At 41.0% G+C, this 285,199-nt stretch overlaps 11 protein-coding genes and 1 pseudogene across 13 annotated transcripts; 8 read left to right on the top strand and 4 right to left on the bottom strand.

The window, feature by feature from the left end:
- Nucleotides 1-4,403: 4,403 nt before the first annotated feature.
- Nucleotides 4,404-13,110, bottom strand: LOC110495014 (uncharacterized). 2 transcript variants are annotated; one of them, XM_021570362.3, is made up of 2 exons: nt 12,541-13,110; nt 4,404-6,933 (listed from the first exon to the last, which is right to left on the bottom strand). In XM_021570362.3, exons 1-2 carry the CDS (start codon nt 12,872-12,874, stop codon nt 4,769-4,771), a joined length of 2,499 nt encoding a protein of 832 aa, XP_021426037.3. In that variant the 5' UTR covers nt 12,875-13,110; the 3' UTR covers nt 4,404-4,768. The 2 variants fall into 2 exon arrangements, with proteins under 2 accessions (XP_021426037.3, XP_036804470.2); XM_036948575.2 differs by having other exon boundaries at nt 4,404-6,930.
- A 6,773-nt stretch (nt 13,111-19,883) lies between these two features.
- Nucleotides 19,884-33,563, bottom strand: LOC110487329 (uncharacterized). The gene is made up of 2 exons (XM_036948586.2): nt 33,180-33,563; nt 19,884-23,551 (listed from the first exon to the last, which is right to left on the bottom strand). Exons 1-2 carry the CDS (start codon nt 33,358-33,360, stop codon nt 22,893-22,895), a joined length of 840 nt encoding a protein of 279 aa, XP_036804481.2. The 5' UTR covers nt 33,361-33,563; the 3' UTR covers nt 19,884-22,892.
- Nucleotides 33,564-37,340: 3,777 nt separating this feature from the next.
- Nucleotides 37,341-41,881, bottom strand: LOC110487320 (uncharacterized). Its single transcript, XM_021559245.3, has 2 exons — nt 41,311-41,881; nt 37,341-38,443 (listed from the first exon to the last, which is right to left on the bottom strand). Exons 1-2 carry the CDS (start codon nt 41,630-41,632, stop codon nt 37,641-37,643), a joined length of 1,125 nt encoding a protein of 374 aa, XP_021414920.3. The 5' UTR covers nt 41,633-41,881; the 3' UTR covers nt 37,341-37,640.
- A 3,662-nt stretch (nt 41,882-45,543) lies between these two features.
- On the bottom strand, nt 45,544-51,864 carry LOC110487337 (uncharacterized). Its single transcript, XM_036942273.2, has 2 exons — nt 51,336-51,864; nt 45,544-46,957 (listed from the first exon to the last, which is right to left on the bottom strand). Exons 1-2 carry the CDS (start codon nt 51,628-51,630, stop codon nt 46,041-46,043), a joined length of 1,212 nt encoding a protein of 403 aa, XP_036798168.2. The 5' UTR covers nt 51,631-51,864; the 3' UTR covers nt 45,544-46,040.
- A 5,559-nt stretch (nt 51,865-57,423) lies between these two features.
- On the top strand, nt 57,424-77,041 carry LOC110487163 (uncharacterized). The gene is given in 9 exon segments (XM_090194581.1): nt 57,424-58,128; nt 58,538-58,635; nt 58,770-58,947; nt 64,448-65,343; nt 71,346-71,607; nt 72,179-72,276; nt 72,407-72,584; nt 76,065-76,768; nt 76,770-77,041. Coding segments are annotated over 9 exon segments (3,009 nt in total). The 5' UTR covers nt 57,424-57,686; the 3' UTR covers nt 76,923-77,041.
- A 4,701-nt stretch (nt 77,042-81,742) lies between these two features.
- LOC110513809 (uncharacterized) lies at nt 81,743-240,659 on the top strand. Its single transcript, XM_090194580.1, is given in 15 exon segments — nt 81,743-82,345; nt 178,870-178,967; nt 179,101-179,278; nt 183,581-184,353; nt 197,102-197,158; nt 219,841-220,261; nt 220,723-220,820; nt 220,956-221,133; nt 223,575-224,561; nt 228,606-228,758; nt 235,098-235,322; nt 235,748-235,845; nt 235,979-236,156; nt 239,517-240,243; nt 240,245-240,659. Coding segments are annotated over 15 exon segments (4,821 nt in total). The 5' UTR covers nt 81,743-82,005; the 3' UTR covers nt 240,555-240,659.
- On the top strand, nt 108,460-124,855 carry LOC118938508 (uncharacterized). Its single transcript, XM_036942548.2, has 4 exons — nt 108,460-108,986; nt 109,377-109,474; nt 109,610-109,787; nt 123,177-124,855. Exons 1-4 carry the CDS (start codon nt 108,773-108,775, stop codon nt 123,992-123,994), a joined length of 1,308 nt encoding a protein of 435 aa, XP_036798443.2. The 5' UTR covers nt 108,460-108,772; the 3' UTR covers nt 123,995-124,855.
- Nucleotides 129,735-135,368, top strand: LOC110513813 (uncharacterized; annotated as a pseudogene).
- LOC118938405 (uncharacterized) lies at nt 161,190-168,706 on the top strand. Its single transcript, XM_090194915.1, has 4 exons — nt 161,190-161,699; nt 162,151-162,248; nt 162,382-162,559; nt 166,179-168,706. Exons 1-4 carry the CDS (start codon nt 161,483-161,485, stop codon nt 167,129-167,131), a joined length of 1,446 nt encoding a protein of 481 aa, XP_090051041.1. The 5' UTR covers nt 161,190-161,482; the 3' UTR covers nt 167,132-168,706.
- Nucleotides 202,070-211,858, top strand: LOC118936406 (uncharacterized). 2 transcript variants are annotated; one of them, XM_090194786.1, is made up of 13 exons: nt 202,070-202,606; nt 203,017-203,114; nt 203,265-203,437; nt 205,547-205,648; nt 205,745-205,892; nt 206,007-206,293; nt 206,392-206,599; nt 206,694-206,825; nt 206,916-207,058; nt 207,163-207,375; nt 207,479-207,714; nt 207,876-208,588; nt 211,754-211,858. In XM_090194786.1, the coding sequence occupies exons 1-12, from the start codon at nt 202,279-202,281 to the stop codon at nt 208,502-208,504; spliced, it is 2,697 nt and encodes an 898-aa protein (XP_090050912.1). In that variant the 5' UTR covers nt 202,070-202,278; the 3' UTR covers nt 208,505-208,588; nt 211,754-211,858. The 2 variants fall into 2 exon arrangements, with proteins under 2 accessions (XP_090050912.1, XP_090050913.1); XM_090194787.1 differs by lacking the exons at nt 202,070-202,606; nt 203,017-203,114; nt 203,265-203,437 and adding an exon at nt 205,058-205,411.
- Nucleotides 240,660-248,519: 7,860 nt separating the features above from the next.
- LOC110515505 (uncharacterized) lies at nt 248,520-260,097 on the top strand. Its single transcript, XM_090194892.1, has 4 exons — nt 248,520-249,145; nt 249,563-249,663; nt 249,799-249,976; nt 257,471-260,097. Exons 1-4 carry the CDS (start codon nt 248,800-248,802, stop codon nt 258,487-258,489), a joined length of 1,644 nt encoding a protein of 547 aa, XP_090051018.1. The 5' UTR covers nt 248,520-248,799; the 3' UTR covers nt 258,490-260,097.
- Nucleotides 260,098-272,558: 12,461 nt separating this feature from the next.
- Nucleotides 272,559-279,794, top strand: LOC110515529 (uncharacterized). Its single transcript, XM_090194926.1, has 4 exons — nt 272,559-273,035; nt 273,461-273,558; nt 273,692-273,857; nt 277,001-279,794. Exons 1-4 carry the CDS (start codon nt 272,822-272,824, stop codon nt 277,843-277,845), a joined length of 1,323 nt encoding a protein of 440 aa, XP_090051052.1. The 5' UTR covers nt 272,559-272,821; the 3' UTR covers nt 277,846-279,794.
- The last annotated feature ends 5,405 nt before the right edge of the window (nt 279,795-285,199 follow it).

Below are 285,199 nucleotides of genomic sequence, written 5' to 3'. Positions count from 1 at the left end.
CTCACTCCTGGCGCCTGTGGGTCTGCAACGCTTGGGAACCGGGGCCTCACGAACTTCATCCCTGCGCAGGGATGCAGACATGGTGGGACCCTCGACACCTGTGGCCCCCTCACTCCTTGCACCTGCTGATTTGAGAGCCTCACGCACTTTCTCCCTGGGTGGAAGGCGCACTAGCTGCAACGCAGCGTCCCCCATTTATATGTAAATAAAATGAAATAAATCAGTACATATCTTGTATATGAAGTTAACCAACAACCAAGTTTCACATTCTCTTAATTACTTACTGTGATCCAGTCGTGGGTTTTTTTCATGCACAGACTTCACCGTTTCCGTGCACAATCAAGTCCCCACGTGGAAGAAACCTATTGATTTGGTGACCACTTGACCTCTTCTAGCGCCACCACCAGGTAGAGAGATATTTAAAGCTTTGGGTCGATTGGGTTCTGGAGGTGTGTGGTTACAGCTATTGCGCATGGTTGGCGTGGTCTGTGGTGGTGGGGGTCCCAATGTGATATCTTTTCATGGGGCCCAAAATCCCTGGCGGCGCCCCTGAGTCCACGTAATAATACGTGTTTCCTGTTTTCAATATCTTCTACCATGGCTGTGATCTCGTCTTACAAAAAAGTTTGCTTTTCTCTTTTGGTCCTTTTTGGGCTATTCCTGACTAAACCACAATTTGTACTAGCATTCTCTACGGGGAAATCGCTGATTTGTAAGGCACGTTCAGGTGCCACCAATTCTAAGTTAATTTGAGATTTATAGATCACAGGTGCGTTAAGTTACCAATACTAAACCCGCATTCTCTACGGGGAAATCGCTGATTTGTAAGGCACGTTCAGGTGCCACCAATTCTAAGTTAATTTGAGATTTATAGATCACAGGTGCGTTAAGTTACCAATACTAAACCCGCATTCTATACGGGGAAATCGCTGATTTGTAAGGCACGTTCAGGTGCCACCAATTCTAAATTAATTTGAGATTTATAGATCACAGGTGCGTTAAGTTACCAATACTAAACCCGCATTCTCTACGGGGAAATCGCTGATTTGTAAGGCACGTTCAGGTGCCACCAATTCTAAGTTAATTTGAGATTTATAGATCACAGGTGCGTTAAGTTACCAATACTAAACCCGCATTCTCTACGGGGAAATCGCTGATTTGTAAGGCACGTTCAGGTGCCACCAATTCTAAGTTAATTTGAGATTTATAGATCACAGGTGCGTTAAGTTACCAATACTAAACCCGCATTCTATACGGGGAAATCGCTGATTTGTAAGGCACGTTCAGGTGCCACCAATTCTAAATTAATTTGAGATTTATAGATCACAGGTGCGTTAAGTTACCAATACTAAACCCGCATTCTCTACGGGGAAATCGCTGATTTGTAAGGCACGTTCAGGTGCCACCAATTCTAAGTTAATTTGAGATTTATAGATCACAGGTGCGTTAAGTTACCAATACTAAACCCGCATTCTCTACGGGGAAATCGCTGATTTGTAAGGCACGTTCAGGTGCCACCAATTCTAAGTTAATTTGAGATTTATAGATCACAGGTGCGTTAAGTTACCAATACTAAACCCGCATTCTATACGGGGAAATCGCTGATTTGTAAGGCACGTTCAGGTGCCACCAATTCTAAATTAATTTGAGATTTATAGATCACAGGTGCGTTAAGTTACCAATACTAAACCCGCATTCTCTACGGGGAAATCGCTGATTTGTAAGGCACGTTCAGGTGCCACCAATTCTAAGTTAATTTGAGATTTATAGATCACAGGTGCGTTAAGTTACCAATACTAAACCCGCATTCTCTACGGGGAAATCGCTGATTCGTAAGGCACGTTCAGGTGCCACCAATTCTAAGTTAATAGTTCTTATGCTCAGTATCTGTTATGAATCGAACGTAAGCACAGCATCGGGAAATGATCTTACGACTAAGTTCATGTATAAATCTAAGATTTAAAAAAATATATAAATGAGGCCCCTGCTATGAAAAAGTGACTTCCAGTCGTAGCTGTATGGTGTTTTTATGGAGTCCAGTAACAGTACATATATGTATATAATGAACATCCACGAACACAGTTAAAAAAAATAATGGCTAACACTGTCACAAAAATTAATTTCATTTATCAGATAATATGTTGCATTAATGAAAATTATTTTAGTTCTCTGACATGGTGGAATAATACTGATGTGAACATTCACGTGCTGGTGAATGTTTTTCATGTCAACATCTTATCACTGTTATCCCGAACAACGTCATCACATTTGTATACTCCTTTAACTTGGAAGACTAGTACTCAAATGAACTCAATGATACAATTCAAGAGGTTTCAAGGTCAGAATTAAGAAATGCACCTTCTACTAATCTACAGCGCCTTCGGAGAGTATTCAGACACCTAGACCTTTTCCGTGTTTTGTTACATTACAGCCGTATTCTAACATTTATTTACATGTTTTTCCCCCGTAACAATCTACACACAATATCCCATAATGACAAAGCAAAAAATGTTTAGATTATTTTCTTGCTAATTTATAAAATAAAAAAACAGAAATATCACATTTACATAAGTATTCAGACCCTTTACTCAGTACTTTGTTGAAGCACATTTGGCAGCGTTTACAGCCTCGAGTCTTCTTGGGTAGGACGCTACAAGCTTGTCACGCCTGTATTTGGGGAGTCTCTCCCATTCTTTTCTGCAGATCTTCTCTGTCATGTTGGATGGGGAGCATCACCACACAGCTATTTTCAGGTCTCTCCAGAGATGTTCGATCGGGTTCAAGTCCGGGCTCTGTCTGGACCACTCAAAGACATTCAGAGACTTGTCCCGAAGCCACTCCTGCATTGTCTTTGCTGTGTGCTTAGGGTCGTTGTCCTGTTGGACGGTGAATCTTCACCCAAGTCTGAGGTCCTGAGCGCTCTGGAGCAGGTTTTCATCAAGGATCTTTCTGTACTTTGCTCCGATCATCTTTACCTCAATCCTGACTAGTCTCAAATCAAATCAAATATGTTTATAAAGCCCTTCTTACATCAGCTGATATCTCAAAGTGCTGTACAGAAACCCAGCCTAAAACCCCAAACAGCGAGCAATGCAGGTGTAGAAGCACAGTGGTTAGGAAAAACTCCCTAGAAAGGCCAGAACCTAGGAAGAAACCTAGAGAGGAACCAGGCTGAGGGGTGCCAGTCCTCTTCTGGCTGTGCCGGGTGGAGATTATAACAGAACATGGCCAAGATGTTCAAATGTTCATAGATGACCAGCAGGGTCAAATAATAGTGGTTGTCGAGGGTGCAACAGGTCAGCACCTCAGGAGTAAATGTCAGTTGGCTTTTCATAGCCGATCATTCAGAGCATCTCTACCACTCCCTTCTGCTGAAAATCATACCTACAGCATGATGCCGCCAACACCATACTTCACCGTAAGGATGGTGCCAGGTTTCCTCCAAATGTGATGCTTTGCATTCAGGCCAAAGAGTTCAATCTTGGTTTCATCAGACCAGAGAAACTTGTTTCTCATGGTCTGAGAGTCTTTAGGCAATCTCCATGAGGGATTTAATGTGCCTTTTACTGAGGAGTGGCTTACGTCTGGCCACTCTACCATAATAGTCTGATTGGTGGAGTGCTGCAGAGATGGTTGTCCTTCTAGAAGTTTCTCGCATCTCCACAGAGGAACTATAGAGCTCTGTCAGCGTGACCATCAGGTTCTTGGTCACCTCCCTGACCAAGGCCCTTCTCCCCCGATTTCTCAACTTGGCCGGGCAGCCAGCTCTAGGAAGAGTCTTCTTCCATTGAAGAATGATGGAGGCCACTGTGTTCTTGGGGACCTTCAATGATGTAGATATGTTTTGGTACCCTTCCCCAGATCTGTGCCTCGACACAATCCTGTCTCAGCTCTCTACGGACAATTCCCTCGACCTCATGGCTTGGTTTTTACTCTGACATGCATTGTCAACTGTGGGACCTTACAGAGACTGGTGTGTGCCTTTCCAAATCATGTCCAATCAATAGAATCTACCACAGGTGGACTCCAATCATGTTCTAGAAACATCTCAAGAATGATCAATGGAAACAGGATGCATCTGAGATCAATTTCAAGTCTCATAGCAAATGGTCTGAATACTTATGTTAAAAAGGTATTTGTTTTTTTATTTTCAATAAAATTACTACAAATTCCAAAAACCTGTTTTTGCTTTGTCATTATGGGGTATTGTGTGTTGACTTCTGAAGGCTGTAACATAACAAAATGTCAAATGGTCTGAATACTTTTCGAAGGCACTGTAATTTAATCATTTACATTTTGCAATATCCAAATTACGTATCCAATCAAATTCAATTAGCAACATCCCAAAAATATATCCAATCAAATGTCTTTAGTCATATCCAAATCGTATCAAATTCAAGAGGTTTCAAGGTTAGAAATGCTCATTTTATTAATCTATTTTGAAATACCAATATCCAACACTAGAATTGTATACAATCAATCAAAATTCACAATCAAAATACACATACAAAAATATATATTCTGATTTTAGATGTGATCATGACTTGAGAAGAATAAACAAAAACTAAAAGTTAGGCCTATTTTAGAGGAAGCTTTCATACATACAATATGATTTGATGTTGCATAAACCAAAGCACAATTCATTAGTAAAAAAATATCAGAACAATATCAGAAAAAGTCAGAACCACAGCCTCGCTATTCTCTCATGTGATTTCAGGTCCTCTGACCGGGAAAATGTCTTTCCACACTGACATTATTGGAACGGCTTCTATCCTGTGTGTGTTCCTTCGTGCCTTTTCATGTTCGCTAACTGGGTAAAACTCTTTCCACATTGGGAGCATTGGAAAGGCTTATCTCCTGTGTGTGTCCTCTCATGCTTTTTCAGTGTCCCTAACTCTGTAAAACTCTTTCCACACAGGGAGCATTGGAAAGGCTTCTCTCCTGTGTGTAATCTCTCATGCATTTTCAATGTCCCTGACCGGGCAAAAAAAATTCCACAATGGGAGCATTGGAAAGGCTTCTCTCCTGTGTGCATTCTTTCATGCATTTTCAAGTTCCCTAACCGGGGAAAACTTTTTCCACACTGAGAGCATTGGGAAGGCCTTTCTACTAAGTGTGTTCTCTCATGTGCTTTCAGGTCCCCTAATGAGGAAAATGTATTTTCACACTGGGGGCATCGATATGGCTTCTCTCCAGTGTGTGTTCCTTCATGCCTTTTCATGTTCGCTAACTGGGTAAAACGCTTTTCACATTGGGAGCATTGGAAAGGCTTCTCTCCTGTGTGAGTCCTCTCGTGCTTTTTCAGTGTCCCTAACTCTGTAAAACTCTTTCCGCACAGGAAGCAGTGGAAAGGCTTCTCTCCTGTGTGTATTCTCTCATGCATTTTCAAGTTTCCTAACCGGGGGAAACTTTTTCCACACAGGGAGCAATGGAAAGGCTTATCTCCTGTGTGTGTCAGCTCATGTGATTTCAGGTCCCCAATCTGGGTAAATCTTTTTCCACAGTCTGAGCAGTGGTGGGGCTTCTCCCCTGTGTGCATTCTCTCATGTGATTGTAGATTCCTTAACTGGGTAAAACTCTTTCCACAATGGGAGCATTGGAAAGGCCTATCTACCGAGTGTGTTCTCTCATGTTTTTTCAGGTCCCCTGATGAGAAAAATCTCATTTCACACTGGGAGCATTGATATGGCTTCTCTCCAGTGTGTATTCTTTCATGCACTTTCATGTTCCCTGCATGTCTAAACCCCTTTCCACACTGGGAGCAGTGGAAAGGCTTCTCTCCTGTGTGTGTCATTTCATGTGTCTTCAGGTTCCCTAACTGGGTAAAACCTTTTCCACACTGGGAGCAGTGGAAAGGTTTATCTCCTGTGTGTGTGCGCTCATGTGACTTCAGATTCCCTAACCAGGTAAAACTCTTTCCACAGTCTGAGCAGCAGTAGTGCTTCGCTCCTGTGTGTGTTCTTTCATGCGTTTGTAGATTCCCTAACAGGGTAAAACTCTTTCCACACTGAGAACATTGGAAAGGCCTCTCTACTAAGTGTGTCATCTCATGTGTTTTCAGGTCCCCTGATGAGGAAAATGTATTTTCACACTGGGAACATTGATATGGCTTCTCTACAGTGTGTGTTCCTTCATGCCTTTTCATGTTCGCTAACTGGGTAAAACTCTTTCCACATTGGGAACATTGGAAAGGCTTCTCACCTGTGTGTATTCTCTCATGCTTTTTCAGTGTCCCTAGCTCTGTAAAACTATTTCCACACAGGAAGCAATGGAAAGGCTTCTCTCCTGTGTGTATTCTCTCATGCATTTTCAAGTTCCCTAACCGGGGGAAACTTTTTCCACACTGGGAGCATTGGAAAGGCTTATCTCCTGTGTGTGTCAGTTCATGTGATTTCAGGTCCCCTATCTGGGTAAATCTCTTTCCACAGTCGGAGCAATGGTAGGGTTTCTTCCCTGTGTGCGTTCTCTCATGCTTTTGTAGATTCCCTAACTGGGTAAAACTCTTTCCACACTGAGAGCATTGGAAAGGCCTCTTTATAGAGTGTGTTCTCTCATGTTTTCTCAGGTCCCCGGATGAGGAAAATTTAATTTCACACTTTGAGCATTTATATGGCTTCTCTCCAGTGTGTCGTCTTTCATGCACTTTCAGGTTCCCTGCGTGTCTAAACCCCTTTCCACACTGGGAGCAGTGGAAAGGTTTCTCTCCTGTGTGTGTCATCTCATGTGATTTCAAGTTCCCTAACTGGGTAAAACTTTTTCCGCACTGGGAGCAGTTGAAAGGCTTATCTCCTGTGTGTGTGCGCTTATGTGATTTCAGATTCCCTAACCAGGTAAAACTCTTTCCACACTGGGAGCAGTGGTGTGGTTTTGAGGGTTTGGTCTTCTCTGGGTCTGAAGGACTCTTCCTGTTGTGGGAGTCTGATCTTTCACCTGCTGAAGACAAACAGAGTATTTGGTTAAACGGAGAGATCTAAATGAAACCTCTACATGATACAACTGTCTTTCTACAAGGTTTAATCTAGACTAGATCCCCTCAATAAATAATCATCTTCAAGACCCTGGTGCTTGGTTACGGAGCAGTAAGGGGGGAACTGCCCCTCCCTTCCTTCAGGCTATGATGGATGCAAGAGATTAGCTGAACAACTTCTGTATCGTTTTATTAAACAAAGATGTGCACAGGAAGACTGCAGAGAGACTGAAATGACTCTTCTGCAAGGTTGTAACACTGTGCCACCCTCCTGAGAGGAGGGCAGACCTAAATACTCTGGCCTTAACAGTTCCTTGTTGGGGGGGGGGGGGTTGTCTGTTTCATCCTATGTTCTTTAAGTTAAGATAGACAGAGCCAGTCACATGTGTTTATGTAGGTTTAGATATCAGTATATAAGGCTCTATGTAAGGAAGGCCCATTCACAGCTCACTTCAGACCGGTATCTACGACCTCTCCAACTCGCTGACAATAAAGAGTGATTCATTTAAGATTGACTTCTAGTGTCCTATATAAGAACGTCCACAACAATCCCTAGTGTGAAGCACAGTGGTGGCGCCACCATGCTGTGGCGATGTTGTGCAGCAGCAGGGACTGGGAGACTAGTCAGGATCGAGGGAAAGATGAGCAGAGAAAATTACAGAGAGAGATCCTTGATAAGGATCTCAGACTCTTTCACCTTCCAACAGGACAACGACCCTAAGCACACAGCCAAGACAACGCAGGAGTGGCTTCGGGACAAGTCTCTGGATGTCCTTGAGTGGCCCAGCCGGAGCCCGGACTTGAAACCGATCGAACATCTCTGGAGAGACCTGAAAATAGCTGTGCAGCGACGCTCCCTATCTAACCTGACAGAGCTTGAGAGGATCTGCAGAGGTTGAGCAGACCGCTGTAATCTGGCTCTCGTGGAATGTGATGTCTACAGGCTGTCCAGAGCTCTATAATAATAGATAATGTCATGTTTACAGGCTGAACAGAGGTCTATAATACTAGATGTCATATTTACAGGCTGAGCAGAGGTCTATAATACTAGATAATGTCATGTTTACAGGCTGAACAGAGCTCTATAATACTAGATAATGTCATGTTTACAGGCTGAACAGAGCTCTATAATAATAGATAATGTCATGTTTACAGGCTGAGCAGAGCTCTATAATACTAGATAATGTCATGTTTACAGGCTGAACAGAGCTCTATAATAATAGATAATGTCATGTTTACAGGCTGAGCAGAGCTCTATAATACTAGATAATGTCATGTTTACAGGCTGAACAGAGCTCTATAATAATAGATAATGTCATGTTTACAGGCTGAGCAGAGCTCTATAATACTAGATAATGTCATGTTTACAGGCTGAGCAGAGCTCTATAATACTAGATAATGTCATGTTTACAGGCTGAGCAGAGGTCTATAATAATAGAGTCTATAATAATAATAATAATATCTATAATAATAGATAATGAGGACTACAGTGTTTCAGTTAGGGCTGTTTTTGGTCGTTAGGCTGTTTGTTGACCGAGATGGTTTTAGTCAAGCAGTAACACACATGTATATATTTGCGCCCATCTCAATGAACTAATCCATTGCGGAGGCCTAGACTAAAAGCAAATGTTATGCTTGATCCGAAAATGTGGTTGGTGGCTCCATATGGAGGGTGTGACGCAATAATGGAGCCTCCGAAGGCCAAATCGAACTCTGTGCCGCATCGCCATGGCTCTGTATAGCTCTGCATTGACATGATTGGTTGACGGTAGGTGGGGGCGGCACATCCTGTTTAAACACAAACTCACTTCCTTCACAAAAGCTCAGCACTGCTCCGCGAAGCAAAGGAGTATGAATGCCCCGAGTTCTGCATGGTCAATACAGACGTATGAATGCCCTGACTTCTGCTGAGGCTGCATGGTCAATACAGACGTATGAATGCCCTGAGTTCTGCTGAGGCTGCATGGTCAATACAGACGTATGAATGCCTGAGTTCTGCTGAGGCTGCATTGTCAATACAGACGTATGAATGCCCTGAGTTCTGCTGAGGCTGCATGGTCAATACAGACGTATGAATGCCCTGAGTTCTGCTGAGGCTGCATGGTCAATACAGACGTATGAATGCCCTGAGTTCTGCTGAGGCTGCATGGTCAATACAGACGTATGAATGCCCTGACTTCTGCTGAGGCTGCATGGTCAATACAGACGTATGAATGCCCTGACTTCTGCTGAGGCTGCATGGTCAATACAGACGTATGAATGCCCTGACTTCTGCTGAGGCTGCATGGTCAATACAGACGTATGAATGCCCTGACTTCTGCTGAGGCTGCATGGTCAATACAGACGTATGAATGCCCCGAGTTCTGCTGAGGCTGCATCACCGTAAAACGCTGCATGGCCAATACAGACGTATGAATGCCCCGAGTTCTGCTGAGGCTGCATGGTCAATACAGACGTATGAATGCCCTGACTTCTGCTGAGGCTGCATCACCGTAAAACGCTGCATGGCCAATACAGACGTAGGATTGACCATGCAGCCCAGACGCACAATGCACTTCTCTCTCCAGAACGCACTCTCTCCTGCCAATTTGTGCACATTGTTTCATAACTTCATTCTGTGAATAGTTTGAGTTGTAGTGTTTATCAATTCCTCATTACAAGTATCACCAGCAGAACATCTATTGTTAATTCCTATCACTTCTAATCTACAAAATGTGTTACTTTGGTTAAAGTAACCAATATTATTATTCCAGTCTTCCCGTTATCATTGGTATATATATATATATATATATATATATATATATATATAATGACAATTACAACAATACTGAATGAACACTTATTTTAACTTAATATAATACATAAATAAAATCTATTTAGTCTCAAATAAATAATGAATCATGTTCAATTTGGTTTCAATAATGCAAAAACACAGTGTTGGAGAAGAAAGTAAAAGTGCAATATGTGCCATGTAAGAAAGCTAACGTTTCAGTTCCTTGCTCAGAACATGAGAACATATGAAAGCTGGTGGTTCAACATTCCCAGTTCTTCAATATTCCCAGTTAAGAAGTTTTAGGTTGTAGTTATTCTAGGAATTATGACGCGTCGACTATTTCTCTCTATACCATTTGTATTTCATATACCTTTGACTATTGGATGTTCTTATAGGCACTTTAGTATTGCCAGCCTAATCTCGGGAGTCGATAGGCTTGAAGTCATAAACAGCGCTGTGCATCTCAGCATTGCTAAGAGCTGCTGGCAAAAAGCAGTAAAGTGCTGTTTGAATGAATGCTTACAAGCCTGCTGCTGCCTACCACTGCTCAGTTAGACTGCTGTATCAAATCATAGACTTAATTATAAAAAACAACAACGTAGAAATACGAGCCTTTGGTCATTAATATGGTCAAATCAGTAAACTATCATTTTGAAAATTTTGAAAACTTTCAGTGAAATAAGGAACCATTCCGTATTTTATCGAACGGGTGGCAACCCTACGTCTAAATATTGCTGTTACATTGCACAACCTTCAATATTATGCAATAATTATATAAGATTCTGGCAAATTAATTACGGTCTTCACACAGTTCGCAACGAGCCAGGCGGCCCAAACTGTTGCATATACCCTGACTCTGCTTGCATTGAACGCAAGAGAAGTGACACAATTTCCCTGGTTAATATTGCCTGATAACCTGGATTTATTTTAACTAAATATGCAGGTTTAAGAAAATATATACTTCTGTGTATTGATTTTAAGAAAGGCATTGATGTTTATGATTAGGTACATTTGTGAAATGATTGTGCTTTTTTCGCGAATGTGCTTTTGTGAAATCATCACCCGTTTGGCGTTGAAGTAGGCTGTGATTCGATGACAAATTAACAGGCACCGCATTGAGCTAGTTAACCTAGTAATATCATCAACCATGTGTAGTTAACTAGTGATTATGTGAAGATTGATTTTTTTTATATGTTTAATGCTAGCTAGCAATTTACCTTGGCTCCTTGCAGCCATAAGGTCCTTTTAACGCTGCACTCGCGTAACAGGTGTTCAGCCTGCCACGCAGTTTCCTCGTGGGTTGCAATGTAATCGGCGTCCAAAAAGGCTGATTACCGATTGTTATGAAAACTTGAAATCGGCCATGCCGATTAATCAGTCGACCTCTACTACCTGGATCTGATAATATTTGAGATTGTCTTAACTCACCACCACAAATGACCTGTGGAGCTTCTCAAAATAATGTTTTCTTCACCTCAAACAAAGTCTGTTTTTTACATCCATTGAGAGTTACAATAGTTCCTCAATATATTTGAAAAAAATCTTTCAAGCTCTTTCCCTTTCGATAACCACTCAGCGTGAAAAGGGAAAAATGTAATGCTCTGATCCAGTGGAAACGTCATAAAATAGACCTGATTACTTCTTATCAGTGTTTGACTTGGACTGAAATAGGTTCCTGGTACTCATTTTGGGTGCTGGTACTGTTTATATGTAGGTGCAGGAGCTCCACAATACTTTAGAGCTAATATTCTATGAGAGGAACAGGAGATCAAGCAGTAGAACATTTGAGGTGCCGGTACTCGGGTCCGATGATGTCCTGCCCAAGTCAAGCACTGCTTCTTATCCCTTATGTAAATAGCTTTACAGCTGTGGAACTCTGGCGCTGGAAACTCTGAGGGGCTCAGAATCAGAATCTCAGAATCGTTTACACAATGTTGCAAGCTTGCTAGAGCAAACTTCCAGACAGACCCAAGTTAATAGTTTAAACAATGTTTCAAGTTCGTTGCAGACAGGCCATGTGTAGCCAATGTGATTTATAAGATTTTAAAAAATATATAATTAATCAGGATTTGTTCTACCTGCAGGCTGCAATGTTTTTATTTGTTGGCTATTTTAGTTACTTTTAGGTTGATTGTTTTCATTTATATTTGGGTAGAATTTTGATTAACTATATATATTATATTATATATATTATAAATTAAATGAAACTGTTCCACGAAACTGTGCATATAAAAAAAAACATAACTGGCACGCAGATCGGTAGAAATGGTAAGATAAATGGCCGTTTCTCATTCCACGAGAAAGGTTGCCAACTCCTCGTGTATTACCGGCAACTTTAGGAGAGTAATGGCAGAATCTGTGAAAGCCAGCAGAAAGAGGGATGAGAAAAGTTGGGTCAGGTTACCTAGATCTCAGGCGGCTTCTTGAGGCATTTGTCTTAATTCATCAAACCGTAAGTTTAAAGGTAAAGGTAGTTTAAGGGTGTGTCTACATATGGAAAAATACACATTTACAAATTTCGACCAATCAATTGGATTTTCAGGCGACCAAGATGTTGTTGTTGTTGGTCAGAGACAGTCCTAATTTCAGTCAATGTCATTGGATGCATTTGATCCAGTGTTAATACACGTTTTGGTGATGGCCCTACTCTGGACCTTACACACATCTTACAGTGTAGTTCAACAATTACTACAGTACTGAACAACATATTTAAGTGTAGAACGTCAGTAGAATGCCCCTTTAAAACCACACTTCTAGTTAAACAACTGCAGAGTTTGTGTCACTGATAGATAGTACTCACGGGTGTTAATCAGATCTCCAACCTCCTCCTCTTCCTCCAATGTGACAGTAATCTCCCCCTCCTTCACCTCAAAAACGTCTTCCTCTTCTTTCACTGTGATAGTCATCTCCTCCTCTTCCACGCCCAACACAGCATCGTCATTTTTATCTTCCTCCTCTTCTTTCACAGTAACATCCTCCTCTTCTTTCACAGTAACATCCTCCTCCTCTTTCACAAAAACGTCTTCTTCTTTCACTGTAACAGCCTCAACCTCTACAGCCTCATCTTCTTTCTCTTTCTCTGTCCGGCAGACATCTTCTTCTTCAAAAGGAGGGGAGTAGCTTAGTGAGCTCATGGTCGGGGTTGTTAGCGAGGTAACGTTAGCTAAATATCATTAGCGACTAGGCTACTGCTAACTTAACCACACAGACAGCTAGTTCACTAATATAAATATGAAAATGAAGGGGTAACTAGTGGATACGACATACATGTATTTTGTTCCGGTTGTATGTTGGCTAGCAAGATACCTAACAGTTAGCTGGTTGAATCACTAGCCGTGTTGTTCTCGTTGAAGAAGCATCCCGTCCACTAGAATATACGTCACACTAGCAACATGAAATACGCATATCGCCATCTGTTGATTGGAGTTGGTAAAGCAGTAGAGGAAAATGTTTATTTTTTCTTCATTTAATTCATTAAAGAATAATATTACGTAAATAATTACGAAGGAAACCATGTGTTGATTGATTAGTTAAAAAAAAAAAATATGAGTGAGAAGTCAGAACATCTACTACACAACGTATTATTAATTTTTACTCAGATAAACATATGTTACATGATCCTTTTTTCAATCAGCTCCTGTATTATCTTACATGGTGGAATAATACTGATGGAACATTCATGAGGTAGTGAGTGTTTTAATAATACTGATGGAACATTCATGAGGTAGTGAGTGTTTTAATAATACTGATGGAACATTCATGAGGTAGTGAGGGTTTTAATAATACTGATGGGAACATTCATGAGGTAGTGAGGGTTTTAATAATACTGATGGAACATGAGGTAGGGAGGATTTTAATAATACTGATGGAACATTCATGAGGTAGTGAGGGTTTTAATAATACTGATGGAACATTCATGAGATAGTGAGTGTTTTAATAATACTGATGGAACATGAGGTAGGGAGGATTTTAATAATACTGATGGAACATTCATGAGGTAGTGAGGGTTTTAATAATACTGATGGAACATTCATGAGGTAGTGAGGGTTTTAATAATACTGATGGGAACATTCATGAGGTAGTGAGGGTTTTAATAATACTGATGGGACATGAGGTAGTGAGTGTTTTAATAATACTGATGGAACATTCATGAGGTAGTGAGGGTTTTAATAATACTGATGGAACATTCATGAGGTAGTGAGGGTTTTAATAATACTGATGGAACATTCATGAGGTAGTGACTGTTTTTAATGTCAACAGTTTTGATGACTAGTACTGTAGTGGCTAAAGGTTCCTAGATAAAAAAAAATACAATTTTTAAAAACCCAAAGAAATTCAAATCTAATTTTATTGGTCACATTCACATGTTTAGCAGATATTTATTGCGAGTGTAGCGAAAATGCTTGTGCTTCTAGTTCCGACAGTGCAGCAATATCTAACAAGTAATATCTAACAATTCCACAACAACTACCCAATACACCCAAATCTAAGTAAAGGAATGGAATAAGAATATCTAAACTTATTTTACCTTTATTTAACTAGGCAAGTCCGTTAAGAACAAATTCTTATTTTCAATGACAGCGAAGGAACAGTGGGTTAACTGCCTTGTTCAGGGGCAGAATGACACATTTTTACCTTGTCAGTTCAGGGATTCGATCTTGCAACCTTTTGGTTACTAGTCCAACGCTCTAACCACTACCTTGCCGCCCGTAAATATATGGATGAGCAATGACAGAGCGGCATGGGCAAGATGCAATAGATGGTATAAAATACAGTATGAGGTGAGTAATGCAAGATATGTCAACATTATTAAAGTGGCATTATTTAAGGGGACATTTACAAATAAAAGGTGCCAAATACAGGTTTAGTTCCAATGCGTTTCCATTGATGAGATAAGAGGTTACTGTTGCTGTCAAATTATATTTACTACTTACAGAATGAACCCAACAAGCACATTCAGTTCCTTGGAAGTTGTGGGAACATGTGTTTTTGGTTTCCCATAGGGAACGAAACAATACATTTCCTGCCCGGCCAGACAGAGAGTGATGCTTACCTAGCTGGCTATCCAACACTGGAACTATTCGAAGTGGTTTTATACATTTATTTCAGCTGGTGTAACTGCTAAACTGCTTGCTAACTGTACTGCATGACTGTAGTGGGTTTACTAACACGTTAGTTCTAGTAGCTGTGTTGACTTGACGTTAGCTGATATGGTGACAACAATGTGGACTGTGTGTAGCGGTTAGTTGCTATCCCAGCGGACAAACAAAGTCCTTTTGACATCTTATTCTGGGTATATTCTGGTCATGACATCATCTTGTTTTATAAGTCTTGATTTTGACCCAAAAAAATATGTATTTTGACTAACATCTTCCCAAATGACTCAAACCAGACGTCAGCTCTCATGGCATTCGTTATTTAAGACACATCTTAAAATATTGCATTTTCTTTGGCACATGCACAGATAGGGCTCTACCTGTATAGAGCACATGCCCTTTACCCTTCCTGTCTCTAAAGTGCCCTTTTTGGTGGTGGCATAATTTCACACTCAATTGCTTTCTGTATACATTGTTTAGTCGTTGTTCTGAATCCATTGCTTGCAAGTCTTCATTAAATCCTCATCTATGCTTCAGAAACGGAAGGTTGCGCTGCGCGCCTTGATTATCGGTCAATATCCAAATCGTTAGCACTGGGACGCAAAGGCCCAGCGCCATTATCCTGATTAGTGACAAGAAATAACTTGTTAAATGTCCTTTAGCTTTTTTTGTCTGACAAAAACAGAGTAGGCCTCTACTTTCATCATCCAATATAGCATAGAGTTCAGTACTAAATACAGTTTTACTACTGACTCATGATTGCTAGGACAAGAGGCTACCTGAGAAGTGTATGGATCGTTGTCATATTTCAGATAGACCTAGTTTGGGTGGCTACTGGCTATGTGTCTAAAGATAAACAGTTGTAACATCGCACTGACTTCAATATTATGGGGATGAAGATGTAACATATGCTGGTGAATTTATTGAGATATTTGTGAGGAAGAAAAGTTGTTTCTGCTCTGGACTCCAGTGATGTGACATGATATATCCCTCGTTGTTTCTGCTCTGGACTCCAGAGATGTGACATGATATATCCCTAGTTGTTTCTGCTCTGTACTCCAGTGATGTGACATGATATATCCCTAGTTGTTTCTGCTCTGGACTCCAGAGATGTGACATGATATATCCCTAGTTGTTTCTGCTCTGGACTCCAGTGACGTGACATGATATATCCCTAGTTGTTTCTGCTCTGTACTCCAGTGATGTGACATGATATATCCCTAGTTGTTTCTGCTCTGGACTCCAGTGACGTGACATGATATATCCCTAGTTGTTTCTGCTCTGTACTCCAGTGACGTGACATGATATATCCCTAGTTGTTTCTGCTCTGGACTCCAGTGACGTGACATGATATATCCCTAGTTGTTTCTGCTCTGTACTCCAGTGACGTGACATGATATATCCCTAGTTGTTTCTGCTCTGTACTCCAGTGATGTGACATGATATATCCCTAGTTGTTTCTGCTCTGGACTCCAGTGACGTGACATGATATATCCCTAGTTGTTTCTGCTCTGGACTCCAGTGACGTGACATGATATATCCCTAGTTGTTTCTGCTCTGGACTCCAGTGACGTGACATGATGTATCCCTCGTTGATATTGGCTGCTAACACAAATGAAGTTCAGCTCCAAAGGCAGGTGTAAAATGCAGTTTGTTTCCGTAGCCTGTCTTACTATGGCTGTAATAACAGGCCACATTAGGAGTTGGGTTGGATATAGTAATGGTAGGCTACAGACAATCTTATATTTTTGACTGGAATTGTGTTGGTCATTGTTACAAAGTGCAGTATTTATTCAGGTTCAAAATAGTTTTTAACAAAATGATTTTAGTCAACAGATTGTAACATTGTGCTGCTTTCCCCTTTTATTGTAATCATTTCTCAACCAGTCTGCGACCCACAGTTACAGGAAGAGGGACCTCAGACTGGTGATAAAGTATGCTCCAGACAGACCACAGTTACAGGAAGAGGGACCTCAGACTAAAGTATGCTCCAGACAGACCACAGTTACAGGAAAAGGGACCTCAGACTAAAGTAGGCTCCAGACAGACCACAGTTACAGGAAGAGGGACCTCAGACTAAAGTATGCTCCAGACAGACCACAGTTACAGGAAGAGGGACCTCAGACTAAAGTATGCTCCAGCCAGACCACAGTTACAGGAAAAGGGACCTCAGACTGGTGATAAAGTATGCTCCAGACAGACCACAGTTACAGGAAAAGGGACCTCAGACTAAAGTATGCTCCAGACAGACCACAGTTACAGGAAAAGGGACCTCGGACTAAAGTATGCTCCAGAGAGACCACAGTTACAGGAAAAGGGACCTCGGACTAAAGTATGCTCCAGACAGACCACAGTTACAGGAAAGGGGACCTCCTATTACATTATTATTATTGGGAGGTCATAAACCGGTCATATTTTGGTTTGATAGGAGTTCTAAAGTTGTCAGAAATAAGATGGCTTATTAGCAATACCCAGGGTTAGAACCAAGGTACTCGCTTATTAGCAATACATAGGGTTAGAACCAAGGTACTCGCTTATTAGCAATACCTAGGGTTAGAACCAAGGTACTCGCTTATTAGCAATACCTAGGGTTAGAACCAAGGTACTCGCTTATTAGCAATACCTAGGGTTAGAACCAAGGTACAGGACTATTAGCAGTACCTAGGGTTAGAACCAAGGTACTCGCTTATTAGAAATACCTAGGGTTAGAACCAAGGTACTCGCTTATTAGAAATACCCAGGGTTAGAAACAAGGTACAGGACTATTAGCAGTACCTAGGATTAGAACCAAGGTACTCGCTTATTAGCAGTACCTAGGGTTAGAACCAAGGTACTCGCTTATTAGCAATACCTAGGGTTAGAACCAAGGTACAGGACTATTAGCAATACCCAGGGTTAGAACCAAGGTACTGGCTTATTAGCAGTACCTAGGGTTAGAACCAAGGTACTGGCTTATTAGCAGTACCTAGGGTTAGAACCAAGGTACTGGCTTATTAGCAGTACCTAGGGTTAGAACCAAGGTACTGGCTTATTAGCAGTACCTAGGGTTAGAACCAAGGTACAGGCTTATTAGCAGTACCTAGGGTTAGAACCAAGGTACTGGCTTATTAGCAATACCTAGGGTTAGAACCAAGGTACTCGCTTATTAGCAATACCTAGGGTTAGAACCAAGGTACTGGCTTATTAGCAATACCCAGGGTTAGAACCAAGGTACAGGCTTATTAGCAGTAACTAGGGTTAGAACCAAGGTACTGGCTTATTAGCAATACCTAGGGTTAGAACCAAGGTACAGGCTTATTAGAAATACCCAGGGTTAGAACCAAGGTACAGGCTTATTAGCAATACCTAGAGTTAGAACCAAGGTACTGGCTTATTAGAAATACCCAGGGTTAGAACCAAGGTACAGGACTATTAGCAGTACCTAGGGTTAGAACCAAGGTACAGGACTATTAGCAGTACATAGGGTTAGAACCAAGGTACAGGACTATTAGCAGTACCTAGGGTTAGAACCAAGGTACTGGCTTATTAGCAATACCTAGGGTTAGAACCAAGGTACTCGCTTATTAGCAATACCTAGGGTTAGAACCAAGGTACTGGCTTATTAGCAATACCCAGGGTTAGAACCAAGGTACAGGCTTATTAGCAGTAACTAGGGTTAGAACCAAGGTACTGGCTTATTAGCAATACCTAGGGTTAGAACCAAGGTACAGGCTTATTAGAAATACCCAGGGTTAGAACCAAGGTACAGGACTATTAGCAGTACCTAGGGTTAGAACCAAGGTACAGGACTATTAGCAGTACCTAGGGTTAGAACCAAGGTACAGGACTATTAGCAGTACCTAGGGTTAGAACCAAGGTACAGGACTATTAGCAGTACCTAGGGTTAGAACCAAGGTACTTGCTTATTAGCAATTGTCCACTTCCCCAATCTTCTCGTGCAAACGCAGGGAGACAAAGATGTGCAATTCATTCATGGTTCTTAGTCTCATTTGATGTATTTAATGTAACATTTTATTGAACAACACGTTTCCTAAGTCGTAGAGGAATGTGTTTGTTACTTCGCTGTACCACAGCGCCCGATAAAGGACCATATCCATCCGGACCCTTTGGCCACCGAGGAGATTAGTGCCACTGGACCTTCTGAAATAGTAGTGGAGTACCCCTGGTGTAGAGAATCATTGTACCATCAAAACACCGCTGTTACATACATCTTCCATAACCAAAAATATTGTATTTTCAGATGTTTGAAACTGGTGTTCAAAACCCGACAGTGAAAAGAAACAAAAAACTTCAGCACAGGAAGCAAAGAAGTAGCGCACACAGAACAGATATACCGCTTTTTCGACTCGCTTTTGACGAGAACGTAAGATCCATAACTCATATTTCTATGTGAATTTGGTCGCCCATAAAGTTACACTGTAGCTTTAAACCAACATATTCAATTTGTTTTAAAATATTTAAAAAATAACAAACTGTATTTTTGATTACATTCTGTACAATGTGGCATGAACAAAAACACACTCTCAGTGGTAAGGCTTCTCTCCTGTGTGTGCTCTCTCATGTTGTTTCATGCTCCCAACCTGGGTAAAACTCTTGCCACACTGGGAGCATTGGAAAGGCTTCTCCGCTGAATGTGTTTTTTTTTCATGGTCTTTCTTGTTCCCTGACTGGGTAAAATCCTTTCCACACTCAGAGCAGTTGCAAGGCTTCTCTCCCGTGTGTGTCCTCTCATGTTCTTTCAGGTTCCGGTACAATGTGCTGAGGTACCAGGTAGTAACGAGGCTATAGACAAGGAGTACTGGTACAATGTGCTGAGGTACCAGGTAGTAACGAGGCTATAGACAAGGAGTACCGGGTCAATGTGCTGAGGTACCAGGTAGTAACGAGGCTATAGACAAGGAGTATTGGTACCAGGTCAATGTGCTGAGGTACCAGGTAGTAACGAGGCTATATACATGGAGTACTGGTACCGGGTCAATGTGCTGAGGTACCAGGTAGTTGAGGTGATTGAGATAATATGTACAAGTCAAAAGTTTGGACACACCTACTCATTCAAGGGTTTTTCTTTATTTTCTACTATTTTCTACATTGTAGAATAATTGTGAAGACATCAAAACTATGAAATAACACATATGGAATCATGTAGTAACCAAAATAAAGTGTTCATCAAATCAAAATATATTTGAGATTTTTCCAAGTAGCCACCTTTTTCCTTGATGACAGCTTTGCACACTCTTTGCATTCTCTCAACCAGCTTCACCTGGATTGCTTTTCACCTGGAAGGCTTTTTTCAAATTCCAGGTGAATACATAAAATATTGAATGTATTTTTTTCAGATACAAATATTAATTAATCATTAATCAAATCCTTTTTACAATCAGCACCCGAGTTCTCTGACATGGTGGAATAATGCTGATGTGAACATTCATGTGGTGGTCAATGTTTTTCATGTCAACATCTTATCAATGTCATCAGAACAATGTCATTTCATTTTTATACTCTTAACTTGATGGACTAGTACACAAATTAACTCAATGACAAAATGAAAAAGGTTTCAAGGTTAGAATCAATGGTTTCATGGGGCTCAGTTGGTAGATCGTGGTGCTTGCAACGTCCGGGTTTGTGAGTTTGATTCCCACGGGGGACCAGTACAAAAATGTATGCACTCAGTACTGTAAGTCGATCTGGATACCGCCCCAATAGATCCACAGACGATGCAGTCGCCATCACACTGCCTTATCTCGTCCGGACAAAAGGAATACCTCCGTCAGAACGCTGTTCATTGGCTACAGCTCGGCATTCAACACCATAGTACCCTCCAAGCTCATCACTAAGCTCGAGGCCCTGGGTCTGAACCCCGCCCTGTGTAACTAGGTCCTGGACTTCCTGACAGGCCGCGCCCAGGTGGTGAAGGTAGGAAACAACACCACCGCTGAACCTCAACACAGGGGCCCCACAAGGGTGTGTGCTCAGCCCCCTCCTGTTCACCCATGACTGCGTGGCCATGCTCACCTCTAACTCAAATCATCAAGTTTGCAGACAACACAACAGTAGTAGGCCTGATTCCCAACAATGACGAGACAGCCTACAGGGAGGAAGTGAGGGCCCTGGCAGAGTGGTGCCAGGAAAATAACTTCTCCCTCAACGTCAACAAAACACAGCGTGGTGAAGGCACAGCAGCGCCTCTTCAATCTCAGGAGGCTGAAGAAATTCGGCATGACCCCTAAGACCCTCAAACTTTTACAGATGCACCATCGAGAGCATCCTGTCTGTAGCACCGCCTGGTACGGCAACTGCACTGCCCGCAACCACAGAGCTCTCTAGAGCGTGGTATGGTCTACCCAACGCATCACAGGGGGAACATTGCCTGCCCTCCAGGACACCTACAGCACCCGATGTCACAGGAAGGCCAAAAATATCATCAACCACCCGAGCCACTGCCTGTTCACCCCGCTATCATCCAGAATGTCGATGTCAGTACAGATGCATCAAAGCTGGAACCGAGAGACTTCTAAAACAGCTTCTATCTCAAGGCCATCAGACTGTTTAATAGCCGTCACTAGCCGGATACCACCCAGATACTCAACCCTGCACCTTAGAGGTTGCTGCCCTATCTACATAGACATGGAATCACTGGCCACTTGAATAATGTTTACATGCTGCGTTACTCATCTCATATGTATATACTGTATTCTATTCTACTGTATTTAGTAAATGCCAGCCACTCTGACATTGCTAGTCCAAATATGTATATATTCCATTCTTATAGATATGTGTATTGATGTGGATTGTTAGATACGACTGTTAGATATTACTGCACTGTTGGAGCTAGAAACACAAGCATTTTGCTACACCCACAATAACATCTGCTAAATATGTGTATGTGACCAATAAAATGTGATTTGATAAGCATCTGCTGAATGACAAACATATGAAATGTAAGAAATGCATGTTACATTTTTTTATTTTATTGAATTTGAAAAAAAAAATCATACAAATCTACCTGCAGCGAAGCCACTCAATATTGACATTGCATTCAGTCATCTAGCAGCCAATCCCATCCAAAGCAACCCACAACAGTAACTAGGGTCAAGCGCCACGCCATGGGGCAAATTGACAGATCTCGCACCCAGTCGAATCAGGGACCCAAACCAGCAACCTCAGGCCCAAGGTCCCAAACGCCAGGCCACCAACCATCCAAGACCCACACATAGCCAGCCCCCCAAAAACCCCTCTGTCAACATCCTGGTACTCAAATGAAACTGGTATACTTACCTATTGATACTATTGTTGCTTCTCCACCAGTTTTGAATCCTGATCTAATCATTTACACTTTGCAATATCCAAATCATGCATCCAATCAAATGTCTTTAGTCATATCCAAATCATATCCAATAGGTCTCAAGGTTAGAATCTAGAAATGAACATTCTACTTCATCTATATAATAATTTACGTTTTTAAATACCAATATTCAAATCTATACTTCATAAATCAATACACATTTAAAAATATATATTTTGATTTGAGATGTTATCATTCACGTCTTAAAGAAAAACAAAAGCAACCCTGTTTTTGAGTAAAAGCTTTCGTATACGTGGATATGATGTGGCATAAAACCAAAACACAATATCTGAAGTCAAAGATATAAAGTCAGAACACAGCGCCTGTATTCTGTCATGTGACTTCAGGTCCTCTGACAGGGAAAATGTATTTCCACACTGGGAGCAGTGGAAAGGCTTCTCTCCATAGTGTCCTCTTTCATGCACTTTCAGGTTCCCTGCATTTCTAAAAACACTTTCCACACTGGGAGCAGTGGAAAGGCATCTCTCCTGTTGTGTGTCATCTCATGCATTTTTAAGTTCCCTAACTAGGTAAAACTTTTCCACAGTGTGTGTCCACTCATGCGATTTCAGGTAGCCTAGCTGGGTAAATCTATTTCCACAGTCTGAGCAGTGGTAGGGCTTCTCCCCTGTGTGTGTTCTCTCATGCGTTTTCAGATTACCTAACCAAGTAAACCTCTCCGCACTGGGAGCAGTGGAAAGGCTTCTCTCCTTCTCATGTGTGTGTCATTTCATGCGTTTTCAAGGTCCCTAACTGGCTAAAACTTTTTCCACACTGGGAGCAGCTGAAAGGCTTCCCTCCTGTGTGAGTCATCTCATGCATTTTCAGGTTCCATGAATGGGTAAAACTTTTCCCACACAAGGAGCATTGGAATGGTTGTTCTCCTGGGTGTATTCTCTCGTGATCTCTCAGATGCGCTGACTGAATAAATCTCTTTCCACATTGGTCACATTGGAAAGGCCTCTCTACTAAGTGCGTTCTCTCATGTTTTTTCAGGTCCCCAGATGAGAAAAATTCTTTTCCACACTGGGAGCATAGATATGGCTTCTTCCCAGTGTGTGTTCTTTCATGCAGTTTTAGATTGCCTGAGTGTCCAAAACCCTTTCCACACTGGGAGCATAGATATGGCTTCTCTCCAGTGTGTGTTCTTTCATGCACTTTTAGATGCCCTGAGAGTCTAAAACCCTTTCCACACTGGGAGCATTGATATGGCTTCTCTCCTGTATGTATCATCTCATGCGTTTTCAGGTTCCCCGAGTGTCTAAAACACTTTCCACACTGGGAGCAGTGGTGTGGTCTTGCTGGTTTGGTCTTCTGTGGGTCTGGTTCCCCTGAAGGACTTTTCCCTCTGAGAGAGTCTGGTCTTTCACCTGCTGAAGACAAAACAGAATATTTGGTTAAACAGAGAGACCTGAAAGAAACCTCTACATCCGTGGTTCCTAAATGTTTTATAGTCTCATACCCCTTCAAAAACATTCGACCTCTAGCTGCGAATCCTCCTCTTAGCACCAGGGTCAGCGCAGTCTCAAATGTTTTTCAAACTCTCAAATCATTGTAAGCCTGCCACACACACACACTATACAATACATTTATTAAACATAAGAATGAGTTTGTCGCAACCCGGCTCGTGGGAAGTGACAAAAGAGCTGTTATAGTACCGGGGCACAAATAATAATAATCAATAAGGTTGTACTTTATTTAGCCATCTCACATAGAAAACTTTATTTGTTCATCGAAAATTGTGAGTAACTCACCACAGATTAATGAGAAGGCTGTGCTTGAAAGGATGCACATAACTCTGCAATGTTGTGTTGTATTGGAGAGAGTCCGTCTTAAAATCATTTTCCACACACAGTCTGTGCCTGTATTTAGTTCTCATGCTCGTGAGGGCCGAGAATCCACTCTCACATAGGTACGTGGTTGCAAAGGGCATCAGTGTCTTAACAGTGCGGTTTGCCAAGGCAGGATACTCGGAGCGCAGCCCAATCCAGAAATCTGGCAGTGGCTTCTGATTAAATTAAATTTTCACAGAACCGCTTGTTGCAATTTCGATGAGGCTCCTTCATTCAGATATCGGTAAGTGGACTGGAGGCAGGGCATGAAAACGAATCCAGTTGTTTGCGTCGTCCGTTTTGGGAAAGTACCTGCGTAACTCACCTCAGGTGCTTCGCTATGTAACATCTGACATTGTGTGCAAATGAACTCAAGCTTACGGACAAAAACAATAATCATACAATGACGGAAAGACCTGTGTGTTGTCCTTGTTAATGCAGACAGAGGAGAGCTCCAACTTCTTAAATCAAAGCCTCAATTTCGTCCCGCACATTGAATATAGTTGCGGAGAGTCCCTGTAATCCTAGACTCAGATCATTCAGGCGAGAAAATATATCACCCAGATAGGCCAGTCATGTGAGAAACTCATCATCATGCAAGCAGTCAGACAAGTGAATATTATGGTCAGGAAAGAACTTTAAGCTCGTCCCCCAATTAAAAAAATAAACTTTGCCCTGTTGATAACCAGCGGTACATGGTTGCCGCCCATATCATTGCATAGCCTTGTTTTAACAAAGTTAACCATTTTCACGGTAATGTCCAAAATGTCTTTCAAGCGGTCAGGCATTCCCTTGGCAGCAAAAGCCTCTCGGTGGATGCTGCTGTGTACCCAAGTGGCGTCGGGAGCAACTGTTTGCACGAGCGTTACCACTCCACTATGTCTCCCTGTCATGGCTTTTGATCCATCAGTACAGATACCAACATATTGACCACCAAAGTCCATTTGATGTCACAAAGCTGTCCAGTACTTTTAAAATATCCTCTCCTGCTGTCCTGGTTTCCAGTAGTTTGCAGAAGAGGATGTCTTCCTTAATTGACCCCCATAAACGTAACGAACATACACCAGGTGCTGTGCCAGGTCTGTTAACTCATCCCGCTGTAAAGCATAGAATTCACTGGGTTGTATGCGAAGCAGTATTTGTTTCAAAATATCTCCTGCCATGTCACTGATGCATTGTGAAACAGTGTTGTTTGATGGAGGCATTGTCTGTATAGTTTTTTGGGCCTTTTCCCCCAGCATTGTCCCAGCCATATACGCGTGGCAGCAGGAAGAATTAAGTCCTCCACAATAGTATATATATATACACTGCTCAAAAAAATGAAGGGAACACTAAAATAACACATCCTAGATCTGAATGAATGAAATATTCTTATTAAATACTTTTTTCTTTACATAGTTGAATGTGCTGACAACAAAATCACACACAAATTATCAATGGAAATCAAATGTATCAACCCATGGAGGTCTGGATTTGGAGAGACACTCAAAATGAAAGTGGAAAACCACACTACAGGCTGATCCAACTACAGGCTGATCCAACTTTGATGTAATGTCCTTAAAACAAGTCAAAATGAGGCTCAGTAGTGTGTGTGGCCTCCACGTGCCTGTATGACCTCCCTACAACGCCTGGGCATGCTCCTGATGAGGTGGCGGATGGTCTCCTGAGGGATCTCCTCCTAGACCTGGACTAAAGCATCCGCCAACTCCTGGACAGTCTGTGGTGCAACGTGGCGTTGGTGGATGGAGCGAGACATGATGTCCCAGATGTGCTCAATTGGATTCAGGTCTGGAGAACGGGCGGGCCAGTCCATAGCATCAATGCCTTCCTCTTGCAGGAACTGCTGACACACTCCAGCCACATGAGGTCTAGCATTGTCTTGCATTGGAACCCAGGGCCAACCACACCAGGATATGGTTTCACAAGGGGTCTGAGGATCTCATTTCGGTAGGCTACTCATCAGGCTACCTCTGGCGAGCACATGGAGGGCTGTGCGGCCCCCCAAAGAAATGCCACCCCACACCATGACTGACCCACTGCCAAACCGGTCATGCTGGAGGATGTTGCAGGCAGCAGAACGTTCTCCACGGCGTCTCCAGACTCTGTCACGTCTGTCACATGTGCTCAGTGTGAACCTGCTTTCATCTGTGAAGAGCACAGGGCGCCAGTGGCGAATTTGCCAATCTTGGTGTTCTCTGGCAAATGCCAAACGTCCTGCACGGTGTTGGGCTGTAAGCACAACCCCTACCTGCGGACGTCGGGCCGTTTCTGACCGTTTGAGCAGACACATGCACATTTGTGGCCTGCTGGAAGTCATTTTGCAGGGCTCTGGCAGTGCTCCTCCTGCTCCTCCTTGCACAAATGCGGAGGTAGCGGTCCTGCTGCTGGGTTGTTGCCCTCCTACGGCCTCCTCCACATCTCCTGATGTACTGGCCTGTCTCCTGGTAGCTCCTCCATGCTCTGGACACTACGCTGACAGACACAGCAAACCTTCTTGCCACAGCTCGCATTGATGTTCCATCCTGGATGAGCTGCACTACCTGAGCCACTTGTGTGGGTTGTAGACTCAGTCTCATGCTACCACTAGAGTGAAAGCACCGCCAGCATTCAAAAGTGACCAAAACATCAGCCAGGAAGCATAGGAACTGAGAAGTGGTCTGTGGTTACCACCAGCAGAACCCCTCCTTTATTGGGGGTGTCTTGCTAATTGCCTATAATTTCCACCTGTTGTCTATTCCTTTTGCACAACAGCATGTGAAATTTATTGTCAATCAGTGTTGCTTCCTAAGTGGACAGTTTGATTTCACAGAAGTGTGATTGACTTGGAGTTACATTGTGTTGTTTAAGAGATCCCTTTATTTTTTCTGAGCAGTGTATATAATGCTAACCTCTCCTGTTATTGTAATGGTGAGAGGTTAGCATGTCTTGGGGGTATGATATATATATAATGCTAACCTCTCCTGTTATTGTAATGGTGAGAGGTTAGCATGTCTTGGGGGTATGATATTTAAGTGATAATACCCGAGCAGCCGGTGTTTGGAGGATATATTTTAGCACAGGTGTTCTGCCTCGGGCCACCCAACCGTGCCAATATATCCTCCAAAACACTGGCTTCCAAGGCATTATCACTTCTAAACGACGGGTTGATATATATATATAATGCTAACCTCTCCTGTTATTGTAATGGTGAGAGGTTAGCATGTCTTGGCGGTATGATATATATATAATGCTAACCTCTCCTGTTATTGTAATGGTGAGAGGTTAGCATGTCTTGGCGGTATGATATATATATAATGCTAACCTCTCCTGTTATTGTAATGGTGAGAGGTTAGCATGTCTTGGGGGTATGATATATATATAATGCTAACCTCTCCTGTTATTGTAATGGTGAGAGGTTAGCATGTCTTGGGGGTATGATATTTAAGTGATAATACCCGAGCAGCCGGTGTTTGGAGGATATATTTTAGCACAGGTGTTCTGCCTCGGGCCACCCAACCGTGCCAATATATCCTCCAAAACACTGGCTTCCAAGGCATTATCACTTCTAAACGACGGGTTGATATATATATATATAATGCTAACCTCTCCTGTTATTGTAATGGTGAGAGGTTAGCATGTCTTGGCGGTATGATATATATATAATGCTAACCTCTCCTGTTATTGTAATGGTGAGAGGTTAGCATGTCTTGGCGGTATGATATATATATAATGCTAACCTCTCCTGTTATTGTAATGGTGAGAGGTTAGCATGTCTTGGCGGTATGATATATATATAATGCTAACCTCTCCTGTTATTGTAATGGTGAGAGGTTAGCATGTCTTGGCGGTATGATATATATAATGCTAACCTCTCCTGTTATTGTAATGGTGAGAGGTTAGCATGTCTTGGCGGTATGATATATATATAATGCTAACCTCTCCTGTTATTGTAATGGTGAGAGGTTAGCATGTCTTGGCGGTATGATATATATATAATGCTAACCTCTCCTGTTATTGTAATGGTGAGAGGTTAGCATGTCTTGGCGGTATGATATATATATATATAATGCTAACCTCTCCTGTTATTGTAATGGTGAGAGGTTAGCATGTCTTGGCGGTATGATATATATAATGCTAACCTCTCCTGTTATTGTAATGGTGAGAGGTTAGCATGTCTTGGCGGTATGATATTAGCAACATATTCAAATAACGACTGATATATTTTTCCTTAAATGTTATTTTAAATAAATTATTTCATACCATTTCCTCCCTCCATGAGATATAGTCCTGACAAAAAAATCTAGGGTTGCTACCCATGGCAGTTAGGTTGCTAGAGATGCGCCCCAATCGTGAAATCTTTTTGTTCTCCATCTATGGACGCAACCCAGTAGTTTGTTTTAAAAAGGTCCCGTTGCCAATTGCCATGCTGGCTGGCATCCCTCTTATCCCTTGCTTGCTAGCTAGCCATCCACCTGCTAACACTGTCACATCAAACAATGTATCCAGAATAACAGCAAAAGTAGCCGCATTTGCCTTTAAGCTGTTTGAACAAAAATATAAAAACGCAATATAATCCATCCACCTGACAGGTGTGGCATATCAAGAAGCTGATTAAACAGCATGGTCATTACAGAGGTGCGCCTTGTGCTGGGGACAATAAAAAGCTCACTCTAAAACGTGCAGTTTTGTCACACAACACAATGCCACAGATGTCTCAAGTTGAGGGAACTTGCAATTGTCATGATGACGGGCAGAGAGTCCATAACAGCTGTTAGAGAATTAAATGTTAATATCTCTACAATAAACCGTCTCCAACTTCATTTTAGAAAACATGGCAGTGTGACCAACCGGCCTTACAACCGCAGGCCATGTGTAACCAAGCCAGCCCAGGATCTCCACATCCAGCGTGATCGTCTGAGGCCAGTCACCCAGACAGCTGTTGAAACTGTTGGGTTGTGGAAAAACTACAATTTCTGCACAAACTGTCAGAATCCGCCGCAGAGAAGCTCATCTGTGTGTGCATCGTCCTCACCAGGGTCTTGACCTGACTGTAGTTCGGTGTTGTAACAGACTTCAGTGGGCCACTGGAGAAGTGTGCTCAATGTTTGAATCCCGGGTTTCACCTGTACCAGGCAGATGGCAGACAGCGTGTATGGCGTCGTGTGAGCGAGCGGTTTGCGGATGTCAACGTTGTGGACAGAGTGCCCCATGGTGGCAGTGGGGTTGTGGCAGTGGGGAAGCGTCAGATACAGATAACGAACAATTGCATTTTATCAACGGCAATTTGAATGTACATTGACAGTGTTCCAGTTCCTGCCAATATCCAGCAACTTCGCATTGAAGAGGAGTGGGGCAACATTCCACAATCAACAGCCTGATCATATGTAAAGGACATGCTTGAGACAAATGGTGGTCATAACAGATACTGACTGGTTTTCTGATCCACACCCCTACTTTAAAAACATGCAAAATAATTTAAAAGGTACACTACATTACTTTTGGTCATGTAGTGTACCTTTTTAAATTATTATTATTTTATTTTTTTTAAATATGTAATAATTTCATTACAAAAAAATATATATATTTTTAAAAGGTACACTACATGACCAAAAGTATGTCGACACCTGCTTGTCGAACGTCTAATTCCAAACTCATGGCCATTAATATGGAGTTTTTACCCCCTTTTTCTGCTATGTCATGTCAGGATATCTATTGAAATGATTACACATGTCAGGATATCTATTGAAATGATTACACATGTCAGGATATCTATTGAAATGATTACACATGTCAGGATATCTATTGAAATGATTACACATGTCAGGATATCTATTGAAATGATTACACATGTCAGGATATCTATTGAAATGATTACACATGTCAGGATATCTATTGAAATGATTACATATGTCAGGATATCTATTGAAATTATTACACATGTCAGGATATCTATTGAAATGATGCATTTGGGGAGAAATACAGATCCCTAAATGATCAAGTAATGAATACCAAAATCATGGACATTAATATGGAGTTGGTCCCCCCTGTGATGCTATTACAGCCTCCACTATTCTGGGAAGGCGTTCTACTAGATGTTGGAACATTGCTGCGGGGACTTGCTTCCGTTCAGCCACAAGAGCATTAGTGAGGACTGATGTTGGGCGATTAGGCCTGGCTCGCAGTCGGCGTTCCAATTCAACCAAAAGGTGTTCGATAGGGTTGAGGTCAGGGCTATGTGCAGGCCAGTCAAGTTCTTCCACACCAATCTTGACAAACCCTTTCTGTATAGACCTCGCTTTGTGCACGGGGACATTGTCATGTTGAAACAGAAAAGGGCCTTCCCTAAAACTGTTGCCACAAATTTGGAAGCAAAGAATGTCATCTAGAATGTCATTGTATGCTGTAGCAATTAAGATTCCCCTTCACTGGAACTAAGGGGCCTAGTACAAACCATGAAAAACAGCCCCAGAACATTATTCCTCCTCCACCAAAAACTTTACAGCTGGCACTATGAATTGGGACAGGTAGCGATCAGACTGCCAGACGGTGAAGCGTGATTCATCACTCCAGAGAATGCGTTTCCAATGTACCAGCAAGCTTCACACCACTCCAGCCAACGCTTGGCATTGCGCATGGTGATCTTAGGCTTGTGTGCGGCAGCTGGGCCATGGAAACCAATTTCATGAAGCTCCCGACGAACAGTTATTGTGCTGACATTTCTTCCAGAGGCAGTTTGGAACTGGGTAGTGAGCTTTGCAACCGAGGACAGATGATTTTTTACACACTACGCGCTTCAGCGGCCCTGTTCTGTGACCTTTTGTGGACTACCACTTCGCAGCTGAGCCATTGTTGCTCCTAGATTTTTTTCGCACTTCATAATAACAGCACTGACAGTTGACTGGGGCAGCTATAGAGCAGGGCAGAAATTTGACCGACTGACTTGTTGGAAAAGTGGCATCCCATGACAGTGCCACATTGAAAGTCACCAAGCTCTTCAGTAAGGTCATTATACTGCCAATGTTTGTGTGTGTGGAGATTGCATGGCTGTGTGCTCGAGTTTATTCACCTGTCAGCAACGGGTGTGGCTGAAATAGCCGAATACACTCATTTGAAGGGTCGTCCACAGACCTATATATATATAGAGTAGCTACTCTAGTGAAAATGGGCTTCCATAAAGTTGTTCAATAATCTTGGGCAGATGGCCAAGTTCCACATTTTTATTGTCACGTGCACTAATATAGCTAAATGCCTTTCTTGCTTAATGTTTCCCCCAAAATATTTTATTGCATTCTATTCATGCTGGCTTTCGCAGGCTAACAGAGAGGTGGGAGGGCAGACCGGCTACCTGAGACATGAAACCGATAGCTGGGAGGGCAGACAGGCAAATTGTTCATTAATACATTTGTCGACAGCCTAAATGGGTATTGGAAACACTTCAACCTCTACATTCTCATTGGACACTGTGTTTTTACGAAAAAAAATGTGTTTTATTTTAGGTGTGATGTCATTACGCGTTTTAAAATATATCGACAGGAGATAGTTGGAAAACGCACCCAATAGCAAGCAACTGTCACATCTATTTTCTAGTGAGATTTGAACCTATGATCGCCTGTTCTCAACCCGTAGAATTAGTCCACTGCGCCATCAGGGCGGAGCTAGAACACAACGTTTTATATATTTTTTTATTATTTTAAAACTCATTCAAAGCTGTAACATTTTTTTAGTCTAGCCAATCAGACCCCATCTCCAAGGAAACAAGCACTCATTAAGATCAGGTGTGGCCGATTAGTGGGCGTGGCCAAAACACTGAACAAGTTGTGTTGACCCTGAGAACGGAATGTATGTTTTTAAATAACATTTTAAGAACATTCTTTGAATGTTATTTGTTGTTTTTAAATGGAAATGTTTCTTAATGTTCTGAGAGATTAACTTTATAATTCAGGGCATTCGGGAAGTATTTAGATCTGGACTTGTTCCCCATTATGTTATGTTACAGGCTTATTCTAAAATGAATTAAATTAATGTTTTTCCATCAATCAGGGGCGGCAGGTACCCTAATGTTTAGAGCATTGTGCCAGTATCCGAAAGGTTGCTAGATCGAATCCCCGAACTGACAAGGTAAAAATCTGTCCTTCTGCCCCTGAACAAGGCAGTTAACCCACTGTTCCTAGGCCGTCATTGTAAATAAGAATTTGTTTTTAACTGACTTGCCTAGTTAAATAAAGGTTAAATATCCATAATGACAAAGTGAAAATGTATTTAGATTTTTATGCTTTAAAAATAAAATAAAAACTAAATCTAACACAGAAATACCTTATGCACATAAGTATTCAGACCCTTTGCTATGAGACTCAGAATTGAGCTCCGGTGCATCCTGTTTCCATTGATCATCCTTGAGATGTTTGTACAACTTGATTGGAGTCCTCGATTAGGCCGATATCTTGTTTAATGAGTTTTTGTAAACAAACTCTGTATAGTTGGAAAACCTGGTTAAAACAAATGTATCTTATGGATGGTGAGGAACCCCAATCTACCTACCTCATCCCCATATTGTTTTTATTTACTTTGCTGCTCTTTTGTACACCAGTATCACTACTTACACACCATCATCTGCTCATCTATCACTCCAGTGTTAATCTGCTCAATTGTAATTACTTTGCTACTATGGCCTATTTATTGCCTTACCTCCTCATGCCATTTACACACACTGTACATAGACTTTTTTATTTTTTTATTATATTGTGTTATTGACTGTACGCTTGTTTATTCCACGTGTAACTTCGTGTTGTTTTCTGTCGCACTGCTTTGCTTTATCTTGGCCAGATCGCAGTTGTAAATGAGAACTTGTTCTCAACTAGCTGACATGGTTAAATAAAGGTGGGGGGAATTTTATTTATTTATTTGAGAATGGTTACATACCGGCGTCTCCAACCCCCATCCCGTAGCTGTTTACCAAAACAAGCTTTGGGCCAGTAACTGAAACGTCGCTGGTTCGATTCCCTGAGCCAACTAGGTGAAACATCTGTCGATGTGCCCTTGAGCAAGTCACTTAACCATAATTGCTCCTGTCAGTGGTTCTGGATAAGAGCCTCTGCTAAATGACTAAAATGTTGTTGCTTTTTAAGCGTTATGGCGGCCATTTTGTTGTTGTTTGACAAGGTTTTGCTCCTGTTTTTAAAATAGTACTCACTGGTGTTAATCAGATCTCCAGTCTCGTCCTCTTTCACTCTGGAAGCTTCTTCATCGCCTTTCACTGTGACATCCTTCTCTTCCTCCTCTTCTTTCACGACAATATTAAGCCACAGACCCTGTTTCTCGGTCCAGCAGACGTCCTCTTCTTTAGCAGGCGGGGAGTACCTTGGTGAGCTCATGGTCAGGGATTTTAGCTAGCTAGTTAGCATAAGCCACCAGCCTTGTGCTAAGTTAGCTAACGAACAATGTAAATACGGGGTGGTGGAATTGGTTAACTAGGAGATACGACAGACGTGTGTTTAAAACACAATGACTAATATACACCGAAAAGGTCTGAAGAGCTCCAACGTTTCGGCAATGTCGGCTAGCAAGATACCGAGGTGGCTGATTAGCTGTTGAAGAAGCGTCAGGTCCACCACGTTTAATGCCACGTCACGCGCCGGCAGCATCGCCTGTAAAACGCATATCGCCATCTGCTGACTGGAGTGGGACGGGTAATGCAGTTTCAGGAAATATTTAATTTAATTTTTCATGTTGGGTCTTTTGATCAATCACATGTAATATTTTAAGAATTAGATATTTTTCAGAGCTGATTTGTTAGGTCCCCCAAAAATATCTGAAATGGTCTGCCTTTGTAAACAGCCTACTGCTCCTACATGGTGTAACAATACATTATGTAGATGTATATAATGAACAGACTAGGTCTATGCTGCTCCTACATGGTGTAACAATACATCATGTAGATGTATATAATGAACAGACTAGGTCTATACTGCTCCTACATGGTGTAACAATACATCATGTATATAATGAACAGACTAGGTCTATGCTGCTCCTACATGGTGTAACAATACATCATGTAGATGTATATAATGAACAGACTAGGTCTATACTCCTCCTACATGGTGTAACAATACATCATGTACAGTGCCTTGCGAAAGTATTCGGCCCCCTTGAACTTTGCAACCTTTTGCCACATTTCAGGCTTCAAACATAAAGATATAAAACTATTTTTTTGTGAAGAATCAACAACAAGTGGGACACAATCATGAAGTGGAACGACATTTATTGGATATTTCAAACTTTTTTAACAAATCAAAAACTGAAAAATTGGGCGTGCAAAATTATTCAGCCCCTTTACTTTCAGTGCAGCAAACTCTCTCCAGAAGTTCAGTGAGGATCTCTGAATGATCCAATGTTGACCTAAATGACTAATGATGATAAATACAATCCACCTGTGTGTAATCAAGTCTCCGTATAAATGCACCTGCACTGTGATAGTCTCAGAGGTCCGTTAAAAGCGCAGAGAGCATCATGAAGAACAAGGAACACACCAGGCAGGTCCGAGATACTGTTGTGAAGAAGTTTAAAGCCGGATTTGGATACAAAAAGATTTCCCAAGCTTTAAACATCCCAAGGAGCACTGTGCAAGCGATAATATTGAAATGGAAGGAGTATCAGACCACTGCAAATCTACCAAGACCTGGCCGTCCCTCTAAACTTTCAGCTCATACAAGGAGAAGACTGATCAGAGATGCAGCCAAGAGGCCCATGATCACTCTGGATGAACTGCAGAGATCTACAGCTGAGGTGGGAGACTCTGTCCATAGGACAACAATCAGTCGTATATTGCACAAATCTGGCCTTCCAGGTGGAGTGGCAAGAAGAAAGCCATTTCTTAAAGATATCCATAAAAAGTGTTGTTTAAAGTTTGCCACAAGCCACCTGGGAGACACACCAAACATGTGGAAAAAGGTGCTCTGGTCAGATGAAACCAAAATTGAACTTTTTGGCAACAATGCAAAACGTTATGTTTGGCGTAAAAGCAACACAGCTGAACACACCATCCCCACTGTCAAACATGGTGGTGGCAGCATCATGGTTTGGGCCTGCTTTTCTTCAGCAGGGACAGGGAAGATGGTTAAAATTGATGGGAAGATGGATGGAGCCAAATACAGGACCATTCTGGAAGAAAACCTGATGGAGTCTGCAAAAGACCTGAGACTGGGACGGAGATTTGTCTTCCAACAAGACAATGATCCAAAACATAAAGCAAAATCAATGGAATGGTACAATGGAATGGTTCAAAAATAAACATATCCAGGTGTTAGAATGGCTAAGTCAAAGTCCAGACCTGAATCCAATCGAGAATCTGTGGAAAGAACTGAAAACTGCTGTTCACAAATGCTCTCCATCCAACCTCACTGAGCTCAAGCTGTTTTGCAAGGAGGAATGGGAAAAAAATCAGTCTCTCGATGTGCAAAACTGATAGAGACATACCCCAAGCGACTTACAGCTGTAATCGCAGCAAAAGGTGGCGCTACAAAGTATTAACTTAAGGGGGCTGAATAATTTTGCATGCCCAATTTTTCAGTTTTTGATTTGTTAAAGTTTGAAATATCCAATAAATGTCGTTCCACTTCATGATTGTGTCCCACTTGTTGTTGATTCTTCACAAAAAAATACAGTTTTATATCTTTATGTTTGAAGCCTGAAATGTGGCAAAAGGTCGCAAAGTTCAAGGGGGCCGAATACTTTCGCAAGGCACTGTATATAATGAACAGACCAGGTCTATACTGCTCCTCCTGCATGGCGTAACAATACATCATGTAGATGTATATAATGAACAGACTAGGTCTATACTGCTCCTACATGGTGTAACAATACATACAGGCACTGCAAAATTATCAGTTTCTCTGGTTTTACTATTTATAGGTTCGTGTTTGGGTAAAATGAAAATGTTTGTTTTATTCTATAAACTACTGACAACATTTCTCCCAAATTACAAATAAAAATATTCTAATTTAGAGCATTTATTTGCAGAAAATGACAACTAGTCAAAATAACAAAAAAAGATGCAGTGTTGTCAGACCTCGAATAACGCAAAGAAAAGAAGTTCATATTCATTTTTTAAAACAACACAACACTAATGTTTTCACTTAGGAAGAGTTCAGAAATCAATGTTTGGTGGAATAACCCTGATTTTCAATCACAGCTTACATGCGTCTTGTCCTGCTCTCCACCAGTCTTTCACATTGATGTTGGGTGACTTTATGTCACTCCTGGCGTAAACATTCACGCAGCTCGGCTTTGTTTGATGGCGTGTGACCATCCATCTTCCCTCTTGATCACATTCCAGAGGTTTTCAATGGGGTTCAGGTCTGGAGATTGGGCTGGCCATGACAGGGTCTTGATCTGGTGGTCCCCCATCCACACCTTGATTGACCTGGCTGTGTGGCATGGAGTATTGCCCTGCTGTTGGGGAACATTGTCAGAGCAGAAGGAAGCAAGTTTTCTTCCAGGACAACCTTGTACGTGGCATGATTCCTGTGTCCTTCACAAAGATAAATCTGCTCCATTCCAGCCTTGCAGAAGCACCCCCAGATCCTCCACCAAATTTCACAGTGGGTGTGAGACCTGGAGAGGCCTTACAAGCCAGTGTCTCGCAACCACTGTTACATTTTGTGGAGGATCAGTGATGATCTGGGGGTGCTTCTGCAAGGCTATTGAACTTCAGTTCATGAAAAAAAACTAGCAGGGTTACGTGTTATGAAGCTAGCCACAACAGTGGAATTTGCGGTTTGCCTTCAAGATAAAAGTCCCTTGTTGAAAAGTGATGCTGAAGGTTACAATTGGTGGAATCATGCCATATTTAGACTAGATAATGTTAAACCAGGTTGGATTGCGGATCAGTTAAATGGGGTATCAGTCGACTCAGTATCCAAATACTTTTTTTCTCAGACTCCAACATCCACGTTGCATTGTTTTTCCTATGGAAAATTGTTCAATACACATACAGTGGGGCAAAAAAGTATTTAGTCAGCCACCAATTGTGCAAGTTCTCCCACTTAAAAAGATGAGGCCTGTAATTTTCATCATATGTACACTTCAACTATGACAGACAAAATTAGAAAAAAAATCCAGAAAAATCACATTGTAGGATTTTTAATGAATTTATTTGCAAATTATGGTGGAAAATAAGTATTTGGTCACCTACAAACAAGCAAGATTTCTGGCTCTCACAGCCTGTAACTTCTTCTTTAAGAGGCTCCTCTGTCCTGCATCACTGTCAACAAACACGTCAGTGTTTTTTGACACGCAAAGACCCAAACGGCGTTCCACATCCCCAACACACACAGAAAAACACACAGAGCCAGAGTAAAATAAGAAGACTATGTAATCACAGAGAGAGTGTAGTGTACACAGAGAGAGTGTACATATTTCCATATGAATATGATTCTAAGAGCATAAACAAAACCACAACGCACCAATTTTCAGTAAAAGATGAGAAGTGTGGGAGCAATGTGTGTGTTACCTCATGAATTGTAAGTATGTGAAAAATCACTCTCCACATTGGGAGCACGAGTAAAGCTTCTCCCCTGTGTGTGTAACCTCAGTCTTTCAGGTGCCTAAACTGGGTAAATATCTTTCTGCACTGGGAGCAGTCGTAACATTTCTCTCATGTGTGGATTCTTTCATGTGATTTCAGTTGCCGTAACCAGGTAAATGTCATTCCACACTGGGAGCAGCGGAAAGGCTTTTCCCCGGTGTGTCTTTGCTCATGATTCTTCAGGAAGCGTAATGAGGTAAAATTCTTTCCACACTGGGAACAGTGATGTGGCTCTTCTTCTTTGTGTGTCCTCTCGTGTGATTTCAGGTTACCTAACCGGTTAAAACTCTTTCCACACTGGGAACATTGGAAAGGCTTTTCGCCTGTGTGGATTCTCTCGTGTATTTTCAGGCTCCCGAACTGGGTAAATCTCTTTCCACACTGGGAACATTGGTAGGGCTTCTCTCCGGTGTGTGTTCTCTCATGCTCTTTCAGTTGCCTTACCCAGCTGAAACGCTTTTCACAATATAAACAGTAGTAAGGCTTTTCCCCCGTGTGCACTCTTTGATGTTCTTTCAGGTTACTTAACCGCTTAAAAGTATTACCACATTGAAGGCATTTGTGAGGCTTATCTCCTGTGTGCATTCTCTCATGTGATTTCAGGCAACTTAACTGTGAACATCTCTTTCCACACTGGGAGCACTGGTAAGGCTTCTCTCCTGTGTGTATTCTATTATGTATTTTCAGGCTCCCTAACTGGGTAAAACTCTTTCCACACTGGGAACATTGGTAGGGCTTCTCTCCAGTGTGTATTCTTTCATGCACCTTCAGTGTCCGTAACTGGGTAAAAGTCTTTCCACAGTGGGAACAGTGGTGTCGTCTTGCTGGTTCAGACATCTCTTGCTCTGGATCTTCTGAGTCTGGTGTCTCTCCTACCAAAAACAAACCATGTGTTTAATTTAACAGTGAGATTAGGGTCGTATTCACTCGTAACTAAAACTAAACGGTGTTCACTAATGAATACGACCCTGAATGAAACCTTCACATGATAAAAACTGTCTTCCTATTAGGTTGAAAAAAAATAAAATCCTTCAATAAACCTGAGGCCAAGATCCATAGGTGTTTTTCTGGTGCTCATTATGAAAAAAATGAGTCAGTAGCCAACAATCAGACAATAGAAAGGTGGAGTCAATTAGGCCTATTTCATAGGTTCTCATTGGTCAGCATTTGGCTCCTGTTCTGTCTTTCGATGTCCAAATCATTAATTAAACATAGTCCTCTATTAACACAGTCCTTGTCATATTAGCAGTGCGGGCATCTTTTAGATCTCTTTCTAAGTTCCTGACGGAGATGTTTAACCCTGGTGTTTTACTGCGAATTGCATTTTGGAAAATGTTTTAAAAGGATGTTTTATTGGCTGCTTCAATACAGGAGTTGCATGTTCTGTTAATATTAATCACCATAATCCTAATCTAAATATGATTTCTGTATTGGCCACATTCATAATTAAGTCGGAAATTGCATGCATTTTGGCCCTTACAGAGTAGGAGGGCAAGTCTCAAAGAAGGCTTTTCAGTCGATCATATTTCATGGCTTTTTGAAAGAGCTCTCGGAGCTTGTTTCTCCACTCACAGCTGTCCCCCGGTGTTAGTTATAACATGGATAGGCATATCGAAGGAAAGGCTTGGCTGAAGACAAACCAAAAACATTTAAGATTGTGATTTTCATTATTAATTCAGAGAGGAAAACAACCGTTATGGATGTTACAGACGGACAGACATTCAGATCTAAAAATGTCTTGATTCAAATCTATCATAACACATTTGCTTACATTTGGCATATTTTTAAGTAGATGGGCAAAACAAGTGACCTAAGAGACTGAGGTCGTCGTCAGTGCCAGGCGGGCCCTGATCCAGTGTTTCAGAAACGGCCTCCTGGGTTTTTCACGCCTGACAGTGTCTAGGGTTGGAGGCAACCTGGCACTAGATGGGTGTACCTGACCTGGTACTAGATGGGTGTACCTGACCTGGTACTAGATGGGTGTACCTGACCTGGTACTAGGTGGGTGTACCTGACCTGGTACTAGATGGGTGTACCTGACCTGGTACTAGGTGGGTGTACCTGACCTGGTACTAGATGGGTGTACCTGACCTGGTACTAGTTGGGTGTACCTAATACATTGGCCGGTGAGCGTCTCTTAATTGTTCATGTTTTCTCTAAATAAGCTTTGTCGTACAATTAAAAGGTCAAATACACTGCATTTCAAACAGTCATCAATAATCTAATGAATTCAGGGCTTGTGAAATTATACCTAGGCTAAATATATTCCTTCCACAACCATAAGTTTAAATAGTTTAACCTGGTTTTATGCAATAATCTCAAGAATAAATTGAAGAAGAATAAATACTACAGGACTATTTCACAGATAGTTGATAAACACAATGAGAAATGTATTTCAACATATATATATATATATATATATATATATATATATATATATATATATATATATATAAATATATATATGATATTCCTAACATCCATAAGCAATTGTTGATATCTTGAAAAATGATGTGTTCTGGCTAAGATTCTCTCGAGAGAGAGCGAGAGCGAGAGAGCGAGAGCGAGCGAGAGAATCTTAGCCAGAACACATAATTTTTCAAGATATCAACAATTGCTTATAAATGTTAGGAATATCATAGCGCTGAAAAAGTAAACTGAAAGGAAAGAAACCAATATAAACCGTGTAAAAACCTTGATGAAAGTTCTCTTTACAGATAAAGTTTTAATATGATCCGATGTATGCTACAGGTTTTACCAAAACATTTCCTCTTTACAAGACGAAAGAACACACAAACAAAACTCAAGACACTTCAATGTGGCCTGTACTGCTTCATTAACATCTTCTTAACTAATACTGGAGGAAAGCTGTGAGTGGAAAAAAACAAGCTCTCTGAGCTCTTTCTAAAAGCCATGAAATATGATTGGCTGAAAAAAATGTTTTTGAGACTTGGCCCCCTACAAGGTAATGGTCGAAATTCAGGCAATTTCCTCCCTATACGTTTAAAATAAAGCCTGAAATCCTAAATATAAACGTTAAAAGGGCTGATTTGGGATTTTGCCACTGAGCTACTTCCCCAGAGTCAGATGAACTTGTGGATACCAGATGAACTTGTGGATACCAGATGAACTTGTGGATACCATTTGTATGTCTCTGTGTCCTGTATGAACGAAGTTAGAGGTAGTTTTGCAAGCCAATTGCTAACTAGCGTTAGCACAATGGCTGGAAGTCTACAGATATCTGCTAGCAGATACCCATAGACTTCCAGTCATTTTTGTTAACGCTCGTTAGCAATCTCGCAAAAAAACTTGTCTATTTCATGTAACATCCATAAAGCTTCTATTTGGGTTTTTTTCTCCAACATGCCAATATTTAGAATTCAGATTTCCTGGGTATACACTCAGGGGTGCTACAGACAAACACATCAAATGTTTAATTTATATTTTGTATTTCAATTCTGTGAGACATTAAAGTTGTGATTTTGAGTGCAAATGTAATGTCCATAACCCTGGAATCGCCCATAACTTCGGGAGAATGACCCTTTAAAATCACATCAGTTCAACAGAAAGAGATATTTTTATACAACGTTTATACTGTCCCAAGATGCAAAGAAATACAACAATACATGACAAAACAACAAATGGTGTCTTTTCAATTTTTAACTGTGTTTTGGGGTTTTTGGACATCGGTTCAACAACTGCAGAAAAGTGCCCCCCTTTTTTAAAAGACAGTACTCACTGGTGTTAATCAGATCTCCATTCTGCTCTTCTTCCTCCTCCAGTGTGACAGTGATCTCCCCCTCCTCCTTCACTCCAAAAACGTCTTCCTCTTCTTTCACCGTGACAGTCGTCTCCTCTTTCACTGTACAAACTGCACCCTCTTGTTTAACTTCCTCCTCCTTTTTCACCGAAACGTCTTCCTCTTTCACTGTAACAGCCTCATCCTTTACTTCTTGTTTAACTGTGACAGCCTCTTCTTCCTTCTCCTCTTTCACGAGAGCTTCTCTCTCCGTCCAGCAGTCCTCCTCTTCAGCGGAGTTGTGGTAGCTTTTTGAACTCATGGTCGGGGATGTTAGCTAGTTAGCATTAGCGATTAGCCTACTGCTACCTTAACCAGACAGCAAGCTGACGTACGTATGATATTAAAAGGGGTAACTAGTAGATACGACAGAAATGTGTTTAAAACAGAGTGGCGAATAAACACCGAAAGCGTATAAAGAGCTCAAATGTTCCTGCTACCTCGCCAAGCAAAGCTACCGAGGTCGCATTTGTGGTTGAACAAACTTCCCGTCCATTAGATTATACGTCACACAGGCAGCATTACCTGAAAGACGCCATTAGCCATCTGCTGACTAGAGTGGGTAACGCAGTTTAGGAAATGAATATGTATTTGATTTATTTTCATTTATTTCGTAAAATAATAATGTTAAATGAAAACGTACAAACAGAAGCATGTGTTAATCGGTGCCGGTCTTGAGTGACGGCTCCCGAGTGGTACAGCGATCTAAGGCACTCACTCTTAAGACCAGCACCGATTAACACATGCTTCTGTTTGTACGTTTTCATTTAACATTATTCTTTTACGAAATAAATGAAAATAAATCAAATACATATTAATTTCCTAAACTGCGTTACCCACTCTGGTCAGCAGATGGCTAATGGCGTCTTTCAGGCCTCTAGCTACTACAGATCCTGGTTCGATCCCGGCCTTACCCTACCCCTAAACCAGGTTCATATCCTGTACCCAACTCTACCCCCTAAACCAGGTTCATATCCTGTACCCAACCCCTAAACCAGGTTCATATCCTGTATCCAACCCTACCCCTAAACCAGGTTCATATCCTGTACCCAATCCTACCCCTAAACCAGGTTCATATCCTGTATCCAACCCCTAAACCAGGTTCATATCCTGTACCCAATCCTACCCCCTAAACCAGGTTCATATCCTGTACCCAACCCAACCCCTAAACCAGGTTCATATCCTGTACCCAACCCCTAAACCAGGTTCATATCCTGTATCCAACCCAACCCCTAAACCAGGTTAATATCCTGTACCCAACCCCTAAACCAGGTTCATATCCTGTATCCAACCCAACCCCTAAACCAGGTTCATATTCTGTACCCAACCCTACCCCCTAAACCAAGTTCATATCCTGTATCCAATCCTACCCCCTAAACCAGGTTCATATCCTGTACCCAAACCTACCCCAGGTTCATATCCTGTATCCAACCCCTAAACCAGGTTCATATTCTGTATCCAAGCCTACCCCCTAAACAGGTTCATATCCTGTATCCAACCCTACCCCCTAAACCAGGTTAATATCCTGTAACCAACCCTACCCCTAAACCAGGTTAATATCCTGTACCCAACCCTACCCCTAAACCAAGTTAATATCCTGTATCCAACCCAATCCCTAAACCAGGTTCATATCCTGTACCCAACTCTACCCCCTAAACCAGGTTCATATCCTGTACCCAACCCCTAAACCAGGTTCATATCCTGTATCCAACCCTACCCCTAAACCAGGTTCATATCCTGTACCCAATCCTACCCCTAAACCAGGTTCATATCCTGTACCCAACTCTACCCCCTAAACCAGGTTCATATCCTGTACCCAACCCCTAAACCAGGTTCATATCCTGTATCCAACCCAACCCCTAAACCAGGTTCATATCCTGTACCCAAGCCCTAAACCAGGTTCATATCCTGTACCCAATCCTACCCCTAAACCAGGTTCATATCCTGTATCCAACCCCTAAACCAGGTTCATATCCTGTACCCAATCCTACCCCCTAAACCAGGTTCATATCCTGTACCCAACCCAACCCCTAAACCAGGTTCATATCCTGTACCCAACCCCTAAACCAGGTTCATATCCTGTATCCAACCCAACCCCTAAACCAGGTTCATATCCTGTACCCAACCCCTAAACCAGGTTCATATCCTGTATCCAACCCAACCCCTAAACCAGGTTCATATCCTGTACCCAACCCCTAAACCAGGTTCATATCCTGTACCCAATCCTACCCCCTAAACCAGGTTCATATACTGTACCCAACCCAACCCCTAAACCAGGTTCATATCCTGTACCCAACCCAACCCCTAAACCAGGTTCATATCCTGTATCCAACCCCTAAACCAGGTTCATATCCTGTACCCAATCCTACCCCCTAAACCAGGTTCATATCCTGTACCCAACCCAACCCCCTAAACCAGGTTCATATCCTGTACCCAACCCCTAAACCAGGTTCATATCCTGTACCCAACCCAACCCCCTAAACCAGGTTCATATCCTGTACCCAACCCCTAAACCAGGTTCATATCCTGTACCCAACCCAACACCTAAACCAGGTTCATATCCTGTACCCAACCCAACCCCCTAAACCAGGTTCATATCCTGTACCCAACCCAACCCCTAAACCAGGTTCATATCCTGTACCCAACCCCTAAACCAGGTTCATATCCTGTACCCAACCCAACCCCTAAACCAGGTTCATATCCTGTACCCAACCCAACCCCCTCTTTATTTGTATTATCTTCTTTACATCTTTTAAACCAAATACAGTTTGTTTTCATGAAGTCAAGCCAAAGACAACAAGAAACCATGAACTACAATGCCCCTCACCCTTGTCCAACCCCAAACCTGATCTGGAAACCCAGAAGACGGAACAAAGCCCTGAGCTGTCCCTACAAGACCTGATCTGGAAACAGAGAAGAAGGATAGAGGAGGGAACAAGATCCTGAGCTGTCCCTACAAGACCTGATCTGGAAACAGAGAAGCAGGATAGAGGAGGGAACAAGATCCTGAGCTGTCCCTACAAGACCTGATCTGGAAACAGAGGAGAGGGATAGAGGAGGGAACGAGATCCTGAGCTGTCCCTACAAGACCTGATCTGGAAACAGAGAAGAAGGATAGAGGAGGGAACGAGGTCCTCAGCTGTCCCCACAAGTCCCAAAGTTATTTGTCTCTCAGGAAAATGGTTATTAAAAATACATTTTCGAGAAATATTAAAAAATAAACACAAAGACTGAATGGGGGCTTTAATGCCACATTCTCTAAGATACATATCCATCACATATGTAAACAGTAGATCACCCTTAACAACATATAGCTTTACCTAGCAGGGTCTTGTAGATGACCTGGAGCCAGTGGGCTTCACAACATATAGCTTTACCTAGCAGGGTCTTGTAGATGACCTGGAGCCAGTGGGCTTCACAACATATAGCTTTACCTAGCAGGGTCTTGTAGATGACCTGGAGCCAGTGGGCTTCACAACATATAGCTTTACCTAGCAGGGTCTTGTAGATGACCTGGAGCCAGTGGGCTTCACAACATATAGCTTTACCTAGCAGGGTCTTGTAGATGACCTGGAGCCAGTGGGCTTCACAACATATAGCTTTACCTAGCAGGGTCTTGTAGATGACCTGGAGCCAGTGGGCTTCACAACATATAGCTTTACCTAGCAGGGTCTTGTAGATGACCTGAAGCCAGTGGGCTTCACAACATATAGCTTTACCTAGCAGGGTCTTGTAGATGACCTGGAGCCAGTGGGCTTCACAACATATAGCTTTACCTAGCAGGGTCTTGTAGATGACCTGGAGCCAGTGGGCTTCACAACATATAGCTTTACCTAGCAGGGTCTTGTAGATGACCTGGAGCCAGTGGGCTTCACAACATATAGCTTTACCTAGCAGGGTCTTGTAGATGACCTGGAGCCAGTGGGCTTCACAACATATAGCTTTACCTAGCAGGGTCTTGTAGATGACCTGAAGCCAGTGGGCTTCACAACATATAGCTTTACCTAGCAGGGTCTTGTAGATGACCTGGAGCCAGTGGGCTTCACAACATATAGCTTTACCTAGCAGGGTCTTGTAGATGACCTGGAGCCAGTGGGCTTCACAACATATAGCACTCGATTAACAACATATAACAATCAATTTAAAAAACCCCACAAAAAACAGAGTCAGAGTAAAAAAAAAAAAAGACTATTTAATCACAGTGTGTGTGTGTGTGTGTACATAATCTACATAAAAATGGACACACTCCAAATTCAATTCATATCTTGGGATTTTAAAACATAAATGTATTTTTTGAGTAGGTTTTCTCCAATTTGATTTCATTTGGAAATAAGAGCATAAACAAAATGACAAACCACCAATTTTCAGTAAAAGATGAGAACAAGTGTGGGAGCAATGTGTCCGTTACGTCATGAATTGTAATTATGTGTGAAATATCGCTCTCCACACTGGGAGCATGGGTAAGGCTTCTCCGCTGAGAGGGTAACCTCGGTCTTTCAGGTGCCTAAACTGGGTAAATATCTTTCTACACTTGAGAGCATTCATAACATTTCTCTCTCGTGTGGGATTCTTTCATGTGATTTCAGTTGCCTTAACCAGGTAAATGTCATTCCACACTGGGAGCAGCGGAAAGGCTTTGCTCATGAATCTTCAGGAAGCCTGATGAGGTTTTAAACTATTTCCACACAGATCAGTGATGTGGCTTCTCTCCTGTGTGTCCACTCATGTGATTTCAGGTTACTTAAGCGGTTAAAACGCCTTCCACACTGGGAGCATTGGTAGGGCTTCTCTCCGGTGTGTGTTCTCTCATGCTCTTTTTGTTGCCTTAACGTGCTGAAACTCTTTTCACATTGGAAACAGTGGTAAGGCTTTTCCCCTGTGTGCACTCTTTCATGTTCCTTCAGGTTACTTAGCCGCTTAAAAGTATTACCACATAGAGGGCATTTGTGAGGCTTATCTCCGGTGTGTATTATCTCATGTGATTTCAGGCAACTTAACCGTTTACATCTCTTTCCACACTGGGAGCATTGGTAAGGCTTTTCTCCTGTATGTATTCTATTATGTATTTTCAGGCTCCCTAGCTGGGTAAAACTCTTTCCACACTGGGAACATTGGTAGGGCTTCTCTCCGGTGTGTGTTCTCTCATGCGCTTTCAGTTGCCTTGACCAGCTAAAACGCTCTTCACAATGGATACAGTGGTAGGGCTTTTCTCCTGTGTGTACTCTTTTATGGTCCTTCAGGTTACTTAGCCGCTTAAAAGTATTACCACATTGAGGGCATTTGTGAGGCTTATCTCCTGTGTGTATTATCTCATGTGATTTCAGGCAACTTAACTGTGAAAATCTCTTTCCACACTGGGAGCATTGGTAAGGCTTCTCTCCTGTGTGTATTCTATTATGTATTTTCAGGCTCTCTAACAGGGCAAAACTCTTTCCACATTGGGAACATTGGTAGGGCCTCTCTCCAGTGTGTATTCTTCCATGCACCTTCAGTGTCCGTAATTGGGTAAAACTTTTTCCACACTGGGAGCAGTGGTGTCGTCTTGCTGGTTCAGACGTCTCTGGTTCCTCTGAGTCTGGTCTCTCTCCTGGCAAAGACAGAGTGTTTATTTTAACAGAGAGATCAAGGTTGCGTTCACTAGAAACTAAACACAAGCAAACAGGCCGAAATGGGGAGGGACGACTAGCGGAACTTGTCCAATAAGAAATGCTTGTTTCTGCTTTCCATTGCAAAACATTTTGCTACGGTGTGCACCAATGAATACGGCCCTGAATGAAACCGCCACATTATAAAACTGTATACCTGTGAGGTTGAATATCAGATCCCTCAATAACCTGAGGCCAAGTTAATCACTAGGACAAAGACAAGCAGTACAACAGCTGGAAACAAAGTGTCGTCTAGAAAAGTAAGCCGCCTCCCTCCCCCCACACTCTTTGTAGCTTTAAAGGAGGACTGAACGCAGCAATTCCACATGTGTTTTCTGGTGCTCATTATGAAAAATGTGATTTGGGTCTTGGGGATGTGGTTTCGGGGGTGTGGTTTCAATGTGGGAGTGTTATGTTGAAAATCATACCCTGGCAGTTACTGTTGCTCCAAATTCACCATAGCAACAAGATAGCCACTACCACTTCCTTAAAATAGGCTAGTCAGAATGAATCTAAGCTAGATCAAGAAATCTGTTATTAATTTGTAAGTTTTTGCTAACGTTTTCGTCACGTAATTTTACATCCAGCTAAGGTGTTTGGTTCAGTATTTCTCATGTTAAAAAATGTGCCTGGAAAACTAGTCAGTCAGTGCAGTGCATACAGTAAGTATCGAGTCAGCTACGGACCGATTTCTGAGAGCACTTTTATAACATCATCACCAGCAAGCTGTCAAACTACTGTTAATAAAGCACAAGCTGCTACACGCTGTTTATCAGTGCCTTGCTAGCTAGCTAAATTCACTGTTTATCAGTGCCTTGCTAGCTAGCCAAATTCACTGTTTATCAGTGCCTTGCTAGCTAGCCAAATTCACTGTTTATCAGTGCCTTGCTAGCTAGCCAAATTCCCTTTTTATCAGTGCCTTGCTAGCTAGCTAAATTCCCTGTTTATCAGTGCCTTGCTAGCTAACTAAATTCACTGTTTATCAGTGCCTTGCTAGCTAGCTAAATTCCAATGTTATTTGTAAATGAAGCTAGAAAATAGGTTCAAACACATTTAGTTATTTACAACTTTCTCACTATATCTACTACCAGAGTGAGAGACTGTCTGGCAGTGTTTCATTGCGAACAATTTGACAAAACAGGCAGCCGGACACAAAATGGTCACAAATGGGTTTAGAATTTTTTTAATTTTGGAATATTGACAAGTGGCAGTTGGGATTCAAGTACGCGTCGTTTCAATACTTATTTTGCTCAAAAGAGTCGCAGACTCCAGGTAATAAACATAATTGCCGCCAGCAAAATTGAACGTTATACAATTTTTTAAAACATAATTAATAAAAAGCATTATTTTGCTAATGGAAATACCAGTCAATATGAATGCATTCAACCTGTCAGTCTACGGGTAAATTTGCATCATTTAGCGGAACGAAATTGCAGCGTGTGTGTATTTTCTTTAGTCGTCAAGAATCTTATCACACGCGCACAGCATACAGAGAGCATACAGAGAGCATACAGAGAGCATACAGAGCCTATGAACGGAATATCACCTGTCAGACAGAGAGCATACAGAGCCTATGAACGGAATATCACCTGTCAGACAGAGAGCATACAGAGCCTATGAACGGAATATCACCTGTCAGACAGAGAGCATACAGAGCCTATGAACGGAATATCACCTGTCAGACAGAGAGCATACAGAGCCTATGAACGGAATATCACCTGTCAGACAGAGAGCATACAGAGCCTATGAACGGAATATCACCTGTCAGACAGAGAGCATACAGAGCCTATGAACGGAATATCACCTGTCAGACAGAGACAGAGACAGACAGACAGACAGACAGACAGAGAGACAGAGAGACAGAGAGAGAGAGAGAGAGAGAGACCGTCTGTAACGTGAAGACTGGGTTCGTGCAGATAACCAACAATTTACGACGTTCAGAATGAGACTAACGTGAGGTAAAGAATAATTCATTAATTAGAAGACTAATTGATCAGATATTAAAATATCTGAAAGTTACATTAGGAAAATTATAACTTTGTAATCTGAATATTTTCCTTGGTGCCCCTGACTTCCTAGTTAATTAGTTACGTGATTAAGTAGTTTAATCACCTAATAATAATTATTGATAAAGATTCATCTTCAGTTTAATGATGCCAAAGACACAACACACCCTCCGCTGTGGGCGCTACACCCCTCCGCTGTGGGCGCTACACCCCTCCGCTGTGGGCGCTACACCCCTCCGCTGTGGGCGCTACACCCCTCCGCTGTGGGCGCTACACCCCTCCGCTGTGGGCGCTACACCCCTCCGTTATGGATGTTAAACGGACGGACATTCAGATCGTAAATATTTCCTGATTAAAATCTATCATAACACATTTCTTTACATCTGTAATGTTAAGTCGTAGTACCTTAGGTTTGAATAATTATAGGTAGGGCTGGGCTATATGGCCTAAAAATCACATTAAAAACATTTAACTTATGGGTGTTTTATTATATCAGTTTATTAGGTACACCACAGTGTTCACAAAAATCACTCCTACAGACAGTGTGGCCGTGGCTTGCTATATAAAGCAGGCAGACAGGCATCGATGAATTCAGTTATTGTTCGATTGAACGTTAGGGTGGGAAAACAAGGGACCTAAGAGACTTTGAGCGTTGTTTGGTCGTCAGTACCATGCGGGCCGGATGCAGTGGCTCAGAAACAGCCTCCTGGGTTTTTCACGCATGACAGTATCTAGCGTTTACAATAGAATGGTGTGACAAACAAAAACAGAATCCAGTCAACGGCAGTCCTTTGTGGGCGAAAAGAGCTCGTTGATGAGGTCAAAGGGCTGCAGGTAGCCTAGTGGTTAGAGCGTTGGACTAGTAACCCAGGTATAAGGGGGCGGCAGGTAGCCTAGTGGTTAGAATGTTGGATGAGTAACCCAGGTGTAAGTGGGCGGCAGGTAGCCTCGTGGTTAGAGCGCTGGACCAGTAACCCAGGTGTAACGGGGTGGCAGGTAGCCTAATGGTTACAGCGTTGGACGAGTAACCCAAGTGTAAGTGGGCGGCAGGTAGCCTAGTGGTTAGAGCGTTGGATGAGTAACCCAGGCATAAGGGGGCGGCAGGTAGCCTAGTGGTTATAAGGGGGCGGCAGGTAGCCTAGTGGTTAGAGCGTTGGACTAGTAACCCTGGTGTAAGTGGGTGGCAGGTAGCCTAGTGGTTAGAGCGTTGGACTAGTAACCCAGGTGTCAGTGGGCGGCAGGTAGCCTAGTGGTTAGAGCGTTGGACTAGTAACCCAGGTGTAAGTGGGTGGCAGGTAGCCTAGTGGTTAGAGCGTTGGACTAGTAACAGAAAGGTTGCAAGATTGAATCCCGAGTAGAAAATGTAAATCTGTCATTCTGCACCTGAACAAGTCAGTTAACCTACTGTTCCCCGGTAGGCCGTCATTGTAAATAAAAGTTTGTACTTAACTGACTTGCCTCGTTGATGAGGTCAAAGGAGAATGCCAAGAATCGTGCAAGCTAATAGTCGGGCGACAAAGAACGGCATCTCAGAATGCACAACTTGTCATGGACAGACTATTGCAGCAACCACACTGGGTTCTATTCCTATCAGCTAAAAACAGGAAGACGAGGCTAGCAAACACCCACAGACTTCCTGCTGGTTAGCAACTTCCTTCAAACTACTCGCAGAGACATACAAATTATAGCCACGAGTTCATCCGACTCTGGGAAAGTAGATAAAGGGGCCTCATTACCAAAATCACAAAGGATAATTTACGGATAATAATTTATGTGGTTTCATTTGGAAATGAACTTAATTTGTGCATTTCTCAAGTTGACCTTCCCACATAACCGACCACAGACTTTTGCTAATATGTTAATTCTCCCCCAAAAAGCTTGTCGATTTCATGTAACGTAATGCTTCTATTTGTTTTATGTCTCCAACAATATTTAGAATTCCGATTTCCTGGGTATTTTTTTTATACATATTTTTTACCTTAATTTATCTAGGCAAGTCAGTTAAGAACAAATTCTTATTTTCAATGACGGCCTAGGAACAGTGAGCCCAAGGGGTACTACAGACAAACACACCAAACATTGAATTTATATTTTGTCTGTGCTTTCTGTGAGATTAAAGTTGTGATTTTGAGTGCAAATGTAATGTCCATAACGCTGGAATCGCCCATAACTTCAGTAGAATGACCCTTCAAAATAACATCAGTTCAGCAGAAAGAGATATTCAGGGACATCGGTTCAGCAGAAAGAGATATTCAGGGACATCGGTTCAACAACTGCAGAGTTTGTGCCCCCTTTGTTTAAAGACAGTACTCACTGGTGTTAATCAGATCTCCATTCTCCTCTTCTTCCTCCTCCAGTGTGACAGTGATCTCCCCCTTCACTCCAAAAACGTCTTCCTCTTCTTTCACCGTGACAGTCGTCTCCTCTTTCACTGTACAAACTGCACCCTCTTGTTTATCTTCCCCCTCTTCCTTCACCGTAACAGCCTCATCCTCTACTTCTTGTTTAACTGTGACAGCCTCTTCTTCCTTCTCCTCTTTCACAATAGCTTCTCTCTCGGTCCAGCATTCCTCCTCTTCAGCGGAGGTGTGGTAGCTTTTTGAAGTCATTGTCGGGGATGTTAGCTAGTTAGCATTAGCGACTAACCTATAGCTACTGCTACCTTAACCAGACAGCTAGCTGACCAACACCAACGTAAATGTGATATTAAAAGGGGTAACTAGTAGATACGACAGACGTGTGTTTAAAACAGTGGCTAATAATAACCAAAAACGTACAAAGAGCTCAAATGTTCCGCTACGTTGGCTAGCAAAGCTACTGAGGTCGCAGTTGTGGTTGTTGAAGAAACTTCCCGTCCATTAGATTAGACGTCACACAGGCAGCATTGCCTGGAATACGTCATTCGCCATCTGCTGACTAGAGTGGGCAACGCAGTTTAGTAAAATAAGATGCATTTTATTTTCAGACTAAAGGTTTATTTGTCATTTATTTAATTAAAGAAATGGAAATGTACAAGCAGAAGCATGTGTTAATAGGTGCATATATTGAGTGAGGGCTCCCGAGTGGCGCAGCGGTCTAATGCACTGCATCTCAGTGCTAGAGGCGTCTCTAGTTCCTGGTTCGATCCCGGGCTGTATCACAACCGGCCATGATCAGGAGTCCCATAGGGCGGCGCACAATTGGCCCAGGTCAGGGTAGGGTTTGGCTGCGGTAGGCTGTCATTGTAAAACAAGAATTTGTTCTTAACGGACTTGCACAGTCAAATTAAACCATAATAAACCATTTGGAAATCAGTCAAACAAACATATAATATTACAATAAACAGAGATATTTATACTGCTCCTACATGGTGTAACAATACATAAGATGTATATAATGAACAGACTATAGTTTTGGGCAAGTCGGTTAGGACATCTACTTTGTGCATGACACAAGTAATTTTTACAACAATTGTTTACAGACAGATTATTTCACTGTATCACAATTCCAGAAATGTACATACACTAAGTTCACTGTGCCGTTAAAGCTGGGAAAATTCCAGAAAATTATGTCATGGCTTTAGAATCTTCTGATAGGCTAATTGACATTATTTGAGTCAATTGGAGGTCTACCTGTGGATGTATTTCAAGGCCTACCTTCAAACTCAGTGCCTCTTTGCTTGACATCATGGGAAAATCAAAAGAAATCAGCCAAGTCCTCAGGAAAAAAATTGTAGACCTCCACAAGTCTGGTTCATCCTTGGGAGCAATTTCCAAACGCCTGAAGGTACCACGTTCATCTGTACAAACAATAGTCCGCAAGCATAAACACCATGGGACCACGCAGCCATCATACTGCTCAGGAAGGAGATCAGTCCTGACTCCTAGAGCTGAATGTACTTTGGTGCAAAAAGTGCAAATCAATCCCAGAACAACAGCAATGGACCTTATGAAGATGCTGGAGGAAACAGGTACAAAAGTATCTATATCCACAGTAAAACAAGTCCTATATCAACCGAGTCCTATATTACCTGAAAGGCCGCTCAGCAAGGAAGAAGCCACTGTTCCAAAACCGCCATAAAAAAGCCAGACTACGGTTTGCAACTGGACATGGGGACAAAGATCGTACTTTTTGGTGAAATGTCCTCTGGTCTGATGAAACTGTTTGGCCATAATGTCCAACGTTATGTTTGGAGGAAAACGGGGGAGGCTTGCAAACCGAAGAACACCATTCCAACCGTGAAGCACGGTGGTGGCAGCATCATGTTGTGGGGGTGCTTTGCTGCAGGAGGGACTGATGCACTTCATAAAATAGATGGCATCATGAGGTAGGAAAATGATGTGGATATATTGAAGACACATCAAGACATCAGTCAGGAAGTTGAAGCTTTGTCGCAAATGGGTCTTCCAAATGGACAATGACCCCAAGCATACTTCCAAAGATGTGGCAAAATGGCTTAATGGCTTAAGGACAACAAAGTCAAGACAACAAAGTCAAGACAACAAAGTCAAGACAACAAAGCTCTGACCTCAATCCTATAGAACATTTGTGGACAGAACTGAAAAAGTGTGTGCGAGCGAGAAGGCCTACAAACCTAACTCAGTTACACCAGCTCTGTCAGGAGGAATGGGCCAAAATTCACCCAACTTATTGTAGGAAGCTTGTGGAAAGCTACCTGACCCAAGTCTTTTCTTGCAAAAAATATCTTTGGCTAATGATTTGATGTTTTCAATGAGATCAGTATCTTTAAGAAGTGTGTTGTTTAATTTCCAATATCCTCGAGTACCTGTTGATTTTTTAGTAGCTTGTAAATTCAGGGAAATCAAGTAATGATCAGAAAAGGGAGCCAACTGATAATCTACATCTTTAACAAATTGTAACATAAAGGGGGAAATTAGGAATAAATATATTCTAGATTTACGTGACATAGTTTTGTTAGTCCCTTTGCATCCGGAGTGAAATAACACCAGGCATCATCGACACAGAGATCCTTGCATAATGTAGTGATGATATTGCTATTTTGAAGGCTTTGACTCGTTCTAGGAGGAAAACGATCAACAGATGCATCAGGTGTTTCATTAAAATCCCCTGAAATAATTAGAAAAGCCTCTAGAGTATTTGTTGCTTAAATCCTGTACTTTCCCTGGTAAAAGGGGTCTTATTAGGAGCATGTGAGTTATGTCCGTATACATTACAGATGATGAAAATAGCATTGTCAGGTTTAACAGTTACTGTGACCCATCTCCCATCCTGTGAAGATGTGGATTCTAGAACGTCACCTTTAAACTTGTAAATATGTCGATTCTAGAACGTCACCTTTAAACTGTGAAGATGTGGATTCTAGAACGTCACCTTTAAACTGTGAAGATGTGGATTCTAAAACGTCACCTTTAAACTGTGAAGATGTGGATTCTAGAACGTCACCTTTAAACTTGTGAAGATGTGGATTCTAGAACGTCACCTTTAAACTTGTGAAGATGTGGATTCTAGAACGTCACCTTTAAACTTGTGAATAAGTGTCAAAACACCAGCAGAATGATTTGATCCATGACTGAAATAGGCCATGTGTCTCCCCGTTGTGATTTACAACATTTCAAATCACTTTCACCTGAATTAGTTTCCTGAAGAAGGACAACATCTGCGTTACTGCGTTTAACAATATAAAAATAAGGCTTTCCTTTTTGTAAGATCTCTCAACCCCCTGGCATTCCGACTAACGATATTGAGTTGAAAACGAACTCCTGCATTAAAAAAAGAAATAACACAAACTAGATAACAGAAGTAGTAATGTGAACAATAAAACAAACAGTGAACCTTTAGAGGATTACTCCGACGGAAAACTACGCTCAGCTGAGGTAGCGGTGGATAACCGTGTAACAAATATATTTACTTCCTTTTTTTTTGGCAAATGTTAATCAGTTCTAGTTCGAACAGTACATTAATTGTGGCAGTACAATAACTGTACTATTGGCAGTACTCACAGTTCCAGTTTGGTTCATGTCAACAGAGTTACCCAGTAATCATTCTTCCTTCGATAATCGCGTGTGGGCCCTTGAACCCAGCCTTCTTTCCCTCTTGTCGCGCCTTCTGTATCTGCGGCCAAAGTTTCTATCTGGCAGCCTGATCCTGCGGTATCAGAGCTTCTTCTTCTCGTCCAGAAACGTGTTCCCCTTTGCCATTCTCCAGATGATGTCCCTGTAATGGTTAAGCGCAATATTAAGCGCAATATTAATGGTTAAGCGCAAGACCATCAGATTTTCCATCAGATTTTCGTTTCCCATGTCGATGTACCACATAAATCACATCTCTTAGCCTGTCTTTGATGCACAAAGCCACCTTTCCCAGGATATGAATGACTGCATCCCAAATATCCTCTCTCTTTTACACCTTGGATTTTCAGATTCTACCTGCGAGAGTACCTTTGACGTTCAGCTACATTCTCACACAGCTCATTATTTTGGGATTGCAGTTTCTTCTAACTCATTCTCTAGGAACGTTATATTTTCCTTGTTCTCGCTCACAATTATGAGTAGCGGACTATGATGGACACTTTGGAGAGCGTGGTGTCTATTATAGTAGACAGGGACTGGATTGCAGAGAAAAGTTCAGACATGGAAATGGCCTCTTTTTTTCACCGGTGGATTTTTAATTAGGGTCTGAGGTAAAGAGGTTGCGAGGATTTCATCCTGGTCTGTTCTGTTCTTTCTATTTTCTCTTGCTTGAGTTCGCGGCTTCTTGTGTCTCCATGCTGATCTGGTTCTCGTTGTGGCTAGCTAGCATGTCTGCCGTCTTCTGTGAGACTTGGATATTCCGTTTACTATTGTCTTTCGGTCGTGTTCTTCCCATTCAACTTGACAAAAACGAACTCTAAACTTATCCCATGTTGCTAAAACAAGTTATAGTTAGTTTCTTTCAAAATTGATAGCCAATATTAGACTGTTAACCACCTAACCCTCAATGTTGCCTGGACGAGCGAGATAACGCTCCTCCCCTGTGTTGCTTCTTGCGTGACGTATATTTCTAGTGGACGGGAAGTTTCTTCAACAGCAACAACAGATTCAACTACGTGGTAGCTTGCAATCGAAAATAAACCGAAACATTGAAGCGTTTAAGACCAACCTTGTGTATATTACTGTTTGTGTTTACCTATCATCTAGTTAATTTAAACGTGATTTGCTTGTTAAATTAGCATATGTGTTACATTGATACTTAATCGCCCGGAACATGAGCTCACTAAGCAAGACGGAGAACGGTCTGGTGAAAGGAGAGGAAGAAGCTTTCAGAATGAAAACGGATGAAGAGGAGGCTATCACATTGAAAGAAGAAGAGGATGATATTACAGTGAAAGAGGAAGATGGGAAAGATGTTGTCAGCGTGGAACATGATGAGGTAGAAGCTTTCTGAATAAAAAAGGAGGAAGATACCGTAACATTGAAAGAAGAGGAATAACCTTTTGGAGTAAAAGAGGAAGAGGAGGCTATCTCAATTAAAGAGGAGGAAGACGTTTTGGGAGTGAAAGAGGAGAAGATCAGACTAACCCCAGTGAGTACTGTCTTAAAAACAGGGGCACTATGCAGTTCTTGAAATAATGTGGTGTTTCAAAGGGACATTCAACTGAAGTTCTACACTGTCGGAATTGTTTAAGGTGGTTTGGGTGGTGGACCATTCTTTCTACACTTGGGAAACTGTTGAGCTGAAAACCCCAGCAGTGTTGCAGTTCTTGACACAAACCGGTGCGCCTGGCACCTACTACCATCCCCCGTTCAAAGGCACTTAAATATTTTGTCTTCCCAATTCACCCTCTGAATGGCACACATGCACAATCCATGTCTCATTTGTCTCAAGGCTTAAAATTCCTTATTTAACCTGTCTCCCTCCCCCTTCATCTACACTGATTGAATTGGATTTAACTAGTGACATCAATAAGGGATCGTAGCTTTAGCCTGAATTAATCTAGTCAGTCTAAGTCATAAAAGGAGCAGGTGTTCTTAATGTTTTGTATACTCAGTGTATAGCACTACATATAATAAAGTGCTATTTGCATGTGATGCATTTGTTCTGTTGTTTACAGGATGATTTGTATCTTATAGAGCGTGGCTTTAAGGGAATAGTATGGTCACATCGAGATAAAAACGAATGTGAAAAATGAACAGAGAAAATGTGTATTAACACGCTACCTATTCATAGAAGTATTAATGCATCATCTACATATTCATATTAAGATCTACGTATGTGTACAGGAAATTCTTAAATCAAATCGTATTAGTTCTAAGACGTGAGTGAAAATATATCAGTTTATTGTTAAATTATTATGACTTTATTTCCAATACCAAACGCGTAGTAACTATTGTTTCCAAAATGCGTTACTCACTCCAGCCAGCGGATGACGATGTGCGTCTTGCGTGACGTATAATTAACTGGACGAGGCGCTTCTTCAGGAACAACAACACGGCTACTCTTTCAACCACCTCGGTAGCTTGCTAGCCAACATAAAACTGAAATATTGATTATTTAGACCATGTTAATGTACATTAGCTAATCTCAGTGTTTTAAACTAATTTCGGTTGACTTATCTAATGGTTAACTTTAACCTAATGTGCTTGTTCAATTTGCAAACTTGTTAAAGATTGATAGTGTCTAGGCTAGTCGCTAATGCTACCTAACTTGCTAACTAACATCCCTGACCATGAGCTCACTAAACTACTCCTCCCTTGCTAAAGAAGAGGTCTACTCTATGGAGAAAGAAGCTCTGGGACTGAACATTGTCGTGGAAGTAGAAGAAGAGGAGGGTGTTACAGTGAAAAGAGAGGAAGAAGCTTTCAGAATGATAAAAGAAGAGGAGGATATTACAGTGAAAGGAGAGGAAGAAGCTTTCAGAATGATAAAAGAAGAGGAGGATATTACAGTGAAAAGAGAGGAAGAAGCTTTCAGAATGATAAAAGAAGAGGAGGATATTACAGTGAAAAGAGAGGAAGAAGCTTTCAGAATGATAAAAGAAGAGGAGGCTGTTATAGTGAAAGAAGAGAAAGAAGCTTTTAGAGAGGAAGAGGATGCTGTCTCAATAAACGTGAAGGAGGAAGATGTTTTGGGAGTGAAAGAAGAGGAGACAGAATTTCAGATTAACACCCGTGAGTACTGTCTTAAACAGGGGCACAAACTATGCAGTTGTTGAAGGGGGGCATTCTACTGAAGTTCTACACTTGAATATGTCGTTCAGTACTGTAGGAATTGTTAGTTCAATCTGCCATTGGTACATATGTTTTTGGGAGATTTAAATTAGATTTATTGAATTAGATTTTTTAAAGTGCACTTCATCTAATATAAAATGCAATATTGCTGCGTAATTTCTACTTAAAATATCAAAGCGACACAAAAGGCACCATTTTACATTTGCATCACACAATATTTTATAAAATCAAGATGAAAGTGGCCATTTTAGGCCCTTTTTAGACATATTCATGCATCATGTAGTAAGACTCTGTGATTGCAATAGAAGATCATAAGTTTACCATCTGTTTGATGTTCTTGTTCACACAGGAGAGAGACATGACTATGGTGGATCCTCTGGGGAGCCTCAACAACATCCTGATGCTGATGAGGCAGAGAAGAGTCTCTCCAGATCAGAACACCAGATGGTACAGCTTGGTCTGGTCTAGCATACAGCTTGCTCTCTCTGGGTCTGGGATGGGTTTCTGTAAAGCACTTCATGACAACAGTCGACATAAGCATTCATAATGATGTGTCTGTGTCCCCTCTTTATGATTACCAGGACAACTCTAGCCCTTCCTCCCTCCCGGAGCCCCTATGTCATGCCTCTCCCGGTAGCACCTTACTGCTGGGTATGAAGAGGTTGTCTGTGCTGCTGGTGGACTGCAGGAAAACAACAGGGCTGAGTGGAACTGTGAGAGGAGGAGAAGAGAAGAAAGGATCAGATTTGACTCATCAAAGTAAGTGCTTTAGTTTAGTTTGAACAAATACAACAGATCTGCCCACTGGTATCTGTTACCAGGACAACACGCAGAGTTCTGTTAGTTGACAGGAAGATAGACTGGTATCTGTTACCAGGACAACCAGCAGAGTTCTGTTAGTTGACAGGAAGATAGACTGGTATCTGTTACCAGGACAACCAGCAGAGTTCTGTTAGTTGACAGGAAGATAGACTGGTGGATATGGATGTTATGAATATCATAACAGTAAAAAAGGATTCTGCCAATGAAAAGAGAGAAACCAATAGACCATATAAAACCTTGATGAAAGTTAGATTTAGAGAGAAACCAATAGACCATATAAAACCTTGATGAAAGTTAGCTCTAGAGAGGAACCAATAGACCATATAAAACCTTGATGAAAGTTAGCTTTAGAGAGAAACCAATAGACCATATAAAACCTTGATGAAAGTTAGCTTTAGAGAGAAACCAATAGACCATATAAAACCTTGATGAAAGTTCGCTTTAGAGAGAAAGTTTCAAGATGATCTGATGTAAGGTGCTTGTTTTACAAAAACATTTTCGCAAAATATGATGGATGTTACATTGCCTGTCCCAGTCAACCCCCCTATCTTTACAAGACTCTAGAACAGGCAAATTAAACTCCAGACACTTCAATGTGGTCTGCATTGCTTCATTCTTGCTGCTGGTGATTCTCTGATCCACCTCTACGCAGACGACACCATTCTGTATACTTCTGGCCCTTCTTTGGACGCTGTGTTAACTACCCTCCAGATGAGCTTCAATGCCATTCAACTATCCTTCCGTGGCCTCCGACTGCTCTTAAATACAAGTAAATGCGTGCTCTTCAACCAATCGCTGCCAGCACCTGCCCGCCCGTCCAGCATCACTACTCTGGACGGCTCTGACTTAGAATACGTGGACAACTATAAATACCTAGGTGTCTGGTTAGACTGTAAACTCTCCTTCCAAACTCACATCAAACATCTCCAATCCAAAATGTAATCTAGAATTTGCTTCCTATTTCGCAAACAAAGCCTCCTACACTCACGCTGCCAAACATACCCTCCTCATAAAACTGACCATCCTACCGATCCTCGACTTCGGCGATGTCATTTACAAAAGAGCCTCCAACACTCCACTCAACAAATTGGATGAAGTCTATCACAGTGCCAGCCGTTTTGTCACCAAAGACCCATATACTACCCACCACTGCAACCTGTACGCTCTCGTTGGTTGGACCTCGCTTCATACTCATCGCCAAACCCACTGGCTCCAGGTCATCTACAAGTCTCTGCTAGGTAAAGCCCACCTTATCTCAGCTCGCTGGTCACCATAGCAGCACCCACCCGTAGCAGGCGCTCCAGCAGGTATATCTCACTGGTCACTGGTCACCCCCAAAGCCAATTCCTCCTTTGGCGCCTCTCCTTCCAGTTCTCTGCTGCCAATGACTGGAACGAACTACAAAAATCACTGAAACTGGAGACACTTATCTCCCTCACTAGCTTTAAGCACCAGCTGTCAGAGCAGCTCACAGATCACCTGTACATAGCCCATCTGTAAATAGCCCAAACAAACTACCTCATCCCCTACTGTATTTATTTATTTATCTTGCTCCTTTGCACCCCAGTATTTCTACTTTGCACATTCATCTGCAGCACATCTACCATTCCAGTGTTTAATTGCTAGACTGTATGTCCTTCGCCAGCATTGCCTATTTATTGCCTTACCTCCCTTATCTCACCTCATTTGCACACATTGTATATAGACTTGTTTTTCTACTGTATTATTGACTGTATGTTTGTTTTACTCCATGTGTAACTCTGTGTTGTTGTATGTGTCGAACTGCTTTGCTTTATCTTGGCCAGGTCGCAGTTGTAAATGAGAACTTGTTCTCAACTTGCCTACCTGGTTAAATAAAATAAAAAAATAAAAAAATTAACATCTGATCTACAGAACTTGTTAAAAATTGCAAATATATATATTTAAAACAAGCTCCGTAAGATTTTTCTAAAAGCCATGAAATATGATTAAATGAAAAGCGTTTCTATCTATATATAATAACTACAGTACACTATGCCTAGATTCTTCAAATATTATGGAGTCTTAAAGGAGGACTGTAGCATCTAATGATGAAACATTATGGAGTCTTAAAGGAGGACTGTAACATCTAATGATGAAACATTATGGAGTCTTAAAGGAGGACTGTAGCGTCTACTGATGAAACATTATGGAGTCTTAAAGGAGGACTGTAGCATCTAATGATGAAACATTATGGAGTCTTAAAGGAGGACTGTAGCATCTACTGATGAAACATTATGGAGTCTTAAAGGAGGACTGTAGCGTCTACTGATGAAACATTATGGAGTCTTAAAGGAGGACTGTAGCATCTAATGATGAAACATTATGGAGTCTTAAAGGAGGACTGTAGCATCTACTGATGAAACATTATGGAGTCTTAAAGGAGGACTGTAGCGTCTACTGATGAAACATTATGGAGTCTTAAAGGAGGACTGTAGCGTCTAATGATGAAACATTATGGAGTCTTAAAGGAGGACTGTAGCATCTAATGATGAAACATTATGGAGTCTTAAAGGAGGACTGTAGCATCTAATGATGAAACATTATGGAGTCTTAAAGGAGGACTGTAGCATCTAATGATGAAACATTATGGAGTCTTAAAGGAGGACTGTAGCATCTAATGATGAAACATTATGGAGTCTTAAAGGAGGACTGTAGCATCTAATGATGAAACATTATGGAGTCTTAAAGGAGGACTGTAACATCTAATGATGAAACATTATGGAGTCTTAAAGGAGGACTGTAGCGTCTACTGATGAAACATTATGGAGTCTTAAAGGAGGACTGTAGCATCTAATGATGAAACATTATGGAGTCTTAAAGGAGGACTGTAGCATCTAATGATGAAACATTATGGAGTCTTAAAGGAGGACTGTAGCATCTAATGATGAAACATTATGGAGTCTTAAAGGAGGACTGTAGCATCTAATGATGAAACATTATGGAGTCTTAAAGGAGGACTGTAGCATCTAATGATGAAACATTATGGAGTCTTAAAGGAGGACTGTAGCATCTACAGATGAAACATTATGGAGTCTTAAAGGAGGACTGTAGCATCTAATGATGAAACATTATGGAGTCTTAAAGGAGGACTGTAGCATCTAATGATGAAACATTATGGAGTCTTAAAGGAGGACTGTAGCATCTAATGATGAAACATTATGGAGTCTTAAAGGAGGACTGTAGCATCTAATGATGAAACATTATGGAGTCTTAAAGGAGGACTGTAGCATCTAATGATGAAACATTATGGAGTCTTAATGGAGGTCTGTAACATCTAATGATGAAACATTATGGAGTCTTAAAGGAGGATTTTTACTACTTGCCGTCATGGGGATTCGAACTGGAGAACTTTCGGTTACTGGCCCAACATTCTTATTAACCGCTAGTCTACAAATGTTACAGATGTTCCAACTTCAATTCATTATTTCTCAATTAGGTGATGATTTAACAAAAGCCCATTCGCTTTTGGGCTGTCTGGCTCATTGCGAACTGTGTGAAGACCATTTCTTTGTCTGACTGAGTGGTGGTAGGCAGCAGCAGGCTCATAAGCATTCATTCAAACAGCACTTTTCTGCGTTTGCCATCTGCTCTTTGCAATGCTTGAAGCACAGCGCTGTTTATGACTTCAAGCCCATCAACTCCCGAGATTTGGCTGGCAATATTATAGTGCCTATAAGAACATCCAATAATCAAAAGTATATGAAATACAAACAGTTTAGAGAGAAATAATATCATAATTCCTATAATAACTACAACCTAAAACTTCTTAACTGGGAATATTGAAGACTCATGTTAAAAGGAACCACCAGCTTTCATATGTTCTCATGTTCTGAGCAAGGAACTGAAACGTTAGCTTTCTTACATGGCACATATTGCACTTTTACTTTATTCTCCAACACTGTGTTTTTGCATTATTTAAACCAAATTGAACAAGTTTCATTATTTACTTGAGGCTAAATTGATTTTATCGATCTATTATATTAAGTTAAAATAAAAGTGTTCATTCAGTATTGTTGTAATTGTTACAAATATATATATATATATATATATATATATATATATATATATATATATATATATAGATATATATATATAGATATATATATAGATATATATAAATCGGCCAATTAATCGGTATTGACTTTTTTTTGGTCCTCCAATAATCAGTACCTGCAATCATAATCGTTCGACCTCTACTTTACATCCAGAATATTTTGTTCAGTAGAGTTACTATCAGATGTGCTATATATAGTTACTATCAGATGTGCTATATAGAGTTACTATCAGATGTGCTATATAGAGTTACTATCAGATGTGCTATATATAGTTACTATCAGATGTGCTATATAGAGTTACTATCAGATGTGCTATATAGAGTTACTATCAGATGTGCTATATAGAGTTACTATTAGATGTGCTATATATAGTTACTATCAGATGTGCTATATATAGTTACTATCAGATGTGCTATATAGAGTTACTATCAGATGTGCTATATAGAGTTACTATCAGATGTGCTATATATAGTTACTATCAGATGTGCTATATAGAGTTACTATCAGATGTGCTATATATAGTTACTATCAGATGTGCTATATAGAGTTACTATCAGATGTACTATATATAGTTACTATCAGATGTGCTATATAGAGTTACTATCAGATGTGCTATATAGAGTTACTATCAGATGTGCTATATAGAGTTACTATCAGATGTGCTATATAGAGTTACTAACAGTCTTAGGAACATATGATGATGTCATAGTGAATTCATGACATGTGACTCACCAAGCCCTTTCAGACTTTATAATATGGCTATATATATAGATGTACTGTATATAGTTACTAACAGTTTTAGGACATTTCCCCAAAATATTTCACCTTATTTTTTTACTTTACCCAAAATGTCATGACTTCAGTGACAGTCAAAGTGTTGAAAATGTGTTAACGTCTAAATGAATTGGGCCATTTTAAATAGCGTGTCGAATCCCTTCGACGTAAATACATGTTTTGGATTTTCACATAAAATTACTTCTTTACTTATTTTAGGTTCAAGGAAGTGTGTAGGTCGCATTCTGTACATACAACTATTCATACAACTCTGAAGGTTTTTTATTCAGAACCACCTGCTCGATAGGAATCCAGTGACGTCTGTGTCTTGAGTGTCCTAGAACTGTTTCGTTTTTTTGTGTTCTGACTTGTAAAAACAGAATTAATAAAATAAGTAATGTAAACATATTATCAGTAATTACCAGGAAGCTCTACAACATAATTTGTTTTAAAATCACAACAAGATTGTTAATACTGGCTATAGGTTATTGAGGGATCTGATTAGGATTTTCCCTTCGTTGCAAGGCTGTTTTATCATGTGGAGGTTTCATTCAGGTCTATTTAAATAAACAATCTGTTTTTGGCAGGAGAGAGACCAGACTCGGAGGAACCAGAGCCAGATATGTCCAAACCAGCAAGACGACACCAGTGCTCCCAGTGTGGAAAGGGTTTTAACCAGAAAGGACAACTGAACCAACATGAGAAAATACACACGGGGGAGAAGCCTTACCACTGCTCTCAGTGTGGAACGGGTTGTAACGGGTTAAGGGACCTGAAACAACATGAGAGAATACACACAGGGGAGAAGCCTTACCTCTGCTCCCAGTGTGGAAAGAGTTTTACCCTGTTATGTAACCTGAAAACACACGAGAGAATACACACAGGGGAGAAGCCTTACCACTGCTCTCAGTGTGGAAAGAGTTTTAACCAGAAAGGACACCTGAAGCAACATGGGAGAATACACACATGGGAGAAGCCTTACCACTGTTCCCAGTTTGGAACAGGTTGTAACCAGTTAAGGGACCTGAAACGACCTGAGAGATTACACAAAGGTGAGAAGCCTTATCATTGCTCCCGGTGTGGAAAGAGTTTTACAACAATAGGGACACTGAAAATTCACGAGAGAATACATACAGGAGAAAAGCCGTACCATTGCTCCCAGTGTGGAAAGAGTTTTACAACGTTATGGAGCCTGAAAATACACGAGAGAATGCATACAGGAGAAAAGCCGCACCACTGCTCCAAGTGTGGAAAGCGTTTTACCCACTTAAGTAATCAGAAAAAACATGAGAGAATACACACAGGGGAGAAGCCTTACCACTGCTCCCAGTGTGGAAAGAGATTTAGCGAGTTAGGAAGCCTGATGGCTCATGAGCGAATACACACAGGGGAGAAGCCTTACAAATGCTCAGACTGTGGGAAGACATATTACTCATCACAGTCACTTAAAAGACATGTGAGAGTCCACACAGGGGAGAAAACATGAATTGAATATGGAGTATGTCAGTTTGAAAAAAGAGTAGATCAGATTCCTTGTGTTTAAATGGTCAGATAATCAAGTGATATTTGGATGTGATGCATTAGTTCCATTGTTGACATTTGCATTGTTGGCCCACTGATGATTTAATGAAATGAAATGTATCACTGACTCTGTAATGTAAAATGTTAATTGTATGTGTCCACATATCTGAGTATGTGACTAACCTTGTGAAACTGTTCTATCATAATCTCCTGTTCCTGGGAGTATCATCCTGCGTTGCAAACCAGCTGCACCTGCATCCTTGTCTCAATGAAGACTTGTTTGTTTTACTTTCCTGGGGTCATTTACAAACCTCCCACTGGTTGAATTAACTTTGTTTCCACGTCATTTCAACAAAACAAATCCACGTGATAGTGTTTGATTTATGTGATTTAAACTTTGAAATGCGTTTGTCAGAACCAACCTTCTGGACATGTGTAGTATTTAAGAAATCGGGGACTCGCTGATCTCTCTCTGCCTCTCTCTCTCTCTCTCTCCCTGATTCACCAAAGGTTTTTGTTCTCTACAGTTTAACATAAACAGTATTTCCCTCCTGTCTAAAAACATACTTTTGGATTATAAACATGTCAATAAAAAAAGATTACTAAAGTAGCCAATGTACCTTGTCATATACATCATAACCCAAGGGTGGTTAAAATTCTTGTTAGAATGTCTATTAAACAACTATTATATACAGTAACAATATTGTTTTGTCTAAGATTTTTACGAATGATCTCTGAAAGAGATAAAGGGTCCTGGAAAAGGGGAAGTTTCTTTATTTTGCTGAGTTTATTTAAAGTGTCATATTGAGATGCAATCTCAAATATAAATAGATGGAAACTATATCTGACCCAGTACTGCTGTCTTCTTTTCTACATCCCATAGCCATGTGTGTGATGTGGATACTTTTGTTTTTACAGTAGATTTGAGAAAACTCTCGGCATGCCCCTGATTTAGCCCCCTGCAGTAAAAGGTTATTAATGGGGTAAAATTACCTTTTTTTCACAGTAGATTTGTTTAAGACTACCAAGAAAACTCTGGGCGTGCCCCTGATTTAGCCCCCCTGCAGTAAAAGGTTATTAATGGGGTAAAATTACCTTTTTTTTTGTTTTGTGTTCTATATCCTGCCAATCATTTATTCCTTCATAGACAGAAAACATGTGTTGTCATGTGTGCTCTCTCTCCGGCCTCTTGGTCGTCTGGCTGCTCATTATGGTGCACACCTGTCATCATCGTTACGCACACCTGCTCGTCATCAGACTCACCTGGACTCCATTACCTCCCTGATTACCTTCTCTCTCTATATATATATATATATATATCTATATATATATATATACATGATATCATTCTGCCATGGAGGCATAGATTACTTTGTAGTTAACATTTAATTGACAAGGTTTTTGGGAAAGCTTTTCTATCAACCAGAAGATGGTTGTCATTAGCATCATCGCTAACAGCTACACATAGTGGTAGACAAATGCACTCAGACAAGGGCATTTCTGGGCTGTTTCCTCTTCAGAAATTTGAAGGAAAATAACGATAACTTGCAGGCAGAGGGTTTAGAATAGTATCAATTTTGGTTAAGGGCTTGTCAGTGAGCATTTCACAGTAAGGTCTACACTTGTTGTATTCAGCATTTCACAGTAAGGTCTACACTTGTTGTATTCAGCATTTCACAGTAAAGTCTACCTACACTTGTTGTATTCAGCATTTCACAGTAAGGTCTACACTTGTTGTATTGATGTGACAAATAACATTTGATTTGAGATAAATATGGGGTATGTCAGTTTCAAAGTTACGGTCTTTGATTACATTTTTCAAACTCAGGCTGTGTGTGTGGTGTGTGTGTGTGTGTGTGTGTGTGTGTTTATCATTCCTTGGTCTTTCCTTGTGGTCCTGTGGCTCAGTTGGTAGAGTATGGTGCTTGTAAAACCAGGGTAGTGGGTTTGATTCCTGGTACTACCCGTATGTAAAGTGTTTGCACACATGACTGCAAATCACTTTGGATAAAAGTGTCTGCTAAATGGCAGATATATCCACTGATTATACCAAACATTTGGAACACCTTCCTAATATGGAGTTGGACCCTCCCCTTTCTCCCTCAGAACAGCTTCAATTCGTTGGGGCATGGACTCTACAAGGTGTTGAAAGCTTTCCACAGGAAGGCTTGCCCATGTTGACTCCAATGCTTCCCACAATTGTGGGTGTCCTTTGGGTGCAGTGGAGGCTCCTCAGAGGAGGAAGGGGAGGCTCCTCAGAGGAGGAAGGGGAGCACCAACCTCCTCAGTGATTTTCAGAAAAATAAAAATTGTAATACATTTCAAAAGTTATCCTTTTTAGATAAAACTATACTAAATATAATCACGTCACAAAATAATTGATTAAAACAGACTGTTTTGCGTCCTCCTCTGGGTACATTGACTTCAATACAAAACCTAGGAGGTTTATGGTTCTCAAGGCTTCCATAGACTTACACAGTAATAATGACAACTTCCGGAGGATGTCCTCCAACCTATCAGAGCTCTTGCAGCATGAACTGATATGTTGTCCAACCAATGAAAGGATCAGAGAAGTCAAGGTAAGCTTTTGGTTTTACTAATTTATTGCCACGGGACCCACCAATGTAAATGCTAAACTGCTTACTGACTGTACACTAACGTTACTGCATGATTGTAGCAGGTTTACTAATGCGTTAGTTCTATTAGCTCTGTTGACTATGATGTTATTTTAGCTAATATGGTTGACAACAATAATAAGCTGTGTGTTTCAGTCATGATATGGTTTGGCTTGGAAAGTTTTTTTTGCCTGGTCTCATACAGCTGATGTGTTGTGCATTGAAGTCCAGAAGCGAAGGGAAAAGGTGAGAGGAGGAGAGAAGGAATACAACGTGGCTGTAATGAAAGTGAACTGTGTTTACACGTGATCAGGGGTGTATTCATTCCCGCCGATTCTATTGACAAACGTTACTTAAACGAAACAAAACCGGAACAAACATACCTGAATTTGTCCAATAGAATCTCTTGTTTGAAACTGTTTGACTAAGGGTTACACCCTATATTTCAGCTAGATGCAAGGCGGAATGGACATTTTTCTCTCGACCAGTGTGCATATACAGTATATCACAAAAGTGAGTACACCCCTCACATTTTTGTAAATATTTGAGTATATCTTTTCATGTGACAACACTGAAGAAATGACACTTTGCTACAATGTAAAGTAGTGAGTGTACAGCTTGTATAACAGTGTAAATTTGCTGTCCCCTCAAAATAACTCAACACACAGCCATTAATGTATAAACCACTGGCAACAAAGGTGAGTACACCCCTAAGTGAAAATTTCCAAATTGGGCCCAATTAGCCATTTTCCCTCCCTGGTGTCATGTGACTCGTTAGTGTTACAAGGTCTCAGGTGTGAATGGGGAGCAGGTGTGTTAAATTTGGTGTCATCGCTCTCACACTCCCTCATACTGACTGGTCACTGGAAGTTCAACATGGCACCTCATGGCAGAGGTCTCTCTGAGGATCTGAAAAAAATAATTGTTACTCTACATAAAGATGGCCTGGGCTATAAGAAGATTGCCAAGACCCTGAAACTGAGCTGCAGCACGGTGGCCAAGACCATACAGTGGTTTAACTGGACAGGTTCCACTCAGAACAGGCCTCGCCATGGTCGACCAAAGAGGTTGAGTTCACGTGCTCAGCGTCATATCCAGAGGTTGTCTTTGGGAAATAGACGTATGAGTGCTGCCAGCATTGCTGCAGAGGTTGAAGGGGTGGGGGGTCAGCCTGTTCATGCTCAGACCATACGCCGTACACTGCATCAAATTGGTCTGCATGGCTGTCGTACCAGAAGAAAGCCTCTTCTAAAGATGATGCACAAGAAAGCCCGCAAACAGTTTGCTGAAGACAAGCAGACTAAGGACATGGATTACTGGAACCATGTCCTGTGGTCTGATGAGACCAAGATAAACTTATATGGTTCAGATGGTGTCAAGCGTGTGTGGCGGCAACCGGGTGAGGTTGCCTACAGTCAAGCGTGGTGGTGGAAGTGTCATGGTCTGGGGCTGCATGAGTGCTGCTGGCACTGGGGAGCCACAGTTCATTGAGGGAACCATGAATGCCAACATGTACTGTGACATACTGAACCAGAGCAGGATCCCCTCCCTTCGGAGACTGGGCCGCAGGGCAGTATTCCAACATGATAACGACCCCAAACACACCTTCAAGATGACCACTGCCTTGCTAAAGAAGCTGAGGGTAAAGGTGATGGACTGGCCAAGCATGTCTCCAGACCTAAACCCTATTGAGCATCTGTGGGGCATCCTCAAACGGAAGGTGGAGGAGTGCAAGGTCTCTAACATCCACCAGCTCCGTGATGTCGTCATGGAGGAGTGGAAGAGGACTCCAGTGGCAACCTGTGAAGCTCTGGTGAACTCCATGCCCAAGAGGGTTAAGGCAGTGCTGGAAAATGATGGCCACACAAAATATTGACACTTTGGGCCCAATTTGGACGTTTTCACTTACGGGTGTACTCACTTTTGTTGCCAGTGGTTTAGACATTAATGGCTGTGTGTTGAGTTATTTTGAGGGGACAGCAAATTTACACTGTTATACAAGCTGTACACTCACTACTTTACGTTGTAGCAAAGTGTCATTTCTTCAGTGTTGTCACATGAAAAGATATACTCAAATATTTACAAAACTGTTTAAAAACACTTTTGCGATATACTGTATGTTTTAAACTTTCATTCATAGGCTAGGTTGTAGCTACCTCATGATGGGTATAGGGGAAATGTTAGTATCATGTAGTGGTCTAAACCTATCGCTGTTACATTGAACTGGGTGAATGGAATATGAATGACAGTCATGCAATATGGTGTAATAAAAATAAGGCCATGCTCATGATAAACAAAATGGTCCTCCCTCATCTTAAACGGCACTGACCACCACTGTTTGGGTGGTGGACCATTCTTGGTACACATGGGAAACTGTTTAGCTAAAAAATCCAGCACTGTTGCAGTTCTTGACACAAACCGGAGCACCTGGCTCCTACTACCATACCCCGTTCAAAAACACTTACGTATTTTGTCTTCCCCGTTTACCCTCTGAATGGCACACATGCGCAATCCATGCCTCAATTGTCTCGAGGCGTAAAAATCCTTATTTAACCTATCTCTCCCCTTCATCTACACTGATTGAATTGGATTTAACTAGTGACATCAATAAGGGATCATAGCTTTCATCTGGATTCACCTAGTCAGTCTATGGTTATGGAAGGAGCAGTTGTTCTTAATGTTTTGTCTACCCAGTGTAAAGCACTACAGATAATCAAGTGCTATTTGCATGTGATGCATTTGTTCTGTTGTTTACAGGATGATTTGTATCTTATAGAGCGTGGCTTTAAGGGAAAAGTATGGTCACATCTAATAAAAACAAATGTGAAAATGAACAGAGCAAATGTATATTAAATCTACCTATTCATAGATGTATTTATTCATCATCTACATATTCATATTAAGCTTCTACGTCTGTGTACAGGAAAGTATTATTTGTAAGACGTAAGAGAAAATGTATCAGTTTATTGTTAAGTTATTCTTTCCAATACAAAAGTGTAACTATTGTTTCCAAACTGCGTTACCCACTCCAGTCAGCAGGTGGCGATCTGCGTCTTTCAGGTGATGCGTCTTGCGTGACGTATAATGGACTGGACGGGACGCTTCTTCAGGAACAACAACACGGCTACTCTTTCAACCACCTCGGTAGTTTGCTAGCCAACATAAAACTGAACGATTGACGCTTTAGACCATGTTTGTGTACATTAGCTAATCTCAGTGTTTTAAACACTTTTCTGGTGACGTTTCAACTGGTTAACTTTAACCTAATTTGCTTATTCATTTTGAAAAGGTGTTAAATATAACGTTACTGAGGTTAGCACTAGGCTAGTCGCTAATGCTACCAAACTAGCTAACATCCCTGACCATGAGCTCACTAAACTACTCCTCCCCTGGTAAAGAAGAGGAGAAAGAATCTTTCAGAATGAAAAAGGAGGAAGAGGAGGTTGGTATAGTGAAAGAAGAAGAGGATGTTATTGGGAAAGAAGAAGATGTTATAGTGAAAAAAGAGAAAGCACCTTTTAGAGAGGAAGAGGATTCTATCTCAATAAAGGTGAAGGAGGAAGACGTTTTGGGTGTGAAAGAGGAGGAGACAGAATATCAGATTAACACCAGTGAGTACCATCTTAAACAGGGGCACAAACTATGCCGTTGTTGAACTAATGTGTGGTTTTTAAGTGGCATTCTACTGCAGTTCTACACTTGAATATGTTGTTCAGTACTGTAGGAATTGTTAAATGTTCATTCTGCAGTTGGTTCATATATTTTGGGGACTTTTAAATGAGATGTATTGAATTCTCCACGTGGTCGACATTACAGTTCTCCTCATCTTTTATTTTATTTGACCTTTATTTAACTAGGCAAGTCAGTTAAGAACTAATTCTTATTTTCAATGACGTCCTAGAAACAGTTTGCCCCTTGTTCAGGGGCAAAACAACAGATTTTTTACCTTGTTCGGGGATTCGATCTTGCAAACCGTTGATCTTGCAACTAGGCTACCTGCTGCCAACAGGCTTTTAAAATTAAATATTGGTGCCTAATTTCTACTTAAAATATTTTTTTTAAACGTAAAAGGCACCCATTTCGTGGGACGACCCTTTTACATTTTAGAGGCTATTTTAGATATGAATGTTTATGATTGCAATAGATAAGTTTACCATCTGTTTGATGTTGTCATTCACACAGGAGAGAGACATGGCTATTATGGATCCTCTGGGAAGCCTCAACAACATCCAGATGCTGACGAGGCAGAGGAGAGTCTCTCCAGATCAGAACACCAGATGGTACAGTTTGGTCTGGTCTAGCATACAGCTTGCTCTATCGGGGTCTGGGTTTCTGTAGAGCACTTTATGTCAACAGTGACATCAGCATCCATAATGATATGTGTCTGTGTCCCCTCTTTATGGTTACCAGGACAACGCTAGCCCCTCCTCCCTCCCGGAGTCCCAGTGTCGAGCCTCTCCCGGTAGCACCTTACTGCTGGGTATGAAGAGGTTGTCTGTGTTGCTTGTTGACTGCAGGAAAACAACAGGGCTGAGTGGAACTGTGAGAGGAGGAGAAGAGAAGAAAGGATCAGATTTGACTCACCAAAGTAAGTGCTGTAGTTTAGTTTGAACAAATACAATAGATCTGCCCACTGGTATCTGTTACCAGGACAACCAGCAGAGTTCTGTTAGTTGACAGGAAGATAGACTGGTGGATATGGATGTTATGAATATCATAACACTGAAAAGGATTCTGCCAATGAAAAGAGAGAAAGCAGTATACCATATAAAACCTTGATGAAAGTTAGCTTTGGAGAGAGTTTCAAGATGATCCATTGTAAGCTGCTTGTTTTACAAAAACATTTTCTCAAAACATTATGGATGTTACATTGCCTGTCCCAGTCAACCTCCTATCTTTACAAGACTCTAGAACAGGCAAACAATACTCAAGACACTTCAATGTGGTCTGTATTGCTTCATTAACATCTGATCTACAGAACTTGTTAAAAATGTCAAATACATATATTTTTAAAACAAGCTCCGTAAACCTTTTCTAAAAGCCATGAAATATGACTGAATGAAAAGCTTTTCTTGTGAGACTTGGCCTCCATCTCTGTAATGGACAAAATTCATTTAATTTCCTACTCTAACAGGTCAAATGAAGCCTGAACTCCAACATATAGACTTTTTAAAGAACATGGTTTAATATATATACTATATAGACCTTAACAGAACATGGTTTAATATATATACTATATAGACCTTAAAGAACATGGTTTCATTTGGAAATGACTCACTTTATTGATTTAATATGTAACCGATGCCAGCGTGCTGCTACCAGTTTAGTTTCCTCCACTGTCCCCATACTAGACTCAAACTAGTGATCCTCTGCTTCTCAACACATGTGACCGCTCTCCTTGACAATGAACCGATGGAGCTATAGAAAAGGTACCAGTTGGACAGCTCCATCTGTGACGTTTCAAGCTAGCTGTGGAGTGAGTTTAAAAGGTACCAGTTGGACAGCTCCATCTGTGACGTTTCAAGCTAGCTGTGGAGTGAGCTTACGGCACGTTTTCACCTCCGTTACACATGTTCAGGTTGACTTTCCCACGGAATCGGCCATATACACTACCAGTCAACAGTTAGGACACACAACTACTCATTCAAGGGTTTTTCTTTATTTTTACTATTTTCTACATTGTAGAATAGTAGTGAAGACATCAAAACTATGAAATATCACATATGGAATCATATAGTAGCCAAAAAAGTGTTAAACAAATTCTTCAAAGTAGCCACCTTTTGCCTTGCACACTTTTGGCATTCTCTCAACCAGCTTCATGGGGAAGTCACCTGGAATGCATTTCAATTAACATATGTGCCCTGTTAAAAGTTGATATAGTTGATATGCTGAAGATAGCCCTATGTGGTAAAAGATCAAGTACATATTATGGCAAGAACAGCTCAAATAAGCAAAGAGAAATGACAGTCCATCATTACTTTAAGACACGAAGGTCAGTCAATCCGGAAAATGTTAAGACCTTTTAGTTTCTTCAAGTGCAGTCGCAAAAAAACATCAAGCGCTATGATGAAACTGGCTCTCATGAGGACCACCACAGGAAAGGAAGACCCAGAGTTACCTCTGCTGTAGAGGATAAGTTCATTAGAGTTACCAGCCTCAGAAATTGCAGCCCAAATAAATGCTTCACAGACACATCTCAACATCAACTGTTCAGAGGAGACTGCGTGAATTCCTGCAAAGCTGTCATCAAGGCAAAGGGGGGCTACATTGAAGAAGCTCAAATATATAATATATTTGGATTTATTTCAATTTTTTTGGTTTCTACATGATTCTATACGTGTTCTATACGTTCTATACGTTATTTCATAGTTTTGATGTCTTCACTATTATTCTACAATGTGGAAAATAGCAAAAATAAAGAAAAACCCTTGAATGAGTAGGTGTGTCCAAGCTTTTGACTGAACAGAAATATAAATGCAGCGTTCCAAGGCACTGCATCGCACTGCGTTACTACCGATTCCGGTTCAATACCCTCGCAGCCCGCCACGACCGGGAGAGCCATGAGGCGACGCACTATTGTCCCAGCGTCATCCGGGCTGGGGGGAGGTTTTGGCCGGTCAAATCAAATTTAATTTGTCACATACACATGGTTAGCAGATGTTAATGCGAGTGTAGCGAAATGTTTGTGCTTCTAGTTCCGACAATGCAGTAATAACCAACAAGTAAACTAACTAACAATTCCAAAACTACTACCTTATACACACAAGTGTAAGGAGATAAAGAATATGTACATAAAGATATATGAATGAGTGATGGTACAGAGCGGCATAGGCAAGATACAGTAGATGGTATTGAGTGCAGTATATACATATGAGATGAGTATGTAAACAAAGTGGCATAGTTAAAGTGGCTAGTGATACATGTATTACATAAAGATGCAGTAGATGATATAGAGTACAGTATATACATATGAGATGAATAATGTAGGGTATGTAAACATTATATTAGGTAGCATTGTTTAAAGTGGCTAGTGATATATTTTACATAATTTCCCATCAATTGCCATTATTAAAGTGTCTGGAGTTGAGTCAGTGTGTTGGCAGCAGCCAATCAATGTTAGTGGTGGCTGTTTAACAGTCTGATGGCCTTGAGATAGAAGCTGTTTTTCAGTCTCTCGGTCCCAGCTTTGATGCACCTGTACTGACCTCGCCTTCTGGATGATAGCGGGGTGAACAGGCAGTGGCTCGGGTGGTTGTTGTCCTTGATGATCTTAATGGCCTTCCTGTGACATCGGGTGGTGTAGGTGTCCTGGAGGGCAGGTAGTTTGCCCCCGGTGATGCGTTGTGCAGACCTCACTACCCTCTGGAGAGCCTTACGGTTGTGGGCGGAGCAGTTGCCGTACCAGGCGGTGATACAGCCCGACAGGATGCTCTCGATTGTGCATCTGTAGAAGTTTGTGAGTGCTTTTGGTGACAGGCCGAATTTCTTCAGCCTCCTGAGGTTGAAGAGGCGCTGCTGCGCCTTCTTCATGATGCTGTCTGTGTGGGTGGACCAATTCAGTTTGTCTGTGATGTGTACGCCGAGGAACTTAAAACTTACTACCTTCTCCACTGCTGTTCTATCGATGTGGATAGGGGGGGTGTTCCCTCTGCTGTTTCCTGAAGTCCACAATCATCTCCTTAGTTTTGTTGACGTTGAGTGTGAGGCTCTTGACTCTTTACTTATTTTAGGTTTAAGGAAGTGTGTAGGTCACATTCTGTATCGTACAGCTATGAAAGTTATATATTTAGAACCACCTGCTTGATAGGAATCTGGCTATGTCTGTGTCTTAAGTGTGATAGAACTGTGTTTTGTGTTATGACTAAAACAGAATGAGTAATATTACCAGGAAGCTCTTCAACATGATTTGTTTTAAAATCACACAAAGATTGTTTTAAATTATGAAATGTTTGAAAACTGGCCTCAGGTTATTGAGGGATCTGATTTGGATTAAACCTCATAGCAAGGCAGTTTTATCATGTGGAGATTTCATTCTGGTCTCTCTTTAAATAAACAATGTCTTTGGCAGGAGGAAAACCAAACTTGGAGGAACCAGAGATGTCCAAACCAGCAAGACGACACCTCTGCTCTCAGTGTGGAAAGAGTTTTATCAAGTTAGGAAGCCTGAAAGCTCATGAGCGAATACACACAGGGGAGAAGCCTTACCATTGCTCCCATTGTGGAAAGAGTTTTAGCCAGTTAGGAAGCCTGAAAGCTCATGGCCGAATACACACAGGGGAGAAGCCTTACCACTGCTCACATTGTGGAAAGAGTTTTAACCGCTTAGGAAGCCTAATTGCTCATGGGCGAATACACACAGGGGAGAAGCCATACCATTGCGAACAGTGTGGAAAGAGTTTTAACAAGTTAGATAACATGAAATCTCATGAACAAATACACACAGGGGATAAGCCTTACCACTGCTCCCAGTGTGGAACTAAGTTTACCAAGTTAGGAAGCCTGAAAAGACATGAGAGGACACACACCGAAGCAAAGCCTTTCCATTGCGCCTTGTGTGGAACGAGTTTTAACCATTTAGGAAACCTGAAAAGACATGAGAGAATACACACAGGGGAGAAGCCTTTCCATTGCACAAAGTGTGGAAAGAGTTTTAGCTTGTTAGGAAACCTACAATCTCATGAGCGAATTCACACAGGGGAGAAGCCATACCATTGCACCCATTGTGGAAAGAGTTTTAACCAGTTAGGAAACATGAAATATCATGAGCGAAATACACACAGGGGAGAAGCCATACCATCGCGCTCAGTGTGGAAAGAGTTTTACGGAGTTAGGAAAGCTGAAAGCTCATGAGCGAATACACACCTTACAAATGTCACTTAAAAGGCATGTGAGAATCCACAGAAAAATAACTTCTCCTAGTGTGTAAACTGATATTTCACATCACCTTTAAGTTCATCAGAGAACATACACAGTGCTCCCATTGTCTTCTATTGTTGACTGAGAATGTGTTTACTTGTTTATACCATATAAAATGAAATTAAATTGTAAAAAATATACTCTAAAATATATTTGTATGTCTTTGTTAGAAAATATGAATTGAATATGGAGTATGTCAGTTTGAATATAGAGTAAATCAGATTCCATGTGTTTAAATGGTCCTTTTTTTAAACTCTTTGTGTGTGTTTATCTGGGTGTGTCATTCCTCCAGCACTACAGATAATCAAGTGATATTTGGATGTGATGCATTTGCTCCATTTTTTCACGTTTGCATCGTCTGATGATTTAATGACATGAAAATGTACACTGACTCGCCCACGGATTAAATAAAGAATCTTGGTTTGACTTGGACTCCAGCAGATCCTTATTTTATAATATCCACCACAACTCTCCCAAGGATTGCTGTTTATCATTGTCTCAATGAAGAGTTCCTCTTTCGACTTTCCTGGGGGCATTAACTTTGTTTCCATGTCATTTCAACAAAACAAATCCATGATGTTTGATTAATGTGGAAAACTGATTGGATTTGTAAAAAGCCATGAACATCAGGTATTTATATTTATTTGTCACCCAACTGGCAACCTAAATCCAATGACAGGTGACATTTTATGTTTCACCCAACTGGCAACCCAAATCCAATGACAGGTGACATTTTATGTTTCACCCAACTGGCAACCTAAATCCAATGACAGGTGGACATTTTGTGTTGATTTCATGTTGAATTCACTTTAGTTGAGGACTCAAAGAAATGTAAATAGAAACTAGATGTAGAACTGACGTCTGTGCCCAGTGGGCTGGTTTGAATAAGCAGCAGGTGTTGGATCGATATCCACCTTAGTAGCTAAGTTTCTGTACAATTTACCACAGATTTTCATGTGAATATTTTAAAATCTTTATAAAATGAAATACGTTTTTTCCCACCAGAAATGTTTCCACTTATTGCGGATAAAAGTATTTGCGTTATGACGTAGTGCAAAAATTAAAAAACTTGCTGTTAAAGTCCCATCTACAGAAGTTAAATGGGTTTCCATCGCATTTTCAATTCTACAGATGGTTTTAAAACCTGTTGCATAATATAGCAAATGTTGTCATGGCACGTGTTGCCGACAGCTCACAGATACAGTGGGAGTAGGCTACCAACAGTTGAAGTCAGACGTAAACATAAACATCATTCACTGTATCATAATTCTAATGGGTCAGAAGTTTAATTGACTGTGCCTTTAAACAGCTTGGAAAATTCCAGAAAATGATTTTGTGGCTTTAGAATCTTCTGATAGGCTAATTGACATCATTTGAGTCAATTGGAGGTGTACCTGTGGATGTATTTCAAGGCCTATCTTCAAACTCAGTGCCTCTTTGCTTGACATCATGGGAAAATCAAAAGAAATCAGCAAGACCCCAGAACAAATATTTAGACCTCCACAAGTCTGGTTCATCCTTGGGAGCAATTTCCAAACGCCTGAAGGGACCACGTTCATCTGTACAAACAATAGTACGCAAGTATAAACACCATGAGACCATGCAGCCATCACACCGCTCAGGTAGGAGACTCGTTCTGTCTCCTAGAAATGAACATACTTTGGTACAAAAAGTGCAAATCAATCCCAGAACAACAGCAAAGGACCTTGTGAAGACGCTGGAGGAAACAGTAAAACTAGTCCTATGTCGACATAACCTGAAAGGCCGCTCAGCAAGGAAGAAGCCACTGCTCCAAAACCACTGTAAAAAAGCCAGACTACAGTTTGCAACTGCACATGAGGACAAAGATTGTACATTTTGGAGAAATGTCATCTGGTCTGATGAAACAAAAATATAACTGTTTGGCCATAATGACCATCGTTATGTTTGGAGGAAAAAGAGGCGAAGAACACCATTCCAACCGTGAAGCACAGGGTGGCAGCATCATGTTGTGAGGGTGCTTTGCTGCGGGAGGGACTGGTGCACTTCACAAAATAGATGGCATCATGAGGAAAGAAAATTATGTGGATATATCGAAGCAACATCTCAAGACATCAGTCAGGAAGTTAAAGCTAAACCTTGGTCGCAAATGGGTCTTCCAAATGGACGATGACCCCAAGCATACTTCCAAAGTTGTGGCAAAATGGCTTAAGGTCAACAAAGTCAAGATATTGGAGTGGCCTTCACAAAGCCCTGACCTCAATCCCATAGAAAATTTGTGGGCTGAACTGAAAAAGCGTGTGCGAGCAAGGAGGCCTACAAACTTGACTCAGTTACACCAGCTCTGGCAGGAGGAATGGGCCAAAATTCACCCAACTTATTGTGGAAAGCTTGTGGAAGGCTACCCGAAAGGCAATGCTACCAAATACTAATTGAGTGTATGTAAACTTCTGACCCACTGGGAAGGTTATGAAAGGAATAAAAGCTGAAAGAAATAATTATCTCTGGTATTATTCTGACATTTCACATTCTTAAAATAAGATGGTGATCCTAACTGACCTAAGACAGGGGATTTTTACTAGGATTAAATGTCAGGAATTGTGGAAAAGTGAGTTTAAATGTATTTGGCTAAGGTGTATGTAAACTCCCAACTTCAACTGTATATACACTGATTAAACCAAACATTTGGAACACCTTCCTAATATGGAGTTGGACCCTCCCCTTTCTCCCGCAGAACAAACTCAATTAGTTCCACAGGGATGCTGGCCCATGTTCTCCAATGCTTCCCACAATTGTGTCAAGTTGGCTGGATGTCCTTTGGATGAAGTGGAGGCTCCTCAGAGGAGGAAGGGGAGGCTCCAGAGAGGAGGAAGGGGAGGACCCTGAGAGGAGGAAGGGGAGGCTCCTGAGAGGAGGAAGGGGATGCTCCTCAGAGGAGGAAGGGGATGCTCCTCGGAGGAAGAAGGGGATGCTCCTCAGAGGAGGAAGGGGATGCTCCTCAGAAGAGGAAGGGGATGCTCCTCAGAGGAGGAAGGGGAGGCTCCAGAGAGGAGGAAGGGGATGCTCCTGAGAGGAGGAAGGGGAGGCCCCTGAGAGGAGGAAGGGGATGCTCCTGAGAGGAGGAAGGGGATGCTCCTGAGAGGAGGAAGGGGATGCTCCTGAGAGGAGGAAGGGGAGGCTCCTCAGAGGAGGAAGAGAAGGCTCCTGAGAGGAGGAAGGGGAGCACCATCCTCCTCAGTGATTTTCATAAAAATGTAAATGGTAAAACATATAAAAAGTAAAACCTTTTTTTAGATAAAACTATAGTAAAGATAATCACGTCACCAAATAATAATTTAAATGTGAGTATCATGTAGTGGTCTAAACCTATCGCTGTTACATTGAACTGGGTGAATGGAATATGAATGACAGTAGTCTAAACCTATCGCTGTTACATTGAACTGGGTGAATGGAATATGAATGACAGTAGTCTAAACCTATCACTGTTACATTGAACAGGGTGAATGGAATATGAATGACAGTAGTCTAATCCTATCGCTGTTACATTGAACTGGGTGAATGGAATATGAATGACAGTAGTCTAAACCTATCACTGTTACATTGAACAGGGTGAATGGAATATGAATGACAGTAGTCTAATCCTATCGCTGTTACATTGAACTGGGTGAATGGAATATGAATGACAGTAGTCTAAACCTATCGCTGTTACATTGAACTGGGTGAATGGAATATGAATGACAGTAGTCTAATCCTATCGCTGTTACATTGAACTGGGTGAATGGAATATGAATGACAGTAGTCTAAACCTATCGCTGTTACATTGAACTGGGTGAATGGAATATGAATGACAGTAGTCTAATCCTATCGCTGTTACATTGAACAGGGTGAATGGAATATGAATGACAGTAGTCTAAACCTATCGCTGTTACATTGAACTGGGTGAATGGAATATGAATGACAGTTGAATGACAGTCATCCAACATACTGTAGTAGAAATAAGGCCATGCTCATGAAAAACAAAATGGTCCTCCCTCATCTTAAACAGCACTGACCACCACTGTTAGGGTGGTGGACCATTCTTGGTACACATGGGAAACTTGAGCTGAAAAACTGTAGTGTTGCAGTTCTTGACACAAACTGGTGCACCTGGCTCCTATTACCAGACCCTGTTCAAAAACACTTACACATTTTGTCTTCCCCGTTCACCCTCTGAATGGTACACATGCACAATCCATGCCTCAATTATCTTGGGCCTTAAAATTCCTTATTTAACCTGACTCTCCCCCTTCATCTACACGGATTGAAGTGGATTTAACTAGTGACATCAAGAAGGGATCGTAGCTTTAGCCTGGATTCACCCAGTCTTTCTAAGTCATGGAAGGAGCAGCTGTTCTTAATGTTTTGTCTACCCAGTGTAACGCACTACAGATAATCAAGTGCTATTTGCATGTGATGCATTTGTTCTGTTGTTTACAGGATGATTTGTATCTTATAGAGCGTGGCTTTAAGGGAATAGTATGGTCACATGTAGATAAAAACGAATGTGAAAAATTAATATCAACAATATCAATATCAAAAATGTATATCAACACACTACCTATTCATAGATGTATTTATTCATCATCTACATATTCATATTAAGCTTCTACGTCTGTGTACAGGAAAGTATTATTTGTAAGACGTAAGAGAAAATATATCTGTTTATTGTTAAATTATTACGACGTTCTTTCCATCACAAAAAGTGTAATAACTATTGTTTCCAAACTGCGTTACCGACTCCAACCAGCAGGTGGCGATCTGCGTCTTTCAGGAGATGCTTCTTGTGTGACGTATAATGGACTGGACGGGACGTTTCTTCAGGAACAACAACACGGCTACTCTTTCAACCACCTCGGTAGCTTGCTAGCCAACATGAAAAGAATAGATTGACGCTTTACACCGTGTTTGTGAACATTAGCTAATCTCAGTGTTTTAAACACATTTCTGTTGACTTATCAACTGATGACCTTTAACCTAATTTGCTTGTTCAATTTGCAAACTTGTTTTTAAGATTGATACTGAGCCTAGCACTAGGCTAGTCGCTAATGCTAACTAACTAGCTAACATCCCTGACCATGAGCTCACTAAACTACTCCTCCCCTGCTAAAGAAGAGGTGGTCTGCTGGACGGAGAAAGAAGCTCTGGGACTGAACATTGTCGTGGAAGAGGAGGCTATTATAGTGAAAGAAGAGGAGGCTGTTACAGTGAAAGAAGAGGAGGCTGTTACAGTGAAAGAAGAGGAGGCTGTTACAGTGAAAGAAGAGGAGGCTGTTACAGTGAAAGAAGAGGAGGCTGTTACAGTGAAAGAAGAGAAAGAATCCTCTTCCTCTCTAAAAGGTTCTATCTCAGTAAAGGTGAAGGAGGAAGACGTTTTGGGAGTGAAAGAGGAGGAGACAGAATATCAGATTAACACTAGTGAGTACTGTCTTAAACAGGGGCACGAACTATGCCGTTGTTGAACTAATGTGGGGTTTTTAAGGGGCATTCTACTGAAGTTCTACACTTAAATATGTTTCGTACTCTATAAATTGTTAAATGTTCATTCTGCAGTTGGTACATATATTTTGGGGACTTTTAAATGAGATGTATTGAATTCTCCATGTGGTCTACATTAAAGTTATTTATAATATAACAGTCTTTTAAAAATGCAATATTGGTGCATATTTTCTACTTAAAATATCAAAGGGACGCAAAAGGAACCCATTTTGTGGAACGAGACTTTACATTTGCATCACAAACAATATTTTACAAAATCATGATGAAAGTGGCCATTTTAGGCCTTTTTTAGACATATTAATGCCTCTGGTAAGACTGTGATTGTAATAGTAGATCATAAGTTCACCATCTGTTGGATGTTCTCATTCACACAGGAGAGAGACATGACTATGCTGGATCCTCTGGGGAGCCTCAACAACATCCTGATGCTGACGAGGCAGAGAAGAGTCTCTCCAGATCAGATCACCAGATGGTACAGCTTGATCTGGTCTAGCATACAGCTTGGTCTGGTCTAGCATACAGCTTGCTCTATCTGGGTCTGGGCTGGGTTTCTGTAAAGCACTTTATGACAACCGTGACATCAGCATTCATAATGATATGCGCCTGTGTCCCCTCTTTACGGTTACCAGGACAACGCTAGCCATTCCTCCCTCCTGGAGTCCTCGTGTCGTGCCTCTCCCGGTGGCACCTTACTGCTGGGTATGAAGAGGTTGTCTGTGCTGCTGGTGGACTGCAGGAAAACAACGGGGCTGAGTGGAACTGTGAGAGGAGGAGAAGAGAAGAAAGGATCAGATTTGACTCATCAAAGTAAGTTTTGTAATTTAGTTTGAACAAATGAAATAGATCTGCCCACTGGTATCTGTGACCAGGACAACCAGCAGAGTTCTGTTAGTTGACAGGAAGATAGACTGGTGGATATGGATGTTATGAATATCATAACACTGAAAAAGGATTCTGCCAATGAAAAGAGAGAAACCAATAGACCATATAAAACCTTGATGAAAGTTAGCTTTAGAGAGAAACCAATAGACCATATAAAACCTTGATGAAAGTTAGATTTAGAGAGAAACCAATAGACCATATAAAACCTTGATGAAAGTTAGATTTAGAGAGAAACCAATAGACCATATAAAACCTTGATGAAAGTTAGTTTTAGAGAGAAAGTTTCAAGATGATCCAATGTAAAGTTCATGTTTTCCTAAAAACATAGTTACATTGCCTGTCCCAGTATCTTTACAAGACTCTAGAACTAAACTCCAGACACTTCAATGTGGTCTGTATTGCTTCATTAACATCTGCTCTACAGAGCTCATTAAAAATGGCAAATATATATTTTCATCTAGAAGAAAAAGAAACGCACACCTATTTAGGCGAGGTGCTGAGTAGAAAACTTGAAAATAAAGGAGAACCGCACATTCTAGGAGCTCAGATGCAAAAATATCCAACGTTTTGACAGCCAAGCTGTCTTCATCAAGGTATATGTATTTTAAAACAAGTTCTGTTCTGCCTTTTCTAAAAGCTATGAAATTTGATTGAATGAGAAGCATTTTTTTTTGGGGGGGGGGGGGGGGGCGACTCCAACATATAGACCTTAACAGAACATGTCTTAATTTTGAAATGACTAACTTTATTGATGTCATGTGTAACTGACGCCAGTGTGCTGCTAACAGTTTAGTTTCCTCCGTTGTTCCTGTTCCCATACTGGACTCAAACTGGTGATCCTCTACTTCTCAACACACAAAAAAGGGTTAAATAAATACAAATAAAAAATTACCTTCATGAGGTTCTATAGTAGCAAGGATCTGACACCTCCAGAGGGCTTGATGGCTCAATCCACCAGAGGTCTGGCTACAACATATACATTGTTTAAAGGCATCTCTGTTCAAGAGATCTGTAATGATGCATGTTGTGGTGATATACCTTCATGAGGTTCTATAGTAGCAAGGATCTGACACCTCCAGAGGGCTTGTTGGCTCAATCCACCAGAGGTCTGGCTACAACATATACATTGTTTAAAGGCATCTCTGTTCAAGAGATCTGTAATGATGCATGTTGTGGTGATATACCTTCATGAGGTTCTATAGCAGCAAGGATCTGACACCTCCAGAGGGCTTGATGGCTCAATCCACCAGAGGTCTGGCTACAACATATACATTGTTTAAAGGCATCTCTGTTCAAGAGATCTGTAATGATGCATGTTGTGGTGATATACCTTCATGAGGTTCTATAGTAGCAAGGATCTGACACCTCCAGAGGGCTTGATGGCTCAATCCACCAGAGGTCTGGCTACAACATATACATTGTTTAAAGGCATCTCTGTTCAAGAGATCTGTAATGATGCATGTTGTGGTGATATACCTTCATGAGGTTCTATAGTAGCAAGGATCTGACACCTCCAGAGGGCTTGTTGGCTCAATCCACCAGAGGTCTGGCTACAACATATACATTGTTTAAAGGCATCTCTGTTCAAGAGATCTGTAATGATGCATGTTGTGGTGATATACCTTCATGAGGTTCTATAGCAGCAAGGATCTGACACCTCCAGAGGGCTTGATGGCTCAATCCACCAGAGGTCTGGCTACAACATATACATTGTTTAAAGGCATCTCTGTTCAAGAGATCTGTAATGATGCATGTTGTGGTGATATACCTTCATGAGGTTCTATAGTAGCAAGGATCTGACACCTCCAGAGGGCTTGATGGCTCAATCCACCAGAGGTCTGGCTACAACATATACATTGTTTAAAGGCATCTCTGTTCAAGAGATCTGTAATGATGCATGTTGTGGTGATGAACCTTCATGAGGTTCTACTGACTGGACATCACTACACATACGGTGAGTAGAGTGGAGACCTCTGAGGGATGATCCTGTCTAGACTTGGACATCGGAGAGTATATGAGCTCTATGGTAGTTGACTCTATCCCGAAAGTGAAAGACTAATGAGTCATTGAAATAGAACTTAAAATAGATTCTATGATATTCACCAGGTTACCTTTCACACATGGAAGACGGGAGCGGCTATGTCCCTTATATGGAAGTGGCGTGGTCTGCTATTGGCCTTTGCTCGATTGACGTTGTTTGACTGGATCTCCCTAGACTCCGCCCCTAACGAGGCTTATAATATCATAGAACTGGGGTTATTTTAGGTAACCTTAAATTACATGTCCTTCGCTAATTTCTCTGTATAAAATGGCCCATAACTTTAACACTAGCAGAGATCCTGGAACTGATATACCCTTAAAGTATATTATGTTCAACTATTTAAAAATAATACAAACATTTGTTTTCAATATTCATGTTTATATTTTTCAATATTCATGTAGTAAAAAGAAACCGAAGGTTTTGGACTTCCACACAATAATTAACACTGTCTTTGGCAGGAGGAAAACCAAACTTGGAGGAACCAGAGACGTCCAAACCAGCAAGACGACACCTCTGCTCCCAGATTGGAAAGAGTTTTACCAAGTTAGGAAGCCTGAAAAGACATAAGCGGACACACACAGGAGCGAAGCCACACCATTGCTCCCAGTGTGGAAAGAGTTTCAAATTGTTACGAACACTTAAAGGTCACGAGCGAATACACACAGGGGAGAAGCCATACCATTGCACCCAGTGTGCAAAGCGTTTTACCCATTTAGGAAGCTTGAAAGCTCATGAGCGAATACACACAGGGGAGAAGCCTTACTGCTGCTCCCAGTGTGGAAAGAGTTTTACCCAGTTAGGAAACCTGAAAGCTCATGAGCGAGTACACACAGGTGAGAAACCTTACAAATGCTTAGACTGTGGGAAGATATATTACTCATCACAGTCACTTAAAAGTCATGAGAGAATCCACACAGGGGAGAAGCCTTACCACTGCTCCCAGTGCGCAAAGCATTTTATGCATTTACGATGCCTGAAAGTTCATGAGCGAATACACACAGGAGAGAAGCCTTACTGCTGCTCCCAGTGTGGAAAGAGTTTTACCCAGTTAGGAAACCTGAAAGCTCATGAGCGAATACACACCGGGGAGAAGCCCTACCACTGCTCCCACTGTGGAAAGAGATTTAACCATTCAGGAAAGCTGAAAGAACACATGAAACTGCACACAGGTGAGAAGCCTTACAAATGCAAGTCCAACATGAATGTTCAATACACACAATAGGTTGATTGCTAGCCAGTTAGCTAGCTGCTACGTCTTTGTCCGCACAGCAGCTAGCTATCAACAAAGTCAAAATGGACTCCAGGCCTGGTGGTGGCAGCAGTGCACTACAACCACTGTTTACCGGAGCTTCCTGATGGGGAAATAATTAGGCTGTATACAGATTGATTAACCACGTTTTCATCCAAAGTGTTTATTTGAGTCAAGTCATACCGTATAAAAAAACTCAAGACAGATGTGATGGAAACAAGTTTTCAGAAGACTGAGGTGGGTTTCCCCTCTAACTTTTTACCTGGGCTTTGCTCCTTTCATATTTATTTTGATCCTGACAAACCCCAATCCCTGCCAGTGACAAGGATACCCATAACATGATGCTGCCACAACAATACTTATTGTGTGGTTAATATGTGGTCTATCTCCAGGTCATCAGACTGTTAAATTGTCACCACTAGCCCGGCCTCCGCCCAGTACCCTGTCCTGAACTTAGTCACTGTTACTAGCCGTCTACCACCCATTACTCCACCCTGTATTCTAGTCAAGGCTCATCCTATATAACTACTGCTATTCACACCTTTCCTATTAAAATACGGTCCATAATGTCTAGACACACCATCATATACATTGTAAACCAACTCTATAATTATATTCCGGACTCTGACATTGCTCGGTCTACTATTTCTCAATATTTTTTCATCCATTTCTTCAAAGAAATTGTGGGGATTTGCATGTGTTGTTTTGTTAGATATTACTGTACTGTTTCGCTACACCTGCGATAACATCAGAGAAATGTGTGTATGAGACCAATAACATTTAATTTGATTTGATTTGATCTGTGGTCAGAGGTGTGCAGACAACAGAATGTGTTTATGGTGGAGAGGATGGTGGACTCAGTGGAGGACATCCCAGCCACTTGGCAGTGCTGACTGGTAATAGGACTTCACTGCTACTTCCTACCTGACTGGTAATAGGACTTCACTGCTACTTCCTACCTGACTGGTAATAGGACTTCGCTGCTACTTCCTATCTGACTGGTAATAGGACTTCACTGCTATTTCATAGTTTTGATGTCTTCATCTATTATGCTATAATGTAGAAAATAGTAAAAAATAAAGAAAAACCCTTGAATGAGCAGGTGTGTCCAACGTTTGACTGGTACTGTAAACTTATGCTACTGTCACATAACATAATACCATGTCAGAGTCACATAACATAATACCATGTCAGAGTCACATAACATAATACCATGTCAGAGTCACATAACATAATACCATGTCAGAGTCACATAACATAATACCATGTCAGAGTCACATAACATAATACCATGTCAGAGTCACATAACACAATACCATGTCAGAGTCACATAACACAATACCATGTCAGAGTCACATAACACAATACCATGTCAGAGTCACATAACACAATACCATGTCAGAGTCACATAACACAATACCATGTCAGAGTCACATAACATAACACAATGTCAGAGTCACATAACATAATACCATGTCAGAGTCACATAACACAATACCATGTCAGAGTCACATAACACAATACCATGTCAGAGTCACATAACATAATACCATGTCAGAGTCACATAACATAATACCATGTCAGAGTCACATAACACGATGTCAGAGTCACATAACACAATACCATGTCAGAGTCACATAACATAATACCATGTCAGAGTCACATAACATAATACCATGTCAGAGTCACATAACACAATACCATGTCAGAGTCACATAACACAATACCATGTCAGAGTCACATAACACAATACCATGTCAGAGTCACATAACATAATACCATGTCAGAGTCACATAACACAATACCATGTCAGAGTCACATAACATAATACCATGTCAGAGTCACATAACATAATACCATGTCCGAGTCACATAACATAATACCATGTCAGAGTCACATAACATAATACCATGTCAGAGTCACATAACATAATACCATGTCAGAGTCACATAACATAATACCATGTCAGAGTCACATAACATAATACCATGTCAGAGTCACATAACACAATACCATGTCAGAGTCACATAACATAATACCATGTCAGAGTCACATAACATAATACCATGTCAGAGTCACATAACACGATGTCAGAGTCACATAACACAATACCATGTCAGAGTCACATAACATAATACCATGTCAGAGTCACATAACACAATACCATGTCAGAGTCACATAACATAATACCATGTCAGAGTCACATAACACAATACCATGTCAGAGTCACATAACACAATACCATGTCAGAGTCACATAACACAATACCATGTCAGAGTCACATAACACAATACCATGTCAGAGTCACATAACACAATGTCAGTGTCGCATAACACGATGTCAGAGTCACATAACACAATACCATGTCAGAGTCACATAACATAATACAATGTCAGAGTCACATAACACAATGTCAGTGTCGCATAACACGATGTCAGAGTCACATAACATAATACCATGTCAGAGTCACATAACACAATACCATGTCAGAGTCACATAACATAATACCATGTCAGAGTCACATAACATAATACAATGTCAGAGTCACATAACATAATACCATGTCAGTGTCACATAACATAATACCATGTCAGAGTCACATAACATAATACCATGTCAGAGTCACATAACATAATACCATGTCAGAGTCACATAACATAATACAATGTCAGAGTCACATAACACGATGTCAGAGTCACATAACATAATACCATGTCAGAGTCACATAACATAATACCATGTCAGAGTCACATAACATAATACCATGTCAGAGTCACATAACACAATACCATGTCAGAGTCACATAACATAATACCATGTCAGAGTCACATAACATAATACCATGTCAGAGTCACATAACACAATACCATGTCAGAGTCACATAACATAATACCATGTCAGAGTCACATAACACAATACCATGTCAGAGTCACATAACATAATACCATGTCAGAGTCACATAACATAATACCATGTCAGAGTCACATAACATAATACCATGTCAGAGTCACATAACATAATACCATGTCAGAGTCACATAACATAATACCATGTCAGAGTCACATAACACAATACCATGTCAGAGTCACATAACATAATACCATGTCAGAGTCACATAACACAATACCATGTCAGAGTCACATAACATAATACCATGTCAGAGTCACATAACATAATACAATGTCAGAGTCACATAACACGATGTCAGAGTCACATAACACAATACCATGTCAGAGTCACATAACATAATACCATGTCAGAGTCACATAACATAATACCATGTCAGAGTCACATAACATAATACCATGTCAGAGTCACATAACACAATACCATGTCAGAGTCACATAACATAATACCATGTCAGAGTCACATAACACAATACCATGTCAGAGTCACATAACATAATACCATGTCAGAGTCACATAACACAATACCATGTCAGAGTCACATAACATAATACCATGTCAGAGTCACATAACACAATACCATGTCAGAGTCACATAACACAATACCATGTCAGAGTCACATAACACAATACCATGTCAGAGTCACATAACACAATACCATGTCAGAGTCACATAACACAATGTCAGTGTCGCATAACACGATGTCAGAGTCACATAACACAATGTCAGTGTCGCATAACACGATGTCAGAGTCACATAACATAATACCATGTCAGAGTCACATAACACAATACCATGTCAGAGTCACATAACATAATACCATGTCAGAGTCACATAACATAATACAATGTCAGAGTCACATAACATAATACCATGTCAGTGTCACATAACATAATACCATGTCAGAGTCACATAACATAATACCATGTCAGAGTCACATAACATAATACCATGTCAGAGTCACATAACATAATACAATGTCAGAGTCACATAACACGATGTCAGAGTCACATAACATAATACCATGTCAGAGTCACATAACATAATACCATGTCAGAGTCACATAACATAATACCATGTCAGAGTCACATAACACAATACCATGTCAGAGTCACATAACATAATACCATGTCAGAGTCACATAACATAATACCATGTCAGAGTCACATAACACAATACCATGTCAGAGTCACATAACATAATACCATGTCAGAGTCACATAACACAATACCATGTCAGAGTCACATAACATAATACCATGTCAGAGTCACATAACATAATACCATGTCAGAGTCACATAACATAATACCATGTCAGAGTCACATAACACAATACCATGTCAGAGTCACATAACATAATACCATGTCAGAGTCACATAACACAATACCATGTCAGAGTCACATAACATAATACCATGTCAGAGTCACATAACATAATACAATGTCAGAGTCACATAACACGATGTCAGAGTCACATAACACAATACCATGTCAGAGTCACATAACATAATACCATGTCAGAGTCACATAACATAATACCATGTCAGAGTCACATAACATAATACCATGTCAGAGTCACATAACACAATACCATGTCAGAGTCACATAACATAATACCATGTCAGAGTCACATAACACAATACCATGTCAGAGTCACATAACATAATACCATGTCAGAGTCACATAACACAATACCATGTCAGAGTCACATAACATAATACCATGTCAGAGTCACATAACACAATACCATGTCAGAGTCACATAACACAATACCATGTCAGAGTCACATAACACAATACCATGTCAGAGTCACATAACACAATACCATGTCAGAGTCACATAACACAATGTCAGTGTCGCATAACACGATGTCAGAGTCACATAACACAATGTCAGTGTCGCATAACACGATGTCAGAGTCACATAACATAATACCATGTCAGAGTCACATAACACAATACCATGTCAGAGTCACATAACATAATACCATGTCAGAGTCACATAACATAATACAATGTCAGAGTCACATAACATAATACCATGTCAGTGTCACATAACATAATACCATGTCAGAGTCACATAACATAATACCATGTCAGAGTCACATAACATAATACCATGTCAGAGTCACATAACATAATACAATGTCAGAGTCACATAACACGATGTCAGAGTCACATAACATAATACCATGTCAGAGTCACATAACATAATACCATGTCAGAGTCACATAACATAATACCATGTCAGAGTCACATAACACAATACCATGTCAGAGTCACATAACATAATACCATGTCAGAGTCACATAACATAATACCATGTCAGAGTCACATAACACAATACCATGTCAGAGTCACATAACATAATACCATGTCAGAGTCACATAACACAATACCATGTCAGAGTCACATAACATAATACCATGTCAGAGTCACATAACATAATACCATGTCAGAGTCACATAACACAATACCATGTCAGAGTCACATAACACAATACCATGTCAGAGTCACATAACATAATACCATGTCAGAGTCACATAACACAATACCATGTCAGAGTCACATAACATAATACCATGTCAGAGTCACATAACACAATACCATGTCAGAGTCACATAACACAATACCATGTCAGAGTCACATAACACAATACCATGTCAGAGTCACATAACACAATACCATGTCAGAGTCACATAACACAATGTCAGTGTCGCATAACACGATGTCAGAGTCACATAACACAATGTCAGTGTCGCATAACACGATGTCAGAGTCACATAACATAATACCATGTCAGAGTCACATAACACAATACCATGTCAGAGTCACATAACATAATACCATGTCAGAGTCACATAACATAATACAATGTCAGAGTCACATAACATAATACCATGTCAGTGTCACATAACATAATACCATGTCAGAGTCACATAACATAATACCATGTCAGAGTCACATAACATAATACCATGTCAGAGTCACATAACATAATACAATGTCAGAGTCACATAACACGATGTCAGAGTCACATAACATAATACCATGTCAGAGTCACATAACATAATACCATGTCAGAGTCACATAACATAATACCATGTCAGAGTCACATAACACAATACCATGTCAGAGTCACATAACATAATACCATGTCAGAGTCACATAACATAATACCATGTCAGAGTCACATAACACAATACCATGTCAGAGTCACATAACATAATACCATGTCAGAGTCACATAACACAATACCATGTCAGAGTCACATAACATAATACCATGTCAGAGTCACATAACATAATACCATGTCAGAGTCACATAACATAATACCATGTCAGAGTCACATAACATAATACCATGTCAGAGTCACATAACATAATACCATGTCAGAGTCACATAACACAATACCATGTCAGAGTCACATAACATAATACCATGTCAGAGTCACATAACACAATACCATGTCAGAGTCACATAACATAATACCATGTCAGAGTCACATAACATAATACAATGTCAGAGTCACATAACACGATGTCAGAGTCACATAACACAATACCATGTCAGAGTCACATAACATAATACCATGTCAGAGTCACATAACATAATACCATGTCAGAGTCACATAACATAATACCATGTCAGAGTCACATAACACAATACCATGTCAGAGTCACATAACATAATACCATGTCAGAGTCACATAACACAATACCATGTCAGAGTCACATAACACAATGTCAGAGTCACATAACACGATGTCAGAGTCACATAACACAATACCATGTCAGAGTCACATAACATAATACCATGTCAGTGTCACATAACATAATACCATGTCAGAGTCACATAACATAATACAATGTCAGAGTCAGAGTCACATAACACAATACCATGTCAGTGTCACATAACATAATACCATGTCAGAGTCACATAACATAATACCATGTCAGTGTCACATAACACAATACCATGTCAGTGTCACATAACATAATACCATGTCAGAGTCACATAACATAATACCATGTCAGTGTCACATAACATAATACAATGTCAGAGTCAGAGTCACATAACATAATACCATGTCAGAGTCACATAACATAATACAATGTCAGAGTCAGAGTCACATAACATAATACCATGTCAGTGTCACATAACATAATACAATGTCAGAGTCAGAGTCACATAACATAATACCATGTCAGAGTCACATAACACAATGTCAGAGTCAGAGTCACATAACATAATACCATGTCAGAGTCACATAACATAATACCATGTCAGAGTCACATAACACAATGTCAGAGTCAGAGTCACATAACATAATACCATGTCAGAGTCACATAACATAATACCATGTCAGAGTCACATAACATAATACCATGTCAGAGTCACATAACACAATGTCAGAGTCAGAGTCACATAACATAATACCATGTCAGAGTCACATAACATAATACCATGTCAGAGTCACATAACACAATGTCAGAGTCAGAGTCACATAACATAATACCATGTCAGAGTCACATAACATAATACCATGTCAGAGTCACATAACATAATACCATGTCAGAGTCACATAACATAATACAATGTCAGAGTCACATAACACGATGTCAGAGTCACATAACACAATACCATGTCAGAGTCACATAACACAATACCATGTCAGAGTCACATAACACAATACCATGTCAGAGTCACATAACATAATACCATGTCAGTGTCACATAACATAATACCATGTCAGAGTCACATAACATAATACAATGTCAGAGTCAGAGTCACATAACATAATACCATGTCAGAGTCACATAACATAATACCATGTCAGAGTCACATAACATAACACAATGTCAGAGTCAGAGTCACATAACATAATACCATGTCAGTGTCACATAACATAATACCATGTCAGAGTCACATAATATAATACCATGTCAGAGTCACATAACATAATACAATGTCAGAGTCACATAACACGATGTCAGAGTCACATAACACAATACCATGTCAGAGTCACATAACATAATACCATGTCAGAGTCACATAACATAATACCATGTCAGTGTCACATAACATAATACCATGTCAGAGTCACATAACATAATACCATGTCAGTGTCACATAACATAATACCATGTCAGAGTCACATAACATAATACCATGTCAGAGTCACATAACATAATACCATGTCAGAGTCACATAACATAATACCATGTCAGAGTCACATAACATAATACCATGTCAGAGTCACATAACACAATACCATGTCAGAGTCACATAACACAATACCATGTCAGAGTCACATAACACAATACCATGTCAGAGTCACATAACACAATACCATGTCAGAGTCACATAACACAATACCATGTCAGAGTCACATAACATAACACAATGTCAGAGTCACATAACATAATACCATGTCAGAGTCACATAACACAATACCATGTCAGAGTCACATAACACAATACCATGTCAGAGTCACATAACATAATACCATGTCAGAGTCACATAACATAATACCATGTCAGAGTCACATAACACGATGTCAGAGTCACATAACACAATACCATGTCAGAGTCACATAACATAATACCATGTCAGAGTCACATAACATAATACCATGTCAGAGTCACATAACACAATACCATGTCAGAGTCACATAACACAATACCATGTCAGAGTCACATAACACAATACCATGTCAGAGTCACATAACATAATACCATGTCAGAGTCACATAACACAATACCATGTCAGAGTCACATAACATAATACCATGTCAGAGTCACATAACATAATACCATGTCCGAGTCACATAACATAATACCATGTCAGAGTCACATAACATAATACCATGTCAGAGTCACATAACATAATACCATGTCAGAGTCACATAACATAATACCATGTCAGAGTCACATAACATAATACCATGTCAGAGTCACATAACACAATACCATGTCAGAGTCACATAACATAATACCATGTCAGAGTCACATAACATAATACCATGTCAGAGTCACATAACACGATGTCAGAGTCACATAACACAATACCATGTCAGAGTCACATAACATAATACCATGTCAGAGTCACATAACACAATACCATGTCAGAGTCACATAACATAATACCATGTCAGAGTCACATAACACAATACCATGTCAGAGTCACATAACACAATACCATGTCAGAGTCACATAACACAATACCATGTCAGAGTCACATAACACAATACCATGTCAGAGTCACATAACACAATGTCAGTGTCGCATAACACGATGTCAGAGTCACATAACACAATACCATGTCAGAGTCACATAACATAATACAATGTCAGAGTCACATAACACAATGTCAGTGTCGCATAACACGATGTCAGAGTCACATAACATAATACCATGTCAGAGTCACATAACACAATACCATGTCAGAGTCACATAACATAATACCATGTCAGAGTCACATAACATAATACAATGTCAGAGTCACATAACATAATACCATGTCAGTGTCACATAACATAATACCATGTCAGAGTCACATAACATAATACCATGTCAGAGTCACATAACATAATACCATGTCAGAGTCACATAACATAATACAATGTCAGAGTCACATAACACGATGTCAGAGTCACATAACATAATACCATGTCAGAGTCACATAACATAATACCATGTCAGAGTCACATAACATAATACCATGTCAGAGTCACATAACACAATACCATGTCAGAGTCACATAACATAATACCATGTCAGAGTCACATAACATAATACCATGTCAGAGTCACATAACACAATACCATGTCAGAGTCACATAACATAATACCATGTCAGAGTCACATAACACAATACCATGTCAGAGTCACATAACATAATACCATGTCAGAGTCACATAACATAATACCATGTCAGAGTCACATAACATAATACCATGTCAGAGTCACATAACATAATACCATGTCAGAGTCACATAACATAATACCATGTCAGAGTCACATAACACAATACCATGTCAGAGTCACATAACATAATACCATGTCAGAGTCACATAACACAATACCATGTCAGAGTCACATAACATAATACCATGTCAGAGTCACATAACATAATACAATGTCAGAGTCACATAACACGATGTCAGAGTCACATAACACAATACCATGTCAGAGTCACATAACATAATACCATGTCAGAGTCACATAACATAATACCATGTCAGAGTCACATAACATAATACCATGTCAGAGTCACATAACACAATACCATGTCAGAGTCACATAACATAATACCATGTCAGAGTCACATAACACAATACCATGTCAGAGTCACATAACATAATACCATGTCAGAGTCACATAACACAATACCATGTCAGAGTCACATAACATAATACCATGTCAGAGTCACATAACACAATACCATGTCAGAGTCACATAACACAATACCATGTCAGAGTCACATAACACAATACCATGTCAGAGTCACATAACACAATACCATGTCAGAGTCACATAACACAATGTCAGTGTCGCATAACACGATGTCAGAGTCACATAACACAATACCATGTCAGAGTCACATAACATAATACAATGTCAGAGTCACATAACACAATGTCAGTGTCGCATAACACGATGTCAGAGTCACATAACATAATACCATGTCAGAGTCACATAACACAATACCATGTCAGAGTCACATAACATAATACCATGTCAGAGTCACATAACATAATACAATGTCAGAGTCACATAACATAATACCATGTCAGTGTCACATAACATAATACCATGTCAGAGTCACATAACATAATACCATGTCAGAGTCACATAACATAATACCATGTCAGAGTCACATAACATAATACAATGTCAGAGTCACATAACACGATGTCAGAGTCACATAACATAATACCATGTCAGAGTCACATAACATAATACCATGTCAGAGTCACATAACATAATACCATGTCAGAGTCACATAACACAATACCATGTCAGAGTCACATAACATAATACCATGTCAGAGTCACATAACATAATACCATGTCAGAGTCACATAACACAATACCATGTCAGAGTCACATAACATAATACCATGTCAGAGTCACATAACACAATACCATGTCAGAGTCACATAACATAATACCATGTCAGAGTCACATAACATAATACCATGTCAGAGTCACATAACATAATACCATGTCAGAGTCACATAACATAATACCATGTCAGAGTCACATAACATAATACCATGTCAGAGTCACATAACACAATACCATGTCAGAGTCACATAACATAATACCATGTCAGAGTCACATAACACAATACCATGTCAGAGTCACATAACATAATACCATGTCAGAGTCACATAACATAATACAATGTCAGAGTCACATAACACGATGTCAGAGTCACATAACACAATACCATGTCAGAGTCACATAACATAATACCATGTCAGAGTCACATAACATAATACCATGTCAGAGTCACATAACATAATACCATGTCAGAGTCACATAACACAATACCATGTCAGAGTCACATAACATAATACCATGTCAGAGTCACATAACACAATACCATGTCAGAGTCACATAACACAATGTCAGAGTCACATAACACGATGTCAGAGTCACATAACACAATACCATGTCAGAGTCACATAACATAATACCATGTCAGTGTCACATAACATAATACCATGTCAGAGTCACATAACATAATACAATGTCAGAGTCAGAGTCACATAACACAATACCATGTCAGTGTCACATAACATAATACCATGTCAGAGTCACATAACATAATACCATGTCAGTGTCACATAACACAATACCATGTCAGTGTCACATAACATAATACCATGTCAGAGTCACATAACATAATACCATGTCAGTGTCACATAACATAATACAATGTCAGAGTCAGAGTCACATAACATAATACCATGTCAGAGTCACATAACATAATACAATGTCAGAGTCAGAGTCACATAACATAATACCATGTCAGTGTCACATAACATAATACAATGTCAGAGTCAGAGTCACATAACATAATACCATGTCAGAGTCACATAACACAATGTCAGAGTCAGAGTCACATAACATAATACCATGTCAGAGTCACATAACATAATACCATGTCAGAGTCACATAACACAATGTCAGAGTCAGAGTCACATAACATAATACCATGTCAGAGTCACATAACATAATACCATGTCAGAGTCACATAACATAATACCATGTCAGAGTCACATAACACAATGTCAGAGTCAGAGTCACATAACATAATACCATGTCAGAGTCACATAACATAATACCATGTCAGAGTCACATAACACAATGTCAGAGTCAGAGTCACATAACATAATACCATGTCAGAGTCACATAACATAATACCATGTCAGAGTCACATAACATAATACCATGTCAGAGTCACATAACATAATACAATGTCAGAGTCACATAACACGATGTCAGAGTCACATAACACAATACCATGTCAGAGTCACATAACACAATACCATGTCAGAGTCACATAACACAATACCATGTCAGAGTCACATAACATAATACCATGTCAGTGTCACATAACATAATACCATGTCAGAGTCACATAACATAATACAATGTCAGAGTCAGAGTCACATAACATAATACCATGTCAGAGTCACATAACATAATACCATGTCAGAGTCACATAACATAACACAATGTCAGAGTCAGAGTCACATAACATAATACCATGTCAGTGTCACATAACATAATACCATGTCAGAGTCACATAATATAATACCATGTCAGAGTCACATAACATAATACAATGTCAGAGTCACATAACACGATGTCAGAGTCACATAACACAATACCATGTCAGAGTCACATAACATAATACCATGTCAGAGTCACATAACATAATACCATGTCAGTGTCACATAACATAATACCATGTCAGAGTCACATAACATAATACCATGTCAGTGTCACATAACATAATACCATGTCAGAGTCACATAACATAATACCATGTCAGAGTCACATAACATAATACCATGTCAGAGTCACATAACATAATACCATGTCAGAGTCACATAACACAATGTCAGAGTCAGAGTCACATAACATAATACCATGTCAGTGTCACATAACATAATACCATGTCAGAGTCACATAACATAATACCATGTCAGTGTCACATAACATAATACCATGTCAGAGTCACATAACATAATACCATGTCAGTGTCACATAACATAATACCATGTCAGAGTCACATAACACAATGTCAGAGTCAGAGTCACATAACATAATACAATGTTATCAAATTGTTGTTACAATGCCATTTTTATATATATATATATATAATTAAAAAATGTTTACCTTTATTTAACTAGGCAAGTCAGTTAAGAACAAATTCTTATTTTCAATGACGGCCTAGGAACAGTGGGTTAACTGCCTGTTTACGACAGATTTGTACCTTGTCAGCTCGGGGATTTGCAACCTTCCGGTTACTAGTCCAACGCTCTAACCACTAGGCTACCCTGCCGCCCCATATACATCATAACCCAGGGGTGGTCAAATTGTTGTTAGAATGTCATATACATCACAACCCAGGGGTGGTCAAATTGTTGTTAGAATGTCATATACATCATAACCCAAGGGTGGTCAAATTGTTGTTAGAATGTCATATACATCATAACCCAAGGGGTGGTCGAATTGTTGTTCAAATTTTGCATATAAATTCTTTAGTACCTCGGCATTGTGTTATATGTTAGAATGTCTAATAAACAACTATATTGTTTACATTAACAATGTCGTTTTGCCAAAATAAACTGTTACCTGCATCTGTCTGCAGACGATACAGTTGTGTACTATATTGCCCACCCTGCTGATCAGGCTCTATCTGAACTACAGTATGCTGATCAGGCTCTATCTGAACTACAGTATGCTGATCAGGCTCTATCTGAACTACAGTCTGCTGATCAGGCTCTAACTGAACTACAGTATGCTGATCAGGCTCTATCTGGACTATAGTATGGTGATCAGGCTCTATCTGAACTACAGTCTGCTGATCGGGCTCCATCTGAACTACAGTCTGCTGATCAGGCTCTATCTGAACTACAGTCTGCTGATCAGGCTCTATCTGAACTACAGTCTGCTGATCAGGCTCTATCTGAACTACAGTATGCTGATCAGGCTCTATCTGAACTACAGTATGCTGATCAGGCTCTATCTGAACTACAGTCTGCTGATCAGGCTCTATCTGAACTACAGTATGGTGATCAGGCTCTATCTGAACTACAGTATGGTGATCGGGCTCTATCTGAACTACAGTATGGTGATCGGGCTCTATCTGAACTACAGTATGCTGATCGGGCTCTATCTGAACTACAGTATGCTGATCGGGCTCTATCTGAACTACAGTATGCTGATCGGGCTCTATCTGAAGTACAGTATGCTGATCGGGCTCTATCTGAACTACAGTATGGTGATCGGACTCTATCTGAACTACAGTATGCTACAGGATGCTTTAAACTTCTTCACAACAGTATCTCGGACCTGCCTGGTGTGTTCCTTGTTCTTCATGATGCTCTCTGCGCTTTTAACGGACCTCTGAGACTATCACAGTGCAGGTGCATTTATACGGAGACTTGATTACACACAGGTGGATTGTATTTATCATCATTTGTCATTTAGGTCAACATTGGATCATTCAGAGATCCTCACTGAACTTTTGGAGAGAGTTTGCTGCACTGAAAGGAAAGGGGCTGAATTTTGCACGCCCAATTTTTCAGTGTTTGATTTGTTAAAAAAGTTTGAAATATCCAATAAATGTTGTTCCACTTCATGATTGTGTCCCACTTGTTGTTGATTCTTCACAAAAAAATACAGTTTTATATCTTTATGTTTGAAGCCTGAAATGTGGCAAAAGGTTGCAAAGTTCAAGGGGGCCGAATACTTTCGCAAGGCATTGTATATGTTGTTTTCTAGAGTGAACAAAAATGATTCCAATGATTGAAGTTTATGTACCTTGTATGGTGTATCTGAAGTTCAGCTGATTGATGAGTTAGTTCATTAAGATGCTGAGTTGTGGTTTTAGGCTGGGTTTCTGTCTAGACGTTAAGCTGTCTTTTAAACAACATATTGATGAGTTAGTTAATTAAGATGCTGAGTTGGGGTTTTAGGCTGGGTTTCTGTCTAGACGTTAAGCTGTCTTTTAAGCAACATATTGATGAGTTAGTTCATTAAGATGCTGAGTTGGGGTTTTAGGCTGGGTTTCTGTCTAGACGTTAAGCAGTCTTTTAAACAACATATTGATGAGTTAGTTCATTAAGATGCTGAGTTGGGGTTTTAGGCTGGGTTTCTGTCTAGACGTTAAGCTGTCTTTTTAAACAACATATTGATGAGTTAGTTCATTAAGATGCTGAGTTGGGGTTTTAGGCTGGGTTTCTGTCTAGACGTTAAGCAGTCTTTTTAAACAACATATTGATGAGTTAGTTCATTAAGATGCTGAGTATTAAAAGGGTATTCTATAGAAAGAGGTCAGGCCTCTTGATTAATAGTACAAAGCAGATCATTCAATCGATGTTCGTACTGGTCCCAGACTATGGTGACATCATCTATATGAATGCAGCTGCCACTTCATTAAAGCCATTAGATGCATTTGACCAGAGTGCACTTTGTTTTATTATGGGTACAGGTTCAGTACACGTCCCTGCATTCTCCATCAGGAAGTAGGCTGACCCTCTTTGTGGTCACGTAGGTCCATTCATTGCTCTCTTGGCATTTATAAAGCTCTTTGACAGTAACTCCCTCTGTAGCTAACATCTACAATAACCATTAGAGGTAAGAGTTGGTGTTATCATACACAGTCTCAGGGATGGCTAGCTCTGGGAATTCCTTTGGTCTGTGCTTTCGGTCATGCAATATTTTATTTTTATATATACACTGATCATACCAAACATTTGGAGGGAAAAAAACGTCCTAATATGGACTAGGAACCTCCCCCTTTCCCTCAGAAGAGACTCAATTCGTGTGGGGCATGAACTCTTCAAGGTGTCCAAAGCGTTCCACATGGATGCTGGCACACGTTGACTCCAATGTTTCCCACAATTGTGTAAAGTTGGCTGGATGTCCTTTGGGTTCAGTGGAGGCTCCTCAGAGGAGAAAGGGGAGGACCATCCTCCTGAGTGATTTTCAGAACAAAATAAATTGGTAAAACATTAAAAACATAATTTCTGGATGAAACTATACTAAATATAATCACATCACCAAATAATTGAATAAAACATACTATTTTCCATCCTCCTCAGGGTACATTGACTTCAATAGAAAACCTAGGAGGCTCATGGATCCCAAGCCCTTCCATAGACTTAATCAGTAATTATGACAACTTCCGGAGGACGTCCTCCAACCTATCAGAGCTCTTGCAGCATGAACTGATATGTTGTCCATCCAATGAAAGGATCAGAGAATGAATCCAGTACTCAAAGCATAAGCTACAGCTAGCTAGAACTGCAGTGCATAAAATGTTGTGAGTAGTTGACTCAAAGAGAGAGAAAGATAATTGTTGAACAGTTTTGAACAAATTAATTTATTCCAAAATGAAGGAGAAGCGAGAGAGAGATATATTTTATTTTCCACTTTAATTTTCACTTTCACTTCCTTAGCTAGCAATTGCAGCTAGCTAGTTTAGCCTACTGAAACACCCTGCTCAAACTGTAACGATTCTCTTCTTGTGAAGTAGAGGCGGACCAAAGCGCAGCGTGGTGGTTGTTCATTGTATATTATTCACGACACTATACATGAACAAACTAACGAAAAAACAAGAAACGTGAGAACTCAAAACCTAATACAGCCTATCTGGTGAATACTACACAAAGACAGGAACAATCACCCACAAACACAGTGAAACCCAGGCTACCTAAGTATGATTCTCAATCAGAGACAACTAATGACACCTGCCTCTGATTGAGAACCATACTAGGCCGAAAACATAGAACTGCCCCACAACATAGAAAAACAAACATAGACTGCCCACCCAACTCACGCCCTGACCCTACTAAATAAATACAACACAAAGGAAATAGGTCAGAACGTGACAGTACCCCCCCCCCCAAAGGTGCGGACTCCGGCCGCAAAACCTTGACCTATAGGGGAGGGTCTGGGTGGGCGTCTGTCCGCGGTGGCGGCTCTGGCGCGGGACGCGGACCCCACTTCGCCATTGTCTTAGTCCGCCTTATTGTCCGCCTCCGTGGCTTACTCACCATGCCCACCCCTCTCAATGACCCCACTGGACAGAGGGGCTGCTTGGGACAGAGGGGCAGCTCGGGACAGAGGTGAAGCAGCTGCTCGGGACAGAGGGACAACTGCTCAGGACAGAGGGACAGCTGCTCGGGACAGAGGGACAGCTGCTCGGGACAGAGGGACAGCTGCTCGGGACAGAGGGACAGCTGCTCGGGACAGAGGGACAGCTGCTCGGGACAGAGGGACAGCTGCTCTGGGCGGAGGGGCTCTAGCGGCCCCTGGCTGACTGGCGGCACTGGCGGCCCCTGGCTGACTGGCGGCACTGGCGGCCCCTGGCTGACTGGCGGCACTGGCGGCCCCTGGCTGACTGGCGGCACCTGGCTGACGGGCGGCACAGGCGGCCCCTGGCTGACGGGCGGCACTGGCGGCCCCTGGCAGACGGGCGGCACTGGCGGCGCTGGGCAGACGGGCGGCACTGGCGGCACTGGGCAGACGGGCGGCACTGGCGGCGCTGGGCAGACGGGCGGCACTGGCGGCGCTGGGCAGACGGGCGGCACTGGCGGCGCTGGGCAGACGGGCGGCACTGGCGGCGCTGGGCAGACGGGCGGCACTGGCGGCGCTGGGCAGACGGGCGGCGCTGGCCAGACGGGAAGCTCAGATGGCGCTGGGCAGACGGGAAGCTCAGATGGCGCTGGGCAGACGGGAAGCTCCGATGGCGCTGGGCAGACGGGAAGCTCCGGCAGCGGCGCCGGGCAGACGGGAAGCTCCGGCAGCGGCGCCGGACAGGCGGGAGGCTCCGGCAGCGGCGCCGGACAGGCGGGAGGCTCCGGCAGCGGCGCCGGACAGGCGGGAGGCTCCGGCAGAGGTGCCGGACAGGCGGGAGGCTCCGGCAGAGGCGCCGGACAGGCGGGAGGCTCCGGCAGAGGCGCCGGACAGACGGGAGACTCCGGCAGCGCTGGAGAGGAGGAAGGCTCTGGTAGCGCCGGAGAGGCGGGAGACTCCGGCAGCGCTGGAGAGGAGGAAGGCTCTGGACGGATGGGCCGGAGAGACAGCCTGGTACGGGGAGCTGCCACCGGAGGGCTGGGGTGTGGAGGTGGTGACGGATAGACCGGGCCGTGCAGGCGCACTGGAGCTCTTGAGCACCGAGCCTGCCCAACCTTACCCGGTTGAATGGTCCCGGTCGCCCTGCCAGTGCGGCGAGGTGGAATAGCCCGCACTGGGCTATGCAGGCGAACCGGGGACACCGTGCGCAAGGCTGGTGCTATGTAAGCCGGCCCAAGGAGACGCACTGGAGACCAGATGCGTAGAGCCGGCTTCATGGCACTTGGTTCGATGCCCACTCTAGCCCGGCCGATACGTGGAGCTGGAATGTACCGCACCGGGCTGTGCACCCGCACTGGGGACACCGTGCGCTCCACAGCATAACACGGTGCCTGCCCGGTCTCTCTAGCCCACCGGTAACCACAGGAAGTTGGCTCAGGTCTCCTACCTGGCGTAGCCATACTCCCTGTTAGCCCCCCCCAAGAAATTTTTGGGGCTGACTCCCGGGCTTCCATCCACGACGCCGCGCTGCCTCCTCATACCAGCGCCTCTCCGCTTTCGCCGCCTCCCGTTCTTCCTTGGGGTGGCGATATTCTCCTGGCTGAGCCCAAGGTCCTTTACCGTCTAATTCGTCCTCCCATGTCCATACCTCCTCGCGCTGCTCCTGCTGCTGCTTTTTCCTTTGCCCATTACCACACCGCTTGGTCCTGTTGTGGTGGGTGATTCTGTAACGATTCTCTTCTTGTGAAGTAGAGGCGGACCAAAGCGCAGCGTGGTGGTTGTTTATTGTATATTATTCACGAAACTATACATGAACAAACTAACGAAAAAACAAGAAACGTGAGAACTCAAAACCTAATACAGCCTATCTGGTGAATACTACACAAAGACAGGAACAATCACCCACAAACACAGTGAAACCCAGGCTACCTAAGTATGATTCTCAATCAGAGACAACTAATGACACCTGCCTCTGATTGAGAACCATACTAGGCCGAAAACATAGAACTGCCCCACAACATAGAAAAACAAACATAGACTGCCCACCCAACTCACGCCCTGACCCTACTAAATAAATACAACACAAAGGAAATAGGTCAGAACGTGACACAAACAGAGGGATGCTATGTTAGCTAGCTGGCTATGACTATCCAACACAACACTGGAACTCTTCCAAGTCAAGGTAAGCTTTTGGTTTTACTAATTTATTGCCACCGGGGTCCACCAATGTAAATGCTAAACTGCTTACTGACTGTACACTGTAACGTTACTGCATGATTGTAGCAGGTTTACTAACGAGTTAGTTCTATTAGCTCTGTTGACTATGATGTTACTTTAGCTAATATGGTGACAACAATGTTGATGTGTTGTGCATTGAAGTCCAGAAGCGAAGGGAAAAGGTGAGAGGAGGAGAGAAGGAATACAACGTGGCTGTTATGAAAGTGAACTGTGGTGTATTCATTCTGCCGATTCTGTTGACAAAGGTTTCTTAAACAGAAAAAAACGGGATAAACATGCCTGAATTTGTCAAATAAAATCTAACTTTATTTGTCACATGCGCCTTACAGTGAAATGTTTACTTACAAGCCCTTTAACTAACAGTAGAGTTCAAGAAGAGTTAAGAACATTTGAGCAAATGAACTAAAGTAAAAAATAATAAAAAGTAACACAATAAAATAACAATAACAAGGCTATATACAGGGGGTACTGGTACAGAGTCAATGTGGAGGCTGTATACAGGGGGTACTGGTACCGAGTCAATGTGGAGGCTATATACAGGGGGTACTGGTACCGAGTCAATGTGGAGGCTATATACAGGGGCTACTGGTACCGAGTCAATGTGGAGGCTATATACAGGGGGTACTGGTACCGAGTCAATGTGGAGGCTATATACAGGGGGTACTGGTACCAAGTCAATGTGGAGGCTATATACAGGGGGTACTGGTACCAAGTCAATGTGCGGGGGTACAGGTTAGTCGAGGTAGTTTGTACATGTAGGTAGGGGTGAAGTGACATTTCATAGATAATAAACAGCGAGTAGCAGCAGTGGACAAAACAAAATGGAGGGGTCAATGTAAATAGTCCAGGTGGCCATTTAATTAATTGTTCAGCAGTCTTATGGCTTGGGGGTAGAAGCTGTTAAGGAGCCTTTTGGTTCTAGACTTGGCGCTCCGGTACCGCTTGACGTGCGGGAGCAGAGAAAACAGTCTATGACTTGGGTGACTGGAGTTTCTGATTTTTTGTTGGGCTTTCTTTATATAGGTCCAGGATGGCAGGAAGCTTGACCCCAGTGATGTTCACAACCCTCTGTAGTGCATTACGGTCAGATGCCAAGCAGTTGCCGTACCAGGCGGTGATGCAACCGGTCAGGATGCTCTCGATGGTGCAGCTGTAGAACTTTTTGAGGATCTGGGGACCCATGCCAAATCTTTTCACTCTCCTGAGGTGGAAAAGTTGTTGTTGTGCCCTCTTCACGACTGTCTTGGTGTGTTTGGACCATGATAATTAGTTGGTGATGTCTTCACGACTGTCTGTCCATGTGTCACTGTCTGTCACCTAAAAAATGTATCTCGACCTGTGTGCACATACGTTCTAAACTTCCATTCATAGGCTAGGTTGTAGCAATCTCATGATGGGTATAGGGAAAATTCTAGTATCATATAGTAGCCTAAACCTGTTGCTGTTACATTGAACAGGGTGAATGGAATATGAATGACAGTCATCCAATATGCTGTAATAGAAATAAGGCCATGCTCATGAGAAAACAAATCACATGGGAAGCTGGAAAAACCCAGCAGCATTGCAGTTCTTGACACAAACCTGCGCCTGGGACCAACTACCATACCCTGTTCAAAGGCTTTTAACTATTTTGTCTTCCCCATTCCCCCTCTGAATGGCACACATGCACAATCCATGTCTCATTTGTCTCAAGTCTTTAAAATCCTTATTTCAGCCATCTCCTCCCCTTCATCTACACTGATTGAAGTGGATTTAACTTGTGACATCAATAAGGGATCATAGCTTTAGCCTGGATTCACCTGGTCTTTCTAAGTCATGGAAGGAGCAGGTGTTCTTAATGTTTTGTAGACTCCGTGTAAAGCACTACAGATAATCAAGTGCTATTTGCATGTGCTGCATTTGCTCTATTGTTTCCAGCGGGGTTGGGAAATTCCAGACCTCGAGGGCCTGATTAGAGTCACAGTTTTGCCCCAGCCCCAGCTAACACACCAGACTCCAATAATCACTTAATCATGATCTTCAGTTTAGAATGCAGTTTGATTAATCAGCGGTGTTTGCGGGATGGAGAAAAAGTGGTTTACAGGATGATTTGTATCTTAAAGAGCGTAGCTTTAAGGGATTAGTACCATCACATCTAGATAAAAACGAATGTGAAAAATGAACAGTGTATTAAAACACAACCTATTCATGGAAGTATTTATTCATCATTTACAAATCCATTAAGCTTCTACTTCGGTGTACAGGAAATAATTATTTGTAAGACGTAAGAGAAAATATATCAGCTTATTGTTAAATTATTATGATGCTCTATCCAATACAAAAATTGTAGTAACTATTGTTTCCAAACTGCGTTACCCACTCCAGTCAGCAGATGGCGATGTGCGTCTTTCAGGTGATGATTCTTGTGTGACGTATAATGGACTGGACGGGACGCTTCTTCAGGAACAACAACACGGCTACTCTTTCAACCACCTCGGTAGCTTTCAAGCCAACATAAAACCGAAAGATTGACACTTTAGACCATGTTAATGTACATTAGCTAATCTCAGTGTTGTAAACGCAGTTAATTTGATGTATCAACTGGTTAACTTTAACGTAATTTGCATGTTCAATTTGCAAAGTTGTTAATTAAACACTGATACTGAGCCAAGTCGCTAATGCTACCTTACTAGCACTAGGCTAGTCGCTAATTCTAACATCCCGGACCATGAGTTCACTAAACTACTCCTCCCCTGCTAAAGAAGAGGAGGCCTGCTGTATGCAGAATGAAGCTTTGGGGCTGAACATTGTCGTGAAAGAAGAAGATGATGTTATTGAGGAAGAACATTTTAGAGAGGAAGAGGATGCTATCGCAGAAGAGGTGAAGAAGGAAGACGTTTTGAGTGTGAAAGAGGAGGAGACAGAATATCAGATTAACACCAGTGAGTACTGTCTTAAACAGGGGCACAAACTATGCAGTTGTTGAACTAATGTGGAGTTTTAAGGGGCATTCTAATGGAATTCTACACTTGAATATGTTGATCAGTACTTTATAAATTGTTCAAGGGTCAATCTGCCTTTGGTACATATATTTTGGGGTCTTTTTAAATTAGATTTATTGAAATCTCCATGTGGTCTACATTAAAGTGCATCTCATCTAGTATAACATGCTTTTAAAATGCAATATTGGAGCACAATTTATACTTAAAATATCAAAGGGATGCAACAGGCACCCATTTCGTGGAACAACCCTTTAACATTTGCATTTTAGGCCCTGTTTAGAGATATTAATGCCTCGTCTAAGACTCTGTTTGATGTTCTTGTTCACACAGGAGAGAGACATGACTATTATGGATCCTCTGGGGAGCCTCAAAAACATCCTGATGCTGACCAGGCAGAGAAGATTCTCTCCGGATCAGAACACCAGATGGTACAGATTGGTCTTTTCTAGCATTCAGCTTGCTCTATCGGGCTCAGGGCTGGGTTTCTGTAAAGCACTTCATGACAACAGTGACATAAGCATTCATAATGATATGTGTCTGTGTCCCCTCTTTATGGTTACCAGGACAACGCTAGCCCTTCCTCTCTCCCGGAGTCCCCATGTCGTGTCTCTCCCGGTAGCACCTTACTGCTGGGTATGAAGAGGTTGTCTGTGCTGCTGGTGGACTGCAGGAAAACAACGGGGCTGAGTGGAACTGTGAGAGGAGGAGAAGAGAAGAAAGGATCAGATTTGACTCATCTAAGTAAGTGCTGTAGTTTAGTTTGAACAAATAAAATAGATCTGCCCACTGGTATCTGTGACCAGGACAACCAGCAGAGTTCTGTTAGTTGACAGAAAGATAGACTGGTGGATATGGATGTTATGAATATCATAACACTGAAAAAGGATTCTGCCAATGAAAAGAGAGAAACCAATAGACCATATAAAACCTTGATGAAAGGTAGCTTTAGAGAGAAACCAATAGACCATATAAAACCTTGATGAAAGTTAGTTTTAGAGAGAAACCAATAGACCATATAAAACCTTGATGAAAGGTAGCTTTAGAGAGGAACCAATAGACCATATAAAACCTTGATGAAAGGTAGCTTTAGAGAGAAACCAATAGACCATATAAAACCTTGATGAAAGTTCGCTTTAGAGAGAAACCAATAGACCATATAAAACCTTGATGAAAGGTAGCTTTAGAGAGAAACCAATAGACCATATAAAACCTTGATGAAAGTTCGCTTTAGAGAGAGAGTTTCTAGATGAGGTGTATGTTTTCCAGAAACCTTCCCTAAATACATTATGGATGTGACATTGCCTGTCCCAGTCAATCCTCTTTCTTTACATGAGTCTAGAACAGGCAAACAAAACTCCATACACTTCAATGTGGTCTGTATTGCTTCATTAACATCTGATCTACAGGACTTGTTAAACTGGCAAATATATATTTTAAAACCAGCTTCTTTTTTTTGTCTTGGCCTCCGTCTCTGTAATGGACAACATTAATTAATTTCCTTCTAACAGGTCAAATGAAGCCTGAACTCCAACATACAGACCTTAACAGAACATGGTTTCATATATATACTATATAGACCTTAACAGAACATGGTTTAATATATACAGTGCCTTGCGAAAGTATTCGGCCCCCTTGAACTTTGCGACCTTTTACCACATTTCAGGCTTCAAACATAAAGATATAAAACTGTATTTTTTTGTGAAGAATCAACAACAAGTGGGACACAATCATGAAGTGGAACGACATTTATTGGATATTTCAAACTTTTTTAACAAATCAAAAACTGAAAAATTGGGCGTGCAAAATTATTCAGCCCCCTTAAGTTAATACTTTGTAGCGCCACCTTTTGCTGCGATTACAGCTGTAAGTCGCTTGGGGTATGTCTCTATCAGTTTTGCACACCGAGAGACTGACATTTTTTTCCCATTCCTCCTTGCAAAACAGCTCGAGCTCAGTGAGGTTGGATGGAGAGCATTTGTGAACAGCAGTTTTCAGTTCTTTCCACAGATTCTCGATTGGATTCAGGTCTGGACTTTGACTTGGCCGTTCTAACACCTGGATATGTTTATTTTTGAACCATTCCATTGTAGATTTTTCTTTATGTTTTGGATCATTGTCTTGTTGGAAGACAAATCTCTGTCCCAGTCTCAGGTCTTTTGCAGACTCCGTCAGGTTTTCTTCCAGAATGGTCCTGTATTTGGCTCCATCCATCTTCCCATCAATTTTAACCATCTTCCCTGTCCCTGCTGAAGAAAAGCAGGCCCAAACCATGATGCTGCCACCACCATGTTTGACAGTGGGGATGGTGTGTTCAGCTGTGTTGCTTTTACGCCAAACATAACATCTGACCAGAGCACCTTCTTCCACATGTTTGGTGTGTCTCCCAGGTGGCTTGTGGCAAACTTTAAACTACACTTTTTATGGATATCTTTAAGAAATGGCTTTCTTCTTGCCACTCTTCCATAAAGGCCAGATTTGTGCAATATACGACTGATTGTTGTCCTATGGACAGAGTCTCCCACCTCAGCTGTAGATCTCTGCAGTTCATCCAGAGTGCTCATGGGCCTCTTGGCTGCATCTCTGATCAGTCTTCTCCTTGTATGAGCTGAAAGTTTAGAGGGACGGCCAGGTCTTGGTAGATTTGCAGTGGTCTGATACTCCTTCCATTTCAATATTATCGCTTGCACAGTGCTCCTTGGGATGTTTAAAGCTTGGGAAATCTTTTTGTATCCAAATCCGGCTTTAAACTTCTTCACAACAGTATCTCGGACCTGCCTGGTGTGTTCCTTGTTCTTCATGATGCTCTCTGCGCTTTTAACGGACCTCTGAGACTATCACAGTGCAGGTGCATTTATACGGAGACTTGATTACACACAGGTGGATTGTATTTATCATCATTAGTCATTTAGGTCAACATTGGATCATTCAGAGATCCTCACTGAACTTCTGGAGAGTTTGCTGCACTGAAAGTAAAGGGGCTGAATAATTTTGCACGCCCAATTTTTTAGTTTTTGATTTGTTAAAAAAGTTTGAAATATCCAATAAATGTCGTTCCACTTCATGATTGTGTCCCACTTGTTGTTGATTCTTCACAAAAAAATACAGTTTTATATCTTTATGTTTGAAGCCTGAAATGTGGCAAAAGGTCGCAAAGTTCAAGGGGGCCGAATACTTTCGCAAGGCACTGTATATACTATATAGACCTTAACAGAACATGGTTTAATATATATACTATACAGATCTTAACAGAACATGGTTTAATATATATATATATACTATATAGACCTTAAAGAACATGGTTTAATATATATATATACTATACAGATCTTAACAGAACATGGTTTAATATATATATATATACTATATAGACCTTAAAGAACATGGTTTAATATATATACTATATAGACCTTAACAGAACATGGTTTAATATATATATACTATATAGACCTTAAAGAACATGGTTTAATATATATATATACTATATAGACCTTAACAGAACATGGTTTAATATATATACTATATAGACCTTAAAGAACATGGTTTAATATATATATACTATATAGACCTTAACAGAACATGGTTTAATATATATATACTATATAGACCTTAAAGAACATGGTTTAATATATATATACTATATAGACCTTAACAGAACATGGTTTAATATATATATACTATATAGACCTTAACAGAACATGGTTTAATATATATATATACTATATAGACCTTAACAGAACATGGTTTAATATATATACTATATAGACCTTAAAGAACATGGTTTAATATATATACTATATAGACCTTAACAGAACATGGTTTAATATATATACTATACAGATCTTAACAGAACATGGTTTAATATATATACTATATAGACCTTAAAGAACATGGTTTAATATATATACTATATAGACCTTAAAGAACATGGTTTAATATATATATATATATATACTATATAGACCTTAAAGAACATGGTTTAATATATATATACTATGCAGACCTTAAAGAACATGGTTTAATATATATACTATATAGACTTTAAAGAACATGGTTTAATATATATATACTATATAGACCTTAAAGAACATGGTTTAATATATATATATACTATACAGACCTTAAAGAACATGGTTTAATATATATATATACTATATAGACCTTAACAGAACATGGTTTAATATATATATACTATATAGACCTTAACAGAACATGGTTTAATATATATATACTATATAGACCTTAACAGAACATGGTTTAATATATATATATACTATATAGACCTTAACAGAACATGGTTTAATATATATACTATATAGACTTTAAAGAACATGGTTTAATATATATATACTATATAGACCTTAACAGAACATGGTTTAATATATATATACTATACAGATCTTAACAGAACATGGTTTAATATATATACTATATAGACCTTAAAGAACATGGTTTAATATATATACTATATAGACCTTAAAGAACATGGTTTAATATATATACTATACAGATCTTAACAGAACATGGTTTAATATATATATATACTATATAGACCTTAAAGAACATGGTTTAATATATATACTATACAGATCTTAACAGAACATGGTTTAATATTTATACTATATAGACCTTAAAGAACATGGTTTAATATATATATATACTATATAGACCTTAAAGAACATGGTTTAATATATATACTATACAGATCTTAACAGAACATGGTTTAATATATATACTATATAGACCTTAAAGAACATGGTTTAATATATATATATACTATATAGACCTTAAAGAACATGGTTTAATATATATATATACTATATAGACCTTAACAGAACATGGTTTAATATATATACTATATAGACCTTAACAGAACATGGTTTAATATATATACTATACAGATCTTAACAGAACATGGTTTAATATATATATACTATATAGACCTTAAAGAACATGGTTTAATATATATACTATATAGACCTTAAAGAACATGGTTTAATATATATATATACTATACAGATCTTAACAGAACATGGTTTAATATATATATATACTATATAGACCTTAAAGAACATGGTTTAATATATATACTATATAGACCTTAAAGAACATGGTTTAATATATATACTATATAGACCTTAAAGAACATGGTTTAATATATATACTATATAGACCTTAAAGAACATGGTTTAATATATATATATACTATACAGATCTTAACAGAACATGGTTTAATATATATATATACTATATAGACCTTAAAGAACATGGTTTAATATATATACTATATAGACCTTAACAGAACATGGTTTAATATATATACTATATAGACCTTAACACAACATGGTTTAATATATATATATACTATATAGACCTTAACAGAACATGGTTTCATTTGGAAATTATTAACTTTATTGATTTCATGTGTAACTGACGCCAGTGTGCTGCTAACAGTTTAGTTTCCTCCACTGTCCCCATACTGGACTCAAACTGGTGATCCTCTACTTCTCAACACACGTGACCGTCCTCCTTGATAATGAACTCTATTCAGAGTGCTAGAGCCACAACACTCACTACAGCACAATAAGGGGTCTGTGTATTTAACAGATGCTGAGATCAGAAACAAATCAGTCCCTTTGTTGCTCTGTTTCAGAGCTACTCTGCTTTCTGAGGAAGGAAAGCCTTTTCAACTCTAAAGGTGTATTTGTCTGCCATTAGGCTGCAACAACGATACAGTGGAACCCCCTGATCTGTTGTTTTATGAAGGGTCACCTACTCCCGGTACCCAAACAGCTAGTCCCATCCTGGGATTTTAATCTTGTGCTTGAGGCCTGTTGGAGCCGCTGGAAAGAATAGGAATGAGATTTATCTTGTTTAAAACCGCTTTACTTTAGCCATTACATCCGTATCATGAGTTCCACCCCCGTACCTTCATGAGGTTCTATAGTAGCAAGGATCTGACACCTCCGGAGGGCTTGATGGCTCAATCCACCAGAGGTATGGCTACATCATAGGCATTGTTCAAAGGCATCTCTGTTCAAGAGATCTGTAATGATGCATGTTGTGGTGATATACCTTCATGCGGTTCTACTGACTGGACATCACTACACATACGGTGAGTAGAGTGGGGACCTCTGAGGGATGATCCTAGACTTGGCATCGGAGAGTACAATGGGGACCTCTGAGGGATGATCCTAGACTTGGCATCGGAGAGTACAGTGGGGACCTCTGAGGGATGATCCTAGACTTGGCATCGGAGAGTACAGTGGGGACCCCTGAGGGATGATCCTAGACTTGGCATCGGAGAGTACAGTGGGGACCTCTGAGGGATGATCCTAGACTTGGCATCGGAGAGTACAGTGGGGACCTCTGAGGGATGATCCTAGACTTAGCATCGGAGAGTACAGTTGGGACCTCTGAGGGATGATCCTAGACTTGGCATCGGAGAGTACAGTGGGGACCTCTGAGGGATGATCCTAGACTTGGCATCGGAGAGTACAGTGGGGACCTCTGAGGGATGATCCTAGACTTGGCATCGGTGAGTAGAGTGGGGACCTCTGAGGGATGATCCTAGACTTGGCATCGGAGAGTACAGTGCCTCCGGAAAGTATTCAGACCCCTTGACTTTTTCCTCGTTTTGTTAGGTTACAGCCTTATTCTAAAAACACAATACCCCATACTGACAAAGCAAAAACATTTTTGTTTGATATTATTGCTTATTTTAAAAAAATTAAATACAAAACTGAAATATTACATTTACTTAAGTATTCAGACCCTCTACTCAGAACTCTGTTCAAGCAGCAGGTTCTGCTCTGGAGCAGGTTTTCATCAAAGATGCCAATGACATTTGAGTAAAGCCAGTGTGTCTGTATGCGGATGACTCAACACTGTACACGTCAGTTACCACGGAAACTGAAATGACAGCAACACTTAACAAAGAGCTGCAGTGAGTTTCAGAATGGGTGGCAAGGAATAAGTTGGTCCTAAATATTTCAGATTACCTTAAATTACATGGCCTACTATGCTAATTCTGTAGCGGTATTGTTAGAGGGGGGTAAAGAAATATTTTGTTGGAGCGCCAGGCAGGTATTAACCCTCATTATTAAAGTTAGTTATTACCTATTATAACATTATTATTATTATTATTATTATTATTATTATTAAATATTATTAAAACTGAAAGGATGAGAGTAGAATAGATAGAGTAGCGCTTCCAGACACATTCTAAACATGATGGAGTCTTAAAGGAGGACTGTAGCATCTAATGATGAAACATTATGGAGTCTTAAAGGAGGACTGTAGCATCTAATGATGAAACATTATGGAGTCTTAAAGGAGGACTGTAACATCTAATGATGAAACATTATGGAGTCTTAAAGGAGGACTGTAGCATCTAATGATGAAACATTATGGAGTCTTAAAGGAGGACTGTAGCACCTAATGATGAAACATGATGGAGTCTTAAAGGAGGACTGTAGCATCTAATGATGAAACATTATGGAGTCTTAAAGGAGGACTGTAACATCTACAGATGAAACATTATGGAGTCTTAAAGGAGGACTGTAGCATCTAATGATGAAACATTATGGAGTCTTAAAGGAGGACTGTAGCATCTAATGATGAAACATTATGGAGTCTTAAAGGAGGACTGTAGCATCTAATGATGAAACATTATGGAGTCTTAAAGGAGGACTGTAGCATCTAATGATGAAACATTATGGAGTCTGAACTTCTTATGGCTAACATTCCGCTGAAAAGGCAGAGCGTGAAATTCAAAAGTATTTTTTAGAAATATGTAACTTTCATGCATTCACAAGTGCCATACACCAAATTAAAGCTTAACTTGTTGTTATTCTCCCCATTATGTCCGGTTTCAAAAAAGCTTTACAGCGAAAGTACATCATATAATTATGTTAGATCAGAGCCTCGTCACAAAAACACACACAGCCATTTTCCAGCCAAAGAGAGGAGTCACAAAAAGCAAAAATAGAGAGAAAATGAATCACTAACCTTTGATGATCTTCATCAGATGGCACTCATAGGACTTCATGTTACACAATACATGTATGTTATGTTCCAAAAAGTTCATATTTATATCCAAAAATCTCAGGTTACATTGGCGCTTTATGGTCAGTTATGTTGTGCCTCGAAAACATCCGGAGAATTTTCAGAGAGCCACATCAATTTACAGAAATACTCATATTAACTTTAATAAAAGATACAAGTATTATGCACACAATTATAGATATACTTCTCCTTAATGCAACCGCTGTGTCAGATTTCAAAAAAGCTTTACGGAAAAAGCAAACCATGCAATAATCTGAGTATGGCGCTCAGACACAACAACAAGCCATGCAGATACCCGCCATGTTGTGGAGTCAGAAATAGCGTTATAAATATTCACTTACCTTTGATCTTCATCAGAATGCACTCCCAGGAATCACAGTTCCACAATCAATGTTTTTTTGTTTGTTTGATGAAGTCCATCATTTATGTCCAAATACCTCCTTTTGTTAACGCGTTTGGTAAACAAATCCAAACTCACGAGGCGCGGGCAAGTCCAGGCGAAAGTTCAGACAAAAAATTCAAAAAGATATATTACAATTCGTAGAAACATGTCAAACGATGTGTAGAATCTATCTTTAGGATGTTGTGAACATAAATCTTCGACAATGTTCCAACCAGAGAATCCTTTGTCTTTAGAATTGCAATGGAACGCAGGTCTCTCTCACGTGTAAGCGCGTGATCAGCTCATGCTACTCTGGCAGTCCTCCGGTTGAAACAGCTCTCATTCCCCCCTCCTTCACAGTAGAAGCCTCAAACATTGTTCTAAAGACTGTTGACATCTAGTGGACGCCGTAGGATGTGCAATATGACCCCAAAGACAATGTATATTCGATAGGCAATGAGTTGAAAAATGACAAACCTCAGATTCCCCACTGTTTGGATTTTTCTTAGGTTTTTGCATGCCATATGAGTTCTGTTATACTCACAGACATCATTCAAACAGTTTTATAAACTTCTGAGTATTTCTTTCCAATGTGCATAATAATATGCATATATTAGCTTCTGGGCCTGAGGAGCAGGAAGTTTACTCTGGGCATGCTTTTCATCTGAACGTGAAAATGCTGCCCCCTATCCCAAACAGGTTAAAGGAGGACTGTAGCATCTAATGATGAAACATTATGGAGTCTTAAAGGAGGCTTGTAGCATCTAATGATGAATTACTATGGAGTCTGATGCTTTAAAGGAGAAGTTTACCCAAAATCCAGAAACTCCTAAGTGATTCCATACATTGAAACTAGTCCCGTGGATTTTTCCCCGTGGATTCTCTCTCCCTGTAGTGCTGTACTGAAACAGCTGCTCTCCCTCTCTCTCCCTGTAGTGCTGTACTGAAACAGCTGCTCTCCCTCTCTCTCCCTGTAGTGCTGTACTGAAACAGCTGCAAAACGTGACTAGTGACGTTGCTGGATGCGGGCCTCGCTCTGCTGCTTTGCCAGTTAATTTGTTATTACAGCTGTGGCCTTTGTCTTTCACCTGGAGTTGTTTATTTATGTCTGAGAAAAAAAAAACACTTTTCAACATATACAAAATAAACTCAGCAAAAAAATGTACGGATCTTTTTCAGGACATTGTCTTTCAAAGATTATTCGTAAAATTCCAAATAACATCACTGATCTTCATTGTAAAGGGTTAAATCACTAACCTTTGACAATCTTCATCAGATGACACTCAATACATTAATGTTTTGTTCGATAATATGCATATTTATATCCACAAATCTCGGTTTACATTGACGCCATGTTCAGAAATGCCTCCAAAATATCCAGAGTAAATACAGAGAGCTACGCCAGATAACAGAAATACTCATCATAAACTTTGACGAAAGATACATGTTTTACATATAATTAAAGATACACTGGTTCTTAATGCAACCACTGTGTCAGATTTTAAACGTTATGAAAAAAGCATACCATTCAATAATCTGAGACGATGCTCAGAAGTAAACATATTTCTCCGCCATGTTGGAGTCAACAGAAATACGAAATGACATCATAAATATTCCCTTACCTTTGATGATCTTTCATCAGAATGCAGTGCAAGGAATCCTAGTTCCACAATGAATCGTTGTTTTGTTCCATAATGTCCATTACTACTGTCCAATTAGCTACTTTTGCTAGCACGGTTAGTTCACATGTCCAAAAGCTGGCGCTGGTCCAGGCGAACTCGGACAAAAACTTAAAAAAGTTATATTCCAGGTCGAATAAACTGGTCAAACTAAGTAGAGAATCAATCTTCAGGATGTTATTATCATATATATCCAATAACGTTCCAACCGGAGCATTCGTTTTTGTCTGCAGAGTAATGGAACGCAGGCGATATCAACAGTAATGTGCGCAACCAGGAACGGGCATTCTGACAGACCACTGACTCATTCCCCTTCCATCAAGTCCCACATCACACGAGAGGCTTCATTCCACGTTCTACTGACTGTTGACATCTGTTTTCTATCCAATAGTAATAATAATATGCATATATTAGCATCTAGGACAGAGTAGGATGCAGTTCATTATGGGCACACAATTCATCCAAAGTGAAAATGCTGCCCCTTATCCCTAACAGGTTTAAACGCTGTTTCCCGTGCTTGTTCAATGAACCATAAACAATTAATGAACATGCACCTGTGGAACGGTTGTTAAGACACAAACAGCTTGCAGACGGTAGGCAATTAAAGTTACAGTTATGAAAACTTAGGACACTAAAGTGGCCTTTCTACTGACTCTGGAAACACCAAAAGAAAGATGCTCAGGGTCCCTGCTCATCTGCGTGAATGTGCCTTAGGCATGCTGCAAGGAGGCATGAGGACTGCAGATGTGGCCAGGACAATAAATTGCAATGTCCGTACTGTGAGACGCCTAAGACAGCGCTACAGGGAGACAGGGAGACAGGATGGACAGCTTATCATCCTCGCAGTGCCAGACCAAGTGTAATAACACCTGCCCCGGCTCGGTACAACCGAACATCACACCTGCGGGACAGGTACAGGATGGCAACAACAACTGCCCAAGTTACACCAGGAACGCACAATCCCTCCATCAGTGCTCAGACTGTCCGCAATAGGCAGAGAGAGGCTGGACTGAGGGCTTGTAGGCCTGTTGAAAGGCAGGTCATCACCAGATATCACCGGCAACAACGTCACCTCTGGGCACAAACCCACCGTCACTGGACTAGACAAGACTGGCAAAAACTGCTCTTCACTGACAAGTCACGGTTTTGTCTCCAGGGGTGATGGTTGGATTCGCGTTTATCATCGAAGGAATGAGCATTACACCGAGGCCTGTACTCTGGAGCGGGATCGATTTGGAGATGAAGGGGCAGTCATGGTCTGGGGTGGTGTGTCACAGCATCATCAGACTGAACTTGTTGTCATTGCAGGCAATCTCAACGCTGTGTGTTACAGGGAAGACATCCTCCTCCCTCATGTGGTACTTCCTGCAGGCTCATCCTGACATGACCCTCCAGCATGACAATGCCACCAGCCAAACTGCTCATTCTGTGTGTGATTTCCTGCAAGAGCGGAATGTCAGTGTTCTGCCATGGCCAGCGAAGAGCCCGGATCTCAATCCAATTGAGCACGTCTGGGACCTGTTGGATCGATCTTAAGTTTGCTGAAAATAAACGCAGTTGACAGTGAGAGGATGTTTCTTTTTTTTGATGAGTTTAGATTGGCGAGGGGGATTCTTTTTTAAAATTTTAGAATAATGCTGAAATGTAACAAAATATGGAAAAGGTGAAGGGGTCTGAATACTTAACGAATGCACTGTGTCTGTGTGTATACTGAACCAAAATATAAACAGCAATTTAAACGATTTACAGTTCATATAAGTCAGTCATTGTAAATAAATACATTAGGCCCTAATCTATGGACTTTACATTTACATGCCACACCTGTAAGGTGGATTAATTATCTTGGCAAAGGAGAAATGTTCACTAACAGGAATGTAAACAAATTTGTGCACAATATTTTTGAGAAATAAGCTCCTTTACTTATGGAAAAATTCTGGGGTCTTTTATTTCAGTTCATAAACATTATTATATATTCGATGGCTAAACAGTATTAATACAATCTTGTAATTTTTCTCAGTGTCCACCCTATCGACAACGGGGAAATGTTACTGATGTGCTTTGTGTCTGTCTCCAATGTAAAAAATATATATAAAAATGGACATTCCTGCAGTCAGCATGCCAATTTCACGCTCCCTCTGAGTCATCTGTGTCATTGTTGTGACAAAACTGCACATTTTAGAGTGGCCTTTTATTCTCCCCAGCACAAGGTGCACCTGTGTAATGATCATGCTGTTTAATCAGCTTCTTGATATGCCACACTTGTCAGGTGGATGGTTTATCTTGGCAGAGAATAAATGTTAACTAACAGGGATGTAAAACATTCTGCAGTCTTTTGTTTCAGCTCATTAAACATCCAACACTTTACATGTTGCGTTTATATTGTTGTTTATTGTAGTTACTATCAGTTTTAGGAACATCTTTCCAAATATTTCACCTTGTTTTTTACTTTACCCAAAATATGACATCGGTGATAATCAAAATGTTGAAAACCTGTGAACGTCTAAATAATAAATTGGGCCATTTAAACAGCAGGTGTCAAACCCTTTCAACAACGGATAGATTTTACTGATGTGCTTTGTGTCTTTGATGTAAAAACAAGTTTTTGATCACACAAAATTACTTCTTTAGTTATTTTATGTTTAACTTCTTGCGTCGAGCATCCGGGAGCGTAATCATAGCCTCAAGCTCATTACCATAATGCAACATTAACTATTCATGAAAATCGCAAATGAAATGAAATAAATATATTGGCTCACAAGCTTAGCCTTTTGTTAACAACACTGTCATCTCAGATTTTCAAAATATGCTTTTCAACCATAGCTACACAAGCATTTGTGTAAGAGTATTGATAGCTAGCATAGCATTAAGCCTAGCATTCAGCAGGCAACATTTTCACAAAAACAAGAAAAGCATTCAAATAAAATCATTTACCTTTGAAGAACTTCGGATGTTTTCAATGAGGAGACTCTCAGTTAGATAGCAAATGTTCAGTTTTTCCAAAAATATTATTTGTGTAGGAGAAATTGCTCCGTTTTGTTCATCACGTTTGGCTAAGAAAACCCCCCGAAAATTCCGTCATTACAACGCCAAACTTTTTTCCAAATTAACTCCATAATATCGACAGAAACATGGCAAACGTTGTTTAGAATCAATCCTCAAGGTGTTTTTCACATATCTATTCAATGATAAATCATTCGTGGCAGTTTGGTTTCTCCTCTGAACCAAATGGAAAAATGCACGCAGCTGGAGATTACGCAATAATTTCGACGGAGGACACCAAGCGGGCACATGGTAAATGTAGTCTCTTATGGTCAATCTTCCAATGATATGCCTACAAATGCGTCACAATGCTGCAGACACCTTGGGGAAACGACAGAATGTGTAGGCTCATTCCTGGCGCAATCACAGCCATATAAGGAGACATTGGAACACAGCGCATTCAAAATCTGGGGCACTTCCTGTATGAAATTTCATCTTGGTTTTGCCTGTAGCATTAGTTCTGTGGCACTCACAGACAATATCTTTGCAGTTTTGGAAACATCAGTGTTTTCTTTCCAAAGCTGTCAATTATATGCATAGTCGAGCATCTTTTCGGGACAAAATATCTTGTTTAAAACGGGAACGTTTTTTTATCCAAAAATTAAAAGAGCGCCCCCTATATCGAAGAAGTTAAGGAAGTGTGTAGGTCGCATTCTGTATCATACAGCTATGAAAGTTATATATTTAGAACTTCCTGCTCGATTGGAATCCAGCGACGTCTGTGTCCTAGAACTGTTTCGTTTTTTGTGTTCTGACTTGTAAAACAGGATGAATAAATTAAGTAGTGTAAACATATCAGTAATTACCAGGAAGCTCTACATTTGTTTTAAAATCATACTAAGATTGTTAAAACTGGCCTCGGGTTATTGAGAGATCTGATTCGGATTTACTCTCGTAGCACTGTTGTTTTATCATGTGGAGGTTTCATCTGGGTCTTTATTTTTTTTTAAACATTGTCTTTGGCAGGAGAAAGACCAGACTCAGAGGAACCAGAGCCAGGGACGTCCAAACCAGCAAGAAGACACCAGTGTTCCCAGTGTGGAAAGTGTTTTAATGATTTGGGGAAGCTGGAACGACACGAGAGAATACACAGAGGGGAGAAGCCTTACCACTGCTACCAGTGTGGAAAGGGTTGTAACGATTTGGGGAAGCTGAAACTACATGAGAGAATACACACAGGGGAGAAGCCCTACCACTGTTCCCAGTGTGGAAAGAGTTTTAGCCAGGCAGGTAACATGAAAATACACGAGAGAATACACACAGGGGAGAAACCTTACCGCTGCTCTCAGTGTGGCAAGTGTTTTATCCTGTTAGGGGCCCTGAAGCAACATGAGATAATACACACTGGGGAGAAGCCTTACCACTGCTCCAAGTGTGGGAAGAGTTTTAATCGGTTACACGCCCTCAAATATCATGAGCGTATACACACAGGGCAGAAACCTTACCACTGCTCCCAGTGTGGAAAGACTTTTAACCATTTAGGGGAATTCAAAAATCATGAGAGAATACACACAGGAGAGAGACCTTACCATTGCTCTCAGTGTGGCAAGTGTTTTAACCTAATAAGGTCCCTGAAACATCACGAGAGAATACACACGGGGGAGAAGCCTTACCACTGCTCCCAGTGTGGGAAAAGTTTTAACCAGTTAGGGAGCCTGAAAAGACACGAGAGAATACACACAGGGGAGAAGCCTTACCATTGCTCCCAGTGTGGAAAGTGCTTCAACCAGTCAGGGGATCTGAAAAAACATGAGAGAAAACACACAGGGGTGTTGCCAGTGTGAAAAAAGTTTTAAACATAAAAGTTTCTTGGGAAAAAAATGATAGAATACACACAGAGTAGAAGTTTTACAAATGCTCAGACTGTGGGAAGACATATTTCTCATCACAGTCACGTGAGAATCCACACAGGACAGAATAATTACTTCTCCCAGTGTGAATATTGATATTTAACATCACATTGACTTAATTATTCTGGTGTGTAAATTTATATTTTACATCACATTGACTTAAAATTCATCAGAGAACATACATAGTTCTCCAATTGTCTTATATTGTTGACTGAGAATGTGTTTACCTGTTGAAACCAGATGAAATTGAATTGTACAAAGTATTCTTAAACATATAGTTGTATGTTTTTATTGGAAAATATGAATTGAATATGGAGTCTGTCAGTTTGAATATAGAGTAGATCAGATTCCATGTGTTTAAATGGTCCTTTTTTAAACTCTGACTGTGTGTGTTTATCTGGGTGTGTCATTCCTCCAGCACTACAGATAATCAAGTGCTATTTGGATGTGATGCATTAGTTCCATTGTTGACATTTTCATTGTGGCCCACTGATGATTTAATGACAATGTTCACAGTGTCTGTAATGGAACATGTTACTCAGATATGTGGACACATACAATTATGTGACTAACCTTGTGAAACTGTCCTATTATAATCTTCTGTTCTTGGGAGTATCATTCTGTGTTGCAAACCAGCTGCACCTGTGTCCTTGTATGAATGAAGTCCCTCCCAGGAACAGGAAACTATAAAGATATGTGCTCATCACCCAATGCTTCAGGAATTCAGACTGTCTATACTGCGCTGTGTAACTCTGTTATTCTCTCTGAGCTCAGAAATAAAGAATCTTGGTTTGACTTGGACTCCAGCAGATCCTTATTTTATCATATCCACCACAACTCTCCCACAGATTGCTGTTTCATCATTGTCTCAATGAAAAGTTATTTGTTTTACTTTCCTGGGGTCATTTACAAGCCTCCCACTGGTTGAATTAACTTTGTTTCCACGTCATTTCAACAAAACAAATCCATGATGTTTGATTAATGTGGAAAACTGATTGGATTTGTAAAAAGCCATCAACATCAGGTATTTTTTATCTTTCACCCAACTGGCAACCTGAATCCAATGACAGGTGACATTTTGTGTTGATTTCATGTTGAATTCACTTTAGTTGAGGACTCAAAGAAATGTAACTAGAAACTAGATGTTGGACTGACATCTGTGCCCAGTGGGCTGGTTTGAATAAGCAGCAGGTGTTGGATCAATTAGTAGCATTAGTAGCTAAGTTTCCGTGCAATTTGCGACAGATTTCCATGTGAATATTCTAGAACCTGCATAAAACATACACATTTTCAAAACAACGTTTGCTGTTAAATTCTCATGTACCGAATGAAAAATACAAGTTAAATTGGTTTCCATCGCATTTTCAACTCTACTGATGGTTTTAAAAACTGTTGCGTGAAATAGAAAACGTGTTCTTGTCCCGTGCACTGTAGTCAGCAGCTCTAAGATGTGATGGTTATTATATAAATATTTGCACATAAAGGAGTTCCCACCTCCATTTCTCACTTACACATGTTTACTGACACATGAAGACCCCACCATGTCATACGAACTAACACATTATCTGCCTGCATTTATAAAATTGTTCAGGCATATCCTGTTTCCGTCAGCCCGGTCATTACTTTTGAAATGGTTGGATCAATATCCACCTTCATGATGTGGATGAAGCCTGATTTGGAATGTCTGAGTAGTTCTATATGATGTCATAATACAACCCTCTGATAATCAAGTGATATTTAGAATGTCTGAGTAGTTCTATCTGATGTCATAATACACCCCTCTGATAATCAAGTGATATTTAGAATGTCTGAGTAGTTCTAGCTGATGTCATAATACACTCCTCTGATAATCAAGTGATATTTACATGTGATGCATTTGCTCCATTGTTTCCATTTGACATCAAGAAGAGAATGGGCTGATGGGTGGTGGTGCTACTCTACAGGTAAGGCTGTCCAATATGAATGTTCAATACACACAATAGGTTGATCGGTAGCCAGTTAGCTAGCTGCTACGTCTTTTTCCACACAGTAGCTAGCTATCAACAAAGTAAATATCCCCTCCAGGCCTTGTGGTGGCAGCAGTGTACAACAACCACTGTTTACCGGAGCTTCCTGATTAGAAAAAAATTAGGCTGTATTTTGCTTGATTAACCAAATGTTATGTGTGTAAAGTCATACCTTATAAAAAACTCACAACAGATGTGATGGAAACAGGTTTTCAGAAGACTGAGGTCGGTTTTCCTTTAACTTTTTACCTGGGCTTTGCTCCTTTCATATCTATTTTGATCCTGACAAACTCCCCAGTCCCTGCCGGTGACAAGCATACCCATAACATGATGCTGCCACCACAATACTTGTTGTGTGGTTAATGTGTGGTCTGTCTCCAGGTCATCAGACTGTTAAATAGTCACCACTAGCCGGCCTCCTCACAGTACCCTGTCCTGAACTTTAGTCACTGTTACTAGCTGTCAACCACCCAGTACTCCACCCTGTATTCTAGTCAAGGCTCATCCTATATAACTACTGCTGTACACACCTTTTATATTCATATATGGTCCATAATGTCTAGACACACCATCATATACATCGTAAACAAACTGTATATAATTATATTCCAGACTCTGACATTGTAAACCAACTGTATATATTTATATATATATTTATATTCACATAACACAATACAATGTCAGTGTCACATAACACAATGTCAGTGTCACATAATACAATGTCAGAGTCACATAACATAATACCATGTCAGAGTCACATAACACAATGTCAGAGTCAGAGTCACATAACACAATGTCAGAGTCAGAGTCACATAACACAATACAATGTCAGAGTCACATAACATAACACAATGTCAGAGTCAGAGTCACATAACACAATGTCAGAGTCAGAGTCACATAACACAATGTCAGAGTCAGAGTCACATAACACAATGTCAGAGTCAGAGTCACATAACACAATACAATGTCAGAGTCACATAACATAACACAATGTCAGAGTCAGAGTCACATAACACAATGTCAGAGTCACATAACACAATGTCAGAGTCACATAACACAATGTCAGAGTCACATAACACAATGTCAGAGTCACATAACACAATGTCAGAGTCAGAGTCACATAACATAACACAATGTCAGAGTCAGAGTCACATAACACAATGTCAGAGTCACATAACACAATGTCAGAGTCACATAACACAATGTCAGAGTCACATAACATAACACAATGTCAGAGTCACATAACATAATACAATGCCAGAGTCACATAACATAATACAATGTCAGAGTCAGAGTCACATAACACAATGTCAGAGTCACATAACACAATGTCAGAGTCACATAACACAATGTCAGAGTCAGAGTCACATAGCATAACACAATATCAGAGTCACATAACATAATACCATGTCAGAGTCACATAGCATAACACAATATCAGAGTCACATAACATAATACCATGTCAGAGTCACATAACATAATACAATGTCAGAGTCAGTCACATAACACAATGTCAGAGTCACATAACACAATGTCAGAGTCACATAACATAATACAATGCCAGAGTCACATAACACAATGTCAGAGTCACATAACATAATACAATGCCAGAGTCACATAATACAATGTCAGAGTCACATAACACAATGTCAGAGTCACATAACATAATACAATGCCAGAGTCACATAATACAATGTCAGAGTCACATAACACAATGTCAGAGTCACATAACATAATACCATGTCAGAGTCACATAACACAATGTCAGAGTCACATAACACAATGTCAGAGTCACATAACATAATACAATGTCAGAGTCAGAGTCACATAACATAACACAATTTCAGAGTCACATAACATAATACAATGTCAGAGTCACATAACATAATACAATGTCAGAGTCAGAGTCACATAACACAATGTCAGAGTCACATAACATAATACAATGTCAGAGTCAGAGTCACATAACACAATGTCAGAGTCACATAACACAATGTCAGAGTCACATAACATAATACAATGCCAGAGTCACATAACACAATGTCAGAGTCACATAACATAATACAATGCCAGAGTCACATAATACAATGTCAGAGTCACATAACACAATGTCAGAGTCACATAACACAATGTCAGAGTCACATAACACAATGTCAGAGTCACATAACACAATGTCAGAGTCACATAACACAATGTCAGAGTCACATAACACAATGTCAGAGTCACATAACACAATGTCAGAGTCAGAGTCACATAACATAATACAATGTCAGAGTCAGAGTCACATAACACAATGTCAGAGTCACATAACACAATGTCAGAGTCACATAACACAATGTCAGAGTCACATAACACAATGTCAGAGTCACATAACATAATACAATGTCAGAGTCAGAGTCACATAACACAATGTCAGAGTCACATAACACAATGTCAGAGTCACATAACACAATGTCAGAGTCAGAGTCACATAACATAATACAATGTCAGAGTCAGAGTCACATAACACAATGTCAGAGTCACATAATATAATACAATGTCAGAGTCACATAACACAATGTCAGAGTCAGAGTCACATAACACAATGTCAGAGTCACATAACACAATGTCAGAGTCACATAACATAACACAATGCCAGAGTCACATAACACAATGTCAGAGTCACATAATATAATACAATGTCAGAGTCACATAACACAATGTCAGAGTCAGAGTCACATAACACAATGTCAGAGTCACATAACACAATGTCAGAGTCACATAACATAACACAATGTCAGAGTCAGAGTCACATAACACAATGTCAGAGTCACATAACACAATGTCAGAGTCACATAACGTAATACCATGTCAGAGTCACATAACATAATACAATGTCAGAGTCAGAGTCACATAACACAATGTCAGAGTCACATAACACAATGTCAGAGTCACATAACACAATGTCAGAGTCAGAGTCACATAACATAACACAACACATTTACATAATACATTTCAGTCTTCTGCGGTGTATTTGAAGTGTCATATTGGGATGCAAACTCAAATATGAACACATTTAAACTATATCTGACATGCTACTGGTGTCTTCTTTGTTAAGCCCATAATCACTTCACCCCCCCCCCCCCCCCCCCCCACAAAAAGATCCTACTACAGAAAGCTGCACAATATGTTGAGTAAAGTCATTTATGCCTCGTCAATCTGTCACCTGATCCTGCCTAATGGGCAGGTCAGCCCTGGAGGAAAGTATTGGCTGTAAGAAGGAAGAGAAAACATAACATCTGTTTTTTTTTTTTAAATGACTTCTTATGACATTGTTGGCCAGAATAAACATTGTAATTAATATTTTTCCAAACTGCGTTACCCACTCCAGTCAGCAGATGGCGATATGAGTTTTTCAAATGATGCTTCTTGCATGACGTACAATCTAGTGGACGGAACTGGAGGCTTCTTCAACAGCGACAAAATGCTTCTGATTCAAACAACGTGGTGGTTTGCAAGCGAACGTTAAACCGAAACATTGAAGCGTTTAAGACACATCTTGTGTATATTATTCTTAGTGTTTTAAACCCAATTCTGTTTACATATCTACTCGTTCATTGAAACGTAAATTGCTTGTTAAATTAGCTAATGTGGTAAATTGATACTGCACTAGGCTAATCGCCCGAAACATGAGCTCACTAATCTCGACGGAGAAAGAAACTCTGATGAAAGGAGAGGAAGAAGCTTTCAGGATGAAAAGGGAGGAAGAGGAGGCTATCGCATTGAAAGAAGAGGATGATATTACAGTGAAAGAGGAATATGGGAAAGAGGTTGTGGAAGAGGAGGAGGTAGAAGCTTTCAGAATCAAAAAGGAGGAAGGTGCCATAACATTGAAAGAAGAGGAAGAACCTTTTGGAGTAAAAGAGGAAGAGGCGGCTATCTCAATTAAAGAGGAGGAGGAAGACATTTTGGGAGTGAAAAAGGATGAGACTGAAGATTCGATTAAGACCAGTGAGTACTGACTTAAAAACGGGCACAAAATATGCATTTATTGAACTAATGTGGGGTTTGAAAGAGGCATTCTACTGAAGTTCTACACTTTAATATGTTGTTCAGTACTCAATACATTGTTAAAGGTGCTATCCGTCATTGGTACATATATTTAGACTTTTATATTAGATTTATTGAAATATCCACGTAGTCCACATTAAAGTGCTCTTCATTAAACAGGCTTTTCAGAATTCAACATCGGTGCATAATTTATACTTAACTTGTCAAAGGGACGCAAAAGGCACCCATTTCGTGGAACGACCCTTTTACATTTGCAACACAAACAGTATTTTAGGAAATCACGATGAAAGCTGCCTTTGTAGGCACTTTTTTTTAATACATATTCATGCCTCTTGTAAGACTCTGTGATTGCAGTAGATGGTCATAAGTTCATCATCTGTTTGATGTTCTCGTTCACACAGGAGAGAGACATGACTATGGTGGATCCTCTGCAGAGCCTCAACAACATCCTGATGCTGACGAGGCAGAAAAGAGTCTCTCCAGATCAGAACACCAGATGGTACAGCTTGGTCTGGTCTAGCATACAGCTTGGTCTGGTCTAGCATACAGCTTGGTCTGGTCTAGCATACAGCTTGGTCTGGTCTAGCATACAGCTTGGTCTGGTCTAGCATACAGCTTCCTCTATCTGGGTCTGGGTTTCTGTAAGGCACTTTATGACAACAGTGACATCAGCATCCATAATGATATGTGTCTGTGTCCCCTCTTTATGGTTACCAGGACAACGCTAGCCCTTCCTCTCTCCCGGAGTCCCCGTGTCGTGCCTCTCCCGGTATTGGCTTACTGTTGGGTAGGAAGAGGTTGTCTGTGCTGCTGGTGGACTGCAGGAAAACAACGGGGCTGAGTGGAACTGTGAGAGGAGGAGAAGAGAAGAAAGGATCAGATTTGACACATCAAAGTAAGTAGTTTAGTATGAACAAATACAATAGATCTGCCCACTGGTATCTGTTACCAGGACAACCAGTGGAGTACTGTTAGTTGACATGAAGATAGACTGGTATCTGTTACCAGGACAACCAGCAGAGTTCTGTTAGTTGACAGGAAGATAGACTGGTGGATATGGATGTTATGAATATCGTAACACTGAAAAAAGATTCTGCCAATGAAAAGAGAGAAACCAATAGACCATATAAAACCTTGATGAAAGTTAGCTTCAGAGAAAAACGTCAAGATGATCTATTTAACTAATACTGGAGGAAAGCTGTCATCAGGCTGCCCACTCAAGAGAAAGCTTCAAACTGTAACCAGTGCCTGCAACCTGGTTCAGGTTATCAGTCAACCTACCAGGGTAGTGACAAACAGTAGAGGAATGAAATCATCAACATGGTTTGATCATATCTTTACTAATGCTGCAGAAATGGGTTTTAAAGCAGTATCCAGATCCATCAGATGTAGTGATCACAATATAGGAGCCATGTCTAGGAAAACCACAGTTCCAAAGCCTGGGACTAATATTGTGTATAAGAGGTCATACATTTTTTTGTAGGGATTCCTATGTTGTTGATGTAAATAATATTTGTTGGTCCGTGGTGTGTAATGATGAGCAACCAGACACTGCCCATGACACATTTGAAACTGCTTATCCCAGTTACTAATAAGCATGCACCCATTAAGAAAATTACTGTAAAAACGGTTAAATCCACATGGATTGATGAGGAATTACAAAATGGTATGATGAAGAGGGAGGCAAAAGAGATGGCATATAGGTCTGGCTGTATAACTGATTGGCAAACGTATTGCAAATTGAGAAATCATGTGACTAAACTGAATAAAAAGAAGAAAGTACACAATGAAACAAAGATAAAATACATGAAGAATGATTGTAAAAAGATGTGGAGCATCTTCAATGACATTTTGGGCAAAAAAAATCTACAATGACAAGTCACCGGTGTCTGACAACGTGGATGGAAAATTGAGGATAATAGCGGCCGATATTTCCATTCCTATTTGCCTTGTCTTTAATTTAAGCCTACTAGAAAGTGTGTGCCCTCAGGCCTGGAGGGAAGCTAAAGTCATTCCACTACCCAAGAATAGTAAAGCTCCCTTTACTGGTTTAAATAGCCAACCAATCAGTGCGGCTTTTGACATTATCGATCGTAGTCTGCTGCTGAAAAAACGTATGGCCTTACACCCCCTGCTATATTGTGGATATATAATTCCAAAAAAAGCTAACCTTTATTTAACTAGGCAAGTCCGTTAAGAACAAATTATTATTTTCAATGACGGCCTAGGGCTGCCTTGTTCAGGGGCAGAACAACAGAGTTTTACCTTGTCAACTCGGGGATAAGATCCAGCAACATTTCGGTTACTGGCCTCCCGCTCTAACCACTAGGCTACCTGCCGCCCCAGAGCTACCTGTCTAACAGAACACAGTGTTCTTTAATGGAAGCCTGTACAACACAATCAAGGTAGAATCAAGAATTCCCCAGGGCAGCTGTTTAGCACCTGCTTTTTTCAATCTTTACCAACAACATGCCAATGACATTTGAGTAAAGCCTGTGTGTCTGTATGCGGATGACTCAACACTGTACACGTCAGCTACCACGGAAACTGAAATGACAGCAACACTTACAATGAGCTGCAGTGAGTTTCAGAATGGGTGTCAAGGAATAAGTTAGTCCTAAATATTTCAGATTACCTTAAATTACATGGCCTACTATGCATTATGGAGTCTTAAAGGAGGCCTGTAGCATCTAATGATGAAACATTATGGAGTCTTAAAGGAGGACTGTAGCATCTAATGATGAAACATTATGGAGTCTTAAAGGAGGACTGTACCATCTAATGATGAAACATTATGGAGTCTTAAAGGAGGACTGTAACATCTAATGATGAAACATTATGGAGTCTTAACATTCTGCTGAAAGGGCAGAGCGCGAAATACAAAAATATTTTTTAGAGATATGTAACTTTCATACATTCACAAGAAGACTTTTGGTGTCAAGAAGGGCCGCAAAGAAGCCACTTCTCTCCAGGAAAAACATCAGGGACAGACTGATATTCTGTAAAAGTTACAGGGATTGGACTGCTGAGGACTGGGGTAAAGTCATTTTCTCTGATGAATCCCCTTTCCGAATGTTTAGGGCATCCGAAAAAAAGCTTGTCTGGAGAAGACAACCATCAGTCCTGTGTCATGCCAACAGTAAAGCATCCTGAGACCATTCATGTGTGGGGTTGCTTCTCAGCCAAGGGTGTCGGCTCACTCACAATGTTGCCTAAGAACACAGCCATGAATAAAGAATGGTACCAACACATCCTCCGAGAGCAACTTCTCCCAACCATCCAGGAACAGTTCGGTGACGAACAATGCCTTTTCCAGCATGATGGAGCACCTTGCAATAAGGCAAAAGTGATAACTAAGTGGCTCGTCAATATTTTGGGTCCATGGCCAAGAAACTCCCCAGACCTTAATCCCATTGAGAACTTGTGGTCAATCATCAAGAGGCGGGTGGACAAACAAAAACCCACAAATTCTGACAAAATCCAAGCATTGATTATGCAAGAATGGGCTGCCATCAGTCAGGATGTGGCCCAGAATGTTATGAAGAGGATTGCAGAGGGCTTGAAAAAGAAGGGTCAACACTGCAAATATTGACTCTGCATCAACTTCATGTCATTGTAAATAAAAGCCTTTGACACTTATGAAATGCTTGTAATTATACTTCATCATTCCATAGTAACATCTGACTAAAATATCTGAAGACACTGAAGCAGCAAATTTTGTGGAAAGTAATATATTTCATTCTCAAAACTTTTGGCCACGACTGTAGGTCGCATTCTGTATCATACAGCTATGAAAGTTATATATTTAAAACTACCTGCTCGATTGGAATCCAGTGACGTCTGTGTCTTGAGTGTCCGAGAACTGTTTATTTATTTGTGTTCTGACTTGTAAAACAGAATGAATAAATAACTAATGTAAAAGATTGTTAAAACTGGTCTTAGGTTATTGAGGGATCTGATTAGGATTTACTCTCGGAGCAAGGCCGTTTTATCATGTGGAGGTTTCTTTCGGTCTCTATTTTTCTTTTAAACACTGTCTTTGGCAGGAGAAAGACCAGACTCAGAGGAACCAGAGCCAGGGACGTCCAAACCAGCAAGAAGACACCAGTGCTCTTACTGTGGCAAGTGTTTTAAGCGGTTAGGGAACCTGAAACGACACGGGCTAGTACACACAGGGGAGAAGCCATACCACTGTTCCCAGTGTGGAAAGTGTTTCAGCCGGTCAGGGCATCTGAAAAAACATGAAAGAATACACACAGGGGAGAAGCTTTTCTACTGCTCCCAGTGTGGCAAGCGTTTCAGCCAGTCAAGGGATCTGAAAAAACATGATAGAATACACACAGGGGAGAAGCCTTTCTACTGCTCCCAGTGTGGCAAGCGTTTCAGCCAGTCAGGGCATCTGAAAAACCATGAGAGAAGACACACAGGAGAGAAGCCTTACCACTGCTCCCAGTGTGGCAAGTGTTTCACCCAGTCAGGGGATCTGAAAAAACATGAAAGAATACACACAGGGGAGAAGCCTTTCTACTGCTCCCAGTGTGGCAAGCGTTTCAGCCAGTCAAGGGATCTGAAAAACCATGAGAGAAGACACACAGGGGAGAAGCCTTTCTACTGCTCCCAGTGTGGCAAGCGTTTCAGCCAGTCAGGGGATCTGAAAAACCATGAGAGAAGACACACAGGGGAGAAGCCTTACCACTGCTCCCAGTGTGGCAAGTGTTTCACCCAGTCAGGGGATCTGAAAAAACATGATAGAATACACACAGGGGAGAAGCCTTACCACTGCTCCCACTGCGGAAAGGGTTTTAACCGGTTAGGGACCCTGAAACAGCATGAGAGAACACACACAGGGGAGAAGCCTTACCACTGCTCCCAGTGTGGCAAGTGTTTCACCCAGTCAGGGGATCTGAAAAAACATGAAAGAATACACACAGGGGAGAAGCCTTACCACTGCTCCCAGTGTGGCAAGTGTTTTAACCGGTCAGGGAGCCTGAAACAACATGAGAGAATACACGCAGGAGAGAAGCCTTAACACTGCTCCCAGTGTGGAAGGAGTTTTAACCAGAAAAACAGCCTGAACCAACATGAGAAAATACACAGAGGTGAGATGCATTACCACTCCTCCCAGGGTGCAAAGCATTTGCCCATTTAGGAAGCCTGAAAGAGCGTGACACAGAGGAGAAAGCTTACAAAAGCTTAGACTTTGGGAAAACATATTACTCAATCACTTAAACGTCATTAGAGAATCTACACAGGAGAGAAATGACTTCTCTTAGCGTGTATATTGATATTTCACATCTCATTTTTCTTACAATTCATCAGAGAACATACACAGTGCTCCCATTGTCTTATATTGTTGCCTTATACAGTGCCTTGCGAAAGTATTCGGCCCCCTTGAACTTTGCGACCTTTTGCCACATTTCAGGCTTCAAACATAAAGATATAAAACTATTTTTTTGTGAAGAATCAACAACAAGTGGGACACAATCATGAAGTGGAACGACATTTATTGGATATTTCAAACTTTTTTAACAAATTAAAAACTGAAAAATTGGGCGTGCAAAATTATTCAGCTCCCTTAAGTTAATACTTTGTAGCGCCACCTTTTGCTGCGATTACAGCTGTAAGTCGCTTGGGGTATGTCTCTATCAGTTTTGCACATCGAGAAACTGAAATTTTTTCCCATTCCTCCTTGCAAAACAGCTCGAGCTCAGTGAGGTTGGATGGAGAGCATTTGTGAACAGCAGTTTTCAGTTCTTTCCACAGATTCTCGATTGGATTCAGGTCTGGACTTTGACTTGGCCATTCTAACACCTGGATATGTTTATTTTTGAACCATTCCATTGTAGATTTTGCTTTATGTTTTGGATCATTGTCTTGTTGGAAGACAAATCTCCGTCCCAGTCTCAGGTCTTTTGCAGACTCCATCAGGTTTTCTTCCAGAATGGTTGTGGCAAACTTTAAACAACACTTTTTATTGATATCTTTAAGAAATGGCTTTGTTCTTGCCACTCTTCCATAAAGGCCAGATTTGTGCAATATACAACTGATTGTTTTCCTATGGACAGAGTCTCCCACCTCTGCAGTTCATCCAGAGTGATCATGGGCCTCTTGGCTGCATCTCTGATCAGTCTTCTCCTTGTATGAGCTGAAAGTTTAGAGGGACGGCCTTGGTCTTGGTAGATTTGCAGTGGTCTGATACTCCTTCCATTTCAATATTAATCGCTTGCACAGTGCTCCTTGGGATGTTTAAAGCTTGGGAAATCTTTTTGTATCCAAGTCCGGCTTTAAACTTCTTCACAACAGTATCTCGGACCTGCCTGGTGTGTTCCTTGTTCTTCATGATGCTCTCTGCGCTTTTAACGGACCTCTGAGACTATCACAGTGCAGGTGCATTTATACGGAGACTTGATTACACACAGGTGGATTGTATTTATCCTCACTGAACTTCTGGAGAGAGTTTGCTGCACTGAAAGTAAAGGGGCTGAATAATTTTGCACGCCCAATTTTTCAGTTTTTGATTTGTTAAAAAAGTTTGAAATATCCAATAAATGTCGTTCCACTTCATGATTGTGTCCCACTTGTTGTTGATTCTTCACAAAAAAATACAGTTTTATATCTTTATGTTTGAAGCCTGAAATGTGGCGAAAGGTCGCAAAGTTCAAGGGGGCCGAATACTTTCGCAAGGCACTGTAATGTGTTTACCTGTTTTTACCATATGAAATTGCTTCTTCCAATTATTTATAAACATGTACCTGTTAAGAAACTGACTGTTAGATATGTTAAGGCTCCATGGATTGATGAGGAATTTAAAAACTGTATGTTTGAAAGAGTTGGGGCAAAAGGAGTGGCTAATAAGTCTGCCTGGCTTACATAATGCAAATTGAGAAATGATGTGACCAAACTCAACAAAAATAATAAACTTTAATATGAAGCCAAGATCAATGATATAAAGAATGATGGAAAAAAACATCATGAAAGAAAAGCAGTGCAAGTATTGAATGTTGTAAAGTTAGTGTGGGAGAGGTGGAACAATTGTTACCGATCAATAATGACAAACCTGGCATTGACAACTTAGTCAGCTACCGTCCTCGGTAGCTTTCCATAGCCACTCCTATCTGACATATTTTTTATATGAGCCTAGAGGAAGGTCTTTGTTCTCTTGCCTGGAGGGAAGCCAAATTAATCCACTACCCAAGAGTGGTAAAGTGGCCTTTACTGGTTTTAACAGCAGACCTATAAGCTTGCTGCCAGCTCTTAGCAAACTGTTGGGGAAAAAATGGTTTGAACAAATACAATGCTGTATTTCTGTAAACAAATGAACAACATACTTTCAGCATGCTTATAGAGAAGGGCACTCAACATGTACTGCACTGACACAAATGACTGATGATTGGTTGAGAGAAATTGATAACAAGAAGATTGTGGGAGCTCTATTGTTAGATTTCAGTGCAGCCTTTGATATTATTGACCATAACCTGTTGTTTAAGAATGTTTGTGCTATGGCTTTTCAACCTCTGCCATAATGTGGATTCAGAGCTATCTATCTAATAGAACTCAGAGGGTTTTTAATGGAAGCTTCTCTAATGTCAAACATATAAAGTGTGATGTACCGCAGGGCAGCTCTCTAGGCCCTCTACTCTTTTCTATTTTTACCAATGGCCTACCACTGGCATTAAACAAAGTATGTGTGTCCATGTATGCTGATGATTCAACTATATAAGCACCAGCAACCACAGCTAATGAAGTCACTGAAACCCTTAACAAAGAGTTGCAGTCTGTTTTGGAATGCGTGGCCAGTAATAAACTGGTCCTGAACATCTTTAAAACTAAGAGCATTGTATTTGGTACAAATCATTCCTTAAGTTATAGACCTCAGCTGAATCTGGTAATGAATTGTGTGGCTGTTGAACAAGTTGAGGAGACTAAATTACTTGGCATTACCTTAGATTGTAAACTGTCATGGTCAAAACATATAGATTCAATGGTTGTAAAGATGGGGAGAGGTCTAGCCATAATAAAGAGATGCTCTGCTTTTTTGACACTACTCTCCACAAAGCAAGTTCTGCAGGCTCTAGTTTAGTCTAATCTTGATTATTGTCCAGTCGTGTGGTCCAGTGCTGCAAGGAAAGACAGAGTAAAGCTGCAGCTGGCCCAGAACAGAGCGGCTGTCACGCCCTGGCCATAGAGAAGCTTTTATTCTCTATTTTGGTTAGGCCAGGGTGTGACTCGGGTGGGAATTCCAGTTTCTTTATTTCTATGTTTTCTATTTCTTTGTTTTTTGGCCAGTGTGGTTCCCAATCAGGGACAGCTGTCTATCGTTGTCTCTAATTGTGAATCATACTTAGGCAGCCTTTTTCCACCTGTGTTTTTTGGGTAGTTGTTTTCTGTATAGTTGATTTGTCTTACAGAACTGTTCATTCTTCTCTTTGTTATTTTGTTCTAATGTTTTTTGATTAAATAAAATTCATGAACACTTACCACGCTGCGCTTTGGTCTATGCCTTCCAACGAGAGACGTGACAATTGTGTCATATTTTGTGTTGACCGTAGGAGGGGTAGCTGCTGCTTTTGCAACAGCTAATGGGGATCCTAGTAAAATACCAAATACCAAACTCTGTTGTTCTCTCTGAGCTCAGAAATAAAGAATCTTGGTTTGACTTGATGCTTGGCATCATTGTCCATTTGAAAGACCCATTTGCGACCAAGCATTAACTTCCTGACTGATGTCTTGAGATGTTGCTTCAATATATTCACATAATTTTCCTACCCCATGATGCCATCTATTTTGTGAAGTGCCCCAGTCCTTCCTGCAGCGAAGCACCCCCACAACGTGATGCTGCCACCTGTGTGCTTCACGGTGGGGATGGTGTTCTTCGGCTTGCAAGCATCCCCCTTTTTCCTCCGAACATAACGATGGTCATTATGTCCAAACAGTTCTATTTTTGTTTCATCAGACCAGAGGACGCCTTCAGGCGTTTGGAAATCGCTCCCAAGGATGAACCAGACTTGTGGAGGTCTACCATTTTTTTCTGAGATCTTGGCAGATTTGTATTTATTTTCCCATGATGTCAAGTAAAGAGGCACTGAGTTTCAAGGTAGGTCTTGAAATACATTCACAGGTGCTCTTCCAATTGACTCATGATGTCAATTAGCCTATCAGAAGCTATAGACATAATCTTCTGGAATTTTCCAAGGCTGTTTAAAGGCACAGTCAACTTAGTGTATGTAAACTTCTGACCCACTGGGATTGTGTAATAATCTGTCTGTAAACAATTGTTGGAAAAATGAATTTTGTCGTTAACACAGATGCCCTAACCGACTTGCCAAAACTATAGTTTGTTAACAAGAAATTTGTGGAGTGGTTGAAAAATTAGTTTTAATGACTCCAACCTAAGTGTATGTAATCTTTGACTTCAACTGTAAATACTGTATCCTTCACTATCTATTCTTCACTATATATTGCATCTTAGCTGCTGTGTTTCTGCTCATCCATGTTTTATACTTCTATATTTCCCATTCCTTTACTGGATTATGTGTATTAGGTTTAGTTGTGGAATTTGTTAGATATTATCTGTTTGATACTGCTGCACTGTCGGATCTAGAAGCATAAGCATTTCGCTACACTCACAATAACATCTGCTAACCATGTGCATGTGACCAATAACATCTGCTAACCATGTGTATGTGACCAATAACATCTGCTAACCATGTGCATGTGACCAATAACATCTGCTAACCATGTGTATGTGACCAATAACATCTGCTAACCATGTGCATGTGACCAATAACATCTGCTAACCATGTGTATGTGACCATAACATCTGCTAACCATGTGTATGTCACCAATAACATCTGCTAACCATGTATATGCGACCATTAACATCTGCTAACCATGTGTATGTGACCAATAACATCTGCTAACCATGTGTATGTGACCAATAACATCTGCTAACCATGTGCATGTGACCAATAACATCTGCTAACCATGTGTATGTGACCATAACATCTGATAACCATGTGTATCTGACCAATAACATCTGCTAACCATGTGTATGTCACCAATAACATCTGCTAACCATGTATATGCGACCAATAACATCTGCTAACCATGTGTATGTGACCAATAACATCTGCTAACCATGTGCATGTGACCAATAACATCTGCTAACCATGTGTATGTGACCAATAACATCTGCTAACCATGTGCATGTGACCAATAACATCTGCTAACCATGTGTATGTGACCATAACATCTGCTAACCATGTGTATGTCACCAATAACATCTGCTAACCATGTATATGCGACCATTAACATCTGCTAACCATGTGTATGTGACCAATAACATCTGCTAACCATGTGTATGTGACCATAACATCTGCTAACCATGTGTATGTCACCAATAACATTTGCTAACCATGTGTATGTGACCAATAACATCTGCTAACCATGTGTATGTGACCAATAACATCTGCTAACCATGTGTATGTGACCAATAACATCTGCTAACCATGTGTATGTGACCAATAACATCTGCTAACCATGTGTATGTGACCAATAACATCTGCTAACCATGTGTATGTGACCAATAACATCTGCTAACCATGTGTATGTCACCAATAACATCTGCTAACCATGTGTATGTCACCAATAACATCTGCTAACCATGTGTATGTCACCAATAACATCTGCTAACCATGTGTATGTCACCAATAACATCTGCTAACCATGTGTATGTGACCAATAACATCTGATAACCATGTGTATGTGACCAATAACATCTGATAACCATGTGTATCTGACCAATAACATCTGCTAACCATGTGCATGTGACCAGTAACATCTGCTAACCATGTGTATGTGACCAATAACATCTGCTAACCATGTGTATGTCACCAATAACATCTGCTAACCATGTGCATGTGACCAATAACATCCACTAACAATGTGTATGTGACCAATAACATCTGATTTGATTTGAACAAAACAAATCCATGTGACGTTTGATCAATGTGGAAAACGGATTGGATTTGTAAAAATCCATCTACGAAAGGTATTTGTATTAATTTTCACACAACTGGTAACCAGTGACTGGTGACATTTTGTGTTTCACCCAACTTGCAACCTAAATCCAATGACGGTGGACATTTTGTGTTGATTTCATGTTGAATTCACTTTAGTTGACGAATCAAAGAAATGTAAATAGAAACTAGATGTTGAACTGACATCTGTGCCCAGTGGGCTGGTTTGAATAAGCGGCAGGTGTTGGATCAATTAGTAGCATTAGTAGCTAAATTTCCGTGCAATTGTAACGGATGTGAAACGGCTAGCTTAGTTAGCGGTGCGCGCTAAATAGCGTTTCAATTGGTGACGTTACTTGCTCTGAGACCTTGAAGTCGTAGTTCCCCTTGCTCTGCAAGGGCCGCGGCTTTTGTGGAGCGATGGGTAACGATGCTTCGAGGGTGACTGTTGATGTGTGCAGAAGGTCCCTGGTTCGCGCCCTGGTTCGCGACAGATTTTCATGTGAATATTCTCAAATCTGCATAAAACAATATACGCATTTTCCCACCGGAAATGTTTGCATCAAACAGGTTTATTGCGGATAAAAGTCTTTGCATGATAAAGTAGTGCACGGAAAAAAATGTTTTCCTGTTGAATTCCCATGTACTGAATGAAAAATGCAAGTTAAATGGGTTTCCATCGCATTTTCAACTCTACTGAGGGTTTTGAAAAACCGTTGAGTTATTTAGCAAAAGTCCTCTTGTCCCGTGCACTGTAGCCAACAGCTCAAAGATACAGTGTTGGTAGGCTACCTACATGATGAGATTATTATGGATAAGAGCGACATTATTTTATTTTTCATCATCATGTCACCAGAAGAAGACCATCAAAATGTATTGAGCATCAAGCTCAACACATGAACTTTCACCACCCTGTGAAGTTCATCATTTATTTAATCTGTAGCCTAATAAACTGCATGGTTTCCCAAGTCGTAGTGGGAGGACCACACAATATATCATCGCGTGACTCCAAGTTAACTAAGATATGATCGTTATTAAATCAATATTTGCGCATAAAGGATTAATGCCGCCATTTCTCGTTTATACATTTTTACTGACACAAAAACACCCCACCATGTCAAACGAAGTAACAAATCGTCTGTCGGCATTTAGAAAAGTATACAGGCATATCCTGTTTCCATCAGCCCGGTCATTACTTTGGAAATGGTTGGATCAATATCCACCTTCATGATATGGATGAAGCCTGATTTGGAATGTCTGAGTAGTTCTATCTGATGTCATAATACACCCCTCCGATAATCAAGTGATATTTGGAATGTCTGAGTAGTTCTATATGATGTCATAATACACCCCTCCGATAATCAAGTGATGTTCACATGTGATGCATTTGCTCCATTGTTTACATTTAAGTTGGAGGCCCACTCTGATGATGTATGTCTTACATAGTGGGGCTTTAAATGAAAAGTATGGTGACATCTTAGTGGGGCTTGAAATGAATAGGATTATTAATCATAAACTCCTATAGCAACAATACACTGTGGCTTAGACTTCAAGAAGAGAATGGGCTGATGGGTGGTGGTGCTACTCTATAGGTAAGGCTGTCCAATATGAATGTTCAATACACACAATAGGTTGATCGGTAGCTAGTTAGCTGCTACGTCTTTAGCCGGACAGCTAGCTAACACGGCTAGCTAACACGGCTAGCTATCAACAAAGTCAAAATGGACTCCAGGCCTGGTGGTGGCAGTAGTGCAAATACAACCACTGTTTACCGGAGCTTCCTGAGTGAAAAATAATTTGGCTATATAAAGAGGGCACGACAAACCCTATTCCCCCTCAGGAGACTGAAAAGGTTTGCCATGGGTCCTCAGATCACAACGCAGGGCCAGACGGATTACCAGGACGTGTACTCAGAGCATGCGCTGACCAACTGGCAACTGTCTTCACTGACATGTTCAACCTCTCCCTGTCTGTAATACCAACATGTTTCAAGCAGACCACCATAGTCCCTGTGCCCAAGAACACCAAGGTAACCTACCTAAATGACTACCGACCCATGTCACTCACGTATGTAGCCATGAAGTGCTTTGAAAGGCTGGTCATCTCTGTGAAGATGGGAGAACCTTCCAGAAGGACAACCACCTGTGATTGCAGAATTATGCTGTGAGGAAATTCCTAAAAACATGTTTTTGCTTTGTCATTATGGGTTATTGTGATGACGGAAAAACTTAATTGAATCCATTTTAGAATAAGGCTGTAACGTAACAAAATCTGGATTTCCGAATGCTGTCCTCTCCAAATGTAGCTGTATTTTATTGGTTGGAATTGTTTTAAGATGGCCATACTGTGGATTATTTAGCTGTTTGATGTTTAATTCTAGGACCCCTTTAGGTATAAATATATATATATATATATGTGTAATACCAGTCAAAAGTTTGGACACTTCAAAACCTTAGTCCTTAAAAAAAAAGAAAAATCCAGTTATAAACGTGTTTTCAATGCATTTCTATGGGCAATATTAGTAAAGCCCAAATTCAATATTTTATTTATTTATTTATATATATATATATACAGTACCAGTCAAAAGTTTGGACACACCTACTCATTCCAGAGATTTTCATTATTTTTACTTTTTTCTGCTTTGTAGAATAATAGTGAAGACATCAAAACTATGAAATAACATATATAGAATCATGTAGTAACCAGAAAAGTGTTAAACAAATCTGAATATATTTGATGTTTGAGAGTCTTCAAAGTAGCCACCCTTTGCCTTGATGACAGCTTTGCACTCTTGGTAATGTAGAGAAAAGTTAAAATAAAGAAAAACCCTACAATGAGTTGGTGTGTCCAAGCTTCTGACTGGTACTGAATATATATTTATATATATATATATTTAAATCAAATATTGAATTTGGGCTTTACTAATATTGCCCATAGAAATGCATTAAAAAACACATTTAATAACTGGAAAAAAATACATATTTGTTTTAAGTAATAAGGTTTTGAAGTGTCTGTCCTATATCTAGGCAATATAAGAAAGCTCAGGTAATATTTTATATTGTTTTACATATATTTAACCCCTTATTTTGGGGGGCACAAAACTACCTCCGTACTTCCATGTGTGTGTATAGGTTACCTTCAAATGAGTTCCGATGATCAACATAGAGAACACACTTTCACAACCCTCCCAAACCTCTCTACAACATCCCCAACAAACACCTTCACAACCCTCCCAAACCTCTCTACAACATCCCCAACAAACACCTTCACAACCCTCCCAAACCTCTCTACAACATCCCCAACAAACACCTTCACAACTCTCCCAAACCTCTCTACAACATCCCCAACAAACACCTTCACAACCCTCCCAACCCTCTCTACAACATCCCCAACAAACACCTCCACAACCCTCCCAAACCTCTCTACAACATCCCCAACAAACACCCTCCACAACCCTCCCAAACCTCTCTACAACATCCACAAACACCTTCACAACCCTCCCAAACCTCTCTACAACATCCTGACATCTGAAGATATCAGTGGTCACTCTTCATCAAGAGCAGGTATCATGAATCTCTCATCTCAGACATTACAACTAATGTGCTGTGAGATTAAATGCTGTAATGTTGGAGGAAATCAGTTGTAACTGTTCATGCAATGGACAAATCTTTCTCTCTCTAGATTGTCCTCCATTAGACTCTCCTGGTGCAGGACAGAGTCAGAGTGCTGGTAATTTTCATGTCTACTGATTTCAATGGTGTCAGAAGTCTCAGAAGTGATGCGTAGCACCAGATTTAGCCAACAGCTCATTTACATCTGTCCAAGGGAAGATTTGAGGCCATCTAGATGTGTTTCTCTGAGGCCCACCGGAAGTGATGCAACATTTGAGGTTTTGTAGAGAGCTGCTGCTGACACCATGTCCTCTGTTGCTATGACCTCTGATCACTTTCTTACTCAGTCTCTCCTTTATTATGTATCTTCTGTCTGTCAGCTGACAGACCCTACCAACCAACTGACCAACCTTTCAACCTACCTTACCTTATTAAAATCCTTTTCGGGTTACTTTGTGCAATTTCCGCCTGAAAACATACCCTAATCTAACAGCCTGTAGCTCAGGCCCAGAAGCAAGGATATGCAAATTATTGGTACCAAAGAAAACACTCTGAAGTTTGTGTAAATGTGAATTGAATGTAGGAGAATATAACACAATAGATCTGGTAGAAGAAAATACACAGGTGTTTCTCTGTTCTTTTAATGTTGTCGCATCTTTAAAATAAACAAGAACAGCCAAACATTCAGTTATGATACTGGGGCTAATTTCAAATAAGAACATAAGTAGGCAACAGTATTTGACCAAAGTTTCAGACAGATACCTTCAGGAATGAGTGAGGTACATGCCATTGAGCATGAAGTCACCCAGGTGTCCCTCACAATGTACCCAAGTGGCCGAATTGGAACATCGAAACATTGATGCAAATAACTATATACAAAACACAAAAAATGATTCAAACATACCCGGAAAAATTGAAAATAACAAGGGTAACTATTTACACTCAATGTTCAATAATGTGAAGACCCTCTACACAATATTGCGCTGCTGATGCCATAGCCCATAGCAGTCTCTTTCTGCTGTGAAGCAGAGGGTCACTGAACAGGTGGTGCAGCCGACAGAGGATTTCTTTTTGCAAAGAGCACAACAAAGCCTCCTTACTAAGCCCCTTTTGCACTCATTCCTGCCTGCAATAAGGAATTTAAGCATGTGCACACCACTGGTTGATGGAGCAGAAGGGACAGAGGTAGAGGGGAATGAAGGTGCTACAGTGCTGTAGCTAGCAAGCTCCTGGATGAGCAGCTCTCTGAAGGCTAGCTGTGAGATGGGGGGCTGTCCACAGCTCTTGGCCATTTCCTTCTGGAGGATGAAGGCATTCACCACAGCAATGTCAATGAAATGATAAAACAATGTCTTGTACCATTTCATGTTTTTGTGGAGAACATTATAGTATCCTATCAGCGCATATGATAGGCCCACACCTCCCCCCATGCTCTTGTTGTAGTCCTTTACTGCAGTTGGAATGGAGACATTTTTGGTGGTCCATGCCCCTGAAGCGTCCTTCACACGCCTGACGACGTGATCACCACTGAAGGACTTGTGGATAGTGGAGCACATCGCCATCTCTCTGGTGTCCATCCACTTCACAAACAGCAGGCCATCTTCACGGATCCATCTCATGGTACCCCGCTCAGCCTGCTTAGGCATGTCGTTCACCCTGGTTTTCGGAAAGCCCACTCTGTTGGTCTGAATGGTGCCACAGGCCCACACATCCAGCTTCCTCAGGTCTGTGAACAGGGTAGGGCTTGTGTAAAAGTTATTCACAAACAGTTTGTAGCCCTTCCCTAGCAGCTGAAAATCTAATAACTGCATAACTGAGTCATAGCTAAATCCCTTACCGGTCGCACAACTGTTCTTACCCTCATAGACAAAAAAATTGCACGTGTATGCACTCGCAGAATCGGCCAGAACAAACAGTTTGTAACCCAATTTAGTCGGTTTGTTATGCATGTAGTGTTTTAGGCCATTTCTGGCCTTTGAGGCTACCATCCTCTCATCTATGGAAAGGTTCTGGGCAGGCTGAAAATAGGTTTTGCAGGCCTCAATGATGTCGAGGTAGAGAGGTTTAATTTTGCAGAGCTTATCAAACCTTGCCGTGCCTCGTTTCGTCTCGTTGTCCTTATCAACTTCTGGGTCACTGATATGAAGCGCCCCTGAGATTGTCAGAAACCTTTTGCACGACATGACCGTGGTGGGGAAAGGCAGTTGATAGAGGGGTGCAGATTTCCAGTAGTCCTTCAGGGTTTTTAGCTTCACAAGACCCATGTAAATGACCATAGAAAAGTAACAAAAAAGATCTGACCTGGAAATGGGCTTCCATGTCTCTTTCTTGCCTTCCTGCTTCTTAGCTCCATACTTATTAGTGTTCAACACCAGGGAATCAACAACTGCCGAGGTGAAAAACAACTGAAAAAGTTGCATGGGGCTGTACTTGGAGTTCATGTCCAGCTGAGGACCTGGTGTCCTCTTTGGTCTGAAAATTGGAGGCGGTGGGGCCACATCCTCCTCCAGCACAGAGTGCCAACGACCCTCCTCCGCACTGCCAGCAGGTTCCACACTTCCCTTCCTCCGCTTCTTTGTCACCGGCTCCACACCTCTTGATGGCCGGGCGGATGGACCAGCTTCAGTGGGGGATTTGCACCTTGGCAGTATGGGCTCCCAATCAGAATCGCTGGGACTGTGAAATAAAGACACAGATTATATATAGAGTAAGTAAACATCCACTAAGGTGAGGTGTTGTATTTTATCTAAACATGGAATGGACATGTAAAAATATATGTAATATATACAGACACACAGATACACCCACAATGTAGAGCAATGTTTACTTTATACATATGTGTACTTTATATTTCATGTCCTAGTCATATTTTTATATATGGCAAAAAATATATATATATATATATCTCAAACAACTCAAATGAATAATATTTAATATTATTCATTTCAAACAACGTTACTCACCAATCCAACACAGAATCTTCTCCATTTAGAGTGAAAAGAATAGTCACTGTCTGGTCTGACTCATCTTGTAGTAATTCACTCTCACTATCTCTATCAATCTCGTCAATGATATCGTGTAGATCTGTATACTTTGTCTTCGATTTTAAAGATTTACTTGCCATAATTATTCTCTGAAATGCTGCACGTAACCAGCGTGGCCTCGTAGAGTTTTCAATGGCGAATGGTTGTGTCTATACGCTTGAGGTTCCCACAAACGATAGTCTTCCTGGATAGAACCATCACATGTTGTCGTTTACCTGAGCTCATTGGCTATCTACCCAGCTAGATTTCAAGACCATCAGTGGTCATTGGTCCGAAATACAGTCAATCAACGAAGAACCGATCATATCATTGGTGCGCAATTAGGTCATTGTTTGCCGTGTTCAAATCAGTTCCTTTCGGTCATTATGTCCCGGAAAAGAACCATGAAGTGTGGTTGTTTTACTAACAAACAGAGGATTGCAATGAAACCAAACATGACTCGATAAACGTCCGTTTAGACTTAAAATAATGTCTGCGAGTATAACAGAATCGATATGGCAGGTGAAAACGAGGAAAATCCAACCAGGAAGTACTATTATTTTGAAAGGCTGTTTTTCCATTGAAAGCCTATCCACCAAACAAAGATTTAAGACATAGCAGAGACACCCATAACCACATCAGCTGGTCTTATCAATGGATTAAAGTCAATTTTTTCCAGGCAAGGGGTCGCTGAGGTCCTGGTTACAGATAACGCTCCCCAGTTCTCTAAGAGCTCCTTTTCTGCTTTTGCCGCAGAATATGACCAGTAGCCCCTACCATGCACAGAGTAATGGTGAGGCAGAGAGAGCTGTGAAAGCAGTCAAGGGACTGCTGAAAAAAGAACAAGGATCCATACAGGGCTCTGTTAGCTTACAGAGTTACACCACTGCATCATGGGCTGTCGCCTGCCGAACTCCTGATGGGCAGGAGGCTGCGTTCCCCATTGCCTGTCTCGCCGGCTCAGCTTAAACCCCAATGGCCTAACAGGAAGGCCTTCGCTGAGAGGGACAAACGGCTGAAACAAACGCAAACTGGAGACTTTAAATCGGAGACACCGTGCTAAGGAGAGGCCAGAGCTGACCGAAGGGCAACGTGTGTGGATTACAAACTCAAAGACACCAGCAATAGTGCTAAGGAAAGCGGATGCCCCACGCTCCTATGTGGTGGACACAGGCTCAGAAGAGGTACGAAGGAACAAAGCACACCTCAGAGCTCTTCCAGATCTACCAGCCACACAGACTGAGGCCACAGAAAATGCACAAAAAGAGGGTGAAGGAGAGAGAATGCTCAGAGCCAAAAGCGCACCCAGAAAGGGATGTGAAGCCACCAGTGGCTGAAAGACTATGTTACGTGGAGAAAACATACTGCTGGGGAACATACCCAGCAAAAATAGACTGTACCTAAGTTAATGTTCATACTGTGTGATTGAATGCTTTCATACGGTTTCAGGATGGGAATTAGCATGTTAGAGAATAATACTGGTTTCCAAATTGCATTTCAGTTATGCTTCAGTGGTTATGCATGTTGAGTTCTTGTTCATGGGAGAGGGGAAGATGTAGTAGGATGTCCCTTGGGGGTATCCGTACCTATGTAGGACATGGGAGGGTTAGGTTAATAAACAGGCTGGAGCTAGAACCTCGTTGTCGCGCGTCCCTATTTTTAGATCATACTACAGTTTGACCTGTTTCTACAAACTTTTATTGTACTTTAAAAAAAACTTTTTGTCTGGACTTTGTGCCCGCACCTTGTGCATTCGGATTACTGGACTAAACGTGCGAACAAAAAGGGTTTTTTTGGTCATAAAGAGGGACATTATCGAACAAAACAAACATTTATTGTTTAACATGGAGACCTGGGAGTGACACCAGATGATCAGAGGTAAGTGATTCATTTTAAATCGCTATTTCTGACTTTTGTGACACCTCTCCTTGGTTGGAAAATGGCTGTATGGTTCTGTGGCTAGGGGCTGACCTAACAATTGTTTGGCGTGCTTTCGCCGTAAAGCCTATTTGAAACAGGACAATATGGCTGGATTTAAAGTGGTGTATAATACTTGTATGTTTGAGGAATTTTAATTATGGGATTTCTGTTGTTTTTAATCTGGCGCCCTGCAATTACACTGGCTGTTGTCGAGGTGGGACGCACTTGTACCAGAGAGGTTAACAAGAAATTTGTGGAGTGGTTGAAAAACGAGTTTTAAGGACTCCAAACTAAGTGTGTGTAAACTTTGACTGTATGTGTGTGTGTGTGTATGTATATATAAATATGCAACCATTTAAACAACTGCATTAGCATGAGAAGTAAAAACTTGTTTTACTTACTCAAAACTCTGGTCACTCACAGAGTCCTCATCCATTCCTTCTGTGTCACTCTGTTGGTCAATTTCTGCAATAATATCATCAAAATGATTATACTTGGACTGAGATTTAGCTTTTCCACTCTTAGTAACCATGTTTAACTTTTTCAGACTTGAGAAGTCTGTAGAAGAGAACGAACTGCTGTGAAACGTAAACTACCGTGCATCTGGTTTCCTTTCACCAGAGAATGAACTCTGTTGTGCACAGCTCTAGCATGATGGCTGTTTGTCCTACAAACGGCGTTCACATACTGCTGGAAATCCCAGCTCATTGGCTATCTAGCAAAACGATAGGTGGTCATTGGTCCAAGAACCTTCATGGGCTAATTCAGGTCTTGTATAGCCAATACGTAATGTAGAATTATGAAACATGTTTGGTTGCCTTCTAGAGTGTCTGAGGATTGCACAGAAACCGAACTTGACCGTGTTAAGCTATGTTTGATTGCTAACAAAGTTTGATTTCAAAAAATTGTTTTGTTAAAAGTTGAAAGAGTCGGAATTCATGCAGAATACTGTTTACAACACGGATCGTGTTAGGATATACATGTCCTTTTGTCAATTAAAATAACATTAAATTTATCATAAATACAGTGTAGACATTGCTAATGTTGTAGCGGAAAATGGCTGATTATCTACATAGAGGCCCATTATTATCTACATAGAGGCCCATTATTATCTACATAGAGGCCCATTATTATCTACAGAGGCCCATTATCAGCAACCATCAGTCCTGTGTTCCAATGGCACGTTGTGTTAGCTAATCCAAGTGTATCATTTTAAAATGCGAATCGAACATTAGAAAACGCTTTTGCAATTATTTTAGCACAGCTGAATACTGTTGTTCTGATTAAAGAAGCCATAAAACTGGTCTCCTGTAGACTAGTTGAGTATCTGGAGTATCTGATTGTCGATGTTATTTTAATGGACCAAAAAAATTATTTTCTTTCAAAAACAAGGACATTTCTAAGTGACCCCAAACTTTTCAACGGTAGTGTATATATAGAAATACATGTTTAAAATTTGCATCAATTGATTGGTCGAAAGAACAGATGGCTAAGTCAAACAAGATTTTTATTAGTCGGGGACAGCCCCACTGGTAAAAGATACTAGTCCATCTTCATGTCAACTACCAGAACTCCGCTGGTTGTCCTGGTAACAGATACCAGTGGGAAGATCTATTATATTTGTTCAAACTAAACTACAGCACTTACTTTGATGAGTCAAATCTGATCCTTTCTTCTCTTCTCCTCCTCTCACAGTTCCACTCAGCCCCGTTGTTTTCCTGCAGTCCACCAGCAGCACAGACAACCTCTTCCTACCCAGCAGTAAGGTACTACCGGGAGAGGCACGAAATGGGGACTCCGGGAGGGAGGAGGGGCTAGCGTTGTCCTGGTAACCATAAAGAGGGGACACAGACGCATATCATTATGGATGCTGAAGTCACTGTTGAAAAAGTGCTTTACAGAAGCCCAGACCAGACCCCGAGAGCAAGCTGTATGCTAGACCAAACCAAGCTATACCATCTGGTGTTCTGATCTGGAGAGACTCTTCTCTACTTCGTCAGCATCAGGATGTTGTTGAGGCTCCCCAGAGGATCCACAATAGTCATGTCTGTCTCCTGTGTGAATGAGAACATCAAACAGATGGTAAACTTATCAACTTCTATTGCAATCACAGAGTCTTACAGGAGGAATGAATACACATCTAAAAGGGGACTAAATTAGCCACTTTAATTGTGTTTTTTTATATTGTTTGTGATCAGTGGTGTAAAGTACTTAAGTAAAAATACTTTAAAGTACTATTTAAGTAGCTTTCTGGGGAATCTGTACTTTACTATTTTTGACTAATTGTACTTTTACTTCACTACATACATAAAGAAAATGTACTTTTTACTCCATACATTTCCCTGACACCCAAAAGTGCTCATTACATTTCGAAGGCTTAGCAGGACAGGAAAATGGTCCAATTCACTCACTAATCAAGAGAACATCCCTGGTAATCATTACTGGCTCTGATCTGGCGGACTCACTAAACACACGTTTCAATTGTAGATTGTCAGAGAGTTGGAGTGTGTCCCTGGCTATCCGTCAATAAAATAAAAACAAACAAGAAAATGGCACCATCTGGTTTGCTTAATATAAGGAATTTGAAATTATTTATATACTTTTGATACTTCAGTATATTTTAACTTTTACTCAAGTAGTATTTTACTGGGTGGCTCACTTTTACTTGGGTACTTTTCCCACCACTGTGATGCAAATGTAAAAGGGCCGCTCCACAAAATGGGTGCATTTTGCGTCCACTTGATATTTTAAGTAGAAATGCACTGTATATTATATTTTAAAACCCGGCTATACTAGAATAAGTGCACTTTAATATAGACCACATAGAGAATTCAATAAATCCATTTTTGAAGTTCCAAAAATATATGTACCGATGGCAGATTGCCCCTTAATAAACAATTCCTACAGTACTGAACAACATATTCAAGTGTAGAACTTCAGTATAATGCCCCTTTAAAAACAACTGCATAGTTTGTGCCCGTTTTTAAGACAGTACTCACTGGTGGTAATCGGATCTTCAGTCTCATTTTTCACTCCCAAAACGTCTTCCTCTTTTATTGAGATATCCTCCTCTTTTACTCCAAAAAGGTCTTCCTCCTCTTTCAATTTTACGGCATCTTCCTCCTTTTTGATTCTGAAAGCTACCTCTTTTTCCACTTTGACAACCTCGTTCCCATATTCCTCTTTCACTGTAATATCATCCTCTTGTTTCAATGTGATAGCCTCCTTATTCATTCTTCAAGCTTCTTTGCCTCCTTTCACCAGTTTCTTTCTCCGTCTAGATTAGTGAGTTTGTGCTCCGGGAGATTAGCCTAGTGCAGTATCAATGTAACACATTTGCTAATTTAACAAGCAAATTACGTTTAAATGAACCAGTAGATATGTAAACAGAATTATGTTAAAAACACTAAGAGTAATATACACAAGATTGGTCTAAAGAGCTCCAATGTTTCGGTTTTAGGTTTGCTAGCAAGGCACAGCGTGGTTAAATCAGAAGCCTTTTGTCGCGGTTGAAGAAGCCTCCTGTCCCGTCCACTAGATTATACGTCATGCAAGAAGCATCACCTGAAAAATGCATATCGCCATCTGCTGACTGGAGTGGGTAACGCAGACTGGAAAATATGAACTACAATGTTCAGTCTGGCAAGCAATGTCATAAGAAGTCATTTAAAAATAACCAGATGTTATGTTCTTACTTCTTACAGCCAATACTTTCCTCCAGGATTGTCCTGCCTATTAGGCAGGATTAGGTATGTATATAGACTCTTTTTTTTCTACTGTGTTATTGACTTGTTAATTGTTTACTCCATGTGTAACTCTGTGTTGTCTATTCACACTGCTATGCTTTATCTTGGCCAGGTCGCAGTTGTAAATGAGAACTTGTTCTCAACTAGCCTACCTGGTTAAATAAAGGTGAAAAAAATTAATTTAAAAAAGGTGACAGATAGAATAGGGTGGCATACTCTGAGCTAAATTGACCAAGGCTCATCGCGAACAACACATAACACTTCCTATGGTGGCATATGGGCTATTTAGGCAAGTGTTGGTGTCTCCCATCTCCACAGAGGAACTCTATATCTCTGTCAGAGTGACCATCAGGTTCTTGGTAACCTCCCAGACCAAGGCCCTTCTCCCCTGATTGCGCAGTTTGGCCAGGCGGCCAGCTCTAGGAAGAGCCTTGGTGGTTCCAAACTTTTCCTTTTAAGAACGATGGTAGCCACTGTGTTCTTTGGGAACTTCAATGCTGCATATTTTTTGTTGTTGTCTCCCTTCCCCATATCTGTGCCGGCGCTCTACGGACAATTCCTTCGACTTCATGGCTTGGTTTTTGCTCTGACTTGCGCTGTAAACTGTGGGACCTTATATAGACAGGTGTGTGCCTTTCCAAATCATGTCCAATCAACTGAATTTACCACAGGTGGACTCCAATGAAGTTCTAGAAACATCTCAAGGATGATCAATGGAATCAAGATGCACCTGAGCTCAATTTCGATTCTCATAGCAAAGGGTCTGAATACTTATGTAAATAAGTTATTTCTGTTTAAAAATACATATACATTTGTAATACTTTCTAAAGGCACTGTATGTATAAACATATATTTTCCTTTGTTTTCCACTAACCCTATCACCCCTTCCCTAATTGGAGGAAACGATAGCACAACAACTTTCAGGCTTCTATGTCCAGCTTATACATACTATGTACATTTTACAGACAATGTGTTATACAATAGTTATATTTAGTTTGTTTTTAATCCTATCCTTCAGTTACCCTAAACCTCTCCCATCTATCTCTGAAGACCATCCAGTCCTATCCTTCAGTTACCCTAAACCTCTCCCATCTATCTCTGAAGACCATCCAGTCCTATCCTTCAGTTACCCTAAACCTCTCCCATCTATCTCTGAAGACCATCCAGTCCTATCCTTCAGTTACCTTAAACCTCTCCCATCTATCTCTGAAGACCATCCAGTCCTATCCTTCAGTTACCCTAAACCTCTCCCATCTATCTCTGAAGACCATCCAGTCCTATCCTTCAGTTACCCTAAACCTCTCCCATCTAACTCTGAAGACCATCCAGTCCTATCCTTCAGTTACCCTAAACCTCTCCCATCTAACTCTGAAGACCATTCAGTCCTATCCTTCAGTTACCCTAAACCTCTCCCATCTATCTCTGAAGACCACCCAGTCCTATCCTTCAGTTACCCTAAACCTCTCCCATCTATCTCTGAAGACCATCCAGTCCTATCCTTCAGTTACCCTAAACCTCTCCCATCTATCTCTGAAGACCACCCCGTTTGATTTCTATTTGCCATATATTTTTAACTGTGCTGTTTCACAAAAGTTCTTGACCTTTATATTCTCATAGTTGCTAGTAAATTAAAAATAAACATGTTTGCTTAAAGTATTATTATATTATTGATCAATTGACTATGACTTTTCAAATCCCCCAGTAGTGCTGTCTGCAGAGTTAGCTCCAGGTAAATGTTGCCATTCCTTCACCTGCGACCAAAAACAAGCTACATATGGACAGTACCAAAACAAATTATCTAAAATGATCAAATGATTCTGTCTCTTCGTAGCTAGATCTGCAGAGGTTCATAATTTTCTTTAACCAATTTTGGTCTTTAATTATTATTAATTTTTTTCACCTTTATTTAACAAGGTAGGCAAGTTCTCATTTACAATTGCGACCTGTCCAAGATAAAGCAAAGCAGTTCCACACATACAACAACACAGAGTTACACATGGAGTAAAACAAACATACAGTCAATAATACAGGAGAATAATAAGTCTATATACAATGTGAGCAAATGAGGTGAGGTAAGGAAGGTAAAGGCAAAAAAGGCCTTGGTGGCGAAGTAAATACAATATAGCAAGTAAACCATTGGAATGGTAGATTTGCAGTGGAATAATGTGCAAAGTAGAAATATAAATAATGGGGGTTTTATTATTATTATTATTTTTATCAATTAGTAACCAGAATGTTCTGTCTTTTCTGGTGGATTAAACTGAAATTGCAACCAACTTCCTATGGCTTTCATTGTGCATCTGTAAAACTGTGTGAGGGTTTTAGGTGACAACCCTGATGTTGAAGAGGCTCTGTTGCACCTTCTTCACCACAGTGTGTTCTTGGGGTCATTTCATTGTGCATCTGTAAAACTGTGTGAGGGTTTTAGGTGCCTCCTGATGTTGAAGAGGCTCTGTTGCACCTTCTTCACCACAGTGTGTTCTTGGGGTCCTTTAATGCTGCAGAAGTGTTTTGGTACCCTTCCCAAGATTTGTGCCTCAACGTAATCCTGTCTCGAAGTTCTACGGACAATTCCTTCGACCTCATGGCTTGGTTTTTGCTCTGACAGTCTCATAGCAAGGGGTCTGAATAATTACTGTTATGTAAATAAGGTATTTCTGTTTTTTATCTTTTAATAAAATAGCTTGGGTGGGCTTGGGCCCCTCTCTCAGTTTCCTGGCCATGGACCCAAAATATCAATGTTTTGTTCCCCGAGCCACTTAGTTATCACTTTTGCCTTATGGCAAGGTGCTCCATCATGCTAGAAAAGGCATTGTTCGTCACCAAACTGTTCCTGGATGGTTGGGAGATGTTGCTCTTGGAGGATGTGTTGGTACCATTCTTTATTCATGGCTGTGTTCTTAGGCAAAACTGTGAGTGAGCCCACTCCCTTGGCTGAGAAGCAACTCACACATGAATGGTCTCAGGATGCTTTACTGTTGGCATGACACAAGACTGATGGTAGCACTCACCTTGTCTTCTCCGGACAAGCTTTTTTCCGGATGCCCCAAACAATCGGAAAGAGGATTCATCAGAGAAAATGACTTTATCCCAGTTCTCAGTAGTCCAATCCCTGTACCTTTTGCAGAATATCAGTCTGTCCCTGATGTTTTTCCTGGAGAGAAGTTGCTTCTTTGCTGCCCTTCTTGACACCAGGCCATCCTCCAAAAGTCTTTGCATCACTGTACGAGCAGATGCCCTCACACCTGCCTGCTACCATTCCTGAGCAAGCTCTGTACTGGTGGTGCCCCGATCCCGCAGCTGAATCAACTTTAGGAGACGGTCCTGGCGCTTGCTGGACTTTCTTGGGTGCCCTGAAGCCTTCTTCACAACAATTGAACCACTCTCCTTGAAGTTCTTGATGATCCGATATATGGTTGTGTCACGACGCTGGCCTGGGGGTAGGTTTATGACAGTCATAAATACCCCCCCCCCCTTTTCCTCTCTCTACCCTACTGATGTGACATTTGTAAATCCCTTGGTTAACATAGAGATTCTGGGAACATCAGAAGGTGGGGGGAAATTAACCATATTCTGGTAATCCGACCAGTTGAACATATGTGGTGGTACTTAATGAATATGATGTCAGTTCGATTGTTATCTGAGACATTCTCATCAATGATAAGATGACATAAACTCTACAGTATAGAATAGCATGTCATATCACTTAATCTGGCATAGCCAAAGACACAACAGTTGATTTAGTTGCAATCTTACTGGCAGCAAAATCCTTGCCTGTGAAGCCCTTTTTTGTGCAAAGTAATGATGACAGCACGTGTTTCCTTGCAGGTAACCATGGTTGACAGAGGAAGAACAATGATTCCAAGCACCACCCTCCTTTTGAAGCTTCCAGTCTGTTATTCGAACTCAATCAGCATGACAGAGTGATCTCCAGCCTTGTCCTCGTCAACTCACTCACACCTGTGTTAACGAGAGAATCACTGACATGATGTCAGCTGGTCCTTTTGTGGCAGGGCTGAAATGCAGTGGAAATGTTTTTTTGGGATTCAGTTCATTGCATGGCAAAGAGGGACTTTGCAATTATTTGCAATTCATCTGATCACTCTTCATAACATTCTGGAGTATATGCAAATAGCCATCATACAAACTGAGGCAGCAGACTTTGTGAAAATGTATATTTGAGTCATTCTCCAAACTTTTGGCCACAACTGTACAGTGTTGGTAGGCTACATTATTTTATTTGTCAAATGACAACCAAGCATCGATCATCATGTCACCAGAATAAGACCATCAAAATGTATTGGAAAGGAGCATCAAGCTCATCACATGTAGTTTCACCACCCTGTGAAGTTCATAACTTATTTCATCTGTAGCCTAATAAACTGCATGGTTTCCCAAGTCATAGTGGGAGGACCAATCAACATATCATCTCATGACTCCACGTTAACTTCGATATGATGGTTATTATATAAATAAAGGAGTTTCCACTGCCTTTTCTCACTCATTCATGTTTACTGACACAAAAAGACCCACCATGTAAAACAAACCAACAAATTCTCTGTCTTCATTTATAAAATTGTAAAAGCATATCCTGTTTCCATCAGCCTGGTCATTACTTTGGAAATGGTTGGATCAATATCCACCTTCATGATATGGATGAAGCCTGATTTGGAATGTCTGAGTAGTTCTATATGATGTCATAATACATTTGATACATTGATACATTTGCTCCATTGTTTCCATGTCAGTTGGTTTCCCACTCTTATGATTTATATCTGACAGAGGGGCTTTAAATGAATAGTATGGTCACATTTTACAGATTGTGGCTCGGTATGTTGATGTAAACTAGTTATTGATAATGTATTTTCCTATTCAGATTATACATCTGCATAGACTCAAACAGTATTTTAAAGTTGATTAAAAATATATATATAAATTGTACACTTCTATTTTCACAATTTGAATTATTATTCATCAAAAACTCCTATAGCAACAATACACTGCAGCTTTGAAATCAAGAAGAGAACGGGCTGATGGGTGGTGGTGCTACTCTATAGGTAAGGCTGTCCAATATGAATGTTCAATACACACAATAGGTTGATCGGTAGCTAGTTAGCTAGCTGCTACAGTCCAATATCAATGTTCAATACACACAATAGGTTGATCAGTAGGCAGTTAGCTAGCTGCTACAGTCCAATATCAATGTTCAATACACACAGTAGGACTGTTGACCAATATGAATGTTCATAATGAGGGAGAAATAAAGGTGGGCTCTCCTGTCAACATGGGACTCCTGCTGCAGGTAGCCTAGCGGTTAATGGTGTTGGGCCAGTAACTGAAAGATCCCTGGTTTGAATCCCAGAGACGACTAGGTGAAAAATCTGTCAATGTGCCCTTGAGGGCAGCAGGAGCCTCATGTTTCTCCCATTCTTCTCTGCAGATCCTCTCAAGCTCTGTCAGGTTGGATGGGGAGCATCGCTACAAAGCTATTTTCAGGTCTCTCCAGAGATGTTAGATCGGGTTCAAATCCGGGCTCTGGTTGGGCCACTCAAGAACATTCAGAGACATCTCCCAAAGCCACTTCTGCGTTGTCTTGGCTGTGTACTTAGGGTCGTTGTCCTATTGGAAGGTGAACCTTTGCCCCAGTCTGAGGTCCTGATTGCTCTGGAGCAAGTTTTCAAAATGGTCTCTCTGTATTTTGCTCCGTTCATCTTTCCCTTGATCCTGATGAGTCTCCCAGTCCAGTCCATGCCACTGAAAAATATCCCCACAGCATGTTGCTGCCACCACCATGCTTCACCGTAGGAATGGTGCCAGGTTTCCTCCAGACGTGACCCTTGGCATTCAGGCCAAAGAGTTAAATCTTGGTTTCATCAGACCAGATAATTTTGTTACTCATGGTCTGAGAGTCCTTTGGGTGCCTTTGGGTAAACTCCAAGCTGGCTTTCATGTGCCTTTTACTGAGGAGTAGCTTTCATCTTGCAATTCTACCATAAAGTCCTGCTTGGTGGAGTGATGCAGAGATAGTTGTCCTTCTGGAAGGTTCTCCCATCTCCACAGAGGAGCTCTGTCAGAGTGACCATTGGGTTCTTGGTCACCTCCCTGACCAAGGCCCTTCTCCTGCGATTGTTCAGTTTGGTCGGCCAACCAGCAGTAGGAAGAGTCTTGGTGGTTTCAACTTCTTCCTTTTAAGAATGATGGGGACCTTCAATGCTGCAGAAATGCTTTGGTCCACTTCCCCAGATCCGTGACACAAACCTGTCTCGAAAGGAATCTATCACATCAAATATAGGCTACTTAAAGTTCTTGAGAGAACACATATATGTTCGTACTCTTGTCTCATTTGTACAAAAATAGAATTGTGCTTTTGGTCGTGCAATATTTTCTTTACATATGTACACTGATCATACCAAACATTTGGAGAGAAAAAGCGTCCTAATATGGACTAGGAACCTCCTCCTTTTCCCTCAGAAGAGACTCAATTAGTCTCTTCTGAGGGAATGTGTTGTGTTGTGTTGTGCAATTGAAGTACAGAAACAAAGGGAGAAGGTGATAAGAGGAGAGCACATAGGTGCAAGAAGGAATTCAACGTGTCTGTAATGAAAGTGAACTGTGTTTATGCATGATCAGGGGCGTATTCATTCAGCCGATTCTGTTGACAAACGTTTCTTAAACAGAACACAACCAGGATAAACATATGTGAATTTGTCCAATAGAACCTCTATTTCAGCTAGATGCAGGCGAGAGTGTGCAAGGCGATATTGAATGTGTCACTGTCAGTGACCTCAACATTTTCTCTCGACCTGTGTGAACCAACATTCTAAACTTTCATTCATAGGCTAGGTTGCTAGGTGTAGGCATAGGCTAGGTAGTATCATGTTGTAGCCTAAACCTACCACTGTTACATTGAACAAGGTGAATGGAATATGAATGACAGTCATCCAATATGCTGTAATAGAAATAAGGCCATGCTCATGAAAAAACAAATTGTCCTGCCTCATCTTAAACGGCAGTGACTGCCACTTTTTGGATGGTGGACCATTCTTGGTACACATGGGAAACTGTTGAGCTGAAAAACCCAGCAGCGTTGCAGTTCTTGACACAAACCGATGCGCCTTTCACCTACTACCATACCCCGTTCAAAGTAACTTAAATATTTTGTCTTCCCCATTTACCCTCTGAATGGCACACATGCACAATCCATGTCTCATGTCTCACTGATTAAAATTCCTTATTTAACCTGTCTCGCCCCTTCATCTACACTGACTGAGGTGGATTTAACTAGTGACATCAATAAGGGATCATAGCTTTAGCCTGGATTCACCTAGTCTTTCTAAGTCATGGAAGGAGCAGGTGTTCTTAATGTTTTGTCTACCCAGTGTAAACCACTACAGATAATCAAGTGCTATTTGCATGTGATGCATTTGTTCTGTTGTTTACAGGATGATTTGTATCTTATAGAGCGTGGCTTTAAGGGAATAGTATGGTCACATGTAGATAAAAACGATTGTGAAAATGAACAGAGAAAATGTATATTAACACACTACCTATTCATAGATGTATTTATTCATAATCTACATATTCATATTAAGCTTCTACGTCTGTGTACAGGAACATATTATTTGTAAGACGTAAGAGAAAATATATCAGCTTATTGTTAAATTGTTATGACGTTCTTTCCAATACAAAACTATTGTTTCCAAACTGCGTTACCGACTCCAGCCAGCAGATGGCGATGTGCGTCTTTCAGGTGATGCTTCTTGCGTGACGTATAATGGACTGGACGGGACGCTTCTTCAGGAACAACAAGGCGCCAACTCTTACAACCACCTCGATAGCTTGCTAGACAACATAAAACTGAAAGATTGATTCTTTAGACCATGTTAATGTACATTAGCTAATCTCAGTGTTTTAAACAAATTTCGGTTGACGTATCTACTGGTTAACTTTAACCTAATGTGCTTGTTCAATTTGCAAACTTGTTAAAGATTGATACTGAGGTTAGCACTAGGCTAGTCGCTAATGCAGGCTAGCTAACATCCCTGACCATGAGCTCACTGAACTACTCCTCCCTTGCTAATGAAGAGGGGGTCTGCTGTTTGGAGAAAGAATCTTTCAGAATGAAAAAGGAGGAAGAGGAGGTTGTTATAGTGAAAGAAGAGAACGAACCTTTTAGAGAGGAAGAGGATGCTGTCTCAATAAAGGTGAAGAAGGAAGACGTTTTGGGAGTGAAAGAGGAGGAGACAGAAGATCCGATTAACACCAGTGAGTACTGTCTTAAAAACAGGGACTATGCCGTTGTTGAACTAATGTGGGGTTTTTAAGGGGCATTCTACTGAAGTTCTACACTTGAATATGTTGTTCAGTACTGTAGGAATTGTTAAAGGGTCGATCTGCCATTGGTTCATATATTTTTGGGACATTTCAATTAGATGTATTGAATTCTCCATGTGGTCTACATTAAAGTTCTCCTCATCTAATATAACAGGCTTTTAAAATTCAATATTGGTGCATATGTTCTACTTAAAATATAAAAAAGGCACCCATTTTGTGGAACAACCCTTTTACATTTGCATCACAAATATTTTTTTAGGAAATCAAGATGAAAGTGGCCATTTTAGGCTCTTTTTAGACATATTCATGCCTCTTGTAAGTCTCTGTGATTGCAATAGAAGATCATAAGTTTACCATCTGTTTGATGTTCTCATTCACACAGGAGAGAGACATGACTATCGTGGATCCTCTGCGGAGCCTCAACAACATCCTGATGCTGACGAGGCAGAGAAGAGTCTCTCCAGATCAGAACACCAGATGGTACAGCTTGGTCTGGTCTAGCATACAGCTTGCTTTATCGGCTTGGGCTGGGTTTCTGTAGAGCACTTTATGACAACAGTGACATCAGCATCCATAATGATACGTGTCTGTGTCCCCTCTTTATGGTTACCAGGACAACGCTAGCCCTTCCACCCTCCCGGAGTCCATGTGTCGTGCCTCTCCTGGTATCACGTTACTGCTGGGTATGAAGAGGTTGTCTGTGCTGCTGGTGGACTGCAGGAAAACAACGGGGCTGAGTGGAACTGTGAGAGGAGGAGAAGAGAAGAAAGGATCAGATTTGACTCATCAAAGTAAGTGCTGTAGTTTAGTTTGAACAAATATAATAGATCTGCCCACTGGTATCTGTTACCAGGACAACCAGCAGAGTTCTGTTAGTTGACAGGAAGATAGACTGGTGGATATGGATGTTATGAATATCATAACACTGAAAAAGGATTCTGCCAATGAAAAGAGAGAAACCAATAGACCATATAAAACCTTAATGAAAGTTAGCTTTAGAGAGAAACCAATAGACCATATAAAACCTTGATGAAAGTTAGCTTTAGAGAGAAACCAATAGACCATATAAAACCTTGATGAAAGTTCGCTTCAGAGAGAAAGTTTCAAGATGATCTGATGTAAGGTGCATGTTTTACAAAAACATTTTCTCAAAATATGATGGATGTTACATTGCCTGTCCCAGTCAACCCCCCTAACACTTACAAAGAGCTGCAGTGAGTTTCAGAATGGGTTGCAAGGAATAAGTTAGTCCTAGATATTTCAGATTACCTTAAATTACATGGCCTACTATGCTAATTCTGTAGCGGTATTGTTAGGGGGGGTAAAGAAATATTTTGTTGGAGCACCAGGCAGGTATTAACTAGTTATTAAAGTTAGTTATTACCTATTATAACATTATTATTATTAAATATTATTAAAACTGAAAGGATGAGAGTAGAATAGAGTAGCGCTTCCAGACACATTCTAAACATGGAGACTTAAAGGAGGACTGTAGCACCTAATGATGAAACATTATGGAGTCTTAAAGGAGGACTGTAGCATCTAATGATGAAACATTATGGAGTCTGAAAGGAGGACTGTAGCATCTAATGATGAAACATTATGGAGTCTTAACGGAGGACTGTAGCATCTAATGATGAAACATTATGGAGTCTTAAAGGAGGACTGTAACATCTGATGATGAAACATTATGGAGTCTTAAAGGAGGACTGTAGCATCTAATGATGAAACATTATGGAGTCTTAAAGGAGGACTGTAGCATCTAATGATGAAACATTATGGAGTCTTAAAGGAGGCCTGTACCATCTAATGATGAAACATTATGGAGTCTTAAAGGAGGACTGTAACATCTAATGATGAAACATTATGGAGTCTTAAAGGAGGACTGTAGCATCTAATGATGAAACATTATGGAGTCTTAAAGGAGGCCTGTAGCATCTAATGATGAAACATTATGGAGTCTTAAAGGAGGACTGTAGCATCTAATGATGAAACATTATGGAGTCTTAAAGGAGGACTGTAGCATCTAATGATGAAACATTATGGAGTCTTAAAGGAGGCCTGTAGCATCTAATGATGAAACATTATGGAGTCTTAAAGGAGGACTGTAGCATCTAATGATGAAACATTATGGAGTCTTAAAGGAGGACTGTAGCATCTAATGATGAAACATTATGGAGTCTTAAAGGAGGACTGTAGCATCTAATGATGAAACATTATGGAGTCTTAAAGGAGGACTGTAGCATCTAATGATGAAACATTATGGAGTCTTAAAGGAGGACTGTAGCATCTAATGATGAAACATTATGGAGTCTTAAAGGAGGACTGTAGCACCTAATGATGAAACATTATGCAGTCTTAACTTCTTATGGCTAACATTCTGCTGAAAAGGCAGAGCGCGAAATTCAAAAATATTTTTTGAAATATGTAACTTTCATGCATTCACAAGTGCAATACACCAAATTAAAGCTTAGCCTGTTGTTAATCTCCCCATCGTGTCCGATTTCAAAAATGCTTTACAGCGAAAGTACATCATATAATTATGTTAGATCAGAGCCTCGTCACAAAAACACACACATCCATTTTCCAGCCAAAGAGAGGAGTCACAAAAAGCAAAAATAGAGAGAAAATGAATCACTAACCTTTGATGATCTTCATCAGATGGCACTCATAGGACTTCATGTTACACAATACATGTATGTTATGTTCCAAAAAGTTCATATTTATATCCAAAAATCTCAGGTTACATTGGCGCTTTATGGTCAGTTATGTTGTGCCTCGAAAACATCCGGCGAATTTTCAGAGAGCCACATCAATTTACAGAAATACTCATATTAACTTTAATAAAAGATACAAGTATTATGCACAGAATTATAGATACACTTCTCCTTAATGCAACAGCTGTGTCAGATTTCAAAAAAGCTTTACGGAAAAAGCAAACCATGCAATAATCTGAGTATGGCGCTCAGACACAACAACAAGCCATTCAGATACCCGCCATGTTGTGGAGTCAGAAATAGCGTTATAAATAGTCACTTACCTTTGATGATCTTCATCAGAATGCACTCCCAGGAATCCCAGTTCCACAATAAATGTTTGATTTGTTCAACAAAGTCCATAATTTATGTCCAAATACCTCCTTTTGTTAACGCGTTTGGTAAACAAATCCAAACTCACGAGGCGCGGGCAAGTCCAGGCGAAAGTTCAGATGAAAAATTCAAAAAGATATATTACAATTCGTAGAAACATGTCAAACGATGTGTAGAATCTATCTTTAGGATGTTGTGAACATAAATCTTCAACAATGTTCCAACCAGAGAATCCTTTGTCTTTAGAATTGCAATGGAACGCAGGTCGCTCTCACGTGTAAGCGCGTGATCAGCTCATGCTACTCTGGCAGACCTCTGGTTGAAACAGCTCTCATTCCCCCCTCCTTCACAGTGGAAGCCTCAAACAACGTTCTAAAGACCGTTCTAATTTTTCTCTGTGTCCACCCTATCGACAACGGGGAAATATTACTGATGTGCTTTGTGTCTCTCTCCAATGTAAAAAAATATCAAAATGGACATTCCTGCAGTCAGCATGCCAATTGCACGCTCCCTCTGAGACATCTGTGGCATTGTTGTGTGACAAAACTGCACATTTTAGAGTGCCCTTTTAATTTCCCCTGCACAAGGTGCACCTGTGTAATAATCAAGCTGTTCAATCAGCTTCTTGATATGCCCCACCTGTCAGGTTGATGGATTATCATGGCAGAGAATAAATGTTAACTAACTGGGATGTGTAAAATTCTGCAGTCTTTTGTTTCAGCTCATTAAACATCCAACACTTTACATGTTGCATTTATAATTTGTTTATTGTAGTTACTATCAGTTTTAGGAACATCTTTCCAAATATTTCACCTTATTTTTTACTTTACCCAAAATATGACATCAGCGATAGTCAAAATGCTAAAAACCCGTGAACGTCTAAGTAAGAAATTGGGCCATTTAAACATTGTGTCGAACCCTTTCGACAACGGGGAGATGTTACTGATGTGCTTTGTGTCTTCGATGTAAAAACTATTACACAAAATTACTTCTTTAGTTGTTTTATGTTTAAGGAAGTGTGTAGGTCACATTCTGTATCATACAGCTATGAAAGTTATATATTTAGAACCACCTGCTCGATTGGAATCTAGCAAAGTCTGTGTCTTCAGTGTGCTAGAACTGTTTAATTTTTTGTGTTCTGACTTGTAAAACAGGATGAATAAAATAAGTAGTGTAAACATACAAGTAATTACCAGGAAGCTCTACATTTGTTTGGCCTCAGGTTGAGAGATCTGATTAGGGTTTACTCTCGTAGCACTGTTGTTTTATCATGTGGAGATTTCATTCGGGTCTCTATTTTTAAAAACACTGTCTTTGGCAGGAGAAAGACCAGACTCAGAGGAACCAGAGCCAGGGACGTCCAAACCAGCAAGACGACACCAGTGCTCCCAGTGTGGAAATAGTTTCAATGGGTCAGGGGATCTGAAAAAACACGAGAGAATACACACAGGGGAGAAGCCTTACCACTGCTCACAATGTGGAAAGATGTTTAACCGGAAAGGACACCTGAAAGCTCATGAGAAAATACACACAGGGGAGAAGACTTACCACTGCTCCCAGTGTGGGAAGAGTTTCAACCGGTCAGGGGATCTGAAAAAACATGAGAGAATACACACAGGGGACAAGCCGTACCACTGCTCCCAGTGTGGAAAGTGTTTCTACCAGTCAGGGGAGCTGAAACAGCATGAGAGAATTCACACTGGGGAGAAGCCTTACCACTGCTCACAATGTGGGAAGAGTTTCAACTGGTCAGGGGATCTGAAAAAACACGAGAGAATACACACAGGGGAGAAGCCTTACCACTGCTCCCAGTGTGGAAAGAGTTTCAACCAGTCAGGGGATCTGAAAAAACATGAGAAAATTCACACCGGGGAGAAGCCTTACCACTGCTCACAATGTGAAAAGATGTTTAACCAGAAAGGACACCTGAAAGCTCATGAGAAAATTCACACAGGGGAGAAGCCTTACCACTGCTCACAATGTGGAAAGATGTTTAACCAGAAAGGACACCTGAAAGCCCATGAGAAAATTCACACAGGGGAGAAGCCTTACCACTGCTTCCAGTGTGGCAAGTGTTTTAGCCAGTTAGGGAGCCTGAAACAACATGAGAGAATTCACACAGGGGAGAAGCCTTACCACTGCTCCCAGTGTGGCAAGTGTTTTAGCCAGTTAGGGACCCTGAACCAGCACAAGAGAATACACACAGGGGAGATGCATTACCACTCCTCCCAGGGTGCAAACTTTTGCCAAATTAGGAAGCCTAAAAGAACATGACACAGAGGATAAAAGGTCAGATTTTGGGAAAACATATTACTCATAACAATCACTTAAACGTCATTAGAGAATCCACACAGGAGAGAGAAATTAATTATTGATATTTCACATCTCATTGACTCACAACTCATCAGAGAACATACACAGTGCACCCGTTGTCTTATTGTTGCCTTATAATGTGTTTACCTGTTTTTACCAGATGAAATTGCTTCTTCCAATTATTGATAAACATGTACCTGTTAAGAAACTGACTGTTAGATATGTTAAGGCTCCATGGATTGATCAGGAATTTAAAACTGTATGTTTGAAAGAGATGGGGCAAACGGAGTGGCTAATAAGTCTGGCTGCACATCTGGCTGGCTTACATACTGCAAATTGAGAAATGATGTGACCAAACTCAACAAAAATAATCAACTTTATTATGAAGCCAAGATCAATGATATAAAGAATGATGAAAAAAAACTTGTAAAAAACATAATGATAGAAAAGCAGTGCAAGTATTGAATTTTGTGAAGTTAGTGTGGGAGAGGTGGAACAATTGGTATCGATCAATAATGACAAACCTCCTGGCATTGACAACTTAGGAGTGGCTATAGAGTCCGCTACTGTCCTCAGTAGCTTTCCATCTATCTGTCATATTTTTAATATGAGTCTAGAGGAAAGTCTTTGTCCTCAGGCCTGGAGGGAAGCCGAAGTAATTCCACTACCCAAGAGTGGTAAAGCAGCCTTTACTGGTTCTAACAGCAGACCTATAAGCTTGCTGCCAGCTCTTAGCAACCTGTTGGAAAAAATTGTGTTTGAACAAATACAATGCTATTTCTCTGTAAATATCTGAACAACAGACTTTCAGCATGCTTATAGAGAAGGGCACTCAACATGTACTGCACTGACACAAATGACTGATGATTGGTTGAGAGAAATTGATAACAAGAAGATTGTGGGAGCTCTATTGTTAGATTTCAGTGCAGCCTTTGATATTATTGACCATAACCTGTTGTTTTAAATTGTTTGTGCTATGGCTTTTCAACCTCTGCCATAATGTGGATTCAGAGCTATCTATCTAATAGAACTCAGAGGGTTTTTAATGGAAGCTTCTCTAATGTCAAACATATGAAGTGTGATGTACCGCAGGGCAGCTCTCTAGGCCCTCTACTCTTTTCTATTTTTACCAATGGCCTGCCACTGGCATTAAACAAAGCATGTGTGTCCATATATGCTGATGATTCAACTATATAAGCACCAGCAACCACAGCTAATGAAGTCACTGAAACCCTTAACAAAGAGTTGCAGTCTGTTTTGGAATGCGTGGCCAGTAATAAACTGGTCCTGAACATCTTTAAAACTAAGAGCATTGTATTTGGTACAAATCATTCCTCAAGTTCTAGACCTCAGCTGAATCTGGTAATGAATTGTGTGGCTGTTGAACAAGTTGAGGATACTAAATTACTTGGCATTACCTTAGATTGTAAACTGTCATGGTCAAAACATATAGATTCAATGGTTGTAAAGATGGTGAGAGGTCTAGCCATAATAAAGAGATGCTCTGCTTTTTTGACACTACTCTCCACAAAGCAAGTTCTGCAGATTCTGCCTCCTTCCTGAGCGGTATGACGGCTGGTCCCATGGTATTTATACTTGTGTACTATTGTTTGTACAGATGAACGTGGTACCTTCAGCCATTTGGATGAACCAGACTTGTGGAGGTCTACATTTTTTTTTCTTGAGATCTTTGCTGATTTTAAACATAAATTCCCATGATGTCAAGTAAAGAGGCACTGAGTTTGAAGGTAGGCCTTGAAATACATCCACAGGTACACTTCCAATTGACTCAAATGATGTCAATTAGCCTATCAGAAGCTTCGAAAGCTATGACATAATTTTCTGGACTTTTCCAAGGCTGTTTTAAGGCACAGTCAAATTAGTGTATGTAAACTAGTGACCCACTGGAATTGTGATACAGTGAATTATAAGTAAAATAATCTGTCTGTAAACAATTGTTGGAAAAATGTCATGCACAAAGTAGATGTCCTAACCGACTTGCCAAAACTATAGTTTGTAAACAAGAAATTTGTGGAGTGGGTGAAAAAATGTGTTTTAATGACTCCAACCTAAGTGTTTGTAAACTTCGACTTCAACTGTATATACTGTACAGTACACTGTATCCTTCACTATATATTGCATCTTAGCTGCTGTGTTTCTGCTCATCCATGTTTTATACTTCTATATTTCCCATTCCTTTACTGGATTATGTGTATTAGGTTTAGTTGTGGAATTTGTTAGATATTATCTGTTTGATACTGCTGTACTGTCGGATCTAGAAGCATAAGCATTTTGCCACACTCACAATAACATCTGCTAACCATGTGTATGTGACCAATAACATCTGCTAACCATCTGTATGTGACCAATAACATCTGCTAACCATGTGTATGTGACCAATAACATCTGCTAACCATGTGTATGTGACCAATAACATCTGCTAACCATGTGTATGTGACCAATAACATCTGCATGTGACCAATAACATCTGCTAACCATGTGTATGTGACCAATAACATCTGCTAACCATGTGTATGTGACCAATAACATCTGCTAACCATGTATATGTGACCATAACATCTGCTAACCATGTGTATGTGACCATAACATCTGCTAACCATGTGTATGTGACCATAACATCTGCTAACCATATGTATGTGACCAATAACATCTGCTAACCATGTATATGTCACCAATAACATCTGCTAACCATGTGTATGTGACCAATAACATCTGCTAACCATGTGTATCTGACCAATAACATCTGCTAACCATGTGTATGTGACCAATAACATCTGCTAACCATGTGTATGTGACCAATAACATCTGCTAACCATGTGTATGTGACCAATAACATCTGCTAACCATGTGTATGTGACCAATAACATCTGCTAACCATGTGTATGTGACCAATAACATCTGCTAACCATGTGTATCTGACCAATAACATCTGCTAACCATGTGTATGTGACCAATAACATTTGATTTGAACAAAACAAATCCATGTGATGTTTGATCAATGTGGAAAACGGATTGGATTTGTAAAAATCCATCTACAAAAGGTATTTTTATTAATTCTCACACAACTGGTAACCAGTGACTGGTGACATTTTGTGTTTCACCCAACCGGCAACCTAAATCCAATGACGGTGGACATTTTGTGTTGATTTCATGTTGAATTCACTTTAGTTGACGAATCAAAGAAATGTAAATAGAAACTAGATGTTGAACTGACATCTGTGCCCAGTGGGCTGGTTTGAATAAGCGGCAGGTGTTGGATCAATATCCACATTAGTAGCTAAATTTCCATGCAATTGTAACGGATGTGAAACGGCTAGCTTAGTTAGCGGTGCGCGCTAAATAGTGTTTCAATTGGTGACGTTACTTGCTCTGAGACCTTGAAGTCGTAGTTCCCCTTGCTCTGCAAGGGCCGCGGCTTTTGTGGAGCGATGGGTAACGATGCTTCGAGGGTGACTGTTGATGTGTGCAGAAGGTCCCTGGTTCGCGCCCGGGTATGGGCGAGGGGACGGTCTAAAATTATACTGTTACACAATTTGCGACAGATTTTCATGTGAATATTCTCAAATCTGAATAAAACAATATATGCATTTTCCCACCGGAAATGTTTGCATCAAACAGGTTTATTGCGGATAAAAGTCTTTGCGTGATAAAGTAGTGCACGGAAAAAAATGTTTTCCTGTTGAATTCCCATGTACTGAATGAAAAATGCAAGTTAAATGGGTTTCCATTGCATTTTCAACTCTACTGAGGGTTTTGAAAAACCGTTGAGGTATATATCAAAAGTCCTCTTGTCCCGTGCACTGTAGCCAACAGCTCACATATACAGTGTTGGTAGGCTACCTACGTGATGAGATTATTATGGATAAGAGCGACATTATTTTATTTTTCATCATCATGTCACCAGAAGAAGACCATCAAAATGTATTGGAAAGGAGCATCAAGCTCAACACAACGCAGTTTGATACTGCTGTACTGTCGGATCTAGAAGCATAAGCATTTTGCCACACTCACAATAACATCTGCTAACCATGTGTATGTGACCAATAACATCTGCTAACCATCTGTATGTGACCAATAACATCTGCTAACCATGTGTATGTGACCAATAACATCTGCTAACCATGTGTATGTGACCAATAACATCTGCTAACCATGTGTATGTGACCAATAACATCTGCTAACCATGTGTATGTGACCAATAACATCTGCTAACCATGTGTATGTGACCAATAACATCTGCTAACCATGTATATGTGACCATAACATCTGCTAACCATGTGTATGTGACCATAACATCTGCTAACCATATGTATGTGACCAATAACATCTGCTAACCATGTATATGTCACCAATCACATCTGCTAACCATGTGTATGTGACCAATAACATCTGCTAACCATGTGTATGTGACCAATAACATCTGCTAACCATGTGTATGTGACCAATAACATCTGCTAACCATGTGTATGTGACCAATAACATCTGCTAACCATGTGTATGTGACCAATAACATCTGCTAACCATGTGTATCTGACCAATAACATCTGCTAACCATGTGACCAATAACATTTGATTTGAACAAAACAAATCCATGTGATGTTTGATCAATGTGGAAAACGGATTGGATTTGTAAAAATCCATCTACAAAAGGTATTTTTATTAATTCTCACACAACTGGTAACCAGTGACTGGTGACATTTTGTGTTTCACCCAACTGGCAACCTAAATCCAATGACGGTGGACATTTTGTGTTGATTTCATGTTGAATTCACTTTAGTTGACGAATCAAAGAAATGTAAATAGAAACTAGATGTTGAACTGACATCTGTGCCCAGTGGGCTGGTTTGAATAAGCGGCAGGTGTTGGATCAATATCCACATTAGTAGCTAAATTTCCATGCAATTGTAACGGATGTGAAACGGCTAGCTTAGTTAGCGGTGCGCGCTAAATAGTGTTTCAATTGGTGACGTTACTTGCTCTGAGACCTTGAAGTCGTAGTTCCCCTTGCTCTGCAAGGGCCGCGGCTTTTGTGGAGCGATGGGTAACGATGCTTCGAGGGTGACTGTTGATGTGTGCAGAAGGTCCCTGGTTCGCGCCCGGGTATGGGCGAGGGGACGGTCTAAAATTATACTGTTACACAATTTGCGACAGATTTTCATGTGAATATTCTCAAATCTGAATAAAACAATATACGCATTTTCCCACCGGAAATGTTTGCATCAAACAGGTTTATTGCGGATAAAAGTCTCTGCGTGATAAATTAGTGCACGGAAAAAAATGTTTTCCTGTTGAATTCCCATGTACTGAATGAAAAATGCAAGTTAAATGGGTTTCCATTGCATTTTCAACTCTACTGAGGGTTTTGAAAAACCGTTGAGGTATATATCAAAAGTCCTCTTGTCCCGTGCACTGTAGCCAACAGCTCACATATACAGTGTTGGTAGGCTACCTACATGATGAGATTATTATGGATAAGAGCGACATTATTTTATTTTTCATCATCATGTCACCAGAAGAAGACCATCAAAATGTATTGGAAAGGAGCATCAAGCTCAACACAACGCAGTTTGATACTGCTGTACTGTCGGATCTAGAAGCATAAGCATTTTGCCACACTCACAATAACATCTGCTAACCATGTGTATGTGACCAATAACATCTGCTAACCATCTGTATGTGACCAATAACATCTGCTAACCATGTGTATGTGACCAATAACATCTGCTAACCATGTGTATGTGACCAATAACATCTGCTAACCATGTGTATGTGACCAATAACATCTGCTAACCATGTGTATGTGACCAATAACATCTGCTAACCATGTGTATGTGACCAATAACATCTGCTAACCATGTGTATGTGACCAATAACATCTGCTAACCATGTGTATGTGACCAATAACATCTGCTAACCATGTATATGTGACCATAACATCTGCTAACCATGTGTATGTGACCATAACATCTGCTAACCATATGTATGTGACCAATAACATCTGCTAACCATGTATATGTCACCAATAACATCTGCTAACCATGTGTATGTGACCAATAACATCTGCTAACCATGTGTATGTGACCAATAACATCTGCTAACCATGTGTATGTGACCAATAACATCTGCTAACCATGTGTATGTGACCAATAACATCTGCTAACCATGTGTATGTGACCAATAACATCTGCTAACCATGTGTATCTGACCAATAACATCTGCTAACCATGTGTATGTGACCAATAACATTTGATTTGAACAAAACAAATCCATGTGATGTTTGATCAATGTGGAAAACGGATTGGATTTGTAAAAATCCATCTACAAAAGGTATTTTTATTAATTCTCACACAACTGGTAACCAGTGACTGGTGACATTTTGTGTTTCACCCAACTGGCAACCTAAATCCAATGACGGTGGACATTTTGTGTTGATTTCATGTTGAATTCACTTTAGTTGACGAATCAAAGAAATGTAAATAGAAACTAGATGTTGAACTGACATCTGTGCCCAGTGGGCTGGTTTGAATAAGCGGCAGGTGTTGGATCAATATCCACATTAGTAGCTAAATTTCCATGCAATTGTAACGGATGTGAAACGGCTAGCTTAGTTAGCGGTGCGCGCTAAATAGTGTTTCAATTGGTGACGTTACTTGCTCTGAGACCTTGAAGTCGTAGTTCCCCTTGCTCTGCAAGGGCCGCGGCTTTTGTGGAGCGATGGGTAACGATGCTTCGAGGGTGACTGTTGATGTGTGCAGAAGGTCCCTGGTTCGCGCCCGGGTATGGGCGAGGGGACGGTCTAAAATTATACTGTTACACAATTTGCGACAGATTTTCATGTGAATATTCTCAAATCTGAATAAAACAATATATGCATTTTCCCACCGGAAATGTTTGCATCAAACAGGTTTATTGCGGATAAAAGTCTTTGCGTGATAAAGTAGTGCACGGAAAAAAATGTTTTCCTGTTGAATTCCCATGTACTGAATGAAAAATGCAAGTTAAATGGGTTTCCATTGCATTTTCAACTCTACTGAGGGTTTTGAAAAACCGTTGAGGTATATATCAAAAGTCCTCTTGTCCCGTGCACTGTAGCCAACAGCTCACATATACAGTGTTGGTAGGCTACCTACGTGATGAGATTATTATGGATAAGAGCGACATTATTTTATTTTTCATCATCATGTCACCAGAAGAAGACCATCAAAATGTATTGGAAAGGAGCATCAAGCTCAACACAACGCAGTTTGATACTGCTGTACTGTCGGATCTAGAAGCATAAGCATTTTGCCACACTCACAATAACATCTGCTAACCATGTGTATGTGACCAATAACATCTGCTAACCATCTGTATGTGACCAATAACATCTGCTAACCATGTGTATGTGACCAATAACATCTGCTAACCATGTGTATGTGACCAATAACATCTGCTAACCATGTGTATGTGACCAATAACATCTGCTAACCATGTGTATGTGACCAATAACATCTGCTAACCATGTGTATGTGACCAATAACATCTGCTAACCATGTATATGTGACCATAACATCTGCTAACCATGTGTATGTGACCATAACATCTGCTAACCATATGTATGTGACCAATAACATCTGCTAACCATGTATATGTCACCAATCACATCTGCTAACCATGTGTATGTGACCAATAACATCTGCTAACCATGTGTATGTGACCAATAACATCTGCTAACCATGTGTATGTGACCAATAACATCTGCTAACCATGTGTATGTGACCAATAACATCTGCTAACCATGTGTATGTGACCAATAACATCTGCTAACCATGTGTATCTGACCAATAACATCTGCTAACCATGTGACCAATAACATTTGATTTGAACAAAACAAATCCATGTGATGTTTGATCAATGTGGAAAACGGATTGGATTTGTAAAAATCCATCTACAAAAGGTATTTTTATTAATTCTCACACAACTGGTAACCAGTGACTGGTGACATTTTGTGTTTCACCCAACTGGCAACCTAAATCCAATGACGGTGGACATTTTGTGTTGATTTCATGTTGAATTCACTTTAGTTGACGAATCAAAGAAATGTAAATAGAAACTAGATGTTGAACTGACATCTGTGCCCAGTGGGCTGGTTTGAATAAGCGGCAGGTGTTGGATCAATATCCACATTAGTAGCTAAATTTCCATGCAATTGTAACGGATGTGAAACGGCTAGCTTAGTTAGCGGTGCGCGCTAAATAGTGTTTCAATTGGTGACGTTACTTGCTCTGAGACCTTGAAGTCGTAGTTCCCCTTGCTCTGCAAGGGCCGCGGCTTTTGTGGAGCGATGGGTAACGATGCTTCGAGGGTGACTGTTGATGTGTGCAGAAGGTCCCTGGTTCGCGCCCGGGTATGGGCGAGGGGACGGTCTAAAATTATACTGTTACACAATTTGCGACAGATTTTCATGTGAATATTCTCAAATCTGAATAAAACAATATACGCATCGGAAATGTTTGCATCAAACAGGTTTATTGCGGATAAAAGTCTTTGCGTGATAAAGTAGTGCACGGAAAAAAATGTTTTCCTGTTGAATTCCCATGTACTGAATGAAAAATGCAAGTTAAATGGGTTTCCATTGCATTTTCAACTCTACTGAGGGTTTTGAAAAACCGTTGAGGTATATATCAAAAGTCCTCTTGTCCCGTGCACTGTAGCCAACAGCTCACATATACAGTGTTGGTAGGCTACCTACGTGATGAGATTATTATGGATAAGTGCGACATTATTTTATTTTTCATCATCATGTCACCAGAAGAAGACCATCAAAATGTATTGGAAAGGAGCATCAAGCTCAACACATGAACTTTCACCACCCTGTGAAGTTCATCATTTATTTAATCTGTAGCCTAATAAACTGCATGGGTTCCCAAATCGTAGTGGGAGGACCACACAATATATCATCGCGTGACTCCAAGTTAACTAAGATATGATCGTTATTAAATCAATATTTGCGCATAAAGGATTAATGCCGCCATTTCTCGTTTATACATTTTTACTGACACAAAAAGACCCCACCATGTCAAACGAAGTAACAAATCGTCTGTCGGCTTTTATAAAATTGTTCAGGCATATCCTGTTTCCATCAGCCCGGTCATTACCTTGGAAATGGTTGGATCAATATCCACCTTCACGATATGGATGAAGCCTGATTTGGAATGTCTGAGTAATTCTATATGATGTCATAATACACCCCTCCGATAATCAAGTGATGTTCACATGTGATGCATTTGCTCCATTGTTTACATTTAAGTTGGAGGCCCACTCTGATGATGTATGTCTTACATAGTGGGGCTTTAAATGAAAAGTATGGTGACATCTTAGTGGGGCTTGAAATGAATAGGATTATTAATCATAAACTCCTATAGCAACAATACACTGTGGCTTTGACTTCAAGAAGAGAATGGGCTGATGGGTGGTGGTGCTACTCTATAGGTAAGGCTGTCCAATATGAATGTTCAATACACACAATAGGTTGATCAGTAGGCAGTTAGCTAGCTGCTAACACAGCTCGCTAACACAGCTCGCTAACTCCAGGCATGGTAGTGGCAGCAGTGCACAACAACCACTGTTTACCGGAGCTTCCTGAGTGAAAAATAATTTGGCTATATAAAGAGGGCACGACAAACCCTATTCCCCCTCAGGAGACTGAAAAGGTTTGCCATGGGTCCTCAGATCACAACGCAGGGCCAGACGGATTACCAGGACGTGTACTCCATGCTGGAAAATGATGGCCACACAAAATATTGACACTTTGGGCCCAATTTGGACATTTTCACTTAGGGGTGTACTCACTTTTGTTGCCAGCAGTTTAGACATTAATGGCTGTGTGTTGAGTTATTTTGAGGGGACAGCAAATTTACACTGTTATACAAGCTGTACACTCACTACTTTACATTGTAGCAAAGTGTCATTTCTTCAGTGTTGTCACATGAAAAATCTAATTGATTTATATAGCCCTTCGTACATCAGCTGATATCTCAAAATGCTGTGCAGAAACCCAGCCTAAAACCCCAAACAGCAAGCAATGCAGGTGTAGAAGCACGGTGGCTAGGAAAAACTCCCTAGAAAGGCCAAAACCTAGGAAGAAACCTAGAGAGGAACCAGGCTATGTGGGGTGGTCAGTCCTCTTCTGGCTGTGCCGGGTGGAGATTATAACAGAACATGGCCAAGATGTTCAAATGTTCATAAATGATACAGGAGGTACCGGAACAGAGTCAATGTGGAGGGTATATACAGGAGGTACCGGAACAGAGTCAATGTGGAGGGTATATACAGGAGGTACCGGAACAGAGTCAATGTGGAGGCTATATACAGGAGGTACCGGTACAGCGTCAATGTGGAGGCTGTATACAGGAAGTACCGGAACAGAGTCAATGTGGAGGCTATATACAGGAGGTACCGGTACAGCGTCAATGTGGAGGCTGTATACAGGAAGTACCGGAACAGAGTCAATGTGGAGGCTATATACAGGAGGTACCGGAACAGAGTCAATGTGCGGGGACACAGGTGAGTCGAGGGATTCATTTTAAGCTTCTACGTCTGTGTACAGGAAAGTATTATTTGTAAGACGTAAGAGAAAATATATCTGTTTATTGTTAAATTATTATGACGTTCTTTCCAACACAAAAAGTGTAGTACCTATTGTTTCCAAACTGCGTTACCCACTCCAGCCAGCAGATGGCGATGTGCGTCTTTCAGGTGATGCTTCTTGCGTGACGTGTAATAGACTGGACGGGACGGTTCTTCAGGAACAACAAGGCGCCAACTCTTTCAACCACCTCGGTAGCCTGCTAGACAACATAAAACTGAAAGATTGATTCTTTAGACCATGTTATTGTACATTAGCTAATCTCAGTGTTTTAGACAAATTTCGGTTGACGTATCTACTGGTGAACTTTAACCTAATGTGCTTGTTCAATTTGCAAACTTGTTAAAGATTGATACTGAGGTTAGCACTAGGCTAGTCGCTAATGCAGGCTAGCTAGCTAACATCCCTGACCATGAGCTCACTGAACTACTCCTCCCTTGCTAATGAAGAGGTCTGCTTTACGGAGAAAGAATCTTTCAGAATGAAAAAGGAGGAAGAGGAGGCTGTTATAGTGAAAGAAGAGAAAGAACCCTTTAGAGAGGAAGAGGGTGCTATCTCAATAAACGTGAAGGAGGAAGACGTTTTGAGAGTGAAAAAGGAGGAGACAGAAGATCCGATTGACACCAGTGAGTACTGTCTTAAAAACAGGGACACAAACTGTGCAGTTGTTGAACTAATGTGGGGTTTTTAATGGGCATTCTTACTGTAGGAATTGTTAAATGGTCGATCTGCCATTGGTTCATATACTTTTGCGACTTTTCAGTTAGATGTATTGAATTCTCCATGTGGTCGACATTAAAGTTCCCCTCATCTAGTATAACAGTCTTTTAAAATTCAATATTGCTGCGTATGTTCTACTTAAAATATAAAAAAGGCACCCATTTTGTGGAACAACCCTTTTACATTTGCATCACAAATATGTTTTTAGGAAATCAAGATGAAAGTGGCCATTTTAGGCCCTTTTTAGACATATTCATGCCTCTTGTAAGACTCTGTGATTGCAATAGAAGATCATAAGTTTACCACCTGTTTAATGTTCTCATTCACACAGGAGAGAGACATGACTATCCTGGATCCTGTGGGGAGCCTCAACAACATCCTGATGCTGACGAGGCAGAGAAGAGTCTCTCCAGACCAGAACACCAGATGGTACAGCTTGGTCTGGTCTAGCATACAGCTTGCTTTATCGGCTTGGGCTGGGTTTCTGTAGAGCACTTTATGACAACAGTGACATCAGCATCCATAATGATGTGCATCTGTGTCCCCTCTTTATGGTTACTAGGACAACGCTAGCCCTTCCACCCTCCCGGAGTCCATGTGTCGTGCCTCTCCCAGTCGCACCTTACTGCTGGGTATGAAGAGGTTGTCTGTGCTGCTGGTGGACTTCAGGAAAACAACGGGGCTGAGGGGAACTGTGAGGGGAGGAGAAGAGATGAAAGGATCAGATTTGACTCATCAAAGTAAGTGCTGTAGTTTAGTTTGAACAAATACAACAGATCTGCCCATAGGTATCTGTTACCAGGACAACCAGTGGAGTTCTGTTAGTTGACAGGAAGATAGACTGGTGGATATGGATGTTATGAATATCATAACACTGAAAAAGGATTCTGCCAATGAAAAGAGAGAAACCAATTGACCATATAAAACCTTGATGAAAGTTAGCTTTAGAGAGAGAATTTCAAGATGATCCAAAAACTTATCCTTAAAACATTATGGATATTACATTGCCTGTCCCAGTCAACCCCCCTATCTTTACAAGACTGTTGAACAGGCAAACTAAACTCTAGACACTTAATTAATTAACTAATACTGAGGAAAGCTGTGATCAGGTTTATAGGGAAGGACATTCAATAAACACAGCACTTAAAAATGACTGTTTGGCTGAGAGAAATTGATGATGATAAAAATATTGTTTGGACTGTTTTGTTAGACTTCAGTGCGACTTTTGACATTATCGATCGTAGTCTGCTGCTGAAAAAACGTATGGCTTTAAACCCCCTGCTATATTGTGGATAAAGTGTTAAATGAAAAAAAGCTAACCTTTATTTAACTAGGCAAGTCGGTTAAGAACAAATTATTTTTTTCAATGACGACCTAGGACTGCCTTGTTCAGGGGCAGAACGACAGAGTTTTACCTTGTCATCTCGGTGATAAGATCCAGCAACCTTTTGGTTACTGGCCTACCGCTCTAACCACTAGGCTACCTGCCGTCCCAGAGCTACCTGTCTAACAGAACACAGAGAGTGTTCTTTAATGGAAGCCTGTACAACACAATCAAGGTAGAATCAGGAATTCCCCAGGGCAGCTGTTTGGCACCTACCTTTTTCAATCTTTACCAACGACATGCCAACGACATTTGAGTAAAGCCAGTGTGTGTCTGTATGCGGATGACTCAACACTGTACACGTCAGCTACCACGGAAACTGAAATGACAGCAACACTTAACAAAGAGCTGCAGTGAGTTTCAGAATGGGTGGCAAGGAATAAGTTAGTCCTAAATATTTCAGATTACCTTAAATTACATGGCCTACTATGCTAATTCTGTAGCGGTATTGTTAGAGGGGGGTAAAGAAATATTTTGTTGGAGCGCCAGGCAGGTATTGACCCTAGTTATTAAAGTTAGTTATTACCTGTTATAACATGATTATTATTAAATATTATTAAAACTGAAAGGATGAGAGTAGAATAGAGTAGCGCTTCCAGACACATTCTAAACATGGAGTCTTAAAGGAGGACTGTAGCATCTAATGATGAAACATTATGGAGTCTTAAAGGAGGGCTGTAGCATCTAATGATGAAACATTATGGAGTCTTAAAGGAGGACTGTAACATCTAATGATGAAACATTATGGAGTCTTAAAGGAGGACTGTAACACCTAATGATGAAACATTATGGAGTCTTAAAGGAGGACTGTAGCATCTAATGATGAAACATTATGGAGTCTTAAAGGAGGACTGTAGCATCTAATGATGAATTACTATGGAGTCTGATGCTTTAAAGGAGAAGTTTACCCAAAATCCAGAAACTCCTAGGTGATTCCATACATTGAAACTAGTCATGTGGATTTTTTCCCTCTCTCTCCCTGTAGTGCTGTACTGAAACAGCTGCTCTCCCTCTCTCTCTCCCTGTAGTGTTGTACTGAAACAGCTGCAAAACGTGACTCGTGACGTTGCTGGATGCGGGCCTCGCTCTGCTGCTTTGCCAGTTAATTTGTTATTTTATTACAGCTATGGCCTTTGTCTTTCACCTGGAGTTGTTTGTTTATGTCTGAGAAAAAAAAAACCTTTCAACTCATAAAACATGTACAAAATAAACTCAGCAAAAATATTTACGGATCTTTTTCAGGACCCTGTCTTTCAAAGAAAATTCATAAAAATCCAAATAACATCACAGATCTTCATTGTAAAGGGTTTAAACACTGTTTCCCATGCTTGTTCAATGAGCCATGAACAATTAATGAACATGCACCTGTGGAACGGTCGTTAACCTGATGGGAAAGGTGTTCCGCTAGCGGAACCCCACGACAACATTCCGCTGAAAAGGCAGCGAGCGAAATTCAAAAATATTTTTTTGAAATATGTAACTTATGTAATATGTAATACAGCAAATGAAAGATAAACATCTTGTTAATCTACCCATGGTGTCCAGATTTCAAAAATGATTTACAGCGAAAGCACAACATATGATTATGTTAACTCATAGCCAAGTCCTAAAAACACACAGCCATTTTTCCAGCCAAAGTTAGCAGTCACAAAAAGCAGAAATATAGATAAAATGAATCACTAACCTTTGAGGATCTTCATCAGATGACACTCATAGGACATCATGTTACACAATACATGTATGTTTTGTTCGATAATGTGCATATTTATATCCAAAATCTCAGTTTGCATTGGCGCGTTACGTGCAGAAATGTTTTGATTCCAAAACATCTGGTGAATTTCCCAGAAATACTCATAAACATTGATAAAAGATGCAAGTGTTATTCACAGAATTAAAGATGGACTTATCCTCTATGCATCCGCGGTGTCAGATTTTTAAAAAAACTTTACGGAAAAAGCATAATCTGAGAACGGCGCTCAGTACCCAAAAACAGCCAAAGACAACTCCGCCATCTTGGAGTCAACATTAGTTTGAAAAAACACTAAAAATATTCACTTACCTTTGATGATCTTCATCAGAAGGCACTCCTAGGAATCCCAGTTCGACAATAAATGACTAATTTGTTCCATAAAGCCCATTTAGCCACTTGTTGTTAGCGTGTTCAGCCCAGTAATCCATCTTCATGAGGCGCGACCATTTCCTCCATGACAAAAACTCAAAAAAGTTCCGTTGCAGGTCGTAGAAACAAGTCTGCAAAACATGTCTGCAATCAATCTTTAGGATGTTTTTAACATATCACCTATAAGGTTCCAACCGGAGAATTTCATTGTCTGAAGAAAAGCATTGGAACGGGAGCTAACTCTCTCGGGAGCGCGCGTCATGAGACCCAGGCTCTCTGCCAGACCACTCACTCAAATAGCTCCTATGAGCCCCTCCTTTATAGTTGAATCCTCAAAACAGGTTCTAAAGACGGTGACATCTAGTGGAAGCCATAGGAAGTGCAAGCACATCCATAACTATCAGGGATTTAAATAGGCACTGTTTTGAAATTCGACTTCTCACTTTCTGTTTGGATTTCTTCTCATGGCCTGCCATATGAGTTATGTTATACTCACAGGCATCATTCAAACAGTTTTAGAAACTTCAGTGTTTTCTATCCTGGTCTGGCGTCGTTATATGTGGTCTGTGGTTGTGAGGCCAGTTGGATATACTTCCAAATTCTCTAAAACGACATTGGAGACGGCTTCTGGTAGAGAATTGAACATTCAATTATCTGGTAACCGCTCTAGTGGATATTCCTGCAGTCAGCATGCCAATTGCACGCTCCCTCAAAACTTGAGACATCTGTGGCATTGTGTTGTGTGACAAAGCTGCACATTTTAGAGTGGCCTTTTGATATCCCCAGCACAAGGTGCACCTGTGTAATAATCAAGCTGTTCAATCAGCTTCTTGATATGCCACACCTGTCAGGTGGATGGATTATCTTGGCAGAGAATAAATGTTAACTAACAGGGATGTAAAAAATTCTGCAATCTTTTGTTTCAGCTCATGAAACATCCAACACTTTACATGTTGTGTTTATAATTTTGTTTATTGTAGTTACTATCAGTTTTAGGAACATCTTTCCAAATATTTCACCTTATTTTTTACTTTACCCAAAATATGACATCAGCGATAGTCAAAATGTTGAAAACCTGTGAACGTCTAAAACAAGAAATCGGGCCATTTAAACATTGTGTCGAACCCTTTCGACAAAGGGGAGATGTTACTGATGTGCTTTGTGTCTTCGAATTAAAAATTAGTTTTTGACTATCACACAAAATTACTTCTTTAGTTATTTTATGTTTAAGGAAGTGTGTAGGTCACATTCTGTATCATACAGCCATGAAAGTTATATATTTAGAACCACCTGTTCAATTGGAATATAGCAAACTCTGTGTCTTCAGTGTGCTAGAACTGTTTAGTTTTTTGTGTTCTGACTTGTAAAACAGGATGAATAAAATAAGTAGTGTAAACATATAAGTAATTACCAGGAAGCTCTACATGTGTTTTGCCTCAGGTTATTGAGAGATCTGGGATTTACTCTCGTAGCACTGTTGTTTTATGATGTGGAGATTTCATTTGGGTCTCTATTTAAAAAAAACACTGTCTTTGGCAGGAGAAAGACCAGACTCAGAGGAACCAGAGCCAGGGACGTCCAAACCAGCAAGACGCCACCAGTGCTCCCACTGTGGAAAGGGTTGGAACAAGTTAAGTGAGCTTAAACGACATGAGATAATACACACAGGGGAAAAGCCTTATGACTGCTTCCAGTGTGGAAAGAGTTTTAAAGATTTAGGGAACCTGAAACGACATGAGAGAATTCACACAGGGGAGAAGCCTTACCACTGCTCCCAGTGTGGCAAGTTTTTCAACCAGTCAGGGGAGCTGAAACGGCACGAGAGAATTCACACAGGGGAGAAGCCTTACCACTGCTCCCAGTGTGGCAAGTTTTTCAACCAGTCAGGGGAGCTGAAACGGCACGAGAGAATTCACACAGGGGAGAAGCCTTACCACTGCTCCCAGTGTGGAAAGAGTTTTAACCTTTTAGGGAACCTGATACGGCATGAGAGAATACACACAGGGGAGAATCCTTTCTACTGCTCCCAGTGTGGAAAGTGTTTCAACTGGTTAGGGGATCTGAAAGGGCATGAGAGAATACACACAGGGGAGAAGCCTTTTTACTGCTCCCAGTGTGGAAAGTTTTTCAGCCAGTCAGGGGGGCTGAAACATCATGAGAGAATTCACACAGGGGAGAAGCCTTACCACTGCTCCCAGTGTGGAAGGAGTTTTAGCCAGAAAAACAACCTGAACCAACACGAGAAAATACAAAGAGGGGAAATGCATTACCACTCCTCCCTGGGTGCAAAGCATTTGCCCATTAAGGAAGCCTGAAAGAACATGACACAGAGGAGAAGGCTTTACAGAAGCTCAGACTTTGGGAAAACATATTACTCATAACAATCACTTAAACGTCATTAGAGAATCCACACAGGAAAGAGAAATTACTTCTCTTAGCATGTATATTTCACATCTCATTGACCTACAATTCATCAGAGAACATACACAGTGCACCTGTTGTCTTATATTGTTGACTGATAATGTGTTTACCTGTTTTTACCAGATGAAATTGCTTCTTCCAATTATTGATAAACATGTACCTGTTAAGAAACTGACTGTTAGAACTGTTAAGGCTCAGAAGCCAAAGAAATTCCCCTACCCAAGAGTGGTAAAGCGGCCTTTACTGGTTCTAACAGCAGACCTATAAACTTGCTGCCAGCTCTTAGCAAACTGTTGGGGAAAAAATGGTTTGAACAAATACACAGACTTTCAGCATGCTTATAGAGAAGGGCACTCAACATGTACTGCATTGACACAAATGTCTGATGATTGGTTGAGTGAAATTGATAAGAAGATTGTGGGAGCTCTATTGTTAGATTTCAGTGCAGCCTTTGATATTATTGACCATAACCTGTTGTTTAGGAATGTTTTTGCTATGGCTTTTCAACCTCTGCCATAATGTGGATTCAGAGCTATCTATCTAATAGAACTCAGAGGGTTTTTAATGGAAGCTTCTCTAATGTCAAACATATGAAGTGTGATGTACCGCAGGGCAGCTCTCTAGGCCCTCTACTCTTTTCTATTTTTACCAATGGCCTGCCACTGGCATTAAACAAAGCATGTGTGTCCATGTATGCTGATGATTCAACGATATAAGCACCAGCAACTTGAGGAGACTAAATTACTTGGCATTACTTAGATTGTAAACTGATATTATCTGTTTGATACTGCTGTACTGTTGGACTTAGAAGCACAAGCATTTCACTACACTCACAATAACATCTGCTAACCATGTGTATGTGACCAATAACACCTGCTAAACATCTGTATGTGACCAATAACATCTGATAACCATGTGTATGTGACCAATAACATCTGCTAACCATGTGTATGTGACCAATAACATCTGCTAACCATGTGTATGTGACCAATAACATCTGCTAACCATGTGTATGTGACCAATAACATCTGCTAACCATGTGTATGTGACCAATAACATCTGCTAACCATGTGTATGTGACCAATAACATCTGCTAACCATGTGTATGTGACCAATAACATCTGCTAACCATGTATATGTGACCAATAACATCTGCTAACCATGTGTATGTGACCAATAACATCTGCTAACCATGTGTATGTGACCAATAACGAAGAAGACCATCAAAATGTATTGGAAAGGAGCATCAATGTCAACACATGCACTTTCACCACCCTGTGAAGTTCATAATTTATTTAATCTGTAGCCTAATAAACTGCATGGGTTCCCAAGTCGTTGTGGGAGGACCACACAATATATAATCACGTGACTCCAAGTTAACTAAGATATGATCGTTATTAAATCAATATTTCTGCATAAAGGATTAATGCCGCCATTTCTCATTTATACATTTTTACTGACACAAAAAGACCTCACCATGTCAAACGAAGTAACAAATCGTCTGTCGGCATTTAGAAAAGTATACAGTCATATCCTGTTTCCATCAGCCCGGTCATTACTTTGGAAATGGTTGGATCAATATCCACCTTCATGATATGGATGAAGCCTGATTTGGAATGTCTGAGTAGTTCTATCTGATGTCATAATACACCCCTCCGATAATCAAGTGATGTTCAGATGTGATGCATTTGCTCCATTGTTTACATTTAAGTTGGAGGCCCACTCTGATGATGTATGTATTACATAGTGGGGCTTTAAATGAAAAGTATGGTGACATGTTAGTGTGGCTTATAATGAATAGGATTATTAATCATAAACTCCTATAGCAACAATACACTGTGGCTTTGACTTCAAGAAGAGAACGGGCTGATGGGTGGTGGTGCTACTCTATAGGTAAGGCTGTCCAATATAAATGTTCAATACACACAATAGGTTGATCGGTAGCTAGTTAGCTGCTACGTCTTTAGCCGGACAGCTAGCTAACATGGCTAGCTATCAACAAAGTCAAAATGGACTCCAGGCCTGGTGGTGGCAGTAGTGCAAATACAACCACTGTTTACCGGAGCTTCCTGAGTGAAAAATAATTTGGCTATATAAAGAGGGCACGACAAACCCTAATCCCCCTCAGGAGACTGAAAAGGTTTGGCATGGGTCCTCAGATCACAACGCAGGGCCAGACGGATTACCAGGACGTGTACTCCGAGCATGCGCTGACCAACTGGCAACTGTCTTCACTGACATGTTCAACCTCTCCCTGTCTGTAATACCAACATGTTTCAAGCAGACCACCATAGTCCCTGTGCCCAAGGACACCAAGGTAACCTACCTAAATGACTACCGACCCATGTCACTCACGTATGTAGCCATGAAGTGCTTTGAAAGGCTGGTCATCTCTGTGAAGATGGGAGAACCTTCCAGAAGGACAACCACCTCTGCAGCACTCTGCCAGTCTGGCCTTTATGGTAGAGTGGCCAGACGGAAGCCACTCCTCAGTAAAAGGCACATGACAGCCCACTTAGAGTTTGCCAAAAGGCACCCAAAAGATTCTCAGACCATGAGAAACAGGATTCTCTGTTCTGATGAAATCAAGATTGTACAATGGCCTGAATGCCAAGCGTGACGTCTGGAGGAAACCTGGCACCCTCCCTACGGTGAAGCATGGTGGTGGCAGAATTATGCTGTGAGGATGTTTTTCAGCGGCAGGGACTGGAAGGCTAGTCACAATTGAGGCAAAGATGAACAGAGTAAAGGACAGAGAGATCCTTGATGAAAACCTGCTCCAGAGATCTCAGGACCTCAAACTGGGGCGAAGGTTCACCTTCCAACAGGACAACGACCCTAAGCACACAGCCAAGATAACACAGGAGTGACTTCAGGACAAGTCTCTGAATGTCCTTGAGTGGCCCAGCCAGAGCCCGGACTTAAACCTGATCGAACATCTCTGGAGAGACCTGAAAATAGCTGTGCAGCAACATTCCCAATCCAACCTGACAGAGTTTGAGAGGATCTGCAGAGAAGAATGGGAGAAGCTACCCAAATACAGGTGTGCCAAGCTTGTGTTGTCATACCCAAGAAGGCTTGAGGCTGTAATCACTGCCAAACGTGCTTCAACAAAGTACAGAGTAAAGGGTCTGACGTCGGTGTAACGTAACAAAATCTGGATTTCCGAATGCTGTCCTCTCCAAATGTAGCTGTATTTTATTGGTTGGAATTGTTTTAAGATGGCCATACTGTGGATTATTTAGCTGTTTGATGTTTAATTCTAGGACCCCTTTAGGTATAAATATATATATATATATATGTGTGTAATACCAGTCAAAAGTTTGGACACTTCAAAACCTTAGTCCTTAAAAAAAAAGAAAAATCCAGTTATAAACGTGTTTTCAATGCATTTCTATGGGCAATATTAGTAAAGCCCAAATTCAATATTTAATTTATTTATTTATATGTATATACACTACCAGTCAAAAGTTTGGACACACCTACTCATTCCAGAGATTTTATTTTATAGAATCATGTAGTAACAAAAAAAGTGTTAAACAAATCTGAATATATTTGATGCTTGAGAGTCTTCAAAGTAGCCACCCTTTGCCTTGATGACAGCTTTGCACTCTTGGTAATGTAGAAAAAAGTTAAAATAAAGAAAAACCCTACAATGAGTAGGTGTGTCCAAACTTCTGACTGGTACTGAATATATATTTATATATATATATTTAAATCAAATATTGAATTTGGGCTTTACTAATATTGCCCATAGAAATGCATTGAAAAACACATTTAATAACTGGAAAAAAATACATATATTTGTTTTAAGTAATAAGGTTTTGAAGTGTCTGTCCTATATCTAGGCGATATAAGAAAGCTCAGGTAATATTTTATATTGTTTTACATATATTTAACCCCTTATTTTGAGGGGCACAAAACTACCTCCGTACTTCCATTTGTGTGTATAGGTTACCTTCAAATGAGTTCCGATGATCAACATAGAGAACACACTTTCACAACCCTCCCAAACCTCTCTACAACATCCCCAACAAACACCTTCACAACCCTCCCAAACCTCTCTACAACATCCCCAACAAACACCTTCACAACCCTCCCAAACCTCTCTACAACATCCCCAACAAACACCTTCCAAAACCTCTCTACAACATCCCCAACAAACACCTTCACAACCCTCCCAAACCTCTCTACAACATCCCCAACAAACACCTTCACAACCCTCCCAAACCTCTCTACAACATCCCCAACAAACACCTTCCAAAACCTCTCTACAACATCCCCAACAAACACCTTCACAACCCTCCCAAACCTCTCTACAACATCCCCAACAAACACCTTCCAAAACCTCTCTACAACATCCCCAACAAACACCTTCACAACCCTCCCAAACCTCTCTACAACATCCCCAACAAACACCTTCCAAAACCTCTCTACAACATCCCCAACAAACACTTTCACAACCCTCCCAAACCTCTACAACATCCCCAACAAACACCTTCACAACCTTCCCAAACCTCTCTACAACATCCCCAACAAACACCTTCACAACCCTCCCAAACCTCTCTACAACATCCCCAACAAACACCTTCACAACCCTCCCAAACCTCTCTACAACATCCCCTACAAACACCTTCCCAAACCTCTCTACAACATCCCCAACAAACACCTTCACAACCCTCCCAAACCTCTACAACATCCACAAACACCTTCACAACCCTCCCAAACCTCTCTACAACATCCCCTACAAACACCTTCCCAAACCTCTCTACAACATCCCCTACAAACACCTTCACAACCCTCCCAAACCTCTCTACAACATCCCCAAACACCTTCACAACCCTCCCAAACCTCTCTACAACATCCCCTACAAACACCTTCACAACCCTCCCAAACCTCTCTACAACATCCCCTACAAACACCTTCACAACCCTCCCAAACCTCTCTACAACATCCCCAACAAACACCTTCACAACCCTCCCAAACCTCTCTACAACATCCCCAACAAACACCTTCACAACCCTCCCAAACCTCTCTACAACATCCCCAACAAACACCTTCACAACCCTCCCAAACCTCTCTACAACATCCCCAACAAACAACTTCACAACCCTCCCAAACCTCTCTACAACATCCCCAAACACCGCCACAACCCTCACAAACGTCTCTACAACATCCTGACATCTGAAGATATCAGTGGTCACTCTTCATCAAGAGCAGGTATGATGAATCTCTCATCTCAGACATTACAACTAATGTGCTGTGAGATTAAATGCTGTAATGTTGGAGGAAATCAATTGTAACTGTTCATGCAATGGACAAATCTTTCTCTCTCTAGATTGTCCTGGTGCAGGACAGAGTCAGAGTGCTGGTAATTTTCATGTCTACTGATTTCAATGGTGTCAGAAGTGAGAAGTGATGCGTAGCACCAGATTTAGCCAACAGCTCATTTACATCTGTCCAAGGGAAGATTTGAGGCCATCTAGATGTGTCTCTCTGAGGCCCACCGGAAGTGATGCAACATTTGAGGTTTTGTAGAGAGCTGCTGCTGACACCATGTCCTCTGTTGCTATGACCTCTGATCACTTTCTTACTCAGTCTCTCCTTTATTATGTATCTTCTGTCTGTCAGCTGACAGACCCTACCAACCAACTGACAGACCCTACCAACCAACTGACAGACCCTACCAACCAACTGACAGACCCTACCAACCAACTGACAGACCCTACCAACCAATTGACAGAACCTACCAACCAACTGACAGACCCTACCAACCAACTGACAGACCCTACCAACCAGCTGACCAACCTTTCAACCTACCTTACCTTATTAAAATCCTTTTCGGGTTACTTTGTGCAATTTCCACCTGAAGACATACCCTAATCTAACAGCCTGTAGCTCAGGCCCAGAAGCAAGGATATGCAAATTCTTGGTACCAAAGAAAACACTCTGAAGTTTGTGTAAATGTGAATTGAATGTAGGAGAATATAACACAATAGATCTGGTAGAAGAAAATACACAGGTGTTTCTCTGTTCTTTTAATGTTGTCGCATCTTTAAAATAAACAAGAACAGCCAAACATTTAGTTATGATACTGGGGCTAATTTCAAATAAGAACATAAGTAGGCAACAGTATTTGACCAAAGTTTCAGACAGATACCTTCAGGAATGAGTGAGGTACATGCCATTGAGCATGAAGTCACCCAGGTGTCCCTCACAATGTACCCAAGTGGCCGAATTGGAACATCGAAACATTGATGCAAATAACTATATACAAAATACAAAAAATTATTCAAACATACCTGGAAAAATTGAAGAAAAAAAATGAATATTTAAAAAAATGGAAAATAACAAGGGTAACTATTTACACTCAATGTTCAATAATGTGAAGACCCTCTACACAATATTGTGCTGCTGATGCCATAGCCCATAGCAGTCTCTTTCTGCTGTGAAGCAGAGGGTCACTGAACAGGTGGTGCAGCCGACAGAGGATTTCTTTTTGCAAAGAGCACAACGAAGCCTCCTTACTAAGCCCCTTTTGCACTCATTCCTGCCTGCAATAAGGAATTTAAGCATGTGCACACCACTGGTTGAAGGAGCAGAAGGGACAGAGGTAGAGGGGAATGAAGGTGCTACAGTGCTGTAGCTAGCAAGCTCCTGGATGAGCTGCTCCCTGAATGCTAGCTGTGAGATGGGGGGCTGTCCACAGCTCTTGGCCATTTCCTTCTGGAGGATGAAGGCATTCACCACAGCAATGTCAATGAAATGATAAAACAATGTCTTGTACCATTTCATGTTTTTGTGGAGAACATTATAGTATCCTATCAGCGCATATGATAGGCCCACACCTCCCCCCATGCTCTTGTTGTAGTCCTTTACTGCAGTTGGAATGGGGACATTTTTGGTGGTCCATGCCCCTGAAGCGTCCTTCACACGCCTGACGACGTGATCACCACTGAAGGACTTGTGGATAGTGGAGCACATCGCCATCTCTCTGGTGTCCATCCACTTCACAAACAGCAGGCCATCTTCACGGATCCATCTCATGGTACCCCGCTCAGCCTGCTTAGGCATGTCGTTCACCCTGGTTTTCGGAAAGCCCACTCTGTTGGTCTGAATGGTGCCACAGGCCCACATCTCCAGCTTCCTCAGGTCTGTGAACAGGGTAGGGCTTGTGTAAAAGTTATTCACAAACAGTTTGTAGCCCTTCCCTAGCAGCTGAAAATCTAATAACTGCATAACGGAGTCATAGCTAAATCCCTTACCGGTCGCACAACTGTTCTTACCCTCATAGACAAAAAAATTGCACGTGTATGCACTCGCAGAATCGGCCAAAACAAACAGTTTGTAACCCAATTTAGTCGGTTTGTTACGCATGTAGTGTTTTAGGCCATTTCTGGCCTTTGAGGCTACCATCCTCTCATCTATGGAAAGGTTCTGGGCAGGCTGAAAATAGGTTTTGCAGGCCTCAATGATGTCGAGGTAGAGAGGTTTAATTTTGCAGAGCTTATCAAACCTTGCCGTGCCTCGTTTCGTCTCGTTGTCCTTATCAACTTCTGGGTCACTGATATGAAGCGTCCCTGAGATTGTCAGAAACCTTTTGCACGACATGACCGTGGTGGGGAAAGGCAGTTGATAGAGGGGTGCAGATTTCCAGTAGTCCTTCAGGGTTTTTAGCTTCACAAGACCCATGTAAATGACCATAGAGAAGTAACAAAAAAGATCTGACCTGGAAATGGGCTTCCATGTCTCTTTCTTGCCTTCCTGCTTCTTAGCTCCGTACTTATTAGTGTTCAACACCAGGGAATCAACAACTGCCGAGGTGAAAAACAGCTGAAAAAGTTGCATGGGGCTGTAATTGGCGTTCATGTCCAGCTGAGGACCTGGTGGCCTCTTTGGTCTGAAAATTGGAGGCGGTGGAGCCACATCCTCCTCCAGCACAGAGTGCCAACGACCCTCCTCCGCACTGCCAGCAGGTTCCACACTTCCCTTCCTCCGCTTCTTTGTCACCGGCTCCACACCTCTTGATGGCCGGGCGGATGGACCAGCTTCAGTGGGGGATTTGCACCTTGGCAGTATGGGCTCCCAATCAGAATCGCTGGGACTGTGAAATAAAGACACAGATTATATATAGAGTAAGTAAACATCCACTAAGGTGAGGTGTTGTATTTTATCTAAACATGGAATGGACATGTAAAAATATATGTAATATATACAGACACACAGATACACCCACAATGTAGAGCAATGTGTACTTTATACATATGTGTACTTTATATTTCATGTCATATTTTATATCTGGCAAAAAATATAAAAATATCTCAAACAACTCAAATGAATAATATTTAATATGATTCATTTCAAACAACGTTACTCACCAATCCAACACAGAATCTTCTCCATTTAGAGTGAAAAGAATAGTCACTGTCTGGTCTGACTCATCTTGTAGTAATTCACTCTCACTATCTCTATCAATCTCATCAATGATATTGTGTAGATCTGTATACTTTGTCTTCGATTTTAAAGATTTACTTGCCATAATTATTCTCTGAAATGCTGCACGTAACCAGCTTGGCTGCCTCGTAGAGTTTTCAATGGCGAATGGTTGAACGATCAATCATATCATTGCGCAATTAGGTCATTGTTTGCCGTGTTTATATCAGTTCCTTTCGGTCAATATGTCCCGGAAAAGAACCATGAAGTGTGGTTGTTTTACTAACAAACAGAGGAATGCAATGAAACCAAACATGACTCGATAAACGTCCGTTTAGATTGAGTAATTACATCGAACGTTACGTCCAAAGTTGAAAGACACGGAATTTACGACAAGTGTTTCCTGTTAGGCTATAAAAATTGATTATATCGAACAAAACGACACTATAGTTTTGTCGTGACCTTTAGTGTTGCTAAAAGAAGAAGATCTTCAAAAGGTAATTGATGAATTTTATTGCTATTTCTGATCAATAATCACATTTGCAGTAAAGCTTTTTGAATTCTGACATGGTGGCTAGATTAACCAGAGGTTTAGCTTTCACTTGGTGTATTGCACTTCTGATTTAATTGAAGTTAAATATTTATAATAATGACATTTCGGGCAATTTTTGTTGAAACGTTTCCCTAGAGGAACGCCTGTCCTAGACAGGTTTTTAAACTGTCTGCTACTCAGGTCCATAAGCTAGGGTATGCATATAATTAGTAGATTTGGGTAGAAAACTAAAGTTTCCAAAACTTAAAATAATGTCTGCGAGTATAACAGAATGGATATGGCAGGTGAAAACGAGGAAAATCCAACCAGGAAGTACTATTATTTTGAAAGGCTGTTTTTCCATTGAAAGCCTATCCACCATACAAAGACTTAGGACCCAATTCATGAGCTCTATGGCTTCCTCTACATGTGACCAGTGTTTAGGCATTGTTTCAGGCTTTTACTCTGAAAAGTGAGGGCGATACAGCACTTTCAATGAGAGGACAGTGGAAATTTCCAGACATGAGCCAAGCGCGTCTTTCTTGTTTCTCCTTTTCTATTGACAAAGCTTTTCTCCGGTTGAAATATTATTTAATTATTTATGACAAAAACAACCTGAGGATTGAAGATGTCCCTTGGGGGTATCCGTACCTATGTAGGACATGCGAGGGTTAGGTTAATAAACAGGCTGGAGCTAGAACCTCGTTGTTGCGCGTCCTTATTTTAGATCATACTACATGGTGTCAGAGGTGGTTGTGAAATTCACATAAATGTGAAGGACCAAGTAATTCATACATTCAGACTGTTTCAAAGCAGGGAGGGGATAGTGTTGGCGATAAAACAGCGCATATCATCATTTTGCGTTATTTTTGGGTTTGCGACTCCAAGTTCAACGGGCTCTGGAGCAAACACGGACAGGCCAGTGGCTTGTGCTGACGGATTTCGCATTAGTCCCCCGGAGAATTTCAAAACTGGCGCTTTGATGAGCCCAGTTAGATAGCAAATGTTCCTTTTTTCCAAAAATAATATTTTTGTAGCCGAAATAACTCCGTTAGTTCTTCACGTTTGGCTGAGAATTCGACCGGAAATTGTGGTCACGACAAACATGGCAAACGTTGTTTATAATCAATCCTCAAGGTGTTTTTCAAATATCTATTCGATAATATATCAACCGGGACAGATGGCTTCTTAGTAGGAAAGAGAGAATCAATGGCCGCATTTGTCTTTTAAGCGCAAAACACTGAGAGACTCCAGCTGACCACTGACGCAATGTTGACGTTCAAGCTAATTTTTCAAAATAAAAGCCTGAAACTATGTATTGTGACACTAGACACATTAGGGAAGCCATAGAAAAAGGAATCTGGTTGATATCTCATTCACTGCTCAATAGGGACGCATAGGAACGCAGAGCTTTCTAAATAAGAGTCCCTTCCTGCAATATCAGTTCTGTTATGCTCAGACAATATTTTTACAGTTTGAAAATGTAGAGTGTTTTCTATCCTAAGCTGTCAATTATATGCATATTCTAGCATCTTGTCCTGACAAAATAGCCTGTTTACTTTGGGAACGTTATTTTTCCAAAAATGAAAATACTGCCCCCTAGATTCAACAGGTTAACTACAGTGCCGTTAAAGACTATTTTGAAACGCATTTTGTAGGGAGACACGACATTATTTTTGAGAGAGCGAGGTTTAATATACAGGAGCAGAGTGAAACCACCGACAGTTTTATCACAGCTGTTCACAAACTACATTATCGAACAAAACAAACATTTATTGTTTAACATGGAGACCTGGGAGTGACACCAGATGATCAGAGGTAAGTGATTCATTTTAATCGCTATTTCTGACTTTTGTGACACCTCTCCTTGGTTGGAAAAAGGCTGTATGGTTCTGTGTCTAGGGGCTGACCTAACAACTGTTTGGTGTGCTTTCGCCGTAAAGCCTATTTGAAACAGGACAATATGGCTGGATTTACAACAAGTTTATCTTTAAAATGGTGTATAATACTTGTATGTTTGAGGAATTTTAATGATGGGATTTCTGTTGTTTTTAATCTGGCGCCCTGCAATTTCACTGGCTGTTGTCGAGGTGGGACGCACTTGTACCAGAGAGGTTAACAAGAAATTTGTGGAGTGGTTGAAAAACGAGTTTTAAGGACTCCAAACTAAGTGTATGTAAACTTTGACTGTGTGTGTGTGTGTGTGTATATATAAATAAATATGCAACCATTTAAACAACTGTATTAGCATGAGAAGTAAAAACTTTTTTACTTACTGATCAAAAAGTGGATCTTCTCCGTCCAAAAACATTTCTTCCACGCTGGAATCAAAACTCTGGTCACCCTCAGAGTCCTCATCCATTCCTTCTGTGTCACTCTCCTGGTCAATTTCTGCAATAATATCATCAAAATGATTATACTTGGACTGAGATTTAGCTTTTCCACTCTTAGTAACCATGTTTAACTTTTTCAGACTTGAGAAGTCTGTAGAAGAGAACGAACTGCTGTGAAATGTAAACTACCGTGCATCTGGTTTCCTTTCACCAGAGAATGAACTCTGTTGTGCACAGCTCTAGCACGATGGCTGTTTGTCCTACAAACGGTGTTCACATACTGCTGGAAATCCCAGCTCATTGGCTATCTAGCTAGGTTTCAAAACGATAGGTGGTCATTGGTCCAAGAACCTTCATGGGCTAATTCAGGTCTTGTATAGCCAATACGTAATGTAGAATTATGAAACATGTTTGGTTGCCTTCTAGAGTGTCTGAGGATTGCACAGAAACCGAACTTGATCATGTTAAGCTATGTTTGATTGCAAACAAAATTTGATTTCAAAAAATTGTTTTGTTAAAAGTTGAAAGAGTCGGAATTCATGCAGAATACTGTTTAAAACACGGATCGTGTTAGGATATACATGTCCTTTTGTCAATTAAAATAACATTAAATTTATCATAAATACAGTGTAGACATTGCTAATGTTGTAGCGGAAAATGGCTGATTATCTACATAGAGGCCCATTAATATCTACATAGAGGCCCATTATTATCTACATAGAGGCCCATTATTATCTACATAGAGGCCCATTATCAGCAACCATCAGTCCTGTGTTCCAATGGCACTTTGTGTTAGCTAATCCAAGTTTATCATTTTAAAATGCGAATCGAACATTAGAAAACGCTTTTGCAATTATTTTAGCACAGCTGAAAACTGTTGTTCTGATTAAAGAAGCAATAAAACTGGTCTCCTGTAGACCCGTTGAGTATCTGGAGCATCAGCATTTGTGGCTTTGATTGTCGATGTTATTTTAATGGACCAAAAACATGATTTTCTTTCAAAAACAAGGACATTTCTAAGTGACCCCAAACTTTTCAACGGTAGTGTATATATAGAAATACATGTTTAAAATTTGCATCAATTGATTGGTGAAAAGAACAGGTGGCTAAGTCAAACAAGATTTTTATTAGTCTGGGACAGCCCCACTGGTAAAAGATACTAGTCCATCTTCATGTCAACTAACAGAACTCCGCTGGTTGTCCTGGTAACAGATACCAGTGGGAAGATCTATTATATTTGTTCAAACTAAACTACAGCACTTACTTTGATGAGTCAAATCTGATCCTTTCTTCTCTTCTCCTTCTCTCACAGTTCCACTCAGCCCTGTTGTTTTCCTGCAGTCCACCAGCAGCACAGACAACCTCTTCCTACCCAGCAGTAAGGTGCTACCGGAAGAGGTACGAAACGGGGACTCCGGGAGGGAGGAGGGGCTAGCATTGTCCTGGTAACCATAAAGAGGGGACACAGACGCATATCATTATGGAAGCTGATGTCACTGTTGAAAAAGTGCTTTACAGAAGCCCAGACCAGACCCTGAGAGCAAGCTGTACGCAAGACCAAACCAAGCTGTACCATCTGGTGTTCTGATCTGGGGAGACTCTTCTCTACTTCGTCAGCATCAGGATGTTGTTGAGGCTCCCCAGAGGATCCACAATAGTCATGTCTGTCTCCTGTGTGAATGAGAACATCAAAAATATGGTAAACTTATCAACTTCTATTGCAATCACAGAGTCTTACAGGAGGAATGAATACATATCCACTTTAATTGTGTTTTTTATATATTTGTGATCAGTGGTGTAAAGTACTTCAGTAAAAAATACTTTAAAGTACTATTTAAGTAGCTTTCCGGGGAATCTGTACTTTACTATTTTTGACTAATTGTACTTTTACTTCACTACATATATAAAAAAAATGTACTTTTTACTCCATACATTTCCCTGACACCAAAAAGTACTCATTACATTTCGAAGGCTTAGCAGGACAGGAAAATGGTCCAATTCACTCACTAATCAAGAGAACATCCCTGGTAATCATTACTGGCTCTGATCTGGCGGACTCACTAAACACACGTTTCAATTGTAGATTGTCAGAGAGTTGGAGTGTGTCCCTGGCTATCCGTCAATAAAATAAAAACAAACAAGAAAATGGCACCATCTGGTTTGCTTAATATAAGGAATTTGAAATGATTTATATACTTTTGATACTTCAGTATATTTTAACTTTTACTCAAGTAGTATTTTACTGTGTGGCTCACTTTTACTTGGCTACTTTTCCCAACACTGTGATGCAAATGTAAAAGGGCCGTTCCACAAAATGGGTGCATTTTGCATCCACTTGATATTTTAAGTAGAAATGCAGTGTATACTATATTTTAAAACCCGGCTATACTAGAATAAGTGCACTTTAATATAGACCACATAGAGAATTCAATAAATCCATTTTTGAAGTTCCAAATACATGTAGCAATGGCAGATTGCCCCTTAATAAACAACTCCTACAGTACTGAACAACATATTCAAGTGTAGAACTCCAGTATAATGCCCCTTTAAAAACAACTGCATAGTTTGTGCCCGTTTTTAAGACAGTACTCACTGGTGGTAATCGGATCTTCAGTCTCATTTTTCACTCCCAAAACGTCTTCCTCTTTTATTGAGATATCCTCCTCTTTTACTCCAAAAGGGTCTTCCTCCTCTTTCAATTTTACGGCATCTTCCTCCTTTTTGATTCTGAAAGCTTCTACCTCTTTTTCCACTTTGACAACCTCGTTCCCATATTCCTCTTTCACTGTAATATCATCCTCTTGTTTCAATGTGATAGCCTCCTTATTCATTCTTCAAGCTTCTTTGCCTCCTTTCACCAGTTTCTTTCTCCGTCTAGATGAGTGAGTTTATGCTCCGGGAGATTAGCCTAGTGCAGTATCAATGTAACACATTTGCTAATTTAACAAGCAAATTACGTTTAAATGAACCAGTAGATATGTAAACAGAATTATGTTGAAAACACTAAGAGTAATATACAGAAGATTGGTCTAAAGAGCTCCAATGTTTCGGTTTTAGGTTTGCTAGCAAAGCACAGCGTGGTTAAATCAGAAGCCTTTTGTCGCGGTTGAAGAAGCCTCCTGTCCCGTCCACTAGATTATACGTCACGTAAGAAGCATCACCTGAAAAATTCATATCGCCATCTGCTGACTGGAGTGGGTAACGCAGACTGGAAAATATGAACTACAATGTTCAGTCTGGCAAGCAATGTCATAAGAAGTCATTTAAAAATAACCAGATGTTATGTTCTTACTTCTTACAGCCAATACTTTCCTCCAGGATTGGCCTGCCTATTAGGCAGGATTAGGTATGTATATAGACTGCTTTATCTTGGCCAGGTCGCAGTTGTAAATGAGAACTTGTTCTCAACTAGCCTACCTGGTTAAATAAAGGTGAAAAAAATCCATTTAAAAAAGGTGACAGATAGAATAGTGTGGCATACTCTGAGCTAAATTGACAAAGGCTCATTCGCGAACAACACATAACACTTCCTATGGTGGCATATGGGCTATTTAGGCGAGTGTTGGTGTCTCCCATCTCCACAGAGGAACCCTAGATCTCTGTCAGAGTGACCATCAAGTTCTTGGTAACCTCCCAGACCAAGGCCCTTCTCCCCTGATTGCGCAGTTTGGCCAGGCGGCCAGCTCTAGGAAGAGCCTTGGTGGTTCCAAACTTTTCCTTTTAAGAACGATGGTAGCCACTGTGTTCTTTGGGAACTTCAATGCGGCATATTTTTTGTTGTTGTCTCCCTTCCCCATATCTGTGCCGGCGCTCTACGGACAATTCCTTCCACTTCATGGCTTGGTTTTTGCTCTGACTTGCGCTGTAAACTGTGGGACCTTATATAGACAGGTGTGTGCCTTTCCAAATCATGTCCAATCAACTGAATTTACCACAGGTGGACTCCAATGAAGTTGTAGAAACATCTCAAGGATGATCAATGGAAACAAGATGCACCTGAGCTCAATTTCGATTCTCATAGCAAAGGGTCTGAATACTTATGTAAATAAGTTATTTCTGTTAAAAAATACATATACATTTGTAATACTTTCTAAAGGCACTGTATGTATAAACATATTTTCCTTTGTTTTCCACTAACCCTATCACCCCTTCCCTGATTGGAGGAAACTAATGCACAACAACTTTCAGGCTTCTATGTCCAGCTTATACATACTATGTACATTTTACAGACAATGTGTTATACAATAGTTATATTTAGTTTGTTTTTAATCCTATCCTTCAGTTACCCTAAACCTCTCCCATCTATCTCTGAAGACCATCCAGTCCTATCCTTCAGTTACCCTAAACCTCTCCCATCTATCTCTGAAGACCATCCAGTCCTATCCTTCATTTACCCTAAACCTCTCCCATCTATCTCTGAAGACCATCCAGTCCTATCCTTCAGTTACCCTAAACCTCTCCCATCTATCTCTGAAGACCATCCAGTCCTATCCTTCAGTTACCCTAAACCTCTCCCATCTATCTCTGAAGACAACCCCATTTGATTTCTATTTGCCATATATTTTTAACTGTGCTGTTTCACAAAAGTTATTGACTTTTATATTCTCATAGTTGCTGCAGATAGTAAATTAAAAATAAACATGTTTGCTAAAAGTATTATTATATTATTGATCAATTCACTATGATTTTTCAAATCCCCCAGTAGTGCTGTCTGCAGAGTTAGCTCCAGGTAAATGTTGCCATTCCTTGACATGCGACCAAAACCAATACAATGTTCTATAAATGGGGGATACAATTAACCTCTCTGCAGATTTAGCTGCGAAGAGATATAATCATTAGATCATTTGTTTTAGTACTGTCCATATGTAGCTTGGTTGCAAGAATTTTATATAATTAGTAACCAGAATTGTTTTGTAGTATTATTTGTTCTGTCTTTTCTGGTGGATTAAACTGAAATTGCAACCAACTTTCTATGGCTTGTATTGTTATACAGCCCGACAGGATGCTTTCATTGTGCATCTGTAAAACTGTGTGAGGGTTTTAGGTGACAAGCCAAATTTCTTGTGCCTCCTGATGTTGAAGAGGCTCTGTTGCACCTTCTTCACCACAGTGTGTTCTTGGGGTCCTTTAATGCTGCAGAAGTGTTTTGGTACCCTTCCCAAGATTTGTGCCTCAACGTAATCCTGTCTCGATGTTCTACGGACAATTCCTTCGACCTCATGGCTTGGTTTTTGCTCTGACAGTCTCCTAGCAAGGGGTCTGAATAATTACTGTTATGTAAATAAGGTATTTCTGTTTTTTATCTTTTAATAAATTAGCTACATTTTCTAAAAACCTGTTTTTGCTTTCTCAGAATGGGGCATTGTGTAGATTGCTGATAGAGATAGATAGATAGAAAATCAATTTTAAAATAAGGCTGTAACTTAACAAAATGTGGAGAAAGTCAAGGGGTCTGAATACTTTACGAATGCACTGTACAAACATCACATTGAATATTCACCTCACTTTTGAAAAGCTCCATGAGGAAGAAAGGCTTCCTAGATTATCTTTTAGATGTTCTGTCTTCAGGATGTTCTGGGTTGATGGCTGTTTGAGAGGGAGGGGCAGTTGAGTGAGCTGGGGCCTTTTATTGCCCTGCCTCTGGGAGCCTGACAGCTTGTGACATGATGAGAGAGTGGAAGAGGGTCTACCTGTAAGATATTCAGGTAGGCGAATTTAACAATGACTTGCAGGCAGTGGGTTCAGAATAACTATGACCAAAAATGAATACAGATTATACCACCACCCAAAAGGGCACTTCGGAGACTGGAAGGGCAAAGGGGCCTGTGCTCTACAAAGGTAGAGCCCTCTCTGTCCACCTCCTATCTGTCCTTAAACAAAGTGGGCACTGCTTCATGTGGCAACAGCAACACTCACCTAAATAGCCCATATGCCACTGGGTGAAAAAAGTTTTCATTATTTTTGGGCAGCATTATATGAGGTGTTATTATGTGTTCTTACCGATGAGCCTTGGTCTATTTAGCTAGGAATATGCCACCATTGTCAAACTGTCACCTAATCCTACCTAATGAGCAGGCCAGACCTGGTGGAAAGTATTGGCTGTAAGAAGTAAGAGAAAAAATAACATCTGGTTGTTTTTAAATGATTTCTTATGACATTGCTTGTCAGAATAAACATTGTAATAGAGATTTTTCTCCAGTCTGTGTTACCCACTCCAGTCAGCAGATGGCGATGTGAGTCTTTCAGGTGATGCTTCTTGCGTGACGTCTAATCTTAGTGAGCGGAACTGGAGGTGTTTTCAACAGCGACAACACAGACTTCTGATTCAACCACGCGATTGTTTGCCTGCGAACATAAAACCGAAACATTGAAGCGTTTAAGACAAATCTTGTGTATATTACTCTTGGTGTTTTAAACATAATTCTGTTTACCTATCTACTAGTTCATTGAAACGTGGATTGCTTGTTAAATTAGCAAATGTGTTAAATTGATATTGCACTAGGCTAATCTCCCGGAGCATGAGCTCACTAAGCTCAACGCAGATAGAAGCCCTGGTGAACGGAGAGGAAGAAGCTTTCAGGATGAAAAGGGAGGAAGAGGATACTATCACATTGAAAGAAGAAGAGGATGATATTACAGTGAAAGAGGAAGATGGGAAAGAGGTTGTCAGAGTGGAAGAGGAGGAAGTAGAAGCTTTCAGAATCAAAAAGGATGAAGATGCCATAACATTGAAAGAAGAGGAAGAACCTTTTGGAGTAAAAGAGGAAGAGGAGGCTATCTCAAAAAAAGAGGAGGAAGACGTTTTGGGAGTGAAAGCGGAGGAGACTGAAGATCCGATTAACACCAGTGAGTACTGTCTTAAAAACAGGGGCACAAAATATGCAGTTGTTGAACTAATGTGGGGTTTGAAAGGGGCATTCTACTGAAGTTATACACTTGAATATGTTGTTCAGACTCTTAAATTAGATGTATTGATTTCTCCATGTGGTCTACATTCAAGTTCCCCATCTAATATAACAGGCTTTTAAAATTCAATATTGGAGCGTAATTTATACTTAAAATATCGAAGGGATGCAAAAGGAATCCATTTTGTGAAATGACCCTTTAACATTTACATCACAAACAATATTTTACGAAATCATGACAAAAGTGGTCAATTTTGGTGCTTTTAGACATATTCATGCCTCTTGTAAGACTCTGTGATTGCAATAGAAGATCATAAGTTTACCATCTGTTTGATGTTCTCATTCACACAGGAGAGAGACATGACTATGGTGGATCCTCTGCGGAGCCTCAACAACATCCTGATGCTGACGAGGCAGAGAAGTGTCTCTCCAGATCAGATCACCAGATGGTACAGCTTGGTCTGGTCTAGCATACAGCTTGGTCTGATCTAGCATACAGCTTGCTCTCTCTGGGTCTGGGTTTCTGTAAAGCATTTTATGTCAACCGTTACATCAGCATTCATAATGATGTGCGTCTGTCCCCTCTTTATGGTTACCAGGACAACATAAGCCCTTCCTCCCTCACGGAGTCCCCGTGTCATGCCTCTCCTGGTAGCACCTTACTACTGGGTATGAAGAGGTTGTCTGTGCTGCTGGTGGACTGCAGGAAAACAACGGGGCTGAGTGGAACTGTGAGAGGAGGAGAAGAAAGGATCAGATTTAACTCATCACAGTAAGTGCTGTAGTTTAGTTTGAACAAATATTATTGTTCTCTATTTTTAATTTTAATTTTACCATTATTTAACTAGGCAAGTCAGTTAAGAACAAATTCTTATTTTCAATGACTGCCTAGGAACAGTGGGTTAACTGCCTGTTCAGGGGCAGAACGACAGATTTGTACCTTGTCAGCTCGGGGGTTTGAACTTGCAACCTTCCAGTTACTAGTCCAACGCTCTAACCACTAGGCTACCCTCTACAGAGTCAATGTGGAGGCTATATACAATTTGACTTAATGACCAAAAGCACAATTCTATTTTGTAAACATGAGACAAGTGTACGAGGAGATGCCTGTTCTCTCATGAACTTTATGTAGCCTTTATTTGATGAGATATAATCCTTTTGAGACAGGATTGTGTCACCGATCTGGGGAAGTGGACCAAAGCATTTCTGCAGCATTGAAGGTCCTAAAGAACACAGTGGCCGTCATCATTCTTAAATGGAAAGTTTGGAACCACTAAGACCACCGCCCGGCCAAACTGAACAATTGGGGGAGGAGGGCCTTGGTCAGGGAGGTTACCGAGAACCCGATGGTCACTCTGACAGAGCTCAAGAGTTATTGTGTGGAGATGGGAGAACCTTCCAGAAGGACAACCATCTCTGCAGCACTCCACCAATTTGGCCTTTTTGGTAGAGTGGCCAGACAGAAGCCACTTCTCAGTAAAAGGCACATGAAAGCCTGCTTGGAGTTTGCCAAAAGGCACCTAAAGGACTCTCAGACCATGAGAAACAAGATTCTCTGATCTGATGAAACCAAGATTGAACTCTTTGGCCTGAATGCCAAGTGTCAGGTTTGGAGGAAACCTGGCACCATCCCTACAGTGAAGTGTGGTGGTGGCAGCATCATGGTGAGGGGATATTTTTCAGCGGCAGGGACTGGGAGACTAGTAAGGATCGAGGGAAAGATGAACGGAGCAAATTACAGAGAGATAATTGATGAAAACCTGCTCAAGAGCACTCAGGACCTCAGACTGGGGCAAAGGTTCACCTTCCAACAGGACAACGACCCTAAGTACACAGCGAAGACAACATAGAAGTGGCTTTGGGACAAGTCTCTGAAAGTCCTTGAGTGGCCCAGCCACTGCTGCATTAAGCTAATTTGAGCCTTTGTATCAATGTGCCAAGTAGGAGTAGAAACAAATATGCTGTTTGAACACACAGCAAAACAAGCCTGTTTTGGGGCTGCATATATCCCAAAATAGGAAAGTCACAGTTATATATGATACATGCTCTGTTCCAGGGTGCCCATACCTATAATTGGAGACTATTTGGGGAAAGTTTTGAGCTTTTTATACATTTTAAACACTCCCAGACTATTTAGACAAATAGGCCATGATTTGAACACACAGTAAAAACAAGCCTGTTTTAAGGCTGCATAGATCCATACATTGGACAGTCACAGTGATGTATCACAAATGCTCTGTTCCAGTGTGACTAGACCTATAATTTCAGAGCATTTTGGGAAAGTTTTGAGCTTTTTACAATTTTAAACACCCCCAGACATTTACACCCTCTTCCCCAGAATTTCAAGGGCCAGGGAGAGCTCACCGGCCGCCGCCGGAACCACAACGTATTCCAGGGCTTGGGCCCCTCTCTCGGGGCGAACCCATTCCAGGGCTTGGGCCCCTCTCTCGGGGCGAAAACAAAGAAGGATCCCTATTGTGTGCAGATTTTGCATGAAGAACCAGGAAAATATCTCTATACATCTCAGCAGAGTGTGCATGAAGACAGAATCAAAACAAAAGATTGATCAGGAAGTTCGTAATTCCCGCGATTCCATGATAGACCATCTTTGGCACGGCAGGATCATTGACTACAGAATACTCAGCTCTATTGTGACACAACAGGACGCACTCCAACCTCTGATTAAGAATCGTGAACAAATGGGTCATTTTGTTACGAACAAGCCAGAAGACAAACAAATAACTGGGTAAGCTACTGTTTTACACTGATAAAATAATATATGTGCAAGTTACATGCTATTGGAACTCATTTGAACTTTTGTCCAATTATGTTTGATTGTAAAATAATATAAATGTTTTTGTTAATCTGTATGATATTTCAGCCAGGTGGAAGTGGCTCAAGTGTTGGCACCAACTACAGATGAAAATATAGATGGAGACTCAGACGTCAACATGGACGATGACCAGTCGGCGTTGTACCAACCGTAAGTAAATACAAATAGAAATCATCTCATTAACAAGTAGTACGTATAAGTATATAAGTAAACATGGATGTATGCTGCATACCAAATATTTTCCAGACCATTGAACCAGTCATGTGACACCACACTGAGAAAGGGGATGCAAAGCAGTGGTTTATACCAAAAGCACCCTCTGGATTGTGATCTGCTGGCTGGATTTGGGAAATATCTCCGCTACGACAACAACATTCCCAATTTCAAACAGGAGGTATGTACAGAAATGTTACTTTAATTGAACTGTTTACATATTTTAATGGGAATTAATAGATTTTAAAGTAGTTATTGACTATGTAGTTCATATTATTTTCATTTTCATGTACAGGTTGCAAATGTGTCAAGGTTTTTGTTTTACATGGACTCAAACAAACCATCGCTGGATTTTCTTAATAACTTGGAAAAAAGCAGATCATTTTTTACCAAGCTTGCAGACATTGGACAGAAGAAGCAAACCATTGCCAACTACATGAAGAATTTGAAGAGATTTATTCGCTACGTCATCACCGTTACAGACAGAGCCGTGTTTGAGCAATGCAAGCATTTCCTCCTATGCTTGAATGAACTGCAGAAGTCCATGAGCAAGCAGGTGTCTCGGGAAATTACTGGGAAAGGGTATGTATTTCAACTTGATCCTCACAGAAATGTATTTTAAAATAAGTGTGTATTATCAACAATCTTAAATGAATGAGCGTATTATTGTTTTTCTGCAGATACATACAGATGGTGTCAGTTGCGAAGACACCAAAAGAATGTTGGGAACTGTTGAGGGTGGCGAAGAAGGAATTTGTGTGTATCATTGGGAAGGCCATGAATGAAGAATCCTTGCTGGAAACTGAACAACTGCATGTTCTGTACTACCTTGAGTCTCTGCTCATGCTGAAACATCTCCAGAGGGCTGGAGTGATCAAACATTTGACCGTAAGTTAACTAATGTCATAAATTTGCTATAATGTTGAATTGTATTTGCTTCTTTGGCATGTGTGTTATCAATATGTCACTGTTCCAATTGCAGCTGAGCGAATGGCTCTCAAGGAGCGCCTGCAAGTTGCCAGATGGGGAGAATTGGACTGTCATCGGTGTTAAGAAGCACAAAACAGCAATGCAGCAAGTTGCAACCATTTTGTTAGATGAGGAGGAAGATGCAGTAAGTATATTTACTACAATCTGTTATTGTGAATGTGATTGATTTAATACAAACCTGTTAAACATGTATTAATGTTGTCTATATTTTCAGTGGTTGGATGTGTACTACCGACAAGTTCGACCAGCTTTTCTTAAAAACTCTGATGACATGCAAGAAGATGAGAGATTCTTCATTTCCACAACCGGGAAACCGATCTACAATCCATCCAATGACCTACAAAGGTTTCATGCCAAGTAAGTACACCACTGTTAAGTAGAACACTGTTTAATCATTCCACAATACTTTTTTGACAGCACAGTTTTCTGAAACCAAACTGTTTTTCTTGTTCGTTAATCAGATACAACTTGCCCAACATCACGAGCCAGGTAGTAGGACAGGTTTTGGAGACAAATACCAAAGCCAGCTTCACAGACCAAGAGAAGTCCCTTGTTGCTGACTACTTGGCCCATAAAACTGCTACAGCTGAAAAGCATTACTGCTTGAAGACAACAGTCAATGCCTGCATGGGAATGAAGCTGATCTCCAAAGTTGCCATGTCCATTGATTCTGAGTAAGTATTTACACAAACTATACAGTATAAATGACACTTTACATTGTCTTGTAAATGCTGCTACATAAAGATACAAATGTGTTGTTATTTTACCCTTTTCAAGTAGTGAGACTGCAGGCCCCTCCTGTGCGAGCACAAGTAGAAAAGGCGCATTGTCCAGCAGCAAAAAGTTGGATGAGGCACAGACCTGGAAACTCTTCTATGAACACTTCCCTGTCACAATTGATGGACAATCAATCAAGACCAAGGACAGACGACTGATTGCAGGAACGCATGAGAGATACTGCTATGACAAGTGGAGAAGCCAGCAAGAGAAAATGAGACGGGATAATGTGATTGGTATGAGGCAGCTAAAATACACTAAACTAAATACTATTTTGTTATTTTATATATTACAAAAATGTACTTTATTTAGTCAGTAAATAAAGTACTACTTGATAAGGACTTCTACTATTCAATAAATTTAAATGATTAATAACACATTTATTTTTTTGTTACAGCGCACTTCCCCAGAAGAGAACCCACAGCAAGTCAAGTAGAGAGATACATTGAAAGGCAGAACTGGGAGAAGAACAAAGTGAAAGTGGAGACTGTCCTTTGTTACTGGCAACCTTCAATTAACACTGACGCACCAAAAGACAACAAGGAAATTATGAAGCTGGTGAAGTCCCAGAAGTGGAAAGGACTGGACATTGCCAGTGACCCTGATAAAGGAAAAAAGGTAATGACAACACGTCCATTTGCTAAAGGGGAAGTTGTCTGTGACTACCACGGTCTCCCACTCTCAGGGAAGCAGGGGAAAGAATTGTTGGAAGCAACAGAGAACGACGAGATGGGGTTCCTTTACTTCTACAAGGATTCATCAGGGAAAACGTACTGCATAGATGCAAAGACTGTGCCCTGCCCTTGCCACCCAGAGATGGACACAATTGGACGTCGGATAAATCATTCCAGAAAGAGAAGCAACATAAAGAGTCAGCTTCAGCAATTAGAAGAGGATGGCAAAGTGTGGAACATCATCCTTTTCATTGCCCTACGAGACATTCAGGTGCAACAAGAACTGTTATTTGACTATGGGGTGTCAAGAATATCTTTTGGTGGAGAAGATTTGGAACGGCTTGACAACTAGGTCCGTCAGCTTGAAATCTGATTGGACTCAAAACAACCCCCCTTGGGTTGTGCCGTGGCGGAGATAAGAGAGTGACCTTTGGAGGTAATCTTCCCAGCCTGTCAACATTTCGTTTTCTTCTGTTGTTATACATATTGAAAGAGTGTGCAATATTACACAATTAAATAATAGATCATCACACACAAACATGGCTTCATCGTTGTTCACAGTTTATTATCATAGTTTCTCACCATTTTTAATTATCACTTATAATCATAGTTTGAACATTGTTGGCCATAGTTTCCAATCATAGTTTTTAAATGTACTTTCTAATTGTATTTTCTAGTCTGAGAAGTTTTGGTACAATAATATAGTCAAATACAACCTAACAGGCCAGAAACAATTGTTTGTCCCTGTAGTTTTGAATGTTTCCCTGTCTGAAAATGGTTGATAGGCTAAGAGAATGACCTTTTGGATAATTTGTGTGAGATTGAGGGCATCTAGCTTAGATTGTAGGGCGGCCGGGGTGTTAAGCATATCCCAGTTTAGGTCACCTAACAGTACGAACTCTGAAGATAGATTGGGAGCAATCAATTCACATATGGTGTCCAGGGCACAGCTGGGGGTTGAGGGGGGTCTATAACAAGCGGCAACGGTGAGAGACTTGTTTCTGGAAAGGTGGATTTTTAGAAGTAGAAGTTCAAATTGTTTGGGTACAGACCTGGATAGTACGACAGAACTCTGCAGGCTATCTCTGCAGTAGATTGCAACTCCGCCCCCTTTGGCAGTTCTATCTGGTCAGAAAATGTTGTAGTTGGGGATGGAAATGTCATGATTTTTGGTGGCCTTCCTAAACCAGAATTCAGACACGTCTAGGACATTAGGGTTGGCAGAGTGTGCTAAAGCAGTGAATAAAACAAACTTAGGGAGGAGGCTTCTGATGTTAACATTCATGAAACCAAGGCTTTTACAGTTACAGAAGTCAACAAATGAGAGCGCCTGGGGAATGGGAGTGGTGCTGGGGGCTGCAGGGCCTGGGGAAGGGGAGTGGTGCTGGGGCTGCAGGGCCTGGGGAATGGGAGTGGTGCTGGGGGCTGCAGGGCCTGGGGAATGGGAGTGGTGCTGGGGGCTGCAGGGCCTGGGGAATGGGAGTGGTGCTGGGGGCTGCAGGGCCTGGGGAATGGGAGTGGTGTTGGGGGCTGCAGGGCCTGGGGAATGGGAGTGGTGCTGGGGGCTGCAGGGCCTGGGGAATGGGAGTGGTGCTGGGGGCTGCAGGGCCTGGGGAATGGGAGTGGTGCTGGGGGCTGCAGGGCCTGGGGAATGGGAGTGGTGCTGGGGGCTGCAGGGCCTGGGGAATGGGAGTGGTGCTGGGGGCTGCAGGGCCTGGGGAATGGGAGTGGTGCTGGGGGCTGCAGGGCCTGGGGAATGGGAGTGGTGCTGGGGGCTGCAGGGCCTGGGGAATGGGAGTGGTGCTGGGGGCTGCAGGGCCTGGGGAAGGGGAGTGGTGCTGGGGGCTGCAGGGCCTGGGGAATGGGAGTGGTGCTGGGGGCTGCAGGGCCTGGGGAATGGGAGTGGTGCTGGGGGCTGCAGGGCCTGGGGAATGGGAGTGGTGCTGGGGGCTGCAGGGCCTGGGGAATGGGAGTGGTGCTGGGGAATGCAGGACCTGGGGAATGGGAGTGGTGCTGGGGGCTGCAGGGCCTGGGGAATGGGAGTGGTGCTGGGGGCTGCAGGGGTTAACCTCTACATCACCAGAGGAGGAGTAGGATAAGGGTACGGCTAAAGGCTATAAGAACTGGTCGTCTAGTTCGTTCAGAACAGAGAGTAAAAGGAGCAGATTTCTTGGGTGTGGAAGAATAGATTCAAGGCATAATGTACAGACAAGGGTATGGTAGGATGTGAGTACAGTGGAGGTAAACCTAGGCATTGAGTGACGATGAGAGATGCTTAGTCTCTAGAGGCACCAGTTAACCCAGGTGTGGTCACTGCATGTGTGGGGGGTGGGACAAAGGGCTATCTAAGGCATGTTTGGCAGGGCTTGGGGCTCTACAGTGAAATAAGACAATAATAACTAACCTTCACCGCAATAGACGAGGCATATTGCATTTAGGGAGAGGCATCGTGTAGCCGATTGATCATAGGGTCCAATGAGCAGCAATAGGTGAGTCAGGGAGCCGATTCAGTAGTTGCTACTACGCTAGGCGAGCTGGAGACACAGTGATTCAGAGAGCTAGCGGGCCGGGGCGATGTCGGACGATTACGTCAGACCAGTTGTGATAGATCGGCCAGGCCATTTGGCAAAATAGGTATTGTAGCCCAAGAATTAGCTGGTGGACCACTTCAAGCCTAGTTCAAGGCTAGATCAGGGCTACCGGTGCTTGCTTCGGGACAGAGATGTTTGCCAGGAGTAGCCACTCGGAATGACGATCCGGTGTAAAGGTTCAGAGCTTGCGGTAGGAATCTGGAGATGTGGTAAAGCAGTACGATATTCTCTGTGTTGATATCGCACTGTGCAGACTGGCAGGTATTGACCGAGATGAAGCTGGCTGGTGTCCGACTTAACGGTGAAGACCGCTACCAGTGGCTAACTGACTAGTAACTAGTTAGCTGGCTAGCTCCTGATGGGGGTTCTGGTTCTAAAGTATAAAAATAGCAGATCCGTTCCACATTGGGTGAGGCGGATTGCAGGAAAGTGAATTCAGTCCGTAGATGGAAAGTGAGATTAAAATATATATACGAAGTATATATGAAAAGAAAACAATATTTAAAATGATATTTACATGGGACAAAACACACGTCCGACTGCTACGCCATCTTGGAATGTGTCGACACTATCGACAACGGGGAGATGTTACTGATGTGCTTTGTGTCTGTCTCCAATGTAAAAAGGAAACTTCCACACAAAATTACTTTGTTACTTATTTTAGGTTTAAGGAAGTGTGTAGGTTGCATTCTGTATCATACAACCATGAAAGTGATATATTTAGAACCACCTGCTGATTGGAATCCAGCGATGTCTGTGTCTTGGGTGTCATAGAACTGTCTAGTTCTTTGTGTTCTGACTTCTAAAACAGAAATAATAATAAGTAATGTAAACATATTATCAGTAATTACCAGGAAGCTCTACAACATCATTTGTTTTAAATGATGAAATGTTTGAATATTGGCCTCAGGTTATTGAAGGATGTGATTAGGATTAAACCTCAGCAAGGCAGTTTTATCACGTGGAGATTTCATTCTGGTCTCTTATAAAATAAACACTGTCTTTTGCAGGAGGAAAACCGAACTTGGAGGAACCAGCGACGTCCAAACCAGCAAGACGACACCTCTGCTCCCATTGTGGAAAAAGTTTTAACCAGTTAGTTAGCTTGAAAATACATGAGAGGGTACACATAGGAGCGAAGCCACACCATTGCTCCCAGTGTGGAAAGAGTTTTAAGCGGTTAGACACCCTCAAAGCTCATGAGCGAATACACACAGGGGAGAAGCCACGCCATTGCGCCCAGTGTGCAAAGCGTTTTACCCATTTAGGAAACCTGAAAGAACACAAGGCTGCACACAGGTGAGAAGCATTACAAATGCTCAGGCTGTGGGAAGACATATTACTCATCACAGTCACTTAACATCATGAATCCACACAGGAGAGAATAATTACTTCTCCTAGTGTGTAATTGATATTTAACATCACATTGACTTAATGTGATGAGAACATACACAGTGCTCCTATTGTCTTATATTGTTGACTGAGAATGATTTCCTGTTTTTACCAGATGAAATGTGTGTTTATCTGGGTGTGTCATTCCTCCAGCGCTACAGATAATACAGTGATATTTGGATGTGATGCATTAGTTCCATTGTTGACATTTGCATTGTAGCCCACTGATGATTTAATGACATGTAAATGTTCACAGACTCTGTAATGGAACATTTTAATCATATGTGTCCACATAACTGAGTACATGACTAACCTTGTGAAACTGTCCTATTATAATCTCCTGTTCTTGGGAGGATCATCCTGTGTTGCAAACCAGCTGCATCTCTGTCTTTGTATGAATAAAGTCCCTCCCAGGAACAGGAAACTATAAAGATATGTGCCCATCACCCAATGCGTCAGAATTCAGGCTGTCTATACTGCGCTGTGTAACTCTGTTATTCTCTCTGAGCTCAGAAATAAAAAATCTTGGTTTGACTTGGACTCCAGCAGATCCTTATTTTATAATATCCACCACAACTCGCCCACGGATTGCTGTTTATCATTGTCTCAATGAAGAGTTTCTTGTTCCACTTTCCTGGGGGAATTTACAGGCATCCCACTGATGAATAAATGTTTCCGCGTCATTTCAACAAAACAAATCCATGTGAAGTTAGATCAATGCAGAAAATGGATTGGATTTGTAAAAAGCCATCAACATCAGGAATCTTTATTTTTCACCCAACTGGGAACCTGAATCCAATGACAGGTAACATTTTGTGTTGATTTCATGTTGAATTCACTTTAGTTGATGAATCAAAGAAATGGAAATAGAAACTAGATGTTCACTGTCTTTAGATATTTTTGTCAGATGTTACTATGGAATACAGAAGTAAAATTACAAGCATTTCATAAGTGTCAAAGGCTTTTATTTACAATGACATGAAGTTGATGCATAGAGTATATATACTTGCAGTGTTGACCCTTATTTTTCAAGCCCTCTGCAATCCGCCCTGGCATGCTGTCAATTAACTTCTGGGTCACATCCTGACTGATGGCAGCCCATTCTTGCATAATCAATGTTTGGAGTTTGTCAGAATTTGTGGGTTTTTGTTTGTCCACCCGCCTCTTGAGGATTGACTACAGGTTCTCAATGGGATTAAGGTCTGGGGAGTTTCCTGGCCATGGACCCAAAATATCGATGCTTTGTTCTCCGAGCCACTTAGTTATCACTTTTGCATTATGGCAAAGTGCTCCATCATGCTGGAAAAGGCATTGTTCGTCACCGAACTGTTCCTGTATGGTTGGGAGATGTTGCTCTCGGAAGATGTGTTGGTACCATTGTTTATTCATGGCTGTGTTCTTAGGCAAAACTGTGAGTGAGCCCACTCCTTTGGCTGAGAAGCAACTCACACATGATGGTCTCAGGGTGCTTTACTGTTGGCATGACACAGGACTGATGGTAGCGCTCACCTTGTCTTCTCCGGACAAGCTTTTTTCCAGATGCCACAAACAATCGGAAAGAGGATTCATCAGAAAAAATAGTAGTCCAATCCCTGTACCTTTTTGCAGAATATCAGTCTGTCCCTGATGTTTTTCCTGGAGAGAAGTGGCTTCTTTGTTGCCCTTCTTGACACCAGGCCATCCTCTAAAAGTCTTTGCAGATGCACTCACACCTGCCTGCTGCCATTCCTGAGCAAGCTCTGTACTGGTGGTGCCCCAATCCCGCAGCTGAATCAACTTTAGGAGACGGTCCTGGCGCTTGCTGGACTTTCTTGGGCGCTCTGAAGCCTTCTTCACAACAATTGAACCATTCTCCTTGAAGTTCTTGATGATCCGATGAATGGTTGTGTCATGACGCTGGCCTGGGGGTAGGTTTATGACAGTCATAAATACCTCTCCCCCCTTTTCCTCTCTCTACCCTACTGATGTGACATTTGAAAATCCCTTGGTTAACATAGAGATTCTGGGAACATCAGAAGGTGGGGGGAAATGAACCATATTTTGGTAATCCGACCAGTTGAACATATGTGGTGGTACTTAATGAATATGATGTCAGTTCGGTTGTTATCTGAGACATTCTCATCAATGATAGGATGACATAAACTCTACAGTGGAAAGTCTGCACATTGTAGTTATCGGATTCACATGGAATTGTTGTTCAACTTAAATGTTTGAATATAAAATTATTGGTGAAAAGATTAAATGTAATTTTAGCTTCCAAAGGAGAGATTTGGGTTTTCATAAGGTTAGGGCTCTGCTCAATCAGTGGCCCGCCCCTGTGAAGAGACATGGGTTATAAAACTATGCAAACACACCCTTCTCCCTCCACTATATAAAGCCTTGATGATAATGTAACCTCCTGTTCCGGAGACATTAGGATGACGATCCGATGTCAGAATGGTTCAGATAATAACTACAGAACGAAGCCAACATCAGCGTGAGCTTTGGTTGCGAATGGTATGAACTTTGAACTCTCATTCACTACAGAAGTGATACCTCCTAGCCGTTGAGTTAGCAACAGCAGCTGCAAATGTGGGCTAAGAAAGAACAGACAGAGTATCCCGTCTACCACACAACGACGTTACTACAACGTTTCCCGTTCACCACCAGAGACACTCTTCAAAGGACTCTGTTGGGCAACACGGCTTTCCATCTACCACCAACCTACAGCGCAGCTCAGAGTAAATATTTATTGCATTTTCCTTTTCCAAATGGGTGATAATGGGTGATAATTTAGAATGCATAGGATATTGTATTGACAATAGCACAGCTTCTCCCTTTGCTCCTCAGACTTCTCGCTCTTCCATTCATTTTCACCCATTTTCTTTTGTGTAACCAGCTGTCATATCTGCTTTGTCTGCTAGGGATGTTTTCCTTTATGACATAATTTGTAATCAAGGTATGATTAATTATGTGTATATGTAATTCTGTGTGATTAGTTAGGTATTTAGTAAATAAATAAATAAACCCAATGTTGTATTGCTGATTCAACTTGTTCACCAGGGTTCGTGAAGATAACCAAGAATTTACAACTTTCAGATGAGACTGAAATAAGGTGACGATTAATATTGACTGCTATTGATGTAAAATGTTACTAGGTCTTTAAGAGTTTATTCGAAAGATATCAGCTCTATAAATATTATTTTGTGGTGCCCCGACTCTCTAGTTAATTACATTTACATGATTAGCTAAATCAGGTAATACTATTACAGAGAAAGGATTTTATAGAATAGCATGTCATATCACTTAATCTGGCATAGCCAAAGACACAACAGTTGATTTAGTTGCAATCTTACTGGCAGCAATATCCAATAAGCCCTTTTTGTGCAAAGTAATGATGACGGCACGTGTTTCCTTGCAGGTAACCATGTTTGACAGAGGAAGAACAATGATTCCAAGCACCACCCTCCTTTTGAAGCTTCCAGTCTGTTATTCGAACTCAATCAGCATGACAGAGTGATCTCCAGCCTTGTCCTCGTCAACACTCACACCTGTGTTAACGAGAGAATCACTGACATGATGTCAGCTGGTCCTTTTGTGGCAGGGCTGAAATGCAGTGGAAATGTTTTTGGGGATTCAGTTCATTTGCATGGCAAAGAGGGACTTTGCAATTAATTGCAACTCATCTGAACACTCTTCTTAACATTCTGGAGTATATGCAAATAGCCATCATACAAACTGAGGCAGCAGACTTTATGAAAATGTATATTTGTGTCATTCTCCAAACGTTTGGCCACAACTGTACAGTGTTGGTAGGCTACCTACATGATGAGATTATTATGGATAAGAGAGATATTATTTTATTTGTCAAATGACAACCAAGCATCGATCATCATGTCACCAGAATAAGACCATCAAAATGTATTGGAAAGGAGCATCAAGCTCATCACATGTAGTTTCACCACCCTGTGAAGTTCATAACTTATTTCATCTGTAGCCTAATAAACTGCATGGTTTCCCAAGTCATAGTGGGAGGACCAATCAACATATCATCTCATGACTCCAAGTTAACTTCGATATGATGGTTATTATATAAATAAAGGAGTTTCCACCGCCTTTTCTCACTCATTCATGTTTACTGACACAAAAAGACCCACCATGTAAAACAAACCAACAAATTCTCTGTCTTCATTTATAAAATTGTAAAAGCATATCCTGTTTCCATCATTACTTTGGAAATGGTTGGATCAATATCCACCTTCATGATATGGATGAAGCCTGATTTGGAATGTCTGAGTAGTTCTATATGATGTCATAATACATTTGATACATTGATACATTTGCTCCATTGTTTCCATGTCAGTTGGTTTCCCACTCTGATGATTTATATCTGACAGAGGGTCTTGAAATAAATAGTATGGTCACATTTTACAGATTGTGGCTCGGTATGTTGATGTAAACTAGTTATTGATAATGTATTTTCCTATTCAGATTATACATCTGCATAGACTCAAACAGTATTTTAAAGTTGATTAAAAATATATATATAAATTGTACACTTCTATTTTCACAATTTGAATTATTATTAATCATAAACTCCTACAGCAACAATACACTGCAGCTTTGACATCAAGAAGAGAACGGGCTGATGGGTGGTGGTGCTACTCTATAGGTAAGGCTGTCCAATATGAATGTTCAGTACACACAATAGGTTGATCAGTAACCAGTTAGCTAGCTGCTACAGTCCAATATGAATGTTTAATACACACAATAGGTTGATCAGTAGCCAGTTAGCTAGCTGCTACAGTCCAATATCAATGTTCAATACACACAGTAGGACTGTTGACCAATATGAATGTTCATAATGAGGGAGAAATAAAGGTGGGCTCTCCTGTCAACATGGGACTCCTGCTGCAGGTAGCCTAGTGGTTAATGGTGTTGGGCCAGTAACTGAAAGGTCTCTGGTTTGAATCCCAGAGAGGACTAGGTGAAAAATCTGTCAATGTGCCCTTGAGGGCAGCAGGAGCCTCATGTTTCTCCCATTCTTCTCTGCAGATCCTCTCAAGGTCTGTCAGGTTAGATGGGGAGCGTCGCTACAAAGCTATTTTCAGGTCTCCCCAGAGATGTTAGATCGGGTTCAAATCCGGGCTCTGGTTGGGCCACTCAAGAACATTCAGAGACATCTCCCAAAGCCACTTCTGCGTTGTCTTGGCTGTGTACTTAGGGTCGTTGTCCAATTGGAAGGTGAACCTTTGCCCCAGTCTGAGGTCCTGATTGCTCTGGAGCAAGTTTTCAAAATGGTTTCTCTGTATTTTGCTCCGTTCATCTTTCCCTTGATCCTGATGAGTCTCCCAGTCCAGTCCATGCTACTGAAAAATATCCCCACAGCATGTTGCTGCCACCACCATGCTTCACCGTAGGAATGGTGCCAGGTTTCCTCCAGACGTGACCCTTGGCATTCAGGCAAAACAGTTAAATCTTGGTTTCATCAGACCAGATAATTTTGTTACTCATGGTCTGAGAGTCTTTTGGGTGCCTTTTACTCCAAGCTGGCTTTCATTAAACTCCAAGCTGGCTTTCATGTGCCTTTTACTGAGGAGTAGCTTTCATCTTGCAATTCTACCATAAAGTCCTGCTTCGTGGAGTGATGCAGAGATAGTTGTCCTTATGGAAGGTTCTCCCATCTCCACAGAGGAGCTCTGTCAGAGTGACCATTGGGTTCTTGGTCACCTCCCTGACCAAGGCCCTTCTCCCCCGATTGTTCAGTTTGGCAGGCCAACCAGCAGTAGGAAGAGTCTTGGTGGTTTCAACTTCTTCCTTTTAAGAATGATGGGGACCTTCAATGCTGCAGAAATGCTTTGGTCCACTTCCCCAGATCCGTGACACAATCCTGTCTCGAAAGGAATATATCACATCAAATATAGGCTACTTAAAGTTCTTGAGAGAACACACATATGTTCGTACTCTTGTCTCATTTGTACAAAAATAGAATTGTGCTTTTGGTCGTGCAATATTTTCTTTACATATGTACACTGATCATACCAAACATTTGGAGAGAAAAAGCGTCCTAATATGGACTAGGAACCTCCTCCTTTTCCCTCAGAAGAGACTCAATTAGTCTCTTCTGAGGGAATGTGTTGTGTTGTGCAATTGAAGTCCAGAAACAAAGGGAGAAGGTGATAAGAGGAGAGCACATAGGTGCAAGAAGGAATAGAACGTGTCTGTAATGAAAGTGAACTGTGTTTATGCATGATCAGGGGCGTATTAATTCAGCTGATTCTGTTGACAAACGTTTCTTAAACGGAACACAACCAGGATAAACATACGTGAATTTGTCCAATAGAACCTCTATTTCAGCTTGATGCAGGCGAGAGTGTGCAAGGCGATATTGAATGTGTCACTGTCTGTCACCTCAACATTTTCTCTCGACCTGTGTGAACCTACATTCTAAACTTTCATTCATAAGCTAGGTTGCTACCTCATGATGGGTATATGGGAAATGTTAGTATCATGTTGTAGCCTAAACCTACCACTGTTACATTGAACTGGGTGAATGGAATATGAATGACAGTAGTCCAAACCTATCGCTGTTACGTTGAACAGGGTGAATGGAATATGAATGACAGTCATCCAACATGCTGTAGTAGAAATAAGGCCATGCCCATGAAAAACAAAATGGTCCTCCCTCATCTTAAACGGCACTGACCGCCACTGTTACGGTGGTGGACCATTCTTGGTACACATGGGAACTGTTGAGCTGAAAAACCCAGCAGCGTTGCAGTTCTTGACACAAACCGGTGCGCCTGGCGCCTACTACCATACCCCGTGCAAAGTAACTTAAATATTTTGTCTTCCCCATTTACCCTCTGAATGGCACACATGCACAGTCCATGTCTCATGTCTCACGGCTTAAAAATCCTTATTTAACCTGACTCCCCCCTTCATCTACACTGACTGAAGTGGATTTAACTAGTGACATCAGTAAGGGATCATAGCTTTAGCCTGGATTCACCTGGTCTTTCTAAGTCATGGAAGGAGCAGCTGTTCTTAATGTTTTGTCTACCCAGTGTAAAGCACTACAGATAATCAAGTGTTATTTGCATGTGATGCATTTGTTCTGTTGTTTACAGGACGATTTGTATCGTATAGAGCGTGGCTTTAAGGGAAAAGTATGGTCACATCTAATAAAAACGAATGTGAAAATGAACAGAGAAAATGTATATTAACACACTACCTATTCATAGATGTATTTATTCATCATCTACATATTCATATTAAGCTTCTACGTCTGTGTACAGGAACGTATCATTTGTAAGAAGCAAGAGAAAATATTTCAGTTTATTGTTAAATTACGTTCTTTCCAATACAACATGTCGTAACTATTGTTTCCAAACTGCGTTACCCACTCCAGTCAGCAGATGGCGATGGGCGTCTTTCAGGTGATGCTTCTTGCGTGACGTGTAATAGACTGGACGGGACACTTCTTCAGGAACAACAAAACGGCTTCTCTTTCAACCACCTCGGTAGCTTGCTAGCCAACATAAAACCGATAGATTGCCGCTTTACACCGTGTTTGTGTACATTAGCTAATCTCAGTGTTTTAAACGCATTTCTGTTGACTTATCATCTGATGACCTTTAACCTAATGTTCTTGTTAAATTTGAAAACGTGTTAAAGATTGATACTGAGGTTAGCACTAGGCTAGTCGCTAATGCTAACTAACTAGCTAACATCCCTGACCATGAGTTCACTAAACTACTCCTCCCTTGCTAAAGAAGAGGTGGTCTGCTGGACGGAAAAAGAAGCTCTGGGACTGAACATTGTCGTGGAGGGTGTTACAGTGAAAGAAGAGGAGGCTGTTATAGTGAAAGAAGAGGAGGCTGTTATAGTGAAAGTAAAGGAGGCTGTTATAGTGAAAGAAGAGGAGGCTGTTACAGTGAAAGAAGAGGAGGCTGTTATAGTGAAAGAAGAGGAGGCTGTTACAGTGAAAGAAGAGGAGGCTGTTATAGTGAAAGAAGAGGAGGCTGTTATAGTGAAAGAAGAGATAGCATCCTCTTCCTCTCTAAAAGGTTCTATCTCAATAAAGGTGAAGGAGGAAGACGTTTTGGGAGTGAAAGAGGAGGATACAGAATATCAGATTAACACTAGTGAGTACTGTCTTAAACAGGGGCACAAACTATGCCGTTGTTTAACTAATGTGGGGTTTTTAAGGGGCATTCTACTGAAGTTCTACACTTAAATATGTTTCGTACTCTATAAATTGTTAATTGTTAATTCTGCAGTTGGTACATATATTTTGTGGACTTTTAAATTAGATTTATTGAATTCTCCATGTGGTCTACATTAAAGTGCACCTCATCTAATATAACAGTCTTTTAAAATTCAATATTGGTGCATATTTTCTACTTAAAAGATCAATGGGACGCAAATGCCAACCAATTTGTGGAACGAGCCTTTTACATTTGCATCACAAACAATATTTTAGGAAATCATGATGAAAGTGGCCATTTTAGGCCCTATTTAGACATATTAATGCCTCTTGTAAGACCCTATGATTGCAATAGAAGATCATAAGTTTACCATCGGTTTCATGTTCTCGTCCACACAGGAGAGAGACATGACTATCCTGGATCCTCTGGGGAGCCTCAACAATATCCTGATGCTGACGAGGCAGAGAAGAGTCTCTCCAGATCAGAACACCAGATGGTACAGCTTGGTCTGGTCTAGCATACAGCTTGCTCTATCGAGGGCTGGGCTGGGTTTCTGTAAAACACTTTATGGCAGCAGTGACATCAGCATCCATAATGATATGTGTCTGTGTCCCCTCTTTATGGTTACCAGGACAACGCTAACCCTTCCTCCCTCCCGGAGTCCCCATGTCGTGCCTCTCCCGGTAGCACCTTACTGCTGGGTATGAAGAGGTTGTCTGTGCTGCTGGTGGACTGCAGGAAAACAACGGGGCTGAGTGGAACTGTGAGAGGAGGAGCAGAGAAGAAAGGATCAGATTTAACTCATCAAAGTAAGTGCTGTAGTTTGAACAAATACAATAGATCTGCCCACTGGTATCTGTTACCAGGACAACCAGCAGAGTTCTGTTAGTTGACAGGAAGATAGACTGGTGGATATGGATGTTAAGAATATCATAACACTGAAAAAGGATTCTGCCAATGAAAAGAGAGAAACCAATAGACCATATAAAAAGTTAGCTTCAATGTGTTCTGCATTGCTTCATTAACGTCTGATCTACAGTGTTAAACATCTAACGTGTTAAACATGCAAATGTACAGTTGTAGTCGGACGTTTACATACACCTTAGCCAACTACATTTATACTCAGTTTCACAATTCCTGACATTTAATCATAGTAAAATTTCCCTGTTTTAGGTTAGTTCACCATTTTATTTTTAAGAATGTGAAATGTCAGAATAATAGTAGAGAGATTTATTTCAGCTTTTATTTCTTTCGTCACATTTCCAGTGGGTCAGAAGTTTACATACACTCAATTCGTATTTGGTAGCATTGCCTTTAAATGATTTAACTTGGGTCAAACGTTTCATCTCTAGGAGACAGAACGCGTCTCCTTCCTGAGCGGTATGAAGCTTGCGTGGTGCCATGGTGTTTATACTTGCGTACTATTGTTTGTACAGATAAACGTGGTACCTTCAGGCTTTTGGAAATTGCTCCCAAGGATGAACCAGACTTGTAGAGGTCTACATTTTTTTTCTGATGTCTTGGCTGATTTATTTTGATTTTCCCATGATGTCAAGCAAAGAGGCACTGAGTTTGAAGGTAGGCCTTTGAAATACATCCACAGGTACACCTCCAATTGGCTCAATTGATGTCAATTAGCCTATCAGAAGCTTCGAAAGCCGTAACATAATAATTTTCGGGAATTTTCCAAGCTGTTTAAAGGCACAGTCAACTTAGTGTATGTAAACTCCTGACCCACTGGAGTTGTGATACAGTGAATTATAAGTGAAATAAGACATTTGTGGAGTGGTTGAAAAACTTGTTTTAATGACTTTAACTTTATTGACATCGGTGTGTTGCTTACAGTTTAGTTTCCTCCACTGCCCCCATACTGGACTCAAACTAGTGATCATCTGCTTCTCATCACATGTGACCGCTCTCCTTGACAATGAACCGATGGAGCGATACAAAAGGTACCAGTTGGACAGCTCCATCTGTGACGTTTCAAGCTGTGGAGTGAGTTTAAAAGGTACCAGTTGGACAGCTCCATCTGTGACGTTTCAAGCTGTGGAGTGAGTTTTAAAAGGTACCAGTTGGACAGCTCCATCTGTGACGTTTCAAGCTGTGGAGTGAGTTTAAAAGGTACCAGTTGGACAGCTCCATCTGTGACATTTCAAGCTGTGGAGTGAGTTTAAAAGGTACCAGTTGGACAGCTCCATCTGTGACGTTTCAAGCTGTGGAGTGAGTTTAAAAGGTACCAGTTGGACAGCTCCATCTGTGACGTTTCAAGCTGTGGAGTGAGTTTACGGCACGTTCTCACCTCCGTTACACATGTTCAGGTTGACTTTCCCATGGAATCGACCACATACACTACCAGTCAACAGTTAGGACACAACTACTCATTCAAGGGTTTTTCTTTATTTTTACTATTTTCTACATTGTAGAATAATAGTGAAGATATCAAATCTATGAAATAACACTTATGGAATCATAGAGTAACCTAAAAAGTGTTCAACATTAGGCCACACCTGTCAGGTAAATGGATTATCTTGGCAAAGGAGAAATTTGAACTAACAGGGATATAAACACATTTTGCACCGAATTTGAGAGAAATAAGCTTTAGTGCGTATGGAAGAATTCTGGGATATTTCAGCTCATGAAACATGGGACCAACACTTTACATATTTATATTTTTTGTAACATCTACCCCAAATATTTCACATTCTTTTTTACTTTTCCCAAAATATCATGAAATGAATGATAGTCCAAATGTGTGAACGTCTAAATTAGAAATTGGTTTTAACAGCAATGTGTCGAACCCTTTCAACAACGGGGAGATGTTACTGATGTGCTTTGTGTCTTCCACGTAAAAACAAGTTTTGGACTTCCACTTTAAATGACTTATTATATGTTTAAGGAAGTGTGTAGGTCACATTCTGTATCATACAGCTATGAAGGTTATATATTTACAACCACCTGCTTGATAGGAATCCAGCGATGTCTGTGTCTTGAGTGTCATAGGACTGTCTAGTGTTTTGTGTTATGACTCGTAAAACAGAAATACAAATAAGTCTTGTAAACAGTAATTACCAGGATGCTCTACAACATTTGTTTTAAAATCACACAAAAATGGTTTTAAATGATGAAATGTTTGAAAGCTGGCCTCAGGTTATTGAGGGATCTGATTTGGTTTAAAGTTCATAGCAAGGCAGTTTTATCATGTGGAGATTTCATTCTGCTCTGTCTTAAAAATAAACTCTGTCTTTGGCAGGAGGAAAACCAAACTTGGACGAACCAAAGACGTCCAAACCAGCAAGTCAACACCTCTGCTCCCAGATTGGAAAGAGTTTTACCAAGTCAGGAAGCCTGAAAATATATGAGGGAATACACACAGGGCAGAAGCCCTTCCTTTGCTCCCAGTGTGGGAAGAGTTTTAAGCGGTTAGACACCCTCAAAGCTCATGAGCGTATACACACAGTGGAGAAGCATTTCCATTGCTCCCAATGTGGGAAAAGTTTTAAGCGGTTACTTACCCTCAAAGCTCATGAGCGTATACACACAGGGGAGAAGCCTTTCAATTGCTCCCAGTGTGGGAAGAGTTTTAAGCGGTTAGACACCCTCAAAGCTCATGAGCGTATACACACAGGGGAGAAGCCTTACAAATGCTCAGACTGTGGGAAGATATATTACTCATCACACTCACTTAAAAGTCATATGAGAATTCACACAGGGGAGAAGCCTTACCTCTGCTCCCTATGTGGAAAGAGTTTTAGTCACTTTGGAAACATGAAAGCTCATGAGCGAATACACACAGGGGAGAAGCCTTACCACTGCTCCCAGTGTGGAAAGAGTTTTAACTATTCAGGAAACCTAAAAGAGCACATGAGACTGCACACAGGGGAGAAGCCTTACAAATGTTCAGACTGTGGGAAGACCTATTACTCTTCACAGTCACTTAAAATTCATGTGAGAATCCACACAGGGGAGAAGCCTTACCACTGCTCCCAGTGTGGAAATAGTTTTAGTCACTTAGGAACCCTGAAAGTTCACCAGCGACTACACACAGGGGAGAAGCCTTACCACTGCACCCAGTGTGGAAAGAGTTTTGGCCAAGTAGGAACCCTGAAAGCTCATGAGCGAATACACACAGGAGAGAAGCCTTACCACTGCTCCCAGTGTGGAAAGCGTTTTAACCATTCGGGAAAGCTGAAAAAGCACGTGAGAATTCACACAGGAGAGAATAATTACTTCTCCTTGACTTCTTAAAATGCATCAGAGAACATAAACAGTGCTCCCAGTGTCTTTAATTGTTGACTGAGAATGTGTTTGCTTGTTTATACCATATGAATTTAAATTGTACAATGTATACTCAAAAATATATTTGTGTGTTTTTATTAGAAAACATGAATTGAATATGGAGTACAGTGGTTTGTCCTTTAAAAGTTGCAGCGTACTGCAGCACAGCTTGCATGGTGCCACAGAATTCTATGGCATGTTATTTACGTGTCAACCACTGTCACCAATAATGCTAGTAAGTGCTAGTTTGACCACCAGAGGGCATCTTTGAGAAGCATTTGATTGCCTTCAATAGTGGCTGTACTAGAGCATTTAAAACTTGTTTTCGTAAGAACAATGTAAATGGGACTGATATCAAGAAATGTTTCTTTATTAATTTGATTATCCTGAACCCAGTTTCGCTAGCGGAACCCCTCGCCAACAGCCAATGAAATTTCAGCCAAATAAAAATCAACAGAAATCCCATAAATCAAAATTCTCAAGCATAGAAGTATTAGGCACCATTTTAAAGATATAATTCTCGTTAATCCAGCCACAGTGTCTGATTTCAAAAATGCTTCACAGCGAAAGCTCCACAAACGATTATGTTAGGTCACCACCAACTCACAGAAAAACCCAGCCATTTTTCCAGCCAAAGAGAGGAGCCACAAAAAGCACAGATAGAGATAAAAATGAATCACTAACCTTTGATGATTTTCATCAGATGACAATCATAGGACTTTATGTTACACAATATATGTGTGTTTTGTTTGATAAAGTTCATTTTTATTAAAAAAATCTCATTTTACATTGGCGCGTTACGTTCAGTAGTTCCAACATGCGGTGATTGTGCAGAGAGACACATGAATTCACAGAAATACTCATTATAAATGTTGATGAAAATACAAGTGTTATGCATGGAACTTTAGATACACTTCTTCTTAATGCAACCGCTGTGTCAGATTTCAAAAAAACTTTACGGAAAAAGCATAATCTGAGAACGGCGCTCAGAGCCCAAACCAGCCAGAGAAATATCCGCCATGTTGGGTAGTCAACATTAGTCATAAATAGCATTATAAATATTCACTTACCTTTGATGATCAGTTCCACAATAAATGCTTGTTTTGTTCGATAATGTCCATCATTTATGTCCATTTATGTCCAAATAGCTTATTTTCTTGGGGGTTTGGTAAACAAATCCAGTCGGACGAAAAGTTCAAAAAGTTATATTACAGGTCGAAGAAACTTGTCAAACTAAGTACAGAATCAATCTTTAGGATGTTTTTATCATAAATGTTCAATAATGTTCCAACCGGAGAATTCCATTGTCTGTAGAAAAGCAATGGAAAGCAAGCTAACTTTGTCATGAACGCGCGTGGTCAGCTCGTGGGACTCAGGCAGACCTCTGACTCATTCCCCTCTCATTCAGCCCCACTTCACAGTAGAAGCATCAAACAAGGTTCTAGAGACGGTTGACATCTAGTGGAAGCAACATGACCAATATCCCACTGTGTATTCGATAGGGGTGAGTTCAAAAACTACACACCTCAGATTTCCCACTTCCTGTTTGGATTTTCTCTCAGGTTTTTGCCTGCCATATGAGTTCTGTTATACTCACAGACATCATTCAAACAGTTTTAGAAACTTCAGAGTGTTTTCTATCCAATACTAATAATATGCATATATTAGCATCTGGGACTGAGTAGGAGGAGGCAGTTCACTCTGGGCACTCTATTCACTCTATTCATCCAAAAATGAAAATGCTGCCCCCTATCCCAAGAAGTTCATATTATGGTGTTTATATTACAAAGAAAACTAAAAACCCTTAGGATGGAAAATATGGCCCTGTACAACGTGACGGTCTGGAGTAGGCTACAGTACTGGGCTATTTAACTAAAGAATCCCTGTGTCGTGCTGGCACACCGGAGAACGAGGTTCAATTCCCAGACGGGGAGGAAGGAGTAGGCTGTTCTTGTAAATAAGAATTTGTTCTTAACTGACTTGCCTAGTTAAATAAAGGTTACACTAAGAACATAACATTTCTACACCATAATTGTATAATTGTAGTCTAACCAATACCCAAACGGAGAAAACAATCTAATTCATTTATCAAGACCAGTCCCCATGCTTGTCTCAGAGCAGCGCGAAACAGTGCTAAAATAGTTGGAGGCTTTTGCTTCAAATCCTATTGGTTCTAATCCTATTGCTTCTAGCTTCAATATGCTCTTTAAATAAATAAGACCTACACCACTTTAAACAGCACATTACTCAACACTAGTGAGACTCATGACACCTACAGTAAATTGAAAAATATGACCTGACTCTCCGCCAATAATTACATATAGAAGATTCTAAATTAAAACCAAAAGCCGCCGCATTGGTCTCCCAGTGACGGCCGGCGCGGGTATCGAACCTGCATCAGAGAGGTGTTGGTGAAGGTATATTGTCCTGATAGTAGCACATAATGGGCTATTAAAATACTGTACGTGGTGTCCAGCTCAGGATAACCAAACATTTCTTTATTAAAGACTATCAGAAAGAATGTTGGTACTTATTTATTTTGATCCAAAGCCATGGATGAGTGAGTCACTCTGCTATATGTAGGTGCCCGGCTATATGACTGTGCCATCAACTTGATAGGATATAACGATATTTTGGAGGTTATTTCGTTTTCCAAAAACGAAAGTGAGTGATTGTAATCTGAATAAAGGCCAAAATAATATTTATAAAGGCCAAAACATGTATTTCTGTTTTTAGAGGGAGAGAAACGCTGGGCCAGTTGTGCCTGTGGGACTCCCAATCACAGTCAGATGTGATACATAACAATACTTTTTGCTGTATTATTTGTTTGGTCTTTTCTGGTGGATTAAACTGAAATTTCAACCAATCACGGCCGGTTGTGATACAGCCAACCTAACTAAGAAATACATTTGATGATAGAAGTCTCCCCCTATCCTCCTTCTAGGCAAGTCTATTGTCCAGCTTCTTGCTAATAGTCATAATGGCGCTGTACGACATGACCGTGTGTGTTTTGAAAGAGTGTTTTCCAGTTAGCAACAATTTGTTTACCTTCATTAGACAACTTTGTTCCAATATTTATGTCATTCATTGATATTTATTGCCATAGTAGTTCGTTATGGATCCATAACTAAATAAACATCTGCATTTTGAAAGAGGATTTGTATCATTATTAAAGAAAGCATAAAGATGTTGATGAAGATATACTGTACTGCTGTTTTGAGTTAGAAATGTAACACTTAAGAGTACTTAAGCATTGCAGGTAGGGGGATGTTCACACCTACAGTAGCCGGGATATAAAGAGTCTATTGTCCTGCTAATCGGGCTACAAGTGTTTGAAAACCTGTTTTGAAAATGCCACCACTACTGTAATTTTCATTTTTTATTTTACCTTTATTTAACTAGGCAAGTCAGTTAAGAACAAATTCTTATTTTCAATGACGGCCTAGGAACAGTGGGTTAACTGCCTGTTCAGGGGCAGAACGACAGATTCAGATTGTCGACCTTGTCAGCTCGGGGGTTTGAACTTGCAACCTTCCAGTTACTAGTCCAACGCTCTAACCTAGGCTACCCTGCCGCTCCAGCATCTTGTTTACATTCTTTATTTTAACCACGTCACAAATCATTTGTATCTACCTTTCCAATTGCTTTTAGAGTTTGGGATTTACAAATGTGCACTTTTCATATCATTTTTTGTTAAATCCAGTTCGAATTTAAGTATAACTTTTGACTGAGGCCTTTAATGAGAGGTCTACTGCTTTAATATTGAATAATATCTGCCCTCCGAATTAATATCTAAGGGGCATTTTTCACACCATTATTAGTTACATTGTTTTAGTTTGAACGTGCAGACAGGCTCTAAGAACAGCGGGAGCGTTTCCCTAGTCAGCGCCATTATGAATGCAATGCCCCTTAAAGTGTTGCTCTGTGCTACCCAGTGGAGTGGGGTGGGGTGTGGTGGGGGTCCAACCCCCCTTCCTCCTTCTCCCTTTCCCATACGGTGTTACAGTGAAAGACAAGAAAGAACCTTTCAGAATGGAAGAGGTGGCTGTTATCGTGAAAGAACCTTTTAGAGAGGAAGAGGATGCTGTCTCAATAAAAGTGAAGGAGGAAGATGTTTTGGGAGTGCAAGAGGAGGATACAGAATATCAGATTAACACCAGTGAGTACTGTCTTAAACAAGGGCACAAACTGTTGTTGAACTAATGTGGGGTTTTAAAGGGGCATTCTACTGAAGTTCTACACTTGAATATGTTGTTCAGTACTGTAGGAATTGTTTAATTGTCAATCTGTCGTTGGTACATACATTAGATTTTTTGGATGCCTACAAATCTGGATCCCTACAAATCAGCAGGACCAGACAATCTGGACCCTGTCTTTCTAAATATTATCTGCCGAAAGTGTTCCAATCCCTATTACCAGCCTGTTCAACCTCTCTTTCGTATCGTCTGAGATCCCCAAAGATTTGAAAGCTGCTGTGGTCAACCCCCTCTTCAAAGGGGGAGACACTCTAGACCCAAACTGTTATAGACCTATATCCATCCTGCCCAACATTTCTAAAATCTTCAAAAGCCAAGTTAACAAACGATCACCGACCAGTTCGAATCCCATCGTACCTTCTCCACTATGCAATCTGGTTTCCGAGCTGGTCATGGGTGCACCTCAGCCACGCTCCAGGTCCTAAACGATATAATATCCGCCATCGATAAAAGACAGTACTGTGCAGCCGTCTTCATCGACCTGGCCAAGGCTATCGACTCTGTCAATCACCGCATTTTTATCGGCAGACTCAATAGCCTTGGCTTCTCAAATGACTTCCTCGCCTGGTTCACCAACTGCTTCTCAGATAGAGTTCAGTGTGTCAAATCGGAGGGCCTGTTGTCCGGACCTTTGGCAGTCTCTATGGGGGTGCCACAGGGTTCAATTCTCGGGACGACTCTTTTCTCTGTATATATCAATGTCGCCCTATTGCTGCTGGTGACTCTCTGATCCCCCTCTACTCTGACAACACCATTCTGTATACATCTGGCCCTTCTTTGGACACTGTGTTAACAAATCTCCAAACGAGCTTCAATGCCATACAACACTCCTTCCGTGACCTCCAACTGCTTTTAAATGCTAGTAAAACTAAATGCATGCTCTTCAACCGATTGCTGCCCGCACCCGCCTGCCAGACTAGCATCACTACTCTGGACGGTTCTGACCTAGAATATGTGGACAACTACAAATACCTAGGTGTTTGGTTAGACTGTAAACTCTCCTTCCAGACTCACATTAAGCATCTCCAATCCAAAATTACATCTAGAATCGGCTTCCGATTTCGCAAGAAAGCCTCCTTCACTCATGCTGCCAAACATACCCTCGCAAAACTGACTATCCTACCGGTCGTTGACTTTGGCAATGTCATTTACAAAATAGCCTCCAACACCCTACTAAGCAACCTGGATGTTGTCTATCACAGTGCCATCCGTTTTGTCACCAAAGCCCCATATACTACCCTACATATTTGTCGCCAAACCCACTGGCTCCAGGTCATCTATATGCCTTTGCTAGGTAAAGCCCAGCCTTATCTCAGCTCACTGGTCACCAAAGCAACACCCACCCATAGCACACGCTCCAGCAGGTATATTTCACTGGTAATTCCCAAAGCCAACACTTCCTTTGGCTGCCTTTCCTTCCAGTTCTCTGCTGCCAATTTGTTTATGTGTAACTCTGTGTTGTTGTTTTTGTCGCACTGCTTTGCTTTATCTTGGCCAGGACGCAGTTGTAAATTAAAACTTGTTCTCAATTAGTTAGTTCCTGGTTAAATATAGTTAGTTAGTTCCTGGTTAAAAAAAGGTTAAATAAATACAAATAAAAAAATACCTTCATGAGGTTCTATAGCAGCAAGGATCTGACACCTCCAGAGGGCTTGATGGCTCAATCCACCAGAGGTCTGGCTACAACATATACATTGTTTAAAGGCATCTCTGTTCAAGAGATCTGTAATGATGCATGTTGTGGTGATATACCTTCATGAGGTTCTATAGCAGCAAGGATCTGACACCTCCAGAGGGCTTGATGGCTCAATCCACCAGAGGTCTGGCTACAACATATACATTGTTTAAAGGCATCTCTGTTCAAGAGATCTGTAATGATGCATGTTGTGGTGATATACCTTCATGAGGTTCTATAGTAGCAAGGATCTGACACCTCCAGAGGGCTTGATGGCTCAATCCACCAGAGGTATGGCTATAACATATACATTGTTTAAAGGCATCTCTGTTCAAGAGATCTGTAATGATGCATGTTGTGGTGATGAACCTTCATGAGGTTCTACTGACTGGACATCACTACACATACGGTGAGTAGAGTGGGGACCTCTGAGCGATGGTCCTGTCTAGACTTGGCACCGTAAAGTATATGAGCTCTATGGTAGTTGGTAGTTGACTAGGTTACCTTTCACACATGGAAGACAAACGTACTTAGATGTGAAGACGGGAGAGACTATGGCCCTATATAGGAAGTGGAGTCATCTGCTATTAGCTGTTGCTTGACAGATGTTGTTTGATTGGATCTCCCTAGACTCCGCCCCTAACGAGGCTTATAATATCATAGAACAGGGGTTATTTAAGGTAACCTTAAGTTACATGTCCTACTATGCTAATGTCTCTGTATTAAATTGCCCATAACTTTAACACTAGCAGAGATCCTGGAACTAATATACCCTTAAAGTAGATTATATTCAACAATATATATAAAAAATCGAAACATTTATATTTTCAATATTTATATTTTCTATATTAATAAATGAATGTAAGAAATGTATGAATGAAATCAAAATACAAGTGAAAAGCTTACAGTGAAATACTTACTTACAAGCCCTTAATTAACCAACAATGCAGTTTTAAGAAAAATAAGTGTTATGTATAAAAATACAAATAATTAATATTAAAGAGCAGCAGTAAAATAACAGTAACGAGGCTGTAGACAGGTATTACCAATACAGAGTCAATGTGGAGGCTATATACAGGTATTACCAGTACAGAGTCAATGTGGAGGCTATATACAGGAGGTACCGGAACAGAGTCAATGTGGAGGGTATATACAGGAGGTACCAGTACAGAGTCAATGTGGAGGCTATATACAGGAGGTACCGGAACAGAGTCAATGTGGAGGCTATATACAGGAGGTACCGGTACAGAGTCAATGTGGAGGCTATATACAGGAGGTACCGGAACAGAGTCAATGTGGAGGGTATATACAGGAGGTACCAGTACAGAGTCAATGTGGAGGCTATATACAGGAGGTACCGGAACAGAGTCAATGTGGAGGCTATATACAGGAGGTACCGGTACAGAGTCAATGTGGAGGCTATATACAGGAGGTACCGGAACAGAGTCGATGTGGAGGGTATATACAGGAGGTACCGGAAAAGAGTCAATGTGGAGGGTATATACAGGAGGTACCGGAACAGAGTCAATGTGGAGGGTATATACAGGAGGTACCGGAACAGAGTCAATGTGCGGGGACACAGGTAAGTCGAGGAAAAATACTACTCCTATTACAGATCCAAGTGGTAAAGATTCATATGACATCCATTGTTGAAGGACTGTAGCATCCATTTTAGGACCACTATTGTTTTCACTATATATTTTACCTCTTGGGGATGTTATTCGAAAACATAATGTTAACTTTCACTGCTATGCGGATGACACACAGCTGTACATTTCAATGAAACATGGTGAAGCCCCAAAATTGCCCTTGCTAGAAGAATGTGTTTCAGACATAAGGAAGTGGATGGCTGCAAACTTTCTACTTTTAAACTCGGACAAAACAGAGATGCTTGTTCTAGGTCCCAAGAAACAAAGAGATCTTCTGTTGAATCTGACAATTAATCTTAATGGTTGTACAGTCGTCTCAAATAAAACTGTGAAGGACCTCGGCGTTACTCTGGACCCTGATCTCTCTTTTGAAGAACATATCAAGACCATTTCAAGGACAGCTTTTTTCCATCTACGTAACATTGCAAAAATCAGAAACTTTCTGTCCAAAAGTGATGCAGAAAAATTAATCCATGCTTTTGTCACTTCTAGGTTAGACTACTGCAATGCTCTACTTTCCGGCTACCCGGATAAAGCACTAAATAAACTTCAGTTAGTGCTAAATACGGCTGCTAGAATCCTGACTAGAACCAAAAAATTTGATCATATTACTCCAGTGCTAGCCTCTCTACACTGGCTTCCTGTCAAAGCAAGCGCTGATTTCAAGGTTTTACTGCTAACCTACAAAGCATTACATGGGCTTGCTCCTACCTATCTCTCTGATTTGGTCTTGCCGTACATACCTACACGTACGCTACGGTCACAAGACGCAGGCCTCCTAATTGTCCCCAGAATTTCTAAGCAAACAGCTGGAGGCAGGGCTTTCTCCTATAGAGCTCCATTTTTATGGAACTGTCTGCCTACCCATGTCAGAGACGCAAACTCGGTCTCAACCTTTAAGTCTCTACTGAAGACTCATCTCTTCAGTGGGTCATATGATTGAGTGTAGTCTGGCCCAGGAGTGGGAAGGTGAACGGAAAGGCTCTGGAGCAACGAACCGCCCTTGCTGTCTCTGCCTGGCCGGTTCCCCTCTTTCCACTGGGATTCTCTGCCTCTAACCCTATTACAGGGGCTGAGTCACTGGCTTACTGGGGCTCTCTCATGCTGTCCCTGGAGGGGGTGCGTCACCTGAGTGGGTTGATTCACTGATGTGGTCATCCTGTCTGGGTTGGCGCCCCCCCCCCCCCCCCCCTGCCGTGGCGGAGGTCTTTGTGGGCTATACTCAGCCTTGTCTCAGGATGGTAAGTTGGTGGTTGAAGATATCCCTCTAGTGGTGTGGGGGCTGTGCTTTGGCAAAGTGGGTGGGGTTATATCCTTCCTGTTTGGCCCTGTCCGGGGGTGTCCTCGGATGGGGCCACAGTGTCTCCTGACCCCTCCTGTCTCAGCCTCCAGTATTTATGCTGCAGTAGTTTATGTGTCGGGGGGCTAGGGTCAGTTTGTTATATCTGGAGTACTTCTCCTGTCCTATTCGGTGTCCTGTGTGAATTTAAGTGTGCGTTCTCTAATTCTCTCTTTCTCTCTCTCGGAGGACCTGAGCCCTAGGACCATGCCCCAGGAATACCTGACATGATGACTCCTTGCTGTCCCCAGTCCACCTGACTGTGCTGCTGCTCCAGTTTCAACTGTTCTGCCTTATTATTATTCGACCATGCTGGTCATTTATGAACATTTGAACATCTTGACCATGTTCTGTTATAATCTCCACCCGGCACAGCCAGAAGAGGACTGGCCACACCACATAGCCTGGTTCCTCTCTAGGTTTCTTCCTAGGTTTTGGCCTTTCTAGGGAGTTTTTCCTAGCCACCGTGCTTCTACACCTGCATTGCTTGCTGTTTGGGGTTTTAGGCTGGGTTTCTGTACAGCACTTTGAGATATCAGCTGATGTACGAAGGGCTATATAAATACATTTGATTTGATTTGATTTAGCATCTAATGATGAAACATGTAGCATCTCCACAGAGGAGCTCTGTCATGATTGTAGCAGGTTTACTAACGCGTTACTTATATTAGCTGTGTTGACTATGACGTTACTTTAGCTAATATGGTGACAACGATGTAGGCTGTGTGTAGCAGATATGAAATGGTTTGGTTTGGAAAGGTTTTAACTCCTGGTCACCTACAGCTGATGTGTTGTGCATTGACGTCCACAAGCGAAGGGAAAAGGTGAGCGAATTGATGTGCGAGGAAATACAAGGTGGCACTTGTGAAAGTGAACTGTGTTTACGCATCATCAGGGGTGAATTCATTCAGACGATTCTGTTGCATGTGATGCATTTGCTCTATTGTTTACAGTATGATTTGTATCGTATAGAGCGTGGCTTTAAGGGAAAAGTATGGTCACATCTAATAAAAACGAATGTGAAAAATGAACAGAGTATTAACACAAATGTGTTTTAACACACTACCTATTCGTAGAAGTATTTATTTATTATCCACATATTCATATTAAGCTTCTACGTCTGTGTACAGGAAAGTATCATTTGTAAGACGTAAGAGAAAATATATCAGTTTATTGTTAAATTATTATGACGCTCTTTCCAACACAAAAAGTGTAGTACCTATTGTTTCCAAACTGCGTTACCCACTCCAGCCAGCAGATAGCGATGCGATGTGCGTCTTTCAGGTGATGCTTCTTGCGTGACGTGTAATAGACTGGACGGGACGCTTCTTCAAGAACAACGAGGCGCCAACTCTTTCAACCACCTCGGTAGCCTGCTAGACAACATAAAACTGAAAGATTGATTCTTTAGACCATGTTATTGTACATTAGCTAATCTCAGTGTTTTAGACAAATTTCGGTTGACGTATCTACTGGTGAACTTTAACCTAATGTGCTTGTTCAATTTGCAAACTTGTTAAAGATTGATACTGAGGTTAGCACTAGGCTAGTCGCTAATGCTAGCTAGCTAGCTAGCTAACATCCCTGACCATGAGCTCACTGAACTACTCCTCCCTTGCTAATGAAGAGGTCTGTTTTACGGAGAAAGAATCTTTCAGAATGAAAAAGGAGGAAGAGGAGGCTGTTATAGTGAAAGAAGAGAAAGAACCTTTCAGAGAGGAAGAGGATGCTATCTTAATAAACGTGAAGGATGAAGACGTTTTGAGAGTGAAAAAGGAGAAGACAGAAGATCCGATTGACACCAGTGAGTACGGTCTTAAAAACAGGGACACAAACTATGCAGTTGTTGAACTAATGTGGGGGTTTTAATGGGCATTCTTACTGTAGGAATTGTTAAATGGTCGATCTGCCATTGGTTCATATACTTTTGGGACTTTTCAATTAGATGTATTGAATTCTCCATGTGGTCGACATTAGAGTTCCCCTCATCTAGTATAACAGTCTTTTAAAATTCAATATTGGTGCGTATGTTCTACTTAAAATATAAAAAAGGCACCCATTTTGTGGAACAACCCTTTTACATTTGCATCACAAATATTTTTTTATGAAATCAAGATGAAAGTGGCCATTTTAGGCTCTTTTTAGACATATGCATGCCTCTTGTAAGACTCTGTGATTGCAATAGAAGATCATAAGTTTACCATCTGTTTGATGTTCTCATTCACACAGGAGAGAGACATGACTATGGTGGATCCTCTGCGGAGCCTCAACAACATCCTGATGCTGACGAGGCAGAGATGAGTCTCTCCAGATCAGAACACCAGATGGTACAGCTTGGTCTGGTCTAGCATACAGCTTGCTTTATCGGCTTGGGCTGGGTTTCTGTAGAGCACTTTATGACAACAGTGACATCAGCATCCATAATGATGTGTATCTGTGTCCCCTCTTTATGGTTACTAGGACAACGCTAGCCCTTCCAGCCTCCCGGAGTCCATGTGTCGTGCCTCTCCCGGTCGCACCTTACTGCTGGGTATGAAGAGGTTGTCTGTGCTGCTGGTGGACTTCAGGAAAACAACGGGGCTGAGTGGAACTGTGAGGGGAGGAGAAGAGATGAAAGGATCAGATTTGACTCATCAAAGTAAGTGCTGTAGTTTAGTTTGAACAAATACAATAGATCTGCCCACCGGTATCTGTTACCAGGACAACCAGCAGAGTTATGTTAGTTGACAGGAAGATAGACTGGTGGATATGGATGTTATGAATATCATAACACTGAAAAATTATTCTGCCAATGAAAAGAGAGAAACCAATAGACCATATGAAACCTTGATGAAAGTTAGCTTTAGAGATAAAATTTCAAGATGATCCAATGGAAGGGGCTTGTTTTACAAAAACTTATCCTTAAAACATTATGGATATTAAATTGCCTGTCCCAGTCAACCCCCCTATCTTTACAAGACTGTTGAACAGGCAAACTAAACTCTAGACACTGTTAATTAATTAACTAATACTGAGGAAAGCTGTGATCAGGTTTATAGGGAAGGACATTCAATAAACACAGCACTTAAAAATGACTGATTGGCTGAGAGAAATTGATGACGATAAAAATATTGTTTGGGCTGTTTTGTTTGACTTCAGTGCGGCTTTTGACATTATCGACCGTAGTCTGCTGCTGAAAAAACGTATGGCTTTACACCCCCTGCTATATTGTGGATAAAGAGTTAAAAAAAAAGCTAACCTTTATTTAACTAGGCAAGTCAGTTAAGAACAAATTCTTATTTTCAATGACGGCGTAGGGCTACCTTGTTCAGGGGCAGAACGACAGAGTTTTACCATGTCAACTCGGGGTAAGATCCAGCAACCTTTTGGTTACTGGCCTACCGCTCTAACCACTAGGCTACCTGCTGCCCCAGAGCTACCTGTCTAACAGAACACAGAGAATGTTCTTTAATGGAAGCCTGTACAACAAAATCAAGGTAGAATCAGGAATTCCCAGGGCAGCTGTTTGGCACCTACCTTTTTCAATCTTTACCAACGACATGCCAACGACATTTGAGTAAAGCCAGTGTGTGTCTGTATGCGGATGACTCAACACTGTACACGTCAGCTACCACGGAAACTGAAATGACAGCAACACTTACAATGAGCTGCAGTGAGTTTCAGAATGGGTGTCAAGGAATAAGTTAGTCCTAAATATTTCAGATTACCTTAAGTTACATGGCCTACTATGCTAATTCTGTAGCGTATTGTTAGAGGGGGGTAAAGAAATATATTTGTTGGAGCGCCAGGCAGGTATTAACCCTAGTTATTAAAGTTAGTTGAATAGAATCCCTGTAGTGCTGTCCTGAAACAGCTGCAAAACGTGACTAGTGACTTTTATTTTCCCCGGCACAAGGTGCACCTGTGTAATAATCAAGCTGGTCAATCAGCTTCTTGATATGCCACACCTGTCAGGTGGATGGATTATCTTGGCAGAGAATACATGTTAACTAACTAATGTTAACTAACAGGGATGTAAAAAAATATTGTAGTTACTATCAGTTTTAGGAACATCTTTCCAAATATTTCACTTTATTTTTTACTTTACACAAAATATGACATCAGCGATATTCAAAATGTTGAAAACCTGTGAACGTCTAAATAATAAATTGGCCCACTAAAACAGCAGGTGTTGAACCCTTTCAACAACGGAGAGATTTTACTGATGTGCTTTGTGTCTTCAACTTAAAATCAAGTTTTGGACTTCCACTTAAAATGACTTATTTACTTATTTTATGTTTAAGGAAGTGTGTACAGTCGTGGCCAAAAGTTTTGAGAATAACACAAATGTTAATTTTCACCAAATCTGCTGCCTCAGTTTGTATGATGGCAATTTGCATATACTCCAGAATGTTATGAAGAGTGTTCAGATGAATTGCAATTAATTGCAAAGTCCCTCTTTTCCATGCAAATGAACTGAATCCCCCCCCTCAAAAGGAGGGTGGTGTTTGGAATCATTGTTCTTCATATGTCACCCACGGTTACCTGCAAGGAAACACGTGCCGTCATCATTGCTTTGCACAAAAAGGGCTTCACAGGCAAGGATATCGCTGCCAGTAAGATTGCATCAAAATCAACCATTTATCGGATCATCAAGAACTTCAAGGAGAGCGGTTCAATTGTTGTGAGCAAGTGCCAGGACCGTCTCCTAAAGTTGATTTAGCTGCTGGATCGGGGCACCATCAGTACAGAGCTTGCTCAGGAATGGCAGCAGGCAGGTGTGAGTGCATCTGCACGTACAGTGAAGCGAAGACTTTTGGTGTCAAGAAGGACAGCAAAGAAGCCACTTCTCTCCAGGAAAAACATCAGGGACATACTGATATTCTGCAATAGTTACAGGGTTTGGACTGCTGAGGACTAGTGCAAAGTCATTTTCTCTGATGAATCCCCTTTCCGAATGTTTGGGGCATCCGGAAAAAAGATTGTCCGGAGAAGACAAGGTGAGCGCTACCATCAGTCCTGTGTCATGCCTACAGTAAAGCATCCAGAGACCATTCATGTGTGGGGTTGTTTCTCAGCCAAGGGTGTAGGCTCACTCACAATGTTGCGTGCCATGAATAAAGAATGGTACCAACTCATCCTCCGAGAGCAACTTCTCCCAACCATCCAGGAACAGTTCGGTGACGAACAATGCCTTTTCCAGCATGATGGAGCACCTTGCCATAAGGCAAAAGTGATAACTAGGTGGCTCGGGTAACAAAACATCAATATTTTGGGTCCATGGCCAGGAAACTCCCCAGACCTTAATCCCATTGAGAACTTGTGGTCAATCATCAAGAGGCGGGTGGACAAACAAAAACCCACAAATTCTGACAAACTACAAGCATTGATTATGCAAGAATGGGCTGCCGTCAGTCAGGATGTGGCCCAGAAGTTAATTGACAGCATGCCAGGGCGGATTGCAGAGGCCCTGAATAAGAAGGGTCAACACTGCAAATATTGACACTGCATCAACTTCATGTCATTGTGAATAAAAACTTTTGACACTTATGGAATGCTGAAGTATAATTACAAGCATTTCATAAGTGTCAAAGGTTTTTATTCACAAGAAAATATCTAACGACACTGAAGCAGCAAACTTTGTGGAAATTAATATTTTTCATTCTCAAAACTTTTGGCCACGACTGTAGGTCGCATTCTGTATCATACAGCTATGAAAATTATATATTTAGAACTACCTGCTCGATTGGAATCCAGTGACGTCTGTGTCTTGAGTGTCCTAGAACTGTTTAGTTTTTTGTGTTCTGACGAAAACAGAATGAATAAATAAGTAGTGTAAACATTGTCAGTAATTACCAGGAAACTTTACAACATTTGTTTTAAAATCACACTGAGATTGTTAAAACGGGCCTTAGGTTATTGAGGGATCTGATTAGGATTTACCCTCGTAGCAAGGCCGTTTTATCATGTGGAGGTTTCATTCGGGTCTCTATTTAAAAAAAAACACTGTCTTTGGCAGGAGAAAGACCAGATTCAGAGGAACCAGAGCCAGGGACGTCCAAACCAGCAAGACGACACCAGTGTTCCCACTGTGGAAAGGGTTGTAACCACTTATGTGAGCTTAAACAACATGAGAGAATACACACCGGGGAGAAGCCTTACCACTGCTCCCAGTGTGGAAAGAGTTTTATCCAGAAAGGAAACCTGAAAACTCATGAGAGAATACACACAAGGGAAGGGAAGCCTTACCGCTGCATGCAGTGTGGAAAGTGTTTTAACGATTTGGGGAAGCTGGAACGGCACGAGAGAATACACAGAGGGGAGAAGCCTTACCACTGCTCCCAGTGTGGAAAGGGTTGTAACGATTTGGGGACGCTGAAACGACATGAGAGAATACACACAAGGGAGAAGCCTTACCACTGCTCCCACTGTGGAAAGCGTTTTAACGATTTGTGGAAGGTGAAACGACACGAGAGAATACACACGGGGGAGAAGCCTATGCACACAGGGGAGAAGCCTTACCACTGCTCCCACTGTGGAAAGTGTTTCAACCAGTCAGAGGAGCTGAAACGACATGAGAGAATACACACAGGGGAGAAGCCTTACCACTGCTTGCAATGTGAAAAGATGTATAGGCAGAAAGGACACCTGAAAGCCCATGAGAAAATTCACACAGGGGAGAAGCCATACCAATGCTCCCAGTGTGGAAAGTGTTTCACCTGGGCAGGGGATCTGAAAAAACACGAAACACACAGGGGAGAAGCCTTACCCCTGCTCCCAGTGTGGCATGTGTTTCAACGGGACAGGGGATCTGAAAAAACATGAAAGAATACACACAGGGGAGAAGCCTTACCCCTGCTCCCAGTGTGGCAAGTGTTTTAACCAGTTAGGGGCCCTGAAACAGCACAAGAGAATACACACAGGGGAGAAGCTTTACCACTGCTCCCAGTGTGGCAAGTGTTTTAACCAGTTAGGGACCCTGAAACAGCACAAGATAATACACACAGGGGAGATGCATTACCACTCCTCCCAGGGCGCAAAGCTTTTGCCCATTTAGGAAGCCTGAAAAGAACATGAGACACAGAGGAGAAGGCTTACAGAAGATTAGATTTTAGAAAACATATTACTCATAATAATCACTTAAACGTCATTAGAGAATCCACACAGGAGAGAGAAATTACTTCTCTTAGCATGTATATTGATATTTCACATCTCATTGACTCACAACTCATCAGAGAACATACACAGTGCTCCCATTGTCTTATATTGTTGACTGATAATGTGTTGACCTGTTTTTACCAGATGAAATTGCTTCTTCCCAATTATTGAGTAACATGTACCTGTTAAGAAACTGACTGTTAGAACTGTTAAGGTTCCATGGATTGATGAGGAATTTAAAAACTGTATGAACATCTTTCCAAATATTTCACCTTATTTTTTACATGACATCAGCGATAGTCAAAATGTTGAAAACCTTTCAACGTCTAAATAAGAAATTGGGCCATTTAAACAGCAGGTGTCGAAACCTTTCGACAACGGGGAGATGTTACTGATGTGCTTTGTGTCTTCGATGTAAAAACAAGTTTTTGACTATCACACAAAATTACTTCTTTAGTTATTTTATGTTTAAGGAAGTGTGTAGGTCACATTCTGTATCATACAGCTATGAAAGTTATATATTTAGAACCACCTGCTCGATTGGAATCCAGCGACGTCTGTGTCTTCAGTGTCCTAGAACTGTCTGTTTTTTTGTGTTCTGACTTGTAAAACAGGATGAATAAAATAAGTAATGTAAACATATAAGTAATTACCAGGAAGCTCTACATTTGTTTTAAAATCACACTAAGATTGTTAAAACTGGCCTCGGGTTATTGAGAGATCTGATTAGGATTTACTCTCGTAGCACTGTTGTTTTATCATGTGGAGGTTTCATTCGGGTCTCTATTTAAAAAAATAAACTGTATTTGGCAGGAGAAATACCAGACTCAGAGGAACCAGAGCCAGGGACGTCCAAACCCGCAAGACGACACCAGTGCTCCCACTGTGGAAAGGGTTGTAACCGGTTATGGGACCTGAAACAACATGAGAAAATGCACACAGTGGAGAAGCCTTATCACTGCTCCCAGTGTGGAAAGTGTTTCTACTGGTCAGGGGATCTGAAAAAACATGAGAGAAGACACACAGGGGAGAAGCCTTACCACTGCTCCCTGTGTGGCAAGTGTTTTAACCGGTTACGGCACCTGAAACAACATGAGAGAATTCACACAGGGGAGAAGCCTTACCACTGCTCCCAGTGTGGCAAGTGTTTTAACCAGTTAGGGAACCTGAAACAGCATGAGAGAAGACACACTGAGAAGCCTTACCACTGCTCCCAGTGTGGAAAGTGTTTCAACCAGTCAGTGGAGCTGAAACGGCACGAGAGAATTCACACAGGGGAGAAGCCTTACCACTGCTCTCTGTGTGGCAAGTGTTTTAACTGGTTACCGCACCTGAAACAACATGAGAGAATTCACACAGGGGAGAAGCCTTATCACTGCTCCCAGTGTGGCAAGTGTTTTAACCAGTTAGGGAACCTGAAACAACATGAGAGAATACACACAGGGGAAAAGCCTTACTACTGCTTCCAGTGTGGCAAGTGTTTTAACCAGTTAGGGAACCTGAAACAACATGAGAGAATACACACAGGGGAGAAGCCTTACCACTGCTCCAAGTGTGGAAAGTGTTTCAACCATCCAGTGGAGCTGAAGAGGCATGAGATAATTCACACAGGGGAGAAGCCTTACAACTGCTCCCAGTGTGGCAAGTGTTTTAACCAGTTAGGGAACCTGAGACAACATGAGAGAATACACAGAGGGGAGAAGCCTTACCACTGCTCCCAGTGTGGAAAGTGTTTTAACCAGTCAGTGGATCTGAAACGGCATGAGAGAATACACACGGGAGATGCCTTACCACTCCTCCCTGTGTGGAAAGTGTTTCAACCAGTTAAGGCACCTGAAACAACATGAGCTAATACACACAGTTAAACGTCGTTAGAGAATCCACACAGGAGAGAGAAATTACTTCTCTTAGCATGTATATTGATATTTCACATCTCATTTTTCTTACAATTCATCAGAGGAAAAACAGTGGTCCCGTTGTCTTATATTGTTGACTTATGTGTTGACCTGTTTTTACCAGATGAAATTGTTTCTTCCAATTATTGATAAACATGTACCTGTTAAGAAAGGGACTGTTAGAACTGTTCCATGGATTGATGAGGAATTTAAAAACGGTATGTTTGAAAGAGTTGGGGCAAAAGGAGTGGCTAATAAGTCTGGCTGCACATCTGGCCGGCTGTTTTATGTACTGCAAATTGAGAAATTATGTGACCAAACTCAACAAAAATAATAAACTCATTATGAAGCCAAGATCAATTATATAAAGAATGATGGAAAAAAACATCATGAAAGAAAAGCAGTGCAAGTATTGAATGTTGTAAAGTTAGTGTGGGAGAGGTGGAACAATTGTTATCGATCAATAATGACAAACCTGTTATTGACAACTTAGATGGAAAGCTACTGAGGACGGTAGCTGACTCTATAGCCACTCCTATCTGACATATTTTTAATATGAGCCGAGAGGAAAGTCTTTGTTCTCTTGCCTGGAGGGAAGCCAAATTAATCCACTACCCAAGAGTGGTAAAGCGGCCTTTACAGGTTCTAAGCCAGCTCTTAACAAACTGTTGGGAAAAATGTTTTTTTACCAAATACACTGCTCAAAAATATAAAGGGAACACTAAAATAACACATCCTAGATCAGAATCAATGAAATATTCTTATTAAATAATTTTTTCTTTACATTATCAATGGAAATCAAATTTATCAACCCATGGAGGTCTGGATTTGGAGTCACACTCAAAATTAAAGTGGAAAACCACACTACAGGCTGATCCAACTTTGATGTAATATCCTTAAAACAAGTCAAAATGAAGCTCAGTAGTGTGTGTGGCCTCCACGTGCCTGTATGACCTCCCTACAACACCTGGGAATGCTCCTGATGAGGTGGCGGATGGTCTCCTGAGGGATCTCCTCCCAGACCTGGACTAAAGCATCCGCCAACTTCTGGACAGTCTGTGGTGCAGCGTGGCGTTGGTGGATGGGAGCGAGACATGATGTCCCAGATGTGCTCAATTGGATTCAGGTCTGGGGAACGGGCGTGCCAGTCCATAGCATCAATGCCTTCCTCTTGCAGGACCTGCTGACACACTCCAGCCACATTGTCTTGCATTAGGAGAAACCCAGGGCCAACCACACCAGCATATGGTCTCACAAGGGGTCTGAGGATCTTATCTCGGTACCTAATGGCAGTCAGGCTACCTCTGGCGAGCACATGGAGGGCTGTGCGGCCCCCCAAAGAAATGCCACCCCACACCATGACTGACCCCCCGCAAAACCGGTCATGCTGGAGGATGTTGCAGGCAGCAGATAGTTCTCCACGGCGTCTCCAGACTGTCACGTCTGTCACATGTGCTCAGTGTGAACCTGCTTTCATCCGTGAAGAGCACAGGGCGCCAGTGGCGAATTTGCCAATCTTGGTGTTCTCTGGCAAATGCCAAACGTCCTGCACGGTGTTGGGCTGTAAGCACAACCCCCACCTGTGGACGTCGGGCCCTCATACCATCCTCATGGAGTCTGTTTCTGACCATTTGAGCAGACACATGCACATTTGTGGCCTGCTGGAGGTCATTTTGCAGGACTCTGTCAGCGCTCCTCCTGCTCCTCCTTGCACAAAGGCGGAGGTAGCGGTCCTGCTGGTGGGTCGTTGCCCTCCTACGGTCTCCTTCACGTCTCCTGATGTACCTGCCTGTCTTCTGGTAGCGCCTCCATGCTCTGGACACTACGCTGACAGACACAGCAAACCTTCTTGCCACAGCTCGCATTGATGTGCCATCCTGGATGAGCTGCACTATCTGAAAACTTGTGTGAGTTGTAGACTCCGTCTCATGCTACCACTAGAGTGAAAGCACCGGCAGCATTCAAAAGTGACCAAAACATCAGCCAGGAAGCATAGGAACTGAGAAGTGGTCTGTGGTCCCCACCTGCAGAACCACTCCTTTATTGGGGGTGTCTTGCTAAATGCCTATAATTTCCACCTGTTGTCTATTGCATTTGCACAACAGCATGTGAAATTTATTGTCAATCAGTGTTGCTTCCTAAGTGGACAGTTTGACAGAAGTGTGATTGACTTGGAGTTACATTGTGTTGTTTAAGTGTTCCCTTTATTTTTTTGAGCAGTGTACAATGCTATTTAACTGTAAACAAATGAACAACAGACTTTCAGCATGCTTATAGAGAAGGGCACTCAACATGTACTGCACTGACACAAATGACTGATGACTGGTTGAGAGAAATTGATAACAAGAAGATTGTGGGAGCTCTATTGTTAGATTTCAGTGCAGCCTTTGATATTATTGATCATAACCTGTTGTTTAAGAATGTCTGTGCTATGGCTTTTCAGCCTCAGCTCTGAATCCACATTATGGCAATCTATCTACTAGAACTCAGAGGGTTTTTAATGGAAGCTTCTCTAATGTCAAACATATGAAGTGTGATGTACCGCAGGGCAGCTCTCTAGGCCCTCTACTCTTTTCTATTTTTACCAATGGCCTGCCACTGGCATTAAACAAAGCATGTGTGTCCATGTATGCTGATGATTCAACTATATAAGCACCAGCAACCACAGCTAATGAAGTCACTGAAACCCTTAACAAAGAGTTGCAGTCTGTTTTGGAATGCGTGGCCAGTAATAAACTGGTCCTGAACATCTCTAAAACTAAGAGCATTGTATTTAGTACAAATCATTCCTCAAGTTCTAGACCTCAGCTGAATCTGGTAATGAATTGTGTGGCTGTTGAACAAGTTGAGGAGACTAAATTACTTGGCATAACCTTAGATTGTAACTGTCATGGTCAAAACATATAGATTCAATGGTTGTAAAGATGGGGAGAGGTCTATCTGTAATAAAGAGATGCTCTTCTATTTTGACACCACACTCCAAAAAGCAAGTTCTGCAGGCTCTAGTTTTGTCTAATCTTAATTATTGTCCAGTCGTGTGGTCCAGTGCTGCAAGGAAAGACCTAGTTAAGCTGCAGCTGGCCCAGAACAGAGCGGCTGTCACGCCCTGGCCATAGAGAAGCTTTTATTCTCTATTTTTTATAAGAGCTAAGAGTTGAGGAGAGACTGACTGTATCACTTCTTTTTATAAGAAACATGAATGTGTTGAATATCCCAAATTGTTTGCATAGTCTGTAAGGGAATTCTGCCCTATGTGCACAGAAGAGACCACAGGAAAACTTCTTTAATCAGAGGTTAGTTTGTTTAATAAGGATTGCAACCCGGAGTTTACACTTACAGCAATTTGCAAGCAAGACACTCAGTTCAAAAGATGATGTTTTCCCTTTTTATCCCCTACTGAGGATCACCCCGCCCAGGCTGATGTCCCTTAACTTTAATACCATATAAGTTTGTGTGTATGCATTGATATGTAGGCTACGTGTGCCTTTTACAAAATGTATGTAGTTCTGTCCTTGAGCTGTTCTTGTCTATTGATGTGCTGTATTATGTGTCATGTTCTGTGTGGACCCCAGGAAGAGTAGCTGCTGCTTTTACAACATCTAATGGGCATCCTAATAAAATACCAAACTCTGTTATTCTCTCTGATCTCAGAAATAAAGAATCTTGGTTTGACTTGGACTCCAGCAGATCCTTATTTTATAATATCCACATCAACTCTTCCACGGATTGCTGTTTCATCATTGTCTCAATGAAGACTTCTTTGTTTTACTTTCCTGGGGTCATTTACAAGCCTCCCGCTGGTTGAATAAATGTTGTTTCCACGTCAAATTAAAAAACATCTTTAACATTGATGAACCTTCACTATCTTCATCCCTAAACTAGCAACATTAACTATTGTCTATAGTTATTCTCAATTACATTCCTGGCCTTATGAAATCCTAGCTAAATACAATGTTCGCACCAGTTTTCATTTCTTTGGTTATGCAAACATTTGTTTACTAGATTATATTTCTCATTAAGAATAATGTTGTTTTAATTCTATATGGGTCACGCCTTGCTTTGGTCATGTGTTCTCTTATGGGTGTCATGCCCGTAGATTGTTTTGTTTTGTTTGTTCAGGGTGTGATGTGGGTGGGCATTCTATGTTTGCATGTCTAGGTTTTGTATTTCTATGTTTTGGCCGGGTATGGTTCTCAATCAGGGACAGCTGTCTCTGTTTCGTTGTCTCTGATTGAGAACCATACTTAGGTAGCCTGTTTTCCCACTGTTAGTTGTGGGTTGTTGCTTTCTGTTTTTGTGTATCTGCACCTGACAGAACTGTTTCAGTTGTTCTCTTTGTTGTTTTGCATTTTAGTGTTCAGTTTCAAATAAATAATATGAACATGTACCACGCTGCACCTTGGTCCTCACCTTCCTCCTATGAATGCCGTTACGATGGGTCAATGATTTTAATTAGAATATAGCAATGATGCTCTCTTTTCAATCACTTACAGTTTCTTTGGAAAGTATTCAGAACCCTTGACTTTTTTCAAATTTTGTTACGTTACAGTGTTATTCTAAAATGGTTTAAATAAAACAATTTCCTCAACAATCTACACAAAATACCCCATAATGACATCACAATACCCCATAATGACATCACAATACCCCATAATGACATCACAATACCCCATAATGACATCACAATACCCCATAATGACAAAGCGGAAACAAGCTTTTTTATAAATGTTTTGCAAATGTATTAAACACAAAATGATTTACATAAGTATTCAGATCCTTTGCTGAATGAGACTCGAAATTGAGCTCAGGTGCATCCTGTTTCTATTGATCATCCTTGAGATGTTTCTACAATTTAATTGGAGTCCACCTGTTGTAAATTCAATTGATTGGACATGATTTGGAAAGGCACACACCTGTCTATATAAGGTCCCACAGTTGACAGAGCATGTCAGAGCAAGAACCAAGCCATGAGGTGGAAGGAATTGTCCATAGAGCTCTGAGACAGGATTGTGTTGAGGCACAGATCTGGGGAAGGGTACCAAAACATTTCTGCAGCATTGAAGGCCCCTGAATTAGCCCCCTGCAGTAAAAGGTTATTCATGGGGTAAAATTATCTGTTTAAGTCATTAGTGAAGGGCACATCATTCAAGAATACAGTTATCTTTTATTTTGTGCTCTATATCCTCTCAATCATTTATTCCTTCATAAACCGAAAACATATGTACCTAAACACAACATGTGTTCAAGGGCCCCTCTAGGTTCACGACCTCTTGACCATTATATCTGGATAGCTGACAACTATGTTTTAAAGGTCAAAAGTGATCTGTTTAGGTCATCAGTAAAGGAAGCATAGTTAAAGAGTACAATGACCCTTTCAAAGACTGAGACATCCCCCGGACAAAGAACATCTTGCCGCTCATTGTATCCTACCCTGACTATATCCAACCCTACTCCATGTGTTGTCTCTATCATGTATCCTACCATGACTATATCCAACCCAACTCCATGTGTTGTCTCTATCATGTATCCTACCATGACTATATCCAACCCAACTCCATGTGTTGTCTCTATCATGTATCCTACCATGACTATATCCAACCCAACTCCATGTGTTGTCTCTATCATGTATCCTACCATGACTATATCAACCCAACTCCATGTGTTGCCACTATCATGTTTCCTACTTGGCTGAAGCTTTGATCCAGTGGAAGAAGTATTGAGGAGCAGGGAGGTTAAAGGTCACTTCAAGAAACAGCTGTTACTCTACACTATCCCTAGATAATCCAGTAATGAGAGAAAATGTATAGAATATTTATGGCTCTATAACATCTCTATCTATATATAACATCTCTATCTAATCCGTTTTATTGAACCTAATTCCATAACATCAGGTTGTTTTAAAATTACTTGTTTTGACATTGTTTTCTAATCTGCGTTATCCACTCCAGTCAGCAGAGAGCGATATGAGTCTTTCAGGTGATGCTGCTTGCGTGACGTATAATCTAGTGGACGGAACTGGAGGCTTCTTCAACAGCGACAAAAGGCTTCTGATTCAACCAACGTGTTGCTTTGCTAGCGAACATAAAGTTGAGTCTTTGAAGCTCTTTAGGCCAATCGTGTGTATATTACTCTTAGTGTTTTGAATATAATTATGTTTACCCATCTACTAGTTCATGTTAACGTCATTTGCTCGTTAAATTAGCAAATGTGTTACTAAATTGATACTGCATTAGGCTAATCGACCGGAGCATGAGCTCACAAAGCTCGACCGAGAAAGAAGCTCTGGTGAAAGGAGAGGAAGAAGCTTTCAGGATGAAAAGGGAGGAAGAGGACGCTATCGCATTGAAAGAAGAAGAGGATGATATTACAGTGAAAGAGGAAGATGGGAAAGAGGTTGTCAAAGTGGAAGTGGAGAAGGTAGAAGCTTTCAGAATCAAAAACGAGGAAGATGCCATAACATTGAAAGAAGAGAATGTAGTGAAAGAAGAGGAAGAACCTTTTAGAGTAAAAGAGGAAGAGGAGGCTATCTCAATAAAAAAGGAGGAAGACGTTTTGCGAGTGAAAGCGGAGGAGGCTGAAGATCAGACTACCACCAGTGAGTACTGTCTTAAAAACAGGGACACTATGTAGTTCTTGAAATAATGTATTGTTTTAAAGGGGCATTCTACTTCAGTTCAACACTTGAATATGTTGTTCAGTACTGTGGGAATTGTTTAAGGGACAATCTGCCATTGGTACATATGTTTTTGGGACTTCGATGTATTGAATTCTCATTCTCCATGTGGTCTACATTAAAGTTCACCTCATCTAATATAACAGGCTTTTAAAATCTACTTAAAATATCAAAGGGATGTAAAGGCACCCATTTTGTGGAAATGACCCTTTACATTTGCAACACAAACAATATTTTACAAAATCATGATGGAAGTGGCCATTTTAGACATATTCATGCCTCTTGATTGTAATAGACGGTCATAAGTTTACCGTCTGTTTGCTGTTCTCGTTCACACAGGAGAGAGACGTGACTATCGTGGATCCTCTGGGGAGCATCAACAACATCCTGATCCTGCTGACGAGGCAGAGAAGAGTCTCTCCAGATCAGAACACCAGATGGTACAGCTTGGTCTGGTCTAGCATACAGCTTGCTCTCTCTGGGTCTAGGCTGGATTTCTGTAAAGCACTACATGACAACACTGGCATCAGCATCCATAATGATATGTGTCTGTGTCCCCTCTTTATGGTTACCAGGAAAACGCTAGCCCTTCCTCCCTCCTGGAGTCCCCATGTCGTGCCTCTCCCAGTAGCGCCTTACTGCTGGGTATGAAGAGGTTGTCTGTGCTGCTGGTGGACTGCAAGAAAACAACGGGGCTGAGTGGAACTGTGAGAGGAGGAGAAGAGAAGAAAGGATCAGATTTGACTCATCAAAGTAAGTGCTGTAGTTCAGTTTGAACAAATTTAATAGATCTGCCCACTGGTATCTGTTACCAGGACAACCAGCAGAGTTCTGTTAGTTGACAAGAAGATAGGCTGGTATCTGTTGCCAGGACAACCAGCAGAGTTCTGTTAGTTGACAGGAAGATGGCCTGGTATCTGTTACCAGCACAACCAGCAGAGTACTGTTAGTTGACAGGAAGATAGACTGGTGGATATGGATGTTATGAATATCATAACACTGAAAAGGATTCTACCAATGAAAAGAGAGGAACCAATAGACCATATAAAACCTTGATGAAAGTTAGATTTAGAGAGGAACCAATAGACCATATAAAACCTTGATAAAAGTTAGATTTAGAGAGAAACCAATAGACCATATAAAACCTTGATAAAAGTTAGATTTAGAGAGACACCAATAGACCATATAAAACCTTGATGAAATTTTGCCTTAGAGAGGAACCAATAGACCATATAAAACCTTGATGAAAGTTAGCTTTAGAGAGAGAGTTTCAAGATGATCCAATGTAAGCTGCTTGTTTTACAAAAACTTTTCCTTAAAAATGATGACCTGACTTTTTTCCATCTTTACCAACGACATGCCAACGACATTTGAGTAAAGCCAGTGTGTGTCTGTATGCGGATGACTCAACACAGTACACGTCAGCTACCACGGAAACTGAAATGACAGCAACACTTACAAAGAGCTGCAGTGAGTTTCAGAATGGGTGTCAAGGAATAAGTTAGTCCTAAATATTTCAAATTACCTTAAATTACATGGCCTACTATGCTAATTCTGTAGCGTATTGTTAGAGAGGGGTAAATCAATATTTTGTTGGAGCGCCAGGCAGGTATTGACCCTAGTTATTAAAGTTAGTTATTACCTATTATAACGAAATTATTATTAAATATTATTAAAACTGAAAGGATGAGAGTAGAATAGAGTAGCGCTTCCAGACACATTCTAAACATTATGGAGTCTTAAAGGAGAACTGTAGCATCTAATGATGAAACATTATGGAGTCTTAAAGGAGGACTGTAGCATCTAATGATGAAACATTATGCAGTCTTAACTTCTTATGGCTAACATTCCGCTGAAACGGCAGAGGGCGAAATGCAAAAATATTTTTTAGAAATATGTAACTTTCATGCATTCACAAGTGCAATACACCAAATTAAAGCTTAGCCTGTTGTTAGTCTCCCCATCATGTCCGATTTCAAAAAAGCTTTACAGCGAAACCACACCATATAATTATGTTAGGTCAGAGCCTCTTCACAAAAACACACACAGCCATTTTCCAGCCAAAGAGAGGAGTCACAAAAAGCAAAAATAGAGATAAAATTAATCACTAACCTTTGATGATCTTCATCAGATGGCACTCATAGGACTTCATGTTACACAATACATGTATGTTTTGTTCAAAAAAGTTCATATTTATATCCAAAAATCTCAGTTTACATTGGAGCTTTATGGTCAGTTATGTTGTGCCTAGAAAACATCCGGCAAATTTTCAGAGAGCCACATCAATTTACAGAAATACTCATATTAACTTTAATAAAATATACAAGTATTATGCACAGAATTATAGATATACTTCTCCTTAATGCAACCGCTGTGTCAGATTTCAAAAAAGCTTTACGGAAAAAGCAAACCATGCAATAATCTGAGTATGGCGCTCAGACACAACAACAAGCCATGCAGATACCCGCCATGTTGTGGAGACAGAAATAGCGTTATAAATATTCACTTACCTTTGATCTTCAGAATGCACTCCCAGGAATCCCAGTTAAACAATAAAAACATTTTTGTTTGTTTGATGAAGGCCATCATTTATGTCCAAATACCTCCTTTTGTTAATGTGTTTGGTAAAGAAATCCAAACTCACGAGGCGCGGGCAAGTCCAGGCGAAAGTTCAGATGAAAAATTCAAAAATGATTTTTTCCCGTGGATTCTCTCTCCCTGTAGTGCTGTACTGAAACAGCTGCTCTCCCTCTCTCTCCCTCTCTCTCCCTGTAGTGCTGTACTGAAACAGCTGCTCTCCCCCTCTCTCTCCTTGTAGTGCTGTACTGAAACAGCTGCAAAACGTGTCTCGTGGCGTTGCTGGATGCGGGCCTCGCTCTGCTGCTTTGCCAGTTAATTTGTTATTTTATTACAGCTATGGCCTTTGTCTTTTCACCTGGAGTTGTTTATTTATGTCTGAGAAAAAAAACATCTTTCAACTCATAAAACATATACAAAATAAACTCAGCAAAAAAATATTACGGATCTTTTTCAGAACCTTGTCTTTCGAAGATTATTCGTAAAATTCCAAATAACATCACTGATCTTCATTGTAAAGGGTTTAATCACTAACCTTTGATAATCTTCATCAGATGACACTCAATACATTAATGTTTTGTTCGATAATGTGCATATTTATATCCACAAATCTCGGTTTACATTGACGCCATGTTCAGAAATGCCTCCAAAATATCCAGCGTAATTACAGAGAGCTACGCCAGATAACAGAAATACTCATCATAAACTTTGACGAAAGATGCATGTTTTACATATAATTAAAGATACACTGGTTCTTAATGCAACCGCTGTGTCAGATTTCTTTTAAACGTTACGAAAAAAGCATACCATTCAATAATCTGAGACGATGCTCAGAAGTAAATATATTTCTCCGCCATGTTGGAGTCAACAGAAATACGAAATTACATCATAAATATTCCCTTACCTTTGATGATCTTTCATCAGAATGCAGTGCAAGGAGTCCGAGTTCCACAATGAATCATTGTTTTGTTCCATAATGTCCATTACTAGTGTCCAATTAGCTACTTTTGCTAGCACGGTTAGTTCACATATCCAAAAGCTGGTGCTGGTCCAATGAACAGGTCAAACTATGTAGAGAATCAATCTTCAGGATGTTATTTTCATATATATCCAATAACGTTCCAACCGGAGCATTCGTTTTTGTCTGCAGAGTAATGGAACGCTGTCGATATCAACAGTCATGTGCGCAACCAGGAACGGGCATTCTGACAGACCACTGACTCATTCCCCTTCCATCAAGTCCCACATCACACGAGAGGCTTCATTCCATGTTCTACTGACTGTTGACATCTAGTGGAAGGCGTAGGAAGTGCGAACAGATCCATATCTTGTTTGGATGTGAATAGGCGGTGACTTGAATTTCGACCAGCCCCAGAATTTCAACTTCCTGTTTGGAAGTTTGTCTGCCCTATGAGTTCTGTTATATTCACAGACATAATTCAAACAGTTTTAGGAACGTCAGTGTTTTCTATCCAATAGTAATAAAAATATGCATATATTAGCATCTAGGACAGAGTAGGATGCAGTTCACTATGGGCACGCAATTCATCCAAAGTGAAAATGCTGTCCCCTATCCCTAACAGGTTTAAATGCTGTCCCCTATCCCTAACAGGTTTAAACGCTGTTTCCCGTGCTTGTTCAATGAACCATAAACAATTAATGAACATGCACCTGTGGAACGGTCGTTAAGACACAAACAGCTTGCAGACGGTAGGCAATTAAGGTTACAGTTATGAAAACTTAGGACTCTAAAGTGGCCTTTCTACTGAATCTGGAAACACCAAAAGAAAGATGCTCAGGGTCCCTGCTCATCTGCATGAATGTGCCTTAGGCATGCTGCAAGAAGGCATGAGGACTGCAGATGTGGCCAGGGCAATAAATTACAATGTCCGTACTGTGAGACGCCTAAGACAGCGCTACAGGGAGACAGAATGGACAGCTTATCGTCCTCGCAGTGCCAGACCAAGTGTAATAACACCTGCCCCGGATCGGTACAACCGAACATCACACCTGCGGGACAGGTACAGGATGGCAACAACTGCCCAAGTTACACCAGGAACGCACAATCACTCCATCAGTTCTCAGACTGTCTGCAATAGGCTGAGAGAGGCTGGACTGAGGGCTTGTAAAGGCAGGTCATCACCAGACATCACCGGCAACAACGTCGCCTCTGGGCACAAACCCACCGTCACTGGACCAGACAAGACTGGCAAAAAGTGCTCTTCACTGACAAGTCACTGACAAGTCACGGTTTTGTCTCCAGGGGTGGTGGTCGGATTCGCGTTTATCGTCTAAGGAATGAGCATTACACGAGGCCTGTACTCTGGAGCGGGATCGATTTGGAGGTGAAGGGGCAGTCATGGTCTGGGGTGGTGTGTCACAGCATCATCAGACTGAACTTGTTGTCATTGCAGGCAATTTCAACGCTGTGTGTTACAGGGAAGACATCCTCCTCCCTCACGTGGTACCCTTCCTGCAGGCTCATCCTGACATGACCCTCCAGCATGACAATGCCACCAGCCAAACTGCTCATTCTGTGTGTGATTTCCTGCAAGACCGGAATGTCAGTGTTCTGCCATGGCCAGCAAAGAGCCAGGATCTCAATCCAATTGAGCACGTCTGGGACCCGTTGGATCGATCTTAAGTTTGCTGAAAATAAACGCAGTTGACAGTGAGAGGATGTTTCTTTTTTTTGCTGAGTTTAGATTGACGAGGGGGAAAAAACTAAGATTTTTAGAATAATGCTGAAATGTAACAAAATTTGGAAAAGTTGAAGGGGTCTGGATCCTTAATGAATGCACTGTGTGTGTATACTGAACCAAAATATAAACAACAATTTCAACGATTTACAGTTAATTTTAGTCAGTCATTGTAAAGGAATAAATTAGGCCCTAATCTATGGACTTTACATTTACATGCCACACCTGTCAGGTGGATTAATTATCTTGGCAAAGGAGAAATGTTCACTAACAGGAATGTAAACAAATTTGTGCACAAAATTTTTGAGAAATAAGCTTCTTTGCTTATGGAAAAATTCTGGGGTCTTTTATTTCATGAAACATGGGACCAACACTTCACATGTTGTTTTATATTTTTTAGCAACATCTACTCAAATTATTTTTACTTTACACAAACTTTCAAGGACATTCGTGATAGTCAAAATGTACAAAATCTTTGCACAAAATATCATGACACTTGTGATGTTCACAAATTTTGTACATTTTGACTGTCTAAATAAAAGAAATTGACGCAGCGGGCGTTGTCATGGAAATTCATGTATACTGAGAGAGACTTTAATTTCTTCAAACAATCATTTTTTATTTAATATTGATTAATTATTGCAATAATTAAGCTGTTGACCCCACACTCTTGAGTGTGTTGCCGAGAACATTAACCTTGAATAAAAAACAGAGCTCTTATAAATGCTTAGTCAGGGCTGGTTCCACCCCTCCCATGCTGATTGGGGGGCATCACAAGCCATCCTGGGTTCATCCTGTGGTCATCTGCACCTGGTGTTGTTTTAACCCCCCAACCCGGCTGTAGGTTTTTATCAGTAAGTCATGATTCAATTGTCAGCTCAAGCTCCAGAGGCCCAACTCAGTCCCATAGACACAGATGAGAGAGTACCCATCAAAGCTATTCGATGGCTAAACAGTATTAATACAATCTTGTAATTTCTCTGTGTCCACCCTATCGACGCTTTGTGTCTGTCTCCAACAAAAATATAAAAATGCACATTCCTGCAGTCAGCCAATTGCACGCTCCCTCTGAGACATCTGTGGCATTGTGACAAAACTGCACATTTTAGAGTGGCCTTTTATTTTCCCCGGCACAAGGTGCACCTGTGTAATAATCAAGCTGTTCAATCAGCTCCTTGATATGCCACACCTGTCAGGTGGTTTAGACGTAAAAACAAGTTTTGGACTTCCACTTAAAATGACTTATTTACTGTTATGTTTAAGGAAGTGTGTATAGTCGTGGCCAAAAGTTTTGAGAATGACACAAATGTTAATTTCACCAAATCTGCTGCCTCAGTTTGTATGATGGCAATTTGCATATACTCCAGAATGTTATGAAGAGTGTTCAGATGAATTGCAATTAATTGCAAAGTCCCTCTTTTCCATGCAATTGAACTGAACCCCCCCCCCCCCCCCCCCCAAAACTGGAAGCTTCAAAAGGAGGGTGGTGCTTGGAATCATTGTTCTTCATATGTCACCCACGGATAAAAAGGGCTTCACAGGCAAGGATATAGCTGCCAGTAAGATTGCACCTAAATCAACCATTTATCGGATCATCAAGAACTTCAAGGAGAGCGGTTCAATTGTTGTGAAGAAGGCTTCAGGGCACCCAAGAAACTCTAGCAAGTGCCAGGACCGTCTCCTAAAGTTGATTCAGCTGCGGGATCGGGGCACCAACAGTACAGAGCTTGCTCAGTAATGGCAGCAGGCAGGTGTGAGTGCATCTGCACGCACAGTGAAGCGAAGACTTTTGGTGTCAAGAAGGACAGCAAAGACGCCACTTCCCTCCAGGAAAAACATCAGGGACAGACTGATATTCTGCAAAAGTTACAGGGATTGGACTGCTGAGGACTGGGGTAAAGTAATTTCCCCTGATGAATCCCCTTTCCGATTGTTTGGGGCATCCGGAAAAAAGCTTGTCCGGAGAAGACAAGGTGAGCGCAACCGTCAGTCCTGTGCTGAGACCATTCATGTGTGGGGTTGCTTCTCAGCCAAGGGTGTGGGCTCACTCACAATGTTGCCTAAGAACACAGCCATGAATAAAGAATGGTACCAACACATCCTCGAAGAGCAACTTCTCCCAACCATCCAGGTACAGTTTGGTGACGAACAATGCCTTTTCCAGCATGATGGAGCACCTTGCCATAAGGCAAAAGTGATAATTAAGTGGCTTGGGTAACAAAACATAAATATTTTGGGTCCATGGCCAGGAAACTCCCCAGACCTTAATCCAATTGAGAACTTGTGGTCAATCATCAAGAGGCGGGTGGACAAACAAAAACCCACAAATTCTGACAAAATCCAAGCATTGATTATGCAAGAATGGGCTGCCATCAGTCAGGATGTGGCCCAGAAGTTAATTGACAGCATGCCAGGGCGGATTGCAGAGGTCTTGAAAAAGAAGGGTCAACACTGCAAATATTGACACCTCATCAACTTCATGTCATTGTAAATAAAAGCCTTTGACACTTATGAAATGCTTGTAATTTATACTTCAGCATTCCATAGTAACATCTGACAAAAAATGTCTAAAGACACTGAAGCAGCAAACTTTGTGGAAATTAATATTTTTCATTCTCAAAACTTTTGGCCACGACTGTAGGTCGCATTCTGTATCATACAGCTATTAAAGTTATATATTTAGAACTACCTGCTCGATTTGGAATCCAGTGACGTCTGTGTCTTGAGTGTTCTAGAACTGTTTCGTTTTTTGTGTTCTGACGAAAACAGAATGAATAAATAAGTAGTGTAAACATTATCAGTAATTACCAGGAAACTTTACAACATTTGTTTTAAAATCACACTAAGATTGTTAAAACTGGCCTTAGGTTATTGAGGGATCTGATTAGGATTTACTCTCGGAGCAAGGCCGTTTTATCATGTGGAGGTTTCTTTCGGTCTCTATTTTTCTTTTAAACACTGTCTTTGGCAGGAGAAAGACCAGACTCAGAGGAACCAGAGCCAGGGATGTCCAAACCAGCAAGAAGACACCAGTGCTCTTACTGTGGCAAGTGTTTTAAGCGGTTAGGGAACCTGAAACGGCACGGGCTAGTACACACAGGGGAGAAGCCATACCACTGCTCCCAATGTGGCAAGCATTTCAGCCAGTCAAGGGATCTGAAAAAACATGATAGAATACACACAGGGGAGAAGCCTTTCTACTGCTCCCACTGTGGCAAGTGTTTTAACCAGTTAGGGACCCTGAAAAAACATGGGCTAGTACACACAGGGGAGAAGCCTTACCACTGCTCCGACTGTGGCAAGCGTTTTAAGCGGTTAGGGACCCTGAAACAACACGGGCTAGTACACACGGGGGAGAAGCCATACCACTGCTCCCAGTGTGGCAAGTGTTTTAACCAGTCAGGGCATCTGAAAGACCACGAAAGAATACACACAGGGGAGAAGCCTTTCTACTGCTCCCAGTGTGGCAAGCGTTTCAGCCAGTCAAGGGATCTGAAAAAACATGAAAGAATACACACAGGGGAGAAGCCTTTCTACTGCTCCCAGTGTGGCAAGCGTTTCAGCCAGTCAAGGGATCTGAAAAAACATGATAGAATACACACAGGGGAGAAGCCTTTCTACTGCTCCCAGTGTGGCAAGCGTTTCAGCCAGTCAGGGGATCTGAAAAACCATGAGAGAAGACACACAGGGGAGAAGCCTTACCACTGCTCCCAGTGTGGCAAGTGTTTCACCCAGTCAGGGGATCTGAAAAAACATGAAAGAATACACACAGGGGAGAAGCCTTACCACTGCTCCCAGTGTGGCAAGTGTTTCAGCCAGTCAGGGGATCTGAAAAAACATGAAAGAATACACACAGGGGAGAAGCCTTACCACTGCTCCCAGTGTGGCATGTGTTTTAACCGGTCAGGGAGCCTGAAACAACACGAGAGAATACACAGAGGTGAGATGCATTACCACTCCTCCCAGGGTGCAAAGCTTTTGCCCATTTAGGAAGCCTGAAAGAACATGAGACACAGAGGAGAAGGCTTTACAGAAGGTTAGACTTTGGGAAAACATATTACTCATAACAATCACTTAAACGTCATTAGAGAATCCACACAGGAGAGAGAAATTACTTCTCTTAGCGTGTATATTGATATTTCACATTTCATTTTTCTTACAATTCATCAGAGAACATACACAGTGTTCCCGCTGTCTTATATTATTGCCTTATAATGTGTTTACCTGTTTTTACCATATGAAATTGCTTCTTCCAATTATTGATAAACATGTACCTGTTAAGAAACTGACTGTTAGAACTGTTAAGGCTCCATGGATTGATGAAGAATTTAAAAACTGTATGTTTGAAAGAGTTGGGGCAAAAGGAGTGGCTAATAAGTCTGGCTGGCTTACATACTGCAAATTGAGAAATTATGTGACCAAACTCAACAAAAATAACCTACTTTATTAAGAAGCCAAGATCAATGATATAAAGAATGATGTAATAAAACATCATGAAAGAAAAGCAGTCCAAGTATTGAATGTTGTGAAGTTAGTGTGGGAGAGGTGGAACAATTGGTATCGATCAATAATGACAAACCTCCTGGCATTGACAACTTAGATGGAAAGCTACTGAGGACAGTAGCTGACTCTATAGCCACTCCTATCTGTCATATTTTTAACATGAGCCTAGAGGAAAGTCTTTGTTTTCAGGCCTGGAGGGAAGCCAAATTAATCCACTACCTAGTCATGTAAGACTGTAAGTAAGACTGGAACATAGTATCAACAGGAACTCTTAGTTCCCTTTATCCATCTGTTACCTAAAATATAATTTCAACACACAGACATCTGACTTTGTACAGTTGACCTTTTCATGCACTTGCAAGGTGTCTACCACTGATTCTTTATCTCAAGCTAAAGCAAAACATGAATCATTGTACTTTTGTCATCACAGGTGTTCCTGTAATGTACAGATATCATCAAAGTTCTTACAAGTCAAATGACACACATCTCTGACACACTTATCCCACCAGACATGCCACCGGGGGTCTTTTCACAGTTCACAAGATTCCAGAACAAATTCAAGAAAGCGTACAGTATTATATAGGGCCCTTATTGCATGGAACTTCCTTCCATCTCATGTTGCTCAAATAAATAGCAAACCTGGTTTAAAAAAAACAGATAAAGCAACACCTCTCCCCTATTTGACCTAGGTAGTTTGTGTATATGCATTGATATGTAGGCTACGTGCGCCTTTTACAAAATGTATGTAGTTCTGTCCTTGAGCTGTTCTTGTCTATTGATGTTCTATATTATTGTCACGCCATAGAGGTTTTTATTCTCTATTTGGGTTAGGCCGGGGTGTGACTCAGGTGGGAATTCCAGTTTCTTTATTTCTATGTTTTCTATTTCTTTGTTTTTGGCGGAGTGTGGTTCCCAATCGGAGGCAGCTGTCTATCGTTGTCTCTAATTGTGAATCATACTTAGGCAGCCTTTTTCCACCTGTGTTTTTTGGGTAGTTGTTTTCTGTATAGTTGATTTGTCTTACAGAACTGTTCATTCTTCTCTTTGTTATTTTGTTCTAATGTTTTTTGATTAAATAAAAACCATGAACACTTACCACTCTGCGCTTTGGTCCATGCCTTCCAACGAGAGACGTGACAATTATGTGTCATGTTTTGTGTTGACCGCAGGAGGGGTAGCTGCTGCTTTTGCAACAGCTAATGGGGATCCTAGTAAAATACCAAATACCAAACTCTGTTGTTCTCTCTGAGCTCAGAAATAAAGAATCTTGGTTTGACTTGGACTCCAGCAGATCCTTATATTATAATATCCACTACAACTCACCCACAGATTGCTGTTTCATGATTGTCTCAATGAAGAGTTCCTCATTCCACTTTCCTGTGGGCTTTTACAAGCCTCCCACTGGTTGAATAAACATTGTTTCCACGTCAAATTAAAAAAAACATGCTTAACATTGATGAACCTTCACTATCTTCATCCCTAAACTAGCAACATTAACTATTGTCTATTGTTATTCTCAATGACATTCCTGGCCTTATGAAATCCTAGCTAAATACAATGTTCCCACCAGTTTTCATGTCTTTGGTTATGCAAACATTTGTTTATTAGATTATATTTCTCATTAAGATGAATATAGTTTTAATTCTGCATGGGTCACGCTTTGCTTTGGTCGTGTGGTCCCTTATGGGTCAATGATTTTAATTAGAATATAGCAATTATGCTCTCTCCTCAATCACTTACAGTTTCTTTGGAAAGTATTCAGACCCCTTGACTTTTAGGTTTAGGTCATCAGTAAAGGGGACATCTTAAATATTACAATGACCCTTTCAAAGACAGACATCCCCCGGACCTCCCCCTATAACTATTTTTAAAAGGGTAAAAATGATCTGTTTTCTATAGCATTAAGGTCAGGGCGTTGTGATGCCCACTCCAATACCTTGACTTTGTTGTCCTTAAGCCATTTTGCCACAACTTTGGAAGTATGCTTGGCATCATTGTCCATTTGAAAGACCCATTTGCGACCAAGCTTTAACTGACTGATGTCTTGAGATGTTGCTTCAATATATTCACATAATTTTCCTCACCCATGATGCCATCTATTTTGTGAAGTGCCCCAGTCCTTCCTGCAGCGAAGCACCCCCACAACGTGATGCTGCCACCTGTGTGCTTCACGGTGGGGATGGTGTTCTTCGGCTTGCAAGCATCCCCCTTTTTCCTCCGATCATAACGATGGTCATTATGGCCAAACAGTTCTATTTTTGTTTCATCAGACCAGAGGACACCTTCAGGCGTTTGGAAATTGCTGTCAGAAATATGTGTATAGGTGGCAGGGAAGTCAGGCGCAGGAGAGTCAAACGGAGTGTAAAATGGAGTCTTTTAATAATGTCCAAGTAACATGCTCCATAACACTAAATAGAAACATGAATATAAACAAATATGGGTACGAAGACCCGTCGCGCACCTATACAAAAAAAAAACACTACACTGACAATAAACAATCTGACAAAGACATGAGGGGAAACAGAGGGTTAAATACACAACAGGTAATGAATGGGATTGAAAACAGGTGTGTGGGAAGACAAGACAACTGAAAAATGGAAAATGAAAAATTGATCAATGATGGCTAGAAGACCGGTGACGTCGAACGCCGAGCACCGCCCGAACAAGGAGAGGCAACGACTTCGGTAGAAGTCGTGACAGTACCCCCCCCCCCCCCCCCGACGCGCGGCTCTAGCTGCGTGTCGACACCGGCCTCGGGAACGACCCGGAGGGCGAGGTGCAGGGCGATCCGGATGGAGACGGTGGAATTCTGATAACATGGAAGAATCTAACACGTCCTCCACCGGAACCCAGCATCTCTCCTCCGGCCCGTAACCCTCCCAGTCCACGAGGTACTGAAGGCCCCTCGCCCGACGTCTCGAATCCAAAATGGATCGAACAGAGTACGCCGGGACCTCCTCGATGTCTAGAGGAGGCGGAGGAACATCACGCACTTCAGCCTCCTGGAGCGGGCCAGCCACCACCGGCCTGAGGAGAGACACATGGAACGAGGGGTTAATACGGTAATTAGTGGGCAGTTGTAACCTATAACATACCTCGTTCACTCTCCTCAGGACTTTAAACGGCCCCACAAACCGCGGACCCAGCTTCCGGCAGAGCAGGCGGAGGGGCAGGTTTCCCAGCTTCCGGCAGAGCAGGCGGGGGGGTAGGTTTCGGGTCGAGAGCCAGACCCTGTCCCCTGGTGCGAACACTGGGGCCTCACTGCGGCGACGGTCTGCGCCAATTTTCTGGCGCCTTATGGCACGCTGAAGGTGGATGTGGGCTGCCTCCCAGGTTTCCTCAGCGCGCCGAAACCAATTGTCCACCGCAGGGGCCTCGGTCTGGCTCTGATGCCAAGGAGCCAGAACCGGCTGATACCCTAATACACATTGAAAAGGAGTAAGGTTAGTGGAGGAGTGACGTAGCGAGTTCTGAGCCATCTCTGCCCAACTTGCCGAACTTCGCCCTCTCCCCCGGCCGATCCTGGCATTAAGACCGCAGAAACCTACCCACATCCTGGTTAACTCTCTCCACCTGCCCATTACTCTCGGGGTGAAAACCTGAGGTAAGACTAACCGAGATCCCCAGACGCTTCATGAACGCCTTCCAGACCCTTGATGTGAACTGAGGACCCCGATCAGACACTATATCCTCAGGCACCCCATAGTGCCGGAAAACGTGTGTAAACAGGGCCTCTGCAGTTTGTAAGGCCGTAGGGAGACCGGGCAAAACCGATCCACAACGACCAGGATCGTGGTGTAACCCTGTGAAGGTGGAAGATCAGTCAAAAAATCCACCGACAGGTGCAACCACGGCCGTTGAGGAACTGGTCGAGGTTGTAGCTTACCTCTGGGCAGGTGTCTAGGAGCCTTGCACTGGGCGCACACCGAGCAGGAAGAAACATAAATCCTCACGTCCTTAGCTAAAGTGGGCCACCAGTACCTCCCATCAAGACAGCGCATCGTCCGACATATCCCAGGATGACCAGAGGAGGGTGACGTGTGAGCCCAATAGATCAATTGGTCGCGGACAGCAGACGGAACGTACAGACGACCAGCTGAACACTCAGGGTGAGAGGGCTCTGCACGTGACGCCCGCTCAATGTCCGCGTCCAGCTCCCACACTACAGGCGCCACCAGACACGAAGCTGGGATTATGGGAGTGGGATCCATGGATCGCTCCTCTGTGTCATACAGCCGAGACAATGCGTCTGCCTTAACGTTCTGGGAGCCTGGTCTCTAAGAAAGAGTAAACACAAAACGAGTGAAAAACATGGCCCACCTTGCCTGGCGAGGATTCAATCTCTTTGCCTGCCGGATGTACTCCAGATTGCGGTGGTCAGTCCAGATGAGAAAAGGGTGTTTAGCCCCCTCAAGCCAATGCCTCCACACCTTCAAGGCTTCTACGACAGCTAACAGCTCTCGGTTCCCCACATCTTAGTTTCGCTCCGCCGGGCTGAGCTTCTTCGAAAAGAAAGCACAGGGGCGAAGCTTCAGTGGCGTACCCGAACGCTGAGAGAGCACTGCTCCTATCCCAGCTTCGGATGCGTCCACCTCCACTATGAATGGCAAAGAGGGATCCGGATGAGCCAACACAGGCACCGAGGTAAACAGAGTCTTCAGGTGCCCAAAAGCCCTGTTCGCCTCAGCCGACCACTGCAAGCGCACCGGGCCCCCCTTTAGCAGTGAGGTAATGGGAGCAGCCACCTGACCAAAACCCCGGATAAACCTCCGGTAGTAATTGGCAAACTCCAAAAAACGCTGCACCTCCTTTACCGTGGTTGGAGTCGGCCAATTACGCACGGCTGTAATGCGGTCGCTCTCCATCTCCACTCCTGAAGTGGAAATCCGATGCCCTAGGAAGGAGATGGATTGTTGGAAGAACAAGCATTTCTCAGCCTTGACATATTGATCATGCTCCAACAGGCGACCAAGCACCCTGCGCACCAGGGACACATGCTCGGCTCGAGTAGCGGAGTATATCAGAATATCATCGATATACACCACTACACCCTGCCCGTGCAGGTCCCTGAAGATCTCATCTACAAATGATTGGAAAACTGATGGAGCATTCATCAACCCATATGGCATGACAAGGTACTCATAATGACCTGAGGTGGTGCTAAATGCCGTCTTCCACTCATCACCCTTCCGAATACGCACCAGATTGTACGCACTCCTGAGATCCAATTTTGTGAAAAAACGTGCCCCGTGCATTAACTCAATAACTGTATTGATCAGAAGTAGCGGGTAACTAACTATATTTCACTGTTATTTTATTAAGACCTCGATAATCAATGCACGGGCGTAAACCGCCATCCTTTTTTCACAAAAAAGAAACTCGAAGAGACGGGTGAAATGGATGGCTGAATGAACCCCTGATGCAGGGATTCAGAGACACATGTCTCCATAGCCTCCGTTTCCGCTTGCGACAGGGGATACACGTGACTCTTGGGATATGCAGCGTCTACCAGGAGATCTATCGCACAATCCCCCCGTCGATGGGGTGGTAATTGAGTCGCCTTCTTTTTACAGAAGGCGAGAGCCAAATCGGCATATTCGGGGGGAATGCGCACGGTGGAGACCTGGTCTGGACTTTCCACCGTAGTAGCACCAACGGAAACCCCTAAACACCTACCTGAGCACTCTCGCGACCACCCCGTGAGAGCCCTCTGTGGCCAAGAAACAGTGGGGTTATGGCAAGCTAACCAGGGTAGGCCTAGCACCACAGAATACGCAGGAGAATCAATAAGGAAAAGACTAATCTTCTCCTTGTGACCCTCCTGCGTTATCATACACAAAGGTGTGGTTACCTCCCTGATAAACCCTGACCCTAATGGTCGACTATCTAAGGCATGAATAGGGAAAGGCATATCCACAGGAACAATAGGGATCCCTAAACTATGAGCTAAACTTTTATTAATAAAATTCCCAGCCGCACCTGAATCTACTAGCGCCTTATACTGGGAATGCAGGGAAAAATCAGGAAAAGAGACCGAGACTAACATTAGTGTAACAGAGGGCTCTGGATGAGAATGGTTCCTACTCACCTGGGGTGATGCCAGAATGCCCTGCCTGCCTTCTCTATTCCCAGAGGAAGCAACCCGGCACCGGCCAGCAGTGTGCCCTCTGCGACCATGAATGGTGCTCCAGCGGGAACCCCCTCCGGTCTCCCTGCGCACCATCCCTCCCAATTCCATAGGTTCGGGAGAGAGGGTGCGGGAGGATGGAACAACCAGACCCCGATCTAGACGTCCACGAGTAGCCAGCATGTTGTCCAGCTTGATGGACATGTCCACCAGCTGGTCGAAGGTGAGGGTGGTGTCTCTACAGGCCAGCTCCCGACGGACGTCCTCGCGTAGACTACAACGGTAATGGTCGATCAGGGCCCTGTCGCTCCATCCAGCGCCGGCAGCCAAGGTCCTAAACTCCAAAGCAAACTCCTGTGCACTCCTCGTCTCCTGCCTCAGATGATAGAGGAGCTCACCCGCTGCTTTGCCTTCAGGTGGATGGTCGAATACTATCCGGAATTGGCGGGTGAACTCCTCAAAATGGTCCAACGCCGCATCCTCCCTTCTACACACAGCGCTGGCCCATTCCAGGGCTTTCCCGGTGAGGCATGAGACGAGGGCGTAACTCTTCTCACGGTCAGATGGTACTGGGGAGGCCGTGGCCAGATACAAGTTCAGCTTAAGGAGGAAACCCTGGCAGCCGGCAGTATCTCCGTTGTATCCCGTGGGTAGGGCTAAATGGATCTTCGGTTCCGGAGAGGAAAAATCGTTCAAGGGAGATTCCGGTTGTGGTGGTGGTGGCGCTGGAGAAACTCCCTGTCACTCCCAGCGATCCATATTCTGGACAATGCGATCCATGACAGAGCTTAAACAGTCAATCTCCTCCGCTTGTTCCCGAACGCGTTCCTCCACCTCCATGAGCGTAGTGTCCTCTCCTGCTGACTTCATATATAGTGGTCAGAGATTCTGTCAGAAATATGTGTATAGGTGGCAGGGAAGTCAGGCGCAGGAGAGTCAAACGGAGTGTATTGTACATTTGTACAATTGTACAAGTTCTCCCACTTAAAAAGATGAGAGAGGCCTGTAATTTACATCATAGGTACACTTCAACTATTACAGACAAAATGAGGGAAAAAATCCAGAAAATCACATTGTAGGATTTTTTATGAATTTATTTGCAAATTATGGTGGAAAATAAGTATTTGGTCACCTACAAACAAGCAAGATTTCTGTCTCTCACAGACCTGTAACTTCTTCTTTAAGAGGCTCCTCTGTCCTCCACTCGTTACCTGTATTAATGGCACCTGTTTGAACTTGTTATCAGTATTAAAGACACCTGTCCACAACCTCAAACAGTCACACTCCAAACTCCACTATGGCCAAGACCAAAGAGCTGTCAAAGGACACCAGAAACAAAATTGCGACATACAGCTCGAACAAAATTGCGTCATCATAGGTACACTTCAACTATGACAGACAACCACTAGTCATGAGTGCACACGATTTGGTTTCATTTGAAGTGATCTATTTGAAGATATTTCTGTCAGAGTTGACATTGTAGGGGATAGGCTGGCTAGCCGGGTCCTCCATATTACTTCACAGCCTGTAAAAAAAACTATTCTGACATGACTTCGGCATTCTTTGGAATTCTGATCGGTTTTATGTACTGGAAAAATAGAAAAGAGAGGTGTAACTTTGCATTGGGACTTGTGATGCTATACTAATGCAGATCCATATGTTACATGTGGTTACATTTAGTTACCTTCACTTTAAGGGAGTTGTATGGCCACATTTAGATGTGAAAAAATAACAGACAGAGAAAACCATTTCTATTCTAACAGTATTTGGGTCATTCTTGAGCTCTGGTAATATTTCAGTCCCACTGACTGATTTTGTATATAAATTGAAATGTCCAGTATAATGAATTGAAATAAATATAGAATTAATTTAAACTTTATTAATTACAAAATCATATATTTTTGTATATGTCCCCCAGGCGTTTCAATTCATTTTTACTTGGGAAAGGTTCTATGATATTCGCCAGGTTACCTAACAGAACCCTGATTCTATGATATTTACCAGGTTACCTAACAGAACCCTGGTTCTATGATATTTACCAGGTTACCTAACAGAACCCTGATTCTATGATATTCACCAGGTTACCTAACAGAACCCTGATTCTATGATATTTACCAGGTTACCTAACAGAACCCTGATTCTATGATATTCACCAGGTTACCTAACAGAACCCTGATTCTATGATATTTACCAGGTTACCTAACAGAACCCTGATTCTATGATATTCACCAGGTTACCTAACAGAACCCTGATTCTATGATTTTTACCAGGTTACCTAACAGAACCCTGATTCTATGATATTTACCAGGTTACCTAACAGAACCCTGATTCTATGATATTCACCAGGTTACCTAACAGAACCCTGATTCTATGATATTTACCAGGTTACCTAACAGAACCCTGGTTCTATGATATTTACCAGGTTACCTAACAGAACCCTGATTCTATGATATTCACCAGGTTACCTAACAGAACCCTGATTCTATGATATTTACCAGGTTACCTAACAGAACCCTGATTCTATGATATTTACCAGGTTACCTAACAGAACCCTGGTTCTATGATATTTACCAGGTTACCTAACAGAACCCTGATTCTATGATATTCACCAGGTTACCTAACAGAACCCTGATTCTATGATATTTACCAGGTTACCTAACAGAACCCTGATTCTATGATATTCACCAGGTTACCTAACAGAACCCTGATTCTATGATATTTACCAGGTTACCTAACAGAACCCTGATTCTATGATATTCACCAGGTTACCTAACAGAACCCTGATTCTATGATTTTTACCAGGTTACCTAACAGAACCCTGATTCTATGATATTTACCAGGTTACCTAACAGAACCCTGATTCTATGATATTCACCAGGTTACCTAACAGAACCCTAGTTCTATGATATTCACCAGGTTACCTAACATAACCCTGATTCTATGATATTCACCAGGTTACCTAACAGAACCCTGATTCTATGATATTCACCAGGTTACCTAACAGAACCCTGGTTCTATGATATTCACCAGGTTACCTAACAGAACCCTGATTCTATGATATTCACCAGGTTACCTAACAGAACCCTGGTTCTATAATATTCACCAGGTTACCTAACAGAACCCTGATTCTATGATATTCACCAGGTTACCTAACAGAACCCTGATTCTATGATATTCACCAGGTTACCTAACAGAACCCTGATTCTATGATATTCACCAGGTTACCTAACAGAACCCTGGTTCTATGATATTCACCAGGTTACCTAACATAACCCTGATTCTATGGTATTCACCAGGTTACCTAACAGAACCCTGATTCTATGATATTCACCAGGTTACCTAACAGAACCCTGGTTCTATGATATTCACCAGGTTACCTAACATAACCCTGATTCTGTGATATTCACCAGGTTACCTAACAGAACCCTGATTCTATGATATTCACCAGGTTACCTAACAGAACCCTGGTTCTATGATATTCACCAGGTTACCTAACAGAACCCTGATTCTATGATATTCACCAGGTTACCTAACAGAACCCTGTTTCTATAATATTCACCAGGTTACCTAACAGAACCCTGGTTCTATGATATTCACCAGGTTACCTAACATAACCCTGGTTCTATAATATTCACCAGGTTACCTAACAGAACCCTGGTTCTATGATATTCACCAGGTTACCTAACATAACCCTGATTCTATGATATTCACCAGGTTACCTAACAGAACCCTGATTCTATGATATTCACCAGGTTACCTAACAGAACCCTGGTTCTATAATATTCACCAGGTTACCTAACAGAACCCTGGTTCTATGATATTCACCAGGTTACCTAACATAACCCTGATTCTATGATATTCACCAGGTTACCTAACAGAACCCTGATTCTATGATATTCACCAGGTTACCTAACAGAACCCTGGTTCTATAATATTCACCAGGTTACCTAACAGAACCCTGATTCTATGATATTCACCAGGTTACCTAACAGAACCCTGGTTCTATAATATTCACCAGGTTACCTAACAGAACCCTGATTCTATGATATTCACCAGGTTACCTAACAGAACCCTGATTCTATGATATTCACCAGGTTACCTAACAGAACCCTGATTCTATGATATTCACCAGGTTACCTAACATAACCCTGATTCTATGATATTCACCAGGTTACCTAACAGAACCCTGATTCTATGATATTCACCAGGTTACCTAACAGAATCCTGGTTCTATGATATTCACCAGGTTACCTAACATAACCCTGATTCTATGATATTTACCAGGTTACCTAACAGAACCCTGATTCTATGATATTCACCAGGTTACCTAACAGAACCCTGGTTCTATAATATTCACCAGGTTACCTAACAGAATCCTGGTTCTATGATATTCACCAGGTTACCTAACAGAACCCTGATTCTATGATATTCACCAGGTTTCCCAACAGAACCCTGATTCTATGATATTCACCAGGTTACCTAACAGAACCCTGGTTCTATGATATTCACCAGGTTACCTAACAGAACCCTGATTCTATGATATTCACCAGGTTACCTAACAGAACCCTGGTTCTATAATATTCACCAGGTTACCTAACAGAACCCTGATTCTATGATATTCACCAGGTTACCTAACAGAACCCTGGTTCTATAATATTCACCAGGTTACCTAACAGAACCCTGATTCTATGATATTCACCAGGTTACCTAACAGAACCCTGATTCTATGATTTTCACCAGGTTACCTAACAGAACCCTGATTCTATGATATTCACCAGGGTACCTAACAGAACCCTGATTCTATGATATTCACCAGGTTACCTAACAGAACCCTGATTCTATGATATTCACCAGGTTACCTAACAGAACCCTGATTCTATGATATTCACCAGGTTACCTAACAGAACCCTGGTTCTATAATATTCACCAGGTTACCTAACAGAACCCTGATTCTATGATATTCACCAGGTTACCTAACAGAACCCTGATTCTATGATATTCACCAGGTTACCTAACAGAACCCTGATTCTATGATATTCACCAGGTTACTTAACAGAACCCTGGTTCTATGATATTCACCAGGTTACCTAACACAACCCTGGTTCTATGATATTCACCAGGTTACCTAACACAACCCTGGTTCTATGATATTCACCAGGTTACCTAACAGAACCCTGGTTCTATGATATTCAACAGGTTACCTAACAGAACCCTGGTTCTATGATATTCACCAGGTTACCTTTCACACATCGAAGACAAACATGTACTTAGATGTGAAGATGGGAGCGACTATGTCCCTTATATAGGAAGTGGAGTCGTCTGCTATTAGCTGTTGCTTGACAGATATTGTTTGATTGGATCTCCCTAGACTCCGCCCCTAACAAGGCTTATAATATCATAGAACAGGGGTTATGTTAGGTAACCTTAAGTTTCGTGTCCTACTATGCTAATGTATCTGTATTAAATGGCCCATAACTTTAACACTAGCAGAGATCCTGGAACTAATATACCCTTAAAGTATATTATATTCAACAATATATATAAAAAACGAAACATTTATATTTTCAATATTTATATTTTCCATATTAATAAATGAATGTAAGAAATGTATGAATGAAATCAAAATACAAGTGAAATGCTTACAGTGAAATACTTACTTACAAGCCCTTAATTAACCAACAATGCAGTTTTAAGAAAAATAAGTGTTATGTATAAAAATACAAATAATTAATATTAAAGAGCAGCAGGAAAATAACAGTAGAGAGGCTGTAGACAGGTATTACCAATACAGAGTCAATGTGGAGGCTATATACAGGTATTACCAGTACAGAGTCAATGTGGAGGCTATATACAGGTATTACCAGCACAGAGTCAATGTGGAGGCTGTAGACAGGTATTACCGGTACAGAGTCAATGTGGAGGCTATATACAGGAGGTACCAGTACAGAGTCAATGTGGAGGCTGTAGACAGGTATTACCAGTACAGAGTCAATGTGGAGGCTATATACAGGAGGTACCAGTACAGAGTCAATGTGGAGGCTGTAGACAGGTATTACCAGTACAGAGTCAATGTGGAGGCCATATACAGGTATTACTGGTACAGAGTCAATGTGGAGGCTGTATACAGGTATTACCAGTACAGAGTCAATGTGGAGGCTGTAGACAGGTATTACCAGTACAGAGTCAATGTGGAGGATATATACAGGTATTACCGGTACAGAGTCAATGTGGAGGCCATATACAGGTATTACCGGTACAGAGTCAATGTGGAGGCTGTATACAAGGTATTACCAGTACAGAGTCAATGTGGAGGCCATATACAGGTATTACCGGTACAGAGTCAATGTGGAGGCCATATACAGGTATTACCGGTACAGAGTCAATGTGGAGGCTATATACAGGTATTACCGGTACAGAGTCAATGTGGAGGCTAAATACAGGAGGTACCAGTACAGAGTCAATGTGGAGGCTATATACAGGAGGTACCGGAACAGAGTCAATGTGGAGGGTATATACAGGAGGTACCGGAAAATAGTCAATGTGGAGGGTATATACAGGAGGTACCGGAACAGAGTCAGTGTGGAGGCTATATACAGGAGGTACTGGAACCGGAGTCAATGTGCGGGGACACAGGTAAGTCGAGGAAAAATACTACTCCTATTACAGATCCAAGTGGTAAAGATTCATATGACATCCATTGTTGAAGGACTGTAGCATCTAACGATGAAACATGTAGCATCTCCACAGAGGAGCTCTGTCATGATTGTAGCAGGTTTACTAACAAGTTACTTATATTAGCTGTGTTGACTTTAGCTAATATGGTGACAACGATGTAGGCTGTGTGTAGCAGATATGAAATGGTTTGGTTTGGAAAGGTTTTAACTCCTGGTCACCTACAGCTGATGTGTTGTGCATTGACGTCCACAAGCGAAGGGAAAAGGTGAGCGAATTGATGTGAGAGGAAATACAACGTGGCAGTTGTGAAAGTGAACTGTGTTTACGCATCATCAGGGGTGAATTCATTCAGACGATTCTGTTGCATGTGATGCATTTGGTCTATTGTTTACAGTATGATTTGTATCGTATAGAGCGTGGCTTTAAGGGAAAAGTATGGTCACATCTAATAAAAACGAATGTGAAAAATGAACAGAGTATTAATTCAAATGTGTTTTAAAACACTACCTATTCGTAGAAGTATTTATTCATCATCCACATATTCATTTTAAGCTTCTACGTCTGTGTACAGGAAAGTATTATTTGTAAGACATAAGAGAAAATATATCTGCTTATTGTTAAATTATTATGACGTTCTTTCCATCACAAAAAGTGTAGTACCTATTGTTTCCAAACTGCGTTACCCACTCCAGCCAGTAGATGGCGATGTGCGTCTTTCAGGTGATGCTTCTTGATGACGTATAATGGACTGGACGGGACGCTTCTTCAGGAACAACAAGGCGCCAACTCTTTCAACCACCTCGGTAGCTTGCTAGACAACATAAAACTAAAAGATTGATTCTTTAGACCATGTTATTGTACATTAACTAATCTCAGTGTTTTAAACAAATTTCGGTTGACGTATCTACTGGTTAACTTTAACCTAATGTGCTTGTTCAATTTGCAAACTTGTTAAAGATTGATACTGAGGTTAGCACTAGGCTAGTCGCTAATGCTAGCTAGCTAACATCCCTGACCATGAGCTCACTGAACTACTCCTCCCTTGCTAATGAAGAGGTCTGCTGTACGGAGAAAGAATCTTTCAGAATGAAAAAGGAGGAAGAGGAGGCTGTTATAGTGAAAGAAGAGAAAGAACCTTTTAGAGAGGAAGAGGATGCTATCTTAATAAACGTGAAGGAGGAAGACGTTTTGAGAGTGAAAAAGGAGGAGACAGAAGATCCGATTGACACCAGTGAGTACTGTCTTAAAAACAGGGACACAAACTATGCAGTTGTTGAACTAATGTGGGGTTTTTAATGGGCATTCTTACTGTAGGAATTGTTAAATGGTCGATCTGCCATTGGTTCATATACTTTTGGGACTTTTCAATTAGATGTATTGAATTCTCCACGTGGTTGACATTAAAGTTCCCCTCATCTAGTATAACAGTCTTAAAATTCAATATTGCTGCGTATGTTCTACTTAAAATATAAAAAAGGCACCCATTTTGTGGAACAACCCTTTTACATTTGCATCACAAATATTTTTTTAGGAAATCAAGATGAAAGTGGCCATTTTAGGCTCTTTTTTTAGACATATTCATGCCTCTTGTAAGACTCTGTGATTGCAATAGAAGATCATAAGTTTACCATCTGTTTGATGTTCTCATTCACACAGGAGAGAGACATGACTATGGTGGATCCTCTGCGGAGCCTCAACAACATCCTGATGCTGACGAGGCAGAGAAGAGACTCTCCAGATCAGAACACCAGATGGTACAGCTTGGTCTGGTCTAGCATACAGCTTGCTTTATCGGCTTGGGCTGGGTTTCTGTAAAACACTTTATGACAACAGTGACATCAGCATCCATAATGATCTGCATCTGTGTACCCTCTTTATGGTTACTAGGACAACGCTAGCCCTTCCACCCTGTGTCGTGCCTCTCTGGGTAGCACCTTACTGCTGGGTATGAAGAGGTTGTCTGTGCTGCTGGTGGACTGCAGGAAAACAACAGGGCTGAGTGGAACTGTGAGAGGAGGAGAAGAGATGAAAGGATCAGATTTGACTCATCAAAGTAAGTGCTGTAGTTTAGTTTGAAGAAATACAATAGATCTGCCCACTGGTATCTGTTACCAGGACAACCAGCAGAGTTCTGTTAGTTGACAGGAAGATAGACTGGTGGATATGGATGTTATGAATATCATAACACTGAAAAAGGATTCTGCCAATGAAAAGAGAGAAACCAATAGACCATATAAAACCTTGATGAAAGTTAGCTTTAGAGAGAAAATTTCAAGATGATCCAATGTAAGGTGCTTGTTTTACAAAAACTTATCCTTAAAACATTATGGACGTTACATTGCCTGTCCCAGTCAACCCCCCTATCTTTACAAGACTGTTGAACAGGCAAACTAAACTCTAGACACTGTTAATTAATTAACTAATACTGGGGAAAGCTGTGATCAGGCTTATAGGGAAGGGCATTCAATAAACACAGCACTTAAAAATGACTGATGATGGCTGAGAGAAATTGATGATGATACAAATATTGTTTGGGCTGTTTTGTTAGACTTCAGTGCGGCTTTTGACATTATCGATCATAGTCTGCTGCTGAAAAAAAATGTATGGCTTTACACCCCCAGTTATGAAAACTTAGGACACTAAAGAGGCCTTTCTATTGAATCTGGAAACACCAAAAGAAAGATGCCCAGGGTCCCTGCTCAACCGTGTGAATGTGCCTTAGGCATGCTGCAAGGAGGCATGAGGACTGCAGATGTGGCCAGGGAAATAAATTGCAATGTCTGTACTGTGAGACGCCTAAGACAGCGCTACAGTGAGACAGGACGGACAGCTTATCGTCCTCGCAGTGGCAGACCACGTGTAACAACACCTGCACAGGATCGGGACATCCGACCATCACACCTGCGGAACAGGTACAGGATGGCAACAACAACTGCCCAAGTTACACCAGGAACGCACTATCCCTCCATCAGTGCTCAGACTGTCCTCAATAGGCTGAGAGAGGCTGGACTGAGGGCTTGCAGGCCTGTTGTAAGGCAGGTCCTCACCAGACATCACTGGCAACAACATCGCCTCTGGGCACAAACCCACCGTCACAAAAAGTCACGGTTTTGCCTCCAGGGGTGATGGTCGGATTCGTGTTTATCGTCAAAGAAATGAGCATTACACGGAGGCCTGTACTCTGGAGCGGGATCGATTTGGAGGGGCAGTCATGGTCTGGGGTGGTGTCACAGAGGTTGTTGTCATTGCAGGCACTCTCAACGCTGTGCGTTACAGGGTACCCTTCCTGCAGGCTCATGACAATGCCACCAGCCATACTACTCGTTCTGTGTGTGATTTCCTGCAAGACCGGAAGGTAGCATCTCACTGCAAGTTCTGCCAAATCTGGTGCAGTCCATGAGGAGGAGATGCACTGCAGTACTTAATGCAGCTGGTGGCCACACCAGATTTTTTTATTTATTTTTATTTTACCTTTATTTAACTAGGCAAGTCAGTTAAGAACAAATTCTTATTTTCAATGACGGCCAGTGGGTTAACTGCCTGTTCAGGGGCAGAACAACAGATTTGTACCTTGTGAGCTCGGGGATATGAACTTGCAACCTTTCGGTTACTAGTACAACTCTCTAGCCACTAGGCTACCCTGCCGTCCCAGATACTGACTGTTACTTTTGATTTTGACCCCCCCCCCCCCCCCCCCCCCCTTTGTTCAGGGACACGTTATTCCATTTCAGTTAGTCACATGTCTGTGGAACTTGTTCAGTTTATGTAGGTTGTTGAATCTTATGTTCCAACAAATATTTACACATGCTAAGTTTGCTGAAAGTAAACGCAGTTGACAGTGAGAGGACATTTCTTTGTTTGCTGAGTTTAGATTGGCGAGGGGGAAAAACAATTTAATCAATTTTAGAATAATGCTGAAATGTAACAAAATATGGAAAAGGTGAAGGGGTCTGAATACTTAACGAATGCACTGTGTCTGTATGTATACTGAACCAAAATATAAACAGCAATTTCAACGATTTACAGCTCATATAAGTCAGTCATTGTAAATAAATAAATTAGGCCCTAATCTATGGACTTTACATGACTGAGGGGTGCAGCCATTGGTGGGCCCTTGAGGGCATAAGCCCGCCCATTGCGGAGCCAGGCCCAGCCAATCAGAATTCGTTTTTCCCCACAAAAGGGTTTCATTACAAATATAAATACTACTCGGGTGGCTGGTCTCAGATGCTGTGGAGATCCTGGGCTGGCGTCGTTATATGTGGTCTGTAGTTGTGAGGCCAGTTTGATGTACTGCCAAATTCTCTAAAATGAAGTTGTGAGGTGGCTTCTGGTAGAGAATTGAACATTCAATTATCTGGTAACCGCTCTAGTGGATATTCCTGCAGTCAGCATGCCAATTGCATGCTCCCTCAACTTGAGACACCTGTGGCATTGTGTTGTGTGACAAAACTGCACATTTTAGTGTGGCCTTTTATTCTCCCCAGCACAAGGTGCACCTGTGTAATGATCATGCTGTTTAATCAGCTTGACATGCCACACCTGTCAGGTTGATGGATTATCTTGGCAGAGAATAAATGTTAACTAACAGGGGTGTAAACAATTCTGCAATCTTTTTTTTCTCAGCTCATTAAACATCCAACACTTCACATGTTGCGTTTTATCATTTGTTTATTGTAGTTACTAAATATTGATACCTCATCAACATCATGTCATTGTAAATAAAAGCTTTTGACACTTGAAATGCTTGTAATTACACTTCAGCATTCCATAGTAACATCTGACAAAAATATCTTAAGACACTGAAGCAGCAAACTTTGTGCAAATTAATATTTTTCATTCTCAAAACTTTTGGCCACGACTGTAGGTTGCATTCTGTATCATACAGCTATTAAAGTTATATATTTAGAACTACCTGCTCGATTGGAATCCAGTGACGTCTTGTGTCTTGAGTGTCCTAGAACTGTTTAGTTTTTTGTGTTCTGACGAAAACAGAATGAATAAATAAGTAGTGTAAACATTGTCAGTAATTACCAGGAAACTCTACAACATTTGTTTTAAAATCACACTTAAGATTGTTAAAACTGGCCTTAGGTTATTGAGGGATCTGATTAGGATTTACCCTCGTAGCAAGGCTGTTTTATCATGTGGAGGTTTCATTCGGGTCTCTATTTTAAAAAACACTTTCTTTGGCAGGAGAAAAACCAGACTCAGAGGAACCAAAGCCATGGACTTCCAAACCAGCAAGAAGACACCAGTGTTCCCACTGTGGAAAGGGTTGGAACAAGTTAAGTGAGCTTAAACGACATGAGAGAATACACACAGGGGAGAAGCCTTACCACTGTTCCCAGTGTGGAAAGGGTGTTAACGATTTGGGGAAGCTGAAACGACACGAGAGAATACACACAGGGGAGAAGCCTTACCACTGCTCCCAGTGTGGAAAGGGTTTTAATGATTTGGGGAATCTGAAACGACATGAGAGAATACACAAAGGGCAGAAGCCTTACCACTGCTCCCAGTGTGGAAAGGGTTGTAAAGATTTGGGGAAGCTGAAACGACACGTGAGCATACACACAGGGGAGAAGCCTTACCACTGCTCCCAGTGTGGAAAGGGTTTTAATGATTTGGGGAATCTGAAAAGACATGAGAGAATGCACACAGGGGAGAAGCCTTACCACTGCTCCCAGTGTGGAAAGTGTTTCACCTGGGCATGGAATCTGAAACAGCACGAGAGAATACACACAGGGGAGAAGCCTTACCAATGCTCCCAGTGTGGAAAGTTTTTCGTCTCGGCAAGGTATCTGAAACAGCACGAGAGAATACACACAGGGGAGAAGCCTTACCACTGCTCCCAGTGTGGCAAGTGTTTCAACGGGGCAGGGGATCTTAAAAAACACGAAAGAATACATACAGGAGAGAAGCCTTACCACTGCTCCCACTGTGGCAAGTGTTTTAACCAGTTAGGGGCTGTGAAACAGCACGAGAGAATACACACAGGGGAGAAGCCTGCTCCCAGTGTGGCAAGTGTTTTAACCAGTTAGGGACCCTGAAACAACACAAGATAATACACACAGGGGAGATGCATTACCACTCCTCCCAGGATGCAAAGCTTTTGCCCATTTAGGAAGCCTGAAAGAGCATGACACAGAGGAGAAAGCTTTACAGAAGATTAGATTTTGGGAAAACATATTACTCATAACAATCACTTAAACATCATTAGAGAATCTACACAGGAGAGAGAAATTACTTCTCTTAGCATGTATATTGATATTTCACATCTCATTGACTCACAACTCATCAGAGAACATACACAGTGCTCCCATTGTCTTATATTGTTGACTGATAATGTGTTGACCTGTTTTTACCAGATGAAATTGCTTCTTCCAATTATTGATTAACATGTACCTGTTAAGAAACTGACTGTTAGAACTGTTAAGGCTCCATGGATTGATGAGGAATTTAAAAACTGTATGTTTGAAAGAGTTGGGGCTAAAGGAGCGGCTAATAAGTCTGGCTGGCTTACATACTGCAAATTGAGAAATGATGTGACCAAACTCAACAAAAATAATCAACTTTATTATGAAGCCAAATCAATGATATAAAGAATGATGGGGTAAAAAAAACATCATGAAATGAAAGCAGAGCAAGTTTAGTTTAAATACAATGCTATATTTCTTTAAACAAATGAACAACAGACTTTCAGCATGCTTATAGAGAAGGGCACTCAACATGTACTGCACTGACACAAATGACTGATGATTGGTTGAGAGAAATTGATAACGAGAAGATTGTGGGAGCTCTATTGTTAGATGTCAGTGCAGCCTTTGATATTATTGACCATAACCTGTTGTTTAAGAATGTTTGTGCTATGGCTTTTCAACCTCTGCCATAATGTGGATTCAGAGCTATCTATCTAATAGAACTCAGAGGGGTTTTAATGGAAGCTTCTCTAATGTCAAACATATGAAGTGTGATGTACCACAGGGCAGCTCTCTAGGCCCTCTACTCTTTTCTATTTTTACCAATGGCCTGCCACTGGCATTAAACAAAGCATGTGTGTCCATGTATGCTGATGATTCAACTATATAAGCACCAGCAACCACAGCTAATGAAGTCACTGAAACCCTTAACAAAGAGTTGCAGTCTGTTTTGGAATGCGTGGCCAGTAATAAACTGGTCCTGAACATCTCTAAAACTAAGAGCATTGTATTTAGTACAAATCATTCCTCAAGTTCTAGACCTCAGCTGAGTCTGGTAATGAATTGTGTGGCTGTTGAACAAGTTGAGGAGACTAAATTACTTGGCATTACCTTAGATTGTAAACTGTCATGGTCAAAACATATAGATTCAATGGTTGTAAAGATGGGGAGAGGTCTAGCCATAATAAAGAGATGCTCTGCTTTTTTGACACTACTCTCAACAAAGCAAGTTCTGCAGGCTCTAGTTTAGTCTAATCTTGATTATTGTCCAGTCGTGTGGTCCAGTGCTGCAAGGAAAGACAGAGTAAAGCTGCAGCTGGCCCAGAACAGAGCGGCTGTCACGCCCTGGCCATAGAGAAGCTTTTATTCTCTATTTTGGTTAGGCCAGGGTGTGACTCGGGTGGGAATTCCAGTTTCTTTATTTCTATGTTTTCTATTTCTTTGTTTTTGGCCAAGTGTGGTTCCCAATCGGAGGCAGCTGTCTATCGTTGTCTCTAATTGGGAATCATACTTAGGCAGCCTTTTTCCACCTGTGTTTTTTGGGTAGTTGTTTTCTGTATAATTAATTTGTTCGAATGTTGTTTGATTAAATAAAAATCATGAACACTTACCACTCTGCGCTTTGGTCCATGCTTTCCGACGAGAGACGTGACAATTATGTGTCATGTTTTGTGTTGACCGCAGGAGGGGTAGCTGCTGCTTTTGCAACAGCTAATGGGGATCCTAGTAAAATACCAAATACCAAACTCTGTTGTTCTCTCTGAGCTCAGAAATAAAGAATCTTGGTTTGACTTGGACTCCAGCAGATCCTTATATTATAATATCCACTACAACTCACCCACAGATTGCTGTTTCATGATTGTCTCAATGAAGAGTTCCTCATTCCACTTTCCTGTGGGCTTTTACAAGCCTCCCACTGGTTGAATAAACATTGTTTCCACGTCAAATTTAAAAAACATCCTTAGTGAAGGTTCAATGTTATCTTCATCCCTAAACTAGCAACATTAACTATTGTCTATTGTTATTCTCAATGACATTCCTGGCCTTATGAAATCCTAGCTAAATACAATGTTCCCACCTGTTTTCATGTCTTTGGTTATGCAAACATTTGTTTATTAGATTATATTTCTCATTAAGATGAATATAGTTTTAATTCTGCATGGGTCACGCATTGCTTTGGTCATGTGGTCGCTTATGGGTCAATGATTTTAATTAGAATATAGCAATGATGCTCTCTCCTCAATCACTTACAGTTTCTTTGGAAAGTAATCAGACCCCTTGACTTGTAGGTTTAGGTCATCAGTAAAGGGGACATCTTAAATATTACAATGACCCTTTCAAAGACAGACATCCCCCGGACCTCCCCCATATAACTATTTTTAAAAGGGTAAAATGATCTGTTTTCTACAGCATTAAGGCCAGGGCGTTGTGATGCCCACTCCAATACCTTGACTTTGTTGTCCTTAAGCCATTTTGCCACAACTTTGGAAGTATGCTTGGCGTCATTGTACATTTGGAAGACCCATTTGTGACCAAGCTTTAACTTCCTGACTGATGTCCTGAGATATTGCTTCAATATATTAACATAATTTTCACCCATGATGCCATCTATTTTGTGAAGTGCCCCAGTCCTTCCTCCAGCGAAGCACCCCCACAACATGATGCTGCCACCTGTGTGCTTCACGGTTGGGATGGTGTTCTTCGGCTTGCAAGCATCCCCCTTTTTCCTCCGATCATAACGATGGTCATTATGGCCAAACAGTTCTATTTTTGTTTCATCAGACCAGAGGACGCCTTCAGGCGTTTGGAAATCGCTCCCAAGGATGAACCAGACTTGTGGAGGTCTACCATTTTTTCCTGAGATCTTGGCAGATTTGTATTTATTTTCCCATGATATCATGTAAAGAGGCACTGAGTTTCAAGGTAGGTCTTGAAATACATTCACAGGTGCTCTTCCAATTAACTCAAATGATGTCAATTAGCCTATCAGAAGCTATAGACATAATCTTCTGGAATTTTCCAAGGCTGTTTAAAGTCACAGTCAATTTAGTGTATGTAAACTTCTGACCCACTGGGATTGTGTAATAATCTGTCTGTAAACAATTGTTGGAAAAATGACTTGTGTCATTAACACAGATGTCCTAACCGACTTGCCAAAACTATTGTTTGTTAACAAGACATTTGTGGAGTGGTTGAAAATGAGTTATAATGACTCCAACCTAAGTGTATGTAATCTTTAGCTTCAACTGTAAATACTGTATCCTTCACCATCTATTCTTCACTATATATTGCATCTTAGCTGCTGTGTTTCTGCTCATCCATGTTTTATACTTCTATATTTCCCATTCCTTTACTGGATTATGTGTATTAGGTTTAGTTGTGGAATTTGTTAGATATTATCTGTTTGATACTGCTGCACTGTCGGATCTAGAAGCATAAGCATTTCGCTACACTCACAATAACATCTGCTAACCCTGTGCATGTGACCAATAACATCTGCTAACCATGTGTATGTGACCAATAACATCTGCTAACCATGTGTATGTGACCATAACATCTGCTAACCATGTGTATGTCACCAATAACATCTGCTAACCATGTGTATGTGACCAATAACATCTGCTAACCATGTGTATGTCACCAATAACATCTGCTAACCATGTGTATGTCACCAATAACATCTGCTAACCATGTGTATGTGACCAATAACATCTGCTAACCATGTGTATGTCACCAATAACATCTGCTAACCATGTGTATGTCACCAATAACATCTGCTAACCATGTGTATCTGACCAATAACATCTGCTAACCATGTGTATGTGACCAATAACATCTGCTAACCATGTGTATGTCACCAATAACATCTGCTAACCATGTGTATGTCACCAATAACATCTGCTAACCATGTGTATGTCACCAATAACATCTGCTAACCATGTGTATCTGACCAATAACATCTGCTAACCATGTGTATGTGACCAATAACATCTGCTAACCATGTGTATGTCACCAATAACATCTGCTAACCATGTGTATGTCACCAATAACATCTTCTAACCATGTGTATGTCACCAATAACATCTGCTAACCATGTGTATGTCACCAATAACATCTGCTAACCATGTTTATGTGACCAATAACATCTGCTAACCATGTGTATGTGACCAATAACATCTGCTAACCATGTGTATGTGACCAATAACATTTGATTTGATTTTAACAAAACAAATCCATGTGATGTTTGATCAATGTGGAAAACGGATTGGATTTGTAAAAATCCATCTACATAAGGTATTTTTATTAATTTTCACACAACTGGTAACCAGTGACTGGTGACATTTTGTGTTTCACCCAACTGGCAACCTAAATCCAATGACGGTGGACATTTTGTGTTGATTTCATGTTGAATTCACTTTAGTTGACGAATCAAAAAAATGTAAATAGAAACTAGATGTTGAACTGACATCTGTGCCCAGTGGGCTGGTTTGAATAAGCGGCAGGTGTTGGATCAATATCCACATTAGTAGCTAAATTTCCATGCAATTGTAACGGATGTGAAACGGCTAGCTTAGTTAGCGGTGCGCGCTAAATAATGTTTCAATTGGTGACGTTACTTGCTCTGAGACCTTGAAGTCGTAGTTCCCCTTGCTCTGCAAGGGCCGCGGTTTTTGTGGAGCGATGGGTAACGATGCTTCGAGAGTGACTGTTGATGTGTGCAGAAGCTCCCTGGTTCGCGCCCGGGTATGGGCGAGGGGACGGTCTAAAATTATACTGTTACACAATTTGCGACAGATTTTCATGTGAATATTCTTAAATCTGCATAAAACAATATACACATTTTCCCACCGGAAATGTTTGCATCAAACAGGTTTATTGCGGATAAAAGTCTTTGCGTGATAAAGTAGTGCACGGAAAAAAATGTTTTCCTGTTGAATTCCCATGTACTGAATGAAAAATGTAAGTTAAATGGGTTTCCATTGCATTTTCAACTCTACTGATGGTTTTGAAAAACCGTTGAGTTATATAGCAAAAGTCCTCTTGTCCCGTGCACTGTAGCCAACAGCTCAAAGATACAGTGTTGGTAGGCTACCAACATGATGAGATTATTATGGATAAGAGCGACATTATTTTATTTGTCAAATGGCAACCAAGCATCAATCATCATCATGTCACCAGAAGAAGACCATCAAAATGTATTGGAAAGGAGCATCAAGCTCAACACATGAACTTTCACCACCCTGTGAAGTTCATCATTTATTTCATCTGTAGCCTAATAAACTGCATGGTTTCCCAAGTAGTAGTGGGAGGACCACACAATATATCATCGCGTGACTCCAAGTTAACTAAGATATGATCGTTATTAAATCAATATTTGCGCATAAAGGATTAATGCCGCCATTTCTCGTTTATACATTTTTACTGACACAAAAAGACCCCACCATGTCAAACGAAGTAACAAATCGTCTGTCGGCATTTAGAAAAGTATACAGGCATATCCTGTTTCCATCAGCCCGGTCATTACTTTGGAAATGGTTGGATCAATATCCACCTTCACGATATGGATGAAGCCTGATTTGGAATGTCTGAGTAGTTCTATATGATGTCATAATACACCCCTCCGATAATCAAGTGATGTTCACATGTGATGCATTTGCTCCATTGTTTACATTTAAGTTGGAGGCCCACTCTGATGATGTATGTCTTACATAGTGGGGCTTTAAATGAAAAGTATGGTGACATCTTAGTGGGGCTTGAAATGAATAGGATTATTAATCATAAACTCCTATAGCAACAATACACTGTGGCTTTGACTTCAAGAAGAGAATGGGCTGATGGGTGGTGGTGCTACTCTATAGGTAAGGCTGTCCAATATGAATGTTCAATACACAATAGGTTGATCGGTAGCCAGTTAGCTCGCTGTACAATCTAATACGAATGTTCAATACACACAATAGGTTGATCAGTAGGCAGTTAGCGCGCTAACACAGCTCGCTAACACAGCTCGCTAACTCCAGGCATGGTAGTGGCAGCAGTGCACAACAACCACTGTTTACCCGAGCTTCCTGGGTGAAAAATAATTTGGCTATATAAAGAGGGCACGACAAACCCTATTCCCCCTCAGGAGACTGAAAAGGTTTGGCATGGGTCCTCAGATCACAACGCAGGGCCAGACGGATTACCAGGACGTGTACTCCATGCTGGAAAATGATGGTGGCCACACAAAATATTGACACTTTGGGCCCAATTTGGACATTTTCACTTAGGGGTGTACTCACTTTTGTTGCCAGCAGTTTAGACATTAATGGCTGTGTGTTGAGTTATTTTGAGGGGACAGCAAATTTACACTGTTATACAAGCTGTACACTCACTACTTTACATTGTAGCAAAGTGTCATTTCTTCAGTGTTGTCACGTGAAAAATCAAATTGATTTATATAGCCCTTCGTACATCAGCTGATATCTCAAAATGCTGTGCAGAAACCCAGCCTAAAACCCCAAACAGCAAGCAATGCAGGTGTAGAAGCACGGTGGCTAGGAAAAACTCCCTAGAAAGGCCAAAACCTAGGAAGAAACCTAGAGAGGAACCAGGCTATGTGGGGTGGCCAGTCCTCTTCTGGCTGTGCCGGGTGGAGATTATAACAGAACATGGCCAAGATGTTCAAATGTTCATAAATGATACAGGAGGTACCGGAACAGAGTCAATGTGGAGGGTATATACAGGAGGTACCGGAACAGAGTCAATGTGGAGGGTATATACAGGAGGTACCGGAACAGAGTCAATGTGGAGGCTATATACAGGAGGTACCAGTACAGAGTCAATGTGGCGGCTATATACAGGAGGTGCCGGAACAGAGTCAATGTGGAGGGTATATACAGGAGGTACCGGAACAGAGTCAATGTGGAGGCTATATACAGGAAGTACCGGAACAGAGTCAATGTGGAGGCTATATACAGGTGTACCGGTACAGAGTCAATGTGGAGGCTATATACAGGAGGTACCGGTACAGCGTCAATGTGGAGGCTATATACAGGAGGTACCAGTACAGAGTCAATGTGGAGGCTATATACAGGGGGTACCGGTACAGCGTCAATGTGGAGACTATATACAGGAAGTACCGGAACAGAGTCAATGTGGAGGCTATATACAGGTGTACCGGAACAGAGTCAATGTGGAGGCTATATACAGGAAGTAC

This window comes from Oncorhynchus mykiss, chromosome 13 (assembly GCF_057628025.1).
Source record: "Oncorhynchus mykiss isolate SJ-2025 chromosome 13, ASM5762802v1, whole genome shotgun sequence".
Lineage (NCBI taxonomy): Eukaryota > Metazoa > Chordata > Actinopteri > Salmoniformes > Salmonidae > Oncorhynchus > Oncorhynchus mykiss.
The sequence above is the reverse complement of the archived record's forward strand: the minus strand, read 5'-3'. Positions and strand labels throughout refer to the sequence as shown.

Coding starts and splice junctions, on each gene's coding strand:
- LOC110495014 (XM_021570362.3), bottom strand. CDS start 12,874: ATGAGCTCACTAAGCTACTCCCCTCCTTTTGAAGAAGAAGATGTCTGC. Junction 6,934..12,540: donor TGGAGATCTGATTAACACCC/GTGAGTACTATC, acceptor GTTTGTCTTCAG/CAGGTGAAAGATCAGACTCC.
- LOC110487329 (XM_036948586.2), bottom strand. CDS start 33,360: ATGAGCTCACCAAGGTACTCCCCGCCTGCTAAAGAAGAGGACGTCTGC. Junction 23,552..33,179: donor TGGAGATCTGATTAACACCA/GTGAGTACTATT, acceptor TTTTGTCTTCAG/CAGGTGAAAGACCAGACTCT.
- LOC110487320 (XM_021559245.3), bottom strand. CDS start 41,632: ATGAGTTCAAAAAGCTACCACAACTCCGCTGAAGAGGAGGACTGCTGG. Junction 38,444..41,310: donor TGGAGATCTGATTAACACCA/GTGAGTACTGTC, acceptor TGTTTTTGGTAG/GAGAGACACCAGACTCAGAA.
- LOC110487337 (XM_036942273.2), bottom strand. CDS start 51,630: ATGACTTCAAAAAGCTACCACACCTCCGCTGAAGAGGAGGAATGCTGG. Junction 46,958..51,335: donor TGGAGATCTGATTAACACCA/GTGAGTACTGTC, acceptor TGTCTTTGCCAG/GAGAGAGACCAGACTCAGAG.
- LOC118938508 (XM_036942548.2), top strand. CDS start 108,773: ATGAGTTCACTAAACTACTCCTCCCCTGCTAAAGAAGAGGAGGCCTGC. Junction 108,987..109,376: donor AGAATATCAGATTAACACCA/GTGAGTACTGTC, acceptor TTGTTCACACAG/GAGAGAGACATGACTATTAT. Junction 109,788..123,176: donor ATCAGATTTGACTCATCTAA/GTAAGTGCTGTA, acceptor TGTCTTTGGCAG/GAGAAAGACCAGACTCAGAG.
- LOC118938405 (XM_090194915.1), top strand. CDS start 161,483: ATGAGCTCACTGAACTACTCCTCCCTTGCTAATGAAGAGGGGGTCTGC. Junction 161,700..162,150: donor AGAAGATCCGATTAACACCA/GTGAGTACTGTC, acceptor TCATTCACACAG/GAGAGAGACATGACTATCGT. Junction 162,560..166,178: donor ATCAGATTTGACTCATCAAA/GTAAGTGCTGTA, acceptor TGTCTTTGGCAG/GAGAAAGACCAGACTCAGAG.
- LOC118936406 (XM_090194786.1), top strand. CDS start 202,279: ATGAGCTCACTAAGCTCAACGCAGATAGAAGCCCTGGTGAACGGAGAG. Junction 205,893..206,006: donor TTCCCAATTTCAAACAGGAG/GTATGTACAGAA, acceptor TTTCATGTACAG/GTTGCAAATGTGTCAAGGTT. Junction 207,715..207,875: donor GAGACGGGATAATGTGATTG/GTATGAGGCAGC, acceptor TTTTTGTTACAG/CGCACTTCCCCAGAAGAGAA.
- LOC110515505 (XM_090194892.1), top strand. CDS start 248,800: ATGAGCTCACAAAGCTCGACCGAGAAAGAAGCTCTGGTGAAAGGAGAG. Junction 249,146..249,562: donor TGAAGATCAGACTACCACCA/GTGAGTACTGTC, acceptor TCGTTCACACAG/GAGAGAGACGTGACTATCGT. Junction 249,664..249,798: donor CCAGATCAGAACACCAGATG/GTACAGCTTGGT, acceptor TATGGTTACCAG/GAAAACGCTAGCCCTTCCTC.
- LOC110515529 (XM_090194926.1), top strand. CDS start 272,822: ATGAGCTCACTGAACTACTCCTCCCTTGCTAATGAAGAGGTCTGCTGT. Junction 273,559..273,691: donor CCAGATCAGAACACCAGATG/GTACAGCTTGGT, acceptor TATGGTTACTAG/GACAACGCTAGCCCTTCCAC. Junction 273,858..277,000: donor ATCAGATTTGACTCATCAAA/GTAAGTGCTGTA, acceptor TTTCTTTGGCAG/GAGAAAAACCAGACTCAGAG.